Source organism: Anolis sagrei, chromosome X (assembly GCF_037176765.1).
Source record: "Anolis sagrei isolate rAnoSag1 chromosome X, rAnoSag1.mat, whole genome shotgun sequence".
Lineage (NCBI taxonomy): Eukaryota > Metazoa > Chordata > Lepidosauria > Squamata > Dactyloidae > Anolis > Anolis sagrei.
The window spans coordinates 79,842,077-80,130,434 of record NC_090034.1 but is presented as its reverse complement, the minus strand read 5'-3'; the positions used below and the strand labels follow the sequence as shown (position 1 = coordinate 80,130,434).

General features: G+C 42.9%; 9 protein-coding genes across 19 annotated transcripts; 8 read left to right on the top strand and 1 right to left on the bottom strand.

Moving 5' to 3' along the window:
- Nucleotides 1–11,480: 11,480 nt before the first annotated feature.
- Nucleotides 11,481–38,935, top strand: IFNLR1 (interferon lambda receptor 1). The gene is made up of 7 exons (XM_060784224.2): nt 11,481–11,616; nt 18,716–18,836; nt 22,505–22,695; nt 24,890–25,044; nt 25,412–25,583; nt 28,711–28,826; nt 33,379–38,935. Exons 1-7 carry the CDS (start codon nt 11,556–11,558, stop codon nt 34,825–34,827), a joined length of 2,265 nt encoding a protein of 754 aa, XP_060640207.2. The 5' UTR covers nt 11,481–11,555; the 3' UTR covers nt 34,828–38,935.
- Nucleotides 38,936–43,608: 4,673 nt separating this feature from the next.
- Nucleotides 43,609–76,989, top strand: IL22RA1 (interleukin 22 receptor subunit alpha 1). Its single transcript, XM_060784267.2, has 7 exons — nt 43,609–43,918; nt 53,848–53,980; nt 58,993–59,171; nt 60,775–60,962; nt 67,377–67,521; nt 73,057–73,181; nt 75,916–76,989. The coding sequence occupies exons 1-7, from the start codon at nt 43,876–43,878 to the stop codon at nt 76,861–76,863; spliced, it is 1,761 nt and encodes a 586-aa protein (XP_060640250.2). The 5' UTR covers nt 43,609–43,875; the 3' UTR covers nt 76,864–76,989.
- A 10,647-nt stretch (nt 76,990–87,636) lies between these two features.
- Nucleotides 87,637–164,008, top strand: MYOM3 (myomesin 3). Of its 2 annotated transcripts, XM_060784266.2 has the most exons (37): nt 87,637–87,787; nt 94,471–94,605; nt 97,563–97,637; nt 101,822–101,981; nt 104,646–104,803; nt 108,206–108,301; nt 109,542–109,630; nt 111,713–111,757; nt 112,504–112,644; nt 115,249–115,410; nt 118,333–118,474; nt 119,592–119,791; nt 121,061–121,117; nt 123,759–123,886; nt 128,045–128,228; nt 132,209–132,386; nt 133,238–133,359; nt 133,587–133,774; nt 135,896–136,022; nt 137,012–137,190; nt 139,204–139,318; nt 141,573–141,729; nt 142,140–142,249; nt 144,356–144,400; nt 146,467–146,603; nt 148,689–148,833; nt 151,093–151,152; nt 151,328–151,395; nt 153,393–153,503; nt 153,766–153,853; nt 154,011–154,049; nt 154,364–154,469; nt 156,263–156,426; nt 156,871–156,907; nt 158,730–158,752; nt 159,711–159,766; nt 161,642–164,008. In XM_060784266.2, the coding sequence occupies exons 2-37, from the start codon at nt 94,499–94,501 to the stop codon at nt 161,927–161,929; spliced, it is 4,287 nt and encodes a 1,428-aa protein (XP_060640249.2). In that variant the 5' UTR covers nt 87,637–87,787; nt 94,471–94,498; the 3' UTR covers nt 161,930–164,008. The 2 variants fall into 2 exon arrangements, with proteins under 2 accessions (XP_060640249.2, XP_067316679.1); XM_067460578.1 differs by lacking the exons at nt 87,637–87,787; nt 94,471–94,605 and adding an exon at nt 96,158–96,431.
- Nucleotides 164,009–170,259: 6,251 nt separating this feature from the next.
- Nucleotides 170,260–179,131, top strand: LOC132780515 (fatty acid-binding protein, liver). Its single transcript, XM_060784230.2, has 4 exons — nt 170,260–170,418; nt 172,146–172,318; nt 174,814–174,903; nt 178,810–179,131. The coding sequence occupies exons 1-4, from the start codon at nt 170,352–170,354 to the stop codon at nt 178,858–178,860; spliced, it is 381 nt and encodes a 126-aa protein (XP_060640213.1). The 5' UTR covers nt 170,260–170,351; the 3' UTR covers nt 178,861–179,131.
- A 3,918-nt stretch (nt 179,132–183,049) lies between these two features.
- On the top strand, nt 183,050–193,387 carry SRSF10 (serine and arginine rich splicing factor 10). Of its 8 annotated transcripts, none has more exons than XM_067460575.1 (6): nt 183,050–183,314; nt 187,916–188,022; nt 189,548–189,649; nt 191,042–191,204; nt 191,449–191,499; nt 191,634–193,137. In XM_067460575.1, exons 1-6 carry the CDS (start codon nt 183,250–183,252, stop codon nt 191,902–191,904), a joined length of 759 nt encoding a protein of 252 aa, XP_067316676.1. In that variant the 5' UTR covers nt 183,050–183,249; the 3' UTR covers nt 191,905–193,137. The 8 variants fall into 8 exon arrangements, with proteins under 8 accessions (XP_067316676.1, XP_067316670.1, XP_067316669.1 ...); XM_067460569.1 differs by having other exon boundaries at nt 183,050–183,320; XM_067460568.1 differs by having other exon boundaries at nt 183,052–183,320; nt 191,446–191,499.
- Nucleotides 193,388–196,184: 2,797 nt separating this feature from the next.
- PNRC2 (proline rich nuclear receptor coactivator 2) lies at nt 196,185–206,779 on the bottom strand. Of its 2 annotated transcripts, none has more exons than XM_067460576.1 (3): nt 206,669–206,779; nt 200,842–201,043; nt 196,185–198,892 (listed from the first exon to the last, which is right to left on the bottom strand). In XM_067460576.1, exon 3 carries the CDS (start codon nt 198,872–198,874, stop codon nt 198,458–198,460), a length of 417 nt encoding a protein of 138 aa, XP_067316677.1. In that variant the 5' UTR covers nt 198,875–198,892; nt 200,842–201,043; nt 206,669–206,779; the 3' UTR covers nt 196,185–198,457. The 2 variants fall into 2 exon arrangements, with proteins under 2 accessions (XP_067316677.1, XP_067316678.1); XM_067460577.1 differs by lacking the exon at nt 206,669–206,779 and adding an exon at nt 202,560–204,478.
- A 30,514-nt stretch (nt 206,780–237,293) lies between these two features.
- CNR2 (cannabinoid receptor 2) lies at nt 237,294–245,278 on the top strand. Its single transcript, XM_060783638.2, has 2 exons — nt 237,294–237,687; nt 244,113–245,278. The coding sequence occupies exon 2, from the start codon at nt 244,175–244,177 to the stop codon at nt 245,276–245,278; it is 1,104 nt and encodes a 367-aa protein (XP_060639621.2). The 5' UTR covers nt 237,294–237,687; nt 244,113–244,174.
- Nucleotides 245,279–252,360: 7,082 nt separating this feature from the next.
- On the top strand, nt 252,361–265,867 carry FUCA1 (alpha-L-fucosidase 1). The gene is made up of 8 exons (XM_060784232.2): nt 252,361–252,747; nt 256,301–256,435; nt 256,523–256,660; nt 257,975–258,080; nt 259,741–259,941; nt 260,849–261,039; nt 263,366–263,465; nt 264,222–265,867. Exons 1-8 carry the CDS (start codon nt 252,365–252,367, stop codon nt 264,360–264,362), a joined length of 1,395 nt encoding a protein of 464 aa, XP_060640215.2. The 5' UTR covers nt 252,361–252,364; the 3' UTR covers nt 264,363–265,867.
- Nucleotides 265,868–268,586: 2,719 nt separating this feature from the next.
- On the top strand, nt 268,587–287,441 carry HMGCL (3-hydroxy-3-methylglutaryl-CoA lyase). Of its 2 annotated transcripts, none has more exons than XM_060784235.2 (9): nt 268,587–268,695; nt 276,681–276,764; nt 278,930–279,037; nt 280,969–281,064; nt 282,700–282,848; nt 284,025–284,088; nt 284,296–284,484; nt 284,750–284,875; nt 286,828–287,441. In XM_060784235.2, exons 1-9 carry the CDS (start codon nt 268,660–268,662, stop codon nt 286,927–286,929), a joined length of 954 nt encoding a protein of 317 aa, XP_060640218.2. In that variant the 5' UTR covers nt 268,587–268,659; the 3' UTR covers nt 286,930–287,441. The 2 variants fall into 2 exon arrangements, with proteins under 2 accessions (XP_060640218.2, XP_060640217.2); XM_060784234.2 differs by lacking the exon at nt 268,587–268,695 and adding an exon at nt 273,710–273,835.
- The last annotated feature ends 917 nt before the right edge of the window (nt 287,442–288,358 follow it).

Below are 288,358 nucleotides of genomic sequence, written 5' to 3'. Positions count from 1 at the left end.
AATGGACCTTTTGTTTGATTTAAAAAAAATGTCTATTATCTATTGGGCATTTTAGCTTTCCCATATATCAGCATTTCTCAACCTGGGGGTTGGGATCCCTGGAGGGGTTGTGAGGGAGGTGTCTGGGTGGTCGCCAAAGATCATCAGAAATCACAGTATTTTCTGTTGGTCATGGGGGTTCTGGTGGGAAGTTTTGCCCAATTCTATCATTGGTGGGATTCAGAATACTTTTTGATTGTAGGTGAACTATAAATCCCACCAACTAAAACTCCCAAATGTCAAGATCTGTTTTCCCCAAACTCCACCAGTTTGGGCATATTGAAGTTTGGTCCAGATTCACCATTGTTTGAGTCCACAGTGTTCTCTGGATGTAGGTCAACTACAACTCCAAAACTCAAGGTCAATGCCCACCAAATCCTTCCAGTATTTTCTCTTGGTCATGGGAGTTCTGTGTGCCAAGTTTGGTCCAATTCCATTGTTGGTGGAGTTCAGAATGCTCTTTGATTGTAGGTGAACTATAAATCTCAGCAACTATAACTCCCAAATGACAAAATCAATCCCTCCCAACCCCATCAGAATTCAAATTTGGGCGCATCGGGCATTTTTGCCACATTTGGTCCAGTAAACGAAAATACATCCTGCATATCAGATATTTACATAAGAATTCATAACAGTAGCAGAATTACAGTTATGAAGTAGCAACGAAAATAATGGTATGGTTGGGGGTCACCACAACATGAGGAACTGTATTAAGGGGTCACGCTATTAGGAAGGTTGAGAACCACTGCCATATAGAGTCACGCTGCAGGACCTGGAAATGATAAAGAGGTATCCATTCTAGGCATTTTATAGGTTCCTAAGTGTGATTCTTCTAGAAGTCATGCATTTCATTTGTTTTCTATTATCCATGGTGTTGCATTTCCATAATAAGTCCAAGAATGTATCCCCCTAGAAATATGGTGATCGTATAAATGTGCAGGAGAGAAAGCGTTTCATTATACTGCTCTTAAATATCAAAAATGGCAAACACAGAGGAGAAAATGAGTCTAAATCTATTCCTAAGACCTCCTGGAAGAGATCTAATGCTTATTAGGAATACAAATATTTGGACTTCTCCTTCCTAACAGTGTTTTGTGATCAATAATCAATTTACTTGTCTCTGGACAATTTGGAAAAGCGATTTTTTAAAATTTCGTTAAGGAAAAACTAGTTTATCCATAAAAAATCACTTTGCATGTGAAAACCTGAAATCCTATGTTGGTTCCCCAAAACTATGTCAATTCCTATGTATTTAAATTAGTAAAAGTAAAAGTTTCCCCTTGACATTAAGTCTAGTCTTTTCCGCCTCTGGGGGCGGGGAGGTGCTCATCTCCATTTCTCCGTAGACACCTCCAAAGCAATGTGGCCAGCATGACTGTATGGAGTGCCATTACCTGTGCGCTGAGGCGGTACCTATTGATCTACCCACATTTGCATGTTTTTGAACTGCTAGGTTGGCAGAAGCTGGGGCTAACAGTGGGAGCTCACCCTGCTCCCTGGATTCGCACCACCAACCTATTGGTCAGTGAGTTCAGCAGCTCAGCGGTTTAACCTGCTACACCACAAATGCAAATTTAGTATAGATTATCATAAACTGATTATCACAGCCTCAAAAATGTCAAAATCCAGCTAAAAACGTGCCATTATCCCCACAGAGTGAGTACTCAGACGTTGCACAGGCTTCCCTTTTGTCTGCACATATGAATGGGAAATATTAATGTCGGACAACCGGCCTGGCAGATAACTAAATCATGGGTTTGACAGGCGAAGATGGGTGAAACATAACTCAGTCCATACTCAACATATAGGAGCTTTACAAACTTTGTACTCTGGTAACCTGCATGAACCTCTTGTTGAGGACTCCCATTCTATACATAAGCCTGGCTGTCAAAACAAAAAATGCATTTCTTTCTCTCCTTGATTCACCTTTTAAAATTTCTCCTGGGGTTACTAGAGGGGGAAATATCCCCTTTGGCACTCAGGCCTTCCTTTGTATTGTTTTTATGGTTGTGAGCCACTTTGGGTCTCAATCGAGAGAGAAAAGCTTGGTACAAATACATAATAATAATAATAATAATAATAATAATAATAATAATAATAATATCTGTCACCTGGTATGGCGACATCAAAGTCTGAATTATTGATGTCGCCGTACCTGGTGACAGAGGCATTGAGGAAAAACAACAGGAAAAACTCAACCGCTATCAAGACCTCAAAATCGAACTGCAAAGGCTCTGGCATAAACCAGTATAGGTGGTCCCAGTGGTCACTGGCACACCAGGTGTCGTGCCAAAAGATCTCAGCCGGCATTTGGAAACAATAAACATCGACAAAATCATGATCTGTCAACTGCAAAAGGCCACCTACTTGTATCTGCGCGCATCATTCGAAAATACATCACACAGTCCTAGACGCTTGGGAAGTGTTCAACTTGTGATTCTGTGATACGAAATCCAGCATATAGATCTCGTTTGCTGTGACATACTGTGCTTTTGTGTCATAATAATAATAATAATAATAATAATAAATAATCAATATGAAGATTTAAAGATCAAACTGCAAAGACTCTGGCAGAAGCCAGTCAAGGTAGTCCCAGTGGTGATTGGCACACTGGGTGCAGTGCCTAAAGACCTTGGCCTGCACTTAAACACAATCAGTGCTGACAAAATTACCATCTGCAGAAGGCCGCCTTACTGGGATCTGCACGCATTATACGTTGATACATCACACAGTCCTAGACACTTGGGAAGTGTCTGAGGTGTGATCCAATACAACAGCCAGCAGAATGATCTTGTCTGCTGTGGACTCATCTTGTTGTGTTTCTAATAATAATAATAATAATAATAGATCCCCTCTGACTTATGGTGACCCTCTCATGGGGCTTTCTTGACAACTTGCTTATTCAGGCTATCCCTCATAGCCTGAAGATGATGACCCTCCAGGTGTAGTGTCTTGGTGGCGGGTCCGTAGCTGGCTGTGGAGCCCTGTCCTTGATCCATATGTTCTCTTTGCAGTGAGGGCATCGGTTTCCAGGTTAAAGGCGGTCCCAGTCAGGGTTGGCTTGACGCGCCTTCCTCTTGGCACGCTTCTCCCTTTCGCTTTCCATTTGTGCCTCCTGAAATTCTGCAGCACAGCTGGTCACAGCTGACCTCCAGTTAGAGTGCTCAAGGGCCAGGGCTTCCCAGTTCTCGGTGTCTATGCCACAGTTTTTAAGGTTAGCTTTAAGATCATGTTTAACTCTCTTTTCCTGTCCACCAACATTACGTTTCTATTCTTGAGTGGGGAGTATAGTACTGTAACTGCTTTGGGAGACGGTGACCGGGCATTCGGACAATGTGGCCAGTCCAGCGGAGTTGGTGTCGTAGCAGCATCACTTCGGTACTGGTAGTCTTTGCATCTTCCAGCATGCTCAAATTTGTCCGCCCATCTTCCCAAGAGATTTGCAGGATTTTTCGGAGGCAACACTGATGGAATCATTCCAGGAGTTGAGTGTGATGCCTGCACACAGTCCACGTTTTGCAGGCATATAACAGAGTTGGGAGGAGAAAAACTTTATTAACAGGTGTCCCGATCTGCAAACAATCTCTGCTTCATTTGGAAAAACGCTGCAAGTAGTGGTTGTCACTACCTTACTCTGAGGCTGAGAGTGTGCAACTTGCTTAAAGTGACCCAATACGTTTTCCTGGTTGAGTAAGGATTTGAACTCAGCTCTCCTGAGTCCAAGGGTGCATCTATACTGTAGAGTTAGTGCAATTTAACACCGGCTCAGCTTACTTATTCAGTCTATTCTGGGGTTTGTAGTTAGTGAAATAGCAGCGCTCTTTGGCAGAGAACACTACAGAACATGCAAAACTACAGCTCCCATGAGCCCATGACATTGACATAGTGTCAAAGAGCATTCATTCAACAGTGTAGTTATCTCATGAAAACTGAGTTAGAATGACAAGCCCAAATGGGGCTAATCCATGCTCATCGCCTGGTGTGGAAACACCTTGGGTGGGAATAGGCTTTAAAAAATACATGATATTTGCAGAATGTGTACAAAGGATTCTTTGCCCTGATGAACTCAGTTCTGCCATTTCTCTTTGTGACAAAAACATACCAGCAAAGTCTGTGTTGCATTGATGGATAGCTTCTCGGGAGGGACATCTCTCCTTCTAAGTGTTTCTTTCTTTTTTAATGGCTATCAACGATAAAAAAAATGACATTGTGGGAACTACGAACTCATGATCTAAAGATATCGGGCATACTAAGACCCAAAACAAGGTGTGTATCTATGCTGTAGAATGAATGTGGGTTTGACCTGGCTTAAACTGCCATGGCTCAGTGCTATGGCATCCTGGGAGTTGTAGTTTGGTGAGCCCCCAGCCTCTGTGTCAGAAAAGGCTCAAGTCCTTGTAAAGCTACAACTTTCAGGATCCCATCTCATGGAGCCATGGCGGTTCAAGTGGGGTCAAACCGCATTGATTCGACAGAGTAAATGCACCTTGTCTTTAGATCAAGTGTTTACAGAAAGTCAAAATAGTCACAAAAAGGAAGCAGGAAGAAGGGTGTTGGTGTGGAATGGGCCCCATCCACCACTAGTCTTTCCCAGTTGAAACAAGACTATGCTTGGTCCTTCCAGAGCTGCTCTATCACACCCAACATAGCAGTTTTGAATCAGAGAGATCTGGTTCACAGCTGGCCTCCTTTAGCAGATAAAATCAGAGTTTTTTTAAAAAAACTACAAGGCCTGGAACCAAAATAATGTAAGTGCATTTCTAACAAAACACCCACTGAATTCAGTCTCTGCTTTCCCTTCTTCCTTGTTTCTTCTCCAATGCCAGAAATACAGCTTTAATGGTGTAACGTTAGAAAATGTTGACCATTTCCGCTACCTTGGCAGCCACCTCTCCACAAAAGTCAACATTGATACTGAAATACACCACCACTTGAGCACTGCGAGTGCAGCATTTTTCCAAATGAAGCAGAGAGTGTTTGAAGACCAGGACATCCATAGGGATACCAAGGTGCTTGTTTATAAAACCATTGTCCTCCCAACCCTGCTATACGCCTGCGAGATGTGGATTGTCCACAGATGTCACATGCAACTCCTGGAACGATTCCATCAGCGCTGCCTCCGGAAAATCCTGCAAATCTCTTGGGAAGACTGGCGGACAAAGCAAAGACCACCAACATTGAAGCGATGCCCCTCCACCATCAACTCCATTGGACCGGCCACGTTATCCGAATGCCCGACCACCGTCTCCCAACTTCGAACTCAAGATCGGAAAACAGAAAGTTGGTGGACAGGAAAAGAGATTTAAAGATGGGCTCAAAGCCAACCTTTAAAACTCTGGCATAGACACTGAGAACTGGGAAGCCCTGGCCCTTGAGCGCTCCAGCTGGAGGTCAGCTGTGACTGGCAGTGCTGTAGAATTTGAAGAGGCACGAATGGAGGGCGAAAGAGAGAAACGTGCCAAGAGGAAGGCGCATCAAACCAACCCCGACCAGGACCGCCTTCCACCAGGAAACTGATGCCCTCACTGTGGGAGAACATGCAGGTCAAGAATAGGGCTCCACAGTCACCTACGTACCCACCGCCAGTACACCGATCTTGGAAGACAATCTTACTCAGACAACGAGGGATGTTATGGTTAGGGGTCACCACAACATGAGGAATTGTATTGAGGGGTTGCGGCATTAGGAAGGTTGAGAAACACTGCATCACATTAATGCTTGTGAATATCACTTGTTCAAAGACTTGACTTCTAACAAGGTCATGCTTTTCTTGACTAGTTGTTTTCAAAAGCTAGTCTCCACATGTTCATGGAGATTCACATTTGCCAAACAGATGTGATATCATTTTTACCTTTTCAATAAGGTTATGGTACACTTATTTCCAATAAGTTATGAAATTTCCCATATTTTCAAGGTCCTTCAACGCAACCCTATGATATTCCTGGACTGGAAGACCTTTGTTTTGTGTCCAAGAATGGATCCCCCCTGGGTGTGGAGGTCACACTATGGGACCAGCCTACCTGCGTGACCGCATCTCCATCTACGAACCCACGCGTTCACTTCGGTCATCTGGAGAGGCCCTGCTCGTGATCCCGCCTGCGTCGCAAGCGCGCTTGGTGGGGACACGAGACAGGGCCTTTTCCGTGGTGGCCCTCCGACTCTGGAACACCCTCCCCAAAGATCTTAGACAGGCCCCTACATTGGCAGTCTTCAGAAAGAACCTGAAGACCTGGCTGTTCCGATGTGCCTTCCCAGATTAGGAAATCTCCAATACCAAGTCCCAGAAGCACTTTACTAGAACTAAGATTGCTGCACACCGCACACCGCACTTGCCCTATAATGCCTTAGATACCACCTGTCACATCAGCACTTTTAATCCTGTACCCATTACTCTGGCCCGGCCCAGTTTTATTTTATTGTGTTTTAGTGTATTGTTTATTGCCTGTTGTTTATTATGCTTTAATTGTTTTAATTTGCTTAGGTTTTGTATGGTTATATTGTGTGTTTGAGGCCTTGGCCTTTGTAAGCTGCATCGAGTCCTTCGGGAGATGCTAGCGGGGTACAAATAAAGTTTAATAAATAATAATAATAATAATAATAATAATAAAAACTTAAGAAGAAGGTCCCAATAATTCAGGTTGAGTTCATTTTGGCACTTTTCAAAACACCTTTCATTGTTTCAAAGGAATCAACCAGCCTTCAAATGAAAATATTCCTGTTGTTTATGTTGTTTATGTTTCATACATTAAAAATAAGATTTTTTTAAAAAAATAGAATATTTCAATGTATTGTCGAAGGCTTTCATGGCCAGAATCACTGGGTTGTTGTGTGTTTTCCGGGCTGTATGGCCATGTTCCAGAAGCATTCTCTCCTGATGTTTCGCCTGCATATACGGCAGGGATCCTAGGATGCCTGCCATAGATGCAGGCAAAACGTCAGGAGAGAATGCTTCTGGAACATGGCCATACAGCCCAGAAAACACACAACAACCCATAGAATATTTCCCTTAATGTTATTCCACCTTCCCCTGCCAGGGCTGTTTCTGAAAAGAGATCAAGGCCTTTGGGCTCTCTCTCCATCTCTGAATGCTTGACCTGGCTTTAGTTTCCAGGCAATTAACAGTTAAGAGAGAGGGAGAGAGAACAGTTGGAAGGAATGTTAGCTTTGGATGTTCAAAACCCGGCCTTAATCCCTGGACACTTTCCATAAAGGAAAAAGGCCTCCATTATGTCTAAAACGTTGGTTTCGCAGGGACTTTGCTGTCAACTCAGGACTGCCTTGTAAACACAGAGCTGAAGGAACGGGGTGGGAAAAGGTTTAGCCTACACATGCCTAAGGATCCTGGTGTATGTATGTATGTATATATATATATATTCCAGTTAACACATAGATGTTGACATTCTGCATTGCTGAAGTCCTGGGATGCATGTATACTGTAGAATGAATGCAGTTGGCACCACTTCAATGCTATGAAATCCTGGAACTTGTAACTTTATAAGGTATGTAGCCATCGCTGTCCAAGAGAGTTGGTGCCTCGCCAGACTATAAATCCCATGCTTACACAGTATTGGCCCATGGCAGTCAAACTGGATTAATTCTACTGTGTAGATGCACATGAAGTGGAAGGAAATCTCCCCTTTCTCCAAGAGTGAGCATGGCTACATCTACACTGCCATATAATCCAGTTTCTGAACCATACAATCTGTATTATGTGAGTCTACACTGTCTATAATCTAGTTCAAAGTAGATAATTTGGATTCAGAAAATGGATTATATGGCGTTGTAGATAGGGCCTTAGTTTATTTATTTATTTAAAAGTTTTGTATACCGGCCTTCTCACCTCTCTTGAGGGACTCAGACCGGTTTCCAACCATAATATCACATACAATCAATAAAACATCATAATACATATTACAGTAAAACATTAAAACAGCAATTACAATCAATAACTATAATGGTCAGTCGTCACACTAAAATCGTTGCTCATCATCCTCCATCCATATCTCAGGGTGTTGGCTCACTCGTCGAATGCCTGTCTCCATAACCAAGTCTTCACCTGTTTCCTAAATGTCAGGATAGACAGGGCGGTTTTGATCTCCAGTGGGAGAGAGTTCCAGAGTCAAGGGGCCACCACCGAGAAGGCCCTGTCCCTCGTCCCCACCAGACGCGCTTGCGAGGCCGCTGGGACCGAGAGCAGGGTCTCTCCAGACGATCTTAATAATCTTGATGGTTCATAGGGGAGAATATGTTCGGAGAGGTAAACAGGGCCAGAGTCGTTTAGGGCTTTATAGGTTAACACCAGTACTTTGAATTGTGCTCGGAAGCTAATTGGCAGCCAGCGGAGCTGGTGTAACAGCGGAGTGGTGTGCTCCCTGTACCCAGCACCTGTTAGTTGAACATTTGCCCAAAAAAGAAGGAAAGAGAAAGGGAGAACAAGAAAATAATAAGAAAAAAAACAGCAGACCTAACAGATTTCTAAAAGATGCCCATCAGTCCACCCTGGAGAGGAATGAAGTAGGCAGAGAAAAATAGAAATTAAGTACAAGTCAAATTTAATGAGATTTTGATTGGCAAACATTGCCATCTAGTGGCCAAAGTCTTTCATTGCATTCCCCACTTTTGCAGCATTCATGCATACATTCATGAATAATTCAACCCCATTGAATTAAATGGAATTGTATTCTGAATAGGCAAAAGTGTGCTGTTAATTGCATTAATGTATGCATTAAATCTGAAGTCAAAAGAGAAAGCAAAAAGAAAGTCTCAGTAGTCCTTTCAAATGTTGTTATAGATCTGTTGCAAGTTGCTTATGCTGCAACTTCATGTTATGGGCTTTGCATTTGCTAACAGTTTACTTTCAGGGACAGTTGTATGTTACTAGAATTATGTTATTATTTGGCCTGTTTGTGGCCAAAGTGAAGGAAAGCAAAAAGCAGCTCATCCCCGCCCTCTTTAATACAGCCATGCTGTATTAGAGCGACTAAAATGATAAAGAGTCTGGAGAACAAGCCCTATGAGGAGCGGCTTAAGGAGCTGGGCATGTTTAGCCTGAAGAAGAGAAGGCTGAGAGGGGATATGATAGCCATGTATAAATATGTGAGAGGAAGCCACAGGGAGGAGGGAGCAAGCTTGTTTTCTGCTTCCTTGGAGACTAGGACGTGGAACAATGGCTTCAAACTACAAGAAAGGAGATTCCATCTGAACATGAGGAAGAACTTCCTGACTGTGAGAGCCGTTCAGCAGTGGAACTCTCTGTCCCCGAGTGTGGTGGAGGCTCCTTCTTTGGAAGCTTTTAAACAGAGGCTGGATGGCCATCTGTCAGGTGTGATTTGAATGCAATATTCCTGCTTCTTGGCAGGGGGTTGGACTGGATGGCCCATGAGGTCTCTTCCAACTCTTTGATTCTATGATTCTATGATTCTATGCTAAGGAGGTTGACATCAACCCCTTGTCTGTATTATTATTATTTATTATACTTCTTTATACCTCAGTTTATCTCCCCAAAGAGGACTCAAAGCAGCTTGACCTAAAAGCTTTAGTATACAATTTAAAATATACAAACATTAAAACAGAATCAAACACAAACGGCACAAAAAATCAGTTAAAATCCGTCTTTGCGAGGTCTGGAGAAAGAAAGGAAGAAGCCCACTCTTTCCTGGCTGTCTGTAGGAACCCTTCCCACCAGCACTGAAGCGATGGTCCTCTGCCATCAACTCCGCTGGGCCGGCCACGTTGTCCGGATGCCTGACCACCGTCTCCCAAAGCAGTTGTTCTACTCTGAACTTAAGAACGGAAAACGGAACGTTGGTGGACAGGAAAAGAGATTTAAAGATGGTCTCAAAGCCAACCTTAAAATCTCTGGCATAGACACTGAGAACTGGGAAGCCCTGGCCCTTGAGCACTCCAGCTGGAGGTCAGCTGTGACCAGCAGTGCTGCAGAATTCGAGGAGGCATGAGTGGAGGGTGAAAGAGAGAAACGTGCCAGGAGGAAGGCGCATCAAGCCAACCCCGACCGGGACCGCCTTCCACCTGGAAACCAATGCCCTCACTGCGGAAGAAGATGCAGAGCAAGAATAGGGCTCCACAGCCACCTACGGACCCACAGGGAAACCCATGATGGAAGACCATCTTACTCGTCCATCGAGGGATCGCCTAAGTAAGTAAGCATGGCAGGGGGTCCGTAGGTGGTTGTGGAGCCCTATTCTTGATCTGCATGTTCTCCCACAGTGAGGACATAGGTTTCCAGATGGAAGGGGGTCCCGGTCAGGGTTGGCTTGATGCGCCTTCCTCTTGGCACATTTCTCCCTTTCGCTCTCCATTCATGCTTCTTCGATTTCTGCAGCACTGCTGGTTACAGCTGACCTCCAGTTAGAGTACTCAAGGGCCAGGGCTTCCCAGTTCTTAGTGTCTATGCCACAGTTTTTGAGATTGGCTTTAAACCCATTTTTAAATTTAATTCCTGTCCACCAACATTGCATTTCCCGGAGTAGAGTACCTGCTTTGGGAGACAGTGATCGGTCATTTGGGCAATGTGTCCAGTCCATCAGAGTTGATGGCAGAGGAGCATCGCTCAATACTGGTGGCTTTTGCTTCGTCCAGTACACTGACATTTGTCCGACTGTCTTCCCAAGAGATTTGCAGGATTTTTCAGAGGCAGTGCTGATGCAATCATTCCAGGAGTTGCATATGACGTCTGTAGACAGACCACGTTTCACAGGCATACAATGGCTTTATAAACAAGCACCTTGGTATCCTTATGGATGTCCCGGTCCTCAAATACTCTCTGCTTCATTTGGAAAAATGCTGCACTCGCAGAGCTCAGGCGGTATTGTATTTTGGTGTCAATGTTGACTTTTGTGGAGAGGTGGCTGCCAAGGTAATGGAAATGGTCAGCATTTTCAAATGTTACATCATTAAGCTGTATTTCTGGCATTGCAGAGGGATTGGCTGGTGACTGCTGGAAGAGCACTTTGGTTTTCTTGATGTTCAATGAGAAGCCGAGCTTCTCGTATGCTTCTGTGAAGGTTTTAGAGTGGCTTGTAGGTCTTCTTCTGAATGCGCATATATGACATTGTCATCAGCATATTGGAGTTCTATAACAGATGTTGCTTTGACCTTGGTTTTGGCTTTCAGTCTGCTCAGTAGATGCCCCCGAAGACCAGTGCCCTTGAAATCCAGTGCTCCTTGTAAAACTACAACTCCCAAGACTCCATAGCATTGGATCATGGATGTTAGCATGTGGTCTGACTGCATCCTGAGTTCAGGGCTCCAACCAATTAACCAAACTGCCTCTTTGTTTCTGGCACTTTTGGGCAAAGGAGGCAGAAGGCCTGTCAAACTACAACTCCCAGGGTTCCCTGGTGTTCAGGTGCCTTTTCCCCAGGTGAGTCAGTTCCTCCTCATGCCCTCCAGAGGGCCCCTTGCCATGCACTGCAGTGAAAGTGTTTATTCCAGGAAGGAAACTGAAAGAAGCCAAATCCGGCACATTGAACCCCAGCCGCCTGCATCTTCTGAGTATGCTTCCCTTTGGGGTCTTCCTTGAAGCCGTCCTTCTCCTTTCCTTCCAGCAAGTTATAGGTATGAAACCTCATTGTTTTTTTCTGCCCAACTCCTCTTGCAAAACAACATTTGGATTTCCTTTACTAGAGTTTCCGCCGCATGGTAACAAAAGCAGGTAGTTTTCTCCCTTCTTCTGAGTCAACGGCCTCAAGAGTCGAAGAATGACCTTGGGGGCACTTCAGGAGCCTCAGGATGGAAGGGGATGTCCAACCTGACACCTATTTCCTGATTGAGGCCATCCCAGAGGCTTTGCCGCCTGAGGCCGAGGGGCAAACACCTCTCTTCCTTAAGGCCATCGAGTTACTTCGGTCTGTCCCACTTCCCATGAATATTGCATCGTGATGAGTGAGGATTTTAGGGCCCTCTTTACATTGTGGAATGGATGTGGTTTGGCACCACTTGAACTGCCGTAGTTCAGTGCTGTGGAATCATGTGGACTGTAGTTTGCAAAGCCTTGAGCCTCTTCCGCCAAAGGATGTTGGTGCCTCATCAAACTACGGATCCCAGCATCCCATAGCATGGAGCCATGGCAATTAAAAATGGGGTCGAACCACATACATTCCACAATGGAGATGCACCCCAGATGTCTTTTCAGGTTACCCCATTCAAGGATATGGTGATACACCGCCTAACATTGAAATCCCATCTGTTCGTTCGATCGCTCATTCGTTCTTTTTAAGAAAATATACCAAGAGCTACAGAAATGTAAAGAAATAATTATTATTACTACTAGCTGTACCCGCCACGCGTTGCTGTGGCCAACCTTCCTTCCCACTTTGTATCCTTCTTTCTTTCTCTCCTTCCATCCTCCCTTCTTTCCTTCCTTCCTTCCCTTTTTTCTTTCCTTCTCTCCTTCATTCCTTCCCCTTCCCTTTTCTTTCTCTCCTTTCTTCCTTCTCTACCTATTCTTGGACTGCAACTCCCAGCAGTCCTCCTGATTGAGCTATCTATCTCTATCTAATCTATATATATTATCTATCTGGAGGATTGCTGGGAGTTGCAGTCCAGGAATAGGAAATAGGAAATATGTACAGATTGGGATGCTCTCAAAGAAATCCAAGGAGAAGCAAGCTTGCAGCTTGGAAGCAATACATTTGGAGCATCCTCCTCCCCTAAAGGGCCTGGTCTAGTTTATCCAGTGGTTCTTGAGTTATGTTAATCCCACCAACGAACATTACATTTTTATTTATATAGATTATTACTAGTATATTGTTTTTCTCCCAAGACTGGAACCCAAAGTTACTAAGGGCGCTTCTAGACAGCACTTAATCATAGATTTTGTTGTTGTTCATTCGTTCAGTCGTCTCCGACTCCTCGTGACCTCATGGACCAGCCCACGCAAGAGCTCCCTGTCGGCCGTTACCACCCCCAGCTCCCTCAAGGTCAGTCCAGTCACTTCAAGGATGCCATCCATCCATCTTGCCCTAGGTCGGCCCCTCTTCCTTTTGCCTTCCACTTTCCCCAGCATAATTGTCTTCTCTAGGCTTTGCTGTCTCCTCATGATGTGGCCAAAGTACTTCAACTTTGTCTCTAGTATCTTTCCCTCCAGTGAGCAGTCGGGCTTTATTTCCTGGAGGATGGACTGGTTGGATCTTCTCGCAGTCCAAGGCACTCTCAGCACTTTCCTCCAACACCACAGCTCAAAAGCATCGATCTTCCTTCGCTCAGCCTTCCCTAAGGTCCAGCTCTCACATAGATTTTAGTGAGGGGCAAAAAATCCCAGGACTTCGGGAGAGGTCCACATACAGACCTGTTGATCCTGGGATTTCTGCCTCTGTTGTCCAGACTTCATGCTTTGTTATGAGATTTAGAGGCTCCCAAGATGGCCCCCATGGGACTCCCACCAGAAAAACCCGCGAGATGCGGATGTGCGGAGATTCGGATATGCGGATCACCGCAAAAGTTCCATTGTTTGTCCTGCACTCCAGACGTTTCATGAAGTATCTGCCACACAAACAAGCTTTGCAGGATAGGTCCACTTCTGCCCAAATCAGCACTGCACAATCAAACAGGAACATACACTTTCAAACCAGGAACAGAACGTTGTTGCACAACTCTACTAATCTTTTCCACCTAACTCCAAGGAAGCCCCTCAGGTGCTGGACGAGTGCCTGACTGCTGTGGCTGTCTGGATGAGGACGAACAAGATGAAGATTAATCCCAACAAGACAGAGGTCCTCCTGGTAGATCGTAAACCGGATGGGGGAATAGGTTGGCAACCTGTGTTGGACGGGGTTGCACTCCCCCTGAAGTCACAGGTCCGCAGTTTGGGTGTCCTCCTGGATTCATCACTTACGCTTGAGGCTCAGGCATCGGCGGTGGCCGGGACGGCCTTTGCACAATTAAGACTCGTGTGCCAACTGCGACCATACCTCGTGAAGGCGGATCTGGCCAGGGTGGTCCATGCCTTAATCACCTCTAGACTGGGTTACTGCAATGCACTCTACGTGGGGCTGCCCTTGAAAATGGCTCGGAAATTCCAGAAGGTCCAACGGGCGGCAGCCAGGTTGTTAACCGGGGTTCCTTACAGGGAGCAGTCAACCCTCCTGTTCAAGGAGCTCCACTGGCTGCCATTCATTTTCCGAACCCAATTCAAAGTGCAGGTTCTTACCTACAAAGCCCTGAACGGTTTGGGACCCACCTACCTTTGTGACTGCATCTCTGTATACGAATCCACATGATCTCTTCGATCATCTGGAGACGCCCTGCTCACGCTCCCATCTGCATCGCAAGTGCGATTGGTGGGGACGAGAGAGAGGGCCTTTTCGGTGGTGGCCCTTCGACTCTGGAACTCACTTCCTAAGGACATCAGGCATGCCCCAACTTTGGCAGTCTTTAAGAGGAGCTTGAAGACGTGGTTGTTCCAATGTGCCTTCCCAGAATAATGATCCCATAGCACTTTGTCCTCCAAAGCAGTTTATATATTTAGGTCTGCTCGTATGTTCCCACAAACTGCCCTATCACTTTTTCGTCCATGTCCAGCATTATTTTTTAATCTTTTAATTTTAATTACATTTGGCCTACCCATAGATTTTAAAGTGTGTTGTCCTATTGATAATGCATGTGTTATTGTTTTATTGTTTTGTTATTTTAAATTGCTTGTATTGTTATTGTTTGTATTGTTGTATTTTGGGCTCGGCCTCATGTAAGCTGCACCGAGTCCCTTGGGGAGATGGTAGCGGGGTATAAATAAAGTGTTGTTGTTGTTATTATTATTATTATTATTATTGACACTTTTTAGAGCCTGGCTGCCTGGCTATCTATGCAGATAGATTTGGTTGTGTACTTGTGGAATCAAACAATAGGGTGCTGTTCCTGGGTTATATGTGGCTGTTCCTGATTGCTCTTCTTGTGAAAAGATGTACAACATTGGCTAGAGTGCCACATTCTTGTCCTAGCCAGAGAAAATGTGCCCTCCGCATGTTTCATGAAGTTTCTGGCACACAAACAAAATGTTTGCCTTCTACTCAAGTGTCACCTTCGTTTTAGGAACTCACTAATCAGGAAACAAGCATCTAAAACTCAGGAACAAACCCAGAAAAAAAATCCCATGATTTTCGATTGCAGGGACATATAGACATGTGAAGATCTGCATATTTGGCTCAAAACCGTGATATTCCCACACTTGGAAATTTTGTGTTTTGGACCTTTTGAAGTGATTACCTCTGGGTTTACAGGGAATGGCCCTGGTTTTACAGGGAACAGTGTCTGGCCACTCTCCTGTTTACTGCAGAAGCTCCAGGGATGAAGGTACTGTCTCTGGATGAGCCCTTAGAAGACAGAAAGCTAAAACGAAAAACTAAAAATGAAAATGGCAAGTTATAAGAACAAGAAAAAAGTGACTTTCAATCTTCCTTTTGATGGTTATTTCTGAGTAAGGATGTCATTCATTGCATTTTATATATCCGTATATTTTGTGCATTTGGGGTGCCTCTGCCCTGTTGACTGAATGCCGTTTGACCCCACTTGAACTGCCATGGCTCGGTGATACAGTATCATGGGGATTGTATAGTTGTACAAGGTCTTGAGCCTTCTCTGCCAAAGAGTGATGAGGCCCCACCCAACTGCAACTCCCAGGATCCCATAGCATTGAGTCATGGCAATACAAGTGGGGTCAAACTGCATTCATTCTGCAGTGTAGATGCAGATCCCTGATTGCAATTGGAATCAACAGGAAGGTGGACTTCCATTCGGATGTTCTGCCTCTGCCACATAAATGTCTTAGTCCAACCTTGAGAAAATGGAATTGTCATGAATACTTTTAAAACAAAGGTTCTTTTCATTGAAATTTTCAATGTGAGAGGGTATATCAAAACTTTTACAGAATTTTTACACAAAGAACATTAGATATACAGACATACAGATTCTATGTAACTATATTGGATTCACAAACAACTTACTGTTATGAGGTCAGCCATGAAAGCCTTTGACAATACACCTTACAGTTACATTTGGTTGTTGTAGGTTTTTCAGGCTGTGTAGCCATGTTCTAAAAAAATAACCTACAACAACCCAGTGATTCCAGCCATGAAAGTCTTCGACAATACAGCTACATTGGCTAAAAAACAAAACAAAGGGGAATTATATTTTTACTCAGCATTCACGCCACACATATACATGCATCCATCACCATGCATATAAATATTGCCATATCCTTTTCTCCCTTCTTTGGAAAAATGCACCTGTTAGGCCAGATCCCGCTTCCCTGCAGGCAAAATAATAGTAATAATAACAACACTTTATTTGTACCCCGCTACCATCTCTCGAGGAACTCGGTGCAGCTTACATGAGGCCGAGCCCGCAACACAACAATAAACAATAACAGCAATAATACAAAAACAATACATAAACTCATAAGAAAAATAAGCAAAAAAAACAATAATAACACGACGCATTTAAAAACCTATGGCTGGGCCAAATGTAATAATTAAAAATAATGCTGGGCATAAACAGGTAACATGTAATTGGGATAGAGGTTTTGGAGAGGGAAGAAATGTGCAGACAATCTAAAGTCATTATTTATTATTATTTATTTATTTATTTATTTACAGTTCTTATATTATATTCCGCCCTTCTCACCCTGCAGGGGACTCAGGGCGGATTACAGTAAACACATATATGGCAAACATTCAATGCCAGTTTGACAAACAACTTGTAACAGACAAATACACCGAGGCTATTTAACTTTTTTTCTGGCCGCCAGGGGAGCTGCTGCTTTTCATCGTCCATCAACAACACCGATGAAGTTCTTCTGCATTCCACATTCCCCGGAGTCTTTTTTCTTTATGGCCTCATAAATTTAGCCTCCCACACAAGGTGGTACCTTATTTTCCTACTTGACAGATGCAACTGTCTTTCGGGTTGCAAAGGTCGACAACGGGCTACACAATGGCTGGACACCCACTCCAGCCCGGGCTGGCTTCGAACTCATGACCTTTTGGTCAGAGTGATCTTAATGCAGCTGACACTCAGTCAGCTGCGCCACAATCCCGGTTATTAAAGTGCGTTTAAGGATATCTTGCAGGGAGTTTCCTTATTCTGGGAAGGCACACTGAAACAGCCACATTTTCAGGCTCCTCCTAAAGACTGCCAGAGTTGGGGCTTTCCTAATGTCCCTGGAAAGTGAGTTCCAGAGTCGAGGGGCCACCACCAAGAAGGCCCTCTCCCTCGTCCCCACCAATCACGCTTGCGATGGTGGTGGGAGCGTGAGCAGGCCCTCTCCAGATGATCGAAGAGATTGTGTGGGTTCGTACACAGAAATGTGGTCACGCAGGTAGGCTGGCCCCAAACCGTTAGGGCTTTGTAGGTAAGCAACGTTGTCAGCCAATGGAGATCCTTAAACAGGAGGGTTGACCGCTCCCTGTAAGGAGCTCCAGTTAGCAACCTGTTAGCAAAAGTTCCAAACCTTCCATAATGTCAAAATTCCAAGGACCAGATCCCTGTTTTCCATACAGCAGAACCTGACTCCCTGTAAATGTATCATGACTCCAAAACGCACTCCTTTCTTTTCCCTTGAGAAAAAGAGACATACACCATGGACCAGAGCATGGCAGCTAAGCCAGACCCCTCTGATCTGTCACAATTTTGGAAATATAATAAGGTTACTTATATAGCAATATTTTGCCGATGTTGTCCCATCCTGGCTCCATCTCAGTTTCCTGGCCAGATGTTGAGTCTTCTTGATTGGTGTTGGCCTTATGTTGACTTCCTTCTTAACATAAATAATGTTGTAAACACCTGCTCACGATCCCACCTGCGTCGCAAGCACGTTTGGTGGGGACGAGGGACAGGGCATTCTCTGTGGTAGCCCCCCAACTCTGGAACTCTCTCCCCAAGGACATCAGACAAGCCCCAACGTTGGCAGTCTTTAGGAAGAGCTTGAAGACCTGGCTGTTCCAATGTGCCTTTCCAGAATAGGAAACTCCCAGCATCATGCCCCAAACGCACTTTATTAGAGATTTAAGATTGCCTGCACATTGCACCTACCCTAAAATCCTTATATTTCACCTGTCACGTCCAGCACTTTTAATTTTTATTCATTACATTTGGCCCGGCCCTTAGTTTTTTAAATGTGTCATGATGTTATTGTTTTAATGTTTTACTGTTATTGCTTTAATGTTTATTGGTTTGCTTTATGAGTTTCCTTGTTGTATTTGTTATGCTGTTGTTTTATTGAGGGCCTTGGCCTTTGTAAGCCGCACCGAGTCCTTCGGGAGATGTTAGCGGGGTACAAATAAAGTTAATAGTAATAATAATAATAATAATGAACATTTCCTTAACTTAAAGAGCCATTGTCTGATAAACAGATGCAAACATTTCTCTTATTACTGTCACAGTTCTTATCATAGTTTAGTTTTGGCAGGTCAACCACTTCAGTTCTCATTAGCAACTTTTAATTGCAGTCCATCAAGCATGTAGTTAATGGTTTAATCATTGCAGGCCTTAATAGTCAGGATAGTGTCTCCAAAATTATTAACTCTCATCCATTCATCTTTCATTCAGTTCATTCATACCCACACATATCAAATCCATATTTATCAAATCTGCACATTATATATCTTGTGACAGAATTATGATTGAATACCCAGGTATTTAATGAAGCCATTCTTTCCTGCAGTTGAGGGATTCCTGCCTCCGCCGCGCAACGTCAGCCTTGTGTCGAAGGACTTCAGTCTGTTCCTGACATGGCTTCCAGATGAACGCTACCCGCCTGGAGTGTCCTATAGAGTTCAATGGAAGTGAGCATTGCAAGAGAAAAACTAGAATACCCATTACATTTTTGGGATTTGGAGGGAAAGGATATTACTAATACAGTAATAGGAGGAAGGGACTGGGGTGCAAGTACACTATAAATGCACCCTGGGTTAACTGCCACAGTTCAATGGCCTGGAACTTTGGGAGATGTAGTTTGACAAGACTCTTAGCCTTCTCAAACGAAAACTCCCAGGATTCCATAGCCTTGAACCATGGCAGTTAAGTGGTGTCAAACTGCATTAATTCTAAAGTTGAGATTTATTTATTTATTTATTTACAACATTTCCACCCTGCCTTTCTCAACCCTGGAGGGGGCTCAAGGTAGCTTTACACTTACGTTGTTTAGGCATTGAATCTTGATTCTGTAAACCACCTTGAGTCGTCCACGGGCTTAGAAAGGCAGTTTACAAATATAGTAAATACATACATACACTTAGACAGCTATTCAATATCATTAAAGACATTATACAATTAAAATGAACATTATACAATAGAGTTATAAAATACAGCAAACCATTTAAAAACATTTAAACTAACATCACCACAGTTAAACCATGGAATCCATAATCGTAATCCAGACCATTCCAATAGTCCTTGCACATAATTCTATATCTGGCTATTGCACAAGTTCTCCAAAGGCTTGATCAAAGAGCCACATTTTCACTCTCTTACGGAAAGACAGGAGGGAGAGAGCTGATCTAATATCCCTGGGGAGGGAATTCCAGATTCATCCCTGCTGTGTCCATTGGCTAATCAATAATAGTAGTTACAGCAACAACAACAACAACAACAATCCTCTGCTCTTCAAAAGCTGGTTTTTAAAATAATACGAGGACCATGGATTACATGATGGATCTGTTCAGGGGCCCTTGTTATCACCACCACTATCCTCTGCTCTTTGAAAGTTAGTTTTTAAAAGCACAGGAGGAACATTGTGCAGGTACAACTGCACCAGGAGCTCCAATTTTGTTTGCTTTGCATTTAATATTTGTTGTAGTCCTAAGTTTCAGGGACTCTGCAGATAGGTGGCTTCTTTTGGCTGCAATCATAGGGCAAGCCACCTGTCAATTATAGTTAAGTTCCCTGGTCCCACCCCCTTCTGGGGTTTGGAGGGAATAGGAGCCAGTTTGGGTTCAGTCCACACAGAGAAGCTTTTCATGCAGGACATAATACCAAGAGCTCCTGTAGAAAGCTTCGTCTTCTACAGCTTGGCCGAGGATCATACAGCCTTACAGCTTCTTTGCGGAGGGACTTCAGTCAGCCATCACTGAAACCTGAACTCCTACTTTTCCCCTGGAAGTCTACAAAACTCTGCTTGGTAAGGGTCTCTCGTGGAAGCCAGAAGCAGTTGGTACCGGGTGTAGGGGCTCCATGCCAACAGAGGCAAAGAAAGACTGCCCAGATTAGAAGTTAAGCATTTCTCCATTAGTTAGTATACAGTTATGAAGATAGTGCCTGTTCCCTGTGGACAAGATTGAGAGAGCCAATGGACCAGGGGTCCCCAAACTCAGGCCCGCGGGCCGGATGCGGCCCGCCAAGAGCATTTATCCGGCCCGCACAGCCTGGCCTGGGCTGGCGCAAAGCCACTTTCAAAACGACAGAAAATATAATTTTTCCCTCATTTTCATTGGAACTATTTTATTCTCAGAAATGCTAAAGCTATCTTCTTCTATGTATTCCTATATTGCTTTCAGCAGCCCATGGTTGGGTGTGTGTAGAGTTCTCTTTTTATTTATGGCGGCCCCATGAATTTAATAGGGTTTTCTTTGAGAGGAAATACTCAAAAATAGTTTTGTCAGTTTCTTTCTCTGAAATAGAGCGCCTGCTATTCATTTGTGGCTTCCCATCCAAATACTAACCAGAACTGGCCCTGCTTAGCATTCAAGATCAGAGACATTTAATCTTTCATTGACTTTGCCAGGTATTATTCTTCTGTACAGTAGTCTCTGTGACCCAACCTGGACAGGCAGTCCCCAAGTTACAAACAAATTATGTAGTTTTGTCCTCACTGAGGGCTGAACAGTAAACATATTCATGGATTCCCTGCTGTTATATTAAGACTGTTACACATGCTGTGACATGCTTGAAATCAAAATTTCATTTATTTGTAATTAAAAATAAATATTTCACAGTGTATATTACATATTGTTTTTGTGATTAATCACTATGCTTTATGTTCAGATTGTAACAATAAAAATACATCCTACATATCAGATATTTACATTACGATTCATAACAGTAGCAAAATAAGACATGTGCAGTGTGCATAGGAATTTGGTCATTGTTTTTTTTAAAAAACTATAGTCCGGCCCTCCAATGGTCAGAGGGACAGTAATCTGGCCCCCTGTTTAAAAAGTTTGGGGACCCCTGCAATAGACTGTTAAGAAAGCTTTAAAGTACCTGTTTGTTTTCATCAATAAAGAACTTTGTTGAACCTTTAAGCATTCTAGAGACTGTGTTTTAAGGAAATCCAAGGGCCTTTAATCTGAGGCAGCCCCGGCGTCCCATTGGGCGCACGGAATTTATGTCCTGTCTACAGTCTGATGCACAGGCCCAGCATGCGACAGCACAAACATAGATTGAAATATAGGGGCGATGGCTCACTGGCTCAAGAGGGCGATGTAATGGAAGATACACCACAAATTGAATCCCAACTGCAGAAGCTGTTCGTTACAGGCCAAAGCAATAGAGACAGAATGCATGGAGCATAAAATGGTCTGCCCCACCCACAAATGGGGCTGCAAGGCTTTTATCACTGACAGAGAATTAAAGACACATTCTCGTTGATATAGGAGCCCCCAGTGGTGCAGTGGGTTAAACCACTGAGCTGCTGAACTTGTTGACTGAAAAGTTGCAGGTTCAAATCTGGGGAGCGACGTGAGCTCCCGCTGTAAGCCCCAGCTTTTGCCAAGCTAGCAGTTCAAAAACATGCAAATGTGAGTAGATCAATACTCCAGTGGGAAGGTAACGGTGCTCCATGTAGTCATGCCGGCCACGTGGCCTTGGAGGTGTCTATGGACAACGCTGGCTCTTTGGCTTAGAAATGGAGATGAGCACCAGCCCCCAGAGTCGGTCACGACTAGACTTAATGTCAGGGGAAAATCTTTACCTTTACCTACTCTCATTGGTATGCAGGAATCAATTATCTCATTGATTTGTGCTGGGTGTACAGATTTTTCATTGGCTCTCTATAATTCTAACAAGCAGGAAGGCACACATGGGATCTTAACAATGGCACAACTATAGTCTATTGTTCTCTGGCCATGAACATTCAGTTGGAAAGTATCTATAGGTCGGTACTTCAGGTGGCTGGGAAATTAAGAGAGTATTATCTGTCCAACTCTGGGGAATTCATCTTTGGCAGCTCTTTCTCTACACATCAGCATTTTTGCAAACAAAGGCCCTCTGCAAAAGCAGACACATAGGATTTTCAATCATTGGAAACATCAATGAAAATCCCTTTTTAAAACTACGTCTCCCTCAACAATGCGTGATGGATCTGTTCTGGGCCTCTTGGTATAATCTGGAGCTCTATTTTTTTCTTGGCCTTATCTACAGAAGCTCCTTTGCTCAACAAGAATGGCTAAAATGACCTTTGGTGGGCCTGAATTCTTCCAACTCACCCATCACTGTTTCTCATTCTTTTTCCCAGAAACCCTTTTGCCATGCCCTGGAGAGACATCCCTCATTGCCGAGACATCTCCGAATCCATTTGCAACATCACGTGTGTCTCTCCAGAGCTGAATAACAGATACTGGGTCCAGGTCAGAGCTCAGATGATGGATGGTACCAGAAACCTCTCATCAAACGAAAAGAGGATAGTCGTGGATTACGAAGTTGATGGTATGTTTACTATCCTTTGGCTCTACATCAGAAGGGCAAACTGTCCCTAGTGAAACCAACACAAAGACTTTCCTGTGTTGGAATGGAAAGGCTTCCAGAAACCTGGTCAAGGAGAAGTCATGGGGACTCTTTGTACATGCTCAGATAACCTTGGCTGTCTAGACATCTTGGCAGAGAGGGAAGCAAGGGAGGGCCCTCCTAAAATCTGAACTCATTGTGAATCATTCAAGATGGAATAAATCCCCCACTCTGGTCCCTTTTGCTACTCCTATCATCCCCTTCCAGTGTAGCCATTGGCCAGGCTGTGGATGATAAGAAGGGGAGCACAACACATTCCAGAAGTCTCTTCTGTGGGCACAGCTTCTTTACTGGGTGATGGTGTTGTTGTTGTTGATGATGATGTTGATGATGATGATGATACATTGTCTATGTATTTTCATAAGAGTTTCCTTAGGCAAGAAATGCTCAGAGGTGATTTTGCCAGCTCTTTCCTCTGAAATAGATCCTATCATGGTTGATATGCCTTGGCAGACCCTCTGAGCTTGGGGAAGGGTCTTCTTTTGGGGCTGTCACTCTCACAATCCTCCAGCTAGAGATTCTGGCAGTGCCAGTCCAAAAAGGCATCCACCCCCATCATCAGGCCTGAAGTATTTGGTGTAAAAGGACCAAAGTTAGTTCTTGCACAGTAGAGTCTCGCTTATCCGACCTTCGCTTATCCGACATACAGTCTTATCAGACACTCCTATCCGGCGCCCCCCTTTCCCTCCAGCATTTCCCCTTCAATTAAAGGAGTGCTCCTCAACTTTTCCCCCATTCTCAATAAGTGAAAAAGGCAAGACAATGAGGAGGAGGAGGAGGAGGAGGAGGAGGAGGAGGGGAGGGAGGGAGGGAGGGAGGGAGGGAGGGAGGGAAGGAAGGAAGGAAGGAAGGAAGGAAGGAAGGAAGGAAGGAAGGAAGGAAGGAAATGGGGAAAAGAGGTAGGACCGGAAATGGAAGCATCCTCCCTGCTTCCCTCTGTGATTTCCATGCTCCTCTTCTACATCCAGGTACTTCCTGCTGGGCCCCTCTAGCCCTGAGGCATTACCTTGCCTTAATTTTTTGAGTCTCTGTCGTTAGTATCCTAGGTGTCTAGCACTATGTTGGACGGGTCACAGTAGGAGACTCCGTATTATCCGACATTTTTTTTTTATCCAGTGTCCTGCCGGCCTGTTTACGTCGGATAAGCGAAACTCTACGGAATATGTCTGTGCCTTCAAATCAATTGTTCCTCTGAAATGTAGAGCTTTACAGTAAACCGTACATCAGTGGTTCTCAACCTTGCTAATACCGTGACCCCTTAATGCAGTTCCATATGTTGTGGTGACCTCCAACCATAATATTGTTTTCGTTGCTGTCATTTTACTACTGTTATAAATCGTAATGTAAATATCCGATATTCAGAATAGATTTTCATTCACTGGACTAAATTGAGCACAAATACCCAATATGCCCAAATGTGAATGCTAGTGGGGTTGGGGGGGGGGAGGATTGATTTTGTAATTTAGGAGTTGTAGGTGCTGGGATTTATAGTTCACTTATAATCAAAGAGCATTCTGAATTCCACCAGCGATGGATTTAAACCGAACTTGGAACACAGAACTCCCATGACCAGCAGAAAACATTGGAAGCGTTTGGTGGGCATTGACCTTGAGTTTGGGAGATATAGTTCACCTATATCCAGAGGAGTGCTGTGGATTCATGCAATGATGGATCTGGACCAAACTTGGTACAAATACTCAGTATGCCCAAATGTGAACACTGGTGGAGTCTGGGGAAAGTAGACATTGACATTTGGGAGTTGTAGTTGTTGGGATTTATAGTTCACCTACAATCAAAGAGCATTCTGAACTCAACCAACAATAGAATTGGATCAAACTTCTCACACAGAATCCCAATGACCAACAGAAAATACCATGTTTTCTGATGGTCTTTGGCGACCCCTTTGACAACCCCTCACGACCCCCTCAGGGGTCCCGACCCCCAGGTTGAGAAACACTGCCGTACATGGATATTTTTGCAATGCTGGGAGGATGTTGCATCGAGATCATTGTATTGACAGCTTTGATTTATAAACTGCTTTGGGTCCCATATTGGTGTAAAAGAGGGATATACATTCAACGAACGCATACATACTGAAGTGCTGAATCTTTTCCAGTGGACATTGTTCCTCCAATCCTCCAATTAAGACGGACTAAGGACATCCTTGGGGTGAATGTGACTTTCACCTATCCTTCTTGCGCGGAGAAAATATTTCAGCAAGACCTGAGCTATGACTTGAAGTTTTGGGCCAAACATGGGACGGAAAAACCAGTGAGTAAAAGCTGAATAAGAGCAGGAGGGAGTTGGCAATGATGGAGAAACCTACTAGTAACTATTATAGTATATTGCATAGTTGGGTTTGACTCTGAAGCTACAAATATGTCCACAAAGACATGAGAAGTCAGTGTGTAGCCAAGATTGTGGCACAATGCTATGGATTTATGGGATCTGTAGTTTTGTGAGATATTTAGTTTTCTCTGTCAGAGAACTCTGGTGCCACAACATATTACAAATTCAATAGGATGGAGCCATAGCTGTTAAAGTGGTATCTAGCTGCATTAATTCTGCAGCGTAGATGCAAATTTTGTCAAGTCTCTACTTTGGGAAATTTCAAATTGTTGCTTCTTTTATCTTCCAGAGAGAATTCAAAGGCCTAACGAAGAATGCGATGGACATTGACATTATGGACTGGACCAGTGGCAATTACTGTGTCCATGCAAAGGCTTTCTTCAGTAAAACCGAGAAATGGAGTAACTTCTCTGAGCCTATTTGCACATTGTTACCCGAGAAGAGTACTACCCTGCAAGGAGGTAAGTGCAAATGCAGGTATTCCAAATTCCCAAACCCAAAGCCCTTTTGCTCCCAGGTATTTCGGATAAGGGAGATTCAACTTGTATTGCAATCAAGGATCAGCATTAATGTGTCAAAGTATATGCACAACGCAGGAGGAAATGGATTCAGAGGTTTCGGGGTTTTTGTCCCCAGCAACTACCAAAACGTGAGACCATCCTATGAAACCTGGCTCGTGGGAGAATTGGGATAGAGAAAAGGAAGTCCTACTCCACACAAAGGAAGTGTGAATTCCCTCTTTTTACAAGGACTTCTTCTTTCAAAGGGAATGCAGGACTTGGTTACATGGTGGAACTGACCGCTACAAGGTGCGGTCGTGGCCACTGACTTTGGAGTCCTAAAGGGAAGTTTAGGAAACTGAGCTGAAGCTCTCTGTGGTTGCAAGTCACAAAGGTTGCATCCATCGGAGTGTAGTGTCAATGGAAGTCATAGTCCTACTTTTCCCCTTTGGTCAGACCTAGAATCATAGAATCATTGAGTTAGAAAAGCCCTCATAGGCCATCAAGTTTAACCCCCTGCCAGGAAGCAGGAAAATCGCATTCAAAGCACCCCACCTAGAATGATATTGTGTCCAGGTCTGGACACCAAAATCCAAGAAGGATGGACAAGAATTTTGTGTGTGTGTGTGTCAGGAGCGACTTGAGAAACTGCAAGTCACTTCTGGAGTGAGAGAATTGGCCATCTACAAGGATGTTGCCCATGGGACGCCCGAATGTTTTGATGTTTTGCCATCCTTGTGGGAGGCTTCTCTCACGTCCCCGTATTTATATATGTATTTATTTATTTACAGTATTTATTTACCGCCTTTCTCACCCCTGGGGGGGACTCAAAGCACTTTAGGGAGCTGGAGCTGACAGAGGGAGCTCATCCACACTCTTCTTTAGTCCTGCCGGCACAAGGGTTTAACCCATTGCGCCACCAGGGGCTCCTGATGGAAAGATGGGAAGTCTCTAGAGAATGGAGACAAAAATGGTCAAAGGTCTGGCTGCCAAGCCCGGATAGGAGCAGTTTAGGGAGGTGGATATGGCTTCCCTCGATCTATACTCCTCTTGATGCAGCCTAAAATTGCATGGGCCTTTTTAGCTGCAGCATCACACTGTGGACTCATGTTCAGTTTGTGGTCTACTAAGGCTCCTAAGGCCTCCGGTGGCGCAGTGGGTTAAAGCGCTGAGCTTGTTGACTGAAAGGTCGCAGGTTCGAATCCGGGGGAGCGGCATGAGCTCCCACTGTCAGCCCCAGCTTCTGCCAACCTAGCAGTTCAAAAACATGCAAATATGAGTAGATCAATAGGTACCGCTCAGGTGGGAAGATAACGGCGCTCCATGCCGGCCACATGACCTTGGAAGTGTCTACAGACAACGGCGGCTTTTCGGCTTAGAAATGGAGATGAGCACCACACCCCAGAATCAGACACAACTGGACTTCATGTCAGGGGAAAACATTTACCTTTAACTAAGGCTCATAGATCCCTTTCGCATGAACTGTTTTCAAGCGAGGTGACACCTATCCTAGATCTATGCATTTCATTTTTGTGGCCAAAATAGAATGCCATACTTTTCTCCCTGTTGAAATCCATTTACTTAGTTTTGGCCCATCTTTTTAATCTGTTATGGTCACTTTGGAGCCTGTACCTATCTTCTCAGGTATTCATCCTATCTGCAAATCTGAGAAGCATCATCCAAGTCATCAATAAAGATATTGCATAGCCTTGAAAGGCCCAGGAAGGATCGTCTTTATGGCGCTCCAGTAGTCCCTTCTCTCCAGGAGGAAGAAAAGTAGTTGGAGAACATCCTTTGGGTTCGGCTCGTTCCCAATCTATCTTACAGTAACATAGGCCACATTTTACAAGCTTCTTGGCAAGAATATCATGGGGGAACTTGTCAGAAGCTTCGCTGAAGTCAAGATATGCTACATCCACAGTATATTTATTTATTTTAAGCATTTATATCCCATCCTCTCATCTCCAAAGAGGGACTCAGGGCAGCTTACAACAGCCAATCATTGGATGCCAAACAATATATTAAAACAAACAGTTACAATTAAAACAGCAATTAAAACAATTATAAACATTCAATTTAAAATGGTCTGCTGGATCAAAATCATAGTCGAGGTCAATCCACTGTGGTCACTTAAAACATTCTCTTCCCAATTGCTACATCTATTGCTCAAATGCTTGATCCCACAGCCATATTTTGAGTTTTTTACAAAAGGCCAGGAGGGAGGGATCAGACCTAATTTCATTGGGGAGGGAGTTCCACAGCCGAGGACCCACCATGGAGAAGGCCCTGTCTCTCATCCTCACCAGTCGTGCCTGCGAAGGTAGTGGGACCGAGAGCAGGGCGTTTCCGGATGATCTTAACGTCCTTGGTGGTTCATAGAGGGAGATACGTTCGGACAGGTAAACTGGGCCGGAACCGTTTAGGGCTTTATAGGCTAAAGCCAGCACTTTGAATTGTGCTTGGTAGCATATAGACAGCTAATGGAGCTGGTGTAGCAGAGGGGTTGTATGCTCCCTGTACCCTGCTCTGGTGAGCAACCTGGCTGCCATTCATTGGACTAACTGGAGCTTCCGAGCAGTCTTCAAAGGCAATCCCACATAAAGTGCATTGCAGTAACCTATTTGGGATGTAACAAGAGCATGGGCCACCGTGGCCAATTCAGACTTCCCAAGATAGGAAGGCAACTGTTGCACAAGTTTTAATTGTGCAAAAGCTCCCCTGGCCACCACCGAGACCTGGGGTTCCAGGCTCAGCGATGAGTCCTGAGCATATCAAACTTGTGCCAGTGAAACTCAGTGAAAGAAAATCCCAAATCCCTCACTAAATTATGAGCTGCATTATTTGATAGAATGGTGCCATAATAATGTGAGAGCAAACTGCTTCACATGTGTGCTGTGGATGTTCTCTTGGAAGCCCCTAGTTTTCTGCCCCTACCTCCCACCACCCAGAAATCACAAGATGTTGATCCCAGTTCTCACTTAAATATATATGTCAATTTTAATTAATACTTCCTTCCAAACCCACACGTGTTCACGTTGCAAGGAATGTTTTCCCATCCTCACTGCTTTGTTTTCGTTTTCTTTTGCAGCCCAAAACTGGGGGTTTGTTGCCTTCCCGATCCTCATCCTATTTTCTGCTGGTCCTATTTCTCTCTTCCTGTGGTACAAAAACATCATGAAGAAAATCAAGACACCCCAGGCTTTGGTAAGGAAGGTTCAGAGCAGTGTTTCCCAACCTTCCTAATGCCGTGACCCCTTAATAACGTTCCTCATGTTGTGGTGACCCCCAACCATAAAATTATTTTTGTTGCTACTTCATAACTGTAATTTTGCTACTGATATGAATTGCAATGTAAATATCTGACATGCAGGATGTATTTTTATTCATTGGACCAAATTTGGCACAAATACCTGATTTGTTCAAATACTGGTGGGGTTGGGGGGATTGAATTTGTCATTTGGGAGTTGTAGTTGCTGGAATTTATAGTTCACCTACAATCAAAGAGCATTCTGAACTCCACTAACGATGGAATTGAGCCAAACTTGGTACACAGAACTCCCACGACCAACAGAAAATACTGTGTTTTCTGATGGTCTTTGGTGACCCCTCTGACACCCCCTCACGACCCCTCCAGGGATCCCAACCCCCATGTTGAGAAATGCTGGTTTAGAGGGTTTTGGAAATGGAGACGGCAGAAGTGAGATGTGTTTGTTGATATCTGTCCTGCAAGGTTTTTCAATTCCTGTCCTTGGCAAGGGTTCATTCTTGGTGATCAACCAAGGAAGACCATCCTTGCTTCAGAGACAGGCTCGCCTGGCATGTCTGAGTAATCCATAGAGCATATTTGGCGTCTCTTCTTCATTGACCACTCTACCCTGAAAAGTTCTGCCATTAAGGGTCTCCACCTCTATAGGTTTCCAAATGCTTGCTGTTCATTTTACTCAGGCATGGACAATTGGTGGTCTTCCAGATACAGCCAGAGGGCATTCACATCACCCTTGGCCAAATAGTGAGGTTTCTAAAGGTTTGGAGGCTACATTACTTCAGCTTTAAAGAATAACTTGTTTACTCCAGTACATTACTAATATGTGATCCTAGGAAACATAGCATTCCTCCAAACCCTACCAGGGTTCCTCAAGGAGAAGAGGAGCAGGACCTGCAGAGTTCCTTGCTATTAGGAATCTACCATTATAGGTGCTTATAGAGTATATCCTAGAACACCTTTTGTCCACATTTTCTATGTAGTTGGATTATCTGTTGAACTGCTTCTTATTAGTATTTCAATGGGAAGTGCGGGTCTGCTTTTGGCTGATGGGATAGGATTGTTGCTGTTGTGTGCTTTCAAGTAGTTTCAGACTTAGGTTGACCCTGAGTGAGGGTCGGGTAAATTACCTTGGAGGGCCGCATACGGCCTTCGGGCCTTAGTTTGAGGACCCCTGGTCTTAGGAACCCCTTTGGCAGAGAAGGCTGAAGATCTCTCCGCCTCTCCTTATCTTCCTTTTTGGAAACAGATGGTGAATCCTCCCACAAAAAGCCCTCCTCTTGCTATGATTGTAGGTGAACTATAAATCCCAGCAACTATAAGTCCCGGATGTCAGGGTCTGTTTTCCCCCAAACTCCACTAGTTCTCACATTTGGGAATATTAAGTATTTGTGCCAAGTTTGGTCCAGATCCAGCATTGTTTGAGTCCACAGTGCTCTCTGTGTGTAGGTGAACTACAACTCCAAAACTCAAGGTCAATGCCCACCAAACCCTTTTGGTATTTTCTGTTCGTCATTGGAATTCTGTGTGCCAAGTTTGGTTCAATTCCATCATTGGTGGAGTTCAGAATGCTCTTTGATTGTAGGTTAACTATAAATCCCAGCAGCTACAACTCCCAAATGACAAAATCATCCTCCCCCCTCCCCAAACCTGCCAGTATTCTAATTTGGGCGTATCAGGTATTTCTGTCAAATCTGGTCCAATGAATGAAAATACATCCTGCATATCAGATATTTACATTATGATTTGTAACAGTAGCAAAATTACAGTTATGAAGTAGCAACGAAAATAATTTTAAGATTGGAGTCACCACAATATGAGGAACTGTATTAATGGTTCGCAGCATTAGGAAGGTTGAGAAAGACTGTCCTAGGCATATACGCAAGGGTTCCTTAGCTAGGAAATTATGATGGAAAGCAGTCCTTCAGGATAGACATTTTGGAAACAACCAACTGGTGTCTTCCATGTCTGAAGGGCAATGAATCCACTCCAGGTTTTCATCTGAGTTAGAAATGTTGAACCCCGCCCTGCAAATACATTCATTGCCTTGGATAGCTCCTATAATGCGTTCAAAAGTCTGGACTGAATTCAGTGCCTACTGACATGGAAGCCACCAGCTATCCCTTCAGATCACTGGACTATTGCAAGCTTAGGCAAAAGCACTAATGCTTTTCAGTGGACGTGGCTGCTATTCAGTTCAATGCAAGGCATTTTTACTGCATTACAGAAGCAGCTGGAAATTGGCATAAATAGAAATACAAGGGAGCTGGAACGTGACTAAGAACTGTATAAGTTTCCCCTGGTTGAGACAGTGAACGTTTCATTGAGTATCTTTGAGAAAATTCACATGTGAAACCAACCCACATCGACCTCAGTTGAGTCTGTCTTGCAGAACTGAGAAAAGGTTCAACTTCCTCCAACTCGAGATGGAACACATTTGCCCTGAAATCTCCTTTATGCAAATCTGGTTATTGAAGTTGAACATTCACCAGCAGTTCTCAAATACTCAAATATTTGATATGGATTTCTGGGATAGTTATTACTGTTTGACACCTGGCACAAAATTATATTATATACATACAATATCATTTTATGAGGAACTAGATGTTGTTCTGTGTAATCCAGTAGGACTACCAGGAGTTATTGTTCCAGATGGTAAAAATATGTCAGAAATCTCTCCGCTTCCAAAGATTTTATGGCAAAGTGAGCAAAACGCAGGCCTTTCAGATGGAGGTGAATCACTTGAACTTCCATCATTGGCTAGAATATCTAGAATTGTTGGCAATTGCAATATGATTCCATCTGGTAGACCATATGTTGCATCAGTTACTGTGTTTTCCACTATATATTTTGCAGAAATGTGCAAAATCAATACAGATTTCCTCTTTAATCCAGCTCTTATCGCCCAAAATGTGCCCTCTCCCAATGGATTAATCCTGCATTTCTAATCTGAGGGTTGGGACCCCTAGGAGAGCCTCTAGTGGTGCAAAGGGGTCACCCAATAACATTGGAAAACGGAGAATTTTCTGTTGGTCATGGGGGTTCTTTGTGGGAAGTTTGGCCCAATTCTAACATAGGTTGGGTTCAGAATGCTCTTTGCTTGTAGGTGAGTTATAAATCCCTACAACTACAACTCCCAAATGTCAAGGTCTATTTTCCCCCAAACTCCACCAGGGTTCACATTTGGACATATTGAGTATTCGTGCCAAGTTTGGTCCAGATCCATCATTGTCCACAGTGCTCTCCGGATGTAGGTGAACTACAACTCCAAACTCATGGTCAATGCTTACCATAGAATCATAGGATCATAGAATCATAGAATCAAAGAGTTAGAAGAGACCTCATGGGCCATCCAGTCCAACCCCCTGCCAAGAAGAAGGAATATTGCATTCAAATCACCCCTGACAGATGGCCATCCAGCCTCTGTTTAAAAGCTTCCAAAGAAGGAGCCTCCACCACACTCCGGGGCAGAGAGTTCCACTGCTGAACGGCTCTCACAGTCAGGAAGTTCTTCCTCATGTTCAAATGGAATCTCCTTTCTTGTAGTTTGAAGCCATTGTTCCGAGTCCTAGTCTCCTAGTCTCCAGGGCAGCAGAAAACAAGCTTGCTCCCTCTTCCCTGTGGCTTCCTTTCACATATTTATACATGGCTATCATGTCTCCTCTCAGCCTTCTCTTCTTCAGGCTAAACATGCACAGCTCTTTAAGCCGCTCCTCATAGGGCTTGTTCTCCAAACCCTTGATCATTTTAGTCGCCCTCCTCTGGACACATTCCAGCTTGTCAATATCTCTCTTGAATTGTGGTGCCCAGAATTGGACTCAATATTCCAGGTGTGGTCTAACAGAATAGAGGGGTAGCATGACTTCCCTAGATCTAGACACTATGCTCCTATTGATGCAGGCCAAAATCCCATTGGCTTTTTTTGCCGCCACATCACATTGTTGGCTCATGTTTGACTTGTTGTCCACGAGGACTCCAAGATCTTTTTCACACGTACTGCTCTCGAGCCAGGCATTGTCCCCCGTTCTGTATCTTTGCATTTCATTTTTCCTGCCAAAGTGGAGTATCTTGCACCAAACACTTCCAGAATTTTCTCTTGGTCATTGGAGTTCTGTTTGCCAAGTTTGGTTCAATTCCACCATTGGTGGAGTTCAAAATGCTCTTTGATTGTATGTGAACTATAAATCCCAGCAACCACAACTCCCAAATGACAAAATCAACCCCCAACACCACCAGTATTCAAATGTGGGCATATCGAGTCTTTGTGTCAAATTTGGTCCAGTGAATGAAAATACATCCTTCATATCAGATATTTACATTGCAATTCATAACAGTAGCAAAATTACAGTTATGAAGAAACTAGGAAAAAAATGTTATGGTTGGGGGTCACCACAACATGAGGATCTGTATTAAGGGGTTGCAGCATTAGGAAGGTTGAGAACCACTGGATTAATCATTTATGGATCAACCAACTTTTATTTTTTCTCCTGTCAGGATTTTTCCAGGTTTGGAAGTACAAAGAAGTTGCTGGAATTAAGTGGAGAAGAATTAATTCCAGTGCACAGCGTCATATGCGCAGAGGTGCCCTTGATCTCTGGGTGGCGTATCAGGCCTAATCTCCTGGTGGCTCCATCCCTGGATTCAATGTTGGAAGAAGACAATGAGGAAGAGGACGAAGAGGATGATGAGAGCCCCATTCTGTACACCAAAAGGCTCAAGAGTCAAAAGAAAGAAGGGAATGGTCAAAATGTTGCCATGGTCCAGAAAGCGCTTGGTTCCTCATCTGGAAAGTCCGAGCTCAGTGGAGACAGCCACTTATCCGATGGAACAGACGATGACAGCCCCATTCTGTACACCAAAAGGCTCAAGTGCCAAAAGAAAGAAGGGAATGGTCAAGATGTTGCCATAGTCCAGAAAGCGCTTGGTTCCTCATCTGGAAAGTCCGAGCTCAGTGGAGACAGCCACTTATCCGATGGAACAGACGATGACAGCCCCATTCTGTACACAAAAAGGCTCAAGTGCCAAAAGAAAGAAGGGAATGGTCAAGATGTTGCCATAGTCCAGAAAGCGCTTGGTTCCTCATCTGGAAAGTCCGAGCTCAGTGGAGACAGCCACTTATCCGATGGAACAGACGATGACAGCCCCATTCTGTACACAAAAAGGCTCAAGTGCCAAAAGAAAGAAGGGAATGGTCAAGATGTTGCCATAGTCCAGAAAGCGCTTGGTTCCTCATCTGGAAAGTCCGAGCTCAGTGGAGACAGCCACTTATCCGATGGAACAGACGATGACAGCCCCATTCTGTACACAAAAAGGCTCAAGTGCCAAAAGAAAGAAGGGAATGGTCAAGATGTTGCCATAGTCCAGAAAGCGCTTGGTTCCTCATCTGGAAAGTCCGAGCTCAGTAGAGAGAGCCACTTATCCAATGGAACAGTCTCAGGAAATCCTCAGGTGACTAGTGGAGACAATAATACCTCTGGTTTCTCTGAGAGTAAAAGCAATTCCCTTTCTGAAAATTCATCGACGGATAGTTCCCTTGGTTTTCCGGTTGCTCATCTTGCCTCCACAAAAGAAGGACAAGAAAGTGGAGATATAGACCTTTCGTTTCAGTGGACTTTACCAATGAAAGAAGCCGGTTTTCAGTTTCTTTCTGGGTTGCAATTTGGAGGCATAAAAGACCATCTAGATGGAAGAGCAGATGATGCCTGGGTCAATCTGGATGAGATCCAAGACAATCTGGACTCTTTCAAGATAGGTTTTATCAAGGATTCCAGCAGTTGTGATGGACTCTTGGTAGAAACACCTCTGTTGGAAGCCCCTTGTTGTGAGAATGACTTAGAAAATGGGTTACAAGGAGGAAATGGAGACGTAGCTGTTACACTGTTGTCCAACCCTAAGTTCCATAGTTATCGGCCCAAGCTCATTTCTTATATTTCAAGAACCTGACTTGCAGTGTTTTTGGTCTCTTCCTAAAAAGCGAGAGTAAGATGTTCCATAGACAACTTACTCTCTCTGGGACCACATTTTTAGCACAAAAAGACCGAAAATGTATACTAAAACAGTGTTTCTCAACCTGGGGGTTGGGACCCCTGGGGGGGGGGTCATGAGGTGGTGTCAAAGGGGTCACCAAAAACCATCAGAAAGCACAGTATTTTCTGTTTGTCATGATGGTTCTGTGTGGGAAGTTTGGCCCAATTCTATCATTGGTGAGGTTCAGAATGCACTTTGATTGTAGGTGAACTATAAATCCCACCAACTACAACTCCCAAATGTCAAGGTCTATTTTCCCCAAATTTTACCAATGTTCATATTTGGACATATTGAGTATTTGTGCCAAGTTTGGTCAAGATCCATCAGTGTTTGAGTCCAAAGTGTTCAGATGGCACTAGGGGTTTCTACAATACCATTGGGAGGGGAACATTTATCTTGAGACACTGAGTTTTCTCTCCTTTTGAGGGATGTGAGCTTTATATAAGAATGTGGTGTGTCTGTATCATTTTGCAGATGAGCTTAAATTCAAAGGATTCGGGAGTCAGTACTGTAGTACTAGGAAAAGGTACTACTTGATGTATGGCTGGCTTGCCTAGTGAAAGTCTAAATTGTACAAAATACCAAGTAGGTGAACTACAACTCCAAAACTCAAGATCAATGCCCACCAAACCCTTCCAGGTTTTCTATTGGTCATGGGAGTTCTGTGTGACAAGTTGGGTTCAATTCCACCATTGTTGGAAGTTCAAAATGCTCTTTGATTGTAGTTGAACTATAAATCCCAGCAACTACAACTCCCAAATGTCAAAGTCTATTTCCCCCAAAATCCACCAGTGTTCATATTTGGGCATAGTGAGTATTTGTGCCGAGTTTGGTCAAGATCCATCATTGTTGGAGTCCACAGTGCTCTCTGGATGTAGGTGAACTCCAACTCCAAAACTCAAGGTCAATGCCCACTAAGCTCTTCCAGTATTTCCTCTTGGTCATGGGAGTTCTGTGTGTCAAGTTTGGTTCAATTCCATTGTTGTTGGAGTTCAGAATGCTCTTTGATTGTAGGTGAACTATAAATCCCAGCAACTACAAATCCCTAATAACAAAATCAATCTCCCCCCAACCCCACCAGTGTTCAAATTTGGGCGTATTGGGTATTTGTGCCAAATTTGGTCCAGTGAATGAAAATACATCCTGCAAATCAGATATTTACATTACGATTCATAACAGTAGCAAAATTACAGTTATGAAGTAGCAACTAAAATAATTTTATGGTTGGGTGTCACCACAAATGAGGAGCTGCATTAGGAAGGTTGAGAAACACTGTACTAAAAGAACAACATTTTTACATAAGCCAAAAAGGGGTGGAGTATCAACTTCTGCACCCTTCAAACAGTATTAATAGTTAGGAACTTTTGTAGTTGTTTCTATGTATGCTTTTATTCATAGCTGTTGGATATAAGATTGTCTCTCCTGAACTGGCTGATACATGGCTGCAGTTGGGGCCACTGTATCTGAAGGGAATCCTTGTGTGGAAAAGAAATGTGGAGAAGAAGAAGCAAAATTCATCATCATGAATCTTAGCGCTAAGTCTGATGTATGCCATTTTCACACCTTCCAGATCTTGGCAGGTTGCCCCTTTCCCCTTTTTTTCCAAACCGGAAATAACTACAAAATATACAGGCTGCACAGGAAAGTAACAGTGCTCCATGCAGTTATGACCTTGGAGGTGTCTACGGACAATGCCAGCTCTTTGGCTTGGAAATGGAGATGAGCACCACCACGCAGAGTCAAACACGACTAGACTTAATGCCAAGGGGAAAACTTTACCTTTATAGGAGCTGCACATTTCTTGCCCTTGCATTACTTATGGAATCAAACTTTGCCATGAAAAAACTGGGAAGCTCTTCCTGAACAAGCAGATCCCATTCAAGACCACCAATCCTTGCTGCGTGTTCAATATGCCAGTTGCAGAGCTACTAAAACAAAGCTAAGTTATCCATATTTGCAGCTTTCTCTAATCTGCTGCCTTCCAAATCAATTGATATTATTCCCAACCAATTCCCATCATCCCCAGTCTTTCCCTCTTTCCTAGTAGTCCTGCTCCCCCAAAGCCAGCAAATGCAGAGGGTTGTCTATATATCTAAACATTGAGTTGAGCATAAGAACAAAAGATAGTGAAAAACAATCAAGGGAGAAGATGGGTTTGCTGTGAGTTTTCTGGGCTGTATGACTATGTTCTAGAAGCATTCTCTCCTGACGTTTCGCCCACATAACGAAGAAGATATTCATAGAAGAAAATGAGCCCTATAGGATCCACTTCAGAACAGACTGCTGCTATTTTCTTTAATTGTAAACATGCACTTCTTTTGCCATCATCCTTGTTCACAGGGATTTTTTGTCAGGAGCGACTTGAGAAACTGCAAGTGGCTTCTGGTGTGAGAGAACTGGCCACCTGCAGGTCGTTGCCCAGGGGACACTTGGATGTTTGATGTTTTACCATCCTTGTGGGAGGCTTCTCTCATGTCCCTACATGGGGAGCTGGAGCTGACAGAGGGAGCTCAACCTGCTCTCCCCTGATTTGAACCGCTGACCTGTCAGTCACTGGCACAACTGTTTAACCCATTGCACCACTGGAGGCTCCATGTTCACAGTGATGGGGACTGGGAAGAATATACGAGAGTTGAATGAAAAGTAATGCCTCCACCTTCGTTTGGATGGGAATATTTTAATAAATCAAATGCAGAAATAATCCTTAGAATATGCTCTTTAGCTACCACTATTCACTTTTCCACAAATCACCAGAAAATTGGATATATTTCTGCCAACAATGAACAAGTTTTCTGAAGCCATCATGGAAGAAGTCGACACTCTGTTCCGCAACCAGTGTCTCACAGTCCTCTCAACGTCTTCATCAGAAGCATAATGATGTCCCCACAGATCTTCTTTCATTATCAGGAACAGAAGGAAGTCAGATGGTGCTAAATCTGGACTGTATGGAGGATGTCGTACGGTGGTGAGATCCAGTCCCTGAAGTTTCAAGTCCGTTCGCTTTCATTTCAGGCAACAGCATTCTGGGTACCCATCATGCACAGATCTTCTGATAGCCAAGCAAAGCAATAATGTGACCCACACGTTCTTGTGAAATGCTGATTGTGCTTGAAATTTCTCTCTGAGTGATACAACAATCATCCTGAATCAATCTGTCAACCTTTTGCTTGTGAAACTCAGTGGTTGCTGTCACAGGACGTCCAACTCTTTGTTTGTCACACAAGTCAGATGTTCTCACCTCAACATCTTTAAGCTTTCTCACCCAACGACACACAGTACTCACATCAACACAATCACCATAAACAGCTTTCATTCTCTGATGAATCTCCTTTGGGGTAACACCTTCTGCTGTCAAGCATTCAATGACTGCACGTTGCTTAAGTCGCATTGACTGACCGTCTGTGCAGGGTTCCATACTTCGCACTTTAACAACACAACTTCCCGACAAAATGGAATTGCAAAGGAGATTCTACTGAACAAGCCAGTACCTGCTACATACCAGTACTGCCATCTGTTGAGTTACGAAGGTGGAGGCCTTACTTTTCATTCAACCCTTGTTTTACCTTTTTCTTCCAATATTTAATGCAATAACAACCGTTTCTACATTGTGTACAAGGTCAACTTGAGGGTGCTAAAGAAAGCCTGAAGGACAAACCCAAGAAGTTAATTTCAACGGTTAATTGGGAAATAAAATGTTACAGGATTGGGCTTCATAGCCCGGGTTGCCATAGTCAAAACTGGGGAGGTCTGTATTTTAATGGTTGTGTCGAAAAGGGAGTTCAGCAGGTGTTGCTTACCATAAAACCAGTCACGGGCCAAAATTCTACATAACCATTTCCAGTTTTTCACTCTGGCAACTCTTATTTGTAATTTAATTTAATTTAATGAATGCATCAGTAGAAGTGCAATGGTTTGAAGCAGAATGATACTAATGACCGGGCCTTCTGAACCCAGATGTTATTGTGATCCATGTTTCTATCTTCAACTATGTATATAAATATGATTGTTTGTTATGTATATCTCATACCAAATTCATGGTGCGTGCTCTTCATTTACTGGTGACGAAAGGGTTGCATAGATGGACCACTTTGTGTTGTGGATCTTGTGGATCCTAGCTGGAATATCACTTGGAGAAGAGAAGCCATCTGCTAGACATGGCAAGCCAGGATGGTGGCTTTGGCCACAGCTTTACCTATAAGCAAGGGGTTCTCAACCTGGGGTCCCCAGATGTTTTTGGACTTCAACTCCCAGAAATCCTAACAGCTGGTAAACTGGCTGGGATTCCTGGGAGTTGTAGGCCAAAACACCTGAGGACCCACAGGTTGAGAACCACTGCATAAGCCTTTTACTCTTACCTTTTTTAGGCTAGGTGGTATTTGTCCCTGCCCCAACAAGGTATTTATAACCCTTGGACTTCATCACATTGAAGCAGGGAAGTGTTTAGTACAGTAGAGCTCAGTCATACTCAGTTTTGAAATGAAACAGATGATTTTCTAACCTTCATCACACTGTTAAATGTATCCGTGTTGCTCAGTTGTACTCAGCATTCTTTCAGCTGATTTTTGTCCTCACACTGCAGTCTCTAGGTACTGCCCACCATCCCTTTCCCGTATTCTTTGTGGGGTAAAAACCCTCTTCTCTTTGAAATGTCAGTTAATACGTGTCTTCAATTCAGGAACCAAGGAAGCAGGGAGGGAGGGAAAGTTGTGATGCTCTCTCTCTCTCTCTCTCTCTCTCTCTCTCTCTCTCTCTCTCTTGGCTGCCCCACAGAGAAAGGTGTGGACCTTGGAAAACTATAATTCCCAGGACTGCATAGCATGGAGCTATGGTATTTAAAGTAAGGTCCAGCTGCATTAATTTCACAGTGTACATGCACCCAGAGAAGGGTAAGGACCTTGAGAAACTCCCAGGAGGACTCCATCGCATGGAGGCATGGCATTTAGAGTGGGGTGCAAGGGTATTTATTCCATACTGTAAATGCACCAAGACAAGGGTATGGACCTTGGAAAACTATGACTCCCAGAATATCTGGAATACTGTGTCCAATTCTGGGCACCACAATTGAAGGGAGATGTTAAGCTGGAATTTGTCCAGAGGAAGGCAAAATGATCAAGGGTCTGGAGAGCAAGACCTATGAGGAGCAGCTTAAAAAGCTGGGCATGTTTAGCCTGAAGAAGACAAGGCTGAGAGGAGACGTGATAGCCATGTATAAGTATGTGAGAGGAAGTCATAGGGAGGAGGGAGCGAGCTTGTTTTCTGCTTCCCTGGAGACTAGGACACAGAGCAATGGCTTCAAACTACAAGAAAGGAGATTCCATATAAACATTAGGAAGAACTTTCTGACTGAGAGCTGTTCGGCAGTGGAACTCTCTGTCCCGGAGTGTGGTGGAGGCTCCTTCTCTGGAGGCTTTTAAACAGGCTGGATGGCCATCTGTCGGGGGTGCTTTGAATGCAATTTTCCTGCTTCTTGACATGGGGTTGGACTGGATGGCCCACGAGGTCTCTTCCAACTCTATGATTCTATGCACAGCATGGAGACATGGTAATAATAATAATAATAATAATAATAATAATAATAGGATTGAAAATGGGTCCCTACTGCAGTTATTATTTATTTATTTATTTATTTATTTACTTTATTTGTACCCCGCTAGCATCTCCCGAAGGATTCAATGCGGCTTAAAAAGGCCAAGGCCTCAATAAAACAACAATATAACAGATACACATAAACCATAAAACAAATCAAAACATGAAAGCAATAACAATAAACAGTAAAAACAGTACACATAGCACAATACAGCTAAGGCCGGGCCAAGTGTTACGGGTACAGATTATAAAGTGCTGAGTGTGCTAATGAAATATAAGGATGTTTAGGTAAGTGCAGTGAGCGGACAATCTTAAAATCTCTAATAAAGTGCTTCTGGGACGTGTTGCTGGAGTTTCCTATTCTGGAAAGGCACATCGGAATAGCCATGTCTTCAAGCTCTTCCTAAAGACTGCCAGCGTCCTTGGGAAGGCAGTTCCAGAGTCGGAGGGCTACCACAGAGAAGGCCCTGTCCCTCGTCCCCACCAAACGCGCTTGCGACGCAGGTGGGATCGTGAGCAGGGTCTCCGGATGAGCGAAGGGAGCGTGCGGGTTAATAGATGGAGATGCGGTCACACAGGTACGCAGGTCCCAAACCGTTTAGGGCTTTGTAGGTGAGCACCTGCACCTTGAATTGGTACCGGAAAATGAACGGCAGCCAATGGAGCTCCTTAAACAGGAGGGTTGAGCTCTCTCTGTAAGGAGCACCAGTTAACATCCTGGCCGCCGTCCGTTGGACTAGCTGAAATTTCCGAGCCGTTTTCAAGGGTAGCCCCATGTAGAGCACATTAAAGTAGTCCAATCTGGAGGTGACTAAGGCATGGACCACCCCAGCCAGATCAGCCTTCACGAGGTAAGGTCGCAGTTGGCGCATGAGTCTCAGTTATGCAAAAGCCCTCCCGGCCACCGCCGACGCCTGAGCCTCAAGCGTAAGTGATGAATCCAAGAGGACTCTCAAACTGCGGACCTGTGACTTCAGGGGGAGTGTAACCCCATCCAGCACAGGTTGCCACCCTATACCCCGATCTGGTTTTCAATCAACCAGGAGGACCTCTGTCTTGTCGGGATTGATCTTCAGCTTGTTCTTCCTCATCCAGAGAGCCACAGCGGCCAAGCACTCGTCCAGCACTCGAGGGGCTTCCTTGGAGTTAAGTGGAAATGAGTAGTAGAGTTGTGTGTCATCTGCATAGAGATGGCACCTAACTCCAAAACTCCGGATGACCTCTCCCAGTGGTTTCATGTAGATGTTAAAAAGCATGGGCGATAAAATAGAGCCTTCCGGAACCCCACAGGTCAAAGGCCAGGGGTCCGAGCAGGCATCTCCCAGCTTCACCATCTGGGATCGGCCCTCCAGGAAGGATCGGAGCCAGGACAAAACCATGCCCCCGAGACCCATCCCAGAGAGCCGTCCCAGAAGGATACCATGATCAATGATATCAAAAGCCGCTGAGATGTCCAAGAGGACCAACAGAGTCACACTCTCCCTGTCAAGCTCTCTACGGAGGTCATCCACCAAGGCGAAAAAGCCGTCTTGGTGCCATGGCCAAGCCTGAAACCAGACTGTGACTGGTCCAGGTAATTGATGTCATCTAGAAAACCCTGGAGCTCGGAGGCGAACACCCGCTCCAGCACCTTGCCCAGAAAAGGGAGGTTGGAGATTGGTCTGTAATTGTTCAGCACCGTGGAGTCAAGGGAGACTTTTCTGAGGAGTGGGCGAACCACAGCCTGTCTTAGTCAAGATGGAAAAAAACCCTGCTCCAATGATGCATTAATGATCAACACAAACCAATCAACCAACCCCTCCCTGGCCGATTTAATTAGCCAAGATGGGCAAGGGTCTAAAGACAACGTGGTCGCCCTCACAGTACCAAGGACCTCCTCCACGGTCTCAGGAAGAACAAGCCTAAAAGAATCCCACAAAATTGGACAAGCAGATGCCTCAATCACGTCTCCTGGCACTGAGATGAAATTGGAGTCCAGCTCAAGGAGTATCTGAGCAACTTTGCCTGTAAAATGGTGTGCAAACTCGTGACACCGAGCTGTTGGGTCATCGAAGGTCCCCTCCACCGCAGGTGGATGAAGGAGTTCCCTGACAACCCGAAACAGCTCCGATGATCTATTTGCTGCAGACGCTATACGGGTAAAGGGGAAAAGGAAGGGGCCTGTGGCTGTTAGGAATGGTGGGAGTTGAAGTCCAAAACACTTGGAGGCTCCAAATTTGCCCATGCCTGCTCTAGACCGTGCTTGGTCGGATTCGTCCTGAGTCCTCCACCAGCGGCACTCTAGAAGTGCTTTGCCCTGCTTAGCTTCCAAGACTAGACAAGATTTAGTTCCTTTAGGCAATTGCAAATGGATCATCTTCAGGAGGCCATGGAAATGTTAGAAAGTCTCAAGCACACAATATAATTTGCCTCATTAAACAGGCAAAAGGCAATACAGACATACTTTGTAATCCTAGCAAGGCCATTGGTTTCAATAGTATATTTGTTAAAGGAGGGCTTTGTTTCTTCTGGTAGAGGAGAACTAAAGCAATTAGGTGTTTATATTAGCTTCTGTGTAAGTATTGGAACTATGGCTTCTGTAAGGGCTTAGAAATGCTGCATTTGGGAACCACAAATCCCAGGGTACCACAGTCAGCATGGCCAAGGGTCAACCAAAAAATAGCCCCAAAATACCTATTCCTAATTCTGTGTAGTATTGCTGTATGGTTCAACTTCTGGAACGATTCCATCAGTGTTGCCTCCGAAAAATCCTGCAAAACGCTTGGGAAGACAGGAAAACAAATGTCAGTATGCTGGAAGAAGCAAAGACCACCAGCATTGAAGTGAGCTCCTATGTTGTCAACTTTGCTGGTGGTCACAAATACATGACTTTTTGGATAAAACAAATATGGAATGATTATGAAGGCTGTTAGAAAAGCCTGGCGATGCTCGAGGTTTTCAGAATGATTTCTCTTTCCAACACCTGAAAGAGGAGCAATTGAATTGCAGAAGTCTCGGCAACCACAGCTTAAGTTGTGGAGTTCTCCTTCTGCCAGTTGAAGGTGTGGGGGAAGCGAGAGAAAAAGAAAAAGCCACCGGACCAGAAAAACTGGCCTCCTCTCTGAAGAATGCAAGCAGGAAGCACCTTATCAGGAAATGCACTTGGCTTTGGGCACACACTTCAGGAAGACTCCGTGAGCTGGTATTCGCACCCACCGGTGTGCCTTTCCTGCCCCATGCGCTGCTGTGTGACCCAAAGCCTCATGTTAGCTCTTTGGCCTGAGCCAAGGGAATAGCTCACGTTCACCAGCACTCGAATTTGGAGCCTTCCCAAAATTGAGACATCCAGGACTAGACAGGATTGGTGTCACTCCGCAGACTGATCCCACCGGACTCTCAATGAAGGAACTTCTCATCTTTGGGGTGTTATGCTCTCTAGCGGGTAAGTGACTCACCTTCAGTTCCTCTTCGTTTTCCGTAATGGGAAAAGGTCTCTTTTTCAGTTTAGTTTTGTGACTTCGAGGACACACCTGGACTGAAGAATGAAAACAGTTTGACACCACTTAAACTGCCACGGCTCCATTCTATGGGAGCCAGGGATTTGTAGTTTGGCGAGGCACCGGCACTTTTTGGAAGAGAAGGCAAAAGACCTCGCAAAAGTACAACTCCTAGGCTTTCATAACAATGTGGCACAGAAGTTAAAGGGGTGTCAAACTGCATTAATTCTACCATGTAGTCACAGTGTTGGGTTGTCAAGCAGTTGGATGCAATCAGTTTGCTACGCATGACATTCCACGCTGGGATTCCTTTAGCTTCAACTAGTGAGAATACTGTTAATACTGTTATGTTTAATTCTTTTTTTAATGTTTGTATATTTGTATATTATGAATTATGTGGTCATACTTTTAATGTCAGCCGCTTTGAGTCTCCTTCGGGACATAAATAAATGAGGTATGAATAAACAAACGTAATAATAATAATAATGATAATAATAATAAGCTGGTAAATAAAGGTGGTTCCAGTGGCGATCATCACACTGGGCGCACACTGGGTGCAATGCCTAAAGACCTTGACCTGCACTTAAAAACAATCGGCGCTGACAAAATTACAATCTGTCAGCTGCAAAAGGCCACCCTACTCGCATCTGCGTGCATTATTCGCCAATACATCACACAGTTCTAGATACTATTGTTCACTATGGTGCAACGAAAACCAAGGAAGGAAGGAACGCAGGAAAGAAGGAACGAAGGAACGAAGGAAGGCTTAGATTATTATTATTATTATTATTATTATTATTATTATTATTATTGCTAAAGATGAGAAATAAGAGGATGGAAGCCCAGTTGTTCATGGTGCATTGAAACTTCCTTCATTCCTTCGTTCCTTCATTCCTTCTTTCCCTCTGTACTGTTTTTGGTTATATAGAGATGCAAAAATGAACGAAGGAACGAAGGAAGGCTTAGATTATTATTATTATTATTATTATTATTATTATTATTATTATTATTATTGCTAAAGATGAGAAATAAGAAGATGGAAGCCCAGTTGTTCATGGTGCATTGAAACTTCCTTCGTTCCTTCGTTCCTTCATTCCTTCTTTCCCTCTGTACTGTTTTTGGTCATATAGAGATGGAAAAATATAATAATAATAATAACAACAACAACAACAACAACAACAACAACAACTCTGGCACAAGCCTGTAAAAGTGGTCCCAGTGGTGATCAGCACACAGGGTGCAGTGCCTAAAGACCTTGGCCTGCACTTAAAAATCAGTGTTGACAAAATTACCATCTGTCCGCTACAAAAGGCCACCCTACTCAGATCTGCACGCATTATTAGCTGATTTATCACACAATCTTAGATACTTGGGAAGTGTCGGACGTGTGATCGAATGCAAAAGCCAGCATAGTGGTCTTGTTTGCTGTGTACTAATCTTGTTATGGATATAATAATAATAATAATAATAATAATAATAATAATAATATCTCAGGATTCTCCACGCAATACATTGCAGTGTGGTATTATTTGCTGTGTGCTTTAAAGACATTTCCAGCGTATGATGATCTCAAGTCCTACGGGGGTTCTCTTGGTATTATGTATTCAGAGAATGCACTACGGGATTTACCATCCTTTGAGGGTTAGAGAGTGTAGCTTCAAGTCCTTTCTGGTTGATGGTGACCCTAAAGGACATCTATCACCTTTCCCTAAATGGCCCCATGAACGGCAGAAATAGTTACACTTTTGTTCTCCGATGGTTCAACGTACGCAGACTTTGTTCCGTGCACAAAGTGATTATCAAAAGTTGTATGCGAAATGGCCTTCAAGCTATATGTAAAAGGTGTTTATGAAATGTAAACGGGTTTCATGTTCAGACTTGGGCCCCATCTCCAAGTTCGGTCAGGATATACGTATATGTAAATCGACAGGTATTACAAAATCCGGGAAAAAAATTCCGAAATCCAAAGCACTCCTGGTCCCAAGCATTTTGGATGAGGGAGACTCAACCAGTCCTAGGATCTGGGTTGTTGTAGGGTTTTTCGGGCTATATGGCCATGGTCTAGAGGCATTCTCTCCTGACGTTTCGCCTTCATCTATGGCAAGCATCCTCAGAGGTAGTGAGGTCTGTAGGAACTAAGAAAAAGGGCTTATATATCTATTTTCCTAGTTCCAACAGACCTCACTACCTCTGAGGATGCTTGCCATAGATGCAGGCGAAATGTCAGGAGAGAATGCCTCTAGACCATGGCCATATAGCCCGAAAAACCCTACAACAACCCAGTGATTCCGGCCATGAAAGCCTTCGACAATACACAGTCCTAGGATCCTCTGTGCCAGTCATAATCCTATCCCATCTAGCGTCTCATTTCTTTGGATAGAACCATGACAGTTGAAGTGGTATGAAACTGATATAACTGTCTCATGCAGATGGTAACTGCCATGGCTCAAGGCTATAAAATTCTGGGATTTCTAGTCCAGTGAGGCACCAGCTTCTAACAGCAGAAAAGGTTAAAAACCTTCTCAAACTACAACTTCCAGGATTCCAGTGCATGGAACGATGGCAGTTCAAGTGGGGTCCAACTGCATTAATTCAACAGTGTCCAGAAAGGTCCCCTGATGGCACAGCAGATTAATCCGCTGCGCTGCTGAACTTACTGACTGAAAGGTTGACAGTTCGAATCCAGGGAGTGGGATGAGCTCCCGCTGTTAGGCCCAGCTTCTGCCAACCTAGCAGTTTGAAAACATGCAAATGTGAGTAGATCAATAGGCAGAAAGATAACAGCGCTCCATGCAGTCATGCTGGCCACATGATCTTAGAGGTGTCTACAGAAAACGCTGGCTCATCAGCTTAGAGTTGAGCACCAACCCCCAGAGTTGGACACAACTAGATTTAATGTCAGGGGAAATCTTTACCTTTACCAGAAAGGGACATGATGGAAGTTGGTACCAATTTGGACTCTAGACTACAGAGAGTTCGTACTGATATATAACAGTATGGTATAATAGTTTGACCAACAGAGTAGGATCCCAAAAGGCCAGGGTTCAAATCCCTCTCAACCCTCGACACAGTGGGTAACTTTGGAAGAAGCAGTCAACCCTGGTTGTCTCAAAGGTCCCACTCTCTCAGCCTTAGCAGATGGCAATGGACAGACAGCCTTAAATCTGGCTGAGAAAACCACAGAGTAAGTTCAGCTCAGGGCCACCATAAGTCAGGTAAACAACTGCAATTGTGCTGCTGAAATGAGACGTCATAGGCGTACTCTTCCCATCCCAAAGTTGAGGTCATTTGCCATGCTCAAATTGCAGTTCTGCTGGGATCGTCTTTGTGATCGTATATTTGCAATAAACACCAGTGGTCAACAATAACATACCTTAGAACAGTGTTTCTCAACCTTCCCAATGCCGCAACCCCTTAATACAGTTCCTCATGTTGCGGTGACCCCCAACCATAGCATTATTTTCATTGCTACTTCATAACTGTAACTTTGCAGGTGCTATGAGTAGGATGAACTTAACGAAATGCCGAGACTGGAGAGATCCTTTGGCTAAAGCAGTGGTTCACAACCTTCCTAATGACGCGACCCCTTAATACAGTTCCTTATGTTGTAGTAACCCCAAACCATAAAATTATCTTTGTTGCTACTTCACAACTGTAATTTTGCTATTGTTATGAATCATCATTAGGAGCCCCCGGTGGCGCAGTGGGTTAAAGCACTGAGCTACTGAGCTTGTTGATCGAAAGGTCGCAGGTTTGATTCCGGGGAGCGGCGTGAGCTTCCGATGTCAGCCCTAGCTTCTTCCAACCTAGCAGTTCAAAAACATGCAAATGTGAGTAGATCAATAGGTACCGCTCCGGCGGGAAGGTAACGGCGCTCCATGCAGTCATGCCAGCCACATGACCTTGGAGGTGTCTACGGACAACGGTGGCTCTTCGGCTTAGAAATGGAGATGAGCACCACACCCCAGAGTCAGACATGACTGGACTTAATGTCAGGGGACTACCTTCACCTTTACCTATGAATCATAATATAAATATCTGATATGCAGGGTGTATTTTCATTCACTGGACTAAATTTGGCACAAATACCCAATACGCCCAAATTTGAATACTGGTGGGGTGGGGTTGATTTTGTCATTTGGGAATTGTAGTTGCTTGGATTTATACTTCACCTACAATCAAAGAGCATTCTGAACTCCACCAATTATAGAACTGAACCAATGAACGAAATCACTCCAAATTTGGCAACAAACACAAGGAGTGACCATCACTCAAAAATTATGATTTTGTCATTTGGGAGTTGTAGTTTCTGGGATTTATAGTTCACCTGTAATCAGAGAGCATTCTGAACTCCACCAATGATGGAACTGAACCAAACTTGGTACACAGAACTCCCATGACCAACAGAAAATATTGAAAGGGTTTGGTGGGCATTGGCCTTGAGTTTGGGAGTTGTAGTTCACCTACATCCAGAGAGCGCTGTGGACTCAAACAATGATGGATCTGAACCAAACTTGGCATGTATATTCAATATGCCCAAATGTGAACACTGGTGGAGTTTGGGCAAAATAGGCCTTGACATTTGGGAGTTGTAGTCGCTCTGAGATTTATAGTTCACCCACAATCGAAGAGCATTCTGAACTCCACCAACGATAGAATTGGGTCAAACTTCCCACACAGAACCTCCATGACCATCAGAAAATACTGTGTTTTCTGATGGTCTTTGGCGACCTCTCTGACACCCCCCCCCCTCACAACCCCACTCCCAGGGGTCCTGACCCCCAGGTTGAGAAATGCTGATATGACTGAGGATGGCTTCTCTTCTGATATGTAAAGGGTCAATTGGTTGAAATTAGATGTTATGTTAAAGGTTAAGAATCTGGAACGGTTACTTTTCGAGACTGTAATTCACAATACAGTAGAGTCTCACTTATCATACCTTTTCTTATGCAACGTTCTGCATTATCCATCACAGTCTGCTTCCCACCCGGATCCACATCTGTTTCAATTCATTGAGATGTTTTGGTGCTAAATTCGTAAATACAGTAATTGCTACATAACTTTACTGTGTATTGAACTGCTTTTTCTGTCCATTTGTTATAAAAGATGATGTTTTGGTGCTTAGTTTGTAAAATCATAATGTAATTTGACACTTAATAGGCTTTTTTTCTTAATCCTTTCTTATTATCCAATATTTTTGCTTAGCCAAGGTTCTGGCGGCCCGTTGGATAAGTGAGACTCTACTGTAATTGACTAAATTGACCAATAGCATCACAAGGGTTGATGTCAACCAGTGCAGTGTCACCTTCATGGACCCTTTTCTGTGCTTTTTTGGAGAAGATATTGAAATTGATATAATAAGTGCCTCCTTTCTGTTTGGCAATCCAGAATGCATCTCAGCATCTTTGGTTGTCACACGTCTGAGCAACTTAAGGAAGGAGTAGGCACCTTAAGCTCCAAGTTCCGCCTTGTTGCATTCCAATGTAGCACTGGGAAAACCCCAGAGAAGTGTGTTCCTTTCTGCAAACTGTGAGTTTCTGTAAACCTTTTATCCTCTTTTACAAGCAAGCTGTATGGAGCAACAACGGAGAGCCGTGAGCATTCAATGGGTCAAAGGCCCTTTCTCCTAAAACTAGAGAGTCTTGTTGTTTGTCTCAGAAGAATCTATGCACCTCTCCAAGTGGTCACCATGGCACTGGGCATTGTTTGTTTACTCCCTGACACTTGCAATGACAAGGTTCATGCTGATATATAGCCCTTTTGTACATCCCAAGTGAAATACAGAGTTTGAGCCCTGAAACTGAGCAGGAAGGCAGATAATAAACAATAACTTTATAGAATCATAGAATCATAGAATCAAAGAGTTGGAAGAGACCTCATGGGCCATCCAGTCCAACCCCCTGCCAAGAAGCAGGAATATTGCATTCAAATCACCCCCGACAGATGGCCATCCAGCCCCTGTTTAAAAGCTTCCAAAGAAGGAGCCTCCACCACACTCCGGGGCAGAGAGTTCCACTGCTGAACGGCTCTCACAGTCAGGAAGTTCTTCCTAATGTTCAGATGGAATCTCCTCTCTTGTAGTTTGAAGCCATTGTTCCGCGTCCTAGTCTCCAAGGAAGCAGAAAACAAGCTTGCTCCCTCCTCCCTGTGGCTTCCTCTCACATATTTATACATGGCTATCATATCTCCTCTCAGCCTTCTCTTCTTCAGGCTAAACATGCCCAGTTCCCTAAGCCACTCCTCATAGGGCTTGTTCTCCAGACCCTTGATCATTTTAGTCGCCCTCCTCTGGACACATTCCAGCTTGTCAATATCTCTCTTGAATTGTGGTGCCCAGAATTGGACACAATATTCCAGATGTGGTCTAACCAAAGCAGAATAGAGGGGTAGCATTACTTCCTTAGATCTAGACACTATGCTCCTATTGATGCACGCCAAAATCCCATTGGCTTTTTTTGCTGCCACATCACATTGTTGGCTCATGTTTAACTTGTTGTCCACGAGGACTCCAAGATCTTTTTCACACGTACTGCTCTCGAGCCAGGCGTCCCCCATTCTGTATCTTTGCATTTCATTTTTTCTGCCAAAGTGGAGTATCTTGCATTTGTCACTGTTGAACTTCATTTTGTTAGTTTTGGCCCATCTCTCTAATCTGTTAAGATCGTTTTGAATTCTGCTCCTGTCCTCTGGACTATTGGCTATCCCTCCCAATTTGGTGTCGTCTGCAAACTTGATGATCATGCCTTCTAGCCCTTCATCTAAGTCATTAATAAAGATGTTGAACAGGACCGGGCCCAGGACGGAACCCTGCGGCACTCCACTTGTCACTTCTTTCCAAGATGAAGAGGAAGTATTAGTGAGCACTCTCTGTGTTCGTCCACTTAACCAATTACAGATCCACCTCACCGTAGTTTTGCCTAGCCCACATTGGACTAGTTTCCTTGCCAGAAGGTCATGGGGGACCTTGTCGAAGGCCTTACTGAAATCCAGGTACGCTACATCCACGGCATTCCCCGCATCTACCCAGCTTGTAACTCTATCGAAGAAAGAGATCAGATTAGTCTGGCATGACTTGTTTTTGATAAATCCATGTTGACTATTAGCGATGACTGCATTTGTTTCTAAGTGTTTGCAGACCGCTTCCTTAACAATCTTTTCCAGAATCTTGCCCGGTATCGACGTGAGGCTGACCGGACGGTAGTTGTTTGGGTCATCCTTTTTTCCCTTCTTGAAGATTGGGACCACATTGGCCCTCCTCCATCTGCTGGAACTTCTCCCGTTCTCCAAGAACTCTCAAAGATGGTTGCCAATGGTTCCGAAATGACTTCCGCTAGTTCCTTCAATACTCTGGGGTGTAGTTGATCTGGCCCTGGGGACTTGAACTCATTAAGAGCGGCCAGGTATTCCTGGACGACTTCTTTCCCAATTTGGGGTTGGATGTCCTCCAATCCCTCATCCACTCCATCTTGCTGAGGTTGAAGACTCTCTTTTTGTGAGAAAAGGATATCCCCAAAGGATATCCCCAGTCTCAATATTGTTTCAGTTCTGCCTACTTATAGCACTGATTGAGATAAAGTTTATTCCAAGTATCAATATTATATAGAACTCTGGAGTTATGTGGCCAATGACAAAGTTAGATATTAGAACAATATCTAATCCAGTGTTTCTCAACCTGGGGTTCAGGAACCCCTGGGGGGGTCGCAAGGGGGGTTTCAGAGGGGGCGCAGAACACCATCAGAAAACACACGTTTCTGATGTTCTTAGGAACCCCTTTGTCAGAGAAAGTTGAAGATCTCTCCCCCTGTCCTTCTCTTCCTTTTTGGTGTTGGTGAACTACAACTCTCAGAATTCAAAAACAGCCCCCCCCCCCAACCCCACCAGTATTCGATGTTGACCATGTAGGTAGTGTGCTAAGTTTATTTATTTATTATTTATTTCGGGTACTTTTACCCCGCCCTTCTCAACCCCCGAGGGGGGACTCAGGGCGGCTTACAAAAAGGTACAATTCGATGCCTATACAAATTACACATAATGTACAAAACCATAGTTAAAACCGTTATCACAGTTAAAACCATCGAAACAATCAGTATATAACACATCATATAAAAACTATTCACATGCTCAGTGTTCGTCTTTCAGAGTTCCATAATTCCATTCCATTAGTCATTTCCTGCCCATTGTCAAGTCCTTTCTTTATCTGCCCGATTGTCCGAATGCCTGGTCCCAAATCCATGTTTTCATTTTTTTCCTAAAGGAAAGGAGTGATGTTGCTGATCTAATTTCCCTGGGGAGTGAATTCCACAGCCGGGGGGCCACCACCGAGAAGGCCCTGCTCCTCGTCCCCACCAACCTCACTTGTGACAGAGGCGGGGTCGAGAGCAGGGCCTCCCCAGAAAATCTTAGACTCCGGGGTGGGACGTAGAGGGAGATCCGTTCAGACAGATACACTGGGCCGGAGCCGTATAGGGTTTGTAGGTCAAAACCAGCACTTTGAATTGTGCTCAGAACTGGATCAGCAGCCAGTGGAGCTGACACAACAGGGGGGTGGTATGCTCCCTGTATGACGCTCCAGTGAGCAGTCTGGCTGCCTCCCGCTGGACTAGTTGGAGTTTCCGAACAGTCTTCAAAGGCAACCCCACGAAGAGTGCGTTGCAGTAATCTAATCGGGATGTAACAAGAGCGTGGACCACCGTGGCCAGATCTGACTTCCCGAGGTACGGGCACAGCTGGCGCACAAGTTTTAATTGTGCAAAAGCTCTCCCGGCCACCGCTGAGACCTGGGATTCCAGACTCAGAAATGAGTTTGGTGCAGATCCATTGTGGGCTGGGTTCAGAATGCTCTTTGATTGTAGGTGAACTATAAATCCCAGCAACTACAACTCCCAAATGTCAAGGTCTATTTTCCTCAAACTCCACTAGTGTTCACATTTGGGCATATTGAGTATTCCTGCCAGGTTTGGTCCAGATCCATCACTGTTTGAGTCCACAGTGCTCTCTGGATGTAGGTGAACTATAACTCCAAAACTCAAGGTCAGTGCCCACCAAGCCCTTACAGTATTTTCTGTTGGTCAAGGGAGTTCTGTGTGGGAAGATAGGTTCAATTCCATCATTGGTGGAGTTCAGAATGCTCTTTGATTGTAGGTGAAGTATAAATCTCAGCAACTACAACTCCCAAATGACAAAATCAATAAAAAAATCCATCATTGGTGGAATTCAGAATGCTCTTTGATTGTAGGTGAACTATAAATCTCAGCAACTACAACTCCCAAATGACAAAATCAATTCCCCCCCCCCCCCAACCCCACCAGTATTGAAATTTGGGCGTATCGGGTATTTGTGCCAAATTTGGTCCAGTGAATGAAAATACTACATATCAGATATTTACATTATGATTCATAACAATAGCAAAATTACAGTTGTGAAGTAGCAACAAACATAATGTTATGGTTTGGGGTTACCACAACATAAGGAACTGTATTAAGAGGTTGCGTCATTAGGAAGGTTGAGAACCACTGCTTTTGCCAAAGGATCTCTCCAGTCCCAGCATTGCTTTAAGGTCAGCATACTCATAGCACTGGTTGAGATAAAGTTTATTCCAAGCAGCAATATAATATAGAACTCCAGAGTTATGTGGCCAATGACAAAGTGCACACGAGCAATATCTAACCAGTTGTCCTTATTTGAGGGCTCCGTGAATGGATCCTGGGCCTGTTTGTTGTTGATAAGGATCTTCTGAGGGTCTGGCACTATATGATCCATAATTTCCTTGTCCTTGGAGCTAAGACAAGATCCACTTCCATGAGGTTTGAGTAAGCAAGCGAAATGGATCGTGATGTAATTCACTTTTGATCAAAAAGCTCATTTGTTCCTGCAGGGACTTCACAGACGGAGAGGTCACCGCTCATTATGGAGACAAGGTTTCAGTCCACAAACTTTGAAACCATCTTTGTGTGGAAAAGTGGTGAGGAGACACCTTCAGGGACGCTATATGATGTACAGTATAAAAAGTAAGGGCCTTTGCTTTCTCACTGTGTTTGGCGTTGTTTGCAAGAAAATCCATGTCACCTGGTACCTGAATCTGCGCCAAGGTTTAATCTAAATTTTAAGGCAGCTTTCCTAGGTACTGAACCTATTTGGAGCATAGCTTCTTTCAAGTTCAGACTAAAATTCTGCCACTATCAGCTCCAACATTTGTTCCAGGAACACTATTGCGGCATGTTAAGAGCAAAGAGAGATTAGATTCTCATTTCAGGCTGTTGTGTGCCTTCAAGGTCCTTTCCAATGCACACCATCTGTTTTAATACTTCAAGTAAATAGGCTGCAAACAATTTGACAATTTGGAATGAGGCTGCCCCAAGCAGATCTGGCCCTCCACAGACTGTTCAATGCAAAGAGGGAAGAAAAGAGGGAAGAAGAGACGGAGGAAGAAAAGGAAGAAAGGAGGAAGGAAGTAGAGAGGAACAGAGGGAGGGAAGGAGTGAGGGAGGAAGGGAAGGGAAGGAAAGAAAATAGGAAAAAGGGGGGAAGGGAGGGAGGAAAGGAGGAAGGAAGGAAGAATGAAATTAGAGAGGAACAGAGAAAGGGAATGGAAGGGAAGGGGGTAGGAAAAAGGGGGGAAGGAAGGGAAGAAAAGGAGGAAAGGAGGGAGGAAGGAAGAATGAAAGTAGAGATGAACAGAGGGAGGGAAGGGAAGGGCAGGGAAGGGAAAGAGGTAGGAAAAAGGAAGGAAGGGAGGGAGAAAAGGAGGAAGGAAGGAAGAATGAAAGTAGAGAGGAGCAGAGGGAGGGAAGGGCAGGTAAGGGAAGGGCAGGAAAGGGAAGGAAATAGGAAAAAGGGGGGAAGGGGGAGGAAAGGAGGAAGAAAGAAAGAATGAAAGTAGAGAGGAGCAAGGGAGGGAAGGGAAGGGAAGGGAAGGGAAGGGAAGGGAAGGGAAGGGAAGGGAAGGGAAGGAAGGGAAGGGAAGGGAAGGGAAGGGAAGGGAAGGGAAGGGAAGGGAAGGAGGTAGGAAAAAGGGAGGAAGGGAAGGGAGAAAAGGAGGAAGGAAGGAAGAATGAAAGTAGAGAGGAGCAGAGGGAGGGAAGGGAAAGGAAGGGAAGGGGGTAGGAAAAAGGGAGGAAGGGAGGGAGAAAAGGAGGAAGGAAGAAAGAATGAAAGTAGAGAGAAGCAGAGGGAAGGAAGGGAAAGGAAGGGAAGGGGGTAGGGAAAAGAGGAAAGGGAGAAAAGGAGGAAAGGAGGAAGGAAGTATGAAAGTAGGGAGGAACAGAGGGAGGGGAGGGAAGGGCAAGGCAGGGCAGGGAAGGAGGTAGGAAAAAGGATGGGAGGTAGGTAGAAAAGGAGTAAAGGAGAAAGAAAGAAAGAAAGAAAGAAAGAAAGAAAGACAGACAGAAAGAAAGAAAGAAAGAAAGTAGAGAGGAACAGAGGGGGCGAGGGTGGAGGAAAGAAGGAAGAAAGAAAATAGAGAGGAACAGAGGGAGGGAGAAAAGGAATGGTAGGAAAAAGGGAGGAAGAAAAGGAGGAAGGAAGGAAGGAAGGAAGGAAAAGGGAACAGAGGGGGAGGGAGGAAAGGAAGGAAAGGAAAGGAGAGAGGGCAGGAGAAAGGGAAGAAAGGGGGAAGAAGGAAAATAGAGAGAAACAGGGAAGACGGGAGAAAGAAAAGAAGGTAACGGAAAAGGGAGAGAGAGAGGGAGAAAAGGAAGGCAGACAGGAACTAAGGAAGGAAGTGAAGTAGTGAGAAAAGATAAATAGATCAGGAGCAGATAGAGGCAGAGAAAAGAGAGGAAAAGAGGGAGAGAGGAGGGAAGAAAGAAAGAAAAAGAAAAGAAAGAAAGAATTCAGAAAACGTGGTATATTGGTTTTAACCTCAAACTATAGCTCTGAACACACTGGGTGACTTTAAGCATGTGCCACTCTCGCAGCCTCAGACAAAGACAAAGTAAAACCCTTTTGAATTACTTTTTGACAAGAAAACTCTGTGACAGATTTATTCTCAATCTGAAATGACTTGAAGTCACCCAACAACAACAATCCTAATTACTTGAGCTGGAAATTAAGGTGCTAAAATCCTATTTGTGGTCCCACGAGTCTTAGCCTATCTAATTTGACCCCTGCTCTCTAAAACTAATCCTCAAACCATGCTGGCTCTCAAAGAGGTATTGATCATAAATTAATAATATAGGTATGAGAGCCAGCATTGTATAGTGGTTTGCCATGTTGATTGGACTATGAATCTGGGACCAGGGTTTGAATCTTCTCTCAGCCATGAAAACCCACTGGGTGAATTTGGCCAGGTCACACACTCTCAGCCCCATAAATGGGTTGGTTTTCTGTTGATTCCATCAAAGTCACTTGTCTAGCTGATGTGTCCCTTGCGGCACAGGTTCATGGTTTCCATTTTGGATCTGTCCTCAGCACACCTGAGTAAGTGTGTAATACAAACTTGGCATCCATAGAGCTTTCTCATAAGCCGACGGAGAGTTTTCTCAGCTGAAAAGGACAAAATGGAACCTCGATTTCTCAACCGTTTCACACTTTGATGCAATCCAAAGGAGAGACGTGTCAAAGGACAGGTAAATGACACAAGTGTGCGGTTGCACAAGGCAAAGGGAAGGCAAGATGAAAGATGTCTCGGAATTTTTTAACAACTTGTTTCAATGTGTAAGAAAGCACCAGGCAGCCTCAGGGCTCCACTCTCAGGTTGTCCCCGTCCTAAAATAGTCGAGGCAATAAAATAGTAAAGGCCCAATAAGTACTGAATGGTGTACTAACACCATTTGCACCTCTGATGTAGTACCTCCCTCAAATAGGGAAATTGTTCTGGTTTGCCATTGCAACACAAATAAATTACATAGAGGACTTTATCACACCAAGAAACTATCCCATTATAGTTGAATTATCATACAGAATTGATAAATTTTGCATTGAACAGGTTGATATCACACCTCCCTGCAAGAGTGCAAGTGCTCTGCTTTTATTGCACTCCAGCACAGGAAAAGCTCTCTGACTATAAACACTACGCTGTTGATTGGAAAACATAATTTAAAAGCAAGTTAAAAAAGCACTTTAAAGAAATAGGTAAATCCAATTAGGTAAGAAGATAAGCAGGAGCAAGAATAGTCCAGGATAAAGTTCAGCAAAGTCCATAAAAACAAAGTCCACACTTCTCTAATATAATTCAGGAAAACAGGAAATACTGATCCAAGGCATGAGTAAGGATTCATACATTCCAAGAATCCAAACTATGAACAAGAAATACTTAGGCAGGAATCTTCCAAGCAAAGCTTCCATGAAACAAGGACGAGAACTACACTTGATTCCAACAATGCTTCATCTGACTATATTTCCCATAATTGGAACTTTTATCTCCTTGTTAAGCTGTTCCACGCACTCAGGAATTGGTTTCGCTTTACTTGAGATCCCCTTCTCTTCTTCTGTTGGAGCCTGGCTGAACGCTGAAGGCACTGTTCGGCCTGTCTGTTTTGACTAATTTCCTCTCGTCTATCTATTTGCTCATTAAGTCTCTCAGCTGGGCCAGGTGCCCAGTTGTTTTCAAGCCCCAAATCCTGGGAACTCTCTATCAGAGAGTACACTATCATCCCCACACCCTTCAGGGACATTCTCATGGGAAACTGTTCTGTTGCCGCTGGACCTGAAATGAAGTGCCTTTAAGAGAGGATGTATGGCTTGGATCCAGCGGGAAGCCAGGGCCCCCGAAAAGAAGCCTTTAGAGAAATCTCCCTTATTAAACAGTCTTTATAAGGCTTGAGCTTAAATATAACAGTCTTTTATTGATGAACAAACAAAAATTGTAAAACTTTCTTAACAATCTCTTGGCTCTTGCAATCTTGTTCACAGGGAACAGGCACTAATCTTCAAAAATCTTGTTTAAAGGAAAAATCCCCTTTCTAGCTCCTCCCAGGCTGCTGTGAACCTAAACCTGACTGATTTGAATCCACTACCGGCTGAACTGCATCTCAGAACCGAGCAGACGTACCAGCAGGCCTGTAGTCACTTAGCTGGAGATCTTGATGATTAGAGCTGTTATTCCCTCTGGAATTCCTCAGGGCTGTAAGGCTGTTTCCCCGGAACCTTTGGGAATCTTTAGAGGCTCTTAAGACTGTCCTCCCCCGGGAAGTCTTAAGGGACGAAGCCTTTGTACAGGAGGACGTCTGTATACATCCTCTGCATAGTCTTTCTTTGCTGAGACTAACTGAAAAATGGCCCCTTCCCTCCAAAAAACCAGAGAGGGGCGGGACCAGGGATCCTAACTATTATTGACAGGTGGCTTCCCCTATGAATGCAGCCAAAGGAGCCACCTATCTGCAAAGTCCCTGCAACTTAGGACTATGAACAAACACTCAGTGCAAAACACAACATTGAAGCCCCTGGAACAGCCGTTCCAGAACAGAAACTACATTTTGCACAGGGGTCTGCTGGTCCTTCTATGCATCAGCATCATTGACAAAACCATTGCCATCTTGAAATTCATTGGCATCACTTCCCACATCCAAAGCACCCTGATCCTGAAACACAATCACAGGCTGAACTCCAACAGCTTTGCCTTTGCAATGCAAATGAAGTGCATAGAGGACTTTATCACACCAAGCTGCTATTTCTGTTATATTCTCATTAACATAGAGAATGGATACATTTTGTGTTGAGCACCTTTCATATTTCATCCTTGGTTAGCACCTCTCTCAAATAGCACAATTTCTCTGGTTCACCATGAATTACCATACATTGAGGACTTCATCACATCAAGCCACTATTCTGCGATAGTCACATTAGATAATTCACGTTGAGCGCTGACAATATCACACCCTTCTCCAATGGCACAATCACACTGGTTTTCCATTCCATTCTTCCATGATCACACCCTCTTGAAACCCAACTGCAATGCCAGTTTACCTGCCTTGTGTGCTAAGGTCCTTAGAATGCAGTCTTTCCAGGCATCTACTCCTGATCCGCTCTCATACAATACAAGAGGCATTTTATAAAGAGCAAGTATTGTCTCTCATTTTAGATATGGGGACCCATGGCAGGAGAAAAGTGAGTGCCAGAACATCACCCGGCTTTTCTGCGACCTCACCCACGAAATGAAGAACTTCACGGAGCATTTCCACGCCCAAGTGCGGGCCCACATACCCAACTGTTGCACCTCTGAATGGGCATTATCCCCAAGATTTCAGCCCAAAAGGGACAGTAAGTGGCTCCAGGGGGTGAAGGCATGGACCAAGGGTGGTCTGCAAGAGTTATTTGGTGGGACTTGAGGGTATAAAACTGCTCCCAAATATCCTCTAAGGTAATAGTTCCTAACCTTTAGTCCTCTAGATTTTTTAAAACAGTTATAGTCAAGGTTCAGGAATTTTCTAGGAGTTGAAATGCAAAACATCTGGAGGACCAAAGCTTGGGGACCACCACTCTATAGCAATGTTTTCCAATCTTGGTCTTTTTTTTCCCAAACTTTGATCTTATAGATGTTTTGGACTTTAGCTCCCAGAATTTGTGACAATTCTCCAAACTGGCTGGAGCCTCTGGGAGGTGAAGTCCAAAATAGATGGAAGACGTCTCTAGGACAATTTCACCATATTTTTACACCTTATAAGCCAGTGGTTCTCAACCTTCCTAATACCACAACCCCTTAATGCAGTCCCTCATGTTGTGGTGACTCCCAAACATAAAATTATTTTCATTGCTACATCATAACTGTAATTTTGCTACTGTTATGAATCTTAATGTAAATATCTGATATGCAGGATGTATTTTCATTCACTGGGCCAAATTTGGCACAAATACCTGATACACGCAAATTTGAATACTGATGGAGGATTGATGTTGTCATTTGGGAGTTGTAGTTGCTGGGGTTTATAGTTCACCTACAATCAAAGACCATTCTGAATTCCACCAATGATGGGATTGAACCAAATGTGGCACACAGAACTCCCATGACCAACAGAAAATATTGGGTTTAGTGGTCATTGACCTTGAGTTTTGGAGTTGTAGTTCACCTACATCCAGAGAGCACTGTGGACTCAAACAATGATGGATATGGACCAAACTTGGCATGAATACTCAATATGCCCAAATGTGAACATTGGTGGAGTTTGGGGAAAATACACTTTGATATTTCGGAGTTGTAGTTGCTGGGATTTATAGTTCACCTACAATCAAAGAGCACTCTGAAACAATAGAATTGGGTCACACAGAATCCCCATGACCCAGGCCTGTAGCCAAGATTCGTTTCGGGGGGGGGGGTGAACTTTTTTCAGGGGGGGGGGGGTTGGGGGGGCTGAGTTTTGGGGGGGCTGAGTTTTGGGGGGGGCTGAGTCTGAGTGAAAGAGGGTCTACTCTAGCAAACCTTTTGTATTGTTACCCCAATACCCCCATGCATATGGGATATATTGAATATGGTGATCAGATCATGATATGAATAAGCATAACAGTTTAAATAATGCACCAGTAAGGCCTTTTCGCAAACCACCATGAGAATTTTGGGGGGGGGGGGGGAGCTGAAGCCCCTCAAGCCCCCCCCCCCCCCCCCCCCGCTACATGCCTGCCATGACCAATAGAAAATACTGTCTTTTCTGATAGTCTTTGGTGACCCCTCTGAAACCCCCTTATGACCCCCCAGGAGTCCCAACCCCCAGGTTGAGAAACACTATTATAAGCCATTTAAGTTCTAACAAATGACTTAAAAAAACAAGAATCAAAACCTCAACACAACTCTCTAAGCTCTCCGGTATCGATCTTCAGCCCTTGAAAGAAAAATACCTCATTTCTTTCTTCTTCATCTTCCTCTTGTCAGCGAATATTGGGAGGCCGGAGGTGAAGTGCATCCCTAGCGTCCAGTCCATCCAGTTCTTCATCCAGCCGCCAGTGAGCCCTCTGAGGGATGGAGCCAACCAAACCTTGACTGTGGTAGACATCTTCAAACAGACTGACACCAAGTTTTGGTACCAAATAACAATCTCCTCCCCAAAGACACAGCAGAAGGTAAGGGGGAAAGGGAGTCAAGGAAATGGCGGTTTGGGCTCTTCTATCTCTCCAATTGTGATGCATTCAAGAGTGCTTCCATTACTACAGTGTGACAACCCCCCCCCCCCCCCCGTTGCCACTGTTTTACCTACCTGCAATGTCCCTTCTAATATTTTAAGGGAGCCCCCAGTGGTGTAGCGCATTAAACCACTGAGCTGCAGAATTTTCTAACTGAAAGGTCAGCTGTTTGAATCTGGGGAGTGGGGTGAGCTCCTGCTGTTAGCTCCAGCTTCTACCAACCTAGCAGTTCGAAAACATGCAAATGTGAGTAAATCAATAGGTACCGCTTCTGCGGGAAGGTAATGGCATTCCATGCAGTCATGCTGGCCACATGACCTTGGAGGTGTCTACAGACAATGTCAGCTCTTCGGCTTAGAAATGGAGATGAGCACCACCCCCCAGAGTCGGACACAACTTGACTTAATATCAAGGGAAACCTTTACCTTTACCTACGAATTGTCTATGAATGATTCTATGGCACACTTCCACTGGCGGTTACAGTAGAGTCATCCTGGAGGTCCTAGCAAATTCCTAGGAATTAACTCTAAACAACTCCATAGTAACATCCAACAGAGACCATTCTTTTGCTATTATCTACAGTTTCTTCTTAGCACTATATGTTCAGGAATGTACGTGGGGTTGCACTGTATATATTTATTACATTCTCTGTTACGTGCCTTCAAGTCAGATCCAACTTACAGTAACTCTCTCCTAGATTTTCCTAGGCAAGGTTTAATCAGAAGAAGTTTGCATTGCGTTCTTCTGAGACTGAGTGAGACTTGCCCAAAGTCAACCAGTAGGTTGACTGAGCAGGGATTTAGACCCACAGTTCAATACCACACCATCATATACAATACTAGCGGTCCCCTGCCACGCATTGCTGTGGCCCAGTCTGGTGATCTAATGAGAAAGTGTTGGTTTCTAATATATGTGATGCCTTTCTGCTTGTGGGTAAATGGTATTTCTTGCTGTTTCTTTGCCAGTGTTGATGTGGAGATTGTCTGGTTTGTCTACTCTGGAACATGCAACATATCATTGTTCTTCTTTCAAATCTTTGATACTGCATCTGTCATATACATATGTGTGTGTGTGTAAACGGCTCATGGTCCTTTGTCAGGAGGGCTTTATGTTTTCTTGTCCTGGTGAAGGGAGTTGGACTAGATGGCCTTAAGGCAGCCTTTCTCAACCTGGAAAGTCAAGACCCTGGGGGGGTGGGGGTGTCACCAGGAGCAGGCATGTAGCCGGGGGGGGGGGGCTTGAGGGGCTTCAGCCCCCCCCCCCCCAAATTCTCATGGTGGTTCGCGAAAAGGCCTTACTGGTGCATTATTTAAACTGTTATGTTTATTCATATCATGATCTGATCACCATACTCAATATATCCCAGATGCATGGGGGTATTGGGGTAATGATACAAAAGGTTTGCTAGGGTAGACCCTCTTTCACTTAGACTCAGCCCCCCCCCCAAAACTCACCCCCCCCCGAATCCCCCCCTGAAAAAAAATCACACACACACACACACCCCGAATCGAAATCCTGGCTACGGGCCTGACCATGAGGGTGTCAGAAGGGTCACCAAAGCCCACCAGAAAACAAACACTGTTGGTCATGGGGGTTCTGTGTGGGATGTTTGCCCCAATCCTGTCATTGGTGGGATTCAGAATGCTCCTTGATTGTAGGTGAACTATAAATCCCAGTAACTACAACTTCCAAATGTCAAGGTCTATTTTCCCCAAAATACACCAGTGTTCACATTTGGGCATATTGAGTATTCATGCCATGTTTGGTCCAGATCCATCATTGTTTGAGTCCACTGTGCTGTCTGGATGTAGGTGAACTACAACTCCAAAACTCAAGGTCAATGACCACTAAACCCAGTATTTTCTGTTGGTCATGGGAGTTCTGTGTGCCACATTTGGTTCAATTATTATTATTTATTATTGTTAACTTTATTTGTACCCCGCTAGCATCTCCCAAAGGACTCGATGCGGCTTACACAGGCCAAGGCCTCAATAAAAACATAGCATAACAAAATACACAAATTAAAGCAAATCAAAGCAATTAAAGCAATATCAAACAACAAGACAATAAAACAATTCACCAAAAATGCAAGAAAACAGGGCCGGGCCAATGTAATGGGTTAAAAGTGCTGATGTGACAGGTGGTATATCAGATTTTAGGGTAAGTGCAGTGTGCGGGCAATCTTAAACTCTAATAAAGTGCTTCAATCCCATCATTGGTGGAATTCAGAATGGTCTTTGATTGTAGGTGAACTATAAATCCCAGTAACTACAACTACATCTTCCCCCCAAACTCCATCTGTGTTTATATTTGGGCATATTGAGTATTCGTGCCAAGTTCGGTCCAGATTCATCATTGTTTGAATCGACAGTGCTCTCTAGATGTAGGTGAACTACAGCTCCAAAACTCAAGGTCAGTGCCCACCGAACCCTTCTAGTGTTTTCTGTTGGTCAGGGGAGTCCTGTGTGCCAAGTTTGGTTCAATTCCATTGTTGCCGGAGTTCAGAATGCTCTTTGATTATAAGTGAACTATAAATCCCAGCAACTACAACTCTCAAATGACAAAAGCATAAATTTTTGAGTGATGGTCACTCCTTGTGTTGTGAGATGTTTTGTTGCCAAATTTGGTGTTATTTCGTTCATTGGTTCTTTTGTTTTTAAGGTACTCATTATGCACGGAGCATTTATATATATATATATAGATATATAGGAACCCTTTGTGACTTTTGGCCCACCTTTTATTAACAATTCTATGTTTAATTCAATTACAGTATTTATAATAATACACTTTATTTATATCCTGCCCTTCTCCTCTAGGGGATTCAGAGTGGATTACAGCATTTACATACATAGGCAAACATTCAATGGCTTTTACAATCATATACAATGAGACACAAACGCAAACAAAGGCAGAGGCTTCTCCTTTCATTTCCGGCTTCATCTACAATCAAAGAGGATTCAGAACTCTGCCAACAATAGAATCATAGAATCATAGAATCAAAGAGTTGGAAGAGACCTCATGGGCCATCCAGAGTCCAACCCCCTGCCAAGAAGCAGGAATATTGCATTCAAATCACCCCTGACAGATGGCCATCCAGCCTCTGTTTAAAAGCTTCCAAAGAAGGAGCCTCCACCACACTCCGGGGCAGAGAGTTCCACTGCTGAACGGCTCTCACAGTCAGGAAGTGCTTCCTCATGTTCAGATGGAATCTCCTCTCTTGTAGTTTGAAGCCATTGTTCCGCGTCCTAGTCTCCAGGGAAGCAGAAAACAAGCTTGCTCCCTCCTCCCTGTGGCTTCCTCTCACATATTTATACATGGCTATCATATCCCCTCTCAGCCTTCTCTTCTTCAGGCTAAACATGCCCAGTTCCCTAAGCCGCTCCTCATAGGGCTTGTTCTCCAGACCCTTGATCATTTTAGTCGCCCTCCTCTGGACACATTCCAGCTTGTCAATATCTCTCTTGAATTGTGATGCCCAGAATTGGACACAATATTCCAGATGTGGTCTAACCAAAACAGAATAGAGGGGTAGCATTACTTCCCTAGATCTAGACACTATGCTCCTATTGGGTCAAACATCCCACACAGAACCCCCATGACCAACAGAAAATACTGTGCTTTCTGATGGTCTTTGGCAACCCCTCTGACACCCCCCTCGTGACCCCTCCCCCAGGGGTCCTGACCCCCAGGTTGAGAAACACTGGTGTAAATGTTTAAGTGACATTCAGAAATGTTTTTCTGCTGCCAATTTTTTTCCTGTCCCCAACATTGAGAGAATGGGTCGAGATCCACAGTTTAAGAAGCAGTGGTTTGAACAATAGTTATAAAATGTAGGGCATATTTTTTAAAGTTTTTTAATTGCATAATACATAGAAACATAACAACTTTGATATTAGCATTCAAAATACCAGTATTTTCCCCAATCCCACCACCACCACAAATCCCCCACCCCCACCCCGGCCCGGGAACAGTTAAGTACTAGGCTTGCGCTGTTTAGTTTGTTAATTTCGTAATTCGTTATTAATTCGTATTTAAATTAGCTTACGATCCAATATTGAGCCATGCAGGACTACTGTGATGAGTAATTAAAAATCGAAACAATTTTTCCAATTTATTTCGTATTGTTTTGTAGTTGTTTCGAAATTGTTTCGAAATTGTTTCGAAATTGTTTCGAAATTGTTTCGAAATTGTTTCGAAATTGTTTCGAAATTATTTCGTAATTATTTCCGTATGTCTGGTGCAAGTTTTATAGTTGTTGTTTGTTTTATCAGTGATAAAAAATAAATTATCACACCAACAGTCAACAACAAAGGGAGAGGGAAGCTTCAGAAGTTCCCCCTGTCCCATTTGGAGGGGTTTTTTTTGCATATTGCGCAATCGCGTCCGCCATTAACGAATCGATTTGTAATTTTACAAAATTTCGTATATTTCGAACTTTTTTAAAGGAAAATTTTGGAATTCTTTAAAAAAACTAAACGCAAGGGCCCCCTAAAAATGAAACGAGTTTAGAACCAATTTTTTCCGTGGTTACCCAAGCCTATTAAGTACATTTGCTGTGTTTATTATAATTGTTCAATCATGAGAATAGTCTTATTTAACACTGTATGTTTATCTTTCCCCTTTATTCTGTGTATGAGACCCTTCCATTTTGTTTCCCATGTCCTTCTGCTTTGACCCGTCATATAGTAACTTTTCATTTTGCTAATATAATCTTGGAGAAGGTAATCGGCTAGATATTTATACCAAGTTTTTATATTCCATTTCTTGTGGTCCTTCCAGCCCAGGGCCACTGAGGCTTTGATTACCTCTATGATGTGATTTATTATTTCCTCATTTATATTCCCCTTTACTTTCCAATTTCTGGGTGAAAAATCGGGTCTTGTTCCATTCTGTATTTATTCCTAATAGCTCCTCCATTTCCTTCCTGATTATTTCTTGGAACTTTTGGATTTTTTCGCATTCCCACCACATGTGGGTGTATGTTCCTATTTTTCCACAATTGTGCCAGCATAATTTTGGACACGTTTTCATGATATGCACCAGCTGCACAGGAGTTCTGTACCATTTTGTCAGTATTTTCCGTTGCATTTATTTATTTATTTATTTATTTACGACATTTATATGCCGCCCTTCTCACCCTGAAGGGGACTCAGAGCAGCTTACAAGGTATATATACATACAATATATTATTAACATAGTACAATATCAGTTTTAAATATTGCCATATTGCACTATATCAATTATACTGTAATATTATTAGTAATAGTACATGTAATATAAATATATAATTATAATATCATATTATTCGTAGTAGTATTATATTGCATTACATTACAATATTATAAATATATGTATATACAATATATTATATATTATATTATAACATATTATTAGAATTTCTTTAATCTTTAGGTATTTTATTTTATTGATTGACTTCATCCAATTATCTATTTCTCTCTCAGTGCAACTTAATTCCTCCTTCCAGACTCCTATTAGGGTAGATTTTGTGTTATATTGTATTTCTGTGATAATTTTATATATAAATCCCATGATTCCTTTCTCCTTCCCAACTTTCCATTTTATTATTTCGTCGAAATTTGTTTCTGAGGTTTCCTTAGTCTTCAATTCTGTTAGCTTTTTAGACAGCCCTCCCTATTGTAACCAATTTCCAAGCCCACATTTATCTTTTATTCCCTCCCATTGAATTACAGTCCCATCTGATTTTAGTAAATCCTCAATCTTTGTTATTCCGTTCTGTTCCAGTTTCTTTAGCATATTGCGATATGGCTGGGGTTTTCTGTTGTCTATGGAGCCTATTGGGAGCTTGTCTATTTTATTTAGTTGGAGTTTGTTTTGCCATTTTCCCCAACAGGTCATTGTTGATGTAGGGCATATAATTTATTTATTTATTTATTTATTGATTTATTTATTTACTTTATTTGTATACCGCTGTTCTCAGCCTTTAGGCAACTCACAGCGGTTAACAACAAGAACAGCAAAAATTCAATGCTACCATAACACGGTATAAAAAACAGTTAACATCATAACATATTATAGAAAAGTATACAATTAACAACAATATACAATTAACACTAATAGCCATTCGCTAGCGTCTCATCACTAAAAACATGATCCAGATCCGTCATCCATTGTTCCATTCCTATGTTCATTACATTCATTGCACTGACTATTCGAACGCCTGCTCAAACAACCAGGTTTTCACTTTTTTGCGGAATGCCATTAATGATGGAGCTAGTCTAATGTCCGTGGGAAGGGCGTTCCACAGCCGCAACGTATAAAGCAACAAATCAGAGTTATCTGTCTTAAGACAAACTCTCCTTTCTCTTTTTACAGTGGGTTAAGACTATGAGCAGCAACAAATTTGAACTCACCGACTTGGAAGCAGACACCGAATACAATGGAGAAATCCACATCGTCAGAGAATCCACGTCAGAGAAAATCAGCAAGCCCTATCACTTTCGAGTGAGGACTTTACCAGGTGAAGGGCTGACTGTCTTTCTGATTTGATTATATGTATTGTAAGTTTTCTTTGGATTCATCTGTGGGTGAGGAAACTGTATTAACAGCTAAAAGGTGTTTGTGCAGAGGTATTTTCCCAGATGGTTTTTTGCTGATGCTTTGCAAAAACCTGCAGATGGGGTGTGCTTGTGCGGTTTACCCATATTTATTTAGAGACTAGTTTGGGTACCCGACAATGCCCGGGTTATTTGAAAAAGGCATTATTTGTTTTGGGGCAGGCATGTAGCCGGGGGGGGGGGGGGGGGGGGCTTGAGGGGCTTCAGCCCCCCCCCCCCCCCCCAAATTCTCATGGTGGACCTTACTGGTACATTATTTAAACTGTTATGTTTATTCATATCATGATCTAATCACCATGCTCAATATATCCCATATGCATAGGGTTGTTTTGGGGTTTTTTTTGGTTTGTTTTTTTGTTTTTTGTCATGTCAGAAGCAACTTGAGAAACTGCAAGTCGCTTCTGGTGTGAGAGAATTGGCCATCTGCAAAGATGTTGCCCAAGGGACACCCGGATGATTTGATGTTTTTATCATTCTTGTGGGAGACTTCTCTCATGTCCCCGTATGAGGAGCTTTAGCTGATAGAGGGAGCTCATCTGCCTCTCCCCAGATTCGAACCTGCGACCTGTTGGTCTTCAGTCCTGCCGGCACAGGGGTTAAACCCACTGCACCACCGGGGGCTCCGGGGTATTGGGGTAATGATACAAAAGGTTTGCTAGGGTAGACTCCCTTTCACTCAGACTCAGCCCCCCCCCCCCCCCAGAATTAAACTCAGCCCCTCCTGAATCAAAATCCTGACTACGGTCCTGTTTTGGTGTGTTAAGTAATATCATTTAGTTAATTAGTAACACTATTTATTAGGGAAAAGCCGAAATGAGATTTAATTTTTTATGAATGCTCCCATTAGAAAATACATAATGATGTGAGTGAAGTACAATTCCCAGAATTGCGTGTCAATCCTTCCCAAACCAGGTCTGTATGCATAGTTGGCCATGTTGGGTCTGTGTGCCAAGTTTGGTCCAGATGTATCATTGACTGGCTTCAGTGCTCTCTGGATAAGGGTGAACTACAACTCCCAGATTCCCAGGGCAATGACCCCCAAACTCAGATAGTATTTACAGTTGGCCATGTTGGGTCTGTGTGCCAAGTGTGGTCCAGATTCTTTGTCAGCTGGGTTGAGTGTTCTCGGGATGCAAGTGAACTAGACTTCCCAAAATCAATGTCATTTCCCCAAACCCCTGCAGTATGTTCAGTTGGTCATGGGGCATCTCTATGCCAAGTTTGGTCCTGGTCCATTGTTGGACCTCTCCAGTCCGTTCAATTCCTCTGTGTTTCCTGTGTGCCATAGGAAAGGGTAGGAAGGAGTCCCCCACATACACATTTTTCACATTTATTTTGTGTATAGAAGATAGAAGTTGTAATGCAGAAATGTAATGCCATCTCACAATTTGGAGGTGAAATCTGAAGCCACAAATGCAAAGGCAGTAACCATTGATGACCTCAACAGGTGATAATGTTCTTCAAGGACTTACCTGCCTCCCAAACAGTATAAGTTGGATGGAAAACAAAGCAAAACCTTCTACCAGCGAATCGAAACTTGGCACAAGGTTGAAAGGAGCAATGTGCAAACAGAAGGCAGCAGCCAAAAGAATGATCTTCCATAACTTGCTAGTAAATGATAAACTTGCCAGGCTGTTAAAGAGTTTAGATAACATCCTAAGAGGAGTCCCATTTTTGTTTCTCTTGTTCACTGAGGGCCCTTCCACACAGCCCTATATCCCAGAATATCAAGACAGAAAATCCCACATTCTCTGAGTGTGGACTCAGATAACCCAGGTTAAAACAGATATTGTGGGATTTTCTGCCTTGATATTCTATGGAATTCCCTCCCAAGTGAAATCAGATCTGCTCCATCCCTCCTGACGTTCCGGAAAAAAGTGAAATTCTGGCTCTGGGATCAGGCCTTTGCGGGTTAAACTGACTTGATGGCAAAGCTATGGTTTTAATGGACTCTGATGGATTGCGTACAGGACGACGACTTAAATTAGCAATTGTTTTAATGTTTTTATAATGTTTTCATAATGTTTTATACTGTTTTTACTTGATACTAGCCGTCCCCTGCCACATGTTGCTTGGCCCAGTCTGTGTATATGTGTTTTGTGTGTGTGTGTATATATATATTTGTATGTGTGTATATATGTGTGCTTGCATATATATGTGTGTGTGTGTGTGTGTGTGTGGTTTTACACATGCGTTGTAATGTGTGTATATATCTGTGTATATGTGTATATATGTGTGTTTGTGTATGTGTGTATACATGTGTATATATCTGTGTATTTCTGTATTTATATGTGTATATGTATATTGTGTATATATGTGTATATGTATATATGTGTAGGTGTATATGTAAGTGTGTATATGTGTATATTTGTGTGTGCTTGCATATATGTGCATGTGTATATGTATATTTCAGTATGTATGAGTGCATGTGTATATGTATATTTCTGTGTTTATATATGTATATGTATATTGTGCATATGTGTGTGCTTGTGTCTATGCATATATGTGTGTTTATATGTGTGTACGTATGTGTATATGTATATGAGAGTAGGTGTATATGTAGGTGTGTATATGTGTATATTTGTGTGTGCTTGCGTATATATGTATGTGTTCTTGTGTATATGTGTATAAACATATTTGTATATGTATATATGGTTTATTTGGGGGGGGGTGGGGTTTAAAGTCCTTTCTGCTGTTTTTTGTGTTTGTTTTAGGGGTGATGGTCACTCGTTGGCCTGATAGGTGTATTGTGTAAAAATTTGGTGTCAATTCGCCCAGTGGTTTTTGAGTTATGTTAATCCCACAAACAAACATTACATTTTTATTTATATAGATGTATACCTATGTTTTTTCTTTGTTGTTAGCTGTCCTGATTCCCACAGCGGAGGTTGAGATAGGATATAAATGTCCTAAATAAATAATAATAAATAATTCTCGGATACAGAACTGTCCCATTCGACTATTTCCCATCTATAGTTCAATTGGACCACTTTTCATTCTATCTGCCTGTCTATCTGACCAATATGTCATTCATATTAAGATGTATTAGCACCTGGGGCACATCTACACTGTTTACTTAATATAGTTTGATGATACGTTCACTGCCTTGGCTCAATGCTCTGGGGTCCTGGGAGTCGTAGTTCTACAAAGGCTTCCACCTTTTCTGTCAAAGAGTGATGGTGCTTTACCAAACTACAACACCCAGGATTCCATAGCATTGAGCAATGCAGTTCAAGCGGAATCCATCCGCATTAATTCTACAATGTGGATGCACCCTTGTTGTGTTATCTGATGGTACCAACATGAAAACTAGAGTAAAGTTTGGACTCAATTGATCAATGATTTCATATGATTTTCCTTTCTCCTTCCTTCCTTCCTTCCTTCCTTCCTTCCTTCCTTCCTTCCTTCCTTCTTCTGTCCTCACCCTTTAGGAACCAATTTAAACCAAGTTGGGTTGTTGTAGGTTTTTTGGGCTATATAGCCATGTTCTAGAAGCATTCTCTCCTGACGTTGCGCCTGCATCTATGGCAAGCATCCTCAGAGCTTGTGAGGTCAGCTTGTGAGGATGCTTGCCATAGATGCAGGCGAAACGTCAGGAGAGAATGCTTCTAGAACATGGCTATATAGCCCAAAAAACCTACAACAACCCAGTGATTCCAGCCATGAAAGCCTTCGACAATACAATTTAAACCAATATTGATAAAATATCCGTCATTGCAAACGTTTTCTCCAAATGGGCCAAATTTGGCATTGGACAGATTTGTTCCATTTTGCACTGCACGCAGTGAGAAGGAGAGCAGCGCTTACCAATCCAACGTTTGTTTCTTTCGCATCAGATATAGCTGAGATACGGCTAAAGTAGTCTGTCTGCTTTTCCATCTGTCGGTATTGCATGCTTTCTAAATTCTTTGGCTGCTCCCATTTCAATCGGGGAAGGAATGATAGGATGCGCCCACGCTTTGGCACGTTCATAACAAGTTGGAATTATTTGGAGTTCTGACTTGTTGCAATGTCCAAACACACCCATTGTGTGCATGCAGCCAAATTAGTTCCATAATTCCAACCCAGGCTTCCATATAATTAACGGGTGTTATCAAATTGCATTAATTCTACAGTATAGATCAGGCATGGGCAAACTTTGGCCCTCCAGGTGTTTTGGACTTCAACTCCCACAATTCCTAACAGCCTATTGTTCTTGCCATACATCAAGGGAACCACTGACCGCATAGGGAAGCTGATGAGGAAACACAACATACAAACGATCTACAGACCCACCAAGAAAATCCAACAAATGCTACGTTCAGCAAAGGACAAGAGGGATCCTCTCACTTTTGCAGGAGTCTATCATATACCATGCAGCTGTGGACAAGTCTACATAGGAACCACCAAATGCAGCATTGCCCAGACACGAATCAAGGAACATGAAAGGCACTGCAGACTACTCCAACCAGAGAAATCAGCCATAGCAGAGCACCTGATGAACCAGCCTAGACACACCATATTATTTGAGAACACAGAAATCAGCTTGGTTGTCATCATGTCGTATTTTTTATTTTTCACTGCAACCCAGCTTTTGGACTTTCTTCTTTCACCTTGGTTAGAAGGCTCTTCAGCTCCTCCTTGCTTTTAGCCATCAAAATGGTGTCATCTGCATATCTAAGGTTGTTAATGTTTCTTCCAGCAATTTTAACTCCAGCCTTGGATTGGTCAAACCCTGCACGTCACACAATGTGTTCTGCATACAAGATAAATAGGTCGGGTGAGAGTATACAGCCCTGCCGTACTCCTTTCCCAATCTTGAACCAATCGGTTGTTCTATGGTCTGTTCCGACTCTTCCTAGTTCATGCCCAGTTCAAGACCCAAGATTCATGCTCAAGTTTTGCTCCTTCATTTATGGATTATTTATTTATTTATTTATTTATTTATTTATTTATTTGGGTCATTTATATTCCGTCCTATCTCACCTCCACAGAGGGACTCAGGGTGGCTAGCAACCAGCACAGCACAAATTCATGCCCATGTTTTGCTCCTTGTTTCCTGGATTCATATTAATGTTTTAACCATTGTGTTCTGGATTTACCTATTACCTTTGAGACTTGCTTCCTTTAGTAACTCTTGGGTTTTTACCCTTCTGTTTGCTTAAGGTGCCTTTGACCCTTTTTATATGTGTTTTTTTTCCCCCCAATAAACTGTTTATTACCACATTTGGTTTCTTGGAGAGTGCTGTGAGCAAGGCGAACTCCTGCTGAGACGCAACAGATATGTCAGAGGTTAAGGGCAAGGCTGGTTTGCATGGAAAGATTCTCAGAAGAAATGACGTGGGTCTGGGTCATTCTGCCATTGCTCCCCTCCCCACCCCACCCCACCGAAGCAGTTTCTCCATCAGTTTGATACTAATCCCAAATATGACCACTAATGGTCTCTTTCCTCTCTGCAGACCGCACCTGGATGCCGTATTTGTTTGTGGTGATCCTTTTTATGATCGCATTGAGCTTTGGAACAGTATACTATTTGGTTTACAAGTACATTAAACAGTACACTTTGGAGCAGCCGACAGCTTTAGTAAGTACTTATATTGAGTGTCTTCAGTGTGCCAGGAATTGTAGCTACAAGGCATAGTTCATAACTTTTTTTTAAAGGCAGTAACAAAGAAGCAAAGAAAATCCTTGCAATTGTTTATGTGGCTATTATTTTCCTAGGGATGTTTGATGTACAGTATTGAATAGGGGAAGGATGAATCTTCCCTATTATAGGAAAGAGAGTTATTTTGCTCTCTGTGCCCCTGTTCAGAAGATTCCACTTCACTTTCTGTCCCTGTGATTATTGCATTTTGAAAAACATGGCTTGTTGTGGAAACAAGGATTGGTGATAAAGCTTCAGTGGAGACACCTTTTCCTCACAAGAAGTAAACATAACTCTTATGTAATAACTCTTCTAGAAGTGGATTTCCCTTCCAAAGGGTAGATTTCTCTCACTTCATGTTGTTTCATCCCCATTCTTAACTAGGAGTTGTATGTAAGTTGTATGTTTGCAACTCAGGAATTGCCTGTAAACATTGAAATAAATATAGCACTGAGCAACACACATTTTGGTGCTTCAAATGCTAGCCCTATTTTGGGGTATATTTAACCTGCAGATTACAAAAATGGTGCCAATTTTCCCCTACTGACTCGTTTTTGAGATACAGAACATATAGCATCTACCAGTTGTCATCTGCTTGCCAATTGATAACCATAATAATATCTAAGGACCTCATTACACTAGAGAAGTGGTTCTCGACCTTCCTAATGCCGTGACTCCTTAATACAGTCCCTCATGTTGTGGTGACCCCCAACCATAACATTGTTTTTGTTGCTACTTCATAACAGTCATTTTCCTACTGTTATAAATCATAATGTAAATATCAGATATGCAAGATGTATTTTCATTCACTGGACCAAACCGGGTACAAATACCCAATGCACCCACATGTAAATGCTAGTAGGGTTGGGGGAGGATTGATTTTGTAATTTGGGAGTTGTAGTTGCTAGGATTTATAGTTCACCTATAATCAAAGAGCATTCTGAACTCCACCAACGATGATTTTGAACCTAATTTGCTGCACAGGACTGCCATAACCAACGGAAAACACTGGAAGGGTTTGGTGGGCATTGACCTTGAGTTTGGGAGTTGTAGTTCACCTATATTCAGCGAGCACTACAATCAAAGAACATTCTGAACTCCACCAATGATAGAATTGGCTCAAACTTCCCACATGGAATCCCCATGACCATCAGAAAATACTGTGTTTTCTGATAGTCTTTGGCGACCCCTCCGACACCCCTTCGCGACCCCCTCAGCGGGGTCCCGACCCCCAGGTTGAGAAACACTGCACTACAGCATGGTTCCACTTTAAATCCAGTTTCTGTCTCCTGCAGAATTCTGTGGCTTGTAGTTTAGGGAGGAGCCTTTAAACTGCTCAGCCAGATAAGTCTGGGCCTTGCTAAAATACAACTCTCAGAATTCTGCAGGAGGCAGAAACCAGATTTAAAGTGGATCTATGCTCTAGTGCAGCATTTCTCAACCTGGGGGTCAGGGCCCCTGGGGGAGGTTGCAAGAAGGGTGTTGGAGTCACCACAGACCATCAGAAAACATAGTATTTTCTGTTAGTCATGGGAATTCTGTGTGGAAAGTTTGGCCCAATTCTATCGTTGGTGGGGTTCAGAATGCGCTTTGATTGTAGGTGAATTATAAATCCCTGCAACTGCAACACCCAAATGTCAAGGTCTATTTGCCCCAAACTCCACCAGTGTTCACATTTGGGCATATTGAGTATCCATGCCAAGTTTAGTCCAGATCCATCATTGTTTGAGTCCACAGTGCTCACTGGATATAGGCGAACTACAACTCCAAAACTCAAATATTTTCGGTTGGTCATAGTAGTTTTGTGTGCCAAGTTTGGTTCAATTCCATTGTTGTTGGAGTTCAGAATGCTCTTTGATTGTAGGTGAACTATAAATCCCAGCAACTACAAATCCCTAATGACAAAATCAATCCCTCCCAACCCCACCAGTATTAAGATTTAGGAGTATTGGGTATTTGTGCCAAATTTGGTCAAGTGAATGAAAATACATCCTGCATATCAGATATTTACATTACGATTCATAACAGTAGCAAAATTACAGTTATGAAGTAGCAATGAAAATAATTTTATGGTTGGGGGTCACCACAACATGAGGAACTGTATTGAGAGTCGCTGCATTAGACCCGTCGCAAACTCTGTTCCTGCGAGAGAAAACCTTGCTAGCATGTCTCTGACGTCACGAGACTCCGCCTCTCTCCCCGCCCCTTTCTCTGCCCCTTTCTCCATGCGAGCGTGGTTTTTCCTTTGCTAGGGCAGCATTGCCCGCATTTTCTCTCAGTTGGCAGAATTCAACTGAGAGAAAATGCGGGCAATGCTGCCCTAGCAAAGGAAAAACCACGCTCGCAAAGAGAAAGGGGCGGAGAAAGGGGCGGGGAGAGAGGCGCAGGCTCATGACGTCAGGGACTTGCTAGCAAGGTTTTCTCCAGCAGGAACCTAGTTTGCGACGGGCCTTAGGAAGTTTGAGAACCACTGATCTAATGCAATCTTTGGACTCAGTGCTGCAAATAATCCCGGGAACAGGCCTAAAAACCAAGAAAAAATTTGGGCTGTATAGTAAATGGTAACAAGACTGGATTTGGTTTTAATTTGATGTGAAGCGCCTTGGTTCCTATGTCAAGAGTGAGGCAGGATATAGTCATTTATGTATTAATGAATTCATGTTGATCCCAACAGGATTTCAAGGGCACGTCTCACTTCCGACCCCTGGTGCCAAAAGCGGAGGTATTCCTGATTCCTCAGAACCTTTCCAAATCTGGACAAAGTCTTCCAAAGATGCACCTGGCGAGGGAGGTGAGCCCCAATCTTTTAGAAGAGCTGGAGAAGCACCAAAAAGTATTCGCTTACCAGGAACAGACCAAACTGCCCTTCTTCGAGGATGTAACTCAGTCTGTGGCTCCAGCGGATCACCTTCCTGTGTCTTATGCGCCACAAACCGTAAAGAGCCACCCAACATGTGTGATTGATGGCAACCCTTCGACTTCAACCTACGGATTGTGCGTCCAAGGGACCGGTTGTGCCAACAAGCTGAGCTCACAGAGAGCCACAGAGCCTGTTTCTTGTGTCGGAGACACCACAAATAATGGGATCTATAAAGCACAGAATCCAGAACAGCTCCAGCGCAGACAGTGGATGAACCAGGCCAACGAAGACCCAACGTTGATGCAAGAAAATGTGGAGCCACAACGAGACGACCAAGATGTGGTGCCATCACAATGCTTATCTCTTGTGGAAAGAAGTGTTCCTGTTTCTACAGGGAGCTATAGAAAGCAACCCATGGACCTGTTGCAGGCCACCCCGAAAAATGTCCCAAATGCTCCCATAGGAGTTGATTCTATCTCGTATTCTCAACCATTATTTTTAAAAGGTGCTCAACATTCACACAATCACAGCGTAAGGCAATGGGAGGACTGGGAATCGTTCACCGAAAACACTAGCCGATGGTCCTCTTTCGGCCTTCAAACAACAGACTGCGCAAATAAGGGATCAGAAACTGAGCCCGAATCCTTTAGTGTTGCGGATGCCTTGGACACAGCTCCAAACAGTGGGCTCTTTGCAGGCCTCTTCAAAGACTTGGATCTAAAAATCCAGTGGGACCATGGACCAGAGGAAGATGTTTATTAGTAAATGCAGCACTGCATTGAGTAAGGAAATATGTTCCTTCAAACAGAACTGAAGGGAAGTACCCTCAACATCCCCAATTCCTTTGTTTGATCCCTTTTCTATGCATTAAAAAGGAGAATAAGAAAACCACCCTCTCAATCCGCCATCATTGTCATCAGTGTTCATTTCTTACCTGCCTCTCCTCATGGCAGTTAAACACATCAACATAAAATACATACCATAAAATACATGCATTAAAATGTACCAATGCAAAATACATATACTAAAATGCATAGGGCAAGGCTTAAAAGACAGTACAAATCCATATATTAAGATACACATACAATGTCGTTGATTCAAACCTTTCAGCCACGGAGCAGATACTTCTAGCCAGTGGAGTGTCCAGTGGAGTGTCCTTTGGAGCCCCACCTACACTGCCATATAGCCAGTTTCAGACTTCAGATTAACTGCATTCAACTGGATTACATGACAGTGTAGATTCTGGGAGCAGTCTTTCAAAAAATAGCACAGTGCAATAATTTTAATCTGGAGTATGTGCACTTGATGACGGAACGTTTTTTAGACTTCGATTCCTGGATGGCATGTTTTTAACATTGGAATGTATATTAATTATGTTTAATATGTATCATTTTAATCCAATTTTAAAGTTAACATTTATGTCGTAAGGCACTGTGTAGCTGCCATATGTAAACCGTCTTGAGTACTCCTTGGGGTAGAGAAAGGGGCAGGGGTATACAGTAGATAAATAAATAAATAACAAATAATAAATATAATCCAGTTCAAATGCGGTTCAATCTATATTATATGAGTCTACACCAGTGTTTCTCAACCTGGGGGTCAGTACCCCTGGGGCGGACTCACAAGAGGGTGTTAGATGGGTCGCAAAAGACCATCATAAAACATGGTATTTTATGTTGGACATGGGATTCTGTGTGGGAAGTTTGACCCAATTCTATCATTGGTGAGGGTCAGAATGCTCTTTGATTTGAGGTGAACTATAAATCCCAGCAACTACAACTCCCAAATCTCAAGGTCTATTTTCCCCAAACCCCACCACATTTGGGCATATTGAGTATTGGTGCCAAGTTTGGTCCAGATCCATCATTGTTTGAGTCCATATGCTCTCTGGATGTAGATGAACTACAACTCCCAAACTCAAGGCCAGTGCCCATCGAACCCTTCCAGTATTTTTCTGTTGGTCATCGGAGTTCTTTGTGCCAAGTTTGATTCAATTCCATCATTGGTGGAGCTCAGATTGTTCTTTAATTGTAGGTGAACTATGAATCCCAGCAACTGCAACTCCCAAATGACAAAATCAATCCTCCCCTAACCCCACCATTCTGTATATATTTCAGATTTCAATATTAATGTCAAAAATACATAGTATGATTTTACATAGGATTTGTGCTTTTCAAATCCAAATTTTGGCATATTGGGCATTTGGGCCAAATGTGCTACAGTGAATGAAATACATCCTGCATATCAGATATTTACATGATGATTCATAACAGTAGCACAATTACAGTTATGAAGTAGCAACAAAAATAATGTTATGGTTGGGGGTCACCACAACATGAGCAACTGTATTAAGGTGTCGCAGCATTAGGAAGGTCTACACTGACCTTATAATGCATTTCAAACTGGATTATATGACAGTGTAGATGGGGCTTTAGACTCAGTCTACACTGCCATACGATGCAGTTTGAAATTGCATTACATAGTCTACACTCATATAAAGAATGCATTGAACTGCATGGAATTGCATTATATGAGTCTACACCAGGCATGGGCAAACTTGAGCCCTCCAGGTGTTTTGGACTTCAACTCCCACAGTTCCTAACAGCCTCAGGCCCCTTCCTTTTCCCCCTTAAGCAGCTAAGATGGAAAAGGAAAGGGCCTGGGGCTGTTAGAAAAAGACCATGTAAGAGTACGACTCTCATAATCCCATAGCATTAAGTCAAAGTGGTATCAAACTATGTTAATTATACAATGTAGAGGAAGCCTCTGTTCCAATTGAAGTAAACTATCTATTCAATGAGAACATGATAAGTCCTCATTTATTAAAGTTATGTGGCGGAATGAAAATCATGTATACCTCATGTTTTTACCTGACCACACACTGTCTTGCCAGAGAAAGAAAATATGCCACCATTTAACAGATAACCATATGATCTATATTTCAGACTTTGAACTGAAAGTATTGTCAACATGCTTTCTGCCCCAAACTGGTGGAAATAATTTATCACTCCTTTGTTATTTCAGGTATGCAACCCCCATCTTTGCTTATATTTGGTGTTAATCATGTGGTGTAATGAAAATCACATGCAGTTCACATTGTACCAGCCCCCACACTGTCTTGCCAGAGAAAGAAAATATTCCACGCAGATGATCAGCAAAGAACGAGGAGTTTACTCTTTGTAATGCAGAGCAACATATATACAGACATGAAAACAGTTGCATTGACTCACACAATGTCCTTTGAGAGAGATTTAAAATGGTCTTTGAGTGTCCATGTGGAAGATCTCCGTCCTGCAGCTCATGAAGCACGAACTCAAAGTATTGTCGAAGGCTTTCATGGAATCACTGGGTTGTTTTAGGTTTTTAGGTATTGTCGAAGGCCGGAACCACTGGGTTGTTTTAGGTTTTTCCGGGCTATATGGCCATGTTCTAGAGGCATTTTCTCCTGACGTTTCGCCTGCATCTATGGCAAGCATCCTCAGAGGTAGTGAGGTGAGGATGCTTACCATAGATGCAGGCGAAACGTCAGGAGAAAATGCCTCTAGAACATGGCCATATAGCTCGGAAAAACCTACAACAACCCAAGAACTCAAAACTGTCTCTTCTAGCTCTTGCACAGCTAAAGCCTAAAAATGTAACTGTTGCCAAAACTCCCAGGCTCCGCTAGTCTCTTGGGTGTAGCCCAACCAATCAGCTTCAGGCTTTGCATTTTCAGTTAACACAGTCACCAACTGATTTTTTACATGCCCTAGCAAGTTCTACTGATCCAATGGGGAGTCAATGTGGGGCAGTGGTTTGAACGTTGCACTAAGGCTCTGGAGACTGGGGTTCGAATCCTTGCTTGGCCGTAGAAACCCATTAGTTGAGTTACACACTCTCAGCCTCAGAAGATCCTATTTATAGGACTGGCTCAGGAATGACTTGGAGGAACACAGCAGCAAAACCCATTTGATGAATATATTCTAATTGAATTAAGAGTAGGATTTCAACCTTGGGATACGACCCCCATAATCTCACCTGAAATTAATTTTTCCAAACTGACTTTCTATCAGGGAACAAAGGCGTTTTCATTCCAACCGGACTTTATCTTCAATTTCGTGTGAGTGCCGCACTTTAATTTCTTTAACAAACAGCTGCCACAGGTGGTTTTATGGAAGGCTTGCCACGTTATTATTATTCTTATTAATTTTATTACTCTTAGCGCCCTTGAGCACCATATGGTGGAAATTATAGGTTACATATTATGGGCTAAATACATATTTAACCAGCAGATAACAAATGAAGCTTGTTGCCAGTTTTCCTCAGATCTCAGATAGGTGAGGCAGATGGCTCCTGACTTCTCTTTTTCAATGAAAGCACTGTTTAACATAATCAAAAAGGAAGTTAATGGGGAGGAAAGCATTTCAGGACATCTTCACATCTTGCCGGAGCATGTTTTACGGTTCTGGGATTATCAGAAATCTGCTGCAAACGTCATGAAATATTCCCCGCGAAGCATTAGTGCAGGAATCTGGCTCGGCCTTTTGCAAACTCAAAAGGAAACCTTGCACAAGGCTTGGAGCAAAGCCATTTCTATAGAACTCCCATCTGGTCCCAATCCCAAGAGGAAAGGATTCCTATCACAAAATCCTCCTTAGCATTAAGCCAGCCGCTCAATTCTGCCATTCATACTATAGTCCAGTATTTCGCAACCTGGGTACTGGGACCCCTGTGGGGGTCGTGAGGGGGTGTCAGAGGGGTCACCAAAGATCATCAGAAAACACAGTATTTTCTGTTCGTCATGGGGGATCTGTGTGGGAAATTTGTCCCAATTCTATCGTTGGTGGGGTTCAGAATGCTCTTTGATTGTAGGTGAACTATAAATCCCGGCAACAACAACTCTAAAATGTCAAGATCTATTTTCTCCAAACTTCACATTTGGAACTTCACATGAGTATTCATGCCAGATTTGGTCCAGATCCATCATTGTTTGTGTCCACAGTGCTCTCTGGATGTAGGTCAACTACAACTCCAAAACTCAAGGTCAATACACAACAAACCCTTCCACTATTTTCTGTTGGTCATGGAAGTTCTGTGTACCAAGTTTGGTTCAGTTCCATCATTGGTGGAGTTCGGAATGCTCTTTGATTTAGGTGAACTATACATCCCAGAAACTATAACTCCCAAATGACAAAATCAACTCCCCCCCAACCCCACCTGTATTCAAATTTGGGCATATCAGGTATTTGTGACAAATTTGGTCCAGTGAATGAAAATGCATCCTGCATATCAGATAATTACATTACAGTTCATAACAGTAGCAAGTTTACAGTAGTAGTAGTAGTAGTAGTAGTAGTAATAATAATAATAAGACTTTATTTGTATTCTTCCCTATCTCCCTGAGGGGACTCAGGGTGGACTCCAGCGTAACAATGGCAAACATTCAATGCCTACATAAAACACATGATACCAACATAAAATCCCAGAAAACCCACACATATAAAAGTAACATTAAAGTCTAACATGAAATTAAGACCTAAGATCAGTAAATTAAACCTGACATCAATAAATTAAACTACACGTAATCAGACAAAATTCTATAATAACATAAATCTAAACAAGTTATGAAGTAGCAACGAAAATAATGTTATGGTTGGGGAACTGTCTTATGGGGTCGTGGCATTAGGAAGGTTGAGAAACACTGACCTAGAGGTTCCTGGACATAAGACTTCTCAAAGGATTTGTAAATCCTCCAGAGTAATTCCAAGAACAGTATCCAGTGAAAGTTGACAACTGGAGTTGCTCTGAGGATTTAAAGCAGTGATTCCCAAGCTTTTTTTTTTTTAACCAGGGATTACTCTCCAACATTTGTACCAAAAATGCTTGCCAATCAGTTTTTGGTCAACTTTAGATTCCATTTGGTTATTTGGGGTGTTGATTCAGAAAATTGCATTGGATAGACCACATCAACTCTAGTTTCTGATACAGAACATATACCACTCAGTATTCGCCATTTGCCTACCCACAGAAAACCATATTTAATAATCTAGAGCTGACGTGGTAGTAGTAATCTTTCGTGGGTAGTCAGCCTCTCCCCTCCCAACATCTCTGTTGCCTTGGCACTATAAGAAGGTTTCATGAGACCAGTTGCTCTCATTGCCAGTGAAGTAATGGTGAGGCTGCGGACCATATTTTCTTTCTTGTGGACCACTGGTGGTCTGTGGACCATAGGTTGGAAACCAGTGATCTAAAGAGTACACTTCCCTATACATTCTCCAGAAGGACACTATAGTCAATTTCCATCATCTATTGACCATAAAGTCATGCTGGAGGACCTAGAAATTCCTAACAAGGACACATCTGTAAGCATTTGTAGGTCCTCCAGCAAGATGCTATAGTCAACTGCCATAGAGATTCCTAGAGGAGACACTTATCTAGGCATTTGTAGGTCCTCCAGCGTTGTGCTAAGATCAATGTCTAGCCAGGTGTTGAGAAGAGGAATTATTTTCTTATTCATTATACACCATCTTTTGGAAAGCAAACAACAATAACAGTGGGTTGTTGTAGGTTTTCCGGGCTATATGGCCATGTTCTAGAAGTATTCTCTCCTGACGTTTCATCTGCATCTATGGCAAGCATCCTGAGAGGTTGTGAGGTCACAAGCTCTGAGGATGCTTGCCATAGATGCAGGTGAAATGTCAGGAGAGAATGCTTCTAGAACATGGCCATATAGCCCGAAAAACCTACAGCAACCCAGTGATTCCACCCATGAAAGCCTTCAACAATACATTGAACAATAACAGTGCTTCTTTGTTGAAAGGGATTTTACAAAGAGCTTGAAAATAACCAACTTCTGGTTCCAAAGTCTCTTCCCGATCCGAAAAAGACGGCACTTCTTCCACCTCATTGCACCAATCCCCCCAATTGCCAATTTCCTCTTATTATTGTAAATCCCCAGTCTCTGCAATAAAAGAGGAGAAACAGGAACAGACTGATTAAAGGGCAATTCATCATTGCCCCGAATGGGAACCCAATAGAAGCAGAAGTTGTGAGGGGGAAGCTCCTGTTTATGGAGAAGAGTTTATCTGAAAAGCTTGAATGACACTTTGGAAATGAATTTGGTTTTCTACTCTTCTAGGGAAGGGCAAATCAGGTTTTTAAAAAAACATGGGGAAAAGGCAGAGGAGCCATTCAAAAATCAAAAGGTACGATAATATTACAAAGTGAGTGGAAAAAATTAGTAGCTTTATTTGACAGGTTTCTTGTTAGTATGAAAGCAATATCGTGTCAGCTTTTCCAGTTGTTTCTCTTCAATCCTTTTGTCACCTGGGAATGCAACATCGACAATCCATACTTTGTTTTTTAACATGATCGTGAGGTCAGGAGTATTGTGCTACAAAACTCTGTCAGTCTGAATTTGGAAGTCCCAGAGTTTGTGCGTGTTTATTTTGACGTGTTTATTTTTTGTAACTTTTTCAGGCTTGTGATCCCACCAGTTCTTGGTTTCAGGCAGATGGTATTTGTGGCACAAGTTTCAATGGATCATCTGAGCAATGGGATTATGCCTCTGCTTGTAGTCTGTCTGTGTGATCTTCTTGCAGCAGCTGAAGATTTGATCTACCGTTTCATCTGCTTCCTTGCAGTCTACACTTGGGATTTGTCATCAACTTTTCAATTCTGGCTTTGATGGCAGTTCTTCTAATGGCTTGTTCTTGGGCTGCCAGAATCAGGCCCACCGTCTCCTTTGGGAGCCACAGCCATGTATTTTCTTTGTCAACTTGGCTCTGAGTTTTTCCCAGAAACTGTCCATGGCAAACCTTCTTTTGCCAGTTTTCCCTTCTGTTCTGCATTGTATTTTTACTGTATTCACTCTTTATCTTTTGCACTTGAAGCAGTTTACTACTATTGACTTCCCTCAATGTTGGTTCTGGACCACCTTTCACATAATCTGCCAGTGTAGCCAGGCCTGTAGCCAGGGGGGGGGGGAGCTCCAACAGAAGCTCTGAGTTGCAATTTCAGGTAGATGTGATATACATTGGGGAAGAAGTTGAACATTTTGCTTGCATTTTGCTGTAGCGAGGGGGGGGGGGGGTTAGGGGTTCAAACCCCACCCCCGAAATTTCTCAGGTTAAAAAAAACCTGGTTTACTCATGAATTTTAACTGGTTAATCAAATCCCCATGCAAAGTCTATGAGACGCAAAAAATTAAGGGTCCCTCCAGAACTGCACACACTATCTCAAGCAAATATCGACAGTTTATTCACACTGTCATTACTTGCAGCAATAGCCGATGTAGCGAAGCAACCAAGTTGGGGGGGGGGGGTGTTGAATGCTCTCATTAAGGAGGCCAGACTTGGTGGAGGTGGTTGACAGGGGTGGAGCTGCAGGCTATTGAAGGCTGCTCTGCCCCCTGCTGTGCTCTTTGCTTCAGCGTGACCCTAATCCCCTCTCCAAATTTTCAAAACCCCCCCTGAAATTTTCAAATGCCCCCCTGAAATTTCCAACCCTCCCCAAAATTTTTTACTGGCTACGGCCCTGAGTGTAGCATCATTATCAGCATCATCAAAGCATTCCCAGCAGATGACCATCCAGCCTCTGCTTAAAAACCTCAAAGCAGCTCTTACTATCAGGATTTTTTTCCTGTTGAATAATTAGGTGGGACCTCTTTTCCTGCCATTTGAACCCATTGCTCTGTATCCGAGTCTTTAGAGCAGTAGGGGTTTAGTATTGGCTGAGGGTTTCCTATTCTGGGTCTTCCAGCTTGGGATAGTTTGACAGTTACGATTCCCTGCCTCCATGCCCCATACATACACACATACACATACACACAAAGCAATTGTTCCAGGCTGGCCATCTGTTTCGTTTACTCTTTCTTCAAAGTGACAGGGAGTGCTGGGGAGGGTGCATTCCCAAAGGGTGCCAAGGGTGCCTCCCAAGCCCTTGATGGGACATGTTTTCAGGAGCCGTCGCCCAGGGATCCCATGCCAGCTGATGCCATTCCAACAGTCCTAAAAGGCCACCGCTTCATTCCTTCCAATTGGCATTGTGCAAAAAGATCATCTGTGGGATGCCAGCAAAGACAAGAAGGAGTCAGTTCTGAGATACAGATGAAGGACGCTTCTCTCTCTGACTAAGAATTCTGTCTGCTAAAGAAAACCTCTACATTTCTAGCTTTGCACAAAATGGGACATGTGGAGAATAGTTCGGATCTTGAACTCTAGATTTGCTATTTCCCAATTTCCTTGTCTCTTTTCTTTAGATGCCTAAATTCTATTTCTAAAGGCTCAACTGAGTCTGGGGCTGCTGTGAAGCGTTTTCAGTATTTTAATACATTTTTGATATTTTTAACTTGGTTTCCAATCCTATTAGAGTGCTTTTTAATTGTATATTCTATTGGATTGCTGTGAGTTTTCCGGGCTGCGTGACCATGTCCCAGAAGCATTCTCTCCTGACATTTCACCCACATCTATGGCAGGCATCCTCGGTGGTTGAGGGGCAGGCCCGTAGCCAGGATTTGTGGAAGGTCCAGAGTGGGAGAAAAACTCTTATCTACTTGAGGCAAGTGTGAATGTTGCAATTGGCCACCTAGATTAACATAGAATGCAGCTTCAAAGCCTGGCTGGTTGCTGCCTGAGGAAATCCTTTGTTGGGAGGTGTTTGCTGACCCTGATTGATTCTTGTCTGGAATTCCCCTGCTTTTTGAGAAATAAATAATTCCTAAAAGCCTCAGGCCTTTTTCTGTTTGAGGCATGTGTGAATTCTCGTCTGTTTGAGGCATGTGTGAATGTGGCAATTTGCCACCTTGATTAGCATTTAATGGCCTTGCAGTTTTAAAGCCTGGCTGGTTGCTGCCTGAGGGAATCCTTTGTTGGGAGGTATTAGCTGACCTTGATTGATTCTTGTCTGGAATTCCCCTGATTTTTGAGAAATAATTCCTAACAGCCTTTTCTGTTTGAGGTTTTTTAAAATACTGGTGGCCAGATTTTGTTCATTTTCATGGTTTCCATCTTTCTTTTGTCCACATCCTCATGGATTTCAATGGCTTCTCTGTGTAGAAAATGAACAAAATCTGGCTAGTAGTTTTACAAAGTCTTTGGCCTGTAGCCCAAGCATGGACGAACTTTGGCCTTCCAGGTGTTTTGGACGCAAACTCCCACAATTCCTAACAGTCTCCAGCCGTTTCCTTTTCTTATAGGAAAGGAGATTCCACCTGAACATTATTTATTTATTATTTATTTCAGGTACTTCTACCCCGCCCTTCTCAACCCCCAAGGGGGGACTCAGGGCAGCTTACAACCGGCACAATCCGATGCCAACAATTCAACAGATAAAATACATAACAGCAATAGCCACAATAGTTAAAAACAATCAATTAATACAATAACAACTAAAAAGCCAATCTAGTGGCCAAACGTTCACCGAGTTCTAAAATCCGTAAGTCCATTCAGCATTACCATAGTCCTTTCCAAATTCTGGTCATCATTACCTTGTCAGTCTGCCAGATTACCCAAAGTGAATTCCACAGGCAAGGGGCCACCACTGAGAAGGCCCTGTCCCTCGTCCCTACCAGCCTCACTTGTGATGGAGGCGGGGCCGAGAGCAGAGCCTCCCCAGAAGATCTTAAAATCGAGGTGAGACATAGAAGGAGATACATTCGGACAGGTACGCTGGGCCGGAGCCGTAAAGGGTTTTATAGGTCAAAACCAGCACTTTGAATTGTGCTCGGAACATTAGGAACAACTTCCTGACTGTGAGAGCTGTTCGGCAGTGGAACTCTCTGCCGCTCAGTTAGGTGGAGGCTCCTTCTTTGGAGGCTTTTAAGCAGAAGCTGGATGGCCATCTGTCAGGTGTGCTTTGAATGCAATTTTCCTGCTTCTTGGCAGAATGGGGTTGGATTGGATGGCCCACAAGGTCTCTTCCAACTCTATAATTCTATGATTTTATGAAATGCCACCTTTCAGATGTTGTGGGATTGCAACTCCCAGCATTCCTTCTTATCAACACTGATAGTGAGAGTTAATGGAAATGAACATCCAAGTTTTCCTAAGGGTTGTATCAATCACTGGCTTTTGGAGCGCATCTACATTGGAAAATTAATGCAGTTTGACTCCATTTTAATTGTCAGGAATACTGGGATTTGTAGTTTGGGGAGGCAAATGACACACTTGGGCAGAGAAGGCTACAGAGCTTGTGAAAAGCACAACTCCCTTGATTCCATAGCATTGAGCCAGGGCAGTTAAAGTGGTATCAAACTGCATTCATTCTACAGTGTAGATGCACTCTTGAGTTCAACTTAAAAACCTGAGTAAATGAAAGTAGAAACGTTCACTTCACTGAAAGGTTTCAAGAAGGCGCAATGTTCATTCCTCTTTCTTATTCTGGTCCGACAAAGGACATAAATACTCTCAGGCCTCGGAAAACGATCTTGCTTGTCTGGGCAGAGAGCTGTTTGTGGACCGTAATTCCAGGATGGTCCTCTCCATTGTCGTTGAAGTGACATGAGATAATGTGATATTTCAGGCCGCGAAGGGTGGGCAGTTGATCCTTGGGCACATTCTTGCGGGGACACTGTCATCCTTGATGCCACGGAAAGGGGAAGGCCATCCCTCTTTTGTCCGTGGATCATTCCTCAGGACTGGCACCGCAGCCTTTCCCTGCCTTTGGGGTTGCCATTCGCAGATGGAGGATTGTCCCTTTTGAAACCAAGGTAAGCCATGCTTCCCTTTCCAAACTCCTGCCTTGCTTTGAACATTAAAGGGAGTGCATCTACAATGCAGAATGCGTGCAGTTTGGCAACCCATTAGCTCCCATGGCTCAATATTATGGAATCCTGAGAGTTGTAGTATCACAAGGTCTTTGATCTGTAGCCCAGGCAGAGAAGGCTCAAGACCTTATAAACTCCCGTGATGCCATAGCATTGAGCCTTGGAAGTTCAAGTAGTGCCAAACTGCATTAAAACTATAGTTTTTTTGTTTAATGTATTGTCGAAGGCTTTCATGGCCGGAATCACTCAGTTCTTGTGGTTTTTTTTCGGGCTATATGGCCATGTTCCAGAGGCATTTCTCCTGACGTTTCGCCTTGCCATAGATGCAGGCGAAACGTCAGGAGAAATGCCTCTGGAACATGGCCATATAGCCCGAAAAAAACCACAAGAACTGAGTTTTTTTGTTTGTTTGCTTTTTTGTCATGTCAGGAGTGACTTGAGAAACTGCAAGTCACTTCTGGTGTGAGAGAATTGGCCGTCTGCAAGGATGTTGCCCAGGGAACGCCCGGATGATTTGATGTTTTTATCATCCTTGTGGGAGGCTTCTCTCATGTCCCCGTATGAGGAGCTGGAGCTGATAGAGGGAGCTCATCCGCCTCTCCCCGAATTCAAACCTGCAACCTGTCGGTCTTCAGTCCTTGCCGGCACAAGGGTTTAACCCACTGCGCCACCAGGGGCTCCAATACTATAGTGTAGATCTGACATAGGCAAACTTTGGCCTTCCAGGTGTTTTGGACTCCAACTCCCACAATTCCTAACAGCCTCAGGCCCCCTTCCTTTTCCCCCCTCAGCCGCTTAAGCCTTAAGGGGTCTGAGGCTGCTAGTAATAGTGGGAGTTGAAGTCCAAAACACCTGGAAGGCCAAAGTTTGCCCATGCCTGATCTATACTGTAGAGTTAATGCAGTTTGATGCCACTCTAACTACCTATGGAATAATGGGAGTTGTAGTTTGACACGGTCTTTCGCCTTTCCTGCCAAAGAGTGCTAACTACAATTCCCAGTACTCCAAAGCATTGAGCCATGACAGTGAGAGTGGTATCAAACTGTCTTAACTCTACAGCACTGGTTCTCAACGTTCCTAATGCCGGGACCCTTTAATACTTCATATTGTGGGACCCTCAACCATAAAATTATTTTCGTTGCTACTTCCTAACTGTTATTTTGCTATTATTATGAATCGTAATGTAAATATCTGTTATACTGGATGTGTCTTCATTCATTGGACCAAATTTGGCACAAATACCCGATAGGCCCACATTTGAATACTGGTAGGATTGAGGGTGTGTGGTTTTGTCTTTTGGGAGTTGTAGTTGCTGGGATTTATAGTTCACCTACAATCAAAGAGCATTCTGAACTCCGCCAACGATGGAACGGAACCAAACTTGGCACAGAACTCCCATGACCAACACAAAATGCTGGAAGGGTTTGCTGAGCATTGACCTTGAGTTTTGAAGTTGTAGTTCACCTACATCCAGAGAGCACTGTGGATTCAAACAATGATGGATCTGGACCAAACTTGGCACAAATACTCAATATGTCCAAATGTGAACACTGGTGGGATTGGGGGGAAATAGACCTTGACATTTGGGAGTTGTAGTTGCTGGGATTTCTAGTTCACCTTTGTACTCAAAGAGCATTCTGAACCCAGCCCACAATGGATTGGCACAAAACTTGGCACATTACCTACATAGACAACATTGATTACTGGTGGAGTTGAGGGCTGTTTTTGAATTTTGGAAGTTGTAGTTCACCAACACCAAAAAGGAAGAGAAGGACAGGCAGATAAAACTACAGCCTTTTCTGTCAAAGGGGTTCCTAAGACTATCAGAAATATGTTTTTTTCTGATGATCTTTGGCGACCCCTCTGAAACCCCCCTTCCGACACCCCCCCCCCCCAGGTTGAGAAACACTGCTCTGTAGTGTAGATGCACCCCCAGGGATACTATATGGATCCAGTTTGCAAATGTTAAACCCACCAAATTTTGGGAAATTGGTCTTTACCTTCCTCCAGTCCAGTTTCCTACCCTTTGAAACATCTTTTATTTTCTTTTAAGTATTTTGCACAGCTGTTTAAAATGGTTGCATTTCAGGAAAATAATTGTTTCCTCTGTTGGTCTCGCCTTGCTTTTGAGACAAAAGCCTTACTGTCTATCTGAGCTTTTCCTAGTTCAAGAGTGATAGGAACACATGTGTTGTTAAGCCCGAGCATTTTGTGTCTGTGCTCTTACCCTTGGGCTATTTTAAAAGCCCTTGCTTGCTTTCAAGCATCAAAATAATAGGCGCTAGTTAAAATAGAAAGCCTATCTTCTGAATGAACAATGAGAAAGGAAGAGGAAAAAATCCCCATTGATGGGGAATTTGTAGGGAATCATGGCACCAAGGGGAACCCCAAAGGTCATCTAGTCAAGCCCCCAATAAAATATTCCGGAAAGATGTCTACCCTACATCGCTTTAAAGACTTCCTAAGGAGGAATGTCTATTCATACACAAGGCGATGCAATCCACCAGTGAACAATTCTTACAGTCAGGAAGTTCTTCCAAATATTTAGGAGGAATCTCTATTCTTGGGATCGGAATCCATTTTTTTAATTTTGTGTTACAGACTTTGGAACTGGATCTCTTTCTGACAATTTTCTAAGACCTCCATCATGACTTAATGTTACCTTTTAGTGCAGTGTTTCTCAACCTGGGGGTCGGGGACCCCTGGGGGGGTCGTGAGGGGGTGTCAGGGAGGTCGCCAAAGACCATCTGAAAACACAGTATTTTAGCTGGTCATTGGGGTTCTGTGTGGGAAGTTTGGCCCAATTCTATCGTTGGTGGGGTTTAAGGGGCTCTTTGATTGTAGGTGAACTATAAATCCCAGCAACTACAACTCCCAAATGTCAAGGTCTATTTTCCCCAAACTTCACCAGCATTCACATTTGGCCATATTGAGTATTCATGCCAAGTTTGGTCCAGATTCATCATTCTTTGAGTTCACAGTGCTCTCTGGATGTAGATGAACTACAACTCCAAACTCAAGGTCTATGCCCACCAGACCCTTCCAGTATTTTCTGTTGGACATAGAATTTCTGTGTGCCAAGTTTGGCTCAATTCAATCACTGCTGGAGTTCAGAATGCTCTTTGATTGTGGGTGAACTATAAATCCCAGCAACTACGAGGATTGAATAAAAAGAAAATGCATAAGGATGTTGCTGAACTACAACTCCCAAAATCGTGGGTCAATCCTCCCCAAACTCCGCCAGTATTCAAAGTTGGCCACATTGGGTCTGCGTGCCAAGTTTGGTCCAGATCTATCATTGTTTGAGTCAACAGTGCTCTCTGGATGTAGATGAACTACAACTCCAGAACTCAAGGTCAACGCCCACCAAACCTTTCCAGTATTTTCTGTTGGTCATGGGAGTTCTGTGTGCCAAGTTTGGTTCAATTTCATTGTTGCTGGAGTTCAGAATGCTCTTTGATTGTAGATGAACTATGAATCCCAGCAACTACAACTCGCAAATGACAACTCTCCCCCAAGCCCACCAATATTGTGAGTGTATTGTTGTATTGTGTATTGAGGCCTTGGCCTTTGTAAGCTGCATCGAGTCCTTCGGGAGATGCTAGCGGGGTACAAATAAAGTTTAATAATAATAATAATAATAATAATAATAATAACAATAATAATATTCAAATTGGGGTGTATTGGGCATTTGTACCAAATTTGGTCCAGTGAATGAAAATACATCCTGCATATCAGATATTTACATTACAATTCATAGCAATAGCAAAATTACAGTTATGAAGTAGCAACAAAAATAATTCTATGTTTGGGGGTCACCACAACATGAGGAACTGTATTAAGGGGTCACAGCATTAGGAAGGTTGAGAAACACTGTTTTAGTGGATGCTGTTCATTTCAATAGGGTTTGCTATTATTCACAATTTCTTGTTTCTGCAATGAATTCAGGAATGTATCCCCTGAATTTATTCCCTGAGGACACAATGGTCATACTATATATAAATAAATAACAACACTCAGAATACGGGGGAATTCCAGACAGGAAACAATCAGGGCCAGCTAACACCCCCCCTAACCAAGGATTCCACCAGTCAGGAAGCAATCAGCCATTTATTGCTAATCAAGATGGTCAGTGGCAACATTCACAGCTGCCTCTAACAGACAAGAGGCTGTCGAGGTCCTGAACCGGTGCTTGGCCGCTGTGACGGTCTGGATGGGGGCGAACAAATTGAAATTGAATCCAGACAAGACAGAGGTACTCCTGGTCAGTCGCAAGGCCGAACAGGGCATAGGGTTACAGCCTGTGTTGGATGGGGTCGCACTCCCCCTGAAGACACAGGTTCGCAGTTTGGGTGTGATCCTGGACTCATCGTTGAGCCTGGAACCCCAGGTTTCAGCGGTGACCAGGGGAGCATTCGCACAGTTAAAACTCGTGCGCCAACTGCGCCCGTACCTTGGGAAGTCTGACTTGGCCACGGTAGTCCACGCTCTGGTTACATCCCGTTTAGACTACTGCAACGCTCTCTACGTGGGGTTGCCTTTGAAGACGGCCCGGAAGCTCCAATTAGTCCAACGCTCGGCAGCCATGATACTAACTGGAGCGGAGCGCAGGGAGCATACAACTCCTCTGCTGCACCAGCTCCACTGGCTGCCGATCTGCTACCGGGCTCAATTCAAAGTGCTGGCGCTGGCCTTTAAAGCCCTAAACGGTTCTGGCCCAACTTACCTATACGAACGTATCTCAGCCTATCAGCCCACCAGAACCCTAAGATCTTCTGGGGGGGCCCTGCTCTCTATCCCGCCTGCTTCACAGGTGCGGCTGGCGGGGACGAGAGACAGGGCCTTTTCTGTGGTGGCCCCGCGGCTATGGAACGCCCTCCCCATGGAGGTAAGATCAGACCCCTCATTGATGGTTTTCCGGAAAAGACTAAAAACCTGGATGTTCGAGCAGGCGTTCGGTTAACTCAGTGCAATAAGTGTAATGATTGAAGGACTGGCAATTTGGACGACGAAACTGGATCGCGATTTTAGTCAAGAGATGAATTGGATGGTTTATTGATATATGTATTGTGGATCGTGTTTTTATGCTTTTAAACTATATACTGTTGTTTGTTATAAGTTGTTGTAAACCGCGTTGAGTCGCCGGCTAGGCTGAGAAACGGCGGTATACAAGTATAGCAAATAAATAAATAAATAAATAAATAAATTCTCCGACCCTGGACACTATTCCACAGGTATATGAACCTCTCTTGCCTCATTTCCAACAGACAGGCAGCAACCAGCCAAGGCTTTGATACTTCAAGGCCATTAAATGCTAATCAATATGGCAAATTGCAACATTCACACATGCCTCAAACAGACAAGAGTTAACATATGCCTCAAATAGAAAAGGGCCCAAGACTGTTAGGAATTGTTTATTTCTCAAAAGGCAGGGGAAATCCAGACAAGAATCAGCAAACACCTCCCAATAAAGGGTTTCCTCAGGCAACAACCAGCCAGGCTTTGAAGCTGCAAGGCCATTCTATGTTAATCAAGCTGGCCAATTGCAACATTCACACTTGCCTCAAGCAGACAAAGAGTTCTTTCTCCCACTCTGGACCTTCCACAGATAAATAAACCTTGCTTAGTTTTCAACAGACCCCTCAACCACTGAGGATGCCTGCCATAGATGTGGGCGAAATGTCAGGAGAAAATGCTTCTGGAACATGGCCATACAGCCCGGAAAACTCACAATAAGCCAGAAAGGAAATCCATATTTCTGGGACAGGGAATGGAGATGGCTCTTAGCAGAGGTAGGCCATGTAGTGCCATCCAGATCTTTCAGATGGCAAATCCCATCATTGCTTACCTACAAAGCCCTAAACGGTTTGGGACCATTCTACCTGCGTGACCGCATCTCCATTTATGAACCCACGCGCTCACTTCGTTCATCCGGAGAGGCCCTGCTCGTGATCCCGCCTGCGTCGCAGGCACGCTTGGTGGGGACGCGAGACAGGGCCTTTTCTGTGGTGGCCCCCCGACTATGGAACACCCTCCCAAAAGATCTTAGACAGGCCCCTACATTGGCAGTCTTTAGAAAGAACTTGAAGACCTGGCTGTTCTGATGTGCCTTCCCAGAATAGGAATCTCCAATAACAAGTCCCAGAAGCACTTTATTAGAACTAAGATTGCTGCACTCTGCACACTGCACTTACCCTATAATCCTTACATATCACCTGTCACATCAGCACTTTTAATCTTGTACCCATTACCCTGGCCCGGCCCAGTTTTGATAGTGTCTTGATGTATTGTTTATTGTTTGTTGTTTAGTATTGCTTTAACTGTTTTTAATTTGCTTTGGTGTTGTATTGTTGTGTTGTGTTTTGAGGCCTTGGCCTTTGTAAGCCGCATCGAGTCCTTCAGGAGATGCTAGCGGGGTACAAATAAAGATAATAATAATAATAATAATAATTATTATTATTATTATTATTATTATTATTATTGTGGGCCACTGGTTTGGGGCCCATTGGAGTTGTAGCCCAAACTATCTGAAGGATGTCAGATTGCCTACCCTTTCTTCTTCTTGTTGTTTCCCTACTTTTTAAAGGCTGTATTTAGTTATTATGTTGATGTTGTCGTTCCGGCAGGGAAAATTCTTCCGAAACACCCGCCGGCATGGAAACCCGAACCTTTTTCCAGCGAAGGGAAGAGGAGCAAAAGGAAGAGAGGCACCGAGATCTGCAAATGACCTCGAGAACAAGAAAAGCCAAGTTCAAGACAAGGTGATGCTGACAAGTTAAAGAAAGCATGCAACACAGGATCCATCTGCTCTACGAAATCAACGCAGTTTAGTACCACTTTAACTGCCATGGTTCAATGCTATGGAATCCTGCACTTTGTAGTTTGGGGAGGCACCATTTAACAGATCGGGGAAAGAAGAAGGGGGGGAAATATATCACATCCCACGTGCAGACACCAGTATAAAGGATTTCTCACACGGAAGTATTATGTGTATATGATGTAATGGGTGTGCTCTGGTAGAAATGAACACCGCTTCAATCTTCTCCTGGTATATTTGCTGCCACCACTTAACACCTTAGGACTGTATTTCTCAACCTCCCTAATGCCATGACCCCTTAATACAGATCCTCATGTTGTGGTGACCCCCAACCATAATATTATTTTCGTTGTTGCTTCATAACTGTAAATTTGCTACTATTACGGATTGTAATGTAAATATCCAATATGCAGGATGTATTTTCATTCACTGGACCAAATTTGGCACAAATACCCAATACACCCAAATCTGAATACTAGTGGGGTTGGGCGAGGGGTTGATTTGTCAATTGGGAGTTGTAGTTGCTGGGATTTATAGTTCACCTAAAATCAAAGAGCATTCTGAACTTCACCAACAATGGAATTTAACCAAACTTGGCACACAGAAGTCCCATGACCAATAGAAAATACTGGAAGGGTTTGGTGGGCACTGACCTTGAGTTTGGGAGTTGTAGTTCACCTAGATCCAGAGAGCACTGTGGACTCAAACAATGATGGATCTGGACCTAACTTGGCACAAATACTCAATATGCCCAAATCTGGCATTTGGGGAAAATAGATCTTGACATTTGGGAGTTGTAGTTGCTGGGATTTATAGTTCACCTACCATGAAAGAGCATTCTGAACCCCATCAATGATAGAATTGGCCCAAACTTCCCACTCAGAACCCCCACGACCAACACAACATACTGTGTTTTCTGATGGTGTTTGGCGACCCCTCTAACACCCCCTCGCGACCCCCTCGGGGGTCCCGACCCCCAGGTTGAGAACCACTGCCTTAGGATATTGATTCTCTGAGGTAAACTATTCCCTGCCAACCCAATACAGCTCTCTCTTAGCTCCCAAAAATGACTGATGTTAAGATCTTAAATTCATTCCCCACAGGAATGAATTACAATTGAGGCTTCTTTAAAAGTTGAAATAGAGAAGAGATTTATTGATAAGATCAAACAAACAACTGACTTCTTTGATGAGGCACAAAAGCTTAAATGGTTACTAAAGTACAATAATCTTGATGGTTTCTTTAAACAGGTTACTTGACTTAACTATTACCAAAACTCCTCACTCTACAGTAACACAGTAGCAGTGAGTTCCCCAGACTAACCTACTCAGGCTGTCTTCAGAGCAATTAGCCCACTCTAATCAGAGTTCTCTATAGCTAATCTACTCTACCCAGAGAGCAAACCACTTGTGTAAACACCCACAAGCAATCAGGCGACTACTTGACCGGACAGGCCAATAATGCAGCCTTGCCTGCCACAAACGCTCTCTGTCAGAAAACCCTAAGCTCAAAAATACCTCTCCTCTCTTCTGTTCCCAAAACTCATCTCCCTTCTTCAATTCCCAAATTTAATCTCCCTGCTCTCTTAGAAGCTGACACTCTTCCCTCCCAGGACTTGGCTCCTCCCATCTGTCCTAACCAATCCTAGGAGATCTCCAGCTCCTCCCCTCTTCTCCCTTTACCCTCACAAGATGTCTGCTTCCCTGGCTTACACTCCCAAAATGGAGGCCTGCCTCACTGATATCCCAGGCTTCTCCTTCGACCTACTAGGTAAGAATCATTACACACCAGCATTCATTGGCAGAGAAGGCTAATGCTCTTGTAAAACCTTGTAAAACAGGATTGCATAGTGTTGAACTATGGCAGCCTACATGGTGTCAAACTGCATTAACTCCACAGTGTAGATCAGTGTTTCTCAACCTTCCTACTGTCGCGACTCCTTAATACAGTTCCTCATGTTGTGGTTACCCCCAAACCGTAAAGTTATTTTTGTTGATACTTCATAACTAATTTTGCTATTGTTATGAATCGTAGGATGCAGGATGTATTTTCATTCACTGGAACAAATTTGGCACAAATACCCGATATGCATAAATTGGAATACTGGTGGATTTGGGAGTTGTACTTGCTGAGATTTATAGTTAACCTACAATCAAAGAGCATTCTAAACTCCACCAATGATGGAATTGAATTAAACTTAGCACACAGAACTCCCATGGCCAACAGAAAATATTGGAAGGGTTTGGTGGGCATTGGCCTTGAGGTTTAGAGTTGTAGTTCACCTATATCCAGAGAGTACTGTGGACTCAAACAATGATGGATCTGGACCAAACTTGGCACAAATACTCAATGTGCCCAAATGTGAACACTGGTGGAGTTTAAGGAAAATAGACCTTGACATTTGGGAGTTGTAGTTGCTGGGATTTATAGTTCACCTACAATCAAAGAGCATTCTGAACTCCACCGATGATGGAATTGAACCAATCTTGGCAAACAGAACTCCCTTGACCAACAGAAGATACTGGAAGGGTTTGCTGGGCATTGACCATGAGTTTTGGAGTGTTAGTTCACTTACATCCAGAGAGCAGGAGGAGGACTATTGATGGGAAGATTTGCTGTCTGTTTCCAAAAAGGAAGAGAAGAAGAGGCGGAGAGATCCTCAGCCTTCTCTGCCAAAGGGGTTCCTAAAACCACCAGAAATATGTGTTTTCTGATGGTCTTTGGTGACCCCTCTGAAACCTCCTTTGCGACCCCCACAGAGATCCTGACCCCCAGATTGAGAAATTACTGCTGTAGATGTACCTACGGACAATTCAGACGTAGTGGCAAAGGGAAAAAGCTCTGAAATCATCAGAATTTCTTTTATTTTTATCTATTCTCGCCCTTTTGATCTCTCAATAGTGAGGAAGAGGAAGGCTTCACAGCTTCAGAGTTATCCATCGCATCTGCTCTTGCGTTGACATCGGAAGTATCATGGTACGTACAAAAAAACCTATTTTCTATTTTCCTAAAGGACAGAGAGTTTCATGTAAATATGTACAAAATCTGTAGATCAATAATAATAATAATTATAATAATAATAATAATAATTATTATTATTATTATTATAATAAACACGCCAAATTCCTCTGGGACTTCCAGATTCAGACAGACAGAGTTTTGGAGCATAATACTCCTGACCTCACAATTGTGTTAAAAAACAAAGTATGGATTGTCAATGTCGCAATCCCAGGTAACAGCAGGATTGCAGAGAAACATTTATTTATTTATTTATTTATTTATTTATTTAAAAGTTTTGCATACCGGCCTTCTCACCTCTCTTGAGGGACTCTGGAAAAGCTGACACGATATGAGGATTTAAAAATCGAACTGCAAAGACTCTGGCACAAACCAGTAAAGGTGGTCCCAGTGGTGATCAACACACTGGGTGCAGTGCCTAAAGACCTTGGCCTGCACTTAAAAACAATCGGCACTGACAAAATTGCCATCTGCCAGCTGCAGAAGGCCACCTTACTGGGATCTGCACGCATTATTCGCCGATACATCACACAGTCCTAGACACTTGGGAAGGGTCCGACATATGATCCAATTCAACAGCCAGCATAGTGTCTGATTTGGACTCATCTTGTTGTGTTTCAAATAATAATAATAATAATAATAATAATAATAATAATAATAAATCTGGCACAAGTGAGTAAAGGTGGATCCCAGTGGTGATTGGCACACAGTGCCTAAAGACCTTAGCCTGCACTTAAATACAATCTGTCAGCTGCAAAAGGCCACCCTACTCGGATTGGCACACATTATTCGCTGATACATCACACAGTCCTTGACACTTGGGAAGTGTCCGACGTGTGATTCAAATCAACAGCCAGCACAGTGATCTTGTTTGCTGTGTACTAATCTTGTTGTGTTTCAAATAATGATGATAATAATGACTACAACAACAACAATAATAATAATACAATTTATTTCTTACCCCCTCTCTTAATGGGTCAAGGCGAGGCACATGAAATCAGGACTCAGCAACTTGTGCTTGTCTAAATATTGTTGGGTTGCAACTCCCATTTGTTTGTATCCTCATTGAGGAATGCTGGATCATATAGTCTATAGGAAAAGGAAAAGGTTTTCTCCTGACATGAAGTCCAGTCGTGTCCGACTCTGGGGTGTGGTGCTCATCTCCATTTCTAAGCCGAAGAGCTGGCATTGTCCGTAGACATCTCCAAGGTCACGTGGCTGGCATAACTGCATGGAGCGCCGTTATCTTCCCGCCAGAGCAGTACTTATTGATCTTCTCACATTTGCATGTTTTCGAACTGCTAGGTTGGCAGAAGCTGGGGATGACAATGGAAGCTCACACCACTACCCGGATTTGAACCTGTGACCTTTCAGTCAACAAGCTCAGCGGTTTAACCCATTGTGCCACTGGGGGCTCCTCATATAGTCCATACCCTCCAGCATGTCAAAAAAGACAACTCAGGGTGCATCTACACTGTATTATAAATGCAGTTTGATTTCCACTTGAACCTCCATGGCTCAAGGCTATGGAATTGTGGGAGTTGTAGTTTGGTGAGGCCCCAGTAATACTTAGAATCATAGAATCATTGAGTTGGAAACAACCTTGTGGGCCATCCAGGCCAACCCCCTGCCAAGAAGCAGGAGATCACATTCAAAGCACCCCCAACAGATGGCCATCCAGCCTCTGCTTAAAAGCCTCCAAAGAAGGAACCTCCACCACACTCCGGGGCAGAGAGTTCCACTGCTGAACAGCTCTCACAGTTACAAAGTTCTTCCTCATGTTCAGGTGGAATCTCCTTTCCTGTAGTTTGAAGCCATTGTTCAGTATCCTACTCCCCAGGGCAGCAGAAAACAAGCTTCCTCCCTTGTCCCTATGACTTCCCCTTACATCTTGATACATGGCCCTCATCATGTCCCCTCTCAGTTTTCTCTTCTGAAGGCAAAACGTGCTCAGCTCTTTAAGCCGCTCCTCATAGGGTTTGTTTTCCAAATCCTTGATCATTTTAGTTGCCCTCCTCTGGATACATTCCAACTTGTCAACATCTCCTTTCAATTGTAGTGTTCAGAATTGGACACAGTATTCCAGGTGTGGTCTGACCAAGGCAGAATAGAAGGGTAGCATGACTTCCCTTGGCAGAGGAGGCTTTGTGAAACTATAACTCCCAGGATTCCATAGCCTGGAGCATGGCAGTTCAAGTGGGAGTCAAACTGCATTCATTCTACAGTGTAGATGCACCCGAAGACGTAGATGGATTCCTTGTTTAGACTTTGGTTCTGTCTGCAAGATGTACTATAAGAACAATCAGATTTCCCTGAAAGATAGGGAGCTGCCTGATAACAAGTTGGCTCATCCAGCTCAAGTCCTGTCTTGCCCGATCATGCTGGATTCCTGCCAGTATTTAGGGTATTTAGAAAACAAAATATGCCAGAAGAAAAAGAGCTGAAGGCAAAACTGCCATGAAGGAGGGCACTGGAGAAAATGACAACTCTGAGTCAGCAGATGTTACTTTTTCTCCCTTTGCCAATTGTGTTGTCTATATGTGCAGGCACCTTCAAAGCAATGCAGGGCAACCCTACTATCTTGGAAGCTAAGCAGGGCTGGATCCATATCATCTGCTTTGAGTCAATTATATGAGTCTACCTTGCCATATAATCCACTTCAATGCAGATAATCTGGATTCAGCCTAAGGCCCCATCTACATTGCCATTATAATGCAGTTTGAAGTGGATTGAATGTCAGACTAAGGCCCCATCTACACTACTATTATAATGCATTTTGAACTGCATTATATGGCAGCATAGATACAGTTTGGTGCAGTCCAATCTGCATTATATGAGTCTACACTGACCATATAATCCAGTTCAAACTACATTATATGGCAGTATAGATTGCACCTCCAGTTTCAGAATCCAGATTATCTGCTTTGAACTGGATTACATGGCAGTGTAGATACATATAATCCAATTTGGTGCAGTTCAATCTGCATTATGTGAGTCTACACCAGTGATTCCCAACCTGTGCGCCGCAGCCCACTGGTGGGCTGTGAGACCTAAAATAAGGGCCGTGGCTCTAGGTTATTAGATATGGTTTTCTGTGGGTGAGCAAATGGCAACTACTGGATGGCGTATGTTCTGTGTCAGAAACTAGAGCTGATGTGGTCTATCCAATGCAATTTTCTGAATTGACACCCCAAATAACCAAACTGAATCTAAAGTTGACCAAAAACTGATTTGTAACACTTTTGATACTAATGTTGGAGAGTGGTCGCTGGTCAAAGTGGTCCCTGGTCAAAAAAAAGGTTGGGAACCACTGGTCTACACTGACCATATAATCCTGTTCAAACTGCATTGTATGGGTAGTGTAGATTGCACCTCCAATTTCTGAATACAGATTGTCTTCTTTGAACTGGATTATATGGCAGTGTAGACTCATTTTAAAGAGTGACTCCAGCCATATATATACTCTGTGTGTGTGCGCGCAGGCCTGTAGCCGGGGGGGGGGGGGGGGGGTTAGGGGTTCAACCCCCCACTGAAATTTTTCAGGTTAAAAAAACTAATTTTTGGCTATTTTTGGCCTTGGATACCTTGTATCTTATACCTTTTACGGAGCAATAAGAGTCTTTGGATTGTATTAAAAATATTGTTGTGTTATCGAACTACTCTTCATGATTTGCTAAAAAAAAGTTTCAACCTCCCCCCCCCGAATTTTTTTTTCTGACTACGGCCCTGTGTGTGTGTATACTAGCCATCTCCTGCCACATGTTGTTGTTGCCCAGTCTGTGTATATGTGTTTTGTGTGTGTGTATATGTGTATGTGTGTGTATATAGTTGTGTATATATGTATATATGTAGCTTTGCGCATGCGTTGTAATGTATTTTTAATTTTTTGGCTTTTTAAGTCTCTTCCACTGTGTTTTTGGGGTTTTTTAATGAGTGATGGTCACTTGTTGGCCTGATAGGTGTATTGTGTCCAAATTTGGTGTCAATTCACCCAGTGGTTTTTGAGTTATGTTAATCCCTCCTGTTTTCTCTCACTTCCTGTTGTCACAGCCCCGTTCTTAACTAGGACTCGTTTGTAAGTCGGATGCCTGTAACTCAGGGACAGCCTGTACTGTATGATCCCTGATGTTCTTCATTCACAGGGAAACCCGGATGAGACGGGAGGCTGCCATCCTGAAGCTGGAGGAGAGGGGACAGAAGCAGGTTCGTTTTGGGAATGACATGGAAAAGTTGGAGAAAGAGGTCATTCGCAATTGCCGGCTCTTGCGTGTGAAGGCAGACCGGAAGACCCTGCGGAGAAAGGTGAGCGGAAGAGTGTGTGTCTTGGTGAGCACTTGATAAAGCAGACTCTGCCCAAGAGCTGGACATGTTTGCTTTGGGTTCACATGATGCCCGCAGCAAGGAAAGCAGAGTAAAGTGCAGCAGAGAGGTCATTAAACGCAGATAAGGCATTCCATCCAAACATCATAACCTTCAACCCAGATCCACCTTTGAGCCTGAGGCTGATTGAGAAACTTTCAAAGAGCTCCATCTGGAGTATGGTCACATATCCACACTTTCCCAAAAGAACAACATTCCATGCATGTGTTGTCGAAGGTTTTCATGGCCGGAATCACTGGGTTGCTGTGAGTTTTCTGTATGGCCATGTTCCATACAGCCCAGAAAACTCACAGCAACCCAGTTCCATAAATGGCTTCGACACACATCTGTTTGGGATTTGTTGCTGTAGTGCAGGGGTCCTCAAACTTTTAAAACAGAGGGCCAGGTCACAGTCTCTCAAACTGTTGGAGGGCCGGATTATAATTTGAAAAAAAAACATGAAAGAATTCCTATGCACACTGCACATATTTGTAGCGCAAAAAAAAAACCCCCACTTTAAAACAATGCAATAATTAAAATAAAGAACAATTTTAACAAATATAAACTTATTAGTATTTCAATGGGAAGTGTGGGCCTGCTTTTGACTAATAAGATAGGGTTATTGTTGTTGTTGTTGTTGTTGTTGTTGTGTGCTTTCAAGCCATTTCAGACTTAGGTTGACCCTGAGCGAGGGCCAGGTAAATGACCTTGGAGGGCCATATCCGCCCCCCGGGCCTTAGTTTGAGGACCCCTGCTGTAGTACATCCACATTGTAGAATTAATTCAGTTTGAGACCACCGACACTGCCAGGTTTTTGTGCTAGGCATCCATGATCCAGGCAATAATCTTGGGCTTATTTTGCTATGGATACTTTTGTTTTAGAGTGTGAAAGGGGACCAGATTTGCATTTGTTTTGTATTTTTAGTAGCAACTCCTCCTGTAAATAGTATCAGCAAACAAAGAAGTGTGGGTTTTTTCCATTCAGGGTAACAACAAGCTCTGAGTGTATCTGTGCTGTTTAGTCTAACAGCACTTGAACTGCCATGACTCAGTGAAAGGGAATGTTGAGATTTGTAGTCTTTATAAGCCACTTTGAGTCTTCTTTGTGGAGAGAAAAAATGGAGTATCAATTATAACAACAACAACAATTAAACACAATTTTTGTTCCTGGGTTATACATGTCATTTCCTAATTGGTTTCTATCATCAAAACATGGGAAAATTTATTAGACTGCGGTCAGCACAACAGGGACTTCATCACATTGAAGCAGGGAAGTGTTTGGTAGAGTAGAGCTCAGTCTTACTCAGTTTTGAAACGAAACAGATTATTTCCTTCATCACACTGTTAACGGTATCTGTGTTACTCAGTCGTACTCAGCGTTCTTTCAGTAGATTTGCCATCATACTGTAATCGCTACACACGGCCTATGTTCTTTGTGGGGGGGAAACTCCTTTCTTTGAAATGTCAGCTGTTACATGTCTTCAGTTTCAGAAGCAGAGCCCCCGGTGGCACAGTGGGTTAAACCGGACTGAATACCGACAGGTCACAGGTTCAAATCCGGGGAGAGGCGGATGAGCTCCCTCTATCAGCTCCAGCTCCTCATACGGGGACATGAGAGAAGCCTCCCACAAGGATGATAAAAACATCAAATCATCCGGGCGTCACCTGGGCAACGTCCTTGCAGACGGCCAATTCTCTCACACCAGAAGCGACTTGCAGTTTCTCAAGTCACTCCTGACACGACAAAAAAAATGTTTCAGAAGCAAGGAAGCAGAGAGGGAGAGAAAGTGGTGATGCACTCTCCCCCCTCTCCCCCTAACCCCCCCCCCCCCCCCCCCCGCGCTTGGCAGCCCCACATAGAGGAGTGTGGACATTGGAAAACTATAAATCCCAGAACTACTTAGTATGCAGCTATTAAACAGTAAACAGTAAATTAAACAGTAACACTTTCAAACCAGGAAGATTTTTTAAAAAATTTGTTAGATAATGTAATATAAGGCATTTCTCACATGTCCACTTTCTCAAGTGTCCATTGCATATGTTAAAATGTCCCAACCTATTCATCATACTTTCAACATACATTCCTGTATGCGATTTTATCCACTCAAGACAATCCTTCTGGAATCATATACCATGGAAACAGCATTGTATAAACATGTTCAATAAGTGGCTTGCTGTGAGTTTTCCGGGCTGTATGGCCATGTTCCAGAAGCATTCTCTCCTGATGTTTCACCCACTTCTATGGCAGGTATCCTCAGAGGTTGAGGGATCTGTTGGAAACTAGGCTAGCGAGGTTTATATGTCTGTGGAATAATGTCCAGGGAGAAAGAACTCTTGTCTGCTTGACAACACATTTTCCTTAATGTCATAACATATCTCACTACACATCTTTCCCAATTATTTAATCTGTAAGCTATATGCAAAATTCAGGGCCCATTTTGTGTATTTGGGAAGGGTTCAGTGAGACCAAAAACCCATTGAATGCCAGAGATGTTGGGTTCGCTGATAGGCTCCGGAAACAGAAGAGGGTTAAGCGTTGTTGGCACCATACCTCCAGTTATATTTATAGAAAGGAGATAAAAGGCTTGAATTCTCTCCTTCTTGCAGGCGGAAGCCAAGGCTCAGATGGAAAAAGAGGTTATGGAGCTGCTGTCCTGCCGGGCGCCTATGTTTTGGATCCCGCTCCGGGCTCATGTCGTTTGGGAAAGAATGAGCGTAAAACTGGAATGTACTGTGTTGGCTTCCCCTTTGCCCACTGTGACTTGGTAAGTTGGCAGCCAGGCTCTTCATCTCTAGCATGTCTTTGGAGACTGACCTTCTAGGAATGCGCTGAAGGACTGGGACATCAGTAAGGACAACACTACGTAACATGATTTTGATTCCTGGGTTATAAATGTAATTTCCTAATTGGTTCTATCATAAAAACATGGGAAAAGTTTATTAAACTACAAAAACTGTGTTTTTGCGGGAGGAACATTATCCTGCTGCACATTTTGCTATCGATTTTCAATGAATATCTCATAGAGCAATGGTTCCCAACTCTCCTAATACCGCAAACCCCTTAATACAGTTCCTCTTGTTGTACCCCCAACCATAAAATTATTTTCGTTGCTACTTCATAAGTATAATTTTGCTACTGTTATGAATCATAATGTAAATATCTGATATGCAGGATGTATTTTCCTTCACTGGACCAAATTTGGCACACATACCCCATATGCCCAAATTTGAATGTTGGTGAGGTCGGGGGGGGGGGGGGGGTTGATTTTGCCATTTTGTAGTTGCTGGGATTTATAGTTCACCTACAATCAAAGGGCACTTTTCCCCGACTTGAGGGGACGCAAACCTCCCTCCAGCCTTGTGTGCTCTCCCTCGCCTGCACATGCGCACCATACTGTCATGCGCTGAGCACGCCTGCTCTCCCCTCCCCGCTTGGAGACTCAGAAACAGTCCTCCCCTTGGCCGAGAGGCCAGCCAATCACAGCAGAATTATTTATTTATTTATTTATTTACTTTGCTTGTATACCGCAGTTTCTCAGCCCGTAGGCGACTCAAAGCGGTTCACAACAAGAGCAAAAGTCAATCATAACAACATACAATTTAAAAACCATTGACAGCATAGTATACAAGTAATGACACATCAATAACAACACATTAACGTCTCATAACTAGAGTCGTGATCCAATTCGTCAGCCATAATTCCGTTCCTATATTCATCGTATTCATTGCGCTGTTTATCCGAATGCCTGTTCAAACAGCCAGGTTTTCAGTTTTCTTCGAAACACCATTAGTGAAGGAGCTGATCTAATGTCCATGGGAAGGGACATCAAAAACATTATTTTGATTGCTAATGTCCAAAAGAAGAGGGCTTTTGGTGGGGGGGGATTCGCTGTCTGTTTCCAAAAAGGAAGAGAAGGGTACGTGGAAAGATCTTCAGCCTTCTCTGTCAATGGGGTTCCTAAGACCATCAGAAATATGTGTTTTCTGATGGTCTATGGCTTCTCCTCTGACACCCCCTCATGACCCCCCCCCCCCCCCAGAAGTCCCAACTCCCAAGTTGAGAAAGAGTCTCAACCAATTCAACATAGTTTGTGGCAGCCACAAAAACGAAGTTTCTGTAGTCTAATAACTGCGTTCAAAGTAAGTACCGCATAATTAAACAGGAAATAACACTTTCAAACTAGGAACAGAAAGTGTTTCAAATGTTGTTACATTGTACAATCATAGAATCAAACAGTTGGAAGAGACCTCATGGGCCATCCAGTCCAACCCCCTGCCAAGAAGCAGGAATATTGCATTCAAATCACCCCTGACAGATGGCCATCCAGCCTCTGTTTAAAAGCTTCCAAAGAAGGAGCCTCCACCACACTCCGGGGCAGAGAGTTCCACTGTTGAATGGCTCTCATAGTCAGGAAGTTCTTCCTCATGTTGTGCCTCTACACCAGGCATGGGCAAAATTGGGCCCTCCGGGTGTTTTGGACTTCAGCTCCCACAGTTCCTAACAACCTCAAGCCCTTTCCTTTTCCCCCTCAGCTGCTTATGCTGGGTCAAAATATAAGCGGCTGAGAGGGAAAAGGAAATTTATTTGTTTGTTTGTTTATTTAGAACTGTTATATACCGGTCTTCTCAACCTCCGGAGAGGGACTCAGGCCGGTTTACAACAAGATTAATAAACAATAGTTTAAAACATCACACCCCATAATACACTAATACATAAAATACATTAAAAAGCAATCATATAATTACATAAGGCCAAGTCGCCCAAATGAAATCACAATTCATCACCATCCGTCCATGTGGTCAAGAGTTATTGACTCACTCATCAAATGCAAGATTCCAGAGCCAAGTTTTCACCAGCTTTCTAAAAGTCAGGAAAGAAGGGGCAGTTCTAATCTCCAGTAGGAGAGAATTCCAGAGCCAAGGGGCCACCACCGAGAAGGCCCTGTCCTTCGTCCCCACCAGACGCAGTTGCGAGGGTGGTAGGACCGAGAGCAGGGCCCCTCCAGAAGATCTTAACAACCTTGATGGTTGGTTGGAAAGGGCCTGGGGCTGTTAGTAATTGAGGAAGTTGAAGTCCAAAATACCAGGAGGACCCAAGTTTGCCTATGCCTGTTCTACACTGTAGCACTGATGCAGTTTAACAGTTGCCATGGCTCAACGCTATGAAATATTGGGAGTGATAATTTTACGAGGACTCTGCAAACTAGGAATCCCAAAATTTGATAGCATTAGATTCCAGCTGGTGACTGTGGAGCAGCGGAGGAGGGAACCTGCTCTGGGTTTTAGTCCGAACTTGAAATCAGCTGAACAATGTTTCCCAAAATATCATGATGATAGATGGGTATGTAGCCTTTATAGCAACAGTTTTCAACCTTTCTAATGCCGCGATCCCTTAATACAGTTGCTCATGTTGTGGTGACCCCCAACCATAACATTATTTTGATTGATACTTCATAACTGTAATTTTGCTACTATTATGAATCGTAATGTAAATATCTCATATGCGGGATGTATGTTCATTCACTGGACCAAATTTGACACAAATATACAATATGCCCAAATCTGAATACTAGTGGGGTTGCGGGGGAGGGGGGGTTGATTTTGTCATTTAGAAGTTGTAGTTGTTGGGATTTGTAGTTAATCTACAATCAAAGAGCATCCTGAACTCCACCAACAATGGAACTGAACCAAAAATGGCACACAAATCTCCCATGACCAACAGAAAATACTGGAAGGGTTTTTAAGTTGTAGTTTATCTACATCCAGAGAGCACTGTGGACTCAAACAATGATGGATCTGGGCCAAACTTGACACGAATACTCAATATGCCCAAATGTGAATACTGGTGGAATTTTGGGGAAATAGACCTTGACATTTGGGAGCTGCTGGGAGTTGCTGGGATTTATAGTTCACCTACAATCAAAGAGCATTCTGAACCCAACCAATGATAGAATTGAGCTGAACTTCCCACATAGAACTCCCATGACCAACAGAAAATTCTGTGTTTTCTATGCCATCGCAAGGGAGGTGACCCCTCTGACACCTCCCTTGCGCCCCCCCCAAGGGTCCTGACCCCCAGGTTGAGAAACGCTGCTTTATAGGAATATGACCCATTCATTCAAGCATCAATAAAACTCTGTCCTGCCTATTTCTTTGCACCTGACCAGGTATAAAAATGGAGTTCGGATTGACCCCCGTTTCAGTCCAGCTGGGAAATACAAGATGAAAAATGAGTTTGGGATGCTGACCTTGGACATTCGCAGGTAACATAACTAGCTTCAAAATCCCGGGGAATGTGTGGTTATTTTTTGATCCAGTGCCAAAACTGGGACATGTGAATTTCGAGGTCTCCACTCTATTGAATCTATTGAATATTAGAATTTGGAGTTCAATGGTACTTAGAATTGTCTAGACCGCAAAAGCTGTAGGGAAGTGTACTAAAACAATCTAAATAGCTTCCCAAAATACACATCCCAAGATAGAGCCATTTTATGATCTTAATAAAGGCATTGCAGAAGCTAGAGTTTTCTGGTTGTTGTTGATGTAAATTATTTAGACATCATTAGATTATTATTATTATTATTATTATTACTCCTTCTATTAGTGTTTTTATGATTATTTTTATGATGATGATGATGGTGATGATGATGATGATGATGATGATGATGATGATGATGGGCCGGGCTATAGCACAGCTGGTAAATAGCCACCAGCAGCAATAAGATCTGCCGACCGAAAGGTTGCCAGTTTGAAGCCCGAGTTGGAGTGAGCACCTGACTGTCAGCCCAGCTCACTGTTTACCTAAGCAGCTAGAAAACAGCTTAAGAGCTGTAAGTAGAGAAATTAGGTACTACTAAAAAGCGGCCGGGGGGGGGGGGGAGGTATTTTACGACACTATAAAAGAAAATGCAGGGACCAAAAAGAAGAAGAAAGTCCTAATGGCTCTTCATCATAGAGGATGGAGCAACAGCACCTCCTGTGGCTGGATTGAGCACAATCTCCACGGCACCGAAAAGTATGTTGACACAACATACCTCCGTTCTGTCTGTTCTGTCCTTGTCTGTCCAAATGGCATTGAATGGTTGCCATGTATGTGTACTGTGATCTGCCCTGATAGGGAGATAGGGCAGAATATAAATAAAGTGTTGTTGTTGTTGTTGTTTAACCCTCATCTCCAAAAGGCTTGAGGCAAGATACTACATAGGAATACATAGATAAAAACACAGAGACCTAAGATTAAAACACATTAAAATCATTCATACCAATGAAATGTATGTTTAAGCACTTTGGCACACTCTAGTAGCTTTGGACTTCAGCTCTCAAAAGCCCGTTAGTATGGCCAAAAGTAAGGGATGATGGGAATTATGGTCTGAAATAGAAAGGGCAAAGTTTTCCTGACCTTTCTTTAAAGGTTGAGACTTGAGTCCTTCTCAAGGCTCTAGTGTTTTGCAAATGATATAAAATAATGTATAAACAATATATTTTAAATATATTATTTTTCAGGTGCTCCTTGGACGATTCTGCAGAATACAGTGTTGAGGTGAAAAACCCATATGGCGAGGCTTACTCCTTTGCTACGGTCCTTGTCCGAAGTAAGTCTGGGGATAGGTTTCCCTCTTCTTCTTAGATCCATTACTACATCTCTGGCTCCAGCTCTGTCTTCATTATAGCTTCCTCACTTGAAAATATTTATGAAAGAAAGGGGTGTCGCTCTAAGAAGGTACAGAGTATAAACGGGCTTTTGAAGACACAGGTTCGCAGCTTGGGAGTCCTCCTGGACTCATCGCTGAGCCCGGAACCTCAAGTTTCAGAGGGGACCAGGGGAACATTCGCACAATTAAACTTGTGCACCAGTTGTGCTCATACCTTGGGAAGTCAGACTTGACCACAGTGGTCCATGCTCTCATTACATCTTGAATAGACTATTATTTATATTTATTTTATTTATTTATCGTGTCATCAGCAACCAGACCTTTTTAACAAAAACAAAACAAACCAACGGACAGAACACAGAATTTGCAAGCTTGGTAGTTGATTAAATGTCCTTTGACCAATATCTGGCCATTTGGAGTGCCTCTGGTGTTGCCGCAAGGAGATCCTCCATTGTGCATGTAGCAGGGCTCAGGTTGCATTGCAGCAGGTGGTCAGTGGTTTGCTCTTCTCCACACTCGCATGTCGTGGATTCCACTTTGTAGCCCCATTTCTTAAGATTGGCTCTGCATCTCGTGGTGCCAGAGCACAGTCTGTTCAGCACCTTCCAAGTCACCCAGTTTTCTGTGTGCCCAGGAGGGAGTCTCTCATTTGGTATCGGCCATTGGTTGAGGTTCTGGGTTTGAGCCTGCCACTTTTGGACTCTCGCTTGCTGGGGTGTTCCAGCGAATGTCTCTGTAGATCTTAGAAAACTATTTCTTGATTTAAGTCATTGACGTGCTGGCTGATACCCAAACAGGGGATGAGCTCAAGATGTCACTGCCTTGGTCCTTTCACTATTAGCTGCTACTTCCTGGCGGATGTCAGGCAGTGCAATACCGGCTAGACAGTGTAATTTCTCCAGTGGTGTAGGGCGCAGACACCCCATGATAATGCAGCATGTCTCATTAAGAGCCACATCCACTTTTTTAGCGTGGTGAGATGTGTTCCTCACCGGGCATGCATACTCAGCAGCAGAGTAGCATAGCGCAAGGGCTGATGTCTTCACTGTGTCTGGTTGTGATCCCCAGGTTGTGCCAGTCAGCTTTCGTATGATATTGTTTCTAGCACCCACTTTTTGCTTGATGTTCAGGCAGTGCTTCTTGTAGGTCAGAGCACAGTCCAGAGTGATTCCCAGGTATTTGGGTGTGCTGCAATGCTCCAGTGGGATTCCTTCCCAGGTGATCCTCAGAGCTTGGGAAGCTTGTCTGTTCTTAAGGTGAAAGGCACATAACTGTGTTTTAGATGCAATGCACTCTATGTGGGGTTGCCTTTGAAGACTGTTCTGAAGCTTCAAATAGTCTAAAGGGCAGCAGCCAGGCTCCTTACTGGAGCGGCATACTGGGAGCATATAACCCCCTGTTGCATCAGCTCCACTGGCTGCCAGTCTACTACGGAGCACAAATCAAATCCCTATATGGTTCTGGTCCAGACTACCTATCCAAACATATCTCTGTTTATGAGCCAATTAGAGCATTAAGATCAGCTTAGAGCATTAAGATCAGTCCCGCCACTCTTGCAGGTGCGAGAGACAGAGCCTTCTCAGTGGTGGCCCTTCGGCTGTGGAACTCCCTCCCCAGAAAGATTAGATCGGCCCCCTTCCTCTGGTGTTTAGGAAACAACTAAAACTTTGTTATGTAAACAAGCATTCAGTGAGTGACAACAAAAGCGTAGCAGATGGATGACAACCTCAGGATCAGTGTAATGTCAAAATGTTTCATGTTCATGTTTGATGTTTATTTACTTTATAGATATTGTTTTAGATGTACTGTTTTTATTATATGTGAGGCATTGCATTTTTGCCATTTATTTTATGTGTAACAGCTTTGAGTCCCCCCAGGGGTGAGAAAATTGCAACCATATAGGGATGCAATAAATAAATAAATAAATAAATAAATAAATAAAATGTTCCTGTTTCCCTCCCCTTTTCGCCCTTTTCCCCATGTCTTGCTCTCCTGTATCAACTCTCCTCTGCTGTTTTGCAGAATATTATGGGAAGAAGTCTGGATTTGACTCAGAGATATACAAAAGTAAGTCTATGGCATGAGGTCATTGCTGTTGTTCTTCTTTTTTAGGTTCAGATGAGGATTCATCGCACAGCTTTGATCTGTTTCTATGCCGGGAAATGGAGGGAAGGATTGCCAGAAAAAGGATCTTTGGTGGTCTTTAAACAGAGGCTGGATGGCCATCTGTCAAGAGGGCTTAGATTGTGTCTTCCTGTCTGGCAGAAAGGGATAGACTTTGGGGTCCCCTCCAACTGTAAGATTCCATTATTTCCCCACTATAGGACCCAAGACAGTTGCTTTGGGCCTTAATGTAATTCCCAGATTTGGTGACCTGAAGATAATGCTATGATGGAGTTTTCTCAGAAAGATTTATTCCGAAGAGGGTTGCCGTTGCCAATACCTTCCTATGAGGCTTTTCTCTTTTTTTCGTGTCAGGAGTAACTTGAGAAACTGCAAGTCACTTCTGGTGTGAGAGAATTGGCCGTCTGCAAGGACGTTGCCCAGGGGATGTTTTTGATATTTTATCATCCTTGTGGGAGGCTTCTCTCATGTCCTTGCATGAGGAGCTGGAGCTGATAGAGGGAGCTCATCCACACTCTCCCCGAACCTGTGACCTGTCGGTCTTCAGTCCTGCCAGCACAGGGGTTTAACCCACTGCACCACCGGGGGCTCCCCTATGAGGTTGGAAGAGTGTAAATTGCTAAATATTATCCAGTGTTACAAGAAGAGATTCCTTGCCGTGCCTAACCTGGTGTTATCTTCTTTTTCAGAGTCACTAAGAGGCTTGGAGGCAGACTTTGCTACCACTTTGAAACACGTCTTTTCCCGCGAGAAGGAGCCATTCACTCTTTTCTGTTCCTTTACAATGGATTTGCTGGAGCACCAACGGGATGTCTGCTGGTTCAGAGACGGTTTGTATTTCTGATTAATTAGCAATGCATCTACACTATGGAATTAATGCACTTTGGCATCACCATACGTCAATGCTGTCATGTCATGGGGTTTGTAGTTTTACAAAATCTTTAGCGTTTCTGTCTCAGCATATTACAGCTCTTATAGCATCAAGCCATGGCAATTAAAGAGGTATCAAACTGCATTCATTCAGCAGTGTAGAGGCACACTATGTAAGGGAGCCCCCGGTGGCGCACTGGGTTAAACCCCTGTGCCGGCAGGACTGAAGACCGACAGGTCGCAGGTTCAAATCCAGGGAGAGGCGGATGAGCTCCCTCTATCAGCTCCAGCTCCTCATACGGGGACATGAGAGAAACCTCCCACAAAGATGATAAAAACATCAAATCATCCGGGCGTCCCCTGGGCAACGTCCTTGCAGACGGCCAATTCTCTCATACCAGAAGCGACTTGCAGTTTCTCAAGTCGCTCCTGACATGATTTAAAAAAAAAAACCTATGTAAGCATGGTGGTGAATCCATTCCAGGCATTGGATAACTTTTGAAGACCTCTCCAAAGTACTGAACCTATTTTGAGGCTGGAATTCAGCGCCTTGGAGAGCTCCTTTAACTATAAATCATCATTTGAATCCACTGCTCTACTGACATGGGAACCTGAAAAATACCAGGTTTATCACCATTTAATATACACTGTATGGTCTGTATTTGGGACTTTGAATTAAAAGTATTGTCAACATGTATTGTCGAAGGCTTTCATGGCCGGAATCACTGGGTTGTTGTAGGTTTTTCCAGGCTATATGGCCATGGTCTAGAGGCATTCTCCTGACGTTTCGCCTGCATCTATGGCAAGCATCCTCAGAGGTAGTGAGGTCTGTTGGAAGTAGGAAAATGGGTTTATATATCTGTGGAATGACCAGGGTGGGGCAAAGGACTCTAGTCTGCTGGAGCTAGGTGTGAATGTTTCAACTGACCACCTTAATTAGCATTTGATGGCTTGGCAGTGCCTGGGGAAATACATGAAAGGCACTGCAGACTACTTCAACCAGAGAAGTCAGCCATAGCAGAGCACCTAATGAACCAACCTGGACACAGCATATTATTTGAGAACACAGAAATGCTGGACCACTCTCACAACCACCATGTCAGACTTCACAGAGAAGCCATTGAAATCCACAAGCATGTGGACAATTTCAACAGAAAGGAGGAAACCATGAAAATGAACAAAATCAGGCTACCAGCATTAAAAAAAACTCTAAAATTACAATAGCAAAACAACAGAAAGTAAACAATCAGGCACATCTAATCACCTCTCAACAAAAGATTGCCCTGGGCACTTCCAAGCCATCAAATGCTAATCAAGGTGGTCAGTTGAAACATTCACACCTAGCTCCAGCAGACAAGAGTCCTTTGCCCCACCTGGTCATTCCACAGATATATAAACCCATTTTCCAACAGACCTCACTACCTCTGAGGATGCTTGCCATAGATGCAGGCGAAACGTCAGGAGAAATGCCTCTAGAACAGGGGTCCTCAAACTTTTTAAACAGAGGGCCAGGTCACAGTCCCTCAAACTGTTGGAGGGCCGGATTATAATTTGAAAAAAAACATGAATGAATTCCTATGCACACTGCAAATATCTTATTTGTAGTGCAAAAACACTTAAAAACAATACAATAATTAAAATGAAGAACAATTTAACAAATATAAACTTTAGTATTTCAATGGGAAGTGTGGGCCTGCTTTTGGCTGATGAGATAGGATTGTCGTTGTTGTTGTTGTATGCTTTCGAGTCATTTCAGACTTAGGTTGACCCTGAGCGAGGGCCGGGTAAATGACCTTGGAGGGCCGCATCCGGCCCCCGGGCCTTAGTTTGAGGACCCCTGCTCTAGAACATGGCCATATAGCCCGGAAAAACCTACAACAACCCATTGTCAACATGCTTTCCACCCCAAACTGGAGGAAATAATTTACCATTCCTTTGCTATTTCAGATATGCAACACACATCTTTGCTTATATTTGACTTTAATCATGTGGTGTAATGAAAATCAAGGTAGCTCATGTTTTACCAGCCCCCACACTGTCTTGCCAGAGAAAGAAAATATGTCATGCAGATGATCATCAAAGAACAAGGAGTTTAATCTTTGTAATGCAGAGCAACACATATACAGTCATACAAACAGTTGTACTGACTCACACAATGTCTTTTGAGAGAGATTTAAATGGTCTTTCGGTGAAGCAAGAACTGTGTGCCTCTCTCTCTACAAGTATCTGCACAGCTCAAGCCTAAAAATGTAACTGTTGCCCAGGCTCAGCTAGTTCGCCGGGCATGTCCCAGCCAATCAGCTTCATGCTTTTGCATTTTCAGTTAACACACTCAGTAAATGATTTTTACATGCTCCAGCAAACCAGTGCAAGAGATGTTTAACCCTCCTTTCTTGCTGACCCTAACCCTAACCCTAAACCTAACCCATTTCTCCAGCATCCTCAAAAGCATGCCCAGTGCTGATAAATAGAAATGTGGAGTTTTTCTTCTGATAACCTTCCCCACATAATTTTTGAAGCTTTATTTTGCAACAGCATAAAATGCATCTCTGTTTGGGCTCCAGGGGAGCTGCTGAAAGATTCGGACCGGCGGAAAATCCGCTGTGAAGACCGCGAGGCTTCCCTGGCCGTACCTTGTGCTTACAAAGAGGATGAAGGGTTTTACAGCATCCGGATCCCGATGCAAGACGGATACAAAGAGCAAAGAGCTTATGTCTTTGTTAGAGGTGGGTATTGGGAAATATTTACCTTGATTATTTTAATTATTTGAAGAGAGAAGTGTTGAGGCCAATGGCAATATTAGCTGGAGGTCAAATAGTCAGGCAATCCTGAGTTACAAACATATGACTACAAGCAACTCACAGTTAATAATTGGACTGAGACAATAGGAAGTGAGAGAAACCTACCCTAGGAAGGGAAATTCATTCCTGGAAGAGTTATTATCATGAGGAAAAAGTGTCTCCACTGAAGCTAGGATTTCTAGGAGTTGAAAAAGCCATCACTGGACCCCACTCAATTCGTCAACTATCGCCCAGTTTCCAATCTTCCCTATTTGGGCAAAGTCCTGGAACGTGTGGTGGCCTTGCAACTCCAAGAGTTCCTGGTAGACACGGATTATCTGGATCCGGCGCAGTCTGGCTTTAGGCCTGGACATGGTACTGAGACAGCCTTGGTCGCCTTAGTGGATGATCTTCGCCAGGAACTGGAGAGGGGGAGTGTGTCCCTGTTGGTTCTGGTGGACCTCTCATCGGCCTTCAATATTGTCAACCACGGTATCCTTCTGGGACGCCTCACGGGAGTGGGCCTCGGGGGTACTGCTTTGCAGTGGCTCCAGACCTTCCTCAAGGGCTGTTCCCAGAAGGTGTTGCTAAGGGACTCCTGCTCGACCCCACGACCATTGTACTGTGGATCCCGCAGGGTTCAGTACTGTCCCCTATGTTGTTTAACATATACATGAAGCCGTTGGGAGAGATCATCCGGAGTTTCGGGGTTCGGTGCCATCTGTACGCAAATGATGTCCATCTCTGTCACTCCTTTCCACCTGCTCCTAAGGAGGTTGTTCAAGTCCTGAACTGGTGCTTGGCCGCTGTAACGGACTGGATGAGGGACAACAGATTGAAACTAAATCCAGACAAGACAGAGGTACTCCTGGTCAGTCGAAAGGCCGAACAGGGCATAGGGTTACAGCCTGTGCTCGACGGAGTTACACTCCCCCTGAAGGCGCAGGTTCTCAGCTTGGGAGTGATCCTGGACTCATCGCTGAGCCTGGAACCCCAGGTCTCAGTGGTGGTCAGAGGAGCTTTTGCACAATTAAAACTTGTGTGCCGGCTGCGCCCGTACCTTGGGAAGCCTGACTTGGCCACGGTGGTCCACGCTCTGGTTACATCCCGTATAGACTACTGCAACGCTCTCTACGTGGGGTTGCCTCTGAAGACTGCCCGGAAGCTGCAATTAGTGCAACGAGCGGCAGCCAGATTACTAACAGGAGCTGGGTACAGGGAGCATACTACTCCTTTGTTGTGCCAGCTCCACTGGCTGCCAATTAGCTTCCGAGCACAATTCAAAGTGCTGGTGTTGACCTATAAATCCCTAAATGACTCCGGCCCAGTTTACCTGTCCGAATGGATTCTCCCCTATGAACCATCAAGGTTGTTAAGATCTTCTGGAGGGGCCCTGCTCTCGGTCCCACCATCTTCACAATCGCGTCTGGTGGGGATGAGGAACAGGGCCTTCTCGGTGGTGGCCCCCTCGGCTCTGGAACTCTCTCCCATTGGAGATTAGAACTGCCCCTTCCCTCCTGATCTTTAGAAAGTTGGTGAAAACCTGGCTTTGGAATCTGGCATTTGATGAGTGAAGCAATGGCTTTTGACCACACGGACGGATGGGGATGAATAGTGATTTTTATGCTAACGGCTTGACTTTATATAATTAAATGATAGTACTTTAATGTGTTTATATTAGTGTATTATTGATGCGATGTTTTTAAACTATTGTGTATGAACCCCCTTGTAAACCGGCCTGAGTCCCTCGTTGGAGGTGAGAAGAGCAGTATATAAAATATATAAATAAATAAATAAAATAATAAATAAGTCCAAAATGCCTGGAGGCCCAAAGGTTGTGAACCACTGATATACATACATACATACCCACACACACACACACACACACACACACACACATATATATATATATATATATATATATATATATATATAAGGCCCCTGGCCACACAGTACCTTAAACCGCTGATCTGCTGAACTTTCTGACTGAAAGATCAGCTGTTCAAATCTGGGGAATAGGATGAGCTCCTGCCGTTAGCCCCAGCTTCTGCCAGCTTATCAGTTTGAAAACATGCAAATGTGAGCAGATCAATAGGTACTGTTTCTGCGGGCAGGTAACAGTGCTCCATGCAGTCATGCTGGCCACATGACCTTTGAGTTGTCTATGGACAACACCAGCTCTTCGGCTTAAAAATGGAGGTGAGCACCATCCCCCTGAGTTGGACATGACTAGACCTAATGTCAAGGGGAAGACTTTACCTTTACCATATATATATATGGGGAGTTACACTTAAAATGTACCTGTTCTGGTTTACACACAAATTCAACTTAAGAACAAACCTACAGAACCAATCTTTTCGTAACTGTCTATACATGCCCAGATCCCACACTGAGTAAAAGCCATTGTATGGAAATCCTTTCCTACCTCTTAGATGGACCCAGACTTTGGGCACTTCTGCACTGTAGAATTAATGCAATTTAACACCACTTGAACTGCCATGGCTCCTTGCGACTGAATCCTGTATTTTGTAGTTTGGTGAGTCCCCAGCCCTCTTTGGCAAAAAAAGGATAAAAAAGTTGTCAGAGGAGGAATCCCAGGATTCCATAGCATTGAGCCATGGCAGTTCAAGTGGTGTCAAACTGCCTTCATCCCACAGTGTAAATTCAGCTTTAGAGACTCAGGGAAGGTTAATAGCAACCAAGGGGGTTTATCATCACAATTGGCTTAAATACCATTGATTTCTAAGGGTCTACATAAATCCGTACCCATCCCTTTCTCTCAAACAAGGATGGAAACCAATCCAAGTGGTTTCTTTCCCTGGTGTGAGGCAAGATAATCTCAATTGTTGCTACATATTTATTTTCTAGATGCTGAAGCTGAAACGGTTGGAGCTCCTGGGTCACCTCTTTGTGTGAAATGCCTTGATGTGAATAAGAACAGCCTGGTGCTGTCTTGGATCCCGCCCAGCGATAATGGAGGAAGCCCTGTCCTTGGCTATTTTATCGAAAGGTAAAAGCAACCAACAATTTGATTTGATTTTCCTCAGATTATCCGTATGACAACCCTCCCTATAATAACTCTTATAGTAATGGAGCTCTGGTTGTTTAAAAATAACCATGGAGTCATCCATCCTTTCATAAGGATGGATGATTTTGCCCTAAAGTGTCGTGTAAGCTCTTTCTTTGAAGGCTTTTAGACAAGCCCTATGAGGAGCGGCTTAAAGAGCTGGACATATTTATCCTGAAGAAGAGAAGGCTGAGAGGAGACATGATAGCCATGTATAAATATGTGGGAAGAAGTCATAGGGAGGAGGGAGCAAGCTTGTTTTCTGCTGCCCTGGAGACTCGGACGCGGAACAATGACTTCAAACTATTATTTATTTATTTATTTATTTATTTACAGCTTTTATATTCCACCCTTCTCACTCTGCAGGGGACTCAGGGCGGATTACAGTGTACACATATGAGGCAACCATTCAATGCCATTTTTTGACATACAAACATATACAGACATACACAGAGGCTATTTAACTTTTTCTGGCCGCCAGGGGAGCTGTCGCTTTCATCGTCCATCTGCGACGCTGATGAAGCACTTCCGCATTCCCCGCATGCTTCCCCGCTGGAATGCTATGCTGGAGTCTTCTTTATGGCCTCATAAATCAGTTAATTTAGCCTCCCCACACTTTAAGGTGGTACCTTCTTTTCCTACTTGACAGATGCAACTGTCTTTCGGGTTGCAAAGGTCGACAACAGGCTACACACAATTGGTTGGAAACCCACTCCAACCCGGGCTGGCTTCGAACTCATGACCTTTTTGGTGAGAGTGATATTACTACAAGAAAGGAGATTCCATCTGAACATTGGGAAGAACTTCCTGACTGTGAGAGCTGTTCAGCAATGGAGTGTGGAAGAGGCTCCTTCTTTGGAAGCTTTTAAGCAGAGGCTGGATGGCCATCTGTCGGGGGTGCTTTGAATGCGATTTTCCTGCTTCTTGGCAGGGGGTTGGACTGAATGGCCCACAAGGTCTCTTCCAACTCTATGATTCATAAGGAATATTTGTTTCCATAACTGTACTGGACCACAGCTTCCATCTCCACCAAGACAATGATGGTGTTTCTTTTCTTCAGGTGTGAACTGTACACAGACGAGTGGGTGCCGTGCAATGAGGCACTCGTGAAAACCTGCCGGTCTCCCATTATAGGACTCATTGAAGGAAAGACATACCAATTCCGAGTGAAGGCAGTCAACTGCGCGGGGATCAGCCACCCATCCAAGTCCAGCGATCCAGTGACGATGACCGACCCCAATGAGGCCAAAAGATTGATGAGTACAGACTTTCTATAAGATATTCTAGATCTCAAAATCAACCTCCAAGTCAATGAAACCCACCAGTGAAAGAAGTACACTTTGTAAAAGTCTATATCAAGGATAGTTATTCCCTGTCTTTCACTCTCTTATACGAGAGTTGAATGAAAAGTAATGCCTCCACCTTCATTACTTGGGTTTGGATGGGAATATTTTAATAAATCAAATGCAGAAATCATCCTTAGAATGTGCTCTTTAGCTACCACTATTCACTTTCCCACATAATCACCAGACAATTGGATACATTTCTGACAACGATGAACAAGTTTTCTGAAGCCGTCACCGAAGAAGTCGACATTCTGTTTCCGCAACCAGCATCTCACAGTTCTCTCAACGACTTCATCAGAAGCATAATGATGTCCCCACAGATCTTCTTTCATTATCAGGAACAGATGGAAGTCAGATGTGCTAAATCTGGACTGTATGGAGATGTTGTACAGTGGTGAGATCCAGTCTCTGAAGTCTCAAGTCTGTGAGCTTTCATTTCAGGTGTCAACATCCTGGGTACCCATCGTACACAGATCTTCCGATAGCCAAGCAAAGCAATAATGTGACCCACACGTTCTTGTGAAATGCTGATTATTCTTGAAATTTCTCTCTGAGTGATATGACGATCCTCCTGAATCAATCTGTCAACCTTTTGCTTGTGAAACTTGGTGGTTACTGTCACAGGACATCCAACCTTTGTTTGTCACGCAAGTCAGGTGTTTCCACCTCAACATCTTTAAACTTACTCGCCCAACGACGCACAGTACTCACATCAACACAATCATCATAAACAGCTTGCATTCGCTGATGACACCTTCTGCTATCAAGAATTAAATGACTGCACGTTGCTTAAGTCGCATTGACCGACCGTATGTGCAGGGTTCCATACTTCTCACTTTAACAACACAACCGTTCAATGCTAAGGCTTCCTGCCAAAATGGAACTGTAGAGGAGAGTCTACTGAACAAGGCAGTACCTGCCGCATACCAGTACTGCCATCTGTTGAGGAATTACAAAGGTGGAGGCATTACTTTTCATTCAACCCTTGTATATCAGCAATAGAGGCAGCATGCTATTGTGGTTTAAACCTGGACTCCAGGATTCAAATCCTTGCAGATTCATGGAGAGTGGATGCTGGAATCCTCTTAAATCGAGAGGAAATTCCCTCATTTCCTGGGCTTCTGTTTTTGTTTTCATATGTCTTCATTGTTAACCTCTCTGTCTTTCTCTTCCATCTCTTTAGACATCCGTTATGACGATGGGATGCGGACCATCACCGTTTCCAAAGATGAACTGGAGCGTAAGTTCAAATTTAATCTTGGTATCAAATGCACTTCTACCCTTGATTTTGGCCATGTTGCCATTTGGGAAAGAGTTGGGAATTATGCATCCCTGGGGCAGTTTTTCATCCCCCAAGCCATCCCAGTGCTCCTTCGCCCATTCCCATCTTCTTTAATCTAGATGTTTTTCACCCCTTCAAGAGCAATGGATTACATTTTACCTCTACCAATTCCACATTTCTGACTTTAGGACTCGGAGATTGAGGCTAAATGTGGCTTCCAGTTATAGTTTTTATCCAATTTATGGCATTGCAGATGGGTTGGTTCACGACTGCTGGAAGATCACTTTGGTTTTCTCAATGTTCAATGACAGGCCGAGCTGCCTGTCAATATTTTATTATCATTATTATCATTAATCATCATCAACATAATCATCATCGTGTTGTTGAAGGCTTTCATGGCAGGAATCACTGGGTTGTTGTGAGTTTTCTGGGCTATATGGCCATGTTCCAGAAGCATTCTCTCCTGACCTCTTGCCCACATCTATGGCAGACATCCTTAGAGGTTGTGAGGTTTGTTGGGGTTTATATATCTGTGTAATGTCCACGACGGGAGAAAGAACTCTTGTCTGTTTGAGACAAGAGTGAATGTTGCAATTAGCCACCTTGATTAGTATTTAACGGCCTTTTATCTTCAAAGCCTGGTTGGTTGCTGCCTGGGAGGATCCTTTGTTGGGAGGTATTAGCTGGCCCTGATTGATTCTTGTCTGGAATTCCCCAGTTTTTTTAGTGTTCTTCTTAATTTACTGTTCTGATTTTAGATTTTTTTAAAATACTATTAGCCAGATTTTGTTCATTTTCATTGTTTCCTCTTTTCTGTTGAAATTGTCCACATGTGTGAGGATTTCAGTGTCTTCTCTGTGTCATCTGACATAGTGATTGTTAGAGTGTCCAGCACCCTGAACATTCCACAGGTATATAAACCTTACTTGCCTAGTTTCCAACAAACCACAAAACCTCTGAGGATGCCTGCCATAGATGTGGGTAAAATGTCAGGAGAGAATGCTTCTGGGACATGGCTATACAGCCCAGAAAACTCACAGCAACCCAATCATCATCATCATCATCTATCTGCGGCTGCCCATTCCTGGGTTTGGAGTTGAAAGGAATGGCGATCCTTCAATAAATCCCCATACACTTCCAACAGAAGCTCTGAGTTGCAATTTCAGGTAGATGTGATATACATTGGGGAAGAAGTTGAACATTTTGCTTGCATTTTGCTGTAGCGAGGGGGGGGGGTTAGGGGTTCACCCCCCCCCCCGAAATTTTTCAGATTTTTTTTTTAAAAAACTGGTTTACTCATGAATTTTAACTGGTTAACCAAATCCCCATGCTAAGTCTATGAGATGCAAAAAATTAAGAGTCCCTCCAGAACTGCAAGCACTATCTCAAGCAAATATTGACAATTTATTCACACTGTCATTACTTGCAGCAATAGCCGATGTAGTTGTTCTGGTACAGTTGTACCAGGAGCTCCAACTTTATTTGCTTTGTATTAAATGTTTGCTTGCAGTCCTAGGTTTCAGGGACTCTGCAGATAGGTGGCTTCTTTGGTTGCAGTCATAGGGCAAGTCACCTGTCCATCATCGTTAAGTTTTGGTCCCGCCCCTTGCTCAGGGAAGAGAAGGGAGCCATTTTTAGTTAGTCTCAGCAAGGTAAGCTTATGTATAGGATGTGTGCAGGCTTCCCCTGTACAAAAGCTTCAACAAGAGTCTTAAGAGTCTCCAAAGAATTTCCAGGAAAACAGCCCTAAAGACCAAAGAACTCCAGCTGGAGAACATCTACTGCCTTGCTGGTAGGTCCACTCGACGTTCGAGACGCAGTTCGACCCGGTAGCAGAGCACACATCAGTAAGGGTTAGATTACAGTCAGCCTGGGAGAAATTAAAAAGGGGATTTTCCTTTAAATAAGAAGTTATTGAAGACAGTTGCCTGTCCTTCGTGGGCAAGATTAGGAATTCACCATTTGCCTAAAAGCTTGGAATCATTTGCTCAACTTTACTGAAGACAAGAGAAGTTTCTGTTTGATTGTTCATTAATAAAATACTTTGTTGTACTTCTCAAGCCATCTAAAGACTGTTTGTGGTGGAAACCTCTGAGAACTTCTCTTTAGGCCCCCTGGCTTCCCGCTGGGCAAAGGTTGCACATCTTGTTCTAAAGACAATTATTTACAGGCCCAGCGCACAACAGAACAGTAGTGAAGCAACCAAGTTGGGGGGGGGGGAGACGTTGAATGCTTTCATTAAGGAGGCCAGACTTGGTGGAGGTGGTTGACAAGGGCGGAGCTGCAAGCTATAGAAGGCTGCTCTGCCCCCTGCTGTGCTCTTTGCTTCAGCGTGAGCTAGGAGGCAAGTTTCAACCCCCCCTGCAAACTTTTCAACCCCCCCTCCCGAAAATTTCAACCCCTCCCGAAATTTTTTTCTGGCTGCGGCCCTGCTTGCATTGACTCATCTGTGATGGCTATCATTTGGTCCTTGAATCACTGACTGACAGACGTCCTTCTGGACAAGTTTCCATGGGATTCATTGCTCCCTCTGTCCCTTGTTATGAGAAACTTCATCTTGGGGTCCAAACATGTGTTCACATTTTCCTTCCTCCCGCAGCAAAGATCAAGATCCCTCTGCCGCCCACCAATGTCCATGCCAGTGAAGTCCGGGAAGATTATGTGGTCCTTTCTTGGGACGAGCCAGATCCCAGGGGCCAAGAGCCACTGAGTTATTTTGTAGAGAAGGTAAGCCAATGACAGGTCACTCTCTTTTCTCTGAGGCAGTGTTTCTCAACCTTCCTAATGCCACGACCCCTTAATACATTTCCTCATGTTGTGGTGACCCCCAACCATCACATTATTTTTGCTACTACTTCATAACTGTCATGTTGTTACTGTTATGAATCATAATGTAAATATTTGATGTGCAGGATGTATTCACTGGACCAAATTTGGCACAAATACTTGATACAGCCAAATTCGAATACTGGTGGGATTGGGAGAGGAAGTTAACCTACAATCAAAGAGCATTCTGAACTTCACCAATGATGGAATTGAACCAAACATCCCACACAGTACCCCATGAACAACAGAAAATACTATGTTTTCTGATGGTCTTTGGTGACCCCTCTGACGCCCCCTCACGACCCCCCCAGGGGTCCCGACCCCCAGGTTGAGAAACACTGCTCTGGGGTGTTATTTCCACATGTATCTCCCTCTTTCACAAACATTTGCAATCCCAGACAGAAAGGAAAACAGAATGGTTATCTAGCCATCCTTCCTCATTTACAGATTCAGCATTTGTGGATCTAATTATGCAGGAATTCCTGTATTTGTGACCTCCTCTGTTGCTGCCCTACATGCAACCTTTATTTATTTGTTGTTGATTTATTTGTACATAACAACACAGCACACATGCATATTAGGTCCAAGTGTCTGGATTTGTCTCTGAATATTCGTCTCTGAATATTGGGCTCTTCCCAAGGGCCTAGGATATTAGAGGTATTTTCACAGAATGTGCGCAGTTCCGAAAAGTGCTGCCTTCTGCCGCATGTGGATTGATGTTCTGTCCAAACTAAGGCTTTGCAAGTGCTTTTCAGGGTTTCTTTGCCATTTCATCACACTAGAGAATGAATCCACTTTAAATCTGATTTCTGCCTCCTGCAGAATTCTGGGGTTTGAAGTTTAGGGAGGAACCTTTAACAGCCTCCCTAAACTACAAACTCCAGAATTCTACAGGAGGCAGAAACCAGATTTAAAGTGGATTCATTCTCTAGTGTGATGAGGTCTAATGTCTATAATAAAAACAGATTTCTTTTCCACAAGTGTTATAGTTGGTGTGTTGTCATCATCATCATCATCATCATTATTGTTATTGTTTTTATATACTGCTTTTTTCTTTTAATGAGACTTAAAGCAGTGAACAGCGATAAAAACAAAATATAATCTATATATATATATAAATGCTCTGTTCATAATGATTGCCTTCAAAACAAAAGAACCAATGAATGAAATCACACCAAATTTTGCAACAAAATGTCTCACAACATAAGGAGTGACCATCACTCAAAAGATTATGATTTTGTCATTTGGGTGTTGTAGTTGCTAGGATTTATAGTTCACCTACAATCAAAGAGCATTCTGAACTCCATCAACGATGGAATTGAACCAAACTTGGGACACAGTTCTCCCATGAGCAACAGAAAATACTGGAAGTGTTTGGTGGGCAGTGTCCTTTGGTTTTGGAGTTGTAGTTCACCTACATCCAGAGATCACTGTGGACTCAAACAATGATGGATCTGGACCAAACTCTACACGAATACTCAATATGCCCAAATGTGAATACTGGTGGAGTTTGGGGAAAATAGAATCTTGACATTTGGGAGTTTTAGTTGCTGGGATTTATAGTTCACCTACAATCAAAGAGCATTCTGAACTCCACCAATGAGAGAGTTGGGCCAAACTTCCCACACAGAAGTCCCACGAGCAACAGGAAACACTGGAAGGGTTTGGGCATTGACCTTGAGTTTGGGAGTTGTAGTTCACCTACATCCAGAGAGCACTGTGGGCTCAATTATGGATCTGGACCAAACTTGGCACAAGCACTCAATAGGCCCAAATATGAACACAGATGGAATTTGGGGGAAATAAACCTTGACATTTGGGAGTTGTAGTCACTGGGATTCACAGTTCACCTACAATGAAAGAGCATTCTGAACCCCACGAACGACAGAATCGGGGCAAACTTTCCACACAGAACCCCCATGACCAACAGAAAATACTTATGGCCATCCAGTCCAACTCCCTTCATCAAGGCAGGAAAATGTAATCAAAGTCCTCCTGACAAAGAGCCATCCAGCCATAGATTAGATAGATTAGATAGATAGATAGATAGATAGATAGATAGATAGATATGATTCACACACACACACACACACAGATATAGTATCATAGATTTGAAAGGGACCCTTAAAGAAGGACAATGACATGTTGCCTGTTCTACAGTGGGCAAACCAGACAATCTCCACATCAACACTGACAAAGAAACAGCAAGAAATACTGTTTACCCACAAGCATAAAGAAATTACATATATTAGAAACCAACACTTTCTCATTACTTTATTTCCAGATCAACAGACTAGGCCACAGCAACGCGTGGCAGGGGATGGCTAGTATAATAATAATAATAATAATAATAATAATAATAATAATAATGCTGCAAAGGCTCTGGCATAAACCAATGCAGGTGGTCCCAGTGGTAATTGGCACATTGGGTACCATTCCAAAAGATCTCAGCTGGCATTTGGAAACAATAAACATTGATAAAATCACAATCTGTCAACTGGAAAAAGCCACCTTTCTTGGATCTGTGCGCATCATTCAAAAATACATCACACAGTCGACTTGTGTTCGACTTGTGATTTTGTGATACAAAATCCAGCATATAGATCTCGTTTGCTGTGTCATACTGTGTTTTTGTGTCAGAATAATAATAATATTAATATTAATAATAATAATAATAATAATAATAATAATAATTTGTATCCTGTCCCATCTCCCTTCTGGGAACTCAGGACAGCTCACAACAAAAAATGGCAGCCACTCGATGCCAAAAGTACATAATAAATAAACCAAATAATTAATATGTCACAGGTAAATAAGGCAAACAATAACAAATCAATAAAACATAATCAAATAAACATTTCATACAAATATTAAAAGCCATGTCGATAAATTAAACACATCCGTATTTAAAAGCCTTATCCATTAAACATTCATTTCGCAAGAAGTATGAGTATACTTTTCTTCATAGGCCTCATAAACTGTTTAAACATATACAATTTAAAACCTAAAACTAATATGTTTTCTCTAGGTATCTGTAGATCCTCCAGCATTATTCTATGGTCAACTTCCAGCAGAAAGTGACCATCTAATTGTGCTGGAGGACCTAAAAACCTGGATGTTCGAACAGGCATTTGGTTAATCGGTGCAACGAATGTGACGATTACAGGAATGGTAATATGGACGACGAAACTGGATCATGACTTTAGTCATGAGATGCATTGGATTGTTATTGTTGTGTTAATATTGTGTATTATGTTTCTATGGTTTTAAATTGTATATCGTGGATTGTTTTACACTTGTTGTAAACCGCGTTGAGTCGCCGTTAGGCTGAGAAACTGCGGTATACAAGTAAAGTAAAGTAAATAAATAAATAAATAAAAATGCCCAGAAAAGTGATCTCTCAAGCCAAAAAGAGAGCTGCTAGGCCTATATTTGTCATTTTTTCCCCTTTTGCAGGGGTCCTGCACCCCTAAGCCCTGCAAATGTACAGGGTCAACTGCATAACTCTCTGTAGGCTACCAAAAATGCCTTTTGGATTACGTTTTGCAGTGAATCCACTCCAGACTTTAGTTCGACCTTCATTGGAACTATCAAAGGCACTGATCCTATTTGGCTAGGATTCAGCTAACGGATAGATTTTTTTTCAACTTCAAACTCATCATGCACTGACATGGAGTAGCCAATTCACAAGACAGTGCAGACACCATGGATTCCACCATGCGACACAATTTTTGTTCCTGGGTTTTAAATGTCATTTCCTAATTGGATCTATCATAAAAACATGGAAACACTTTATTAAATTCCAAAAACTTTGTTTTTGCAGGAAGGACATCCTGCAGCACATTTTGCTTTAGTTTTTCAGTGAATATCTCATTGAGTCTCAATTCAACATAGTTTATGGCAGCCACAAAAATGGGAAAACTGCACAAATCAAGAGGAATAACATTTCAAATCAGGAACTGAAAGACTTTTCAAATTTTGTTACATAGTGTTATGGAAGTAGAACATCCAGTTTCATGGCAATTACTCATTTGTGGGTCTTCCTTTTACCTTCCTTAGTCCATTGAGGGCAGCGACTGTTGGCAGAGGGTCAATCTTGATACTCCGGTCAATTCCACAACCTTGGCTGTCTTTGACCTGGCCAAAGGGAAGTCCTACCGTTTCCGTGTGCGATCAGTGAACAAGTATGGAGTCAGCGAGCCTTCGTTGCCCAGTGAACCCATCTCATCTGGCGAAAAAATAGGTAGTCTTTCTTTCATTTTAAGTACAGTAGAGTCTTGCTTATCCAACATAAACGGGCCGGCAAAACGTTGGATAAGCGAAAATGTTGGATAACAAAGAGAAATTAAGGAAAAGCCTATTAAACATCGAATTATGTTATGATTTTACAAATTAAGCACCAAAACATCATGTTTTACAACAAATCAACAGAAAAAGCAGTGCAATACACAGTAATGTTATGTAGTAATTAGTGTATTTACAAAATTAGCACCAAAACATCGCAATGTATTGAAACAACTGTGGATCCGGGTGGGAGGCCGACTTCGTTGGATAATACAGAGTGTCGGATGAACAAAGGTTGGACAAGCGAGACTCTACTGTAAAATATTTACTTTATGTCTTATAACATGGGTTTGTTAGCAGGGTCTGGTTCTTTGCTCTGAATTATTTTGGATGGTCCGTAAGTGATGCCATTTGCTCACTCTGTTGACACCATCCAGAACTCTGCCTCCCCAAAGACCGATCAGACCTAAACCATGAACTCTGCTGAGGCTGTTTACTGGCTAAAGGAGGTGATGATTTTGGCCACTAAGAACTTACACCCATCTCACCAAGAGACAGAAGAACAAAACTATTCTCCTGGAAAGAGCGCAATTTATTTATTTATTTATTTATTTACTTACAGTATTTATATAATTTCGCCTTTCTCACCCCACAGGGGACTCAGGGCGGATTACAATGTACATATACATGGCAAACATTCAATGCCATAGACACGCAACATATATAGACAGGCACACAGAGGCTATTTAATATTCCAGCTTTTTCATGAGGGTATTATGGCCACCAGGGGAGCTGTTGCTTTACCGTCCATCTGTGACACTGATGAAGTACTTCCTCGTTCTTTGCATGCTTGCTGGAGATTTTTATGGCGTTGTAAATTAGCCTCCCCGCATAAGCAATACCTAAATTTCCTACTTGACAGATGCAACTGTCTTTCGAGCTGCAAAGGTCGACAGCAAGCTACTCAAATTGGTCGCAAGCTACTCAAATTGGTCGGCTTCGAATTCATGACCTTTTGGTCAGTAGTGATCTTCATGCAGCTGACTCCCAGCCAGCTGTGCCACAGTCCTGGTGCGATCTTATTTCTCTTCTCCTCAAAACCAAGTTACGCAAACAGAGTGTTTTATTCTACATGTAGGATGCAAGACCAAGGTCATATAAATGGCTAAAATGAAGGAGTCACAATTTAACCTGACATGTTGCAGGCACCTGTTCTCTACCAGGACAACAAGGAGGGGGGAAACTGGGGGAATCTGTTGCCGTAATGTAAATCATGTGTAGTTTACACACTGTCTTGCCAGAGAAAGAAAATATGCCATGCAGATGATCAATAAAGAAGTAGTCCACTCTTCGTAACATGGAACAACATATTAACAATTATGAGATCAGTTGCATTGACTCACACAATGCCCTTTTTGAGAGATATAAATGGTCTTTTGGTGTCCGTGTGGAAAATCTCCTTCCAGCAGCTCATGAAGCAAGAAGTGTCTCTCTCTCTGCAAGCACTTGCACAGCAAAAGCCTAAATATGAAAGTGTTGCCAAAATTCCCAGGCTCAGCCTCTCCCCAGATGTGGCCCAACCAATCAGCTTCATGCCTTGCATTTTACAGTTAACACATTCAATAACTGATTTCTTACATGCCCTAACATTATCTGTAATGGATCCCATGTCAGTGATGCAGTGGGTCCATTCCAGTTTGGGCCAGCTTTACAAGGAGTTCTCCAAAGTGCTGAATATACTTGATATACTTAGACTAAAATCTGGATTCACTGTTGCTGACAAGGAAGGAAGGAAGGAAGGAAGGAAGGAAGGAAGGAAGGGAAGGGAAGGGAAGGGAAGGGAAGGGAAGGGAAGGGAAGGGAAGGGAAGGGAAGGGAAGGGAAGGGAAGGGAAGGGAAGGGAAGGGAAGGGAAGGGAAGGGAAGGGAAGGGAAGGGAAGGGAAGGGAAGGGAAGGGAAGGGAGGGAAGGGAAGGGAAGGGAAGGGAAGGGAGGGAAGGGAAGGGAAGGAAGGGAAGGAAGGAAGGAAGGAAGGAAGGAAGGAAGGAAGGAAGGGGCCACGGTGGTCCACACTCTGGTTACATCCCAAATAGACTACTGCAACGCTCTCTACGTGGGGCTGCCTTTGAAGACTTCTCAGAAGCTTCAACTACTCCAACGGTTGGCAATCAGGCTGCTCACCGGAGCGGCGTACAGGTAGCGTACTACTCCTTTGTTGTGCCATCTCCACTGGCTGCCAATCAACTTCCGAGCACAATTCAAAATGCTGGTTTTAACCTTTAAAGCCCTAAACAGTTCTGGCCCAGATTACCTGTCCTGTCGTATCTCCTGTTACGAACCATCACGAAGCTTAAGATTGTCAGAGGAGGCCCTGCTCTCGATCCCACCACTCTCACAAACGCGGTTGGTGGGGACAAGGGACAGGGCCTTCTTGGCAGTGGCCCCCCGTCTGTGGAATTCTCTCCCTAAGGACATCAGGACGGCCACCTCCCTCCTGTCCTTTAGAAGACAATTGAAGACTTGGCTTTGGGACCAGGCGTTCATCTAGTGCAGTTGTTCTCAACCTGGGGTCCCCAGATGTTTTTGGCCTACAACTCCCAGAAATCCCAGCCAGTTTACCAGCTGTTAGGACTTCTGGGAGTTGAAGGCAAAAAACATCTGGGGAGCCCAGGTTGAGAACCACTGATGTAGTGGATAGCGACAATTGGAAGGAAGGTTAGGACATATGCAATACTGGATTTACCCAACTTGGTCTTGGTTTTAACTGGCATCTTAATTTATTGTTTAATGAACTTGGTAATGTATCTGTATAATGTGTTTTAATGATTTTACTGTTTTAATTGTAACCCTTGTTGACAGCATATGTTGACAGCATCACATGATGCTTATGTGAGGCCTCCCTGAGTCCCCCTTTGGAGGGGAGAAGGGCGGGGTAGAAATGCATGTAATAAATAATAATAAATTGTGCTGTCACACCCTGGGCCTGTGCATAAGACTGTAGACAGGACATAAATTCTGTGTGCCCAACGGGACTCCGGGGCTGCCTCAGACCAAAGGCACCTGGACCTCCCCAAAACAAAGTTTTGTAAAGGCTTAAAGTAAGCCCAACAAAGTTCTTTATTGATGAAAACAAACAGGTACTTTAAAGCTTTCTTAACAGTCTATTGGCTCTTGCAATCTTGTTCACTGGGAACAGGCACTATCTTCATAACTGTATACTAACTAATGGGGAAATCCTTAACTTCTAATCTGGGCAGTCTGTACTTGCCTCTGTTGGCATGGAGCCCCTGCACCCGGTACCAACTGCGTCTGGCTTCCGCGAGAGACCCTCACCAAGCAGAGCTTTGTAGACTTCCAGGGGAAAAGGAGTTCAGGTTTCTGTGATGGCTGGCTGAAGTCCCTCAGCAAAGGAGCTGTAAGGCTGCAAAATCCTCAGCCAAGCTGTAGGGATGTATAACCCTGGCCAAGCTGTAGAAGACGAAGCTTTCTACAGGAGCTCTTCATTTTATGTCCTGTGCGAAAGGCTTCTCTGTGAGAACTGAACCCAAACTGGCTCCTATTCCCTCCAAAAACCCAAAGGGGGCGGGACCAGGGAACCTAACTATAATTGACAGGTGACTTGCCCTATGATTGCAGCCAAAAGAAGCCACCTATCTGCAGAGTCCCTGAAACTTAGGACTGCAACAAACATTAAATGCAAAGCAAACAAAATTGGAGTTCCTGGTGCAGTTGTACCAGCACATAAATAAAGGGGGCATGACTTCAAATCAGGGGTGGGCAAAATGTATCTTAGGATACAGTCAGTTTGTAATGGCTCAAATGGGAAAGCAAGCAAACAGAACCGGAATCTGAGATGGGTTAGCACAGAATCCGAAATCGCCTGATCTTCTTAGCTGAATCCCATTTCTCTTCCTCTCCCATTCTTTTCTTTCTCCTTTAGCTCCCCTGCCTCCGCCATCTCAGGTTCTGGCCTTCAGAGACACTGACACATCTGTTCTTGTCCAGTGGAGCAAGCCCAAGGAGGGTGAGGAAGAGCCCCTTGGCTATTACGTATACAGCCAGGAGGTTGGGACAGACGAATGGCAGACGGTCAACAACAAGCCCCTTAAGTGTCACGAGTGAGTTTACAAAGCAATCCTCACCTTCCAAGGCCAGTATTGGAACCCAATGGGGACACCATCTTGTTTTTATCTCTTTTAGGCACAAAGCTACCCAGAGCCCCCTTCTACATTGTCAAATAAAATCCAGATTATCTGCTTTGAACTGGATTATATGACACAATCATATGACATAATTATATGACATTATATGATTATATGACATAATTATATGACATAATCATATCACATAATCCAGTTCAAAGCAGATAATGTGGATTATCTGCTTTACTAATCTGGATTATATGGCAGTGCATGTGGCATAATGTAAAATAAATCACATGTACTTCACGTTTGATCAGTCAGGGAAAGAAATTATGCCATGCAGATGAGCAAAAAAGAACAAATCATTTACTCTTCTTAGTTCAGAATAACGTATGTACAATGTGATCAGTTGTATCAGCTCACATAATGTCCTTTTTATGAGAGGTTTAAAATTGTCTTTCTTTCTCCATTAGGGTAAACACCTTCAGCAGCTCATGAAGCAAGAGTACACACCAAACTGTCTTTCTCAAATGTTCACTTCTTCTCTCTGTGTACCTGCATAGCTCAAGTCTAAACAAAAATGTAACAGTATCCAAAAGACCCAGGCTCAGCTTGCTCCCCAGGCATTGCCCGACCAATCAATTTCATGCCTTTTATTTTACAGTTGACACACACACACTTCGATTCCTTGCATGCTCCAACAGTGAAGAAGGGGCCTGAAGTTCCCTTGAGTGGATAGTTTGGACCTCACACATATCTAAGACTGGGAGGGACAGTCAAAGGAAGGGATTTATGTTTACTATTTTGGATTTCCATTTATTGGTTAGGTTCGTTGTTCCGGGGCTCAAAACCGGCAAAGAGTATATCTTCTGCGTGAAATGTGTCAATGAAGCAGGAGTCGGCGACAGCTCCCCTGAGTCTGACCCCATCCTTGTCAGACAGGCCATCTGTAAGTATGTTTTATGAAAGGACGGGTGCCATCCCAGAAAACAGTAACAGTAACTTTTGGGGGACCGCAACAGGGGGCCATGCTGGTTGAGAAAGTCTGGCTGTAACTTTTCTTGTTTTCGAATTTCTCCAACTTGCAAATAAAGACCCAGCCAACTTTAGGGAGAAGAAATGCATGTTAGACTGGATCCCAAACTTGGATTACGGTTTTCTTTCTTTCCCACTCAGCTTGTCCATCACCTCCTCGGGACTTTGCTTTGCTGAACTGCGGGAAGAACAGCATGACCATTGGCTGGAAACCCCCAAAACGCAAAGGAGGCACAACTATTCTGGGCTATTTCCTGGATCAGCATGATGTGGCCGAGATTGATTGGCATGAGGTCAACGTGAAGCCAATCCCAGAACGAGTTTACACGGTATGGAGGCTTGCATTTTGTTTCCTGGGAAGGATGTAGAGAGAAAAACTAGCAATTTCTCTGTCTTGGTTATTTGTGATAGCTGTATCAAATGTGTGCAGATTCATTGCAGGGCCAGCAGCTTGGGTTATAGTTTTGCAAAAGTTTAGCTTTAATGTACTGTCAAAAGCTTTCATGGCTGGAATCAATGGTTTGTTGTGAGTTTTCCATGTTTCAGAAGCATTCCCTCCTGACGTTTTGCCTGCATCTATGGCAGGCATCCTCAGAGGTTGTGAGGTCTGTTGGAAACTCGGCAAGTGAGATTTATATATCTGTGAAATGTCCAGGGTGGGAGAAAGAACTTTTGTCAGTTTGAGGTAGGTTTTTTTTGTTTTTGTTTTTTTGTTTTTGTCGTGTCAGGAGCATCCTGTTGTGAGAGAGTTGGCCGTCTGCAAGGACATTGCCCAGGGGACGCCCGGATGATTTTTGATGTTTTATCATCCTTGTGGGAGGCTTCTCTCATGTCCCCGCATGAGGAGCTGGAGCTGATAGAGGGAGCTCAACCGCCTCTCCCCGGATTTGAACCTGCGACCTGTCGGTCTTCAGTCCTGCCAGCACAGGGGTTTAACCCACTGCGTCACCGGGGGCTCCCTTGAGTTAGGTGCAAATGTTTCAATTAGCCACCTTGATTAGCATTTAATGGCCTAGCAGTTTCAAGGTCTGGCTTCTTACTTCCTGGGGATAATAATTTCTTGGGAGGTGATTAGCTGGCCCTGATAGGCAAGCCCCCACATTGGCAGTCTTTAGGATGAGCCTGAAAACGTGGCTGTTCCAGTGTGCCTTCCCTGAATAAAGGAAACAATTCCCTGCAAAATGTCCTCAGAAGCACTTTAACTACCCGTTGGGTTGCTCTCCCTACATTTCTTTGAAAACCCTCCTGCTTAGATACATCTTACCTCTGTTCATGCCCAGTGTTTATTTTTGAAATTTTAAACTATTACATCTGGCCCGGCCATAGGTTTTTAATTTTTGTGTGTTATTGTCTATATCTGAGTTAGGTTAATTGTGTTGTTTTATTTGCTTATTGCTTCGTTGTTTTACTGATGTGTTGTTGGGCTTGGCCTCATGTAAGCCGCCCTGAGTCCCCTTGGGGAGATGGTGGCGGGGTATAAATAAAGGTTTTTTTATATAATTTTTATTAATTTTCATTATAAAAAACATTTAACAACACATACAAAACAAAATAAAAACACATACAAAAACATTTAACAACACATACAAAAAACACAAATCACAACATTACAACCACCTCTACTAATTGCCCTACGGCTTAAAATATCTACTACAGTAGTTGATTGGGTACTTTCCTTCGCATCTCTTAGATTCTCACATATTTCTCCCTTCCCAATTTCATTGTCTGTAAATACATTATGTTCTTACCTATCTTTTTACCTACCCTCTTCCTTGCCTCTCCCCCCCCATGACACATTGCCTTAAATATACATATAAATACATTAAATACATTTACATTCCTCTTGACTTCCAGGGTCTTCAAGTGAACATATATTTATTTTCTCATCCAACTAGTCTTATCTTAGTGGTTAGTCACTAACCTAGTTTGTGCTCACGTTCGGGATTCTTCTTTCCACAGATATATAAACCTCTTTAGTTACTGTCCTGATTTTAGAGGTTTTTTTAATAAGCAAGGGAATTCCAGATAAGATTCAATCAGGGCCAGCTAACACCTCTCAACAAAGGATTCCCTCAGGCAGCAACCAGCCAGGCTTTGAAGCTGCAAGGCTGTGCAATTCTAATCAAGGTGGCCATTTGAAACATTCACACTTGCCTCAAGCAGACAATTGTTCTTTCTCCCACCCTGGATATCATTCTACATGTATATAAACCTCACTTGCCTAGTTTCCAACAGACCTCACAACCTGCCATAGATGCAGGCAAAACGTCAGGAGAGAATGCTTCTGGAACATGGCCATACATCCCGGAAAACTCACAACAACACAGTTGTTTAGCTTTATTTCATTTTGCATTTGCATTTGGTTAAGCTTTTGTATGAGCACGGAGGGGGATACAATGGCTTTTAGACAAAGCTTTGGGAAATGTTCTAAGGATCTTGCAATTCTGCAGGCTGACAACCTGACCAACGGGCGCTTCTACGAGTTCCGTGGTTACGCCATGAATGTGGTTGGGGTTGGAAACGTATCCGAACCTAGTGACGTTTTCAAATGTGAAGAATGGACAATGCCAGAGCCAGGTAAAGCCCAAAAGGCAGTTCAGATGATTGATTGTGTCATATTGGACTTGTAGTTTTTTGAGATTTATAGTTAACCTACAGTCAAAGAGCATTCTGAACTCCACCAACAGTGGAATTGAACCAAACTTGGCACACAGAACTCCCATGACCAATAGAAAATACTGGAAGGGTTTGGTGGCCATTAACCTTGAGTTCTGGAGTTGTAGTTCATCTACATCCAGAGAGCACTGTTGACTCAAACAATGATAGATCTGGACCAAACTTGTCACGCAGACCCAATATGGCCAACTTTGAATACTGGTGGAGTTTGGGGAGGATTGACCCACGATTTTGGGAGTTGTAGTTCAGCCACATCCTTATGCATTTTCTAATGGGAGCACTAATTAAAAAACAAAAGGAAAGACTGACTTTTTTCTAATAAATAGCATTACAAATTACTGAAGCTGCTTCTGTTGCTGCGTCTCCTCCTGATGCTGCTGGGCCACTCTCAGTTCCACATCACACGGCACTTTCTCCCTTCCTTGAAAAGACTTGTGAGCCTCCTTTCAGCCTCATGCCCTCTCCCTCGCCAATGCATGTATACAGTGCTGCCATGTGCTAAGCACGCCTGTTCTCCCCTTCCCACATGGAGTCTCATAAACAGTTTTCCCACTAGCTGAGAGGCTTGCTGAGAGGCTGGCCAATCACAGCGGAGGAGGGCTTTTGGTGGGAGGATTGTTTTCCATAAAGGAAGAGAAGGACAGGCGGATAGATTTTCAGCCTTGTCTGCTAGAAGGGTTCCTAAGACCATCAGAAATATGTGTTTTCTGATGATCTTTGGTGACCCCTCTTAACCCCCCCCCTCACACACCCCCTCCCAGGGGTCCCAACCCCCAGGATGAGAAATGCTGTTCTATAGCATAGAAGCACACTTTGTCTCTCTGTTTTTCCTTTCTCTCCCCCCCCCCCCCCCTGATGTGCACTGAAATCTTATCCTTCCATACAAACAGGCCCTCCCTATGATGTAAGGTGTTCTGAAGTGCGAGACACATCTCTCATGGTCCATTGGGAGCCACCTTTGTACACCGGAGCAGGCCCCGTCATTGGATATTTCGTGGAGGCCTGTGAGGAGGGATCAGATACCTGGGAACAACTCAACAAGGAGCCAATAAACAGCACCCACATGAAGGTCTGCTGCGGCATTCTTTATTTACATTACAGCTGTTCCTCTCTTGATAGGAGCTACTGAAATTGAGGGTGGAGACAGTCAAACATCTGACAGGGCGCAAGGTTTTCTGGTTTTTTGTCTTCGTTTGGTGGGTCATCAAACTGTATGGTAATTCTTAATTGCCATAGCACATCTCAATGGGTATATAGTTCTTGCGACAAGGATAAGGTAGGGAACATCAGTTCTGCAGTCCACTGGGGATCCCCGTACAGCCTTCAAATGCCTTCTGCTTCAATCAGGGATTGGAGATAAGAGATACATGAGTGGAGATAAGAGATCAGTGGTTGGAGATAAGAGATCAGTGAATGAAAATAAAAGACCAGTGAGAGGAGATAAGAGGTCAACAAATGTAGATAAGAGGTCAGTAGTTGGAGATTAGAAACCAGTGAGTGGAGATAAAAGGTCAGTGGTTTGAGATTAGAGACCAGTCAATGAAGGAAAGAGGTCAGTGAGTGGAGATACGAGATCAGTGAGTGGAGATAAGAGATGTGAGTGGAGATAAGAGGACAGTAGTTAGAAATTAGAAGCCAGTGAATGGGCATAATAAGTCAATGAATAAAGATAAGAGGTCAGTGAATGGAGGTAAGACATCCATGAGAGAAGATAAGAGGTCAATGAATGAAGAGAAGACGTCAGTGAGTGGAGATAAAAGGTCAATGAATGAAAATAAGAGGTAAGTGAATTGAGATAAGAGATCTGTGAGAGAAGAGGTCAATGAATGAAGAGAAGAAGTCAGTGAGTGGAGATAAGAGGTCAATGAATGAAGATAAGAGGTCAGTGAGTGGAGATAAGAGATCCGTGAGAGAAGATAAGAGGTCAGTGAATGAAGATAAGAGGTCAGTGAATGGAAATAAGAGATCTGTGAGAGAAGAGGTCAATGAATGAAGAGAAGAGATCAGTGAGTGGAGATAAGAGGTCAATGAATGAAAATAAGAGGTCAGTGAATTGAGATAAGAGATCTGTGAGAGAAGATAAGAGGTCAAAGAATGAAGATAAGAGGTCAGTGAATGGAAATAAGAGATCTGTGAGAGAAGAGGTCAATGAATGAAGAGAAGAGGTCAGTGAATGGAGATAAGAGATCTGTGAGACAAGAAGTCAATGAATGAAGAGAAGAGGTCAGTGAATGGAGATAAGAGATCTGAGAGGAGATAAGAGTTCAGTGAATGAAGATAAGAGGTCAGTGAGTGGAGATAAGAGATCTGTGAGAGGAGATAAGAGTTCAGTGAATGAAGATAAGAGGTCAGTGAGTGGAGATAAGAGATCAAGGAGTTCAGATAAGGGATCAATGATTGGAGATAAGAAACAAGTGACTGGAAATAAGGGGCCAATGCTTGAAGATAAGAGGGCATTTAAAATCCAGGAAGTGATTGTCTGGAGCTTTGTTTTGCATCTTGATGAAGTTGTTCTCCAGATATTTTTTTCTGAGTAGACATGCCTATTACTGTGTAATGTTCTTGTATGTGAAAGAATCAAGAAAGTGGCCTAATGGCATAGATTTCCATTCAACCTTGTCCACTTTGCTTTGCCAACTGCCATAAAGTCAGAATGCAGCTTCTTGAAGTTGAAAAAAATGTTTCAGCTGTTAGGAATTATCTCAAAATATGATTCCGCAGCACCGTTTCAAAACTACTCTCATCACTGCCTTGTGAGTGGGAAGCAACTCATAATAATTAGTTTGAGATTGTGAGTCCAAATAAGACTAGAATTTAACTGGCACCATATAATCCAGGATCCTGTTTCCAACAGAAGTTAATCAAATGTTGCAGTGGAAAGTCTAGAAGTCTTTTAGAAATCTCTTTTTTAGGAGGAGCGTTTTTCTTGAGCATACAGTTTCCAGTCCATTTACCGACATAACTTCCAGAGTCACACTTTCCACCCAAGAAATTGAGTCTGCCTGTCTGCATCAGCTTTACTTATGACATCTATCCTCTGCTGTCTGTGATCTGCTCCTTTTGTAATGTTTTCCCTCTGCAGCTTTCTGATCTGGAGACAGGAAAGAGCTACATTTTCCGAGTGCGGGCCATGAACAAGGCAGGGATTGGTCCACCATCTTTGCCATCAGATCCTGTCATAGTAAAAACTAAACCAGGTATAAAGCAACAAAATGTTAAATCAAGATGAATGTAAGTCAACGGTGTGATGTGGCAGCTAAAAAGGCCAATGCAATTATCGGTTGCATCAACAGGAGTATAGTATCTAGATCAGCGGTTCCCTAGAGATTCCTAGAAATAACGTATTTCTAAGCATCTGTAGGTCCTCCAGAGGGATGCAATGGTTAATGCCCATCAGAGGTTGATGACAGAGTAGAGGTGGAGGAGCTAAAGAGCATGCTATATGACCTCCAGCATGATGGTCAACTTCAATCACGTGTTGGCCATAGACTTGTGCTGGAAGACCTAGAGGTTCCTAGACATAAGACTTCTCAAAGCATTTGTAGGTCCTCCAGAGTAATTTTAAGGTCAGTATCCAGCGAAAGTTGACAACTGTAATTGCTCTGGAGGATCTAAAGCAGTGGTTCCCAACCTTTTTTTGACCAGGGACCACTTAACCAGGGACCACTTTGATCAGGGATCACTTGACCAGGGACCACTTGACCAGGGACCACTTTGACCAGGGATCACATTGACCAAGGAACACTGACCAGGGACCACTTGACCAGGGACCACTTTGACCAGGGACCACTCTCCATTAGTACCAAAAAAGTTACAAATCAGTTTTTGATCAACTGTAGATTTGGTTTGGTTCTTTCGGGTGCTGATTTACAAAATTGCATTGAAAATAATAATAATAATAATAATAATAATAATAATAATAATAAACCTTTATTTATACCCCACTACCATCTCCCGCAGGACTCGGTGCAGCTCACAAGAGGCCGAGCCCAAACACATCATAAAACATAACAACAACAAAACAACAATAAATAACTCATAAAAGCAGAAACAATAATAACACAACGCATTTTAAAAACCTGTGGCAGGGCCAAATGTAAGAATTAAAAATTTAAAAATGCTGGGCATGTCAAAGGGAAATAGAAGGAATATATTTTGGAATAGGTGGGCGTGCAGACAATTCTAAGTCTCTCGTAAAGTGCATTTAGGACATATTGATTAGGATTCCTTATTCTGGGAAGGCACACTGGAACATCCACGTTTTCCAGCTCCTTCTAAAGACTGCCAACGTTGGGCCCTGCCTGATGTCCTTGGGGAGGGAGTTCCAGAGTCGTGGGGCCACCACCGAGAAGGCCCTGTCCCTTGTTCCCACCAATCGCGCTTGCGAAGCAGGTGGGATTGTGAACAGGGCCTCTCCAGATGAACGAAGAGATTGTGTGGGTTCGTATACAGAAATGCGGTCACGCAGGTAGATGGGTCCCAAACAGTTAAGGGCTTTGTAGGTAAGCACCTGTACCTTGAATTGGCCCCGGAAAATGAACGGCAGCCAATGGAGCTCCTTGAACAGGAGGGTTGACCTCTCCCTGTAAGGAGCACCAGTTAACAGTCTGGCCGCTGCCCGTTGAACCAGCTGGAATTTCCGGAAGGTTTTCAAGGCAGCCCCACGTACAGTGCATTACAGTAGTCCAATCTGGAGGTGACTAAGGCATGGACCATCCCGGCCAGATCTGCCTTCACGAGGTACGGTCGCAGTTGGCGCACGAGTCTCAATTGTGCAAAAGCCCTCCCGGCCACCGCCAACGCCTCAGCTTCAAATGTAAGTGATGAGTCCAGGAGGACACCCAAACTGCGGACCTGTGACTTCAGGGGGAGTGCAACCACGTCCAGCACTGGTTGCCACCCTATATCTCGATCTGGTTTACGATCGACCAGGAGGACCTCTGTCTTGTCAGGATTAATCTTTAGCTTGTCAGACCACATCAGCTCAAGTTTCTGATACAGAACATATGCCACCCAGTATTTGCCATCTGCTTGCCCACAGAAAATCATATTTAATAATCTGGAGCTGATGTGGTAGTAGTAATCTTTTGTAGGTAGTCAGCTTCTCCCCTCCTGACATCCCCATTCGCTGGGCACTATAAGAGACCAGTAGCTCTCATTGCCACATAGTTTCAAAGCAATGGTGTAGTAATGGTGAGACCTCAGACCATATTTTTGTTATTGCGGACCACTGGTGATCCACTGACCACAGGTTGGGAACCACTGATCTAGATCAGGGGAAGTTAATAGTCCCACTCTGTTCTGCTTAACCCTGTCTGTGTTCAGTAAAATTCCAGTTTCTTTCTCCACCTCAAGCCCCATCAGCCTTAAATTGGTTAAGTTGGTCCATTGATATTTCTTCTCTACATATTAGAAAATAACTTAAAAAAAAAAAAAACCCCTCTTTTGCAGGTACTAAAGAAATTGAACTTGGGGTAGACGAAGAAGGGTTTATCTACATGGCCTTTGAGGCCCCCGAAGTAGTGGACACCTCTGAATTTATGTGGTCCAAGGATTATGAAGGGCCTCCGAAACCAGACCGAGTCCAAGCTGTCGATAAAGATGACAAGTGAGTTTGGGGTCTCAAGGTCCGGGTTCCAGACTCAGAGCCTCTGGGAGATGCAATATCCACCTTGATGTAAAGTTTCTAAAACTTCTGATGAAGCAGGAAGCAGCTTCCAAAATATATTACCGAATCTTTCTTTGTCAGTCAGCTGCTTCTTGAACAATAGAGGAACAGACTCCTGTCAAACACAGCAACTGCTTCCCATTAAGCAGAAACTTGGGGATTTTCACGGTCCTGAAATACTTTGTCAAATGAAAGTTCACATTTTCAGCAAGCAGAATTATGTACTCCCTACTCCATTCTATGCCTTGTTGTTGCATTGCCAAATTGCAACAAATGTCCAACTTCGAAATGTATCCCATTTCTCAATAGACCTCATTTTTCTTGCTTCGATTTTTCTTCTTTCATTTCAGATCTAAGCTCATCCTGAAATATGCCACCGAAAGGGACCTGGGAACCTATTCAGTGGAAGTAACTGACACCGATGAAGACATCTCCGCCAGTCACGTTTTGACCGAGGAAGGTAAATTATAAATGTTTTTACAGGTAGCCCCCAAGTTATAATCAAGATGAGTTCTGTAGGTTTGTTCTTCAGCTAAATTTGTATGTAAGTCGAAACACATTCATTTTAAGTGTAACTCCAGCCATATCTATATAAATAAAAATGTAATGTTTGTTTGTGGGATTAACAGAACTCAAAAACCACTGGGGGAATTGACACCAAATTTGGACACAAGACACCTAATAACCCAATGTATGTCCTTCACTCATAAAAATACTGAAAAACACAGCAGAAGGGACTTTAAAAGCCTCCAAAAGCTAAATGACAATACAGAAAAAAGGGAAGAAAGAGGGAGGGAAGGGGAGAAAGAAAGAAAGAAAGAAAGAAAGAAAGAAAGAAAGAAAGAGGGAAAGAAGGACGGACGGAAGGAAAGAAGGAAGGAAGGAAGGAAGGAAGGAAGGAAGGAAGGAAGGAAGGAAGGAAGGAAGGGGAGAAGGAAGCATGGAAGCAAAGAGAGAAGGAAGGAAAGAGGTAGAGAAGGAAGAAAGGAGAGAAAGAGGGAGGGAAAGAAAAAGAGGGAAGGAAGGAAAGTTAGAGAAGGAAAGAAAAAAGGGAAAGAAGGAAGGAAAGAGGGAGCGAAGGAAGGGGGAAGATGTAGAGAAAGAGGGAGGGAACGAAAGAAGGAAGAAAAGAGAGACAGCAGAAGAGAAAGAAAAGGGGGGAAGGAAGGAAAGAGATAGAGAAGGAAGGAAGAAGGGAAGGGAAGATGGGAAGGAAGGAAGGAAGGAAAGAAAGAGGGAGTGAAGGAAGGAGGGAAAGAAAGAGAGAAAGAGGAAAGGTTGGTCATAGTAACGCATGGCCGGTACAACTAGTATGTGTGTGTGTGTGTGTGTGTATAATTTTAGCTTTGGATAGAATAGGGAAGGGTGAACACCTCTGTGGTATTTCTGTCTGTGCCCCTTTTCAGAACATCTCACCTCACTTTCTGTCCCTGTGATTTTCAAATATGTAGCTTGTTGTGGAAGCAAGGATTGGTGAGAAAACTTCAATGGAGAAACCTTTTCCCAGTGATAATACTCTTCCATTTTATTTTATTTTATTGGATTTCCTTTCCAAGGAGTGGATTTCTCTCACTTCTTGCTGTCTCACCCCATTTGTAACTATGATTCGTTTGTAAGTCGGATGTTTGTAACTTCCTGTATCGTATATGTTTTAAATCCTTGCTCAGTCTTGTTGATAGCCTCCAATATTTCAGAGATTGAAACTGAGGCATATAATGCCAAGCAACATCAAAGTGAGAATATGCAAAGTGAGAATAAGGGTAAGACTGTAGCACAGCTGGTTAATTGCCAGCAGCAATAGATCACTGCTGTACAGAAGGTGGCAAGTTCCAAGCCCGAGTCAGATTGAGTACCCAACTGCTAAGCCTAGCTTACTGTTCACCTAAGCCAGTGGTTGTCAACCTGGGGTCCCCAGGTGTTTTTGGCCTTCAACTCCCAGAAATCCTAACAGCTGGTAAACTGGCTGGGATTTCTGGGAGTTGTAGGCCAAAACACCTGGGGACCCACAGGCTGAGAACCACTGACCTAAGCAGTTAGAAAACAGCTGAGCTGTGAATAGAGAAATTAGGTACCGCTTAAAGCGGAGAGGTATTTTACGACACCATAAAAATGTTGGAGGTCAAAAGAACAAGGAGGAAATACGACTATCAAAAGGGCTAAGCATCATAGTGGATGAAGTGCCAGCACTGCCCTGTGGCCGGAATTGAGCATAACCTCCGGGCGCCGAAGTTGGAAAATGCCTAAATACCTCTATCTGTCTGTCTTGTATGTTTAAAAACGGCATTGAATATTTGTCATGTATGTGTGCATTGTGATCTGCCCTGAGTCCCCTTCGGGGTGAGAAAGGCGGAATATAAATACTGCAAATAGATAAATAAATACAGAAATATATAGGATTGTACTCTAAACTAGTGGCTTTATCAAGGTACCTTTTTCTTCAGCAGAGTATCTACCTCTCTGCCAAACCAAAGGGTATTCATTATCAGGAAAATAACATATAATTTACCTTTCCTTCTGACTTCCAACCTCTAAGACACCTTCTTTGTGTATGTGTTTTCTTTTCTAGAACTGGACAAGCTCCGGAAGATCAGCCATGAGATCCGAAACCCCTGTAAGTGTTGCTAAACCAGATCCATTCTAAGCAGGGCCAGTCCTGGTTGGTACTTGGATAGGACACTGCTAGTGAATACCAGGTTCTATAGGCTATAACAGGCATGGACAAACTTGGGCCCTCCCTCCAGGTATTTTGGACTTCAACTCCCACCATTCCTAACAGCCTCAGGCCCTTTCCTTTTCCCCCTCAGCCGCTTAAGCGGCTGAGGGGGAAAAGGAAGGGGCCTGAGGCTGTTAGGAATGGTGGGAGTTGAAGTCCAAAACACCTGGAGGGAGTGCCCATTTGCCCATGCCTGGGCTATACGGTAGCATTTGTGTAAGCCACCTTCAATCCCATGTTGCTGATAGAAAGGTGGGGCATTGAATGAAGTTACTATTGTCGAGCCTTTGCTGAGGACTTGATCACACTAGTTATCTCATCGCAACAGTGTTATTTTAGCAAATGGAAACATACCATAATTGGAATGATCTCTTCCACATCTCAATGCAGTTCCTGGCACTTTGTTGATGCAAATTCCTGTGGTCTTTTACACATTCACTTTGTGAGTTTTCCCCCTTATTTCTTCTATTTTGCCACAAGTGCACAGTTTCTGCATTCTCATGAGACCTTCCTCCACTTTGCAATGTCAGAACTGTAGCAGAAGGAGAATCTCACATAGAGAAGACCAATAGAACAAGAAGGATATTTGATTCATTGACGGGTTTTCCCCATCAATGAAAAGAGACAAGCCAATCACAAATCAAGTGCAATAGATACAACTTTTGGGACAGTCACAATGTCATACATTAAGCCACACCATAATTGTGCATAAGCAGCCTCGTGTGTTAATGTGCTCAGTCTCATTCAAGAATAAATCTAATTAATAGTGCCAATTACACATTATATCAATTGGAACTGGGGAAATCAGCTCTTATGTAATATTATAATTATATATTTTATATTACATGTAATATTACTAATAATATTACAGTATAATGGTATAGTACAATATAGTAATATATAATACTGATATTGTACTATGCTAATAATATAATATATTGTATGTGTGTATGTGTGTATATATATATATATATCTTGTAAGCCACTCTGGATACCCTTCGGGGTGAGAAGGGCGGCATATAAATGTCGTAAACAAACAAAAAAATAATGTCAACTCACTTAATTTAGTGGTGTTGCACTCCAGGTCTGGAAGCATCTATGACCACCACATCACACAAGAATCCAGGAATATAAGCCAACGGTTTATTGTTATATATATATATATATATATCATATAAAAATCAGGAATAAGAAAGGAAGATATATAATCCAAAAAGGTTTAGCAACAGGTGAAAACCAGACAATAATCCAAATGTCTCATAAAGTTCCAGAGGTCCAGGAACAGCCAGAAATCACAGATACAGCATAAGTTCACAATCCAGAAGGCATAACTAGCAAAACATGAACAGGAGTACATGAACAGGAACACAGAAACTTCCAGGATATTGAAATCCAAAATCAAAGCTTGATTTACCAGGAACAAGAGAACTCAAGCTTAGCTTCTCACTCTAATGCAGCATTGCCTGAACTGATCATAAATTAAACAACTTGTTTAATAGACACCCATGAAATCATTCAGTTTCCCGTGAATTTCCTTCACAACTTTCCTACGCAATCTCTCTGACCGATACAATCTATTTTCGACTCTGATTTGTAATCAAAGCCATTTATTGATCTCAGTAGCTCCAGGTGGGTTCTCCTGGGAACTCTCCTTATCACTCAACTCTTCACTTGATTCCTTATCTGCTATTGCTACTTCTGAATCCCCTGAATGTCCTTGAGACCCTGCACTTTCTGAGCCAGTTTTCACACAGAGAGAGCCATCATTTCCCAGAGTTGAATTTCCCAGACTTGATAGCCCATCACTTTGTGCCACAAGAAAACTCACATTCCTCTCTAAATCATCAGTTAAAGCATCAGCCTCTGCTTGATCTACAACAAGTGGGCCCATGCTAGTTGGGGCTAACAATTAGATTTAGGCATCGGTCTTGTATTTGAGCATCTTTTATATGATCTTCTCTTAGTGATCGAGTTGATATCTGGATGGAACATCGATGTGCTGGAGAAAGGGGAGGTCCGGCTCTGGCTGGAGGTTGAAAAGCTCTCTCCGGAGGCAGAGCTTCACTTGATCTTCAATGGGAAGGAGCTTTCAAGCACCCCAGTGAGTTCTCTTTTATTCTCCTTCTGCCATTGTATCTCTACCCCTATCTGCTGGTATTTGTCTATTAATTATTCTACCCCTCTAAGAATGTTTAGAGCAGAGGTTCCCAAATTTATTTGGCCTATCTCCCCCTTTTGAGAAATAATATTACTCAACACCCCCCTATAAATGAACTTTCTTTAAGCAAACAAAGAGAAAGATGGATGACAAATTTCCATTCTTTTCTGTATCTATGTTTCCACCTACATCCTACAACACGGTACAAAAAGATGTTGCAAATAATATTAAAAACTATAGTAAATCAGATGAATGAACCCGGTGCACTGCTATCAATTTATTAATGTTCAGCTCTACTTTTGTCAGTGGCCTGAATTAAAAATGTTATATACTTATTGCAAGTGCGCTACAGACAGTCCCCAAGTTACGAACAACATAGGTTGTGTGTATTTGTTCTATTTATTTATTTATTTATTTATTTATTTATTTATTTAGAGTTTTTATACCCCTGTCTTCTCACCTCCGGGGAGGGACTCAGGCCAGCTAACAACGTAAAATTCAATACAATAAGAAAAACATTATAGGTCATCAATATAAAATACATTAAAATACACTTCATACAATTCATACAAATTACAGCAAAAATCATTTCGTCCAAAAGAATCACAAACCCATCGCCATCTGCCAGAAAGGTCAGTAGTTATTGACTCAGTCATCATTCTGCGAATGCGGTATCCCAAAGCCATGTTTTTACCTGCGTTCTAAACGTCAGGAGGGAAGAGGCAGATCTAATCTCCATCGGGAGGGAGTTCCAAAGCCGAGGGGCCACCACCGAAAAGGCCCTGTCCCTCGTCCCCACCAAACGCAATTGCGAAGGCAGTGGGACTGAGCAGGGCCCCTCCAGAAGATCTTAACAACCTTGATGGTTCATAGGGGAGAATCCGTTCGGACAGGTAAATAGGGCCAGAGCCGTTTAGGAATTTATAGGTCAACACCAGCACTTTGAATTGTGCTCGGAAGCTGACTGGCAGCCTGTGGAGCTGGCGCAACAGAGGAGTAGTATGCTCCCTGTACCCCGCTCCCGTTAGTAATCTGGCTGCCGCTCGTTGTACTAGTTGTAGCTTCCGGGCAGTCTTCAGAGGCAACCCCACATAGAGAGCATTGCAGTAGTCTTAAGTTGAATTTGTACATAAGTCAGAACAGATACATTTTAAAGTGTTACTCCAGCATGTGTGTGTGTGTGTATGTATGTATGTATGTATGTGTGTGTGTATATATACTTTGTATAGCATAGGAAACTCCTGTGGGATTTCCTTTCCTGTCTGTGTCCCTGTTCAGCAGATTTCACTTCACTTTCTGTCCCTGTTTTTTGCTTGTTTGTTTTTTTCGTGTCTGGTGTGAGAGAATTGGCCGTCTGCAAGGACGTTGCCTGGGGACGCCCGGATGTTTTGATGTTTTACCATCCTTGTGGGAGGCTTCTCTCACGTCCCTGCATGGGGAGCTGGAGCTGACGGAGGGAGCTCTCCCCAGATTCAAACCTCCGACCTTCACTTCTGCCAGCACAAGGGTTTAACCCATTGCGCCACCGAGGGTTCCCTGTGATAACTGGATTTTGAAAAAAAAAATGGCTTGCTGTGGAAACAAAGATTGGAGAGAGAGCTTCAGTGGAGACTCCTTTTCCCCATGATAATAACTCTTACAGGAGTGAATTTCCCTTCCGAGGGATAGATTTATCTCACTTCCTGTGGTCTCTGCCCCATTCTTAACTGTGAGTTGTTTGTAAGTCAGATGTTTGTAACTCAAGGACTGTGTGTATTATTAACCTATAAGTGCCTACAGGAGTGTTTTAGAGTCTCTACATCTTCCACACAACACCATACAGTCACAAAAGAGACGTAGAACCTCCTGGAGAGACCATATTAATCAAATCCACATAAGTAAAACCCGCAATGGTGCCTGTCAATCAAAGTGGATGAATGAATTTTTCTTATTCCTATGGCTTTTTTGTGTTCTGATGGTGTGTGTGTGAGAGAGAGAGTGGGTGGCGTTTGTCTTCCTCATGAGCTGTTTCGCTTGGTCTGACCTTAGAGCCATAAGATCGATTTCGACCGAGCCAAAGGCCTGGTAGAACTGACCATCCAAGACTTCTCTGAAGATGACAAAGGGACTTACTCTGCCCAGCTGAAGGACGGCAAGGCAGAAAACCAGTTCACTTTGGCTCTGGTTGGAGATGGTATGTATACAGAAGTCTAGGAAAGCTCAATAGAAAGCTGAAAGTGTCCAATTTGGGGTGTAATGAAAAGAAAACTAATCGCAGATTAAGCCTCCCTTACCCAAATATCAAAATCACTCCAAAATTCCAAATTGTTTGCATGGGTAGTTGAGAGAGGGATACCTTTTTATTTGGATGGACAGAAACTTGGTTACACACTCAAAATTATTACAAATATGGTATGAAATTACCTTCAGCCGATGTGCCTAAGTTATATATGGAACATAAATGGATTTTCATGTTTGGACTTGTGGCCTCGTCTCCAAGATAATTCATCATGTATGCATATGTGTTGTTTACTGTTGTGTTGTTTACTTATATTGGTTTTGCATATTTATTTATTGTGTATTTGTGTTTATATTGTGTTTTATTGTATTGATGGGCGTGGCCTGGTGTAAGCCGCCCCGAGTCCCCTTGGGGGAGATGGAGGCGGGGTATAAATAAAGTATTATTATTATTATTATTATTATTATTATTATTATTATTATATGCAAACACAGGTATTCCAAAATATTTCTAGATTTCATATAAGGATACTCAACCTGTATTAGCTCTTTATGATTTGTGAGAGGAAGCCACAGGGAGGAGGGAGCAAGATTGTTTTCTGCTTCCCTGGAGACTAGGACGTGGAACAATAGCTTCAAACTACAAGAAAGGAGATTCCATCTGAACATGAGGAAGCACTTCCTGACTGTGAGAGCCGTTCAGCAGTGGAACTCTCTGCCCCGGAGTGTGGTGGAGGCTCCTTCTTTGGAATCTTTTAAACAGAGGCTGGATGGCCATCTGTCAGGGGTGATTTGAATGCAATATTCCTGCTTCTTGGCAGGGGGTTGGACTAGATGGCCCATGAGGTCTCTTCCAACTCTTTGATTCTATGATTACACTTCTACTGTTGACATTTGTGTATGGCCATTTTTGCAAACGTGGACATTTGTTCGTTTACCGCAGTCAGCAAAATGGTTCAGGTGTGCACGGTTGTTTGTCATATAAAGGAGCATACAAAACTAAAACCTTGAAAGTGGTACGGATCAGCGAGGGCCCAATCCTACAATCCTCTTGATCGCATGCCTAGGATCTGAGTTTTGAAACGAAGGACCAGATCGTATGATAACAAACACAGTTGTTTCCTCTCTCAACAAAAGCTATACTACATTTGAAGGTGTTTTACATGAACAGTGTAGATGCATATAATGCAGTTCGACTGCATTAAGTTACATTATATGAATTGCAAACTGTATTACATGGCAGTGTAAATGGGGCCAAAAGCTGTATCAACACTGCCATATAATCCAGTTTCTGAATCCAGATTATCCGCTTTGAACTTGCAGATAATTTGGATTCAGAAACTGGATTATGTGACAGATGAGGCCAAAGTCATCCATATATTTCTCCTGGGTTTCCCTGACCAGCATGGCCAATTCAAAGCTATGCTCCGAAAAAAGTAACTTTTCCAAGTTTTCTTTGGATCTGAACAGTCCATAGGTCTTGTGTTAGGGGGAAAGTTTATCTGATTGCAAGATTAAAAGCCTTCAGTCCCCTCGGGGAAATAAGGCAGGATATAAATGTATTATTATTATTATTTGAAATACAAGATGAGTCCACTGCGGACACTCTTCTGGCTGTTGTATTGGATCACATGTCGGACACTTCCCAAGAGTCTAGGACTGTGCGATGTATCGGCGAATAATGCATGCAGATCCCAGTAAGGTGGCCTTCTGCAACTGGCAGCTAGTAATCTTGTCAGCGCCAATTGTGTTTAAGTGCAGGCCAAGGTCTTTAGAGACGCATTAAGAGATGCATTGGTCTGTATTGGTGGCCCAATACTGTGTATTGTATATGTGTTTTATATTTTTAATCGGAATACTGTTGTTTTTAAATGTTGTAAACCGCAATGAGTCGCCGATTTAGGCTGAGATATTAGCAGTATAGAAGTGTACTAATAAATAAATAAATAAATAAAATAAAATAAATAAATAAATATTTAGGCACTGCACCCAGTATGCCGATCACCACTGGGACCACATTTGCTGGCTTGTGCCACAGTCTTTGCAGTTCGATCTTTAAATCCTCATATCGTGTCAGCTTTTCCAGTTGTTTCTCTTCGATCCTGCTGTCACCTGGGATTATTATTATTACTATTATTAAATATGATTCTCGTTGTATGAAATCCTACTTCCTTGCTATTTTGTGCTGACCCAATGCTTCTTTACCTACCTCTAGATTTTGATAAACTGAAAGCGGAAGCCGATGCCAAAAAGAAAGATTGGAAGAGAAAACACGGTAAGAGGCCTTGGCAATATGAAAAGCTCCTGGACTATTCACTGCTTCATTGGGGACCACCTTGTGCTGGTCTGTTCCCAAAGGTGCCCATCTATGATTTACCGCCAGGTGGAGCTCAAAAGAAACGGCGAAATTGTAGAAAATTGACTAATATGACTTCTCATTTTTCCCGCAGGACCTCATTTCATTGAGCAACTGCAGTGGAAGGTTACTGAGGACTGCGAGGTCTTGCTGACGTGTAAGGTAAATCGAATCAGGCCAGAAACTGACCAAAAAGGAGATCTTCCTTCAAGATAAATAATACCCACTGCCAGTATAATATATTTTTAATATATAAGGCTTATATATTAATATAATACATTATAATATTAATATATTACTGATGTTTTGTGCTAATAATATAATATATTGTATACACATATAATATTGATAATGATATTATAATGTAAAACAATATAATACTAATAATAATGCAATATATTAATTAAATATTTTATATTACATGTAATATTACTAATAATATTACAGTATAATGGTATAGTACAATATAGTGATACATAATACTAATATTGTGCTGTGCTAATAACATATTGTATCCACATATAATATTGATAATAATGTTATAATGTAATACAATAGAATATTAATAATAATACAATATAATAATTACATATTTTATATTACATGTAATATTGTATTGTTGAAGGCTTTCATGGCTGGAATCACTCAGTTCTTGTGGGTTTTTTCGGGCTATATGGCCATGTTCTAGAGGCATTTCTCCTGACGTTTCGCCTGCATCTATGGCAAGCATACACAGAGAAGCCATTGAAATCCACAAACATGTGGACAATTTCAACAGAAAGGAAGAAACCATGAAAATGAACAAAATCTGGCTACCAGTATTAAAAAAAAATTCTAAAATTGCAACAGCAAAAACAGCAGAGAGAAAAACAGGCAGGGACATCTAATCACCTTTCAAGAAGAGTTTGCTCCAGGCACAGTCAGCCCATTGTATGCTAATCAAGGTGGTCAGTTGAAAGATTCACACCTAGCCCTACTTACAAAAGCCCTTTGTCTCACCCTTGTCATTCCACAGATATATAAACCCCTTTTTTCCCAGTTCCAGCTGACCTCACTACCTATGAGGATGCTTGCCATAGATGCAGGCGAAACGTCAGGAGAAATGCCTCTAGAACATGGCCATATAGCCCGAAAAAACCCACAAGAACTGACATGTAATATTACTAATAATATTACAATATAGTGGTATAGTACAATATGGCAATGTATGCTAGTAATATTGTGCTATGCTAATAATATAATGTATGTATTGTATTTACATATAACTTATAAACAACTCTGAGTCCCCTTCAGGGTGAGAAGGGCGGAATAGAAATGTCGTAAATAAATAAATAAATAAATAAATAAAATAATAGTAAATAGCTAACATTGTTGCAGAGCGATGCTCAGCCATTTTTACATATTGTACCATGTGCTGAATGAAAATCATGGGTAGTTCACGTTTGACCCGTCCACACATTGTCTTGCCACGCAGATTATCAATAAAGAACAAGAAATTTACTCTTCGTAATTCAGAGCAACACATATACAATTATGTGAACAGTTACACTGACTCACAAAAAGTCCTTTTAGAGATATTCAAAATGGTCCTTTCTGTGTCCATGTGAGATATCTTCTTTCAGCAGCCAAGAAGCAAATCAGCCTGTCTCTCTCTGCAAAGCTCTTGCACAGCTAGCAACCTGAATAAGAATGTAACAGTATCCAAAAGCCCCAGGTTCAGCCATCTCCCCTGGCAATGCCCAACCAATCACCTTCATGCATCTCATTTTACAGTTGACACACACACTGATTCTTTGCATGCTCCAACATACCAGGCTCGGCATGCATCTACACTGTAGAATGAATGCAGTTGGACAGCTCTTTAACTGCGATGGCTCAGTGCTATGGATCCGTGAGAGGTTTTTAGCATTCTCTACCCAAGAGGGCTGGTGTCTCACCAAACTACAACTCCCAATATTCCCTAGCATTGAGCCATCGCAGTTAAAGTGGGATCAAACTGCATTAACTATACAGTGTAGATGCACCCTTTTCCCAGTGCTGACTTAAACATGCCTCCTGTTCTCCGTTTTGGTTGGAAGAGGTGTAAGTGGTCAGGTGAGCAGATGCCCATTGCCCCAAACTCTAGAATCGTCCTAATTTTCACTTTTTCCTCTTAACAGGCAGCAAACATGAAGAAAGACAGCGTCTTTCAGTGGTTTTTCGATAACAAAAACCGCTCAGATGGCCAATACGATCCAAAGACAGGTGACGGACTCCTACGGATTAAGAAGGTAAACCGTGGGGAGGACAGATGTCATCCTATCTGTCTGTCTGTCTGTCTATCTGTCTGTCTGTCTGTCTGTCTGTCTGTCTGTCTGTCTGTCTGTCGGTCTGTCTATCTACCTACCTACCTATCTACCTATCTATCTATCTATCTATCTATCTATCTATCTATCTATCTATCTATCTGTCTTTCCCTACTAACAGATATCCTATGTATGGCTTGTAGACGTCTCATTCCTTAATGTATATTTTTCTGTGTGTATTTCCTAGATATCCAAAGCAGACAAAGGAGTATACAAAGCAGTCGTTTCTGACGACAGAGGACAAGATACGACTCAACTGGATCTTTCCAAGGAAGGTATGATCCTCTGGGCTCGTTGGGAAACACCTTCCTTTGCCCTCATAGACCGGATGTCTTTTCACACAATATGATTATAGCACAATGATTCCACTTTAGCTGCACTTCCTTGGTTCTGTCATTTTTGTCCCTGATTTTTTAAAATTGCTTTTGACAGCCTTTGATGACATCCTCAAAGAACTTGCCAGGATCAGCAGTAAGTTATTTTCTCCTAAGCCTGCATACTGTTAGTACAAGTAGTATTAATAGAATGCAGTTAATATTAATATTAGTAATAATGCTATTAGTATAATGTAATTATAGTAATGAACGTGCTGTAGCATGCACTGGACTGTATCAAGAACTTCTTGATAAAGCATGCAAATAATAATAAGTACTAGGTGGACTGGTACTAACCTTAGTGATGCCACTTCATAGTAGACATGATCTTCATTTTGGAAGAAAATGAAGTTTCTTTGAATAGAAAAACAAAGGGCAGAGGCTCAGCCATGCTCTGATTTCTCCCTTTAGTTCTTTCTGCCTCACCTTTGAAAGTCCAGCCAACCCCAGAAGGCATCAAGATCGACAGCGAGGTGAAATGCTACACAGATGCCATGAAAACCACATGGGATCACAAGTATGTCGTTCCAGCATATTGTTCTGAGTATGAAAAGTGTGTGCATTTATGGACTGAGGCAACTATTTTGTGGGCCCTCACTCAAATGAATGTGGAGGACAGGCTGTGTTTGCAAGTTTCACCATGGTGGCGAGTAGTCTCTACATCACTGGGACAATGGGACAGAGTTGTTCTAATCTGAACCATTTAAGGACCATGCATAGTTACTTTAAAGTTCAGACCAAACTCCAGAGCGGACTCAGTATCCCATGGTCATGGAACCTACCAGCCATTGATGGTTGTATCTCAGCTAAAGAAGCCAACATATGCCCAAGACCTTTCCCTGCATGCTATGTCCTTATATAGACCTTCCTTCTTTCCTTCCTTCCGTCCTTCCTTCATTCTTGTCTTTCACCGTACCCTACCCTTCCTTCTTTCTTTCATTCCTTCTTCCCTTCCTTCCTTCCCTCCCTCCATTCTTATCTTTAACCCTTCTCTTCCTTTCCTTCTTTTCTTCTTTCCTTCCTTCCCTCCCTCCTTCCTACCTCCCTCCCTCCTTCATTCTTGTCTTTCACTCTTCCTTTCCTGCTTCCCTTCTTTCCTTTCTTCCCTCCCTCCCTCCTTCCTTCCTTTTCTCTCCCTTCCCCTCCCCACTCCTTCATTCATTTCTTTCACCCTTCCTTTCCTATTTTCCTTCTTCCCTTGCTTCCCTCCCTCCCTCCTTCATTCCTTCCTTTTCTTTCTTCCTTCCTGTTCCTTCCTTTCCTCCCTTCCTTCTTTCCTTTTCTTTCTTCCTTCCTCTCCCTCCCTCCCTCCCTTCCTTCCCTCCTTCCCTCCTTTGTTTATTTCACCTTTTTGTTCCTTCTTTCCTTGCTTCCCTCCTTCCTTCCTTCCTTCCTTCCTTCCTTCCTTCCTTCCTTCCTTCCTTCCTTCCGTTCTTCCTTCCTTCCTTCCTTCCTTCCTTTTTCCTCCTTTCCCATTCCTTCCTTCCTTCCTTCCTTCCCTCCCTCCCTCCTTCCTTCCTTCTTTCCTTTTCTTTCTCCCTTCCCCTCCCTTCCTTCCTCCCTCCCTACCTTCCCTCCCTCCCTCCTTTTCTTCCTTCCTTCTTTCCTTTCTGATCATGAGAGCCGTTCAGCAGTGGAACTCTCTTCCCTGGAGTGTAGTGGAGGCTCCTTCTTTGGAGGCTTTTAAACAGAGGCTGGATGGCCATCTGTTGGGGGTGCTTTGAATGCAATTTTCCTGCTTCTTGGCAGGGGTTGGACTGGATGGCCCACGAGGTCTCTTCCAACTGTATCATTCTATGATTCCTTCCTTCCTTTTCTTTCTCCCTTCCCCTTCCTTCCTTCCTTCCTTTTCTTTCTCCCTTCCCCTTCCCTCCTTCCCTCCCTCCTTCCTTCTTTTTCTTTCTCCCTTCCCCTTCTTTTCATCCTTCCTTCCCTCCCTCTTCCTTCCTTCCTTCCTTCATTCATTCATTCATTCATATTTTCTTTCTTTCCTTCCTTCCTTCCTTCCTCCCTTCTTTTTCTATCTTCCTCCCCTGCAGTCCGACATTCAAACCACTGCACGATAGTGGTCCTTTTACATGATATAAACATAGTGTTGAGATTCCACCTCAACTGCCATGACTGCATCCTAAGAAATCTTGGGGTTTCTAGTTTGGAAAGGCACTAAAGCTCTCCGGCGAGATTTTTACACACTCCTCCGTAAGCTGGATCCTACAGCAAGTTGCCATGGCAGTTTAGATGAAATAACTGTGCTATATTTCAGTAGTGCGAAAAGGCACCAGGTTATAGAATGCCCTTTTCTGTTTTCAGTGACAAACGTGTGGAAGGAGGGGACAGGCTGAAAACAGGGACCACCATGGACCAAGTCTGGATCCACATCCTGGACCCCAAGGAATCCGACAAAGGCAAATACGATTTGGAGTTAACGAATGGGACTGAGTCACGCAAATTGTCGACTGACCTGTCTGGGAAAGGTGAGCAGCCAACGGATGGCTCTGCGCATTTCTATATGAAAGATGTGCATTGGAACATACATGTAACTTGCATTGTCCAGTACCTTGGAGGAGTCCATATAAGGTCTGGATCTGAGAGTTATAGTTTGGTCAAGTACAAGCCTTCTTTGTTAGACATCGCAAAACTGCATCACCCACGATTCCATAGCATTGAGCCATGGCTGTTAAAGGGGTATGAAACTGCATTGATTCTTCAGTGTAGATGTAGCAAAACATCTACACTGTAGCTTAAGAGGCTGAGGGGGAAAAGGAAAGGGCCTGAGGCTGTTAGGAATTGTGGGAGTTGAAGTCCAAAACACCTGGAGGGCCTAAGCTTACCCACGCCTGGCATCAACTTACCTCTTTTTTCTCTTTCTTTCTTTCTTTCTTTCTTTCTTTCTTTCTTTCTTTCTTTCTTTCTTTCAGCTTTTGATGATGCACTGGTTGAACATCAAAAATTCAAGTGAGTTTTTGGTCCCTGAATTTCCCCATTTGTTCTAATGTCATTGGCACTCCGTTCTCCATGCAGAAAACCCTGTAGTAGTGACATTGTGGGCACCTGAAAAAGAAATCCCATGTTGAAATCCTTAACTGGCTGCAAAGGCATGGAACCATCATGGCGCAATGGGTTAAACCCTTGTGTCAGCTGGACTGCTGACCCGAAGTTCGGCGGTTCAAATCGGGGGGGGGGGGTGAGCTCCTTTCTGTCAGCTTCAGCTTCCCATGCAGGTACATGAGAGAAGCCTCAATGATGGTAAAATATCCGGGCGTCCCCTGAGCAACATCCTTGCAAGTGGCCAATTCTCTCACACCAGAGGTGACTTGCAACTTCTCAAGTCACTCCTGACACGGGAAAAAAGCTACAAAGGCTTTGTCTGTCTATCTCTGTCATGCAGCTTGATCTGCCTCACAGGGTTGTTGTGTGCATGGAATGGGGAAATATCACAGAAGATGGGGGAAAGGCAGCCTGCAAACCAATTAGCGCAACATGCACCCCCTGCCAAATTTGAAAGCCAAAAATGCATGAAGTGAAAACCAGAAGTGAGTTCCCATAGGGAACATCAATTGCAGCATGAATCAAGGAACACGAAAGGCACTGCAGCCTACTTCAGCCTGAAAAGTCAGCCATAGCAGAGCACCAACCTGGACACAGCATCTTATTTGAGAACACAGAAATGTTGGACCACTCTCACAACCACCATGTCAGACTACACAGAGAAGCCATTGAAATACACAAGCATGTGGACAATTTCAACAGAAAGGAGGAAATCTTGAAAATGACCAAATCTGGCTACCAGTATTTAAAAAAACTCTAAAATCCGGACAGTAAATAAAGAGGAGCACTCAGAAAAACAGGGAAATTCCAGGCAGGAAACAATCAGGACCAGCTAATTACCTCCCAACAAAGGATTCCCCCTGGCAGTAAGCAGCCAGAACTTGAAGCTGAAAGGCTATTCAGTGCTAATCAAGATGGCCAATTGCAACATTCACACCTACCTTGAACAGACATGAATTCTTTCTCCTACCCTGGATATTCCACAGATATATAAACCCAGTTTTCCTAGTTTCAAACAGACCTCTCAACCTCTCAGGATGCCTGCCATAGATGCAGGTGAGACTTCAGGAGAGAATGCTTCTGAAACATGGCCATACAGCCCGAAACACTCACAACAACCCAGTGAATTCCCATCACTCCTGATTCACGTTTTCATGCCAGGATACCAGAATAATGTGAAGTGCATAATGGAGCAAAAATGTGAACTCACCACCAATGCAATTGCTCAGACCCAGTAACAGAGATTTATGATAACAGTATGTGCAAAAGGTCTACTTATTATGCCAGATATTTGAATGTGGCTTCTGTTATGCTATGAATACAACAGAAAAATGCCAGTGGTCAACTTTGCCATCTGTTCAGCTGGAAGTTTTGTCAGAAGTTGACCAGTGTTGTGTTGGAGGCCTGGAGAGAATACTTCTCTGGGCACTTTATGGATCTTCTATATCAGTGGTGCTCAACCTGTGGGTCCCCAGGTTTTTTGGCCTACAACTCCCAGAAATCCCAGCCAGTTTACCAGCTGTTAGGATTTCTGGGAGTTGAAGGCCAAAACATCTGGGGACCCACAGGTTGAGAACCACTGCTGTAGAGTAATTCTATGGTGTGCTTCAGTTGGATGCCCAAATCACAGAGTCCTGGAACCTTGCATAATATGCTGCCCTATTATATTAGATATACATTGCAGATATGAGAATCCTTATTTAATTCTTATGTCCCTTTTTCATTGCAGACAAGCTGCTGTTGTGGAAGAACGTGAGTACATAAAAAAGCATGGAAAGCTCTTTCTTGGAGATCTCTATCTATCTATCTATCTATCTATCTATCTATCTATCTATCTATATTGTTTTACTTAGGCAATCCCTCATTGCCCAAGAAGGATTGTCTTCCAAGATCAGTGTACTGGTGGTGGGTCCGTAGGTGACTGTGGAGCCCTATTCTTGATCTGCATCTTCTCCTGCAGTGAGGGCAATGGTTTCCAGGTGGAAGGTGGTCCTGGTCGGGGTTGGCTTGATACACTTGATGCACCTTCCTTTTGGCACGTTTCTCTCTTTTGCCCTCCATTCATGCTTCTTCAAATTCTACAGCACTGCTGGTCACAGCTAACCTCCAGCTGGAGTGCTCAAGGGCCAGGGCTTCCCAGTTTTCAGTGTCTATGCCAGAGTTTTTAGGGTTGGATCTGAGCCCATCTTTAAATCTCTTTTCCTGCCGACCAACATTATGTTTTCCGTTCTTGATTTTGTAGTAGAGCAACTGCTTTGGGAGGCGATGGTCAGGCCGGTCCAGCAGAGTTGATGGCAGAGGACCATTGTTTCAATGCTGGTGGTCTTCGCTACTTCCAGCATGCTGACGTTTGTCCGCTTGTCTTCTCTGTACTGTTTCACTGTACTGTTTCACAGTCAATGTTTTCCTAAACAATGGGAAATCTTATTCGTAGTGTTCCTAGGTTCATTTTCCTTCATTTCCTCTTTAATTTCCTTTGCTTTCAGCTGATGAGTCCATTTCCTTATAGCAAGACTGCTCCACGGTTTCTGCAAAATGGAGCTAGAAACTCTTAGTTCTTTAAAGTTTGACAACAAAAAGCTGGGGGAAACTGTCTTCCCCTCCTAGGATGTGGGGGACTATATGATATGACCTAAGAAAACTGAATAGCTTCATACGTTAAAAGGGAGGGGTGTCATAATGGCCACAATAACTTCTGTTTTTCCTCCAGACCGAGCCAAAGTTGTCCGTGGCCTTCCAGATGTTGCCACCATCATGGAGAATAAGGTATGGCTGTGATTATGAGAAGCATGGTGCAGTGGTTTCCTTTCTTAATCAGGGAAACAGAATTCCCTTCTTAATCAGGGAAACTCAAGGGTGACCTTGGGCGAGTCACACTTTCTCAGCCTCTAAGCAAGCCAAAGCTAAAGTCACTCTGAGCATATTTTGCCAAGAAAACACCATGATAGGGTTGCCTTAAGATAGCCATATAAATTATTCGAAAGCACATAACAACAAAGATTATGGACACACTAATTCTACCATGATGATGATGATGATGATGATGATGATATTATTATTATTATTATTTTACTGACACAAAAACACAGTTGACAGATTGTGATATTGTCGATGTTTATTGTTTCCAAATGCCGGCTGAGGTCTTTTGGCACGGCACCCAGTGTGCCGATGATCACTGGGACCACCTGTACTGGTTCATGCCAGAGCCTTTGCAGTTCAATTTTGTGGTCTTGATAACGACTGAGTTTTTCCTGTTGTTTTTCCTCATTTCGGCTGTTACCAAGTATGGCGACATCAATAATCCAAACTTTTTTCTTTTCCATAATCGTGATGTCTTCTTCTTCTTCTTCTTCTTCTTCTTCTTCTTCTTATTATTATTATTATTATTATTATTATTTGTATCCCGCTTTATCTCTCTCAGAAAGAGACCTAAAGCAGCTAATAGTAGAAGCAATACACTATGTAATTCAAACCTTAGAAAACATGCAAACATTGAAATAGAATTAAATTGAATCTATTAAAAAGAAAGTGTTACCAGGATTAATAAGATCTTACTTTGATCAGCACAAGAGAGCTTTTGCCATTTATAGAGCCAGAGAGGCAACCATTTATCTGTTCTGCCCTGTTCCATCAGAGACGATATAATGGGGTCCCCTTAGGTCAGTGTTCCCAACCTTTCCAATGCTGCGACCCCTAAATACAGTTCCTCATGTTGTGCTGACCCCCAACCATAAAATTATTTTCATTGCTACTTCAGAACTGTAACATTGCTATTGTAATGTAAATATCTGATATGCGGGATGTATTTTCATTCACTGGACCAAATTTGGCACAAATACCCAATATGCTCAAATTTGAATACTGGTGGGGTTGGGGAAGATTGATTTTGTCATTTGGGAGTTGTAGTGGCTGGGATTTATAGTTCACCTACCATCAAAGAGCATTCTGAATTCCACCAACAATGGAATTGAACCAAACTTGGCACACAGAACTCCCATAACTAACTGAAAATACTGGAAAGGTTTTGTGGACATGGCCTTGAGTTTTGGAGTTTTAGTTCACCTACATCCAGAGAGCACTGTGGACTCAAACAATTATAGATCTGGGCCAAACTTGGCATGCATCCTTAATACGCATAAATGTGAACACTGGTGGAGTTTGGGGAGAATAGACCTTGACATTTGGGAGTTGTAGTTGCTGGGATTTAAAGAGCATTCTGAACCCCACCAATGATAGAATTGGGCCAAACTTCCCACAGAGAACCCCATGACAAACAGAAAATACCCCCCTGGCAACCCCACCCCCAGGGGTCCTGACCCCCAGGTTGAGAAATGCTACCATAGGTGGAAGTTGCCCATAGATTTGTGCTGGTAAATCTGGAGATTCCTAGAATGAAGTTGACCAAAGAGTTGCTGGAGGACCTAAAAATGAATAGCGGGATATTCACTCAGATTTTTAAAAACGATTTTTTAATTCCCTTCCCCCCCCCCCCCCCGACTTTCATGGAGGTACTATGCTAACATCAGTGTTACATCAATTGTATTCCTTTCCTAACCTATGAAATACCTTTTTTATATTTTCAGTTGCTTAATGAGAATTCCCACAATAACACTGTTGTCGTTGTTATCATTTCTCACCCAGACCCTGTGCTTGACGTGCATTATCTCTGGCGACCCATACCCAGAAATCACTTGGTACAAGAACGAGAAGGCCATCACCTTCCAGGACCGATATCGGATGGATGTGAAAGGGACGGTCATCACCATCACCATCGAGAATGTCAGCAGCGAAGACACGGGGAAGTTCAGCATCCACGTCAAGAACAAGTGGGGCTCCGAAACAGGGAAGGTGACTGTCAGCGTTTACAAGAGAGGCGAGGAGCCCAAGGAGATCCGGGAAGAGATGGCGGCCAAGGGAGCCAAGGCATAGCTCCGAAACCCAGAGCTCCCTTTCTGAACCGCATGAAAGCTGATTTTTTTTCCTTGTGTGCAGAGTGTTTCCTACCTTCACTTCCAAGAAGCTACTATCAGATGGGATGGGAATCATGTTGTACTCCTGACATGGTTGGATTGCAGTTCCCTGCAGAGATGAGGAATGCTGGGGATTGTAGTCCAATAACTTCAGGAGGGTAATATAATTCCCACCCCTGCTGTATTCACGTCTAATTCCAGATACTTTCTTCCACTGCCCCGTTATCTCCTGGATGATTGTGAGAGTACTTGATACTCAAGATCAACACATGTATTTGGCACTGGATTGGAAACTACCACAATCCTCTCTCTTTGGGCTCCTTCATACTGATTCCTGGTTTTGCAATTTAGGAGGATAAACAGTAGACCCTCTAATTTGTGATTTAGGGAAGAATACAGTAGAACAGGCATGGGCAAACTTTCTAACTCGGGGCCGCATGGTGAGCCAGAGTGGGGTGGGTGGGCCGAGAGGAAGGGGGTTCTCCCCAAGTCCCCTCCTTACCCATTCCTCCACTTCCTCTTCTCTTTTGGAGGCAGAAACTGAAGGAAAGACAGGAAAAGTTTGGATCCCAAAAGGGTCGACCTTGGTCAGGATGAGATGGTGGATGGGAGAGAAAAAGTGTATCCATTAGACCCCATATTGACTACTCCTGGTATAGAATCCGAGAGCTAGAAGAGACCCCCAAGGGCCATCCAGTCCAACACCCTGCCATGCAAGGAGACACAATCAAAGCACTCCCGATAGACAGCCTCTGAGGAAAAGCCTCCAGAGAAGGAGACTCCACCACACTCCCAGGCAGCCTGTGCCACTCTCCAACAGCTCTTACTCTCAGGAAGTTCTTAATTTTCTCAGCTGAATCTCTTTCCCTGTCATTTGAACCCATTGCTCCCTTGTGCCTTGGTCTCTAGAGCAGCAGAAAGTCAGTTTTCCCTCTCCTCTTCCTCCTCAATGGGACACCCTCTAAATCTTGAAACATGGTTCTCATTTTCCCTCTCTACTTCCTCTTCTCCCAGCTAGACATCCCCCAGGAGGAAAGGAGGAAGGAAAAAGAGAAGGGAGGGAGAGAAGAAGAATAGAAGGGAGGAAAGGGAGAAGGAAGGAAGGAAGGAAGGAAGGAGGGAGAGAGAAAGAGAGAGGGAAGGGAGGGAGGGAGGAGGAAAGAAAGAGAGAAGGAAGGAAGGATAGGATGGTGTGAGAGAGGAGGGCCTGAGAAAAGAGCCCAAGGGACTGCATTCGGCCCCCGGGCCTGGGTTTACCCCTACCTGCAGTAGACCCTTCAGTTTTCAGGGTTTAGAGCAGGCATGCAAACTTAGACCCTCCAGAGGTTTTGGATTTCAACTCCCACAATTCCTAACAGCCTCAGGCCCCTTCCTTTCCCTTTTCACTTTTCTTTTCCGCTTAAGCAGCTGAAGGGGAAACGGAAAGGGCCTGAGGCTGTTAGGAATTGTGGGAGTTAAAGTACAAAACACCTGGAGGGCCGATGTTTGCCCATGTCTGGTTCAGAACATAAGACCATTGTGAAATTGGAAAAATGCACATCCAAGGAAACAACTCTCTAGGAACCTCTCGGTCCTTCAGCATAACTCAATGATCAGTCATTGAGTTATGCTGGGAAGGTACAGCATTCCATGCAGTCATGCCGGCCACATGACCTTGGAGGCATCTACGGACGCCAGTTCTTCAGCTTAGAAATGGAGATGACCACCACCCTCCAGAGTTGGACACAACTGGACTTAATGTCAAGGGGAAACTTTTACCTTTGCCTAAGTCGAAGTCAACTTGAAGGCATTTTAACAACAACATGATGCCATCTTTCGGTTTGGTGCTCTCTGTACACATCACCCAAAGGCAAATGCAGTGAGCAAAAGTCAGGATGTAAATCAGTGCATCAGCTAAAGTCAAACTGCATGAAAATCCTACCGATTCATGTCTTTTCTCATTTAACCTACCCGGGGATCTATACTTTCCTGCTGTGTGGTTCGTTCTATATCTTTTCAAATGTATGTTCAATAAATCAATTTGGAGCTTACACCCAAACAATGACACTAATGTTTTGCATTGATAAACTCAGGAGGCCACTCACACTGCAGAACTATAGCACTGCTATGGCTCCATCCCATGGAATCCTGGGATTAGTAGTACAATTCTATGGTTGACTTCCACTTAAGGTTCTCTCTCTAGGAATCTCTTGGTCCTACAGCTTGACTGGAGAAAGTTGATGTGGAAGATCCAGAGATATAATCAAATCTATGCATAAGCATATCCATTAACCATAGAATCATAGAGTTGAAGAGATCTCGTGGGCTATCCAGTCCAACCCCCTGCCAAGAAGCAGGAAAATCACATTCAAAGCACCCCCACAGATGGCCATCCAGCCTCCAAAGAAAGAGCCTCCACCACACTCTGGGGCAAAGAGTTCCACTGCTGAACAGCTCTCACGATCAGGAAGTTCTTCCTAATTTTCAGGTGGAATCTCCTTTCTTATAGTTTGAAGCCATGAAAAGTCAGACGCGCAAATGCAGAAGGCCTGATGAATGAGTATTTCAAAGTCTGGAAAAAATCCAAAGCAATGATAAAGCCCAACATGATAGGACTCAGTTTCCCAACATCCCCAGCCCTATTAGCCATGAGGTTGAAAACCACATGTTTCTCAGGTCACCTCAGAGGAACTCTAGTACAGGACACATTCATGGCACATCAGCTTAAACTTTAGCTCCCCAAGGTTATCGCAAAGGAAGAGAGGAAAGAGTTGGCAGAGTTCACTGCAATTGCTCAAAAATACCAATGACCTCTTCTAGTGTCAAATGCAGTCAAATGGATCTATTCCATGAAAGCAACCTGGTCGCATTTAAACTGCTCCTCAAAATGCAACAAAGCGTATTTCTGTGCATACATCCCAGGTCATTACAAGTTACTCACTTCTTTGTTTCATATTGGATCTATTTTTCCAAAAGCCAATTGCAACAGGAATTGAAATCAAATACATACAAAACAATCAACATGTCATAACATTAAAGATCAATCTAAGGGTAATTAAATAAGCTCTCATATGAAACAAGAAAGAGAGGAAGGTTCAATACAGAGGTAACAATGGAAAGACCTTTTTGCTGCCAACTGCACTGAATTCAGAAAATAATTGCTTTGTTGGACTACATCTTCCATCATCCTCCATAAGTACCATTACAGTGTTCTGTGATTATACGTTGCGTATAAACACATAGGTACATACGGACGAAGACTATCATGTAAAATATTCATTAAAAGGCAGAAATCTGACTTGGACCATAAGGAGAGAAGTAAAAAAAAGGCATAGCAAGAGTTTGGTTTATTAAGATTGAACTGGAGCTTTCAAACTGAGTCCTGATTTAGTCATACTAGAGTAGACTCATTGAAATCAATGTATTTGAATTTGTCATGACTGAATTATTAGTCTTGTCTTCAACAGATCTTGCAAAAAAAAAAATTCATGTTCTGTAACTGAATGGATCACAATGAGAAGGAAAAATACCTTCTTTAATCATCCAAGACACACAATGTTAAAAATGGATTTGCTAAACGCCAATGTATAAGCCCAAAAAGCTCAACAATAAAACCCCGAGAGATGTTATTTTTAGGGTTGATGTAGATTGGAAACAACTTGAAGGCACTCAATAACAAAACCAGCAATATATTCCTTACCCTAAAGCAGTGTTTCTCAACCTGGGGGTCAGGTCATAAGGGAGTTTCAGAGGGGTTGCCAAAGACCAGAAGAAAACACATATTTCCGGTGGTCTTAGGAACCCCTTTGGCATAGTTGTTTGGTTTCATGGTGCTCTCCGGATGTAGGTGAACTACATCTCCCCTAAATCACTGTCAATTCGTCCCAAATCCCTCCAGTATTTTCTGTTGGTCATGGGGGTTCTGTGTGGGAAGTTTGGCCCAATTCTATTGTTTGTGAAGTTCAGAATGTTCTTTGATTGTAGGTGAACTATAAATCCCAGCAACTACAACTCCCAAATGTCAAGATATATTTCCCCCAAACTCCACCAGTGTTCAAATTTGGGCATATGTAGTATTCATGCCAAGTTTGCTCCAGATCCATCATTGTTTGAGTCCACAGCACTCTCTGGAAGTAGGTGAACTACAACTCCAAAACTCAAGGTTAATGCCCACCAAACCCTTCCAGTATTTTCTGTTGGTCATGTGAGTTCTGTGCGCCAAGATTGGTTCAATTCCATCATTGGTGGAGTTCAGAATACTCTTTGATTGCAGGTGAACTATAAATCCCAGCAACTACAACTCCCAAATGACAAAATCAATCCTCAACCACACCAGTATCCAGATTTAGCATATTGGATATTTGTGCCAAATTTGTTCGAGTGAATGAAAATACATCCTGTATATCAGATATTTACATTACGATTCATAACAGTAGCAAAATTACAATTATGAAGTAGCAAGGAAAATAATTGTATGGTTGGAGCTCACCACAACATGAGGAACTGTATTGAGGAGTTGCAGCATTAGGAAGGCTGAGAACCACTGCCCTAAAGAATATGCAAGGGCTGTGAATATGAATGAGTTATGGATGCCTAACTCCAGGTTACACATTTGTAACTCTGGTTGTGAATCCCCATCGGAGACTCACTTGGCTACCAATGTTGACTAAGGTAGGTCAGAACCGCCAGGGCACAGACTATGTGCAAATGAAGCAACTGCACAGCAAACAAGGCTCAACAGCACGAAGACCATGCCAAAGATAACAATCCGTAGTTGGGCTTCAAGTGATGATTCATCTCACAATTTCGAGGCCATGTTGGAGATGCCTTTGTGAAACGGGAGGCCACCAGAGTCTGGTAGTATTCCACTATTTGACCAATCTCATTCCCATCAAATATAAAGGCAGTAGCAATTGCAGACCTGATACTAGTTCTACATGGCATAGGGTGATCTACTTTTTCTAGGTTGGAGAGTTGTATTCTGTTGATGAAAAACATTGCTGGGATGGACAAGGAACAACAGATGGCACCTAAAACATCATGCTGTTTGAGCTCAATTGTCCTCTTGCCTTTAGTGAGGTATTAAAAACGTGGAGGGTGTATTGCAAATCCCAGGAAAGACAAAATAAAGAGGAAGGGCACCAAAAATCCCAAAGGACTGGAATGGACCCCGGAGACCTGATGGCCCTTGGAAGTGTGTAGCTGCCTTCAAGTCACCTGCCGACTTATGGAGATCCCAAAAATTTTATAAGGTTTTCTTGGAGTACATCTACTATTAATACAATTGGACACTACTTGGACTGCCATCGTTCAATGCCATGAAATCCTGGGAATTTTAGATGTCTCAGGTCCTTAGTCAGAATGATAACTCCCGGGATTTCATAGCCATGAGACATGGCAGTTCAAGAGGTGTCAGATTGCACTAATTCTTCACTGCAGATAAACTCTTAGTCCAGGTATCCTTAGTGGTGTTTTTGCCAGTTACTTCTTATGAAATGTAGCCTTATCAATGCTTGTGTTTGTTCATGGTCTCCCACTGATGCACTAACCAAAGCTGACTCTGCTTAGCTTCCAAGGCTAGGATCCTAGTGCCTTTAGGAAACTTGGAACTTCCTTTGCTCTATTTGCAGGCCTGCCCAACACAAGTGTCATTTGACTTAAGAAGAAGAACAGGAGCTTGGACGCTGTCCATCTCAGACTCCAGAAGAGTGGGTTGAGCAGACACATGGGCCATGAGGTCAAAGTCCTCCCCACTAGACCGAGATGCAGTGTGTTGCCATTTAAACCTAAGGAAGAATTTCCAAATGTGCCTCTACACCAAGCTGAGTTAATTATGTTTGAGTTTCAACTATAAATCCTAACTAAACTCAGATTGGATTGATATTAGATTATCTGTGCAACTGACGTATTACTATAGTCTTCAGCCAAAGCAATTAATAATAAATCCATCCATTCAACCAATCAGAAAGTAAGTGGAAATTAGAGCTTTACACAGAATTCGTTTCTCCTGTTTCCTTCGTTTCATTCTTTCGGTACTTCAGGAGCACGAAAGGGGAAGGTCCCTCCCGCTATGAAAATCAGCTTGACACGAAAGCAAGGGGGAGCCGATCCCAGCTCCAATCCTGCTTTTTGGCATCACCATTTAATGTTTTTTATTAATTCCACAGCAAACAAAAAGTAAACCCTTATTCCTTGAAAACTATTCTCCTCTTCCAGGAGGTCATCGCTCTTAAAATGCCTTGAAAGCAGTGTGTGGCTGGCCAGCATGGTGTAGCCCAGGAGAGAACGCGTGTGCACGTGCAGCCAAGCACCTCCCAGAACTTGCCTCCTTGTCTTGGAAAGAGAGTGCATGTCTAGCATGCAGGTCCAGAAAGTGCGCACTTGCCAGTGCCTGTAGCCGAGCACTAAGTTGCAGGTACTGGCAGGTGCACACCACAAATACACTCTCTTTCCAAGGCAAGGACCTCCTTACCTTGGAAAGAGAGAGCTTGTGTAGCATGCAGGCCCAGAAAGTGTGCACACCTGCCGGTGCCTACAGCTGAGTGCCTCCTGTAGTGTAAGAAACAGAACTTCCCTCCTTGCCTTGGAAAGAGTGTGTGTATGATGTGCAGGCACAGGAATCGTGCATGCCTGCCAGTACCTGCAGCCTAGCACCTCCTCTAGAGTAAGAAACAGAACTTGCCTCCTTGCCTTGGAAAGAGAGTGGTTGTATTGTGTGCAGGCCCAGGAATCATGCATGCCTGCCAGTACCTGCAGCCTAGCACCTCCTCTAGAGTAAGAAACAGATCTTGCCTCCTTGCCTTGGAAAGAGAGTGTGTGTATTGCAGGCAGGCCCAGGAATCGTGCATGCCTGCCAGTACCTGCAACCTAGCACCTCCTCTAGAGTAAGAAACAAAACTTGCCTTGAAAAGAGAGTGCGTGTATGGCGTACAGGCCCGGGAATCATGCATGCCTGCCAGTACCTACAGCCTAGCACCTCCTCTAGAGTAAGAAACAGAACTTGCCTCCTTGCCTTGGAAAGAAAGTGCGTGTACGGTGTGCAGGCCCAGAAATCGTGCATGCCTGCCAGTACCTACAGCCTAGCACCTCCTCTAGAGTAAGAAACAGAACTTGCCTCCTTGCCTTGGAAAGAAAGTGTGTGTATGGTGTGCAGGCCCAGAAATCGTGCATGCCTGCCAGTACCTGCAACCTAGCACCTCCTCTAGAGTAAGAAACAGAACTTGCCTTGGAAAGAGAGTGTGTGTATGGCGTACAGGCCCAGAAATCGTGCATGCCTGCCAGTACCTACAGCCTAGCACCTCCTCTAGAGTAAGAAGCAGAACTTGCCTCCTTGCCTTGGAAAGAGAGTGTGTGTATGGCGTACAGGCCCAGAAATCGTGCATGCCTGCCAGTACCTACAGCCTAGCACCTCCTCTAGAGTAAGAAACAGAACTTGCCTCCTTGCCTTGGAAAGGCAGCCGAGAGCCTCCTAGAGAGTAAAAACAGCAGGTAAGAAGAAACCTCCTTAAAATGCGCAGGAAGGGGAGCCTGGGAACTCCCCCTCTCCTCGCATAATGAGCCAACAGAAAATGGATCTTTTGGCACCCCAGAGCAAAAACAGATATCTGTCCTCCCGATTTCAGGAGGCTCCTAAAAAATTGGTCGAGGCCCCCACCGAAAGCCAGGGCACAAAATGGGTCAAGGTTTACCCCAAATGCACAACCCTAGTGGAAATGCAACCAAAGGATACTACATATCCTCCGGTATTTTGCAGTTAAAAACCAGGACATGTTCAGCCAAGCAACTGAAAGATGGGGCAAAGATGGTGACGTTATTCATAAGGAAAAACAGTTAAAACAGGAGAGGCTGCTGCAGTTTGCTTTTCCCTGTGTCCCCTGGGAAGGATATGATTTTACACCACATCTCCCCATGCTGCCAAGTTAATTGATGCAAACTACTTACGTGCCTTGAACTCATTTTGCAGCAACTGAAGGACAAAAGGGAAAGCGGGAAGCAAAAAGAGAAACTGGGACATCTTAAATGAAGCTGATTAAATCAGTGCCATCGGAGAGGACTGCACTGAAGGATGCATGCTGATTGTAACAAGGTGTTTTGATGTTTATTTGTAAAATTCAGAAATAAATATGTTGAGGTTTATTGCCGTGGCTATTCATCCCCCAAACCTTGACTATATGATTTGGCAATAACTCTTCCTGAATCCATCAAGGATTTCTCCAGCACAATGAACAGGAGGTTATTCCTACAAAGTACAGATTAATGATTGATATCTTTAGGTTTCATAATTCACAGCTTCACTTTGGACATCTTTCCTCCTTTATAAATAGCATTTGGCCCCTTAGTCATTGCCCCTATCCTTTTCCTACCAGCTTCTTGACTGTCCTAACATTCAGGGTTACGGCAAAATGGCATTCAACGGCACATGGCAGGTCTATTCCCAGGAGAACTATGAAGATTTCCTGAAAGCTATTGGTAAGCAACTTGGGAGCTATGTTATCAAAGGGGTTACATTCCTCCATAGAGCACCATTCCCTAAACTGGTGCCATCCAGATAGGGAACGTCCCATCATCCTAGCTATCTTTGAGGGATAGGAACTGTTTTCTAGAAGACACTGAGTCGTGGCAAGAGAATGATATGCCATAATTACATTTTAGCTTTCTGTTTTTAGCTGGAGCACTATTTTTTGCAAGCCAGAAAATAACAGAGAGGGTCTACATATCCATCTGCATCAAAATAATAAATACTGCCTGAGTTTGGAAAGGATATTTTGGGGATGTCAATACCCAAAATCCTGCTATGTCTCATGCTGCCTGAGGGGATGCTTGGAGCTATGATCCCAAAAGGGACAAAACACCAAGCTCTAAGCATTGGAATATAGGCATTTCTTGGGCAACCTACAAAGAAACCTATTACAATGTTCTGATGTTCTTTGTTGGGTCAAACAGCATCTACTTTGGTATTCAAAATTTTGCTGCATATTGAATTCTATTACAAAACAGCTATTTCACAATCCTACTGTAGAATTCTATTTCAGAAGAACATCTGGTATTCTGTATTGTTGAAGGCTTTCATGGCTGGAATCACTGCGTTGTAGGTTTTTCGGGCTGTATGGCCATGTTCTCCGGGATTGTGGCGCAGCAGGCTGAGTGTCAGCTACATTAAAATCACTCTGACCAAAAGGTCATGAGTTCGAAGCCAGCCCAGGTTGGAGTGGGTTTCCAACCAATTGTGTGTAGTCTGTTGTCGACCTTTGCAACCCGAAAGACAGTTGCATCTGTCAAGTAGGAAAATAAGGTACCACCTTAAAGTGTGGGGAGGCTAAATTAACTGATTTATGAGGCCATAAAGAAGACTCCAGCAAAGCATTCCAGCGGGGAAGCATGCGGGGAATGCGGAAGTGCTTCATCAGCGTCGCAGATAGACAATGAAAGCGACAGCTCCCCTGGCAGCCAGAAAAAGTTAAATAGCCTCTGTCTATGTCTGTATATGTTTGTATGTCAAAATTGGCATTGAATTTTTGCCATATATGTGTACACTGTAATCCGCCCTGAGTCCCCTGCGGGGTGAGAAGGGCGGAATATAAAAGCTGTAAATAAATAAATAAATAAATAAATAAATGTTCTAGAAGCATTCTCTCCTGACATTTTGCCTGCATCTGTGGCAAGCATCCTCAGAGGTGGTACCTCACAACCTCTGGGGATGCTTGCCACAGATGCAGGCGAAATGTCAGGAGAGAATGCTTCTAGAACATAGCCATGCAGCCTGAAAAACCTACAACAACCCATCTGGTATAGTATTGCAGAATTGTATTTCCACTGTCAGCTACAACTATTAGCAACATCCTTCACCTATTCATAAATTTAAATCCTCTCTATTTATATTTTTGTTGGACCTCAACTCTGGAGACCAGTGTTGAAACATCAGCTCTGCCATGGAGTTTGGTGTGGAATCCTCACTCTTTGGTAAAGAAAGCTAAAGACCTTGTAACACAACTCCAATGACCCCATAGCATGGAACCATGGCAGTTAAAGTGGTGCAAAATGGCGTTAATTATAGAATGACCAAGAAGTGAAATGAATTATTGGTCCAACACAACAGAAGACCATTGATGTAAACATCCCATTGATGTCCATACTCTTTACATCTCTAGTGCCTAGCCAAATGCATGATTACTTATTTTTGGGGTTCTGTTTTCCAGCTTTGCCCGACGATATCATCAAAGTCGCCAAAGATGTCAAGCCAGTCACTGAAATCCGCCAGACAGGGAACACCTTTGTCGTCACCTCCAAGACCCCCAATAAGTCCGTCACAAACTCATTCACGCTGGGGAAAGAGGCAGACATGACCACCATGGATGGCAAGAAAGTCAAGGTAACTCATATTTACATTGACCATATGATCATTTTGGAGGACTTATGAATGCTAGAGAAATGGTTTATGGGAATCTCTATGTTCTCCATGATGACATTAGAGGTTGACCATACAATCATGCTGGAAAACCTACAGAAGTCTATCAAAATGTTCTCTCTACGAATCTCTAGGTCGGAGGTCCCCAAACTAGGGTCTGCAATCCGGATGTGGCCTTCCAAGGTCATTTCCCCAGCCCCCGCCCTAAACGTTAGCTTTAAGGTTGCTCTTAGATTGAAACAACTTGAAGGCACAGAATAAGTCTAACTGACTTGACTTTCTCATCAACCAAAAGCAGGTCCACACGTTCCACTGAAATACTGGTATGCTTATGTTGGTGAAAATTGTTCTTCATTTTAAATATTGTATTGTTCTTTCATGTTTGTTTTTTTTGCACTACAAATAATATATGTTCAGTGTACTTTAAAAATATTTTAAAATATAGTCCAGCCGCCCAACAATCTGGGGGACTGTGAACCGGCCTTTGGCTTTAAAAGTTTGAGAACCCCTGCTCTATGTCTTCCAGGACAGCTCTGGATGCTGGCCATAGGGTCATGCTGGAAGACCTGGAGACCCAGAACATATTTCAGGCAGCTCCCAAGTTACAAATAAGATAGGTTCTGTAGGTTTGTTCTTAAGTTGAATTCGTGTGTAAGTTGGAACACTGACATTTTTAAAGTGTGACTCCAGCCAAATATTTGTACTGTATATCCCTTGAGATCGCATAGGGAAGGGTTAACACCCCTGTAGCGTTTGTTTTGCTCTCTGTGCCCCTGTTCAGCAGATTTCCCCTCACTTTCTGTCTCTGGATTTTGAAAAATGTGGCTTGTTGTGGAAACAAGGATTGGGGATAAAGCTTCGGTGTAGACCCCTTTTTCCCATGTCAAAAACTCTTCCAGGAGTTGATTTCCCTTCCGAGGGTTAGATTGTCTTTCTCTTCCTAGGAGTCATTTGTAAGTTGGATATTTGTAACTTGGGGGCTACCTGTAATCAGATCAGTGAATTATCAAACCCACATTTGGAGTGACTTGAGAAACTGCAAGTTGCTTCTAGTGTGAGAGAATTGGCCATCTGCAAGGATGTTGCCCAGGGGACATCCGGATGTTATGATGTTTTACCATCCTTGTGGGAGACTTCTCTCATGTTCTCACATGGGGAGCTGCAGCTGACAGAGGGAGCTCATCCGCACCCTTCCAAGGTTCGAACTTCTGACCTGTCAGTCTTCGGTTCTACCGGCACAAGGGTTTAGCACCAGCAGGGACTCCACCCACAAAACGTGGAAGACCAACTATATAGGATTCTAGCACGTCTTCAAAAACAGGTCCAGCCCAAGAAATTCTGATACGTAATAATACAAAAACTAGTGCCTCCATCTGCCAATGAATGCAAACTAGACTAGTGAAAGGGTAGGAATCATATATGTTGGATTTATTTATTTATTTACCATATTTATATACCGCCCCTCTCAACCCAGAGGCGACTCGAGGCGGTTTACAGTTGGCAGTCAATGCCCCCAAACAACATAAATACAGTTAAAAACATTACATATAATATAAGCCATATAAAAGCAATAAAACAATAAAAACCATAAAACTCAAGTCCTCAGCGTCTCATCACTAAAATCATTTTTCCGTCGCATCGTCCAGTCGTTCTGTGGACCTCAATTAATCTGTTACATTGCCAGGTTTTGACTTTCTTTCGAAATGCTAGGAGGGAGGGGGCTGATCTAATATCCCTAGGAAGGGCATTCCATAGCTGAGGGGCCACTGCTGAGAAGGCCCGGTCTCTCGTTCCCGCCAATTTCATCTGCGAAGGGGACGGGATCTAGAGCAGGGCCTCACCAGACAATCTTAAGCGTCTAAATGGTTCATAGGGAGAGATGCGTTCAGACAGGTAAACTGGGCCGGAACTGTTTAGGGTTTTAAAATTGTACCTGGTAGGAATTGGCAACCAGTGGAGTTGGCGCAACAGAGGAGTTGTGTGCTCCCTGAGCGCCGCTCCTGTTAACAACCTGGCTGCTGCCTGTTGGACCATTTGAAGCTTCCGAACAGTCTTCAAAGGCAGCCCCACGTAGAGTGCGTTGCAGTAGTCTATACGGGATGTAACCAGAGTGTGGACTACCGTGGGCAAGTCAGACTTCCCAAGGTATGGGCGCAGCTGGCGCACTAGTTTGAACTGTGCAAATGTTCCCCTGGTTACTCCCCTGGATTGCAACCCCCAGCATTCCTTCCCATTGGCTATGACTGGCTCAGTTGGCTGTGAAGTTCCCATTCCCTTTCTAATCCTTTTCTTTTGTGTTGATTTAATATGTGCGCCATCCTGGGATCTTTCTATACTGGAAAAGAATCTATTAAAAAGGAAAATAAATATCTCTCCAGCTTTTGCTGTCCCATTATCTCCTTTACTTCCACTGCTCAAGCTATTGCTCAACAACATCTTTTCTTTCTTTATTCAAACAGTGCACAGTGAACCTGGTTGACGGAAAGCTGGTGGCCAAATCGGATAAATTCATCCACGAACAGGAAATAGTAGGCAACGAAATGGTCGAGGTACGTAAATCTTGTGAACTTGAAGAAGAAATAGAAAGTAGTTGATTTCTTTCAATCCAGATGTTCTACAACAGGCATGGGCAAACTTCGTCCCTCCAGGTGTTTTGGACTTCAACTCCCACAATTCCCAACAGCCAATAGGCTGTTGGGAATTGTGGGAGTTGAAGTCCAAAACACCTGGAGGGACGAAGTTTGCCCATGCCTGTTCCACAAGCCCTGCAGCTCCCATCACCATCCACCATCTAGTTACATTGTCGAGGGCTGATGGGATCTGAACCCCAAAAATGTCTGGAGAACACGCAGAACCCCCATAACCAGGTTTTGTGGGGGGGGGGGGGGAATTGACCTTGATTTATAGGAGTTGTAGTTAATCTAAATCAGTGTTTCTCAACCTTCCTAATGCCGCAACCCCTTAATACAGTTTTTCATGTTGTGGTGACCCCCAACCATAAAATTATTTTCGTTGCTACTTCATAAGTGTAATTTTGCTATTGTTATGAATCGTCATGTAAATATCTGATATGCAGGATGTATTTTCATTCACTGGACTAAATTTGACACAAATACCTGATACACCCACATTTGAATACTGGAGGGTTGGCGGGGTAGGGATAATTTTGTCATTTGGGAGTTATAGTTGCTGGGATTTATAGTTCACCCACCATCAAAGAGCATTCTGAATTCCACCAGCGATGGAATTGAACCAAACTTGGCACATAGAACTCCCACGACCAACAGAAAATACTGAAAGGGTTTGGTGGGTATTGACCTTGAGTTTTGGAGTTGTAGTTCATCTACATCCAGAGAGCACTGTGGGCTCACACAATGGTGGATCTGGAGCAAATGTGGCACGAAACCTCAATATGCCCAAATGTGAACATTGCTGGAGTTCTGGGAAAACAGACCTTGACATTTGGGAGTTGTAATTGCTGGGATTTATAGTTCACCTACAATCGAAGATAGAATTGGGCTAAACTTCCCACACCAAACCCCCATGACCAACCGAAAATACTGTATTTTCTGATGGTCTTTGGTGACCCCTCTGACACCCCCTCGCGACCCACCCCAGGGGTTCCGGCTCTCTGGTTGAGAAACTACTGTGTCTGTTGCAAGGCATTCTTAACATATATCTGTTCATCACTGTGTATTATTAAATGAAAAACTAATGTGTACCATTTAAAAAAGGACGACAATGATGATAATAATATCAAAAGCTATTCTATCTGCCCTGGTAGCCCTATTGTCTTGTCCTCGATTCGTGGCAAAATGGAAACGCATGTTTTTAAATTAATTTAATATCATTTAATTTAATTTAATTTTCAGTTAAAATTAAAATATATGATTTTAAGTTTTCAAATAAAAAAGCATCAAACAATTATTTTTAAATTAAATAATTTCTTTCACATGTTTTGGCCTATATGTCCTGCCACTTATGTCCACCATCACCATGGAAGCCCCCCGCTCACGCAGTGGGTTAAACCCCTGTGCCAGCAGGACTGAAGACCGACAGGTCGCAGGTTCTAATCTGGGGAGAGGCGGATGAGCTCCCTCTATCAACTCCAGCTCCTCATGCGGGGACATGAGAGAAGCCTCCCACAAGGATGATAAAAACATCAAATCATCCGGGCATCCCCTGGGCAACGTCCTTGCAGACGGCCAATTCTCTCACACCAGAAGCTACTTGCAGTTTCTCAGGTTGCTCCTGACATGACCAAAATGAAACAACTGGTGAGGGAAAGCAGTTTTTAAAAAGCTCAGAGGCACATGAATCTATGGAGTACTTAACTATGTGTGTGTGTGTCCTGGCTTTATAAAAACAGGATTTAGGACTAACCCTTGTTGAAGCCAGTCTAAAAATGAGCTGCAGAAAGAGGAAGAAAAAGCTTTTTGTGGATTTCTTCAGCCATCTTTGGGTACATTTTCACCAGACATGGGCAAACTTCGGCCCTCCATTAAGCGGCTGAGGGGGGGAAGGAAGGAGCCTGAGGCTGTTATGAATTGTGGGAGTTGAAATCCAAAACACCTGGAGGGCCCAAATTTGCCCATGTCTGATCTACACTATAGTATTAATGCAGTTTGGCATCACTTGAACCTCCAAGGCTCAATGCTATGGCATCACGGGAGTTGTAGTTTTATAAGGTCTTGAGCCTTCTCTGCCAATGGTTCTGGTGGTTTACCAAACTACAACGCCCAGCATTCTGTAGCATTGAGCCCTGATAGTTCAAGTGATGTCAAAATTACATTACTTCCACAGTGTAGATGCACCCTAAATCTGTTCCCATTTGTGACTACTTTACTTTCCCAATCTGGTAACTTCCAAATGTTTGGGACAACAAAACCCACCATCCCCAACCATTGGGTCTACCTTGTTTATAAATGCAGTCTGTTCCATCCAGATGGGATAGGGAAAAGGTGCTATGAATGATCTTCTGCAGTCTTCCCAGTTCTAAACAGAACAGACAATATAATAATAATAACAATAATAATAATAATAATAATAATAATAATAATAAACAATAACTTTATTTATATCCCGCCACCATCTCCCTAAGGATACTCGGGGCGGCTAACATGAGGCCAAGCCCAACATTTACAACAAAGTAAAAGAATACATACAACAAATAATAACATCAAATAAAATGTAAACAAAACAAAATAATACAAGGTAAACATAGGATATGAAGTAAAATAATAAAAAGTTGAGCACAGTGGGCTGGGTCAATTGCAAGGGATAAAATTATAAATTACTAATGGTCCCCTGCCACGCGTTGCTGTGGCCCAGTCTGGTGATCTGGAAAATAAAATAATGAGAAAGTGTTGGTTTCTAATATATGTAATTTCTCTATCCTCGTGGGTAAACAGTATTGTTGTTTCTTTGTCAGTGCTGATGTAAAGATTGTCTGGTTTGCCTACTCTGGAACATGCAACATATAATTGTCCTTCTTTAGGGGTCCCTTTCAAATCTATGGTACTATATCTGTCATAAACGTGTGTGTGTGTGTGTAAATCATATATATTTAATAATATTATTTATCTATATCTATGGCTAGATGGCTTCTTGTCAGGAGGGCTTTATGGTTTCTTGCCCTGGTGAAGGGAGTTGGACTGGATGGCCTTAAGACAGCATTTCTCAACCTGGGATTTGGGACCCCTGGGGGAGGGGTTGCGAGGGAGTGTCAGAAGGGTCGCCAAAGACCGCCAGAAAACACAGTATTTTCTGTTGATCATGAGGGTTCCGTGTTGGAAGTTTGCCCCAATTCCGTCGTTGGTGGGGTTCAGAATGCTCCTTGATTGTAGGTGAACTATACATCCTAGTAACTACAACTCCCAAATGTCAAGGTCTATTTCCCCCAAACGCCATTTGTTTATATTTGAGTATTTGTGCCAAGTTTGGTTCAGATCCAACATTGTTTGAGTCCACAGTGCTCTCTAGATATAGCTGAACTACGACTCCAAAACTCAAGGTCAATTGCCCCCCACCCCCCACCCCCCCACCCCAGTCCTTCCAGTGTTTTCTGTTGGTCATGGGAGTCCTGTGTGCCAAGTTTGGTTCAATTCCATCATTGGTGGAGTTCAGAATGCTCTTTGATTATAGGTGAACTATAAATCCCAGAAACTACAATTCCCAAATGACAAAATCATAATTTTTGAGTGATGGTCACTCCTTGTGTTGTGAGACGTTTTGTTGCCAAATTTGGTGTGATTTCGTTCATTGGTTCTTTTGTTTTTAAGGTACTCATTATGCACAGAGCATTTATATAGATAGATAGATAGATAGATAGATAGATAGATAGATAGATAGATGTTATATGTAAAATCATGTTTCATAAATAAATTATTAGTAATAATAATAATAATAATAATAATTACACAGCTACTTTGAAAAGCCTTTCTTCTTTTCCACAGACTATAACATCTGGTTCAGCAACATTTACCAGGAGAAGCAAGAAGGTTTAAAGAAGAGAGGATGGATGCCTCCGTTAGTAGTACAGCTGGCCCTCCATATCCACAGATCCTGCACCTACCAATTCCACCATCCACGGCTTTAAAATATTTTTAAAAATAGCCCCAAAAGCAAACCTTAATTTGGCCATATTCTACAAGCAATACCACATTACTCCACCATTGTATATAATGGGACTTGAGAATCCATGGATTTGGGTGTGTATACTGAGGTCCCGCTGTTGATGTTTTTATATTTGGATAATAAAGAACGCTGTATATTATGGATCGTGTCTGGTTTTGTTTCCTTTACTGAAATGCTAAGTATTTTTTTGCGGAATCTACACTGTAGAATTAATGCAGTTTGATTCCACTTGGCTCAATGCTCTGGAATCCCGGGAACTGTCGTTTTACAAGATTTGCAACCTTCTCTGCCAAACTACATCTCCCAGGATTCCATAGCATTGGATCATGGCAGTTAAAGTGGTGTCAATTTGCATTAACTCTACAGCAGTGTTTCTCAACATGGGGGTCGGGACCCCTGAGGGGGTCGTGAGGGGGTGTCAAAGGGGTCACCAAAGACCACCAGAAAACATAGTATTTTCTAGGTTCTTGTGGGTTTTTTCAGACTATATGGCCATGTTCTAGAGGCATTTTCTCCTGAAGTTTCGCCTGCATCTATGGCAAGCATCCTCACCTCACTACCTCTGAGGATGCTTGCCATAGATGCAGGCGAAACGTCAGGAGAAAATGCCTCTAGAACATGGCCATATAGCCCGAAAAAACCCACAAGAGCCTAGTGATTCCAGCCATGAAAGCCTTCGACAATACATAGTATTTTCTGTTGGTCATTGGGATTCTGTGTGGGAAGTTTGACCCAATTCTATTGTTGGTCGAGTTCAGAATGCTCTTTGATTGTAGGTGAACTATAAATCCCAATAACTACAACTCCCAAATGTCAGGGTCTATTTTCCCCAGACTCCACCAGTGTTCGCATTTGGGCATATTGAGTATTCATGCCAAGTTTGGTCCAGATCCATCATTGCATGAATCCACGCACTCCTCTGGATATAGGTGAACTACAACTCCCAATCTCAAGGTCAATGTCCACAAAACCCTTCCAGTGTTTTCTAATCGTCATGGGAGTTCTGTGTGCCAAGTTCGGTTCAATTCCATCATTGGTGGAGTTCAGAATGCTCTTTGATTATAGGTGAACTATAAATCCCAGCAACCACAACTCCCAAATTACAAGATCAATCCTCCCCCAACCCCACTAGCATTCAGATTTGGGCATATTTGGTTTTTCTGCTCAATTTAGTCCAGTGAATGAAAATACATCCTGCATACCGGCTATTTACATTACGATTTATAAAGTAGTAAAATGACAGGTATCAAGTAGCAACAAAAACAATATCATGGTTGGGGGTCACCACAACATATGGAACTGCATTAAGGGGTCACGGCATTAGCAAGGTTGAGAACCACTGCTCTACAGTGTAGATCAGGCATGAGCAAACTTTGGCCCTCCGGGTGTTTTGGACTTCAGTTCCCACAATTCCCAACAGCCTACATACCAGCTCTTAGGAATGGTAAAAGTTGAAGTCCAAAACACCTGAAGGGCCGAAGTTTGCCCATGCCTGGTGTAGACGCACCCATTACAGTGCTATTATTCCACTTTAACTGCCATGACAACAGCCCACAGAACCCTGGGATTTGTAGTTCAAAGAAGGGCAAAGTCCCTGTCAGCGAACACTTGCGCCTGACTAAAATACAACACCCAGAATTCCACATCAAGGTAGTTAAAGTGGAATAATAGTGCTACAACAACATGGTGCAATGTGTAAAAAAGGTGGACAGCTTCAGGATTGGAGCAAAGCAACCATGAAAACTCCCCAAACACGTGTCTTCTAAGGGCTTAGAGATGCCTCTACTTTAGTGTCCTTCCACACAGACCCTATATCCCATGGTCTGATCCCAGGTTTTCACCTTTAAACTGGATTATATGAGTCTGCACTGCCAGATAATCTGGGATAAACAGAAACCTTGGGATCAGATCCTGCAATAAAGGTCCTGTCTGGGGTCTCTTCCACACAGCTGAATAAAATCCCAAATTATCTGGTTTGAACTGGAATATATGGCAGTGTGGACTCAGATGTGTATGCGTTTATTCGTTCAGTCACTTCCAACTCTTTGTGACCTCATGGACCAGCCCATGCCAGAGCTTCCTGTTGGCTGTCACCACCCCCAGCTCCTTCAAGGTCGAGTCAGTCTCTTCAAGGATACTATCCATCCATCTTGCCCTTGATCTGCCCCTCTTCCTTTTCCTCCCATAGTCCCCAGCATCATTGTCTTCTCTAGGCTTTCCTGTCTGCTCATTATGTGGCCAAAATACTTCATCTTTGCCTCTAATATCCTTCCTCCAATGAGTAGTCGGGTTTTATTTCCTGGAGGATGGACTGGTTGGATCTTCTCGCAGTCCAAGGCACTCTCAGCACTTTCCTCCAACACCACAGCTCAAAAGCATCGATCTTCCTTCGCTCAGCCTTCCCTAAGGTCCAGCTCTCACATCCGTAGGTTACTACAGGGAGTACCATGGCTTTGACTAGGCGGATCTTTGTTGCCAGTCTGATGTCTCTACTCTTTACTATTTTATCGAGATTGGACATTGCTCTCCTCCCAAGAAGTAAGCGTCTTCTGATTTCCTGGCCACAGTCTGCATCTGCAGTAATCTTTGCACCTAGAAATACAAAGTCTGTCACGGCCTCCACGATTTCTCCCTCTATTTTCCAGTTGTCAATCATTCTTGTTGCCATAATCTTGGTTTTTTTGATGTTTAGCTGCAACCCAGCTTTTGCGCTTTCTTCTTTCACCTTGATTAGAAGGCTCCTCAGCTCCTCCTCGCTTTCGGCCATCAGAGTGGTGTCATCTGCATATCTGAGGTTGTTAATGTTTCTTCCAGCAATTTTCACCCCAGCCTTGCATTCATCAAGCCCCGCACATCCTCGCATGATGTGTTCTGCATACAAGTTAAAAAGGTTGAGTGAGAAGATGCAGCCTTGCCGTACGCATTTCCCAATCTTGAACCAGTCTGTTGTTCCGTGGTCAGTTCTGACTGTTGCTACTTGGTCCTTGTACAGATTCCTCAGGAGAGAGACAAGGTGGCTTGGGATGCCCATCCCTCCAAGAACTTGCCACAATTTATTATGATCCACACAGTCAAAGGCTTTAGAATAGTCAATGAAGCAGAAGTAGATGTTTTTCTGAAACTCCCTGCCTTTCTCCATTATCCAGCGGATATTGGCAATCTGGTCTCTCGTTCCTCTGCCTTTTCTAAACCCAGCTTGAACATCTGGCAACTCTCGCTCCATGTATTGCTGGAGTCTTCCTTGCAGGATCTTGAGCATTACCTTACTGGCATGAGAAATAAGGGCCACTGTATGGAAGTTTGAGCAGTCTTTCGCATTTCCCTTTTTTGGTATGGGGATATAAGTTGATTTTTTCCAATCTGATGGCCATTCTTGTGTTTTCCATATTTGCTGGCATATGGCATGCATCACCTTGACAGCATCATCTTTTAAGATTTTGAACAGTTCAGCTGGGATCCCGTCGTCTCCTGCTGCCTTGTTAGCAATGCTTCCATTCCACCTCACTCCTCAGGATGTCTGGTTCTAATTCATTCACACCGTCAAAACCATCCTCGATATTATTATCCTTCCTATATAGATCTTCTGTATAGTCTTCGCCACCTTCTGTTGATCTCTTCAGCTTCTGTTAGGTCCCTGCCATCTTTGTTTCTTATCATATCAATTTTTGCCTGAAATTTCTAATGTTTCTAATTTTCTGGAAGAAGTCTACAGTGTGATAATTGATCTGGAAATCTCAAGTACTCTGTGCATGACCCACTCTGATATTCTGATGGTCTTTGGCGACCCCTTTGACACCCCCCTCAGGGGTCCCGACCCCCTGGTTGAGAAACACAGAGGGAAGTTCATCCGCCTCTCCCTGGATTCGAACCTGCGACCTGTCGGTCTTCAGTCCTGCGGCACAGGGGTTTAACCCACTGCGCCACCGGGGGCAATCACAGCAACCTGTCCTAATTGGCCGAGTAGTACCCGCGCTGGGAAAGCGGGAAAAAAGCGCCCACGTGCGCGTGCGTCAAGAAGTGGCAGTCCCGCGCCTGCGCGAGGATACCTCTCAAGCTGGTTCGAGCATGCACTTTGATCAAGACTTCCCGCCGTCTGTTGTGAGCGAGAGCGACGTCACTGAGGGGCTCTAGGGGAGAGGGGGGAAATCTCGCGAGAGTACGCGAGCGCGCCAGAAGGCGGTTGGTACCGCTTCGGCTTGCTTGCCTCCATCCCTCAGGCCTCGTCAGCGGGTTTCCTTTTCCTTTCCCGCAGGACCGCCATGTCTCGCTACCTGCGGCCTCCCAACACCTCGCTGTTCGTTCGCAACGTGGCCGACGACACCAGGTGCGTGTAAGTTGAGGGAGAACCGGGCGCGGGAGGCGGCGGCGAGACTCAGGAAAGGCAGGCTTCGGCGGAAGCGCTAGGCCCAACCCCGAGGGAGGGGGGAGCGGGCCTTGGAGGCCTCGCTGTTCCTACCACGAGGCCCTTCAGCCCGCCCTCTTTGCTTGGCTGCCTCCTCTGCTCCCTGGGTTGCTTTTAAATGAGGCATGGGCCAACTTCGCCCTTCCAACTCCCTTTGGACTCTAATTCCCAGCAGCCTCAAGTCCCTTCCTTTTCCCCCTCAGCCCTTTGCGCCACCGGGGGCTCCATATCATTGTTAATTAGTAATCATTATTATTAATATAATATCATTATTAATATTGTTTCTTACTCTCCTCTCATCTTGGTTCAAGGCGGGAAACAACTCCCAAACTACAAATTGCATAGAAAGAAACCACGAAAATTGAAAGTGCTTTAATAATAATATAAACAAATTAAACACAATTTTAAATAGAGAAGCAATGTTTATTATTATTTATAATATTATTTTTTGTCGTGTCAGGAGCATCCTGTTGTGAGAGACTTGGCCGTCTGCAAGGACGTTGCCCTTTTTTTGATGTTTTATCATTCTTGTGGGAGGCTTCTCTCATGTCCCCGCATGAGGAGCTGGAGCTGATACAGGGAGTTCATCCGCCTCTCCCCGGATTCGAACCTGCGATCTGTCGGTCTTCAGTCCTGCCGGCACAGGGCTTTAACCCACTGTGCCACTGGGGGCACAATAATATTAATTAATATAATTGAAACACCTCAATCACATGCTTCTTGTTAGGAATCTGTAATTATTATTATTATTATTGATAATGGCTAATCAGTATTCATATTGTTATTGCTTCCTGACCACCTTTTACTTTGGACTCAAGTGGAAAATAAATGCCAAATGATATGGTCCAAGATTTCATAGGATGGAACCATGCAAATGTAGACTAAAAGTGCTAAAAGTGGAGGCTAGACGGCTGGCCCCCTATCTGTCCAGGGATGACCTAGCTATAGTGATCCAAGCCGTGGTCATCTCAAGACTGGACTACTGTAACGCCCTCTACATTGGCCTTCTTCTGTTGGTGATCCGGAAGCTCAAGTTGGTACAAAATGCAGCTGCTCGGCTTCTTGCGAGAGCTCTGATGGGATGCCACATAACACTAATCTTACTGCAGCTGCATTGGTTGCCAATTGAGCACCGGATCACTTTCAAAGTGATGGTACTTACCTTTAAGGCCTTATATGGTCTGGGGCCGATGTACCTGAGGGACCGCCTCACCCCCTACCGACCCCAGAGATCCCTTCATTCTGAGGACCAAGATTTATTGGAAGTTCCCAGTTTTAAGACCTTGCATCTAACAGCAACCAGACGCAGAGCCTTTACAGCAGTGGCACCATCACTCTGGAACACTTGAAGTCTGTGCCTTGCAGGACTTACCAGCGTTCCGCAGGGCATGTAAGACATACTTGATTTGACAGGCTTTTGATCTTTGATATTGCTGGGTTTTTTTAATTGTTTTAGATTTTAGTCTGTTCTTGTAAGCCGCTCCGAGCCCTAGGGGAGTGGTGGCATATAAGTTTGAATAATAAATAAATTAATAAAATAATAACAATAAATTAAACGACAGCAATAAATTGAGAATGCCTGTGCAAACACTTGTCATGGTCTACCAAAATCATCATTTATTGTCCACCTTTATGTAAAGATCCAGGTGGGAAACAATTAATTAAAATAGTAATAATAATTTATTAACAGTTTCTCCTAGCATCCTGAAGCAGGGCACAACAAATACGATAAAATACATCGCGCAAGCTAGAGCCACTCCATACCTGGCCAAATTTAAATGTAATGTGGGCATGGAACCTTACCTCTCTTTTATACTTCCACTCTATCTTAGAAAAGTTTTTACCCGGGCTAGATTTGAGCAGCTCGACATTAAGTCCAAGTTGGGACGACATCAGAATATCCCCTACACGAGGAGAACCTGTGGGTGCCGTGAGGTAGATGCAGAAGTGGAGGACTCAGAACATTTTTTCTTAAAATGTCCCTACTACAACAGGACCCGGTCTTACTACCTAGAGCCTCTGCTGGAGAACCATACTTATTCAGAGAATAAGGAGAAATTGCACATCCTTCTTCAGGGTTCAGATAAAAACTCTATTTTAAAATTGACCCTTTTTATCCAAAAAGCGCTGGCCATCCGTGAGAAGATGGAAGCAGAGAGAGGCGACCTTGCTGCCATCAGCAAAACTCAAACTTAAAAACTTAATATGGACACGCCACTAGTTTTACCTACCCATGCCCCCCACTCTAACCCTATTTTAAGGAATTAAACAATTTTAATCTTTTAACCTTTTTATCTCATAGTTGCTCAATTATTTAGGAGTGGGTTGACAGGCCAGTAGGCCATGATGCCTCATATTCATATATGGTTTTACTGTATGTGTATGTTTTGTATGTTTTGATATGGTCAAAATTGACTAATCAATAAAGAATTGTTGTTGTTAAAATACATCAATACACAAGTCCCATGCATGTGTTTTTTTGTTACAAATTAATAGTTTTTATTACTAATTGTCACTAATTAGTAATGATTGTTAAGATTATTGTTTTTATCCACCTCTCACTTTGAATTAAGGGAGGGAACAATTCTAAACTACAAATTCCAACGTTGGATGGGACTATGGAAATGTGGAATAATGCTTCTATGATAATACCAAAAATTAAAGTGCAGCACTAGAGACGCACCATACACATATCTCATCATAGATTAACAATAATAAAACTAATTGTTGTCCCCCACCCCCTCCTCTGGAACTCCCTCCCTAAAGAAATAAAAGTGCCCCTTCTCTTCTTCAAAAAACAGCTGAAAACTTATCTTTGCTCACAAGCATTTAGAGAGGAAGATTAGATGAAGAGAGACTATTACTAGACTGCTGATTGGAAAGTATAAATGCATTTGGGCCTTGTTAGATCACATTAGCCCATTTCACATCATTGACCGTACAATCAGTGCACACATCTGTGAACCTTCGTGGTGCTTTTGTAAATTAATTTGGATGTTTTATTTTCACATTTTATGTTAGTTATCATTTTGGATAGATTACGTTTTATTTAAGTTATGTTTGGGATGTCTTTTATGTGGGGTTATTCTGGATTATTATATTTGTACTTATTGTCATTGAGGCATTGAATGTTTCCCTTTTGGTTTGTTGGAATCCTCCATGAGTCCTCCAGGGGAGATAGGGCGGAATATAAATAAACTTTTATTATTATTATATTATATTTATTATTTTGTATATTATTATTTCGTTCCCACTTTTCCCTGTGATCAAGGTGGGGACAAAGATTCTAATACAATAACATATTAATACACATGTCTCTCCTCATGGAATAAGATTAAAATACAGGAAGAAATAAACAATCCTAATGCATATGTTTCTCATCAACAATTTTTTATTGTTTGTTTGATTAATTGATTGATTGATTCTTTCCTCTTTTTATGAATCGAAGCAGGGGAATACCTGATTAAAATACAGCAAGAAATTGTAATTCATTTGTAGTAATAATAGAATAATTATTATATTCTGCCTATCTCAATTGATTTAGATAGGGAATGGCAGATTAAAATACAGTAATAACAGGACATACAACACAGTTAAAAACATGAACACCAATTAAAAATACATAATCCGTTAAAAGAGCCTAACATAATTTTAAAATATAAATATACTTATTAAATTAATAATTTCAAACTTGAAATTTGAAGCAAGCTACACTATGTTCAGTGGAATCTGCTAGTGGGGAAACGTTTTAAGTGTGCTGCTTTGTCATGTTACATTTTCAGAGCGAAATATGCTGTTATTTGATAAAGCCTTTTAAAAAGAAAATCTGCTATCCATGTGTTTAGCACCAAGGGTAGCCAATTTCATCCAAAAACTTGGGAGGGTACTTTCTTATGCCATTGCAATAATCTTATGAAAGCACTTTCTGTTCTTGATTATTTGTAGACTTTGTCTCGTTGGAGATTTTCCTTCACTTTGAAAAAAAAACCATTGTTTTTGCTGCATCACATACTTAAAAAAAAACACTTAAGTTGCATATTTTCAAGAATGTTTCCATTTTGAAGGATTTCTTAGTAATAATAATAATCTTTATTTCTGTCTCACCCCATCTCCCTAAAAGGACTCAGGGTGGCTCACCACACAAATAAGTACATTACACAATGAACAAAATAAAAGTCATTTAATAAAAAGTAGATGAAATAAATAGAATAGACAGATTAAACAATAAACAGTAAAAATATTCGTTAAAACACATTTAAACATACTAGTTTCCATGAGAGAGTGGCCAGAAGCTTGATACAAAGGCAGAAAGAATCATGTTTTGCCTGTGACCATCTAGAAAACAGATAGAATAGGCTTCCTGAATCAAAACTAAGTTTACAGCCATTTTGCATGACTTAACTGGAATGTAGTGTCCCTTTATTTTCTTAATGTTTATGTACTTATTATACATGATACGGCATGTCCTGTGTAATAAGAAAACTTCTTTTTTAAAAAAACTAATGTGAAGTGTTCTATTTCAGGTCTGAAGACTTGCGTCGTGAATTTGGTCGTTATGGTCCAATAGTTGATGTGTACGTACCTTTGGATTTCTACACTCGCCGTCCAAGAGGATTTGCTTATGTTCAATATCCTTTCCTCAGATGGCTGATTAGTGAGGGGTGTTGACGTTTGAAATTCACGTTTTTGTATGAGGTAACAAACCTAAATGGAAAAAAAACTAATTTATTCTGTGTTGTATGTAAAGTTACATTATGTGTGTACTGTTTTCCCCGCAGATTAATATATGATACATTTTCATATTTTAGAATTTAAGCCATATTCAGTAAAATGTGCTTTGTTGTTGCAAGCTTCATATTCAAATTTGTACTTTTAATATTGAAATGGTATTTGCTGCTGCCCCCAAAGTGTTTCGTTGCATTTTTAATATAACTGGCATTTGTGGTAAACTTGTTCTTGTGCTTAGCAAAATGTGGCTGATATTTTGTGTTAATTTAATAGAAACAGTAATTTGATCAAAAGCAGATTTGTATAAAATGAGGTGAAGAATCTTGCTCTGATTATTGTCCCCTAATTTGCTGTCCTCTGTTGTTGCCTCAGAGTGTAAAGCTGTACAGTAATGGCGACCCCAAAGAGAAAGCATGAAAGAACCTTTAGAGTAGAGTCCAAGAATTAAGGCAAGTAGACAAGCCAAAGACCTCTTAAGGATCAGGCTTGAAGAGAAGGGAAAGTTTGGGAAAAGAAAAGATAAAGAAAAGCTGGAAGAAGGACAAGCCATAATGAGAGACAAAGCTTCGCTTTATCTGCAGATGGGGGAAAAAGGTTGTTTTTCAAAGTATAAAGATAAAGCCATCTGTCATTTTTGACCAAGCATCTCATGACAAGTCCTTCTAACAAGCACTTAAAGAGTTAAAGGTCAAGATGAAGTTGACTGGTGGCCAAGATAAAAGGAGCCATACCTCATGTATCCTACAGAATAAGAAATGTCCTCTTGCTGTCTTTGTAAGTGGTTAACCAATCCATTTTTATGGTTTAGTTTAGCTGTGGACCCTGTAATAATTTGCTTAACATTAGCGATATATTTGAAATTGTGGTTCTCATTTAAATAAAGCCATTCCTGATTTAAGATGAGCATATCTGAATTTTTGCTGATATCAGGGCATGTAAGAACAGTGAATTTGTATAGGTCACATAGAGATGTGCAGAGTAATTGGCTAGTGTGAAATAAAACATCTGATTTCAGAATAATTTGTCAGCATAATGTGTTTCTCATAAAGTATGATACTGACTTAATTTTAACCAATCATAGAAAAATGTAGGTGACTTCCAGTTTAGTACTAGATGCATCAGCAAACTGCAACGTTTAATCGTTAGTTAAGGGAAATAAAGTAATTTTTGTAGGATGAGAACCATTTGTATCAATAAGAGAAATCTGGCATTCATTAAGTATAAATATTTTTCCTGAAATTTGCCTTTTTGTGACAAAGTATCAGATAGGCGCTGTTAATGTCAGCTAATTTTTGTTATGCCATAGAACATGCCAAAAATAACAACAAGTTGGTAAACAAGGGCATGATGACATATTGGAAAAGCCAATCTTACTAACTGTAGATGTAAATACCTCAGATTCCCAAGTACCTTAACATCTAGCACATTTGAGGATGTCCGTGATGCTGAGGATGCCTTTCATAATTTGGACCGGAAATGGATTTGTGGCCGTCAAATAGAAATCCAGTTTGCTCAAGGAGACCGGAAAAGTATGTGTACTGTCTTTCTGTAATAGTCTTCACTAGTGGAAATTGAGTCTTAAAATATAATATTTTGAGCTGTATGAACTGTGTCAACAGATTTGTTCACATAACCACAGAATCTGGGACATGAATTCAATATTATGGGGATTTTTTTTTCAAAAGTGTTATTTCTGTGCCTGTAGAAAGAGTACCTTGGAAATGCACACAGTAGATCATGTGCTACAGTTCAGTGGAATGGAAATATTAAGTCTGACAAATACTGGGAACAGCTTGTTTCTTTTATACATGAATGTGTATGGAAAAGTTTGATTAGTATGCTAATTGCCAAAGCCAGCAAGCTGTTCCTCATAGGAGTCATGGGGTGGGGGTGGAAACGGAGAATTAAGTTGATAAATTTGAGTAGAGAAACGGGGGAGAAAATAGAATTGGGTTTATGTGACCACATAGAGCTTTCTTAAGATTCAGCTGAGATTCTGTGTCTTTTAGCTTGGGAGAAAAAGATAACCGGTATTATCTATTTTAAAATGCTAAAGCTCACTTAACGTATAAGGTTGAGTGGCTAGCTGTCCAGGATGGACTGAATTACTTCTCACTGTATATATTTGAACTACAAAATTTGCTAACATACTATGTCAGGCATGAGCAGACTTTCTAACTTAGGAGGCCGCATGCTTGCATTCCCTGCTAGGAGGACTGGCTGCCCCGTGATGGAAGTAAGGAAGGGAAGGGTGGAAGGAGAAAGAGGGAGAGAAGGAAGGAAGGAAGGGAAGAAGAGAGAAGGATAAAGGAAAGAGAGAATAAAAGTAAGACAAAACAGAAGGGAGGATGAAAGGGTGGAAGGGAAGGAAAAAGAAGGGAGGGAAGAAGAGAAGGAAGAAGGGAAGGATAAAGGAAAGAGAGAAGGAAAGAAAGACAAAAGGGAAGGATGAAAGGGTGGAAGTGAAGGAAGGGAGGGAAGGAGGAAGAGAGAAGGAAGAGAGGAAGGATATGATGGTGAGAGAGAGGAGGGCTTGAGAAACCCTGGGCCTGGGTTTGCCCATACCTGTACTATGTAGTCACCCATATAGATGATATGGAGACTCAACCGTTTTGTGAAATATATGGTTCTCGGTGACCTGTCTGATAGTGATATACCTCCATTTGCTAAGGGCCTAGGTGACTATACACACAGACATCCTCTCATGGAACCATCTGATTGTCCGCTGTAGGGAAAGAATACTAGACTAGATAGTCTACTCTTACGGGCAATCTTTGGCAAGCCACATTTTTTGGCAGTGGCCAATCTCTGAATAAATCTGTCTCAAGAAAACTTTAGAATAGGGTTGACCTAAACCACTCTCAACTTGAAGTCACATAACAACAATATTAAAGAATTGCTGTTACATATTTTTTCTGCAGCACCAAACCAAATGAAAGCAAAAGAAGGAAGAAACGTATACAGCTCTTCCCGTTACGATGACTATGACAGATACAGGCGTTCTAGAAGCCGCAGTTACGAAAGGAGGAGGTCAAGAAGCCGTTCTTTTGACTACAGCTATCGCAGATCTTATAGCCCTAGAAAGTAAGTGTTGTACTTAGCTTGACCATGTAGTGGAGAAGAGAGAACCTGATACCTAGATATTGTCACCCTAGTAATAACATGCATGGGAGTTGTCATACCTTGCATGAACCATCAAAAATAGTTGTTGTATCATTGAAGAAACATGAAAGACCAATGCAATTCTCAAAAAGCTTTACTTGGGGTTTGTGAAAAATTGTAAAGGTTTAAGCCACTGTTTACTTTTTCTGATGTACCTTTTTAGCAGTAGACCTGCTGGAAGACGCCGCCGTAGCAGAAGTCGTTCAGATAATGATAGGTAAAGACTCTTTTCTATAACAAATTCAAAATCCAAAAAGTGTGTGCCTGCAACAGTACAACATTTAAATGTAAAATACCCGACTGTTAGCAGCTTGTCCATATTCAAGTTTATTATCTTCCTCTTTCTGATAGGTTCAGACACCGTAACAGGTCTTTTTCAAGGTCAAAGTCCAATTCAAGATCACGCTCTAAGTCACCACCCAAAAACGAAATGAAGGCTAAGTCACGTTCTAGATCTGCATCTCGCACTAAATCTAGAGGCACCTCTAAAACGGATTCTAAGACACAATATAAGTCCAGCTCAAGATATGAAAAAGAACCAAGGAAAAAAGAACCAGCTAGATCCAAATCTCAGTCGAGATCGCATTCTAGATCTAGATCAAAATCCAGATCCCGGTCATAGGCTAGTCCCAAATGCAGTGGCCACTAAACATGTACATTGTTTTTTAGGCATGTATTATTATTGAGGTACTCACTTAAGTTACGATGTTGCAACATTGCTTTAAAATATTTTTGTCATCCCTGTAGGAGACAATTACTACTATTAAAACACAGTATTAAAAATCTTATACAAGAGAGTCCATCTTGTTAAATGTAATGGGCAGCTACGAGGTCCTTGTGGTGTTTGTATATTTTTGTAAAATACTTGCATTTTTATGCTTCAGGCATCTACGGTACCTTGGCTTTCATCCTCATTGACCCCATTGTCCTAACAACATCATCATTAAAGGATAACTAGTCCCCGTGTAATGTGTCCAGTAATCCCCTGCCGTGCAGCTGAAAAACTGAGCAGCTATTATACAGCCGTGACTGCTGTGAAGTATAGATGAGCTACTTGAATTAAGGAGGGAACAGTTTGCCTTCCCAACTTGGGCCAAGATGGCCTGCTCACAGGATATTGTAACATGGAATTGGGTACTCATTGATATTGCTGAAGTTACAGTTCTGGTAGTGTTAGAATGGAGCAAAAAAAAAAAAAGGCCATCTGAAGAGCTTATTGTGAATTTTGTCAGGAATACAGGTGCTTTCTTTTGACGAATCTCTTAACCCTTTTAAGGAAAAAAATATTCATTTAAATAATTAGGTAAATATGAATACATTGTATGCTGTGCAACATAGGTTTTAGCAATCAGTTGAACACAGATCGCTTAAGTTTCCTTACTATATAATGTGCAGATGAAACATGATAGATTAGTGTCTGTAGTAAATAGAACTAAACTTTGATTAGGTTACTTGTATATTCATGAATAGCCCTGTCTCCAAGCATAATGAACAATTTGAGGTCATTCATCAGGGCCTACCATAGGTTGAACAAGACTGTTCAGGAAGATTACAAAAAGAATGCTCCGGTTGCAGTATCATGTGTCTTCTGAGTTCACACTGAATGTGAAGAGCTGCTACTTTTCCTTTTGGCTTTATAAATGTGAAAAATTGCCATGGCATAGCTGAAAGTGTTCTTGAGAGAGTACTCTGTTGTTTTAGGTTTTCTCTTGAAACATGTATGCCAATATCAAAACATTTTACAGCCCTCTGCTTCTGTTCACTAGAATGGAGTATCCTGAATTATTATGTTTCTGTAGAAAATTTAAGTTTAATTCACTCCAGCCAACCATATAAGAATAAAGGTTGCTTTTTCGATTCTGGTTGTGGGAAATGCCTAAAGAAGGTTGATTATTGAATCATTGTATATTTGATAGTATTTCTAACCTTTGTTTCATGTTAAAAGTTCGTGTTCCTGCTATGCAATCACTTACATATTGTGTTCTTTACTTTTTTGTAGACGTCTTCCTGCTGTATAGTTGAAAACAAACTGTACAATTGTAGCATTTCTGTGCAGCTCTGGTCAGAAGAAAGTTGTGGAAATAAACTTTGTATTTCCTTTCTTACAGAGGCTTCTAAAGGGGTATTTTTATATGTTCTTTTTAAAATACTGTGTACTGCTTTAAAACATCTATGTTTGAATCAAGAACTAGCTTATTTTGCTTGCTGTAAATATGGCAAACATGCTACAATAAACATAAGGAATAGAAACTCAGTAAATCTTGTAATAGTAAAATTTTAACTGACAATTTATTTATTATTATTTTTTAAAATTATTTAGCAATTTTGTATACCGGTCTTCTCCCCTCTATCAGGGAACTCAGGCCGGTTTCCAACAATAAAATCACAAAACAATCATTAAAAACATATAACATATTCAATTAAAACGTTATAACAGCAAAATGCAATCACATAATAACAATGGTCAGTCATCATAGTGAATTCGTAGTCCATCATTCATCGTCATCTATCTGATCACAGAAATATTGATTCACTCGTCTAAAGCCAAACCCCATAGCCAGGTTTTCACCCGTTTTCTGAAAGACAGAATGGAGGGGGCAGTTCTGATCTCCAGTGGGAGAGAGTTCCAGAGTCGAGGGGCCACCACTGATAAGGCCCTGTCCCTCGTCCCCACCAGACGCGCCTGAGAGGCCGGTGGGACCGAGAGCAGGGCCCCTCCAGACGATCTTAACAACCTAGATGGTTCATAGGGGAGAATATGTTCGGACAGGTAAACTGCGCCGGAGTCGTTTGGGGCTTTATAGGTTAACACCAGCACTTTGAATTATGCTCGGAAGAATTCAGAACAGGTATATCTTTTTGGGTGAAAGAGATACATTTTCAACATTTGTCTTCTAAGACTGGAATAGGTTATATTTGTCAGTGTAGCAACAATTTTCAATCAGAAGCTTGGTTGTCTTAACATTTTTTCTTCAGAGATATAGTTGCTTTCATCTAACCATTTTTAAAAGCAAGCTTGATGGGTTATGTCTGTAATTATGCAAATTACAGAAATAACGTAAACATATTATCTTAACTGTAGAACAAATGCCTTACAAGAGCTGTGTGCCACCAGAGCTGAAATATGAGGGCAAGATAAACAAATGTACATGCTTTACATAATTCTGCTGATAATACCCAATTAGTGTAGAATTTAGTATTTCAAGAGCATAACCAAACCAGTATGGTGCAGTGTGTGGCCTTCCATTATCTCAATATTTGAATATTTGCAACCACCTTCCCCACAACAATTTACAAGATGATCGTGCTGATATGTATATTTACAGCTCTAAGCTGCTTATGAGTCCGGTTTGGAATTTTTCCTCATTAAAATAAAGGCATCACGAAAAGGATTGGCAGCTGTACCAAACAAGGCCTTTCATCTGAAGGATAAATATTGGTTCTCTCATCCATGATGGAAAGAAACGTCCTATACTGTTCAGCTTGACTGCTTTAGGAGATCCCTCAGTTAACAAGACTGTGTACTGTGTTAAATCAGATCCACTTTGTGAACACTAAACCCTGAAAGGATAATCACCAGTATACCTGGAGGCATGTATTTGGAGGAAATTTGGGTTTTGGCTTCCAAGTGAGATTTTTAGGTTTTATTTCCTTTCACACCCATTTATTTGTTGTTCAGCAGTTCGTGATCTGTAGATGCCACGTTTGAAATAATTTCCCCTGACTTTTTCTAGTTTCTTAACAGCCACAACTTTAGTTTTGAACATTATTTCTTAAATTTTATTAGTAGTCATTGCATTTTCTTGTAGTTTCTCTACTATTAATATCTTCTTCTGAATGTAATCCCAGTTTCTATACAATACTCTTCGTGGAAATTAAGTGTGCACGATGCCACCTTTTCCTTCACACTGGCAAACTGAAGTGATCTCCCAGGAGGGACAAATGGTGGCCAGTTTCTCCAGGTCCAATTCGACGAGGTTTCAGAGCATTTTTTTGACCACCTGGTCTTAAAATGGTGAAAAAGCTGTCATACATACAGGCAGTACCCAAGTTACAAACAAAATAGGATCTGTAGGTTTCTTAAATTGAATTTGTATGCAAGTCGGAACAGGTACATTTTTAAGTGACTGTATATGCCTTTGGATAAAATAGGGCAGGGCTTTAACACCAATGGTGTTTGTTTTGCTGTCTGGGCCTGTTCAGAAGATCTTACCTTAATTTTTGTCCCTGCGGTCATTGGATTTTGAAAAATATGGCTTGTGGAAACAAGGATTAGTGAGAAAGCTTCAGTTGAGACCTTTCCCCATGATAACAGCTCTTCCAGGGATAAATTTCCCTTCCAAGGGGTAGATTTCTCTCACTTCCTGTCGTCTCACCCCTGTTGAGTAATGTGGAAGTTGGATGTTTGTAACTCAGGGACTCCCTGACTTTGGGTCCTATCAATGTGAGAGTCTTGAATTCAAAGATCTGCATGCATTGGGAAAGGGGCAATGTTTAAGAAGCTAACATTTTGTAAGTAGTTCAACTAAAAACTGTAGAAATGCTCCACTGACGAGCATGAACACCACAATAAAAAGAGCCTAACTGGAGTGAAAAGTGCATGTTCCATTGTATTTCATACTGAAGTTACTTGGTAGCATCTTGTTTACACTGGCCTAAGCCTCAGGCATAATGAAAATATATGTATATGGGCCCATAAGAACTGTTTCCCCCCTCTATGCCAGCGAAAACAGATCAATGCTGCCATAATCCTCCAAATTCTCCAATACATTTGATTATATCACATAACAAAATATAATCCCAATTTAAACTGATTCGGGTTAATTCCACTGTTAAATTCTCTGCTAGAATACATGTACGCACAGAAGATGTACACCATATATTAAATAAGACATCAACACATTATAGGGGGAGAAAAGGTTAGGGATTTTTATTTAAATTTTGTTTCTAATTCATATTTGAGCAGTACATTAAACATACAAAATTTAGAACATCGAAATTATATCTGGGATATAGCAATTTTAAAATATCAGGAAAAACTCTGGGATATAGGACAAAATAATTTTGAGCAAAATATCCAATTTATTTGGTTTCTTGGTTAATGCTTTTTAAAATTTGGTCTGCAAAAAACAAATATATATGTAGCTAAGATATGATGCCTGAGATGGACTACCCTTGGAAATTACCTTTAGTACTGCCATTTGCTAATTCACTGTGAAGAGTTTTAGGGTCTTCAGGCCACTGATATACTTAGGCACTGTAAACATTTCAGATGTCACCATGTTTTAAAGTTGGGTGTCACTAAAGTTTAGAAGACAACCAAACTGAGAAACAGTTTCTACAAGGCAATCAAGTGACCTCATTTGAAACTGCCAAGAAAAGTGCAAAGATAAAATTCATACTTCAAACCTAAATAATAAAATCCAACAGGAGTCTCGGGCCTTCACAAAAACAAGATGGAATCTTAGCATCCAGGGCACTGAAGTTTCTTAATACTCATTTGCCTTTATTCACGTTACAATAAAATAAGAGCAATCGATGTACTGGCTACAGTCTAAACATTAGTTTTACTTTAATCCAAAAAAACCCTGTGTTCAAATAAAGGGTACTGACTGAAACCTAAGGATACTGTTCAGCTCCAGAGTTCTGCTCCTGTTAAGTAAGCAGAGTAATGCACCTTTAAAATTTCAAAAAATTATTTTTGTTTTACCTTTTTAAAACAACATCTTTTCCAGTACCCAGTTGACTTTAAACCCCATCTTATCAGCTGTTATAAATGGGCATATACTTTTGCTGGTACTTGAAGTGCAATGGCACAAACATGTGCTTTCAGTTTTTGCTTTTTTTTTTTTTTTTTTTACAAAATTATTTTTTTTAAAACCATCATGCCATGCACTTAAGCATGGTCTTTTTACATTCAGCAATTTTGTACTAAAAATACTTTATTTTGGCAGGAAAGCCCAGCATATATTTACATATGCTACAAGTTTTACATGTATTTACATGGCTCTTTCTTCCATATCTAAAAGATGATTTCACCTTTGCTACACAGGCTTATATTACATGTTCTTCAATTTGACTGGCCTCAACACTTCAGCAGATGATACAGAACACAAAATGTGTTTCAAACACACTTCTGTGAAATTCTCTGTGAAGTAAAACACTCAAGATGCTTTTGGCAGTCACCTGGCAATAGAAAAGTTATTCAAATTGGCACACATAAAAGTTGCTTGTGTTCAATATAATACATATCTAGGCATGTGCTTTAAAAAAACCAACTTAGAGATCAACTGCATGCCCAGGTTTCTATTCTTATTCAAGAAATGTTATACAGACTGAAATTTCCTAATGTAAGTATTCTACATTTTGGTCACAGGGTTTTGGGTAGATAGATGCCTGCCCAAACAGCCATTCCAAGTGAGGAGATCATGGGTTACAATGTGCCTGCCTTATCTGCAAGGGTTCCGTTCCAGGACCTGTCCCAGAAATCAAAAATGCGGATGATCATACCCAATATTATTAAATGGCAGCAATGCGCCATCACTTACTAATATGGAGCATGATGATCTGCTGGAAATCATGGATCTGGAGGACCCACTGTTTAGTAAACTAAGACACGCACATTACAATCTAGACAGCATACTCTAACAATTTTAGATGTCATACTTTCAAAAAACCTAAATGTTCTAAGAAAAAAAGATACTAATTTGACATTAAATGCCTACACTATTTCACAGTATGTGGGCAAATTAAACCAATTTTGCAACTGTATTGCACTGCAATGGCTGGAAATTTGGTTGGCTGGCACTGATTTCAAGTCTGAAAAAGGCATGCACAATGAAGCAATCTGAAAACAAAAAGCAATTGAAATTAAATGGTTAAAAAGACCGAAGATCATGGCCTGACACGTTCTGACTAGCTACTCATTTGCGACAGTGCAGCAGTAGCAAAGAAAACTGGAAAGTATGCTGAATGAGCACACACACACACACATACACTGACCAAAGAGTCAATGGGAAGTGCTCTTCCCATCCATAATTCAACCACCTACTAACAGTTAACCTATTTCTATTAGATGTGTCTCTGTATTGATTTTGGAAACTACCACTGGATACATTCTGTGCAATACAAAACTAAGTGTGCCATTTTTCCCAATGTACAGTTAATGTGGTACCTCAAGCTTGAACTTTAAGCAAGGTCTTAAGTTGAAAAGTCATGATTTCTTTGTCAGCGGGATTAAGTGAAACAGATACCCAGTGGCTTGGCGGCTTGGGGAGAACACTTGGAGACGGTGGCTCACTGAATTTCGCTCCAGCGTAGTTCTGATTGCTTTGAGGTATGAAGAATGAGTGGGATAAAGCTGGATTCCAAGTCTGGTTGGTTGGGAAATGTATTGTGTTCTTTCCCCCATTTTGCATGGCCTGCCATGCCGCAGAGGATGGAGTGCACCCATGTCCCCTCTCCTTTTTGTGGATCTTCTTCATCTGGGAATTTTGATCTTTGCTTTTTTTCCTGTTGTTCAGTTGTTGATGGCTCTTGGTAGCATTTCTGGGCTGGCTAGATGGAATGTTGAACCTTTCTCCACCGCCCATCTCCAACTTAAGTGTCACCTACCGAGGGGAGAAAGGAAGAGCACAGAGGTCAATGCCAAGGAAAATGAAAGAATTACCTGAAGCTCTGAGTATAATAAGCAGAATTTTTTCTAGAAGAGATTAAATTATAACGCATACATACTAGAGATGTGCATTTTTTTCATTAGTCAAATCACATTTGTTAAATTTGTACTTATGTCATGATATCCGATGCGCAGGAATGGCCTGCGCCAAAAATTTAAGAACCAAAACTTACTCAATGCTTTTTTGTTTGCATTTTATAAATCTTGGAAGCCTCCCAATGTTTTACACAAGGAAGCAAAGCAAAGCGAGAAAGGCTGCCATTCCTCTTTAAGAGGCTGCCTCTCACCATGAGGAAATGAAAGCAGCAGGGCGGGACAAGTTGAGTCAGCTGGGAAAGAGACAGAGCACAGAATTCTGGGAAATGTCATTTGGCAGGGGAGGATCATTATGCCAGAGAATTCAAAAGGCCCTGTTCTAAACTACATTTCCCAGAATTCTGCTCAGCATCAGAAAGCCCAAATCAGAATAGGAGATAGATTTGTCCCTCCATAGCGGCAGGTAGCCAGTTCCAATAAATTGTTGAATCTGCAAAGATGATTGACTGATACTTCCAATAACTAAATTGCTGGGCTGGGAAGAAATCCCTAAATGTAAGTTCTATGGGTTAGTATGAAAGACATTCAATGAGATGGCTGTTATGGCTTTTAAAGGTTTTTTTTCAAAACTTTAAAAAAATCCCCTAAAATCAGTAGACATATGAATATTTCTGAAAGTTGGAGGGGGAAAATGATCCTCTGTTAGCTTTTTTTGTAACAGAAAAATTCAAGGAGATAAGTCTTGTCATTTTATTTTTTTTTAAAGTTATTTGTTAAAACTTTGGAAATTTCTCCAAAATCCATGGATAAGTGAAATGTTCTGAAACTTGGTGGGCCAACTTGGTGGGTGAATGTGTTCTACCATTGGAGCAAGTTTCACATCAATATCTGTGAAAATGAGGGAGAAAGGGGCCCCTGATATTTCCCCACTTGCACAATTATTCTAACAAAAAAAAAATAACATTTCTTTACTCTTGTTATAATTACAAATTTTTCATTAACAATACTTTTAGAAACAAAATGCTGATGCTCCCTAATTTTGTAATGAGTTTTGAAACATTTTTTTCATTGATCGCACACCCCTATTACATACCATCTGAAAACAAAACAAAATGGTCCTTGTGATCTTAAGGTTTAGTAAAAAGGAGCTTGATAAACTGCAGCTGGTAACCAATTGCTATACAGATCTAATTCAAAGCATATCAGAATGGAATGGCTTGCAAACTAAACACTTCTGACAACAAAATTGCCACAGCTCATATTTTAATCAAAAGAAGATTCCTGGAGTTATCAGGCCATGTCTAGACTTTCTGTCAGAATAAACCACCAAAACCTTTTCTTTTATACACTATCTGTCAATCTTGGGTTGTTTCAAGTACATCATTTTTCCAGTTTACATAAAAATCTAGCATTCCCCTTATATAATAAATATATTCTATTACAAAAATTTACAACAATTAAAGTACTCTTAATAAAGGATTTTAATAATAATAATTTTATTTTTGTATCCCACCTCCATCTCCCCCCCCCCCCAAAGGGACTTGGGCCAGCTTACATGGGGCCAAGCCCGATCAACAGTTAAAAATGTGACACATTAAAATGCATAACATCAGTATAAAACAAAATAAAACATTATAACTATATATAAAACATTACTTACAGTTATAGCAATAATTTTATATATAACAATATATAAACCATTACTTCCAACAAGAACACAATATACTGTACAGTGGACCTCCAGTCCCTCACTACAATAAAATTTGAAGGATTCCGAAAGCTTGAGGAAACAGGATGCAGTACTTTAAGAGTGCTTATCATATTCCAGCACAATTTTGATCCTTTTACCTTTCAGTTCTCTTTTCAAACTCAACAGACTCCACCTCCTGCGCTCTTTCCTGCTGCCAGACCTGAAAGAACAAATGCTGATTTCTGTTGGACCCCTTCCTTTGGCTAGAAATGGTAGTTCTCATGGGATGATTTGCTGTTTTCTGCCAGGAAACCGAGCCCAACATCGGATTCTTGGCACACGGGCTTCAAGAGCAGAAGTCTGAAAACAAAAGTCAAGAGATAGTTTCTAGTAAGAAACATAGTTTGGGAGAGATGGAAATGTATCTCCTTTTAAAAACTGCAAACATAACTTTTTTTTAAAAAAAATCTAGGATTATAACTTTTGAAAAATAGGGATACCAGACTTAATCTGAACTCTTTTGTTTGCAAATATTACTCCTAGCCAAGATTGCATAGCAAGAGAAATTTCCCACAGTTCAGATAAATATTTTCCTAGTGCTCAACTACATACTCCCACAGAAAGAGAAGACCCGTATCAATCTATTTTTCAGATAAAGGTAAGACTCTTCAACTCCTTTTACTCACTTTCCAAGGCTAGATGCCCCCCTCATATATTCACAAAATCTGTATTTGCATCACAACTCCATAAACAAACCATAGCATCAATGGAACAGTTCTCCTACATGCCTTTAAAAAATATTTTCTCCTGTGATAATGGATCCTGGGTTCCAAAGACAACAGTGTCATCTTCAGTCATCTATTACTTATCAACACTGCATTCCTTCCCTGCCCCATTGTTTTGTCACCCTCTTGAAACACAATCACAAAGGGGAATTTCCTGGACTGAATCAGAGAGAGAAAAGAAACTTCTTTCCACACAATGCAAGCAGCCACTTTCCATACTTCATTCATCTCTGCCTGCTTCTAAACCTGATCCTTTTTCTATCATGCCCCAAATTAACACAAACAAGAACCCTCAATCCATGATGCCTTAGTTGAAACGTGGCTTACAGAGAATGTGTATTTCTGGTTGCCTGAATGTTAGTGTTAAAAATCGGCCTAACTAATACTATACCTCATATTCTACCATACCATAAACTCTGTCAGTCTACTGTACCTCCAAGTTGCCTGCTGGTTTACTGTAACCTTATAAATTTCATAGGGTTTTTCTTAGTCATAGGTGGATCTGGTGCCTTTAAAATTTACCCCAGGAAAAATGACATTCTGTCTTTAAATCTTTGCTCTACACTAGAGGGAATGCAAAGTGACTCCAAATGCACCCTAAATGGCATTTTGGAAATTAAGTCTCCCCATTGTCTACTGCCTTCAGGGCAATTCAGGCTCCTTTTCTGCAAATCTAAACAAATGAGGCATAAAGCCTTGGTTGCAGCCTTCTCTCTCTGACACACTCCCTTTCTTTGAGGCTCCTGATAGAGACCTTCTTTACACTAATACTTTCCATATTGACACATACAATTAGTTGTAACATTCAGGGTGTCCCAAAAGGCTGCATACACAGAAAAATTAAGAAATCCATATTATATATATAATATTTTCAGGAATAAAACATGTAGGTAATATTTTGGCATGGTTATTTTGTACATAAAGGTACATTTAGCTACATTTTCCCTATGTATGGCAGCTTTGGCGGCACCTGATAGTTGCTATCGTTTTATTACAGATAATAACAACTGTAATGCGCTCTACATGGGACTGCCTTTGAAAAGTATTCGGAAACTCCTATTTGTCCCGAGAACAACAGCCAGGTTACTTACCAGAGCTGATTCCAGGGAGCACATCACTCCTGTTGAAACAACTCCACTGGCTCCTGATTTGTTTCTGGGCCCAATTCATAGAATCATAGAGTTGGAAGAGACCTCATGGGCCAGCCCAACCCCCTGCAGCGAAGCAGGAAAATTGCATACAAAGCACCCCTGACAGATGGCCATCCAGTCTCTGTTTGAAAGCTTCCAAAGAAGGAGCCTCCACCACACTCCAGGGCAGAGAGTTTCACTGCTGAACAGCTCTCACAGTCGGGAAGTTCTTCCTAATGTTCAGGTGGAATCTCCTTTCTTGTAGTTTGAAGCCATTGTTCCGCGTCCTAGTCTCCAGGGCAGCAGTAAACGAGCTTGCTCCCTCCTCCTTATGAGTTCCTCTCACATATTTATACATGGCTATCATGTCTCCTTCTCAGCCTTCTCTTCTTCAGGCCAAACATGCCCAGCTCTTTAAGCCGCTCCTCATAGGGCTTGTTCTCCAGACCCCAGATCATTTTAGTCGCCCTCCTCTGGACGCATTCCAGCTTGTCAATATCTCTCTTCTATTGTGGAGCCCAGAATTGGACACAATATTCCAGGTGTGGTCTAACCAATTCAAGGTGCTGGTTTTAACCTATAAAGCCCTGCACGACTTTGGTCCAGTGTACTTGAGATACTGTGTCCCCGTCGTCCCCCTCAAACAGCCCGGAGAGACCTCTAAGGTATAGTAAGGAGACCCTAATTTTGACACAGACTCTGGCCAACACACACTTAAAAGCTACTAGAGAAGGTACATTCTCCTAAGTTATACAACTCGCTTCTGGAGTTCGGCTCCCACCCTCATGACATTCAGGAAAGGTATGAAGATTTTCCTCTGCAAAGCAGAATGGGCAATTTTACGTTGATTTTAACTTTTAATGTTCAATAATACATTAAGTTTTTAATGATTATCGAACCTCTTAATGCTTGTTCAGCTATGGTTCAGCATTACTAATAATGTTGCAGTATAGTGATTTAGCACAATATAATAATATATAATGCTAATATTGTGCTATGCTAATAATGTATAGTAAAGGTAAAAGTTTTCCCTGACATTAAGTCTATTCATGTCAGACTCGGGGGTGATGCTCATCTCCATTTCTAAGCTGAAGAGCTGGCATTGTCTGTAGACATCTCCAAGGTCATGTGGCCAGCATGGCTGCATGGAACACCATTACCTACCCGCATGTTTTCGAACTGCTATGTTAGCAAAAGCTGGGGCTAGCTGCAGGAGCTCATTCCACTCTCCAGATTCGAACCACCAACCTTTTGGTCAGCAGGTTCAGCAACTCAGGGGTTTAAATGGCTGCACCAAAGGCCACCAATATACTATATTAGAACTCTCTCCCCAGGGAAATTAGATTAGCTCCCACCCTGCCCCCCTTTCGGAAAGACTTGGATATTCCAATGTGCCTTTGAATAATGGTTTAGCTACTGATTAAGTCTGCCTAGATCTAATCTTTTGGTTGGATCTCCAGCACTTTATTCCGAGCCCCAGCTCTGCAGTTTTCAATTGCACAAGCCCTTGCCCTGCCCTATTAGTTTCATATCTGCACATGCCCACTTTTCTCGGCTACTGGTTGTTTGATGTTTGGTTTATAATGTTTTACATTTTATTGGTCTGTTTTAATATATTTTACTGTTATGTGTTTTTAATTGTGTTATTTGTAAGCTTTGTTATTTTTAATCGTGTTATTTGTAAGCCCCTTGTCCCTTTGGGGAGATGGAGGCAGGATATAAGAATGAAGTTATTGTATTGCTGAAGGCTTTCATGGCCAGAATCACTGGGTTGTTGTGAGTTTTCCGGGCTATGTGGCAATGTTCCAGAAGCATTCTCTCCTGACATTTCGCCTGCATGTGTGGCAGGCACCTCTGAGGGTTCTGGAACATGGCCATACAGCACAGAAAAAAATCACAGCAATAACCCAATAAAGTTATTATCATTATTATTTACATATATTAACAATAATACAATGTAATACAATGTAATACAATATAATACTAATAATACAATATAATATTGTAATATTTTAATACTAATATATTAAATATAATAGTACGGATAACATATAATAATACATCATGATATAGTTTTATTGTTGTACTAGCTGTCCCCTGCCACGCGTTGCAGTGGCCCAGTCAGTGTATATGTGTTTTGTGTGTATATATATGTGCATATGTGTGTGTATATATGTGGTTTTGCGCATGCGTTGTAATGTAATTTTTATTTTTTGGTTCTCTAAGTCCCTTGTGTTGTGTTTTTCAGTGTTTTTATGAGTGATGGTCACTCGTTGGCCTGATAGGCGTCTTCTGTCCAAATTTGGTGTCAATTTGCCCAGTGGTTTTTTGAGTTATGTTAATCCCACAAACTAACATTACATTTTTATTTATATAGATAGATATTTGTATAAGTTGTAATGTTGGGTTGTCATAGGTTTTTTTGGGCTATATGGCCATGTTCTAGAGGCATTTTCTCCTGACGTTTCGTCTGTATCTATGGCAAGCACCCTCAGTTTGTGAGGATGCTTGCCACAGATGCAGGCGAAATGTCAGGAGATAGTGCCTCTAGAACAGGGGTCCTCAAACTAAGGCCCGGGGGCCGGATGCAGCCCTCCAAGGTCATTTACCCGGCCCTCGCTCAGGGTCAACCTAAGTCTGAAATGACTTGAAAGCACACAACAACAACAACAACAACCCTATCTCATGAGCCAAAAGCAGGCCCACACTTCCCATTGAGATACTAATAAGTTTATATTTGTTAAAATTGTTCTTCATTTTAATTACTGTATTGTTTTTCAGTGATTTTTTGCACTACAAATAAGATATGTGGTATGCATAGGAATTCATTCATGTTTTTTCCAAATTATAATCCGGCCCTGCAATAGTTTGAGAAACTGTGACCTGGCCCTCTTTTTAAAAGGTTTGTGGACCCCTGCTCTAGAACATGGCCATATAGCTTGGAAAAAAACCTACAATAGACCTCACAACCTCTGAGGACGCTTGCCATAGATGCAGGCGAAACATCAGGAGAGAATGCCTCTAGAACATGGCCATATAGCCCGAATAAACCTACAATAGACCTCACAACATCTGAGGATGCTTGCCATAGATGCAGGCGAAACGTAAGGAGAGAATGCCTCTAGAACAGTGGTTCTCAACCTGGGGTCCCCAGATATTTTTGGCCAACAACTCCCAGAAATCCTAGCCAGTTTACCAGTTGTTAGGATTTCTGGGAATTGAAGGCCAAAAACATCTTGGGACCCCAGGTTGAGAACCACTGCTCTAGAACATGGCCATATAGCCCAAATAAACCTACAATAGACCTCACAACCTCTGAGGATGCTTGCCATAGATGCAGGCGAAACGTCAGGAGAGAATGCCTCTAGAACATGGTCATATAGGCTGAAAAAACCATGAAAGCCTTCGATAAAACAGTTGTAATGTTTTTGATTGTGAGCCACTTTGGGTCTCCATATGGAGAGATAACAGCGGGATATAAATAAATAAATAATAATATATATATTACCATTCTTATAGGAATATACAACAACGTCTTAAGATGTGTATTAAACTGCCTTGGCGACCTCTCCTTTTTCAAAAAAAGAAAGGAATAGAACTTATTATTACTCATTCAACGTCAGGAAAAACGTGGGATTTCTCTCATAATCGCTCAAAGCTTCCACAGATACAGAGACTTCTTTCTCCTCCTGCTGTACCATATTACCATACGTGTGGGTTTATTCTAGGCATGGGCCAACTTGGGCCCTCCAGGTGTTTTGAACTTCAACTCCCACAATTCCTAACAGCCTCAGGCCCCTTCCTTTCCCCCCTCAGCCGCTTAAGCGGCTGAGGGGGGAAAGGAAAGGGCCTGAGGCTGTTAGGAATTGTGGGAGTTGAAGTTCAAAACACCTGGAGGGCCCAAGTTGGCCCATGACTGCCTTAAAGTAAGGCCTACTTCTCACAGGGCAGCCAAACATGGCGGCGCAGCTAAGCCAACCTTTCCCTGGCACCTCCCTTCAGCAGCCCCCTTTCCCCTCAGCACCCCAAAGAACAGCCTGCCCCATTCTTTTCCTTATGAGACACCTCACCCGCCTCGCTTCTCTCCGCTTTCTTCTTCCTCCTCCGCTCCCTTCCTTCGCCTTCCACCAAACACACAAAATGGCGTCCAGTCTCCCGAGCGAGAAAGAAACAAGGAAGCTGGATTGGAAAAAAAAACCCACAATCCACAAAACCCCGCCCCCTTCGGAGCGGACTGGCCAATCAAAACGAAAGTACATAAGGAAGGAGAGCCAATAGGAAAAAAAAGCCCGCCTGTTGCTAGGATGAGGAGGGAGAACGGAGTGGTTGAAAGGAAGAGAAGGGACGCTTCGGAGTGGGCGGGGCTTTAAAAGCCGTTGTTGTTGTCGGATTTAAATTTTTCGCTAGAGAGGGGCATGCCGGGAAAATGAGGGGCTTTAATAGGGCGGGCAAGGCGGAAGTGGGCCAGACGCTGAGGTGTGCTTATGGTTGTATAGAGTACAGTCGTTCAAAAGTTGTGCTGAAATGATTAGTCTTTAAGGCTCCATTATTTACTGTGTCAGAAGTGAATTGAGAACAATATAATTATATATAATTATAAAAAAATCACAAAGTTACAAATTTACTAGTTACTAGTCCAATGTGGACTAGGCAAAACTATGGTGAGGTGGATCTGTAATTGGTTATTGGTCATTTCTGTATTGGTAATTGGTCATTTCGGAACCATTGGCAACCATCTTTGAGAGTTCTTGGAGAACGGGAGAAGTTCCAGCAGATTGGAGGAGGGCCAATGTGGTCCCAAACTTCAAGAAGGGAAAAAAGGATGACCCAAACAATTGCCGTCTGGTCAGCGTCACGTCGATACCAGGCAAGATTCTGGAAAAGATTATTAAGGAAGTGGTCTGCAAACACTTATTTATTTATTTATTTATTTGCTGCATTTGTTGACCGCCGTTCTCAGCCCTAGGGCAACTCACGGCAGTGTACAACATGTAAAAACAGTTTACAATAAAGCAATAACACACGAAATATCAACATAACTATCAATAATACAACAATAATACCATTACACTAAATCATCCGCGCCGTCTCATCGTAGAATCATAAACCAATCTCGTAATCCATATTCCGTTCCAGTCGTCATTGCCAATTGTTGTAGCACTTAGTTAAACGCCTTCTCAAATAACCATGTCTTTAGGCTCTTGCGGAATGACATAAGGGAGGGCGCCTGTCTGATGTCTACAGGGAGGGTGTTCCACAGCCGGGGGGCCACCACCGAGAAGGCCCTCTCTCTCGTCCCCGCCAGACGCGCCTGTGAGGCAGGCGGGATCGAGAGAAGGGCCTCCCCAGACGATCTCAAGGCCCTCGTGGGCTCATAGGCCGAGATGCGGTCAGAAAGGTATTTTGGGCCGGAACCGTTTAGGGCTTTGTAGGCCAACACCAGCACCTTAAATTGGGCCCGGTAGCAGATCGGCAGCCAGTGGAGCTGGAACAACAAGGGCGTTGTGTGCTCCCTGCGTCCCGCTCCTGTTAGTAACATGGCTGCCGCGCGCTGGACTAGCTGAAGCTTCCGGGCCGTCTTCAAGGGCAGCCCCACGTAGAGAGCGTTGCAGTAGTCAAGGCGGGATGTGACCAGAGCGTGTACCACCGTGGCCAAGTCAGACTTCCCGAAACAAATGCGGTCATCTCTAATAGTCAACATGGATTTATCAAAAAAAAGTCATGCCAGACTAATCTGATCTCTTTTTTCGATAGAGTTACAAGCTGGGTAGATGCGGGGAATGCCGTGGATGTGGCGTACCTGGATTTCAGTAAGGCCTTCGACAAGGTCCCCCATGACCTTCTGACAAACTAGTCCAATGTGGGCTAGGCAAAACTATGGCGAGGTGGATCTGTAATTGGTTAAATGGACAAACCCAGAGGGTGATTCTCACCAATGCTTCCTCTTCATCCTGGAAAGAAGTGATGAGCGGAGTGCCGCAGGGTTCCGTCCTGGGCCCGGTCCTGTTCAACATCTTTAACGACTTAGATGAAGGGCTAGAAAGCAGGATCATCAAGTTTGCAGACGACACCAAATTGGGAGGGATAGCCAATACTCCAGAGGACAGGAGCAGGATTCAAAATGATCTTGACAGATTAGAGAGATGGGACAAAACTAACAAAATGAAGGTCAACGGTGACAAATGCAAGATACTCCACTTTGGCAGGAAAAAAAGAAATGCAAAGATACAGAATGGGGGACAATGCCTGGCTCGAGAGCAGTACGTGTGAAAAAGATCTTGGAGTCCTCGTGGACAACAAGTTAAACATGAGCCAACAATGTGATGTGGCGGCAAAAAAAGCCAATGGGATTCTGGCCTGCATCAATAGGAGCATAGTGTCTAGATCTAGGGAAGTCAGGCTACCCCTCTATTCTGTTTTGGTTAGACCACATCTGGAATATTGTGTCCAATTCTGGGCACCACAATTCAAGAGAGATATTGACAAGCTGGAATGTGTCCAAAGGAGAGCGACTAAAATGATAAAAGGTCTGGAGAACAAGCCCTATGAGGAGCGGCTTAAGGAGCTAGGCATGTTTAGCCTGAAGAAGAGAAGGCTGAGAGGGGATATGATAGCCATGTATAAATATGTGAGAGGAAGCCACAGGGAGGAGGGAGCAAGCTTGTTTTCTGCTTCCCTGGAGACTAGGATGCGGAACAATGGCTTCAAACTACAAGAGAGGAGATTCTGAACATTAGGAAGAACTTCCTGACTGTGAGAGCTGTTCAGCAGTGGAACTCTCTGCCCCGGAGTGTGGTGGAGACTCCTTCTTGGGAAGCTTTTAAACAGAGGCTGGATGGCCATCTGTCAGGGGTGATTTGAATGCAATATTCCTGCTTCTTGGCAGGGGGTTGGACTGGATGGCCCATGAGGTCTCTTCCAACTCTTTGATTCTATGAAATTTGGCCGTATGCTCCATTTCCTTTGAGAAAATGAAAAGAACACCTCTGCATTTTAGATGGATTTTCCCTGGAATAGGCAGTAAGGTCACCTAAAGCTTTGGAGCGCTCCTGTTCAACCATTTCAAAGAACCTCCCTTCTTGAGCAGTGATGGCACGATCGTCAGCATAGATGAAACTCTCAGTCTCTTCTGGCAGCGGCTGATCATTTGTGTAGGCCCTGCTACAGCCCTAATATGGCTTCAAACAATGATGTCAACAAGTATTTATGGAAATATAATGTAAGGGGGGGGGGGCAGGTGGCAGTTCCATGTTGTCTCCTGCATATGTTATCAGTTGGGGACCCCCTCCCCGCAGCACCAACTGATGCTCTGGGCCAGAGTGAAGAGAGAGGGGTCTAGGGGACAGTTCCATCTTGTCTCCTGCATCTGTCATAAGTTTGGGACCCCTCCACCCAGCACCAACTGCCACTCTAGGCCAGAGTGAAGAGGGGCAAGGGACAGTTCCATCTTATCTCCTGCATATGTCATCAGTTGGGGACTCCTCCCCCCAGAACCAATTGCTGATCTGGGCGAAAGTGAAGGGGGTGGGGCAGGGGAGAGTTCCATCTTGTCTCCTGCATATGTCATCAGTTGGGGACTCCTCCCCCCAGCACTAACTGCTCCTCTGGGCCAGAGTGAAGGGGGCAGGGGACAGTTCCATATTATCTCCTGCATCTGTCATCAGTTGGGGACCTTTTCCCCCCAGCACCAACTGCCACTCTGTTTCAGAGTGAAGAACGGCAGGGGACAGTTCCATCTTGCCTCCTGCATCTGTCATCAGTTGGGGACTCCTCCCCCCAGAACCAATTGCTGATCTGGGCGAAAGTGAAGGGGGTGGGGCAGGGGAGAGTTCCATCTTGTCTCCTGCATATGCCATCAGTTGGGCACCCCTACCCCCAGCATCAACTGTCGCTCTAAGCCAGAGTGAAGAGAGAGGGGGCCAGGGGCCAGTTCCATCTTGTCTCCTGCATATGTCATCAGTTGGGGACACTTCCCCCCAACACCAACTGCCGCTCTGGGCCAGAGTGAAGACAGTGGGGTCAAGGGGACAGTTCCATCTTGTCTCCTGCATCTGTCATCTGTTGGGAACCCTTCCCCCCAGCACCAAATGCCACTCTGGGCCAGAGTGAAGAGATAGGTGTCCAGGGCACAGTTCCACCTTGTCCCCTGCATATGCCATCAGTTGGGGTCCCCTCCCCCCAGCATCAACTGCCACTCTGAGTCAGAGTGTAGGGGGGGGCAGGGGGCAGTTCCATCTTGTCTCCTGCATATGTTATCAGTTGGGGATCCCTCCCCCAGCATCAACTGCTGCTCTGGGCCAGAGTGAAGAGAGGAGGGTCCAGGGGACAGTTCAATCTTGTCTCCTGCATATGTCATCAGTTGGGGACCCCTCCACCCAGCACCAACTGCCGCTCTGTGCCAGAGTGAAGGGGGGCAGGGAACAGTTCCATCTTGTCTCCTGCATATGTTATCAGTTGGGGACCCCTCCTCCCAGTACTAACTGCTGCTCTGCGCCAGAGCGAAGAGAGGAGGGTCCAGGGGATAGTTCCATCTTGTCTCCTGCATATGTCATCAGTTGGGGACCCCTCCACCCAGCACCAACTGCCGCTCTGTGCCAGAGTGAAGGGGGGGGGGCAGGGGACAGTTCCATCTTGTCTCCTGCATATGTCATCAGTTGGGGACCCCCTCCACCCAGCACCAACTGCTGCTCTGGGCCAGAGTGAAGAGAGGGGGGCCAGGGGATAGTTCCATCTTGTCTCCTGTGCCATGCTAATAATATAATGTAATGTAAGATAATATATTTTATATACATATAATATTTAGAATATTATAATATACAATATAAGACTACTAATAATATATGATTATTATATATTATATATTACATGTAATATTACTAATAATATTACAATATAAGGGTATAGTACAATATAGTAATATATAATACTGATATTGTACTATGCTAATAATTTAATATGTTGTATGTATATATATCTTGTAAGCCGTTCTGAGTCCCCTTCGGGGTGAGAAGAGCGGCATATAAATGTTGTAAATAAATAAATAAACATTATAGAAGACAAAAGCCTTCGCCACAATGTGGCATCTGCATTATTATAATATTCCTAGCGTATATACCTGGCATTGCCTAGGAAATATGTTTTCTTTAAGGCTTTCTTTCCTTACTCTTTTCCCCTCATAACAGCTCTTTTTCTTCTTTCATTACTTTCCTTCATACGCCACCCCATCTTTTTTTTCTTCTTTCCTTCCATTCTCCTCCCATTTATGTCTTCCATCGTCCCTTTTTTCCTTTCCTTTTCTCCCTTTCCTTTTCTTTCTTTCCCTTCCTTCTCCCTTCTTTTTCTTTATGCCTCTTTCATTCCTTCTTCCATCTCCCTCATACACCTCTTTTCTTTATTTCCATCTTCCTTTCCCTCGTACACTTTCCCCTTCTTTCTTTACTTCCTTTCCCTTTGTTCCTCATATTTTCCTTTCTTGCCTGCCTTCTTCCTTCCTTTCACTTCTTTCTCTTTCCTCCCCATACCTTTCCCACTATATTTTCTCTCCATCCCCTTTTGCCTTTCTCTCCCTCCCTTTTTTCTTTCCTTTCTTTTCCCCCTTCTTTCCTTTCCATCATACACAGGTCCCCTTGTTTCTTTCTGCTGTAGGCCCAAAAGAATGGGGGGTTGTTGTGGGGTTTTTGTTGTTGTTGATAAAACATTTCAATTATATTACTTCAGATAATATTAGATCTGTGTGCCAAGTTTGGTCCAAATCCATCAAGCCACGGAGGTGCCTTTCTGGGACAAACCAACAGACATACAAACTTTTGACTCTTATAGAAAGAGTGATTGCAAAAGAGCTGGAGTGGTGTTGGGTCACACTCTCTCAGCCTCAGAGGGAGGCGAAGGCCATCCGACGCCGAACAAACCTTGCAAAAAAAAAAAAACCCAATGATGGATTTGCCTCAGATTCTCATGAAGTATTTATTTATTTATCGTGTCAGGAGCAACCAGAGAGTTGTATTACATTTTTAACAAAACAAACAAACAGACAAAACACAAAGTTTACAAGCTTGGTAGTTGATTAAATGTCCTTTGACCAGTATCTGGCCACTTGGAGTGCCTCTGGTGTTGCCGCAAGAAGGTCCTCCATTGTGCATGTGGCTGGGCTCAGGTTGCATTGCAGCAGGTGGTCAGTGGTTTGCTCTTCTCCACACTCGCATGTCGAGGGTTCCACTTTGTAGCCCCATTTCTAAAGGTCGGCTCTGCATCTCATGGTGCCAGAGCGCAGTCTGTTCAGTGCCTTCCAAGTTGCCCAGTTTTCTGTGTGCCCAGGGGGGAGTCTTTCATTTGGCATCAGCCATTGATTGAGGTTGTGGGTTTGAGCCTGCCACTTTTGGACTCTCGCTTGCTGGGGTGTTCCAGCGAGTGTCTCTGTAGATCTTAGAAAACTATTTCTTGATTTAAGTCGTTGACATGCTGGCTGATACCCAAACAGGGGATGAGCTGGAGATGTCACTGCTTGGTCCTTTCACTATTGGCTGCTACTTCCCAGCAGATGTCAGGTGGTGCAATACTGGCTAAACAGTGTAATTTCTCCAGTGGTGTAGGGCGCAGACACCCCGTGATAATGCGGCATGTCTCATTAAGAGCCACATCCACTGTTTTAGCATGGTGAGATGTGTTCCACACGGGGCATGCATACTCAACAGCAAAGTAGCATAGCGCAAGGGCAGATTTCACTGTGTCTTCACTGTGTCTGGCTGTGATCCCCAGGTTGTGCCAGTCAGCTTTCGTATGATATTGTTTCTAGCACCCACTTTTTGCTTGATATTCAGGCAGTGCTTCTTGTAGGTCAGAGCACGGTCCAGAGTGACTCCCAGGTATTTGGGTGTGCTGAAATGCTCCAGGTAATCCTCAGAGCTCGGGATGTTTGTCTGCTCTTAAGATGAAAAGCACATGTCTGTGTTTTAGATGGATTAGGGATCAGCTGGTTTTCCCTGTAGTAGGCGGTAAGGGCACCTAGAGCTTTGGAGAGCTTCTGTTCTACCATCTCAAAGCTCCCTGCTTGAGCAGTAATGGCACGATCATATGCATAGATTAAGCTCTCTGTCCGTTCTGGCAATGGCTGGTCATTTGTGTAAATGTTGAACATTGATGGAACGAGCACACTCCCCTGAGGCAGGCCGTTCTTCTGTTTCCGCCATCTGCTTCTCTGGCCCTGGAACTCAACAAAAAAGCTCCTGTTTTGTAGCAGGTTTCCTATGAGGCAGGTGAGATGGTAGTCCTTTGTGATATTATACATTTTTTTCAGGAGGAGGCGGTGGTTTACAGTATCATAAGCTGCTGACAGGTCTATGAAGACAGCTCCTGTGATCTGCTGCCTTTCAAAGCCATCTTTTATGTGCTGAGTCAGGTTCAGCGTTTGCGATGTGCAGCTTTTGCCTTTCCTGAAGCCAGCTTGCTGTGGAATCAGACATGGGTCTATTTTTTCTGTAATTCTATGCAAAATAAGTCTCTCCAGAACTTTGTAGAGGTGGCACAACAGGGAGATTGGTCTATAGCTTTTTGGATCATTACGGTCTTTGCCTGGCTTCAAGATGGCGATGACTCTTGCTTTCCTCCAGATTTTGGGGATCTGACAGGATGCAGTGCAGTTGTTCATCAGCTCCAGCAGCCAGCGCCTTGCTTTTGGACCAAAGTTCTTGATTTGTTCCATCCATAGATCATCCAGGCCAGCTGCTTTGCCATTTTTACATTTATTGAGAGCTGTAAAGGGTTCATGAAGGTTGTTGTTCTCAATTCTCATGAAGTGAATTGAAGGCACACAACAACAGTAAGGTATTGGTTTTATTGTTATGTGGAGGGGTCAGTTTGAGGCAAAATAATAATGATTGAATCCAACTCCATAAGGGATAGTTTAGCATTAGACACATGGAAATTGCTCCTAGCTTGTAGAGCATGGGAAAGAGATTGGAGTTGAGCTCTTAAAATCCTAAACAAAACAAAAAGTAAAACCATCTTGATCTTAATCCAACAAAACGTTAGCCAAGGCACCTCCATGATGTCTCTAAAGTCGTGTTTCTGTTTGTTTAGGACACATTAAGCCCATAATTCTAAAGTAATTTGTGGATTCTTTGCTCCTAAATGTTTTCACTGTGTTTTAAAAGGCTGGTTCAAAGAGGAAATTACATGCCCAAAGGATCAGGTTTCATTACGTTATGGACATACCTCAAAAGAAACACACACACCTTTTTTTATTTCACATAGCCAAAGGCTTGTTTCATACCAAAAATACCAGTTTTGGCTTGTTCAGATTAACGTCACCATTCCGTTTTACTGGCAAAAATGTAACATTCAGTTTCCTCTTCCCTACAAGAAACTGGGATCTTGTACTTGCTTGCTTAGTAACAGTAGTAAGTGAACCTATCTTTTAAAATTGAAATTGGGACCCTATCTACACTGCTATATAATGCAGTGAGTGTATGAGTGTAGACTCATATAATGCAGTTTAACTGCATCGACCTGCATTATATGAATCTTATATGCATTATATGGCATTGTAGATGAGGCCTGGGTCAGCATTCAAACACAAACATCCCAAAGTCAAACAATAGGAACAGATTTAAACAAATATATTATAAATTAAACATCTTTTCAGCTTTTGAAGCTTTAGTCTGGAGGTTATATATTTCTGGGAAAACCTGAAACTGACTTGAAAGCAATTCACAGGAAAATAAATGAGATTTTCTCTTATTCTCACTTCTCCTTCTACATCTCTATAAATAAAAATGTAATGTTCGTTTGTGGGATTAACATAACTCAAAAACCACTGGACGAATTGACTCCAAATTTGGACACAATACACCTATCAGGCAAACAAGTGACCATCACACATAAAAACACAACAGAAGAGACTTTAAAAGCCAAAAAAACCAACAACATTACAACGCATGCGCAAAACCACGTGTGTGTGTATACACACACACACATATACATATACACAAATATATACACTCACAAAGCACATATACAAAGACTGAGCTACAGCAACGCATGGCAGGGGACAGCTAGTTATCTATATTGTTCAAGATAACACTTTCACTCTGGGATTCTTCCTCCTTATCTATTGGAATGATAGAGAAAACAGGCATGGAGATCTAGCAAAAATTTATTATCAAGATAAGATCATACCATGTCAGTGATAAAATGTCATTTTAATTGTTTTCTAAACCCACAATCAAAAACACAATGTATGTCTTTCTAAATAGGACTTACAATGCAGATATTGGATTGCAAGCCCAAGCAGCTCCAACCAACAGAGACAATGGTGAAGAATGCTGGAAGTTATAGTCCAAAAAGTGTCAGGAATCCTCCCAGAACTGTAATAGCCAAATTCCTTTCATTTCTAGATTCGCTGAAGGAGGAAGAAAGGAAACAGTAGGTCATGGGATAGAGATAATTATTGGCAATGGGGTCAATGTATTATGCTTCATTACGGGGAATTTCCAGGTTGCCTTGACTTTCACTTCTGTGACTTTCTGCTGAGCACAAATATATTTTGCTGTCACTCAATATAGTGTATAAAGTTACAAAGTTACGCCTTGGCTGCCGCCTTGTTGGAAAAATTCTCCAAGCAACCTTTTGGCTATTTTGGATTTAGTTTAATAAAACTACCTTTTGACTATGTGTATAAATGAATGTCATGTTGCGACCATAGCTCATGAAGTCTGACTTGACAACGGTGGCCCACGTCTTAATTACCTCTAGACTGGACTATTGCAATGCACTTTACGTGGGGCTTCCCTTGAAGATGGCCCAGAAACTCCAATTGGTCCAACGTGCGGCAGCCAGACTACTAACGGGGGTGAATTAGAGGGAGCGGTCAACCCCCTGTGTAAGGAGCTCCATTGGCTGCCGTTCATTTTCCGGTCCCAATTCAAGGTGCAGGTTATCACATATAAAGCCCTAAACTGTTTGGGACCCGCCTATCTTTGTGACCACATCTCCTACCACAAACCTGCACGATCTCTTTCATCCTTGGGGGAGGCCCTCCTTTTGCCCCTTCCTCCATCGACTTGTGGGAATGAGGGAGGGAGCCTTCTCCGCTGTGGCCCCCCGGCTGTGGAACTCTCTACCTGGTGAGATTAGGCAAGTCCCCACTCTAGCAGCCTTTAAGAAGGATCTAAAAACTTGGCTCTTCCAATGTGCCTTTGGAGAGTAACCATATGTTTATTTCCTGTTGTTTCTCCCACAATGTTGTCCTCATATTGCACTTCCCCCACCTTACTGAAGGCCTGACTCCACTGTTCCGTCCCCTACAAGCTCCTCCCTTACAAATATACTTTTTTTGTTGTTATCTCATCCAGAGTTTTATCATTTTACATCGTACATTTGACCCACCCACTGTGTTTGATTTTTCACTTTGTTGTTTTGCACTGTTTTATTTTACTTGTATGTTTTACTTATTTTATGTGATGTTATTTTTTGCCGTTTTGTATTTATTTTGCTGTAATGTGTTACCAGGCTTGGCCTCATGTAAGCCACTCTGAGTCCCCTCTGGGGAGATGGTGGCAGGGTATAAATAAAGATTATTATTATTATTATTATTATTATTATTATTATTATTATTATCCAAAGAAGTATTCCACAATAAGGCTAAATCAAGGGTCCACCCACACTGTCAAATTAATGCAGTTCAACACCACTTTAACAGCTATGGCTCAATGATTTGCAACACTGGAGTTGTAGATTGGTGAGGCACCAACATTCTTTGACAGAGAAGTCTAAAGACCTTGGAAAATTACAACTCCCAGGATCAGGGTGATATCGAGCTGCTTTTAGTGGGGTCTCCTTGAGAGAGAGAAGCCCGAGGACCGCGCCTAAAGGGCTCTGGGTCCCTTGGTGAGGCCAGCGAGAGCCAATCCAAAGAGTAAAAATATTACAAATAATAATGCCTCATCCAAGTGGAAGAAGTTTTTCAGCAACCGAGGTTTATTGTGATTCAGCTGAGATCAGATGCATTGCAGGAATCATTCCGCTGCAAGCATGCTGGAGTACAGTGATGCAGGCATATTTATACAATTTTTGAAAACCCAGAGTTCAACCCTTCCGCCCCGGCTCCTCTGATGTTCCCTGCTGTGATTGGGTGATGGGCGGACACCTGGGAAGCAGCCCTCCCGCCCCTGGCGCCTCTGTACCAATCAGGAAGCTCCAGTGGTCTGTAGGATCCAATGGGGAGACCTCTGTCACATGGTTGCGACAGCCAATCAGGAGAAATGGGGGCGGGATGAGGGAGCACAAAGGAATCTGGGAAAGGAATCTGCAGACAAAGGAATGCCATGTGCTCAGCGAAACAAAGGAAAAATGTCTCCAACTGATGCAGCTCTGGGGGGGGGGGGGGGGATATGAATGCAAATACAATCTTTTTTTATTCTGAGCGTCCATAAGTCCCCTTATCCCATCAGACATGCTCAGAGAATGGGCAGGGTCCATTATGGCTATGGTTCCATGCAGGGTGAATTAATCAAGGGTGAGTCTTGGGAGATGTAGAGACTCTCCCTCAGGCAGTTCCTGGTCACAGTATTTTGTGGGGCAAGGGTCGAGAGGGCAAGGGTACAAGGGGAATCCATAAGGGTTACATATATGGCATTTTCTTATACATAGTTCATAAGGGGAACCCCATCCCACCCCATAGAGTTTATTACAATATTTGATCTTTATTATGGCACAAACTGGAGGCTTCATAAACTTTGAAAAGGATCCGCGGAAACGGAGGCTGTCAGTATCTCAAGTCAGGCACCAATAGAGAGTTCGTGGTCATGGATATGATAAATAGTCCAGTGCATAAGTCAGAGAGTCACAAAAAAAGGAAACAGGAACCCAGTTGTGAGCACTGGGTCAGGCAGCAACAGAATCCATTGTCCGGCCCTTGGTGAACTAGATCTCTCACAAAAGGGCAGAAGCCCCAAGATCCAGCCATTTCCCAAAAAAGCCTCATGGGGTCCTTGTTGTTGTCAGTGCCTTGGCAATGTGGCCAAGACTTAACCCTTGTTGTGTAGTCTGGTGCCCTTGCCCTTTGCAGAACTATAAATCCCTATCCCTTAATTATGAGGGGAGGGTTGGTGCCTGACATCAAGGGGCGGCTCAACCCATTACGCAAAGTAAGCATTTGCAGTATAGTTGATTTTGCCCAGGGGCGCTCTTGAGGCGCTCTTGGTGGAAAATAGACCTTGACATATGTGAGTTGTAGTTACTGGGATGTATAGTTCACTTACAACCAAAGAGCATTCTGAACTCCACCAATAATGGAATTGAACCAAATATGGCACACACAACTCCCACCACAAACAGAAAATATATATCAGTGATTGGTTGGGGGGGGGGGGCAAAATACTGTTTGCTTACCGTCGAAAATTACCTAGGGCCGCCTCTGCCCAGGATACTATAGCATTCTGTTGGGCCGAACTGCATTAATTCTCTAGCCTAGATGCACCCTTGGAAATGGGCACCATTTCCAACTGATGATGTTCTTACATCCAAATATGCATATTCCAAAATACAATCCCCTGGAAATCTTCACTGCACGACAGCTCCAACAAAAATGCAGAGAACAAAATCAATCTCTGTACATGGCATTCATTGACCTTGCAAAGGCATTCGACACAGTGAATCGCAGCGCTCTCTGGACCATCCTCCAAAAAATCGGGTGCCCAAACAAATTTGTGAACATTCTGCGGCTCCTCCACGATGACATGATGGCAACAGTCTTGGACAGCAATGGCTCCCAAAGTGACCCATTTAAGATGGAATCGGGTGTCAAACAGGGATGTGTTATTGCCCCAACTCTATTCTCCATCTTCATTGCCATGATACTTCACCTTGTTGACGGGAAGCTTCCCACCGGAGTGGAAGTCAGTTATCGGACAGATGGCAAGCTATTTAACCTCAGCAGACTGAAAGCCAAAACCAAGGTTACAACAACATCTGTTATAGAACTCCAGTATGCTGATGACAATGTCGTCTGTGCGCATTCAGAAGAAGAACTACAAGCCACTCTAAACACCTTTGCCGAAGCATACACGAAGCTTGGCCTGTCACTGAACATCGAGAAAACCAAAGTGTTGTTCCAGCAGTCACCAGCCATCCCCTCCCCAATGCCAATGATACAACTTAATGGTATAACATTGGAAAATGTTGACCATTTCCGCTACCTTGGGAGCCACCTCTCCACCAAAGTCAACATTGACACCGAAATACAACACCGCCTAAGCTTTGCGAGTGTAGCATTTTCCCGAATGAAGCAGAGAGTGTTTGAGGACCGATACATCCGTAGGGATACCAAGGTGCTTGTCTACAAAGCTATTGTCCTCCCAACCTGCTATATGCCTGTGAGACGTGGACTGTCTACAGACGTCACATGCAACTCCTGGAACGATTCCATCAGCGCTGCCTCCGGAAAATCCTGCAAATCTTCTGGGAAGACAAGCGGACAAATGTCAGCGTGCTGGAAGAAGCAAAGACCATCAGCATTGAAGCGATGGTCCTCTGCCATCAACTCCGCTGGGCCGGCCACGTTGTCCGGATTCCTGACTACCGCCTCCCAAAGCAGTTGCTCTACTCTGAACTTAAGAACGGAAAACGGAATGTTGGTGGACAGGAAAAGAGATTTAAAGATGGCCTCAAAGCCAACCTTAAAAACTCTGGCATAGACACTGAGAACTGGGAAGCCCTGGCCCTTGAGCGCTCCAGCTGGAGGTCAGCTGTGACCAGTAGTGCTACAGAATTCGAGGAGGCACGAGTGGAGGGTGAAAGAGAGAAACGTGCCAGGAGGAAGGCGCGTCAAGCCAACCCCGAACAGGACCGCCTTCCACCTGGAAACCAATGCCCTCACTGTGGGAGAAGATGCGGGTCAAGAATAGGGCTCCACAGCCACCAACGAACCCACAAGGAAATGCATAATGGAAGACCATCTTACTCGTCCAACGAGGGATCGCCCCTGGAAATCCAAAACACTTCTAGTCTTAAACATTTCAGCGAAGGGATACTCAACTTGTATAGACATTTATCTGTTCAGCATCTATATCTTTTAAGCTTTATATCTTTTATGTTAAGAGAGGGAAAAACATATAAATAAAGGTAACAATAATAATACCTTTTGTATCTAGAAACACATTATTCTTCATAAAACTCATATGTGAATGTATTCTCAGTCAAAAGTATCCCTGTCTGAAAATAATTTTTTTTTGCAGTGGCATCTCTTTACACCCAGCTCTCTATTTTCTGACGCAATTTGGTAAAAACAATCTTATTTCCTTAATGTATTTCCTTGTGTAATTTGAAATATTCTCAGTATTGTTTACTCTCTGATTGTGTAAACCATTTTGGACTGGACTGCACTGAACAGAACAGGTTTTGACAAATGCTGCAGGCAACTAAAAACTGTAGTAGTTCCATGAACCTCTTTTGGTCTTAAGGAACTATTTATGGTGCTGCTTATAAACAAAGCAGTTTTGCTGGTCTAGAAATGAAACAGGAGGAAGGAGTGGGGAGGAGAAAGATTTTACAGAGAAGGAGAACAAAGCTAATTGAAAAGCAGAAACGGAAATGATGAACACAAGACTTAAGTGAAATGTTTCCAGGAACTTGCTTTTGGTACAAGTTGAGTTTCCCTTATCTGAAATGTTTTGGATTTCTAGGGGATTTTATTTCATTTTGGAATCCATATATTGGCATATAACAGCATAACGAGATTGCTTGGAGATGAGACCCAAGTTTAAAAACACAAATATATTATATTTCATAGACACCTTAAAGGCACACAATGATTACAAATAATAGGTTGCATCTATGTAGAAGAATGAATACAGTTTGAATTCAAAGTGCTGGCTTTAGCATAGATCAATGCTGAAAAATACTGGGATTTGGTGGAGGCAGCTAAATAATAATAAATAATAAAACTTTATTTATACCCCGCCACCATCTCCCCAAGGGGACTCGGGGCGGCTGACATGAGGTCAAGCCCAACAAAAATACATCAGTAAAAACAACAAAGCAAACAAGCAAGTAAAACACAATGCAAATATTATAAATAACATATAAGCAGTAACACACAAGAAATTTAAAACACTGTGGGCAGGACCAGATGTAGTCGATTAAAAATTTTAAAACACTGGGCGTGAACAGAAATAGGGTATGTCTAAACAGGGGTTTTTTCGAGGGTAATGTAGGGAGATCAATCCAACAGGTAGATACAGTGATACAGGACATATTACAGAAAATTAGTCAGATCAGGGCATTGTTTCCTTTATTCAGGGAAGGCACACTGGAACAGCCACATTTTCAAGCTCCTCCTAAAGACTGCCAATGCGAGGGCTTGTCTGATATCCTTGGGGAGTGAGTTCCAGAGACAGGGAGGCACCATAGAGAAGTCCCTCTCCCTCGTCCCCACCAGTCGCATCTGTGAAGGGGGCAGGAGCGAGAGCAGGGCCTCTCCAGATGATCGAAGAGATTGCGTGGGTTCGTAAACAGAAATGCGGTCATGCAGGTAGGCGGGTCCCAAACCGTTCAGGGCTTTGTAGGTGAGAACATGCACCTTGAATTTGGGCCAGAAAATGAACGGCACCCAAAGGAGCTCCTTAAACAGGGGGGTAGACCGCTCCCTGTAAGTCACTCCAGTTAGTAATCTGGCTGCTTCCTGTTGGACCAATTGAAATTTCTGAGCCATCTTCAAAGGCAGCCCCACATAGAGTGCATTGCAGTAATCCAATCTGGAGGTGACTAAGGCGTGGACCACCATGGCCAGATCCACCTTCACGAGGTACGGTCGCAGCTGGCGCACGAGCTTCAGTTGTGCCAAGGCCCTCCCAGCCACCACCGACGCCTGCGCTTAAAGCGTTAGCGATGAGTCTAGGAGGACACCCAAGCTGCGGACCTGTGACTTCAGGGGGAGTGCAACCCCATCAAGCACAGGCTGTGACCCCATACCCTGATCCGTCTTACGATCAACCTGGAGGACCTCTGTCTTGTCGGGGTTGATCCTCAGCTTATTCATCCTCATCCAGACAGTCACAGCAGCCAGGCACTCATCCAGTACCCAAGGGGCTTCCTTGGAATTAGGTGGAAAGGAGTAATAGAGTTGGGCGTCATCTGCGTAGAGATGGTACCCAACTCCAAAACTCCAGATGACCTCTCCCAGCGGTTTAATGTAGATGTTGGAAAGCATGGGGGACAGAATGGAACCTTGTGGGACCCCACAAGTCAAAGGCCAAGGGTCCGAGCAGGTGTCCCCCAGCTTCACCATCTGGGAACAATCCTACAGGAAGGACTGGAGCCACAACAGAGCCGTGCCCCCAAGACCCATCCCGGAGAGCCGTCCCAGAAGAATACCATGGTCGATGGTATCAAAAGCCGCTGAGATGTCCAAGAGAACTAACAGGGTCATACTCCCCCTGTCCAGCTCCCTGCGGAGGTCATCCACCAAGGTGACCAAAGCCGTCTCAGTACCATGACCAGGCCTAAACCCAGACTGTGACTTGTCCAGATAATCGGTGTCCTCTAGGGAAACTACAACTCCCAGGATTCCCTACCATTGAGCCATAACAGTTAACATGGTAGTCAAATTGCATTCATTCTGTAGTGTAGGTGCATCCTTAGATACAGAGCCAAATGTGGCATTTTAGGTGTGGCAGAAATGTCATGATGATACCACATCCAAGTTTCAGAGTATTTCAGATTTCAGAATTATAGATAAGGATGCTTTATGATGACAAAAATGATAGAGCAGTGGTAGAACAGTTCACTATAATCCCCAACATTCAGGTTATTAAAAAAATCCCAGGTTCAAACTTCAATTAATCATTCTGACCTAAAATAGTACCTTGACGAGAGACTGAATGACACAGCATGAGTCCAAAACATTTGGAACGTAACAGATTGGGGAAAGCAGATATACAGGAAATTAAGTAATTTATGGAATAGAATCACCAAAGTAGACTCATGATGCATCTATACCAGACATAGGCAAACTAAGGCCTGGGGGGCTGGATGTGGCCTCCTGGGTGCTTACTTCAGGTTCTGCTCATTTTCCCTGCCCATTTGGCATAAGGGAACAGTGGCCCGCTGGGTCCTTATGCCAAAAAGATGGAGAGGAAGACATGTAGCAGCTGGGAACCCTCTGGTGTGCTCTCAACCATGTGTCTCACCCTCCTCTCGGCACCCCATCCTTACGCCGGGAGGACAGCTCAAGAAATGCACGTGGTGGCTGAGAGCCCTCTGGAGCACACTCTGCCACTGTCTGTCTCACCCTCCTCTCAGCATAATGCCAAGAGGATTGGGGAAAGAGGATTGGGCAATCGCCGTGTGTCCCGCCTTCCTCCCAACATAAGGATAGGACAAGCTGCCCATGCTTATGCTGGAAGGACAACCTGAGGATAATCCAGGCCCTGCCCTGCCCACTCCTGGCCCCATCTTTTCCCAGGCCCTCCCCACCCAGAGTGTTCCCGGGCCCCCTTTCTTCCTGACCCAGCCCTCCCAACTGGACCCACAATGCAGCCCCGAGGCAAAAATGTTTGCCCATGCCTGATCTACACTGTAGAATGGATGCAGTTTGACACCACTTAATGTGGCGTCTAAAAAAACCAATGGGATTTTGGCCTGTATAAACAGGAGTCTAGTGGTTCTCAACCTGGGGGTCGGGACCCCTGGAGGGGTCGCGAGGGGGTGTCAGAGGGGTCGCCAAAGACCATCAGAAACACAGTATTTTCTGTTGGTCATGGGGGTTCTGTGTGGAAAGTTTGGGCCAATTCTATCGGTGGGGTTCAGAATGCTCTTTGATTGTAGGTAAACTATAAATCCCAGCAACTACAACTCCTAAATGTCAAGGTCTATTTCCCCCAATCTCCACCAGTGTTCACATCTGGACATATTGAGTATTCATGCCAAGTTTGGTCCTGATCCATCATTGTTTGAGTCTACAATGCTCTCTGGATGTAGGTGAACTACAACTCCAAAACTCAAGGTCAATGCCCACAAACCCTTCCAGTATTTTCTGCTGGTCATGGGAGTTCTGTGTGCCACGTTGGGTTCAACTCCATCATTGGCGGAGTTCAGAATGCTCTTTGATTGTAGGTGAACCTTAATATATCCCAGCAACTACAACTCCCAAATGAGAAAATCAATCTCCCTCAACCCCACCAGTATTCAAATTTGGCTTAATGCTATGGAATCCTAGAAGTTGCAGTGTGGCACTCTTTGGCAGAAAAGGCAAAAGACCTGGTAAAGCTACAACTCCCAGGATCCGATAGCATTTAACCATGACAGTGAAAGCAGTGTCAAACTGTGTTTGTTCTAGATGCACCCTGAGTCAAATCTTCAAGAAAAGTCAAAACTCCTCTGGGAAACTTTGGAAACATTTTGAAGCCAAGAGATGCAGGAAATGTAGTTAATAATTCCCTAAGATCGGTGACTCAAAATCTGCTGGTGACACCTGGCCACTGCCTTGATCTAGTTTCGAAGGAAGGATATGGTTCAAAGGTAGCAAATGAATCACAGCATGACGTAGAAAAGGAGAGCTAGAAAGAGACCAGGCTGTTATTAGGTTGCATGAGGCAATCTACATGTAAGTCAGAGATATAAGACAAGAAGCCAATGCCCAGTTGTTGCATTCATCATTAAATGAGACCTGCGACAAAATGTTGCAGTGTATATCCACACCTAGTTAAACTAGGTGTGGCCACGGTAGTCCATGCTCTGGTTACATCTACGTGGGGTTGCCTTTGAAGACTGTCTGGAAGCTTCAAATAGACCAACGGACAACAACCAGGTTACTAACAGGAGCAAAGCTCAGGGAGCATACAACGTCTCTGCTGCGCCAGCTCCACTGGTTGCCGGTGTGCTACCGGGCACAATTCAAAGTGCTGGCTTTAGCCTATAAAGCCCTAAATGGTTCTAGCCCAACTTACCTGTCTGAACGCATCTCCCCTTATGAACCAGCTAGGACTTTAAGATTGTCTGGGGAGGCTTTGCTCTCGCTCCCGCCAGCATCACAAACACGTCTGGCGGGGACGAGAGACAGGGCCTTCTCAGTGGTGGCATCTCAGCTATGGAACACCCTTCCTAGGGACATTAACCACCACCCCCCTTTTAGCATTCCGAAGGAAAGGGAAGACATGGCTGTTTGAGCAAGCGTTTAACAATGCAGTGTAACAGATATAGGAATTTGAAATGATTGGTTGATGATTTTGAACGTTTTTAGTTAAGAGACACTTATGATTTATGTTTTTAATTGTTTTTGCTAAGATATTATATATTAATGTTTTAAATGTTTTATGTTGTTGTTGGCATTAATTTGTTGCCTTGTTAACTGCCCTGAGTCGCCTGCGGGCTAAGAGGGATGGTATAGGGTTACAGCCTGTGTTGGATGGGGCCGCACTCCCCCTGAAGACGCAGGTTCGCAGCTTGGGTGTGACCCTGGACTCATCGCTGAGCCTGGAACCCCAGGTTTCGGCAGTGACCATGGGAGCATTTGCACAGCTAAAGCTTGTGCGCCAGCTGCGCCCATACCTTGGGAAGTCTGGCTTGGCCACGGTAGTCTCACTCTGGTTACATCCCGTTTAGACTACTGCAACGCTCTCTACGTGGGGTTGCCTTTGAAGACGGCTCGGAAGCTCCAACTAGTCCAACGTTCGGCGGCCATGATTTTAACAGGAGTGGAGCGCAGGGAGCATACAACCCCCCTGTTGCGCCAACTCCACTGGCTACCAATTTGCTACCGGGCTCAATTCAAAGTGCTGGCGTTGGCCTTTAAACCCCTAAACGGTTCCGGCCCAAGCTACCTATCTGACCGCATCTCTGCCTATGAACCCACCAGGACTTTGAGATCTTCCGGCGAGGCCCTGCTCTCGATCCCACCTGCTTCTCAAGCACGGCTGGCGGGGATGAGAGATAGGGCCTTCTCGGTGGTGGCTCCTCGGCTGTGGAACGCCCTTCCCACGGACATTAGACTAGCACCATCTCTAATGGTATTCCGCAAAAAGGTGAAGACCTGGCTGTTTGAGCAGGCGTTCGAGTAATTGGTGCAATGACTGGTTAATGGACATAGGAATGGAACAATGGACGACGAATCTGGATCATGTTTCTGATGATGAGACGACAGTGAATGGTTATTGTAGTAGTTGTTTATTAATTGTGTAATATGTAGGTGTTAACTGTTTTTATACTGTTGCATTGAATTTTGCTGCTCTTAATTGTTGTGAACCGCTGTGAGTCGCCTTCGGGCTGAGAACAGTGGTATATAAGTAAAAGTAAATAATAAATATAGAAATATAGCAAATAAATAAATAAATAAATAAATAAATAAATAAATAATAAACTAACCTTTAGCTCTAGGCAGCCAAAATGTAGAATGAGAGGATTGCATTTGGAATTTAGATCTCACCCTTTTGAATTTATTGGGTCCGGATTTAAAGACATGATATATTTTACATAGGCCAGGACCATTCTCACCATTTGGCCCAATTCCATTATTGAACCCATTTTCCTTCAGCCTCTTTTGCAAGATGGTGCCGAGGCTGGTTTGTTCTTATTTAGACCTGTTTTGTTGGGCTTTAGATAGTTTGACTGCTCCACGAAACTAAGGGATACCAGAGAGAAGATTAAAGAGTTGCTGTAAAAGTAGAATAAGCTTTTTTAAAAGAATTGAAATTGTTGGGTTTCATCCCCGCCCACACAAGTTTCCTGCCCTCAATGAGTAGTTAGCCTAGATAGAAACAGAGTGAAGGATTTCTTCCTCAAATTCCTATGCATGCCTATCTCAGAAGGTGCTTTGTCTCACTCTTCCTCCTGGCCACTATCTCCTCCCCCTTTGAATATTTAGCAATGTGATATCTGTGACAGATGACATAACTTCCTCTTCAAAGGTATTTTGATTGCCCTGGCTTAATTGCCCTGTTTTGGCTATGTGGTCATTCTCCATTTTGGCCTCTCTCTTCCCTTGTTTCCTTTGAGTAAGGACGCATCTTGCCTTGCTCCAGGAAAGATGTTGCTGTATGGATATTTTCTTATTTTTATCCCCTTTTACCTTTCTTAGAAAATAACTCCAAGACACTTTTCTATCCATAATGGATTTCTTTTGACTTTAATAAACATATATTTTTGAACCTATGAAGTTGTGGCTCCTGCAATCCTGTCCCATGCTGTTGAATGGAGACTAATCCTTGCTCACTTCACGTAAGATTCTGCTGGTCATGAACTGTGCTTCTGGCACTCTGCTATATTTTTGTGGAATCACCCCAAGTGAGGGTTATATTTGAGTCTAACAGCTCTGATTCCCATCAGAAATAACAAATTGTTGTTGGTAACAGCCATCAAGTCAACTGCAAGTACCACTGAAGACTTAGAAATGCACTACTTGGCCACAGTAGTCCACACTCTGATTACATCCTGTATAGACTACTGCACCGCGCTGTACGTGGGGTTGCCTTTGAAGACTGTCCGGAAGCTTCAAATAGTCCAACAAACGACAGCCAGATTGCTAACAGGAGCGACGCTCAGGGAACATACAACTCCTCGGTTGCGCCAGCTCCACTGGCTGCCAGTTTGCTACCGGGCACAATTCAAAGTGCTGGCTTTAGCCTATAAAGCCCTAAACCAGTGGTTCTCAACCTGGGGGTCGGGACCCCTGGAGGGCTCGTGAGAGGGTGTCAGAGGGGTCGCCAAAGACCATCAGAAAACACAGTATTTTCTGTTGGTCATGGGGATTCTATGTGGGAAGTTTGGCCCAATTGTATCATTGGTGGGGTTCAGAACACTCCTTGATTGTAGGGAACTATAAATCCCAGCAAGTACAACTCCCAAATGTCAAAGTCTATTTTCCCCAAACCCCATCAGTGTTCACATTTGGGCATATTGAGTATCCGTGCCAGGTTTGGTCCAGATCCATAATTGTTTGAGCCCACAGTGCTCTCTGGATGTAGGCAAACTATAACTCCCAAACTCAAGGTCGATGCCCACCAAACCCTTCCAGTATTTTCTGTTGATCATGGGAGTTCTCTGTGCCAACTTTGGTTCAATTCCATTGTTGGTGGGGTTCAGAATGCTCTTTGTTTACATGTTAACTATAAATCCCAGCAACTACAACTCCCAAATGACAAAATCAATCCCCAACCCCACCAGTATACAAATTTGGGCATACCAGGTATTTGTGCCAAATTTGCTCCAGTGAATGAAAATTCATCCTGCAGATAATTATTTACATGGCGATTCATAATGTTAGGGTTATAATTGGGGGTCACCACAACATGAGGAACTATATTAGGGGGGGTCATAGCATTAGGAAGGTTGAGAACCACTGCCCTAAACGGTTCTGGCCAAACTTACATGTCCGAACGCATCTCCCTTTATGAACCATCTAGGACAGTGGTTCTCAACCTGTGGGTCCCCAGATGTTTTGACCTCCAACACCTAGAAATCCTAACAGCTGGTAAATTGGCTGGGATTTCTGGGAGTTGTAGGCCAAAACACCTGGGGACCTCAGGTTGAGAACCACTGATCTAGGACCTTAAGATCATCTGGGGAAGCTTTGCTCTCGTTACTGCCTTGGTCACAAGTACATTTGGCAGAGATGAGAGACAGGGCCTTCTCGGTGGTGGCCCCTCGGCTGTGGTAGGTCTGTAGATAGTTTGTATGTTGTGTTTCCTCATCAGCTTCCCTATGCGGTCAGTGGTTCCCTTGATGTATGGCAGGAACACTTTTCCTCTGGGTGGATCTTCATCTTTATTCTCATGGCTTGTTCTCGGTCTTGCAGCTCTTCTGATGTCTGAGGTGGAGTCTCCATTGGCCTGGAGAGCCCAGTTGAGGTGGTTCAGTTCATCTACAGACCCACCAAGAAAATCCAACAAATGCAACGTTCAGTAAAGGACAAGAGGGATCCTCTCACTTCTGCAGAAGTCTACCGTGTACCATGCAGCTGTGGACAAGTCTACATAGGGACCACCAAATGCAGCATTGCCCAAACACGAATCAGGGAACATGAAAGGCACCGCAGACTACTTCAACCAGAGAAGTCAGCCATAGCAGAGCACCTGATGAACCAGCCTGGACACAGCATATTATTTGAGAACACAGAAATGCTGGACCACACCAACAACCACCATGTCAGACTACACAGAGAAGCCATTGAAATCCACAAGCATGTGGACAATTTCAACAGAAAGGAGGAAACCATGAAAATGAACAAAATCTGGCTACCAGTATTAAAAAAAACTCTAATATTACAACAGCACAACAACAGAGAGGAAACAAACAAGGACATCTAATCACCTCTCAACAAAAGTTTGCTCCAGACACTGTCAGGCCATTATATGCCAATCAAGGTGGTCAGTTGAAGCATTCACACCTAGCTCCAGCAGACAAGAGCCCATTGTCCCACCCTGGTCATTCCACAGATATATAAACCCTTTTTCCTAGTTCTAACAGACCTCACTACCTCTGAGGATGCTTGCCATAGATGCAGGTGAAACGTCAGGAGAGAATGCCTCTAGACCATGGCCATATAGCCCGAAAAAACCTACAACAACCCAGTGATTCTGGCCATGAAAGCCTTCGACAATAATATTGTAAGCTCTCCCAATATTTCCTTTAAAAACCCTCCTGCTTAGTACGTCCTACCTATGTTCACGTCCAGTGTTTATTTTAAATTTTTAAACTATTACATCTGGCCCGGCCATAGGTTTTTTAAATTTTGGGATGTTATTGTCTATATGTGAGTTATATTAATTGTATTGTTTTATTTGCTTATTGCTTTGTTGTTTTACTGATGTGTTGTTGGGCTTGGCCTCATGTAAGCCGCCCTGAGTCCCCTTGGGGAGATGGTGGCGGGGTATAAATAAAGTTTTATTATTATTATTATTATTATTATTATTATTATTATTATTATTATTGAATTTTACCTTGTTAACCTCCTTGAGTCACCTACAGGCTGAGAAAGGCAGTATACAAATACAGTAAGTAAGTAAATAAATAAATTTCCTGTATCAAAACCATGAATTACACTTGACAGTGGATGTTTTTGTCCTCTCCAGCAGGTGGCAGTAGACCACACACAAATACAAAACAAATGGGCTAATTTTCAGGCAAGAATACTGTAATATTGTTATTCATTTTCAATATAAAAAAGGAAAATCAACTGGAGAGATCTGGGAGCACGTTTATATAGGACTTGTTCTTTTCAGCAGGAGCTTCTGTGCATTTCAATCCACTCCGGGAAGATAAAATCTTGATGGAAAAATAGGGTGACACCCACAAAATGCCTTTCTAAAATTATTCCGAACTTGAAGACATACAGCAACAATGGCATACATCATGGGGGGTGGGGGCACATTGGATTTTTTATCATTATTTTTAAGACAAGGATAGTCCGCTTGATCACAAATTTCCAGCTTTTGATTGGTCAGTCCAAATTTTGCACACTATGATTTTTTTTATCCTGTCAGAAGCGAGTTGAGGGTACAGGTTAAATGTATTTGAAAACACAAAGTTTAAAAACTTGGTATTATGCTAAATGTCCTTTGACCAGAAACTGGCCACTTGGAGTGCCTCTGGTGTCACTGTAAGAAGGTCCTCCTTTGTGCATGTGGCAGGGCTCAGGCTGCAATATAATAGGTAGTCTGTGGTTTGCTCTTCTCCACACTCGCATGTCGTGGATTCCACTTTGTGGCCCCATTTCTTAAGGTTGGTTCTGCATCTTGTGGTTCCAGAGCACAGTCTGTTTAGTGCCTTCCAGGTCGTCCACTCTTCTGTGTGCCCAGGAGGGAGTTTTTCATCCGGTCTCAGCCACTGATTGATGTGCTGGGTTTTAGCCTGCCACTTTTGGACTCTCGCTTGCTGATGTGCTGGGTTTTAGCCTGCGAGTATCTCTGTAGATCTTAAGAAGCTGTTTCTTGATTTAAGGCAATGGCATGCTGGCTGATATCAGAACAGACGATGGTCCGAAGTTGTCAATGCCTTCATCCTTTCATTGCTGGCTGCTACTTCCCAGAGGATGTCAGGTGGTTTGATACCAGCTAAATAGTATAATTCCAACAGCTCCCTCACCTGTCCCATCCTGTGATAATGCGGTATGTATCATTAAGAGCCACGTCCACTGTTTTAACACAGTTAGAAGTTTTCCACACTGGGCATGCGTACTCAGCAGCACAGTAGCAAAGCACAAGGGCAGATATCTTCACTGTTTCTGGCTGTGATCCCCAGGTTGTGCCAGTCAGCAACCAAAGTGCTCTTTCAGCAGTCACGAGCCAATCCCTCTCCAACGCCAGAAATACAGTTTAATGGTGTAATATTAGAAAATGTTGATCATTTCCGCTACCTTGGCAGCCACCTCTCCAAAAAAGTCAACATTGACACTGAAATACAACACCGCCTGAGCTCTGCGAGTGCAGCTTTTTTCCGAATGAAGCAGAGAGTGTTTGAGGACCAGGACAGCCATAGGGATACCAAGGAGCTTGTTTATAAAGCTACTATCTGTCCCCTGCCACACGTTGCTGTGGCCCAGTCTATGTATATGTGTTTTGTGTGTGTATATATGTATGTATGTATATATATGTGTGTGTGTGTGGTTTTGAGCATGCATTGTATTTTTTTTTAATTTTTTGAGCTCTTTAAGTCTCTTCTGCTGTGTTTTTCGGTGTTTTTATGAGTGATGGTCTGATAGGTGTATTATGTCTAAATTTGGTGTCAATTCCTTTAGTGGTTTTTGAGTTATGTTAATCCCACAAACGAACATTACATTTTTATTTATATACATTGTCCTCCCAACCCTGCTATATGCCTGCGAGACATGGACTGTCTACAGATCTCACATGCAACTCCTGGAATGATTCCATCAGCACTGCCTCTGGAAAATCCTGCAAATCTCTTGGGAAGACAAATGTCAGCGTGCTGGAAGAAGCAAAGACCACCAGCATTGAAGCAATGGTCCTCCGCCATCAACTGTACTGGACCAGCCACGTTGTCCAGATGTTGTCCAACCACCATCTCCCAAAGCAGTTGCTCTACTCCGAACTCAAGAATGGAAAATGGAATGTTGGTGGGCAGGAAAAGAGATTTAAAGATGGGCTCAGAGCCAACCTTAAAAACTCTGGCATAGACACAGAGAACTGGGAAGCCCTGGCCCTTGAGCACTCCAGCTGGAGGTCAGCTGTGACCAGCAGTGCTGTAGAATTTGAAGAGGCAAGAAAGGAGGGTGAAAGAGATAAACGTCCCAAGAGGAAGGTGTGTCAAGCCAACCCCGACCGGGACCCCCTTCCACCTGGAAACCAATGCCCTCACTGCAGGAGAAGATGCAGATCAAGAATAGGGCTCCACAGTCACCTATGGACCCACCGCCAGCACACTGATCTTGGAAGACAATCCTACTCGGACAATGAGGAATCGCTTAAGCAAGCAAAAGCCAGTCAGCTTTCATACAATATTATTTCTAGCACTCACTTATATGCTTGACATATAAGCACTGTGGGATGCTGTTAAGGAAGGATAGCGTAGAAGTATTCTCAAAGGATTTCACTGGGTTGTTGTAAGTTTTTCGGGCTGTATGGCCATATTCCAGAAGCAGGAGAGAATGCTTCTGGAACATGGGCATACAGTCCGAAAAACTTACAACAACCTGACATAGAAGTATTTTTCCTAAATAAATCAAGCCAAACATTTTTACTTTGTTCCAAATGACTTGCAGTGGGAAACAATGGGTTGATTTACCCTTTAATTCTTCTGACATTTTTCTCAGATTTATTATTCATTCAGTAATGGCACCACATTGTTTTTCTGTGCATTTGACATTTCTAAAATGGTTTGTTTGCTGTCCAATCCTTCTTCTGTCCTCTAAATAGGTCAGACTAGTCCTGCCATCATCCATGGAAGGGAAAGTGTGGATTACAACCAAAAACCTCCAGAAAGGAGCATCAGGTTGGAGGAAGCAAAGTAGGAGGGACATAATATGACATTTGTGAAGTTAAGGGCACTGCAGCCTTGGAAAGTCCCATTACAAAGGAAAGGAACCAAGAAAGGTGATATTGCAGCTAAATGCCAGCCTAACAAAAAAAAACCCCAAGAAAACAGACACTTATTTCCAAAGCAACACCCGTGAGGCAGAAGTTAGGAAATCACCTTGGCTTGCAACATGAAATTCTCCTTTTTGTAGCTACTATCCAAGTATTGCTCTTCTCAAATGCTTGGGGTGAGAAGTCGTTTGGATCCTGGAATCCCTGTATGTGGATATTCATTCATAAGGAGATATCTTGGAGATGGGACCCAAATCTAAGCATACAATTAGGTAGCCTGTTCATATTTTTATCTGCATGCCTTTCAAGTACAGGTTGAGCATCCTGTTGAGTCCAGAAGTTTTCCGTATTTTGGATGTTTTCAGATTTTGGAAGGTTTGTCTATACATAATGAGATATTTTGTTGTTGAGACCCAAGTCTAAAAACTGATTTTGATAATGAGCTACAATTTGTTGGCTCCTGCCCAGGAGGGAGGAGCCCTTAGACCCACCAAAGAGAGTCCGAAACCCTTGGCAAGTGAAAGAGGTGAAAGACTCAGAATTTTCCCTGATTTTTCCCAAATAAATCTCACCAAGGTTGAAGAAATGGCCATTCAGCAATTCAGCTGAAAAGGATGCAGAGCCGCAATCATTCGCCAGCAGAGCATAAGGAAATACATCAATACAGCCATATTTATAGGAAATACAGAGTTGCAAAGTTCAAAATTCCCACTCCCGCCTCCCCACCAATCTCTGTTGTGATTGGCTGATGGACTAACAGTTGGGAGGCGGCCCTCCAGCCTCTCGCCCCTCAGGACCAATAGGAAGCTTCAGCGGCGCGTTGGAACCTATCAGGGAGCTTCTGCCATCTGGCGGTGGCGATGAATCAGGAGAGAGAAAGGTGGGACAATGGAACACAATAGGATTTATGAATGGGTTGTGAAAAAAAAAATGGGTTTGCCAAGAGGACCCCGCGATACTCAAAGTCTCAAGCAGGGGCAACCTATTGTTTCATGATTGGAGCGAATCAACACAAACAAAGAAAGGTCCGGGTCTTTTGTCAACAGTAAACATGAGGACAATGAGGGCAAAACTGGGTGAATGTTCCTTAGTGGGAAGTTAGTTAAATCAACCAGTGTGAAGGTGGGGGCTTTTCGAAGGTCCCCTGACCTCCAGGTAGAAAAATGATTAAAGTTTTGCCAGGGGGCGGCAACTTTGTTGGGCCCCCCAACAAAGTTGGGGGACATGAACAATATCCTGGCGGCTGCCCCTAAGAACAAAGGGCAGCCGCCAGGATATTGTTCATGCAAAGGAAATTCTGGATTAAAGTTCTTTAGTGAATGCCTGGGCTCTGCAGTTTCCTGGGGGGATTTCTTCATGAGGAGAAGGGGGAAAAGGTCAAACGGGGGGGGGGGGGGAGCCTCTGCTATGAGGAAACCATGAAATACATAATATGTGTCCATAGTTCATAAGGGTAGAAATTCATAAGGGTTTGTCCTTGTAGAGGAAGGGAAATGTTTGTGGGGAATGATAAAAGTATAAAATTCATAAGAGAAAGTCTCAGAGGTTCCACTGAGCCAGCTAAGGGAGACCCACCACATTGAGATCAACTCTGGTCCTTTGTCCTTGGAAAACTGTAACTCTTTCCAAGGGCTGGAGCCCAGGGACCAATCTGCTCCCTGAAAGCCTCCTGGGGTCCTTGTTGTGAGTGTCTTGGCAAATTGACCAAGGCTTAACCCCTATTGTGCAGTCTGGTGCCCTTGCCCTTTGCAGAACTATAAGTTACCACCTCTTATTTGGGGGGGGGGGGGGGAGCATGCTCGGCTTCAATTTCAGTAATGTGTCATTTTATTTTTATTTTATGAAGCAACGGTTGTATGCAGTGAACCATCCAAAAGCAAAGGTGTCATCTCTTTCATGTGATGGTAACTGTTCAATGAACTGACTCATTTCAAAATTATTGTTTTGCATTGTGTAATACAGACATCTCTTCGCATTCATGGGGGTTAGGGTCACAGAACCCTATGAAAGTGGAAAAATTGAAATTTTAAAAAATGTTGTTGTTTTTTTTGCTCGAGAAAACATCTCTCTAGGAATTTCTAGATCTTCCAGCCTAGCTCCCTGGTTAACTTCCATTGGAAACTAATCATAGAATTGTACTTAAAGACTCAGGAATTCCTAGAGATGTTCTCTCTAGAAATATCTAGTCAGGTCGCACTAGTGGGATAGAGATCCCCCAAAATAACATATTTAATCAAATCTGAATGACCAGGTTTGAAAAGCCAAAACTGTAAATAAGGATGGGTGACTATAAATGTTGTTTCACTTGCTGTTCTTCTGGGAGAAAGGCAACCTGTGCTGGTACGGCTGTACCAGGAGCTCCAACTTTATTTTCTTTATGTTATCTGTTTGCAGTTATAGGGCAGGCCTCCTGTCCATCACAATTAAGCTTTGGTTCCGCCCCTTGTTCAGGGCTCTGGGAGGGAAAGGAGCCATTTTTTAGTCAGTCTCACATAAGGAAGCTAAACTATAGGATGTAGACCAGCTCGTCCTGTATAAAAGCTTATTTTCTAAAGAACATCCAGGGAAACAGAAACAGAAATTCCAGGGAAAAGGTCCCAAGGCTCTGGCTGAAAGCTCACAACCTCTCAGCCTCACAGCAATCAGAAGGAAAACAGCCCTGAAGTTTTCAAAGATTTCTCTGAGGGAGGACAACACTACAGATCCACGCAACTCCAGCTGAAATATCTACAAGCCTCGGCTGGTAGATCTACTCGATACCCAGACGCATTTGGAATCGATAGTAGGACCCACACCAATGAGGCATAGATAGTAAACAGCCTGGGAGAGGTTAAAAAGGGTTTTTCCTACAGAGAAAGTACAGTTAATTAAAGTCAGGTACCAGTCCATTGAGGACTAGACTAAGAAAGCCTTGAAGTGCTGTTTGAACCATTGAAGATTTGTTGTTTGTTCCATAATAAAGACTTCGTTGTATTGATTGTGATGTATATTGATTGTTTTAACTGTCGAAACTGTTTTAATTGCTGTCTATATTTTTATCTGTATTACTGTGCAGGCATCGAATTGTGCCTTTTTGTAAGCCGCCCTGAGTCCCCCCTCGGGGGTTGAGAAGGGCGGGGTAGAAGTATCCTAAATAAATAAATAAATAAATAAATCATTAAGGACTCTAAAGACCATCACTTCAGAAAAATCCCTGAGAACCTCTCTTTGAGGCACCCCTGGCTTCCCGCTGGGCTTAAAGTATACGTCCTATAGAAAAGTACAGCTGTTACAGGCCCAGCGCGCGACAGAACACAACCTATAAATGAAATAACATCAATTATGGCAAGAGAGGGGACCAAAGAAGAAGGTTGACCGCCTGGAATCCCGAAGGGCATGGAAAGGGAGATGATGATGATGTTGATCATCATCCTCATCCTCATCTCCCTTTCAAAACAGAAGATTGCCTGGCTGGTATCAGAACAAGCACGGAAAAGGACATGGTGATCATCATTATCCTTTTCCATCATCATCATCATCATCATCATCATCATCATCATCATCATCATCATCATCTTCCCCTCCAAACAGAAGTTGCCTGGCTGGCATCACAAAGTACATGTAAAGGGAGATGGTGGTGATTATCATCCTCCTTTCCATCTTCATTACCACCATGGTCATCACCGTCACCCTTTCCAAGCAGATGATGATAATTATCATCATCTCATCGTCCCCTTCTTCTTCCTTTCCATGCCCTTTGTGATGCCAGCTGAACAGCCTTCTGCTTCTTTGGTTCCTTGCCTTGTCACAAGAGCGGCTTGCGCCTTCCTCCCTCGCTCAGAGGAAGCCAGACATCATCACGAACCAGACGCAACTCTTGGGAAACCTCCAGCATTGAAGGCAGCCAGGACAGGCAGACGCCACCGTGCCTCCTGCGGTCCTCCTTCCCACCATGGTGTATGCTTTGTGGTTTCTCTTCTCCAGACAGTACATTTCTACAGGTCCTTGCTTTTTGTCCTGCAACTGGACAGCTTTCCTGCAACTTGGGACAGGTGAGGGAGCTGCGTGAAGTCACACAGGTAAGTCCTTTGGGGCATGTGGCATAGTTTTCAAGGGAGCTACTGAAAGCTTGGGGTTGCCATAAACTGGAAAGGACTTGAAGTCATGCAATGTCAAAGAAGTTACATAATCTTACATTAGCAAAGCATCACCGAATGCACGGAATAAAAGGACAACTCCATAGGTTTTGCAAATAGATTTGAAGACCACGGGTACACTTGCACTGTAGAATGCATGGTGTTTGATACCACTTAAACAGCCTTGACTCGGTGTTATGGAGGCCTGGGAGTTGTAGTGAAGCCCCAGCACTGTTAGCTAAAGAACTTGTAAAATTACAGCTCCCATGATTCCACACCATTGAGCCACGGCAGTACAAGTGGTTTCAAACTGCATTGATTCTGCAATGATAATAATACCATACTTTGTACCCAACATTCATGAAGATGTAGGTGACTCCCCAATAGACTCCCCTTTATCGAGCGACAACTTTCAAAAGGGAAAATGGACCACAAGGATTCACTGTCCCAGGTTATTCCAGTTGGAGGGTCTGTGATTTACAAATTAAAATAATGACAATATAGTTAAAATGTAGAGAAAGTCAAAATGGAATGAAACAACCAGAGGAAATAAATTTAAAATATAATCTAAAAGCAGTTTTTAAAATATACTTTAAAAAAAAAAACATACAGTACTCTTTTTAAAGTCTTGCCCAATGGGTCTGTGGCTGAGTGGGAATTGGTCTTACAGAATCTTAATCCAACCATTGGGTCTTACCAGGCCCGTAGCCAGGATTTTGATTCGGGGGGAAGCTGAGTTTGATTCGGGGGGGGGGGGGGCTGAGTCTGAGTGAAAGAGGGTCTACCCTAGCAAACCTTTTGTATTGTTACCCCAATACCCCCATGCATATGGGATATATTTCTCAAGCTCGGCTGGCGGGGACGAGAGATAGGGCCTTGTCGGTGGTGACTCCTCGGCTGTGGAACGTCCTTCCTACGGACATTAGACTAGCACCATCTCTAATGGTATTCCACAAAAAAGTGAAGACCTGGCTGTCTGAGCAGGCGTTCGAATAATTAGTGCAATGATTGGTTAATGAACACTGGAATGGAACAATGGATGACAAATCTGGAACATGTTTCTGATGACGAGACGACAGTGAATGGGTATTGTAGTAACTGTTTATTAATTGTGTAATGTGTTAGGTTGTTAACTGTTTCTATACTGTAGCACTGAATTTTTGCTGTTCGTATTTGTTGTGAACCGCTGTGAGTCGCCTTCGGGCTGAGAACAGCGGTATATAAGTAAGATATATATATATATATATATATATATATATATATTGAGCATGGTGATCAGATCATGATATGAATAAACATAACAGTTGAAATAATGTACCAGTAAGGCCTTCTCGCGGACCACCATGAGAATTTCAGGGGGGGGGGGTGAAGTCCCTCAAGCTCCCCCCCCCCCCCCCCCCCGGCTACATGCCTGGTTCTTACTATTTGGGCGCATGTGCTTTCAAGTCATATGCCAGCTTATAGTGACCCCATGCATTTCGCAGGATCTTCTTAGGAAAGGGATAATCAGAAGTGGTTTTGCCAGTTCCTTCCTCTGAAATGCATGTGTGCCTTCAAGTTCCTTCCTATTTTATGACAACCCCATGGATTTCATAAGGTTTTTAAGCAAAGAATATTCAGAGGTAGTTTTATCAGTTCCTTCCTCCCAAATACAGCCTCCAGCACTTGGTCTTCTCTGGTGGCTTCTCATCCAAGTTCTAACCAGGGCTGACCCTGCTTAGCTTCCAAGATCAGAAGTGATTTTAGCTCTTTTAGAACCTGTATAAGGATGCATCTACACTGTCGAATGAATGCAGTTTGACACCACTTTAACTGCCATGGCTCCATTTTGTGGAGCCATGGGATTTGTAGTTTGGGGAGGCACCAGCATATTGGGCAAAAAAAGGCTTCCAGGATACTATACCATTGAGCCATGGCAGAGCAAGTGGTGCCAAACTGCATTCATTCTACAGTGTATCACTGTTTTGTGTATTTTAATATGTAATTTATAGAGATATGTTTTGGTATGTAGCTTTTATAGAGGCAGGGGCGGCTCAACCCATTACGCAAAGTAAGCATTCGCAGTATAGTTGATTTTGCCCAGGGGCGCTCTTGGGGGAAAATAGACCTCGACATATGTGAGTTGTAATTACTGGGATGTATAGTTCACCTAAAATCAAAGAGCATTCTGAACTCCACCAATGATGGAATTGAACTAAATATGGCACACAGAACTCCCATGACGAACAGAAAATATATATCAATGATTGGTTGGGGGGGGGGGCGCCAAAATACTGTTTGCTTACTGTTGAAAATTACCTAGGGCCGCCTCTGTTAGAGGTATGTTTTAATATGTGTATTTTGCAGTGTTTTTGAGTTTTAATTGTTCTGTAACCCACCTCGAGCCATGAGGAGAGGCGGGGAATAATAATAATAATAATAATAATAATAATAATAATAATAATAATAATAATAATATGTGCCCAATATAATCCGATTTTCCATGCAGGCACCAAGGTCTATTTCCTTGAGACAATTTCAGGGGGATCTGTAGATCCTCAGGCAGTTTGGGCAGCATTGAAGCATGGCTTCACCTTAAGTGAACCGAGGAGAAAGTGGCAGAAGCCTTTCCTGCAGTAATGATGTTTATAGAGTTTGCATGACAACCTCATTGGCATCTGGGTCTGCCACAGCATCTGGTTCCTGTCTTTGTTTCTCTGTTGCAAGTTATTTGGACACTCGTGAGTAATTCATTTAAGGTTGAGCTGTAGTTTGCAAACAAGCATTGCTTGACCGGCAAAAGGGAAGTCACATTCTTAATAATAATAATAATAATAATAATAATAATAATAATAATAAAGGTTTATTTTTATATCCCGCTTTTTCTCTCCATACGGAGACTCAAAGCAGAATTTAATCAAAGAGGTGGAAGAGACCCCCCAAAGGCCATCCACTCCAACCCTCTGCCATGCAAGAATATGCAATCCAAGTAATACTAGTATTGTGCTATGCTAATAATTATAGTGTGTTGTATGTACATATAATATTAATCATACTATTGTAGTATAATATAATACCAATAATACAACTACTTGAGAGCCACGCATTACTTAGGGATTATTATTATTATTATTATTATTGTATTGTTGAAGGCTTTCATGGCTGGAATCACTAGGTTCTTGTGGGTTTTTTCGGGCTATATGGCCATGTTCTAGAGGCATTTTCTCCTGACGTTTCACCTGCGTCTATGGCAAGCATCCTCTGAGGATGCTTGCCATAGATGCAGGCGAAACGTCAGGAGAAAATGCCTCTAGAACATGGCCATATAGCCCGAAAAAACCCACAAGAACCTACTTATTATTATTATTATTATTATTATTATTATTATTACACTTCATTTGTACCCCGCTACCATCTCCCCAAGGGACTCGGTGCGGCTTACATGAGGCCGAGCCCAAATACAACAATACAGGCCATAAACAACAATACAACGCAATTAAAAATAAAAAATAAAACATAGGCAATAAAATATACAACATTATCACTAAGACAATACACAATTAAAAACAATGGGAAGGCCAAATGTAAAGTTAAAATTGGAAATAATGTTAGGACATGGATGAAAAGAGATAAGGTGTTTGTAAGGGCATACTAGCACTTAAGACCTGGCTTTTCACTAGAGCATTTGATCTATGTTAATTATTAATTTTTGTATGTATGTATTTTTATCTTTTACAATTTAGCTTGTAAATTGCCTAGAGCAACTCGGATGGAGGGCGATTAATAAGTAATTAAATATGATGATGATGATATAACAATTAAATATTATATATTACATGTAATATTACTAATAATATTGCAGTACAATGGTATAGTACAATACAGTAATGTATAATACTAATATTGTGCTGTACTAATAATATAATATATTGTGTGTTCATATAACTTGTAAGCTGCTCTGAGTTCCCTTTGGGGTGAGAAGGGAGGAATATAAATGTCAGAAATAAATAAATAAATAAATAAATAACTTTATTTTTATACACCACCAACCATCTCCCCTAGGGAACGCAGGGCGGCTTACAAGCCCAAAATTACAATTAAAACACACAAGTAAAACATTTTAACCAATTAAAACATCAGATAAAACAAATACAACACAATTGAAAGCAATATAAAAACAATATGGCTGGAAGAAACATAGTTGAGGTACAGATTCAATGAGTTCACAGGGAAGTGCAACAATCCAGTAAACTGGGCAGGAAATACTTTCATAACACATGTTGAGGTAGATCATATGCCCGTGTAAAGTGCGGAACTTCAAGTAGGGACAGGAAAGTTACTGGTGAGCTGCTAAATAATAAATAAATGCTCTGGATAGAAGCACTCCTAAGACATCAGTTATATCTTTAATCAATTTTAGCTGGGAATTGTAGTGCTATCGGATGGTATTATGTTGTTCCCACATTACTTTATTGCCTATTATTATTATACCACATTTTTATATCTGGAAAATGGAACCCAAAGTGGCTCACAACCTTAAAAAGAAATTTCAATTAAAAACATACAAAAATAATTTTATGCCAAGGAGGTGTAATGGTTTGAGTATCAGGAACTATTTGAAGGTATACAACACATGCACAAATACATATGCAAGTAAACAAACAAGAAGGGTAACTACGATATAATAGCCCTCCAAGAAACCCACACCACACAGAGACATGCTGCCCATCTAATAAACAAAAAATTAGGGAAAGAATTTTATTCACTATCAAATGAGAAAAAACGGGGGGTGATAATATATGCAAAGGAGAAATTAGCACCACAACTAGCATTCAAAGACACAGAAGGAAGAACAATAGGCATAATAATCAAACAAGGAAACCAAGAAATCCTCGTTTGTAACATATATGCGCCAAATGGCCCAAAAACTAAATTCATTAACTATTTAAATGAAAAAATTAATGAAACACAACAAGACAATATCATTTTAATGGGCGATTTCAATGGAGTAATCAATAGTAACTACGATAAAAGCAAGGCAAAAAAGAAAACCAAAGGAGACAAATTAAGCACCCTTCCAATGAAATTCTTAAAACTAAAAGAAGACTGGGACTTGGAAGACACCTGGCAAACCCGAAACGGTGAAAGTAGGGACTACACCTACTTCTCAGGGAGACATAACAGATGGTCGAGAATCGACATGATTTGGTCCTCCAAAACCATCAATTCACAACAAACAAGAAGGAATTAATGAAGTAACTAATATTTAGTGTACACTTACTTCCACACTTGCATCCTGTGTTCAAAGCCCAATTTGCTAACATGCAAATTATAAGAGTGGAGTCCATCCAACTCAGTGGGTGTGGAAGTTTTGTGAAGTAAAATAAAACTTTGCAGCAGGTATTAGAAAGCTGGAACAGCAAAAGCAATGGAGACAAGAGACTGGAGGAAGTCATAGATTTCCGAACCCTAAATCAATGGTGCATCTGAACTATGGAATGAATACAGTTCGACACCACTTGAACCATGGCAATTTCCATCGCATTGTTCCACAACTGTTGAAGCAGTGTCAACCCACATTCATTTTACAGTATACACCTGAGGTTTAGAATGTGGGTTCCTATTAATCTGCTTGTAGGCTCCCTAAAAGGGTGATGAGTTTTCTTAACCTAGGTTCCCCAAATACCTTTTACAAATGTTTGAAAAATGTGTGAAAACAGGAAGCCAAATAGCAACCACTTCCCCATTAGAATACCTTTTGTTTCTATGGAGTCACTGTATTGTTGGTCTGGTTGCCCCTGAAACAATAAATAAATACTGTATTGTTTCCCCACCACTAATAGTTCCCTACAGTCAGCGTATATAGTAGTATGACACAATACCACCTGTTACTATTGGTAACTCTGTTGGCTATTATACTCCTAAAGAGATCAAAGCTCAGATCAAAGATAGTGATTTCCCCTTCTATGTCCATAAGGTCATCGTAACACACAGTCTCCACCCCCAAACACCAAAAATAAACTAAAATTGGCCTAAAAGGGAAAAAAGAAAAGAAAATCATGATATAGATCACTTGCAAGCCTGTCAGCAAGGATGGAAAGAGAAAAAGTGGCAGCCATTCTTCCTTCCCTGAAGAGTGAATTGGCTACATTTAGATTTGAACTGACATGAACCAAGAACTAAGGGGGGAAATGTGAGGAGGAAAAAAAACAAACATTTTCAAAGCAACTGAGAAATTGGAATGACAGAGGATTAGTCAGGACAGTCCATGCCAAATGACAATAGTTGAAGGGTATGATGGATTGGGTTGGAAGGGAGTACAGCATATGATTGTATTGATACTCAGTACTGCACATTGTCCTCATTAATATATATTTAAATTCCTCCAGTTCCCATCACTCTGTAGCCAAGACTGCCAACCTCTTTCCAAAGACGGCCTAAGTCCACCACGATGGAGCAATGCAAGGTGAACACATCGGCGGGGGACATCTTGAGATGCCACTCCAACATAGTGCCTATGGAGTGCTACCTGGTGCTCAACAACACATCACAGGCCCTCATCGCCACATTGTGTTGCACTGCCGGAACCCTCTGCGTATTGGAAAATACCTTGGTACTCTACCTCATCTTTTCTTCCCCAAAGATCCACAGGAAGCCTTCTTACCTTTTCCTTGGCAGCCTCGCCTTGGCTGACACCTTGGCCAGCTTCATCTTCGTCTGGAGCTTCCTCCAGTTTCACATTTTCAGAGGGGCCGACTCCATGGTGGTCTTTTTACTCAAGCTAGGAGGCGTCAACACCACCTTCACAGCTTCCCTCGGCAGCCTTTTGCTGATGGCTTTTGATCGATACATCTGTATCCTCAAACCCTCGACATACAAGGTCCTGGTGACTAGTAAAAGAGCCCTGGTGGCTTTGGTAGTCCTGTGGCTCTCCATTGCGTTCCTTGCCTCCTTACCTCTCTTTGGATGGAACTGCTGCAGACTCAACTCTCCTTGCTCCGAGCTCTTTCCTTTTGTGGACAACAATTACCTTCTGAGCTGGGCAAGCTTTGTGGCGGTCCTTCTGGTATCCATCATCTATGCCTACGGACATGTCTTATGGAAAGCCCGGCAACATGTTGCATACATGGAGAAGCATCACAGACCCAACGGCCAAACCAAAAGCAAGATGAGGCTAGACATTAAGTTGGCCAAGACCTTAGCCATTGTCCTGCTTGTCCTTGTCACCTGCTGGACCCCTGCCATGGCTCTCATGACGTACAGCATCTTTGCCAAAATGGATACCTCCCTGAAGAGAGTGTTTGCCTTCTGCAGCACCCTCTGCCTGGTCAACTCCATGGTGAACCCGGCCATCTATGCCCTACGAAGCAGGGAGTTGAGCTCTGCTCTGAGGAAAGTTTGCACCAATTTCAGAAGAAAAACTGACATCTCAGATAGCAATCCTGATGCAGAAAGCACTCAGAAGACCTTGCCGTTCGAAAACATAGGGGACAGATTTGTCGGCAGTTCCACAAAGACCCAAGCTTCAGAAGGTGACAAAATGGAAGCATTGTAGAAATGGATGTTTTCTCTTCCCATTTGAAAAGACTTCCAAGCATATTTACTACCGATCTGGTGGAACTGGAGATGAAGTTGCTCCGGACACTCTGCATGGATTGTAGAAATGCCAGAATACGGAGGAGGAAATACTTTGAAAGTGGCCAGAAGTCAATTTCTGGTTTGGATAAAATGGTACTACAGTATTTGATGTTGAACCTTCAGAAGCACCCTGCAAACTTTTTAAAATGGCAAACTGGTGCTGCTGGGAGATTCCAGGAAAAACAATGGCTGGGTGGCATCTTGGTAGAAAAACGTCCATGTAGTCACAATATAGACATGGAATGAATTTTAAACATATGCTGCTAACAGGAATGGAAGCAGGGTAGTACATAAGGCAATGCCGTTCAGTGTCATTGCGCATTGCAGATTGCCATTTCACAGTGCACAAAAGCACTTAGTAATTGATTGATGTTGTGCAATATTGCTATTTTGCATAAGGGTTGCATAGTACTGGTGTACCTTATCTTCACATATGTATATTCATGCTCTGCTGAGGGGATATTGAGTTGTAGTTTCGGATTTCTTCCTTTGCCTCCTTCCCCGTCATCTTTTTTTAAAAAATATGGCTCAATACTTTCCCAGTGTTTTGGACTTCAACTTCCACAATTCCTAACAGCCTCAGGTCCCTTCCGGGTCTGAGGCTGTTAGGAATTGTGGGAGTTGAAGTCCAAAACACCATGAAGGCCAAAGTTTGAACATGCCTGCTCTAGAATCATGGGAGTTGTAGCTTTACTGGGTCTTTAACTTTCTCTGAAGGAATGCTGGAGCCTCACCAAACTCCAGCTTCCATAATTCCATAGCCACAGAAGATAAAATGGGGCAAGACTGCATCAATTCTGCAGTGAAGAACTAGCCTTAGTCAATGAATGCTAACGCTATAAACATTTTTCTCTCAGTGTCATAGGCTTGATCTAGACTGCCCAATAATGCAGTTTAAGGTGCATTATATGGCAGTATAAACCTAAAGTACTGCAAAATCCCTTTCCACACCGATATTCAGATTAACATGGCTATGTCTTTGATTTTTTTTTTAAACTGTTATACATTCCTGGATGGTGGGGACTGGACTAAATAGCTTTTGTATTTCCTTCCCTCTGTCTTTTCTAAGTAATGCAATCACCTCCTGATACTTTGGATTTATCTGGGCAAAGGCGTCTCTTCCTGCATATGATATCACAATAAATTATGAAGAACAGATGGGAATATTTATTTATTTACCTTATTTATATCCCACCTTTCTCTACCCCAAGGGGGACTCAAGGCGGCTTACAAATGGCACCTCAAAACATACAATATTCACAAAATAATTTAGATTAAAATTACTAACACAATAACATGATTAAAATAGATTCAAGGTTGAAACACACCATCAAGGGATCAAAGTCTAAGGCCGTTCTATGATCAATTGCACATATTCCACATTAAAATTACTGCACTACTCTATTTTGTGAAAGCCTGCTCCCAGAACCAGGTTTTTACTCTTCTTCTGAAGGCTGGGAGGGAGGGGCTGATCTGATGTTATTAGGGAGAGAGTTCCACTATCAAGGGGCCACCACTGAGAAGGCCCTGTCTCTTGTTCCCACCAGCCACACTTGCAAAGAAGGTGGAACCAAGAGCAGGCCATCCCAGATGATCTTAGTCTCCGAGCCGGTTTGTAGGGGGAGATACATTCGGACAGGTAGACTGGGCCAGAACTGTTTAGGGCTTTATAGGATAAAGCCAGCACTCTGAATTACGCTCGGTAGCAGACTGGCAGCCAGTGGAGCTGACATAACAGAGGAATTGTGTGCTTCCTGAACACCACTCAGGTGAGCAACCTGGCTGCCACTCATTGGACCAGTTGAAGCTTTTGAACAGTCTTCAAAGGCAACTCCACGTAGAGCGTATTGCAGTAATCTATACAGGATATAACCAGAACTTGGACCACTGTGGCCAAGTCAGATTTCCCAAGGTACGGGCACAGCTGGCGCACAAGTTTTAATTGTGAAAAAGCCCCCCTGGCCACCGCCGAAATCTGGGTTTCCAAGCTCAACAATGAATCCAGAAGGACTCCCAAGCTGCGATCCTGTGACTTCAGGGGTAGTGTAACCCCATCCAGCACAGGCTGTAACCCTACACCCTCTTCGGCCTTTCGACTGACCAAGAGGACCTCTGTCTTGGTTTTTTTTTTCCCCTTTCCTTTTCCATTTATAATATTTACTCCTTATTAATTTGCTTTCATTTACAACTGTGTTTATACTATGGGGTTCTAAGTTCCCCATCATGACCCCCTTGAATACAGGGGTTGCTCTGCAAGCTATTGAAACTCCCTCTTGACAGTTTTGATTTTATTGGGTTGAGGGTTTGTTTAAATAGTCATCATACCTATTCCTCTCCTTTCCCCATTTTAATTGAGTTTTCCAAAGGTTACAACTAAAAAAAACCATTGTAATTAATTTAAAATAAATAAAATCAAAATATATAATATAACAAATAATAATAATAATAATAATAATAACTATTTCTATCCCCCCTATCTCCCCAGTGGGGACTCAGGGCAGTTAACAACCTGTTTACATTTAGTACTGTAAAATGTAAACAACAAACAGATAAATTACCATAAAACAAATACATAATAGAACATTAAACATCGACATTGAGCAATGATAAATCATTGCAACAAATTAGACATCACACAACTAAAAAATTACATTTTAACTAATAAACTATTTAAAAGCCAGCCTTAAAATTGACATGAATAAAAGTTTTATAAAGCATTCAAATTGAAAAGCTAGAGCAGGGGTCCTCAAACTTTTTAAACAGAGGGCAAGGTCACAGTCCCTCAAACTGTTGGAGGGCCGGATTATAATTTGAAAAAAAATGAATGAATTCCTATGCACACATCTTATTTGTAGTTCAAAAACCACTTAAAAACAATACAATAATTAAAATGAAGAACAAGTTTAACAAATTAGTATTTCAATGGGAAGTGTGGGCCTGCTTTTGGCTTTTTTTGTGTGTCTCAGGAGCAACTTTGAGAAACTGCAAGTCACTTCTGGTGTGAGAGAATTGGCTGTCTGCAAGGACGTTGCCCAGGGGACGCCCAGATGATTTGATGTTTTTATCATCCTTGTGGGAGGCTTCTCTCATGTCCCCGCATGAGGAGCTGGAGCTGATAGAGGGAGCTCATCCGCCTCTCCCCGGATTCGAACCTGCGACCTGTCGGTTTTCAGTCCTGCCAGCACAGGGGTTTAACCCACTGCACCACCGGGGGCTCCGGTGCTCGTCAGCTTTTGGCTGATGAGATAGGATTGTTGTTATTGTTGTCGTGTGCTTTCAAGTCGTTTCAGACTCAGGCTGACCCTGAGCGAGGGCCAGGTAAATGACCTTGGAGGGCCATATCCGGCCCCCGGGCCATAGTTTGTGGACCCCTGAGCTAGAGTAACAGCTATTTCCATATTCCATTCCATTTTGTTTTTGTCAAATATCTTATATATCGTCCTCTCTATATGCTTGCGATCATAAGAAGGTCCTTGCTCTCTTTCAAAAAACAATAAGAGACCTTCTGTTACTCCGGGAGGGAGTTCCAGAGGTGGGGACATGTAACACAATACAATAAATATGATATGTATGTGTGTGTGTGTGTGTGTATACACACACACACACACACACACACACACACACATATACAATAGACATTCTAGTGTTGCTGTAAGAAGGTACCCCAGAAGCAGCTTTCACTGGGTTGCTGTGAGTTTTCTGGGCTGTATGGCCATGTTCCAGTAGCATTCTCTCCTAACGTTTCACCCACATCTATGGCAGGCATCCTGAGAGGTTGTGAGGTCTATTGGAAACTACGCAAGTGGGATTTATATATCTGTGGACTAATGTCCAGAGTAGGAGAAAGAACTCACACTTGCCTCAAGCAGACAAGAGTTCTTTTTCCCACCCTGGACATAATTCCACAGATATATAAACCTCACTTATTTTATTTATTTATTTATCAATTTTATATACCGCCACTCCCCGAAGGCTCGGAGCGGTTTGCCTACTTACCTCACAACCTCTGAGGATGCCTGCCATAGATGTGGGCGAAATGTCAGGAGAGAATGTTTCTGGAACAAGGTCATACAGCTTGGGTGGTGCTGTGATTATATTACTTAGTGGAAAGACACGTTTTAATATTTGTATATTTTATACAGCTTTTATCAGCCTGTTGTGTTATTTATGAGGTTGATCAACTACATGTTTTAGCCTAGGTTGTTTTATTGGCTTATTTTTAATTGTTTACTTTTAGCTCTTTCCTTGTTTCTGTTTTATTTTGATTTTATCATTGCACACGGCATTGAATGCTTGCCATTTTGGTCTTTGGAAGGCGTCCTCAGTCCCTTCATGGGAGAGAGAGCGGGTTAAAGAATTAAGTATTATTATTATTACTATAAAAACTCACAGCAGCCCAGACTTGCAGTATGTTTCCTAATAAGGTTGTCAGACTGAAAACTGGAGGCAGTTCCCATATCCTTAATAGTTATTTATTAAAAGAGGGATTTCAGGCGTTACTTCACTAGAAGCACCTAAATATTAAAAGTCTAGTTTTTACTCTATAATAATAATAATAATAATAATAATAATAATAATAATAATAAAACGTATATATCGCTCTATCTCCCCGAGGGGACTCAGAGCGGTTCCTAGGTAACATCACAAAACATACAAAGTAAAACAACATAACCATAAGATTAACCAAACAATATATGCATAAAAATTGTCACCATAACACACATATATTGAAAGTAATCCTGCCTGTTCAAGGCAATTAAAAAATTTACAAGGCCAAGCCGAGATTTGTGTAAGCCCAAAAATTCTAGGGGCCCCGGAAATTAAGTGCAATGCTATAGCAGGCAACAATAATATTAGGTACGGGTCTGTGGCTGTTCATTCCGGGGCTGATTAGAGGAAGTGATCTGGGTAATTGGCCGTATTCGACAATGTGTAAGACTGAGTTAGAGCTTGTCATTTACAAAGGCTTGTTGAAACCACCAGGTTTTCAAGTTCTTACAAAAGGAGGGGAGGGATGGGGCCTGTCTTATTTCCCTTGGAAGGGCATTCCAGAGGCGAGGGGCCACCACCGAGAAGGCCCTCTCTCTCGTCCCCACCAACCGTGCTTGTGACGGAGGTAGACCGAGAGGAGGGCCTCCCTGGAAGATCTTAGAGTTTGTGCCGGTTCATAGAAGGAGATGCAATCACGGAGATAGGTGGGGCCTGAACTGTTTTTTAGGGCTTTATAATTCATGACCAGCACCTTGAATTTGGCTCGGCAACTTATCGGCAGCCAATGAAGCTGTTTTATTAGGAGTGTTGTATGCTCCCTATAGTTTGCTCCAGTAAGGAGCCTAGCTGCCGCCCGTTACACCAGTTGAAATTTCCGGGCTGTTTTCAAAGGCAGCCCCACGTAGAGCGCATTGCAATAGTCCAGTTTAGTCTAGCAACTTTATTTCCCAATTAAATCACAAAAGTCACTGAGAGCCTGCTTGAATTTTGTTCGCCTCACCTCTCTGGGAAAGCCTTCCTTTCATCTACCTCAAGCAAACAAGAGTTCTTTCTCCCACCCAGATATATAAGCCTCATTTTCTAGTTTCCAACGGAGCTCTCACTACCTCTGAGGATGCTTGCCATAAATGCAGGCGAAACGTCAGGAGAGAATGCCTCTAAACCAGGGGTCCTCAAACTTTTTAAACAGAGGACCAGGTCACAGTCCCTCAAACTGTTGGAGGGCCGGATTATAATTTGAAAAATATATATGAATTCCTATGCACACTGCACATATCTTATTTCTAGTGCAAAACACTTAAAATACAATAATTAAAATGAAGAACAATTTTAACAAATATAAACATATTAGTATTTCAATGAGAAGTGTGGGCCTGCTTTTGGCTGATGAGATAGGATTGTTGTTGTTGTGTGCTTTCAAGTCATTTCAGACTTAGATTGAACCTGAGCGAGGGGCGGGTAAATGACCTTGGAGGGCCGTATCCAGCCCTCGGGCCAAAGTTTGAGGACCCCTGCTCTAGACCATGGCCATATAGCCCGAAAACCAGTGATCCCAGCCATGAAAGCCTTCGACAATACACAGACCTCACAACCTCTGAGGATGCCTGCCAGAGATGCAGGTGAAACATCAGGAGAGAATGCTTCTGGAACACGGCCATACAGCCCGGAAAACTCACAACAACCCAGTTATTCCGGCCATGAAACTACAAGAGAGGAGATTCCATCTGAACATGAGGAAGAACTTCCTGACTGTGAGAGCCGTTCACCAGTGGAACTCTCTGCCCCGGAGTGTGGTGGAGGCTCCTTCTTTGGAGGTTTTTCAACAGAGGCTGGATGGCCATCTTTCGGGGGTGCTTTGAATGCAATATTCCTGCTTCTTGGCAGGGGGTTGGACTGGATGGCCCATGAGGTCTCTTCCAACTCTTTGATTCTATAGATTCCATCTGAACATGAGGAAGCTCTTCTTGACTGTGAGAGCCGTTCAGCAGTGGAACTCTCTGCCCTGGAGTGTGGTGGAGGCTCCTTCTTTGGAGGTTTTTAAATAGAGGCTAGATGGCCATCTGTCATGGGTGCTTTGAATGCAATATTCCTGCTTCTTTGCAGGGGGTTGGACTGGATGGCCCATGAGGTCTCTTCCAACTCTTTGATTCTATAGATTCCATCTGAACATGAGGAAGAACTTCCTGACTGTGAGAGCCCTTCAGCAGTGGAACTCTCTGCCCTGGAGTGTGGTGGAGGCTCCTTCTTTGGAGGTTTTTAAACAGAGGCTGGATGGCCATCTGTCAGGGGTTATTTGAATGCAATATTCCTGCTTCTTGGCACGGGGTTGGACTGGATGGCCCATGAGGTCTCTCCAACTCTTTGATTCTATGAGTTTTGCAGCTGGCTGCCATGCCCCCTCACGTGACTCCGCCGAGTGGGGCTACTATTGGTCGGCACGTGACTCTGCTGAGGTGGCTGGCCATTGGTCGAGACGTCTCCTGAAGGCTGCCTCACGTGATTCGGCGGGCCAATGCGCATGGCGGAAGCGAGTTCCTCTCTGAGGGAATCCAAGATGGCGGCCTGGGCGGTGTTTGTTGCTCTTCTCTCCGTCGCGGCGGCATCTCCTCAGCGTTACACGCCGGACTGGGCCAGCCTGGACTCGAGGCCGCTGCCCGGCTGGTTCGACGCGGCGAAGGTGGGCGTCTTCGTGCACTGGGGCGTCTTCTCGGTGCCGGCCTGGGGCTCGGAGTGGTTCTGGTGGCACTGGCGGGGCGAGGGGCGGCCCGAGTACGAGCGCTTCGTCAAGGCCCGCTTCCCGCCGGGCACCAGCTACGCCGACTTCGCGCCCCTCTTCACCGCCCAGGACTTCCTGCCCGAGGCCTGGGCCCAGCTCTTCCAGCAGGCCGGCGCCAGGTCGGAAACATTGTAATGTGGACATAATTTCGGTTATAGCAGAAACCTTGCTGCGTATAAAAAGGTTCTCAAAAAGGGAAACTATATTGGGTTGTTGTAGGTTTTTTCGGGCTATATGGCCATGGTCTAGAGGCATTCTCTCCTGACGTTTCGCCTGCATCTATGGCAAGCATCCTCAGAGGTTGTGAGGTCTGTTGAAACTAGGGGAAAAATATTATTTATGTATTTATTTATTTATTTAAAAGTTTTATATACCGGCCTTCTCACCTCTCTTGAGGGACTCAGACCGGTTTCCAACCATAATATCACATACAGTTAATAAAAACATAATAATTCATTTTACACTAAAACATTAAAACAGCAATTACATTCAATAACTACAGTGGTCAGTCGTCACACTAACTCATTCATCATCCTCCATCCATATCTGGCTCACTCGTCGAATGCCTGTCTCCATAACCAAGTCTTCACCTGTTTCCTAAATGTCAGGATAGACAGGGCGGTTCTGATCTCCAGTGGAAGAGAGTTCCAGAGTCGAGGGGCCACCACCGAGAAGGCCCTGTCCCTCGTCCCCACCAGACGCGCTTGCGAGGCCGGTGGGACTGAGAGCAGGGCCTCTCCAGACGATCTTAATAATCTTGAGGGTTTAGATATCTGTGGAATGACCAGGGTGGGACAAAGGACTCTTGTCTACTGGAGCTAGGTGTGAATGTTTCAACTGACCACCTTCATTAGCATTTGATGGCCTGGCAGTGCCTGGGGCAATCACTTCTGCAGGAGTCTACCGTATACCATGCAGCTGTGGACAAGTCTACATAGGGACCTCCAAACACAGCTTTGCCCAAACACGAATCAGGGAACATGAAAGGCACTGCAGACTACTTCAGCCAGAGAAATCAGCAGTAGCAGAGCACCTGATGAACCAACCTGGACACAGCATTTTATTTGAGAACACAGAAATGCTGGACCACTCTCACAACCACCATGTCAGACTACACGGAGAAGCCATTGAAATCCACAAGCATGTGGACAATTTCAACAGAAAGGAGGAAACCATGAAAATGAACAAAATCTGGCTATCAGTATTAAAAAAACTCTAAAATTAAAACAGCACAACAACAGAGAGGAAGCAAACAAGGACATCTAATCACCTCTCAACAAAAGTTTGCTCCAGGCACTGCCAGGCCATTATATGCTAATCAAGGTGGTCAGTTGAAACATTCACACCTAGCTCCAGCAGACAAGAGTCCTTTGGTCCCACCCTGGTCATTCCACAGTTATATAAACCCTTTTTCCTAGTTCCAACAGACCTCACTACCTCTGAGGATGCTTGCTATAGATGCAGGCGAAACGTCAGGAGAGAATGCCTCTAGACCATGGCCATATAGCCTGAAAAAACCTACAACAACCCAGTGATTCTGCCATGAAAGCCTTCAACAATACAGGAAACTATATTATTATTATTAAACTTTATTTATACCCCGCCACCATCTCCCCAAGGGGACTTGGGGTGGCTTACACGAGGCCAAGTCCAGCAATACAGCAATGCAAATAAACAACCTACAACAACAGTAAAATATAAAAATAAAAAATAAAATACAAGAAACTAAATAAACATCAAGCAATGTAAAATCACAATAATTAAACACAGAAAATAAATCACAGTGGGCAAGGCCGATAGCAAGGATTAAAAAGTTTAAAAACACTGGATGAGAAGGCAATGTATTGTATCTGGACAGGGGATCGGAGGGACGAAAGTAGGGTTTAAATGCACTAGTAGGTAGAAAACAAAGTGCTTCCGAGGACATTATTTTGCAAGGTTTGGTCAGGTCAGGGGTTATAGTTCAGTTCATCATTCCTTGAAGGCACACTGGAACAGCCAAGTTTTCAAGCTCTTCCTAAAGACTGCCAGGATGGGGGCTTGCCTAATTTCTCTGGGGAGTGAATTCCAGAGCCGAGGAAGCCCTCTCCCTCGTCCCCACAAGTCGCACTTGCGATGGAGGTGGGAGCGCGAGAAGGGCCTCTCTGGAAGATCGAAGGGGTCGTGTAGGTTCATAAAAGGAAATGCAGTCACAAAGTTAGGCAGGTCCCAAACCTTTCAGGGCTTTGTAGGTAAGTACCTGCACCTTGAATTGGGACCGGAAAATAAACAAGGGGGTATACCGCTACCTGTAATTCACACCAGTTAGTAGTCTGGCTGCTGCTCGTTGGACCAGTTGGAATTTCCGGGCCGTCTTCAAGGGCAGCCCCACGTATAGACTATAGACCGGTGCTTCTCAACCTGGGGGTCTTGAGGGGGATTTCAGAGGGGTAACCAAAGACCATTAGAAAACACATATTTCTGATGGCCTTAGGAAGCCCTTTGACAGAGAAGGCTGAAGATCTCTCTGCTTATTATTTGTTAAACCCTTTAAGTATTACTTTTAATACATGTATTGCTGATACCCATCCTCCAACATTGCAGCAAACAAGACTGCATAATATGCCATATTTACTCGAATATAATGCACATCTTTTAAGGCAGTGGTTCTCAACCTGTGGGTCCCCAGATGTTTTGGCCTTCAACTCCCAGAAATCCTAATAGCTGGTAAACTAGCTGGGATTTCTGGGAGTTGTAGGCCAAAACAGGTTGAGAACCACTGTTTTGAAGTATAATTGCTTAGCCAAAATGGACATGCACTTTACATTTGATGGCACATTCGAATCATGTGCCCAAATATGCCTATGCTTTTCCATCAGGCTGAGGCTACTGAACTCGGCAGCCTCCGCCTGATGGCTTCCCAACTTCCTCCATTCAGACCCTGAATAAAGCCAGCTAGGAAGCCACACCTCCTCTTCCAATCCTAGTTCGCCAGCCAGTTTGATGGGGGTGCCGCTTCTCCCACCTCACCCCTTTCCAAGTCCTGTTGTCCTTAGCCTCCAATCTGGGAAGCTAAGGAGAAGGGAATCCCCCTCCCTTCTTCCCAAGCCACCTTCCGCCTATTTCAGCTGGGAGGCTAAGGATAAGTGCTGCCCCTCTCCACCAAGTCAAGACTGGCAAATTATCCAGCCTCTACTTGGCAGAAGGGTGCCACTTCTCCTTGCTTCTCTGGCAAATCCATTTTTGGTCATGTGCACCTCAAAATTGGGGTGTGCATTACAATTAATGGTGAAATAGAGTCATGTAAATACATATACATAGACGAGTATACGGCCAGACATCTGTATCCCAGGATTCTGCACCCGCAGTTTCAATGAGCTGCAACTTGAAAAATTTCCAAAAAGCCCACCTTGATCTTGCCATTTTATATAAGAGACAGCAATTTAGTAAACAATTTGTATATGATCACATGAACATCCACGGATCTTGGATCCTGTAACCAAACCCCAGAGGTGGGGTGCACTTCGGATGTATTAAGACAGAGTAAGGAGTATCTTCCTGAATTTGATCTGCCGATGGTACAGTTTTAAAAGGCAGATGAAGCTTTGTCTTTTTCTTTGCTATCTCTTAAATGTGGGTATATTTACTCTGAGTTCTCTTCCTTCCTGACTTGTTATCTTCCTTTGCCTAAAGATATGTGGTGCTGACCACAAAGCATCACGAAGGCTTCACCAACTGGGGTTCCCCCGTGTCTTGGAACTGGAACTCGGTAGATACAGGGCCCCATAGAGACTTGGTGGGAGAACTGGGAGATGCCCTCCGAAAAAGGTATGGATGTGGGTTCAAAGGTTGGGGTGGAGAGGTTGGGCTTAGGAGCTTTCTGATCACTTGCGGATCTTTTGTTCTAATCTTTAGGAACATACATTATGGGCTGTACCACTCCCTCTATGAATGGTTTCATCCACTCTATTTGATGGACAAAAATAATGAATTCAAGACACAGTATTTTGTCTCTGAGAAGACTATGCCAGAGCTTTTTGACCTTGTTTTAAGGTAAGAGCAAGACATCATCAGAAAAACCTAGATTAGCCTATACTATCTAGACGTGGTTCCCTCTAAGTGTGTTAGACTGTAACTTCCAGAAGCCCTTCTATGAAATTTTGTTACTTGTAGTTTGGTGAAAGGCTAGAGCTCTCTTGCTGAAAATTCTAAAGACCTCATGAAACGGCAAATTCCAGGATTCCATAGGAATTGAAGTGGAGCCAAGTGCTTTAATTGCTTATGTAGTGTGAAAGAGACTCCTAGATGTATTTCATCAGAAGTGAACCCTGTTGCGTGCAACAAGGCCAAGTACATCTGCTTAGAATCTGCGAGACCAGGGACAATCCTGTGCTTCTGTCTATAGCTCTGTTCTGTAGGTGCTCTAATACTGGCCTATACCTGCTAAGTGCCTCGGCTGCCAAGATGCACAGACCCAACACCCCACTGCATAGATGGAGGCAAAGACAGGCTTGTTTTACTAGCAAATTTGTAACAAAGGTGACCAACATGCAGGCTGTGTGTGGTTATGTCACTGTATTGTGGTCTAGGAGTAACAACACATTTTTATTTGTTCTCTGAAACCAAGTGCATGAGAAAGATGTACCTGGCTTTGAAGAATAATCGAATTCTCTGAAGCACTGCTTATTAAACTCAGGATCCTGGCCCCAAATGAGGTCCTCTGAGCTCAGAGTTGGGATCACAAAAATTTGGCAGTAGTAAAAGGTTTCTGAATGCTACCTAGATATTTACACAAATCTGTTAGTTACAGTGGGACTTTGCAGAAAATGCTTCAACTATATTCCATAAAAAGGAAAATCGGCCTATATAGCAAGCCTTGCAAATGCTGATTTATTACACTAGCCAACACACATTTTGGTGTCTCAAATGTCAGTCCTGTTTCTGGGTCTATTTCTGGGTATATGCCAGTTTCTCCATATCAGCTCTAGTTTTTGAGATAGAAAACATATTTACCTATATACCCAGGTCATGTAAAAATATCTTGGGCAAAAGGGATCACGAATGAAAAATGTTTAAGAAGCCCTTCTCTAAAGCATAACACTCTATTCAGAAAACAGCATAAACTCTTCATGTGCTTGGTTTTAAGAGGAAAGGTTTATTATCTTTAATGTTATGCCACCAGATTTAGCTAGCAAGATATGTCTAGTCCTTAGAATGTGAAGTTTCCCCGCCCTGCTGAAATTGTCCACTTTGTTTTACAACAGTATAATCAGACCAGTCACTATTAGCACATCTCAACAGAATGAGCAGGAACTAGGACACAATTGTATTGGTAAATTTTCTGGTTTTGTTAATCTGCATCTAAAGGTACAAGCCGGATCTCATCTGGTCTGATGGAGAATGGGAAGCTCCAGATACATACTGGAACTCAACTAATTTCCTTGCCTGGCTTTACAACGATAGTCCAGTCAAGGTATCTGAATTTGCTTTGAACTGGGGCAGTTAATGAATGTTGAAAACCCAGCCAAGTTTTTCCTACTTGCTTGCATTTGAGATTAAGACTTTAGAGTGGCTCTTTAGATATTTTGGCCCATGAAAGCCTTTGTGGTTCTTCAGAGTGTCCAAAATGTATCTGTCACCTCTTTAGTGAGACCTGTTAGGTTTTTCTTGATGGAGGCTCAGTTCATGTAGCTAACGGTGAGAGCACTATACAAACTCCACTTTAAGTATTGTAACAAAGTGCAGGAAATAGAAATATGTATTACTTGTGATTGCCATCTCCAAGTCTGAGAACAGAAATAGCAAGAGTATATAACTCCATAATTCCTGTTTTCTACACATTTCTAAACCTTTGAGCAAGAGTGGGAATTGCATGTCCAGATGGTGCTGAATGTTACTCGCATCATTTCTCTCCCCATTGGATGTGCCGGGTAGGATTGCTAGTATTTTTGGGTCAGCAACACTTGAGGGGGGAGGGGGGAGGGGGGGGGTCTGCTGTTCCCACAAAACCTCAGACTATGCATGTGCTTAAACATGAAGGTCATGTTGGAAAAATGGCATAAATAGCAGGCCTTCAGAGGATGTGACTAGTGCTATGAACCCCTTCGCTACTGAGACATTGGGAATTTTAGGGATGATAATAAACTGCTGAGCTGCTGAACTTGCTGACTGCAAGATCGGTGGTTTGAATCCAGGGAGCAGGGTGAGCTCCCACTGTTAGCCCCAGCTTCTTCCAACCTAGCAGTTCGAAAACATTCAAATGTGAGTAGATCAATAGGTACCGCTTCAGCTGGAAGGTAACGATGCTCCATGCAGTCATGCCAGCCACATGGCCTTGGAGATGTCTATGGACAACACTGGTTCTTTGGCTTAGAAATGGAGATGAGCATCACCCCTCCAGGGTCAGACTTAATGTCAAGGGGAAATCTTTACCTTTAATAATAATTTTATTTCTTACCCGCCTCTCATGGCTCAAGGCGGGGCACAACATAGCTAGAAACACATCATCGTAAAACATTATATAAAATACACGTATTAAATATATTTCTATGAAAAACATATTTTAAAGTACACAGAACAAAGATTAAACACAAGACATGACTTTTAAATTCATAGTTAAACTAATTGGGTAGGCCTGCCGGATAGTCATAAAGAGCTTTGATACTTTTCATTGAGCTTAAGGTGGAGTAAAGTGATAAACGGAACTGGGCGTGTGTAATACTTTCTAGGATCCTATATTACTGTCTTTCCATGTTTTCTTACCCAGAGGATGATAATGATTTCTTTGTTATCTGCCTTTCCTCAAAAGCCCGAGGCAGGGCACAACACAGTTAAAATAATCACTGAATACATACAATAAATTACGTATATTAAAACACATTTCTATAAAAGACACATAATAAAATAGATGAAACAAAGAGTAAAATATAACAATAACAGAATGGCAATTTAAAATACATGGTTTAAAATTGACTGGGTAGGCCTGCTGAATAGTGAAAAATAAATAGGGTACTGTGTCTACAGAAGCATTAAGCTCTGGTTTGTTTTGAGCACCAATGAAGGCAGCCCCACATTCCTTCCCTCCTTATGCCACAAATGTCGCTTCAACTCTTCTCTTGGATCTGTCTTGGTAGGACACCGTGGTGGTGAACGATCGATGGGGCTTCAATTGTTCCTGTCATCACGGAGGCTACTATAACTGTCAAGACAAATACAAGCCCGGGACTTTGCCCAGCCACAAGTGGGAGATGTGCAGCTCTATTGACAGGAGGTCTTGGGGGTATCGAAGTGGCATGCAAATCTCTGAGCTTATGGATGAGTCCAGCATCATTATGGTAAGCAGAGGGAGGGCCACAAGTTAGTTCTGAAGCAGATTAGAAAGTCTTGCAAGACATTGCTGAAGAGGTTCAGCAATGCAATGAAGTTTAAATTGGACCTTGGATTTAACAAGAGTAGGAAACCAATTGACGAAAAAAGCAGTCTAGATGGGTTGTTGAAGTTCTTTCTTTACTGTCCTGATTTTTAATACTGGTAGCCAGATTTTGTTTATTTTCATGGTTTTGTCCTTTCTGTTGAAATTGTCCACATACTTGTGGATTTCAATGGCTTCACTATGTAGTCTGACATAGTTTTTAAAACAACAACACTCAGAAAACAGAGAAATTCCAGACAAGAAACAATAAGGACCAGCTAACACCTCCCTACAAAGGATTCCCCTAGGCAGGAAGCAGCCAAACCTTGAAGCTGCAAGGGTATTCAATACTAATCAAGGTGATCAGTTGTAACATTCACACTTGCCTCAAACAGACAAGAGTTCTTTTTCCCACCCTGGACAGATATATAAACCCCACTTGCCTAGTTTCCATCAAACCTCACAACCTCTCAGGATGCCTGCAAAGATGTGGGTGAAACGTCAGGAGAGGATGCTTCTGGAACATGGCCATACAGCCTGGAAAACTCACAGCAACCCACTCTAGAGGGGTTTGACAAATTGAATACCAGAAGTAAGAGTATTTTCATCCTTCAGATTCTAAATGCTAGACAGAGAAGAGGCAGAAAGGTGACTGTTCAGCCAAACTGCTGGACAAGCAAGCTTCTATTTAGATTCTTACTTCAGTATAAGGACCAAGCTAGAGATCTCAGACATACAGGCCCTTACTGTTTTATGATTCTTTTTCAAAATTATTTTTCTCCTCCTGACTTGGAATTGCTCTCATGTTTCATTTTGTGCTTCCACTTCAGGAACTTGTGCAAACTGTGAGTTATGGAGGAAACTATCTCCTCAACATCGGACCCACAAAGGAAGGGGTGATAGTTCCAGTCTTTCAGGAACGGCTTCTGGCTCTTGGGAAGTGGCTGAGCATTAATGGAGAGGCCATTTACGAGTCAAAACCATGGAGAGTTCAAAAGGACAATGGCAGTGACAGCACTTGGTATGATCAAATTATTCCAAGCTTTTTACTTACTTGGTATGCAAAACTACATAAGCTTCTTTTCAAAGTTAACGTTGTTGTGCTATATTTAAAATATTTTACCTATTCAGAAAGCTTGGAAAAGGTAACAGCAGTTGAAGCGACAAAGTGCTTTCCTGTTTTCCTTTAATTTGCCTTTGGTGTCTTCCCAATGCATTAAATGACAAATCCTACACTTAATTGAGAATTCTTGGTATTGTGGTTCAATATAATAAGATCAAGTTGGAGAGTGCTGCTGTTTTCACTGTGAATAGGTCTTTAATCGGTTTTAAGAGTTTTAACTGTTTATTTTCAATACCATTAGTATTTAATTCTATTTTAATATTTGTATACATTTAGGTTTTAAATTGTATTGTATTGATTTTAATGTAAGTCACTTTGAGTCTCTTTTTTTAGAGAGAAAAGGCAGAGTATATATAATTATGACGATACATTTAGAGTATGTCAGATTGGCGGAGGCCAGGAGGATTCTCTAGGGGATGTCAGTGCGGTTGCCAAAGACCATCAGAAAACATAATATTTTCTGTTGGTGATGGGGGTTCTGTGTGGAAAGTCTGACCCAATTCTATCATCGTTGCTGTTCATAACGCTCTTTGATTGTAGGTGAACTATAAATCCCAAAAACTACAACTCCCAAATGTCAAGGTCTATTTTCCAGTGTTCACATTTGGGCATATTGAGTATTTGTGCCAAGATTGTTCCAGATCCATCATTGTTTGAGTCCACAGTGCTCTCTGGATGTAGGTGAACTACAACTCCACAACTCAAGGTCAATGCCCAACAAGCCCTTTTTGTATTTTCCTTTGGTCATGGGAGTTCTGTGTGCCAAGGTTGGCTCAATTCTATTGTTGGTGGAGTTCAGCAACTACAACTCCCAAATGACAAAGTCAACCCCCCCCCCCCAACCTCACCAGTATTCAAATTTGGGCATATCGGGTATTTGTGCCAAATTTGTTCCAGTGAATGAAAATGCATATCAGATATTTACATTACGATTCATAACAGTAGCAAAATGACAGTTGTGAAGTAGCAATGAAAATAATTTTATGGTTGGGGTTCACCACAACATGAGGAACTGTATTGAGGGGTTGCGGCATTAGGAAGGTTGAGAACCACTGCTTTTCCTTGGTTGACTTTTTGATGCATCTGGGGAGGACAAAAGAGAAGTGGAAGGATTGAGAACCTTTTTATGTTTTATTTCATTAATATATATATTTTCCTCCAATTCACACACTATCTATGTGTTGGTGATGAGTTAAAAACTAAGAAATTGGCTTTTTCTTTTTTTTTCTTTTTTTCTTTTTTTTTTCTTTTTTGGTCGTGTCAGGAGCGACTTGAGAAACTGCAAGTTGTTTCTGGTGTGAGAGAATTGGCCGTCTGCAAGGACGTTGCCCAGAGGACGCCCGGATGTTTTTGATGTTTTATCATCCTTGTGGGAGGCTTCTATCATGTCCCCCCATGAAGAGCTTGAGCTGATAGAGGGAGCTCATCCACGCGCTCCCCGGATTTGAACCTGCCGGCACAGGGGTTTAACCCACTGCGCCACCGGGGGCTCCTCAAGAAATTGGCTGAAATAATAGTAATTCTCCATCTCTTAATCTTGTTGAGGGCATTTGAAGGGAAAGTCCTTTGCAAAGAAGTGAATGGAAAGTTTCACCTAGACCCCTTCTGGACACAAGCAACACTATGTTATTGACGTCAGTAGTTGCTGGGAGAAAGGACAGATTGCAGTGCAATGTTTGCTTTTTCAGAGTAAATGCAAAGTTTGACTTTGAGCCTTTCATCAGTCCTCTTGGCTGGACAGATGAAGTGTGAGAGAAAACCTCAGAGGCCTGTTGTCTCACCTTCAACTCTGGTCAAACTTGGCAAGGCTTCATGTTGAGCCAGGGAGTGCTCTATTCCATTTGTGCGTGTGTGAGGAGTGACTTGAGAAGCTGCAAGTCGCATCTGGTGTGAGAGAATTGGCCGCCCACAAGGACGTTGCCAAAAGGATGCCCATATGTTGTACCATCCTGTGGGAGGCTTCTCTCATGTCTCCGCATGGGAAGCTTGAGCTGACAGGCGGGAGCTCTCCCCAGATCCAAACCGCCAACCTTTCAGTCAGCAGTCCAGCCAGCACAAGGGTTTAACCCATTTTGCCACCGAGGGCTCCCTATGTTCCATTGAAGGATGAAAACTTTCAATGGGATAGAGCACTCCTCATTCAACTTGAAGCCTTGCAGATGTTCAACTTTTTTATTTTCAAACTGTTCTCCGTATTTCACTGCTTCACTTCGTCTTCTCTCAGGTATACTTCAAAGGGAACAGTAGTCTATGCTATCTTCTTGACCTGGCCAGAAAACAGTGTGTTGCAGCTGTCATCCCCTGTCCCATCTGCAAGCACTCAAGTAAGGAGAATTTTGGAAATATTCTGGTTTAAGATCTGATGACATTGAGTTATATTTTGCACCAAGAAATTCAAAGCATCTTGCAGTTGTAAAATGTACTTAAAGCAGAACTAATTGTGTAATGAACCCCTTTAACAGAGACAGAAGCTCATAAACCCCCCAAAACTGACACTGAAGACATGAAAGAAAGACAGATTCAAACAGACACTTGAAATCCTCAAGTTTAAAATATGATCAATCTTTAACTTAATGTATATTGACTGTTGGTTGTTCAAAGGCATTGAATAGTTGCCATATATAAAGCTGCCTTGAGTCCTCTTCGGAGTAGAGAAAGGCAGAGTACAAATAGAGTAAATAAAATAAATGCCAACATCAGTCTTGCAGGAGTTGCTGATAAATTGGCTCTGGCATAATTGTTAAACAAGGTATTTGTGATTTTTGAGAACCCAACCCCTTTCTCCCAGAGAAGTTGGTGACTTTAATACTGGGTTGTTGTAGGTTTTTCAGGCTATATGGCCATGTTCTAGAAGCATTCTCTCCTGACGTTTCGCCTGCGTCTATGGCAAGCATCCTCAGAGGTTGTGAGGACTTTAATACTGTTTGTTTTCCTAGAAGATCTATACAGCAGAGGACATTTTTGAAGCTGTGCTTCATTTTGAAATTGCTTTTGCCCTAACAGGAAGTCATTTGATACATCAGTAAAGTGTTTTCTATAATGCAATAGATCAGCATCTCTTGTTTTTTTATCTCCTGCAGGTGACAATGTTGGGGGTCTCTGCCCCTTTGAAATGGCAGGCCTTGCCAGACAAGGGGCTGGGGGTCACTCTGCCCTTGACCATCCCTTCCCTGCTTCCTCTGCAATATGGCTGGACTCTCAAACTGGTTGGTGTCTCCTGATGGCGAAGCAGGACAAGAATCAAGGCACTCCCAGAGATGACACTTGGATGCCGCTGTGATTAGTGGCACAAACAGATTAAGACATAAACAAATCATTGTTGAATGAAGCAAAAGCTTTATATGTTAACCATCCTCAAGTGCTGCATTTTGATCAAAAAGGATTGAAGAAGCAACTGTCTTCCAACATGATTTAACTGCCATAATATATAAAGTATCGCTTGTATGGAATGAGAACCATCTCCAGAGATTTCAGGGCAATTTCAGGACTATTGTGACCAGACACTAGAAGAGCAGCTGCTGAAGGGGAGACCGCCATTGTGTTTATCGTCTTTTTCAAAATTCATCATTCAACCCTGGCTTCCAATCTGCTTTGATGGTGGTGGGAGCTTTCTTATTTCTACTTGAGATTGTGAAAGGTCCTACAGAGTTTTTGGCCAAGATAAAGAAGCCTGGAAACAGAGTCATTGACAGGTGAATTGCATAGGGAAGGGACCACAGTGTCCACTCAGATTGCTGTTGGCAAGCCACACAGTTTTGGAGCAAATACCAAGCAGTTTCAGTTGTTTTGGAATCTAGATGGGAACAAAAAACAACATAGTTCTTGGGAAACAGTGAAGTTATGACGTCCATTGTCAGGAGTCTGCCATTGGGCAAGATTGTTTAGTCAAATTGAGAGAGTGCCCAGATGATCAAGATGACTTGTTTGGTAAGGAATGACATTTGGACGAGGATTACATCCAATGAAATCTCAGTATATTCACAAATGAATGCAGAGTGTCCAGCTAAGTCGCCTACAGAGTAGGTAATCTTTTTGCTCAAAAGAAGAGTGCTGCCTTGAATGGTCGAACATTCATTTTTTTCACAAATGATACTACGCTATTTCTTTAACTTGCACCTTTTATCAAACCTCCAGAAGCATTTCTCCCACAACACATTTCCTTTATGAATGGCTCATGTTTCACCTGCTTTTTGTGAACGATTCCCTTATTTTATAATTTGAGCAGTCCTTTAGATAATCAAACACAAAATATGGAAGGAAATCTTTGCACTTGCACTCATGTTCCTTGGAGGATGTTCTTGCAGATGGATCGGCTATAATTTTTTGGTATAATTATTTTCAGTTTTGCTACAGCATCATCTAGTGTTGGATTAAAATGCAGGGGATTTGGCATTCAGTTTTGACACTGCAAAGGGAGTATGCACCGGTTATTTGCTTTTCATGTGGAATGCAGACTGGTAGGCCCTGGACTATGAAGAAAGGATTGATCAGTACAGTTCTTCCATCCCGGATTGCTGTAGTGAGGAAAAGTATGCACTTGCTTAAGAATATTTGTGTTCTTATTAAATAGCTGGTTATTCTATGGCAAGAAAACAGCTTGTTTGACCCAAACTGCGAGTGGTCCTTCTCATATAGGATGCTGCCAGATTTCAACTGCAGTGCCTTTTTGTACCTAAATTTCATATGTCACTTGTTTTTTTATAAATAAAAACTTGAATCTGAATAAGAGCATTGCATTGATTTGTATACAAGGCACTGAAACCAGGAGTCATGGAAACAAGGCAAGAGCTGGTATTGAGGGTGGATGATTGGACTGTCAGATGTAACAGGACTGTATGGAAAAGTATAATCGATCATTGAGGAGAATGCAGCCTTTTGTAAAGTCGCTTCAGAAGAAACACACTTTTCAAGAAAAACAGGACTTGCTTAGAACAGGGGTCCTCAAACTTTTTAAACAGAGGGCCAGGTCACAGTCCCTCAAACTGTTGGAGAGCCGGATTATAATTTGAAAAAAGCATGAATGAATTCCTATGCACACTGCACATATCTTATTTGTAGTGCAAAAACACTTAAAAATACAATAATTAAAATGAACAATTTTAACAAATATAAACTTATTGGTATTTCAATGGGAAGTGTGGGCCTGCTTTTGGCTGATGAGATAGGATTGTTGTGGTCTTTCAAGTCGTTTCAGACTTAGGTTGACCCTGAGCGAGGGCCGGGTAAATGACCTTGGAGGGCTGTATCCGGCCCTCTGGCCTTAGTTTGAGGACCCCTAGCTTAGAAACTTGTAAGTCCAATGAGTTTCACTTTTTAACTGGATGAAAAATATGCATGTTCCAGACATACTTAAATGCTTACCAGTATGTAAGAAGGGCCCTTAATTTAGATCAAGTATAGATCCCCTAAATTAGAGGGTCTAATTTAAATCAAGTATATTTTTGTTGTTTATTTGTTCAGTCACTCATCATGACCTCATGGACCAGCCCACACCAGAGCTTCTGCTCAGCCGTCCCACCCCCAGCTCTTTCAAGGTCAAGCCAGTCACTTCAAGAATACCATCCATCTTGCCCTTGGTCAGCCCCTCTTCCTTCCATTTCTCCCAGCATCATTATTTTCTCCAAGCTTTCGTGTCTTCTCATTATGTGGCTAAAGTTCTTCATGTTTGCCTCTAATTTCCTTCCTTCCAGTGAGCAGTTGGGCATTATTTCCTGGAGTATGGACTGGTTGGATCTTCTTGCCATCCAAGGCGCTCTCAACTATATTTAGATCAAGGGGCTGCAGTGGCACAGCGGTTTAAACCACTGATTGGAAGGTTGGCGGTTCAAATTTGCAGATGGGGTGGGCTCCCGTTGTTATCTCCAGCTTCTGCCAACCTAGCACTTTGAAAACATGCAAATGTGAGATCAATAGGAACCGCTTCGGCTGGAAGGTAACGGCGCTCCATGCAGCCATGCCGACCACATGATCTTGGGAGGTGTATATGGACAACTTCAGCTCTTCGGCTTGGAAATGGAGATGAGCACCACCCCCCAGAGTTGGACTCGACTAGACTTAATATCAAGGAGAAACCTTTACCTATAGATCCGATAAAATTCATGGGGTTGCCATTAATTGACAGGTCAATGAAAGATGGGCAGTTGAGATAGTGGCACCTTTGCTTTCTGATGGTCCAGTGTACTGATTATTATTTTAAATGTATACAACTGCCTTCAAGTTATATGTGTATAAGGGCCCCCTGGTGGTGCAGTGGGTTAAACTGCTGAGCTGCTGAACTTGCCGACTGAAAGGTTGGCGGTTCGAATCCAGGTAGTGAGGTGAGCTCCCGCTGTGAGGCCCAGTTTCTGCCAACCCAGCAGTTCGAGAACATACAAATGTGAGTAGATCAATAGGTACTGCTTCTGCAGGAAGGTAATAGCGCTCCATGCAGTCATGTTGGCCACATGACCTTGGACAACACCGGCTCTTTGGTTTAGAAATTAAGATGAGCACCACTCCCCAGAGTTAGACACGGCTAGACTTAATCTCAGGGGAAACCTTTACCTTTACTATATGTGTATAAGGTATCAAATGAATTATGTGTTTCAATTTTGGTCCCGTTTCCAAGATACTGAATTATGTATGTATATGCTAATACAAGTTTTCCAAAATCTGGGGGTAAAACTCCCAAACACTTCTGGTCCCAGGCTTTTCAGGTACGAAATACTCAATCTGTAGAAATAAGTATAATGACCACTGGTATTAATGTTATGTGCCAAACAGTCTCAACTATCTGAATGTGGATTATCTTTACAAACTTGCAATTTTTCACTTAGAATTAATATATTTAACTACAGCCAGGAGGGTGATAATTTTCGGTTTCAGGGCCCACCTCCATTCATTGCCCACTTTCATCTAGATTTTTTAAACCTGCTCCCACTTGCTGCTTTCCCACTCCAGCAGTTTTTAGAGACATCACTCTCTTTTTTTGAGTGAGAGCCAAAGGAACCCTCCTTCTCACACCTTTCATTACTTTGGATCCTTTCTAAACACGTGTGGCCTTGATGGTTGGTGCCATGTCCAGAGAAGGATGGAACATTGAGGCTCAATCATTAATTGCAATACTGTGCAATAATGTTCAGCGTATAGTGCGGGAGTCAGAGCGAAATCCCTGCCAGTGAGATCATGGGAAAACACGACTGATGTCACCGTCCTTACAACACTTTCTGAGCCTTTCATCATCGTTTTGAGCATCCATTTGGCAGGAATCCTTCCTTACATCACGTTAGAAGAAGAGCCATGATGCCGAAGTGGCACACCTCTTTTGTTTCATCATGGACTTTTCCAACGTAATCAACACCTGATGCCAAAAGAAAAGAGATTGGCGTTGAGGGCCAAAACTAATATTTCAGTTGCAGAACCTTGTGCTTCTGTTGATTCAGGGGCTGGTATAAATGTGCACATGGCGCAGCATGATGCTTCCTCTCAGCCGATCAAGCAGCACCAGCCCTAAACTCTCCAAGACTGCAACGCACCAAAATGGGGCCTTTACGAAGAGGAAGCCTGATCGGCCAGGTATGTGGCTTTGAAAAGGGGGGACACTTTTTTTTTTCAAGGATAGAGTGGATCAAGCCACAGTTCTCTGATGTCTGGTATCTTAACATCAATTCCAATTCTATGTACACTTCTATGGAAATAAAACTGCACTGAATTCAGTGGATTGCTCCAGATAAGTGTGCATAGAACCTAAGTGTCTCTCCATATGGACACCTGTATTATGTTTGAGGGATCCTCCTTTATGGGTCGCATCTACACTGTAGAATGAATACAGTTTGACCCTGCTTTAACTGCCATGGCTCAATGCAGTTGGGTCCTGGGAGTTGTAGTTTGGTGAAAATCAGAACTATGGCAGACTTTGTCAAATGACAACACTTGTGATCAAATAGCATGGACCCATGGCTGTTAAAGTGGTGTCAAACTGCATTAATACTACACTGGATCAGGCATGGGCAATCTTCAGGAGTTGAAGTTTTAGACTTCAACTCCCACAATTCCTAACAGCCAGTAGATAGATACCTGTGTAGATGCACCTTAGGTCTCATCAGTCAAGGAACACACATGGAAAAAATATAAGATAGGGCTTTTAACTTATTTTAACTGTCTTCAACTATTATGCATTTAGCCTTTATTTGTATGGTTTTGAGCTGTTCAAATTTATGGTATTGGATGCCATCCGGAGATACTTTGATGGGATTTTATTGCACTTGTGCCCCTGTGTGTGTGTGTGAATGAATGAATTTGCATTGTCAAAGGCTTTCATGGCTGGAATCACTGGGTTGTAGGTTTTTCCGGGCTATATGGCCATGTTCTGGAGGCAATTTTTCTCCTGACGTTTCGCCTGCATCTATGGCAAGCATCCTGGTCATTCCACAGATATATAAACCCATTTTTCCTACTTCCAACAGACCTCACTACCTCTGAGGGTGCTTGCCATAGATGCAGGCGAAACGTCAGGAGAAAAATTGCCTCCAGAACATGGCCATATAGCCCGGAAAAACCTACAACAACCCAATGAATGAATTGTTTATTGTACTAGCCATAGGCCATGACATAAAATATATAACCTTTAAAAGTACAATATGCACTTTCCAATACAAGTATTAAAATAATAATAATAATAATAATAATAATAATAATAACTTTATTTATACCCCGTGTGTGTGTGTGTGTGTGTGTGTGTGTGTGTGTGTGTGTGTGTATGCTCCCATATATGTGTATGTCAAATTATATAATAATAATAAATAATAATATTAATATATTGGTAATGGCTCTAGACAGGGTACACCAAAGTAAAAAACATATGGACATAAAATATATATTATATAGAAAAAAAACACAAAAATATCAAAGACAGATACAATATTGACAGATGGTAGCAATAGAATGTAAATCAAAACTCACTGAAAGGTGACTAGGTAGGCCTTCTGCCAGAAGAGACATAGAATCATAGAGTTGGAAGAGACCTTATGGGCCATCCGGTCCAACCCCATTCTGCAAGAAGCAGGAACATTGCATTCAAAGCACCCCCGACAGATGACCATCCAGCCTGTTTAAAAGCCTCCAAAAAAGGAGCCTCCACCACACTCTGGGCAGAGAGTTCCACTGCTGAACAGCTCTCACGTTCAGGAAGTTCTTCTTAACCTCATAGGGCTTTGTTCTCCAGACCCTTGATTATTTTAGTCGCCCTCCTCCGGACACATCACATCTTAGAGTCTACATCTCCCTTAAGTTGCAGTGCCCAGAATGGGCAGTGTGATTCCAGGTGTGGTCTGACCAAGGCAGAATAGAGCATGGGTAGCATGACTTCCCTGGAGCTAGACACTAGACTCCGATTGATGCAGGCCAAAATCCCATTGGCTTTTTTTGCCACTGCATGACATTGTTGGCTCATGTTTAACTTGTTGTCCATAAGGACTCCAAGATCTTTTTCACACTGACCGCTGTTGAGCAACACAACCCCCATTCTGTATCCTTGCATTTCATTTTTTCCTGCCAAAGTGGAGTATCTTGCATTTGTCACTGTTGAACTTCATTTTGTTAGTTTTGGCCCATCTCTCTAATCTGTTACGATCATTTTGAATTCTGCTCCTGTCTTCTGGAGTATTGGCTTTCCCTCCAAATATGGTGTCATCTGCAAACTTGATGATCATGCCTTCTAACCCTTCATCTAAGTCATTAATAAAGATGTTGAACAGAATCAGGTCCAGGACAGTACCCTGCTTATGGCACTCCACTTGTCACTTCTCTCCAGGATGAATAATAATAATAATAATAATAATAATAATAATAATAATAATAATAATCTCTCTCACACACACACACAAACACACACTCACAATTTAAACAGCATTTTATAAACAGCTCATTTGGAGAGATAAACATAAATGTGTGTATATCTCTATATACAGTACATATCTATATAAATAAAAATGTAATGTTCATTTGTGGGATTAACAGAACTCAAAAACCACTGGATGAATTGACACCAAATTTGGACACAATTATTTATTTATTTATTATTTATTTGCTTCACTTTTATACCGCATTTTTCAGCCCTTGACAGGCGACTCAATGCGACTCCAAACAACCCAATGTGTGTTCTTCACTAAAAAAAAAAATGATTTTCTCATTTGGGAGTTGTAGTTGCTGGGATTTATAGTTCGCCTACAATCAAAGAACATTCTGAACCCCACCAATGATGGAATTGAACCAAACTTGGCACACAGTTCTCCCATGACCAACAGAAAATACTGGAAGGGTTTGGTGGGCACTGACCTTGAGTTTTGGAGTTGTAGTTCACCTATATCCAGAGAGCACTGTGGACTCAAACAATGATGGATCTGGACCAAACTCTACAAGAATGCTCAATATGCCCAAAAGTGAACACTGATGGAGTTTGGGGAAAATAGAATCTTGACCTTTGGGAGTTGTAGTTCCTGGGATTTATAGTTCACCTACAATCACAAAGCATTCTGAACCCCACCAACGATAGAATTGGGCCAAACCTCCCACACAGAACCCCCATTTGGGCCACAGCAACGTGTGGCAGGGGATGGCTAGTAATCTATGTAAATAAAAATGTAATGTTCGTTTGTGGGATTAACATAACTCAAAAACCACTGGATCAATTGACACCAAATTTGGACACAAGACACCTATCAGGCCAACGAGTGACCATCACCCATAAAAACAGTGAAAAACACAGTGGAAGAGATTTAGAAAGCAAAAAAAAAAATACAATGCATGTGCAAAACCACATATATACATATATACACAAATATATGCACACACATATACACACACAAAACACATATACACAGACTGGGCCACAGTAATACGTGCCAGGGGATGGCTAGTATTTATTTGTCGTGTCAGGGCAACCAGTCAATTATATTACATTTCTAACAGAACAAAGCAAACAAACAGACATAATACAGAATTTGTGAGTTTGGTAGCCCTTGGAGTGCTTCTGGTGTTGCTGCAAGGTCCTCCATTGTGCATGTAGCAGGGTTCAGGTTGCACTGCAGCAGGTGGTCAGTGGTTTGCTCTTCTCCACACTCGCATGTCGTGGATTCCACTTTGTAGCCCCATTTCTGAAGGTTGGCTCTGCATCTCGTGGTGCCAGTCTGAACGCAGTCTGTTCAGCGCCTTCCAAGTCGCCCAGTCTTCTGTGTGCCCAGGGCGGAGTCTCTCATTTGCTATCAGCCATTGGTTGAGGTTCTGGGTTTGAGCCTGCCACTTTTGGACTCTCGCTTGCTGGGGTGTTCCAGTGAGTGTCTCTGTAGATCTTAGAAAACTATTTCTAGATTTAAGTTGTTTACGTGCTGGCTGATACCCAAACAGGGGATGAGCTGGAGATGTCTCTGCCTTGGTCCTTTCACTATTGGCTGCTACTTCCCGGCGGATGTCAGGTGGTGCAATACCGGCTAAGCAGTGTAATTTTCTCCAGTGGTGTAGGGTGCAGACACCCCGTGATAATGCGGCATGTCTCATTAAGAGCCACATCCACTGTTTTAGCGTGGTGAGATGTGTTCCACACTGGGCATGCGTACTCAGCAGCAGAGTAGCATAGCGCAAGGGCAGATGTCTTCACTGTGTCTGGTTGTGATCCCCAGGTTGTGCCAGTCAGCTTTCGTATAATATTGTTTCTGGCACCCACTTTTTGCTTGATGTTCAGGCAGTGCTTCTTGTAGGTAAGAGCACGGTCCAGAGTGACTCCTAGGTATTTGGGTGTGCTGCAATGCTCCAGTGGGGTTCCTTCCCAGGTGATCTTCAGAGCTCGGGATGCTTCTCTGTTCTTGAGATGAAAGGCACATGTCTGTGTTTTAGATGGGTTGGGGATCAGCTGGTTTTCCCTGTAGTAGGCAGTAAAAGCACCTAGAGCTTCAAAGAGCTTCTGTTCTACCATCTCAAAGCTCCCTGCTTGAGCGGTGATGGCACGATCATCAGCATAGATGAAACTCTCTGTCCCTTCTGGCTCCAGTGGGATTCCTTCCCAGGTAATCCTCAGAGCTCGGGATGCTTGTCTGTTCTTAAGGTGAAAGGCACATGTCTGTGTTTTAGATGGGTAGTAAATAATAATAATAATAATAATAATCTTTATACCCCAATGTAATAATAATTAGTAATAATCTAAATCAGGACTAATATAAATTAAATATACATATATTATTTAAAGTTTGTTTTATAAACAGCTACTTTGTGTGTCTGTATATGCTGTATATATAACAATAATAATAATAATAATAATATTTCTTACCTGCCTGACTTTGTGGCTCAAGGCAGGTTACAACATGGCTAAAAAACACATCTTCATCTTAAACATTCTATAAAATACACATCTTAAAACCTATTTCTACAAAGTAGATGCTAAAACACGCAGAAGGAAGATGAAACACAAGACACAAAGTGTTCACATTCAGATCCAACCAAACCTCCTCCTAGTTAAGAGACATCTCTGGGGACAAGAAGTTTTCTTGGCCTGGGTGTGTGTTCCCCTTTAAGAAAGGAGAGCGCGAGACCGGGGGCCCCGCCCGCCGGGTCAATGTCACGTGACAGGCCAAAATGGCTTCTCAGCTGGGCTGAGAAGGAGGAAGAAGTCGCCATGGTGGTGGCGAATCGGACGATTGCTAGGCTGGTGGCGTCCCTGAGGCCGGTGAGGGTTTAATGTTGTTACTTTAGTACCAGAAACGTATATACTCGGCATTTATTATATAATTGTTTGTGTGTGTATATATATATATATATATATATATATATAAAATATATTTATATATTATATGTTATATACCAGGCATAGGCCAATTTGGGCTCTCCAGATGTTTTGGACTTCAACTCCCACAATTCCTTACAGCCTCAGGCCCCTTCGTTAAGCGGCTGAGGGGGAAAAGGAAAGGGCCTGAGGTTGTTAGGAATTGTGGGAGTTGAAGTACAAAACATCTGGAGGGCCCAAGTTGGCCTATGCCTGTATATACGGTTCTTATATAAAGATAGATCTGTCCAGCTACAACAAAGATAACCACCTGAAGCCTAACCCTGCCAAGGTACAAGTTTCTCAACCTGGGAGTTGGGACCCCTGAGGGGGTCGCGAGGGGGTGTCAGAAGGGTCACCAAAGACTATCAGAAAACAGTATTTTCTGTTGGTCATGGGGTTCTGTGCGGGAAGTTTGGCTCAATTCTACCATTAGTGGGGTTCAGAATTGTAGGTGAACTATAAATCCCAGCAACTACAACTCCCAAATGAGAAATCTATTTTCCCCAAACTCCACCAGTGTTCACATTTGGGCATATTATTATTCGTGCCAAGTTTGGTCCAGATCCATCATTGTTTGAGGCCACAGTGCTCTCTGGATGCAGGTGAACTACAACTGCAAAACTCAAGGTCAATGCCCACCAAACCCTTCCAGTATTTTCTCTTAGAATCATAGAATCAAAGAGTTGGAAGAGACCTCATGGGCCATCCAGTCCAACCCCCTGCCAAGAAGCAGGAATATTGCATTCAAATTACCCCTGACAGATGGCCATCCAGCCTCTGTTTAAAAACTTCCAAAGAAGGAGCCTCTACCACACTCCGGGGCAGAGAGTTCCACTGCTGAAAGGCTCTCACAGTCAGGAAGTTCTTCCTCGTGTTCAGATGGAATCTCCTCTCTTGTAGTTTGAAGCCGCTCCTCGTAGGGCTTGTTCTTCAGACCCTTGATCATTTTAGTCGCCCTCCTCTGGACACATTCCAGCTTGTCAATATCTCTTGGTTGTGGGAGTTCTGTGTGCCCAGACTGGTTAAGTTCCATCAGTGGTGGAGTTCAGAATGCTCTTTGATTGTAGGTGAACTATAAATCCCAGCAACTACAACTCCCAAATGACAAAATCAATTCCCCCCCCCCATCCCAACCCCACCAGCATTCAAATTAGGGTGTATTGGATATTTGTGTCAAATTTGGTCGAGTGAACGAAAATACATCCTGCATATCAGATATTTACATTACTTTTCATAACAGTAGGAAAATTGCAGTTATGAAGTAGGAACGAAAATAATGTTAAGGTTGGGAGTCACCACAACATGAGGAAGTGTGTTAAGGGGTCACGGCATTCAGAAAGTTGAGAAACACTGCCTCAGATCAAACAGTAACAATTAGGAAACACTGTGCGAACACCAAGCACAAAGTAGGTACATTAAATAACATCCTGCAAAAACTTACTGGTAGCCCTACAAACATGCACAACCCCTTCGATCTTCTGGGGAGGCCCTCCTCTCGCTTCTTCCTCTGTCGCAAGTGCGACTTGTGGGGACGAGGGAGAAGGCCTTCTCTGTGGTGGCCCCTCGGCTTTGGGACTCGTTACCCGGAGAGATTAGGCAAGCGCCCACCCTAGCAGCCTTCAGGAAGAGCTTAAAAACCTGGCTGTTTTGGTGTGCCTTTGAGGAATGAATACAAATCCCCACAGCATTACCAGCTCAGTACAATATGCCCTTCGATGCACTTTATCTCAACTGTTAGTGAAATTCACCCCATTGCTTATCCCATCTGAAATCCCCCACCAGGCACACTACCCTACTCATCCATCTCACCCAGGATTTTTATATTTTCAATTCTATCCCTTGTAATTTGACCCAGCCCGCTCTGTACACTTGTATTATTTTATTGACTTCGTATTAACTTGTTTTGTTTATATTTCATTTTATGTTATTATTTGCTGCATGTCTTTTATTTTGATCTGTTGTAATTGTTTGGGCTTGGTCTCATGTTAGCCACCCCGAGTCCCCTTTGGGGAGATGGTAGCGGGGTATAAATAAAGTATTATTATTATTATTATTATTATTATTTGAAACACAACGAGTCCACAGCAAACAAGATCACTCTGCTGGTTGTTGTATTGGATCACACACCAGACACTTCCCAAGTGTCAAGGACTGTGTGATGTATTGGCGAATAATGCGGGCAGATCCCAGTAGGGTGGCCTTTTGCAGCTGGCAGATGGTAATCTTGTCAGCGCTGATTGTGTTTAAGTGCAGGCCAAGGTCTTTAGGCACTGCACCCAGTGTGCCAATCACCACTGGGACCACCTTTACTGATTTGTGCCAGAGTCTTTGCAGTTCGATCTTTAAATCCTCATATCATGTCAGCATTTCCATTTGTTTCTCTTCAATCCTGCTGTTGCCCTGGAATTGCAACATCGACGATCCACACTCTGTTTTTAACACGATTGTGAGGTCAGGAGTATTATTATTATTATTATTATTATTATTATTATTATTATTATTATCAGCCTTGTCCTTGTCCTACTCAACTCCTGAGTATGCCTGCCCCATCTGGCACAAGTCTGCCCACGCAAAGCAGGTGAATATAGCACTGAATGAGACATGTAGAATAATCACAGGATGCCTCAAACCTTTCTTCCTTTTGCTACGGTCAGGCATGCTTCCTGATGAAGAAGACATCAAAAAGGTCTTTATTTACTTGGTTCTGATCATTCTAAACTCATTTCTAAACTCTTATTCCCTCTAGCTCAGCACAGCAGCAGCTACTTCCCTCCCGAAACATGTGAAAATCGTTGAAGTCGGTCCGCGAGACGGGTTGCAGAATGAAAAGGTAATAATAATAATAATAATAATAATAATAATAATAATAATAATACTTTATTTGTATTCCACCCTATCTCCCCGAGATGACTCAGGGAGGATTCCAACATAACAATGGCAAACATTCAATGCCTACATAAAACACATGATACTGACATAAAATCCCAGAAAAATCCCACATATAAAAGTAGTATTAAAACCTTACATCAAATTAAAAACCTAGCTTCAGTAAATTAACCTTGACATCAATAAATAAAACTACACATAACACTGTTCTACAAATTTTCAGTTTTTCTCAGTTGCGTAAACGAAATGTGCTGTCTCTTAATAAATTTAACATGCTGAATTCAAATATAATAATTAAATGTGTTAATTGGCTCTGGTTTTTATGAAACAGCTATTTCAATTTTCTCCACAATAGGTAATTCGTTAATATTATGATAGTGCGCCTAACCTTACTGCATGTATATAAACCGTGAATTTTTACTAAATTTTAGTCAAATTATATTGCCAATAGTTTATACATGAGAAATATTTATTGAATTAGTCTATTGTTTATGTTTGTGCAGCAAGAAACTATATTAGTAGGCCTAATGCAGTTGAAAAGTCTGAAAGTTTAAATGTCGCTTTAATCGTGACTTTAGTTTATATCCTGTTTGCTTCTCTTGACTTTTCTTTTGTATTCAAGGAAAGGATTGTCTCTTACAATGCTCCAGCAGTAGTCTGACAGCATTGACGGAGTCCATTTACCTTGATATCTTTTTTACATAGTGCTTTATTTACACACGTGCGAGGCATAACTACAGTAAAAAGAACAATGTAAAACGATGTTTAACGATACTGTCTCAGTCTTCAACTGACTGACCCTCACCGTTCAAAAGTCTGGCCTTATATAGGGCTTTCTGACTTTTGCACACGGCACTAATACTGCGTCATCAAACATTCTAGAATATTCTAGAATCTTCCATAGTGTAAGTCGCAACATGCATTTTTTCAACCATACGTGATCACATGATTGCTTATATCATAAAAATTAGAGCCAATATACATTTTTAAATGTCATTTTCCTTTTCAGCACCCCAAAATCATAAAAGAAAAATTATTTTCAGGCCCGCAACTTTTTCTCCGTTGAACTGTGTAATCAAACAAAATTCTATAATAATATAAATCTGCCAAATGTCCTTTGTGTTAGAAATCTGGTGTATATTTTAATATTTTGTTGTGTCCAGTGCAAAGAAAAATGCAATAATGTAATGGTTTCGGTGTTAAACAATGACTCTGGAGGTGAGGTTTGAGTCTCCGTTTGGCTCTGGGAACCTACTGGGTGACATTGGACAGGTCATTCTCTCTCAGCCTCAGAGGAAGAAGGCAAAGGCAAACCCTTCTGAAGAAAACTCTGTGATGGGTTTGCCTTAGGATTGCTATAAGTCAGAAATGATTCGAAGGCATGCAAGCACATCTTCAGTTCAACACAGAGACTATTTTCATAGAAGTTCAATACGATGTGGACCAGTAAACACAGATTAACTTTTTCCTTCTATTTGTTGGCTAATCTTTTCAAAGTCCTAGGGCTTTAACCTTTTCCCTCTATTTATTTGGCTGAGCTTCCAGAACTCTTGGGCTTCTCGCTCAGATAAAACCCGACAGGTTCTGACGTTCTTGTTACCTTTGTCACCTAAGAAAGGACAGAGGGAAGGTCTGTTGTAAACAGGCATAATTGCAGCCAGCTTGCCTAAGGTGGACTTGGATGTTGACTCATTGCAAAGCCATGGGAAGTTGCAAAAGAGGCAACCTTTGCACCCGGCTGGCTTTCAAAACTCATGGTGATGCATAGTCATGAATGTTTATACTTTTATCATTTAGTATGATCAGTTTGCCTTGTCTTGAAGATAAACCAGTTAGAATATAAAAGTGAAAGAAATGGGATCTGAATTCTGTTAATTAATCTTTTTTTATGAGAAGAGCATCTATGACTACCCTCTTGCTCTCTTCTTTGTGCTAAGAGTCACTTTTTGACCATTAGTTCATGCTCCTCAGTCTTCCACGTACAGCTCCTGCCCTTAATCTTTGTCATTCTACCATTGAAAAGAATTTAATTGGAAAATTGAAATTCAAAAAATCTGTTATATAAGTATAGCAGTGACTTTATTTCCTTCCCACTCTCTCTTTGTGTAGAATATTGTCCCTACCCAGGTGAAAATTGACTTCATCAACCGGCTGTCAGAAACAGGCCTTTCCGTCATAGAAGCCACCAGTTTTGTCTCTCCCAAATGGGTCCCGCAGGTCAGTCCAGCTGTTCCTGGAGATGTTTCAACTGAGGTTGTATGGTCATCTGTTGGGAGGGGTTGGGTTTGGGCCTTCTTGCCTGGCATAATAGGGTTGGGCTGAATGGCCCTTTAGGGTTCTGTGATTCCTTGTTCAATGAAAGTGTTGAAAATTTGACCCTGGAGCTGTATGCTTGTTCTTTGTATACTAATATATATATTGGGTTGTTGTGGGTTTTTTCGGGCTGTATGGCCATGTTCTAGAGGCATTCTCTCCTGACGTTTCGCCTGCATCTATGGCAAGCATCCTCAGAGGTAGTGAGGTCTGACCTCGCTACCTTTGACCTCACTACTTTTTGAGGATGCTTGCCATAGATGCAGGCGAAACGTCAGGAGAGAATGCCTCTAGAACATGGCCATACAGCCCGAAAAAACCTACAACAACCCAGTTATTCTGGCCATTTTTTTTTAATCGTGTCAGGAGCGACTTGAGAAACTGCAAGTCGCTTCTGGTATAAGAGAATTGGCCGTCTGCAAGGACGTTGCCCAGGGGATGCCCAGATGATTTGATGTTTTTTTATTATCCTTGTGGGAGGCTTCTCTCATGTCCTTGCATGAGGAGCTGGAGCTGATAGAGGGAGCTCATTCGCCTCTCCCCGAATTCGAACCTGCGATCTGTCGGTCTTCAGTCCTGCCGGCACAGTTGTTTAACCCACTGCGCCACCGGGGGCTCCGACCATGAAAGCCTTTGACAATATATATATTTCCTAGAATTACATTTTAATATATGTATTTCTTTCATAATGTTTTATGATGATATGTTTTAACTATGTCATGCTCCACCTAGTGGAGAGAAATAAAATTATTATCATAATCATCATCATGTCAGTCCTAGTTGTTTATATGACCCTGATACCCTCCGGTGGCGCAATGGGTTAAACCCTTGTGCCAACAGGACTGTTGACTGACAGGTGAGCAGTTCGAATCCAGGGAGAGTGGGTTGAGCACCTGATGTCAGCTCCAGCTCCCCATGCGGGGACATGAGAGAAGCCTCCCACAAGGATGGTAAAACATCAAACATCCGGGTGTCCCCTGGGCAACGTTCTTGCAGACAGCCAATTCTCTCACACCAGAAGCAACTTGCAGTTCCTCAGGTCGCTCCTGACACAAATTTATTTATTTATTTATTTATTTACAGTTCTTATATTCCGCCCTTCTCACCCCGCAGGGGACTCATGGCGGATTACAGTAAACACATATATGGCAAACATTCAATGCCAGTTTGACAAACAACATTTAACAGACAAATACACCGAGGCTATTTAACTTCTTTTCTGGCCGCCAGGGGAGCTGCTGCTTTTCATCGTCCATCAACGACACCAATGAAGTTCTTCCGCATTCCACATTCCCCGGAGTCTTTTTTCTTTATGGCCTCATAAATTAGTTAAATTTAGCCTCCCACACAAGGTGGTACCTTATTTTCCTACTTGACAGATGCAACTGTCTTTCGGGTTGCAAAGGTCGACAACAGGCTACACAATGGCTGGACACCCACTCCAGCCCGGGCTGGCTTCGAACTCATGACCTTTTGGTCAGAGTGATCTTAATGCAGCTGACACTCAGCCAGCTGCGCCACAATCCCAGTGCACAAAGAAAACCCCAAACAAACAACTAAACATTCCCTGACCCAAAAAAGGAGTGAATTGTGTCTTGTATGCATTAGGGTTCAATTTACCTTGTAGATGGGTCACGGGGCCACTTGTTTTTCTTTTTACATTTTTTCTTCCTAATTTTTAATGCAACCAATCTAATTTAAACTCAAATTTCTCAATGTATTCAAATAAATAAATAAAGCTAAAAGTGAAAAAAGATTAAAACATTTGGGGAAGGGAGGCCTTCCTTGACTTTGAAGATTTAGAATCTTACCTTATTTGTTGTTCTGCTTTTTAGATGGCTGACCATGCCGAAGTCATGCAAGGCATCCAGAAGGTCCCTGGCATCAGCTATCCAGTTCTGACCCCAAACCTCAAGGGCTTCCAAGCAGCGGTAAGGGAAGACTTGGTGGACTTGGGGAGGATCGTTAGCTTATAATGTAAATTTAAGTGTATGAGTATTTTCATTGTATCCTATATCCACAAGACAAATATTTTAGTATTTCCCATGTTTTTAAATTACAAGGGATATCCTGAAAGTATTTTTTAAAAATACAAAGAATGAGTATATTATACTAAAACTTACATGGATTGTAGCATAGGTATTACGTTATTTTTCCACATAATCACCATTCAGTTCAATAAATTCTGTTATCTGTGGGATGAGTTTTTTAATGCCTGTGTCATAGAAGTCTTCCGCCGCCTTTTCCAGCCAATTCGTCACTTCGATGTTCAGCTTGTCGTCATCGGAAAAGTGTTTTCCACCCAGGTGTTCTTTCAATTTAGTGAACATAGAATCATAGAATCAAAGAGTTGGAAGAGACCTCATGGGCCATCCAGTTCAACCCCTTGCCAAGAAGTAGGAATATTGCATTCAAATCACCCAGGACAGATGGCCATCCAGCCTCTGTTTAAAAGCTTCCAAAGAAGGAGCCTCCACCACACTCCGGGGCAGAGAGTTCCACTGCTGAATGGCTCTCACAGTCAGGAAATTCTTCCTCATGTTCAGATGGAATCTCCTTTCTTGTAGTTTGAAGCCATTGTTCCGCGTCCTAGTCTCCAAGGAAGCAGAAAACTAGCTTGCTCCCTCCTTCCTGTGGCTTCCTCTCACATATTTATACATGGCTATCATATCTCCTCTCAGCCTTCTCTTCTTCAGGCTAAACATGCCCAGCTCCTTAAGCCGCTCCTCATAGGGCTTGTTCTCCAGACCCTTGATCGTTTTAGTCGCCCTCCTCTGGACACATTCCAGCTTGTCAATATCTCTCTTGAATTGTGGTGCCCAGAATTGGACACTATATTCCAGGTGTGGTCTAACTAAAGCAGAATAGAGGGGTAGCATGACTTCCCTAGATCTAGACACTATGCTCCTGTTGATGCAGGCCAAAATCCCATTGGCTTTTTTTGCCGCCACATCACATTGTTGGCTCATGTTTAACTTGTTGTCCACAAGGACTCCAAGATCTTTTTCACACGTACTGCTCTCGAGCCAGGCATCGTCCCCCATTCTGTATCTGCATTTCATTTTTCCTGCTAAAGTGGAGAAATAACACAGTTAATAAACAAAGATGAAACAAATAAGACTCTGTGTAGAATCCCTGAGTTTGTTGCCATTAAGGTTTTGAAGTGGGAAACATATAAGCTATGGTTACATTGTGTATTCCAGTATGTCACGGCTTTTATGTCATATTTCTGGGGTTTTCTCGTCCATAGGGCTACTGCTTGGTTGAGATGGGGGTGGGCTGCTTTGGAAAACATTGTTCCACCTCTACCAAATAAATAGGGTGTCCCCAAATAAATAGGGGTCATGGGATCATTTTCCTCCATGTTTTGGGACCTTTTTAGGCCCAAGGAAGGTTTTTTCGTGGGCATCTTACCATTTTCTGGGGTATTTTACCACTCATGCCACTTGGGGGTATTTTGTCACACTTTGGCCACCTCTGGTATAGAAGGATAACCTTCTCCTGCTCTCTACTGGTGTTTTCCTCCATAGTCCCTCTCAAAATAAATGCCTTTCCTTAATTGGCAGGTAGCGGCTGGAGCTAAGGAGGTATCCATCTTTGGCGCCGCATCAGAACTTTTCACAAAGAAGAACATCAACTGCTCCATAGACGAAAGTTTGGAGAGGTTTAGCGATGTCTTGCGGGCAGCAAAAGAAGCCAACATCCCCGTTCGAGGGTAAGCCTTAGAACTATGTTTCTCAACCTTACTAATACAGTTCTTCATGTTGTGGTGACCCCCAACCATAACATTATTTTTGTTGCTACTTCATAACTGTAATTTTGCTACTGTTATGCAGGAAGTATTTTCATTCACTGGACCAAATTTGACACAAATAACCAATACACTCAAAATTGAAGACTGGTGGGCTTGGGGGGATTGATTTTGTCATTTGGGAGTTGTAGTTGCTGGGATTTATAGTTAACCTATAATCAAAGAGCATTCTGAACTCCACCAATGATGGAATTGAACCAAACTTGGCACACAGAACTCTTGTGTCCAACAGAAAATACTGGTTGGATCTTCTTGCAGTTCAAGGCACTCTCAGAACTCTCTTGGGAGTTGTAGTTGCTGGGATTTATAGTTCACCTACAATCAAAGAGCATTCTGAACTCCACCACTGATGGAACTTAACCAGACTGGGTACACAGAACTCCCACAACCAAAAGAAAATACTGGAAGGGTTTGATGGGCATTGACCTTGAGTTTTGGAGTTGTAGTTTACCTACATCTAGAGAGCACTGTTGACTCAAACAATGATGGATCTGGACCAAACTTTGCACAAATACTCAATATGCCCAATGTGAACACTGGTGGAGTTTGGGGACAATAGACCTTGACATTTGGAAGTTGCAGTTGCTGGGATTTATAGTTCACCTACAATCAAAGAGCATTCTGAAACCCACCAATAATAGAATTGGGCCAAACTTCCCACACAGAACCCACATGACTAATAGAAAATACTGGAAGGGTTTGGTGAGCATTGACCTTGAGTTTTGGAGTGTTAGTTCACGTATATCCAGAGAACAGGATGTGGGCATTTGGTGGGGAGGATTCCCCGTCTGTTTCCAAAAAGGAAGGGAAGGACAGGCTGAGAAATCTCCAGCCTTCTCTGCCAAAGGGGTTCCTAAGACCATCAGAAATAGGTGCTTCCTGATGTTCTTTGGTGACCCCTCTGAAACCCCCCTTGCTACCCCCCTGCGGTCCCCACCCCCAGTTTGAGAAACACTGCCTAAGAAAGATGTCTTAATTTGGTGACAAGCAGGCAAATTAACACTGAACCTAGATAGGAGAAAGCCAGTAGGTTTGAAAGAAAAATGGATATGTAGTAAAACTTGTTCCTTTTACTTGCAGGTACGTCTCCTGCGTCCTTGGCTGTCCTTATGAAGGGAAGATTGCTCCCGCTAAAGTGGCCGAGGTGAGCTCCTGTTTATAATCGGGAAATTATTTTGCAATGTCTAATACGTGCTGAATGTCACTCTGAATCGCTGTGAGCCAAAAGCATTTTCAGGGTTTCCGAAAACATCAAATGGACACCAAAAATCACAGCCTTATATGAATTTTGGCATGTTTCGATTCTGAAGATGAATCATCTCTTTTATCTAACTTCTGTTCTCCACGGCAGGTGTCAAAGAAAATGTACGCAATGGGATGCTATGAGATTTCTCTTGGCGATACCATTGGCGTTGGGACTCCTGGCAACATGAGGGAGATGCTCTCTGCTGTCATAAAAGAGGTGCCCATCGGTGCCCTTGCTGTCCACTGCCATGATACATATGGGCAGGCGCTTGCCAACACGCTGGTAGCCCTTCAGGTATGTTTCTGGGACTTCAGAGTTGGCATGCTTTCTGTATGCTTATGTATCTTAATATGTGATAAATTAAAGCTTGCTTTTTGGATTTTTTCATGGGTGGTCATGTAACCAAACCACAGCAGAGCTCAATGATGCACCCTGCTAATTTTGATGCAGGGGTTCGCTGAGACCTGAAAATTATTTCTTAGATAAACAAGGTTGCAAAGGGCTGGACTGGGGAATAGCATGGTATGCGTTTCTGAGCTAGGTTTGCTTCCATCCCCAGATGGGTGTCACTGTGGTCGATTCCTCCGTTGCGGGCCTGGGGGGCTGCCCTTACGCCCAGGGCGCCTCGGGGAACGTGGCCACGGAAGACATGGTCTACATGCTACACGGCCTCGGCATTCACACAGTAAGTAGCGGGCTCCCTTAGGTTGCTGAGGCAGCAGATTCATGTATTATGTGAGTTCATTGAATGTGGTACTGTCAATTAGTAAAGAGCTATGAGGGATATTCTGGGGAAACCTTGCAAATGCTTAGAGAAGGGCTCTCTCTAGGTTGCTTTGAGTCTCCTTTGGGAGAGAAGAAGTGGGTTATAAATGCATATCAGAAGAAGGAGAAGTAACAGTAGCACTAGTAGTAATACCACTTAGCAGTAGCAGTAGTAGTAGCACTAGCAGCACCAGTAGTAGTAGCATCAGTAGTAATACCACTTAGTAGTAGCACTAGTGGCAGTACTAGTAGCACCAGGAGTGGGAGCACCGGTACTAGTAGCATCAGTAGTAAAACTACTAGTAGGAGCATCAGGAGTGGTAGCACCAGTAGTAGTAGCATCAGTAGTAACACCACTGAGTAGTAGCACTAGTGGCAGTAGTAGTAGCACCAGGAGCAGAAGCCCTGATACTAGTAGCATCAGTAATAAAACTACTAGTAGGAGCACAAGGAGTAGTTGCACCAGGAGTAGTTGCACCAGTAATAATACCACTTAGTAGTAATACCACTTAGTAGTAGCACTAGTAGCAGTAGTATCAGCACCAAAAGCAGGAGCACCAGTAGCAGTAGCATCAGTATTAATACTAGTAATAGTAGCACCAGTAGCAGTAGTAGTAGCACCAGGAGCAACAGCACTACTACTAGTAGCATCAGTAGTAATACCATTTAGTAGTAGCACTAGTGGCAGTATTAGTAGCACCATGAGCAGGAGCACCGGTACTAGTAGCATCAGTAGTAAAACTACTAGTAGGAGCACCAGGAGTAGTAGCATCAGTAGTAACACCACTGAGTAGTAGCACTAGTGGCAGTAGCAGTAGCACCAGGAGCAGGTGCCCCGGTACTAGTAGCATCAGTAGTAAAACTACTAGTAGGAGCACCAGGAGTAGTAGCACCAGGAGTAGTTGCACCAGTAATAATACCACTTAGTAGTAATACCACTTAGTAGTAGCACCAGTAGCAGTAGTATCAGCACCAAAAGCAGGAGCACCAGTAGCAGTAGCATCAGTATTAATACTAGTAATAGTAGCACCAGTAGCAGTAGTAGTAGCACCAGGAGCAAGAGCACTGCTAGTAGTAGCATCAGTAGTAATACCATTTAGTAATAGCACTAGTGGCAGTAGTAGTAGCCTCAGGAGTAGTCACATCAGTAGTAAAACTGATAATACTAGTAGTAGTAGCACCAGGAGCAGGACGCTCTGGACAATTCTACATAGCCCTGCTGCTCATAGACACAAACTCAGCTGTGACGTACAATGTCGCTAAGTTCTGCACAGCTGCAATTAAAATCCAGCCTTGTCTATTTATAGTGGATATTTATAGTGTTGGGCTTTAGTAACTACTTGTATGTGGTTTTTAGCTGAGATTTTAAAATTTATTGATGTTTGAAGCATATAACCCCTTGGGTTTGATGTGGATGTGCAGGACTGGGTCCTGCTGTTATGATCTGGTCATCGACTGTAATAAAGTTTACTATTACTACTTACTACTATTACTACTACAGGAAATATAATCCAAAGTATTGTCGAAGGCTTTCATGGCTGGAATCACTGGGTTGTTGTCGGTTTTTTCGGGCTATATGACCATGTTCTAGAGGCATTCTCTCCTGACGTTTCGCCTGCATCTATGGCAAGCATCCTCACTACCTTGCTTGCCATAGGTGCAGGCGAAACGTCAGGAGAGAATGCCCCTAGAACATGGCCATATAGCCCAAAAAAACCGACATCAACCCAATATAATCCAAAAATACAATTTCCAAGTTCAGACACAGGATAAGCAAAATGGGCTCAATGAACCTGAAGTTGGCATTAAAATTAAATTGCAAAACAAGCAGCCATGTCCTCACGTTGCCCTCTTCCTTTCTTCCTTGTGAAGGGCGTGGATCTCTCCAAGCTCCTTGAAGCCGGCGCCTTTATCTGCAAAGCCCTGAACCGGAGGACAAACTCCAAAGTGGCCCAAGCCTCTTGCAAACTCTGATGCGGCTCCGTGCCTTCATAGGACTTTGCGGAAGCAGAACCAAGGCACTCTGGAAGCGACCTGGTTTGTGCTCCGTTCCCACCTGACTTTATTTAAAACACTCATTTGGTGTCCGCACTTCGAGGTGAAAGGAAGACGGGGAAACCCACTCTCACTGTGAAAAGAGACACTGGACCTCTTGGAAGAGGACTCTTTCTCTCCTGGTGGTGGCAACTTTGCTCCTGAGCATAATGGGCTTTGTTTGGGGGAAGGAATAGTGCGAGAGCAGAACTAGATTCTCCCCTGTAACCCCAATTTGGACCATTGCGCACCTTCTCATCTGCCTCTTTTTGGGGTGAGATTCAAAGGGCTAATCTTGAGTCTAACCCAAGTCCATGGCCTCCTAAAGTGACCTGCTCTTAAGACAGCCTTTCCTCATTCTGCCTGGGATTCCACACGGGGAGAAAGGTGTGGGATACCCATATCTATATATCTGTCTTCTATAATAAAAGTGAAAAATATGTTTGTATGTATCTCTGTTTGTATGTGTTTTCCAAGAGGGCTCTCTCATCTGGAGAACCCTGTGAGTCGCACCGGCGATGTATCAGGACCACACTTGGCGTAAATATCCACCATGACCAACTTAAAAGACTGGTTAGATTGGAGGGGGAGTTGACCTTGGATAATGGGAGTTGTAGTTCATCCACATCCAGATGGCTCTGTGAATCCCACTATTTATTTATTTATTTACGACATTTTTATGCTGCCCTTCTCACCCCGAAGGGTACTCAGAGCAGCTTACAAGTAAAAAGTAAATACAATATATTATTATTATCATAGCTCAATATTAATATTATATATTACATTGTACTATAACATTGTACTGTAATATTATTAGTAATATTACATTTAATATAAATATATAATTATAATATCATTTTATTTGTAGTAGTATATTGTATAACGTTATAATATTATCAATATTATATGTATATACACTATATTATGTTATACTATATTTATATTATATTATATTATATCATAAGCACAGTGCAGGAGACAAGATGGAACTGTCTTCCTGGCCCCTCTCTTCACTCTGATCTCACAGCAGCGGTTGGTGCTGGAAGGAGGGGGGGGGGGCTCCCTACTGATGACACTGGAGGCAAGATGGAACTGCCTTCCTGGCCCCTCTCTTCACTCTGATCTCACAGCAGCGGTTGGTGCTGGAAGGAGGGGGGGGGGGCTCCCAACTGATGACACTGGAGGCAAGATGGAACTGCCTTCCTGGCCCCTCTCTTCACTCTGATCTCACAGCAGCGGTTGGTGCTGGAAGGAGGGGGGGGGGCTCCCAACTGATGACACTGGAGGCAAGATGGAACTGCCTTCCTGGCCCCTCTCTTCACTCTGATCTCACAGCAGCGGTTGGTGCTGGAAGGAGGGGGGGGGGGGC

Bases quoted from the DNA above. Each gene is read 5' to 3' on its own strand.
- IFNLR1 (XM_060784224.2), top strand. From the start codon at position 11,556: ATGCTTCCCTTTGGGGTCTTCCTTGAAGCCGTCCTTCTCCTTTCCTTC. The intron at 11,617-18,715 runs GTATGAAACCTC...TCTTTCCTGCAG, and splicing joins TTCCTTCCAGCAAGTTATAG to TTGAGGGATTCCTGCCTCCG. The intron at 25,584-28,710 runs GTAAGTGCAAAT...TTTCTTTTGCAG, and splicing joins GAGTACTACCCTGCAAGGAG to CCCAAAACTGGGGGTTTGTT.
- IL22RA1 (XM_060784267.2), top strand. From the start codon at position 43,876: ATGAAGGAACTTCTCATCTTTGGGGTGTTATGCTCTCTAGCGG. The intron at 43,919-53,847 runs GTAAGTGACTCA...TTGTTCCTGCAG, and splicing joins GGTGTTATGCTCTCTAGCGG to GGACTTCACAGACGGAGAGG. The intron at 73,182-75,915 runs GTAAGTACTTAT...TGATCCCAACAG, and splicing joins TGGAGCAGCCGACAGCTTTA to GATTTCAAGGGCACGTCTCA.
- MYOM3 (XM_060784266.2), top strand. From the start codon at position 94,499: ATGGAAACCCGAACCTTTTTCCAGCGAAGGGAAGAGGAGCAAAAGGAA. The intron at 133,775-135,895 runs GTATGGAGGCTT...GCAATTCTGCAG, and splicing joins TCCCAGAACGAGTTTACACG to GCTGACAACCTGACCAACGG. The intron at 142,250-144,355 runs GTAAATTATAAA...TTTCTTTTCTAG, and splicing joins TCACGTTTTGACCGAGGAAG to AACTGGACAAGCTCCGGAAG.
- LOC132780515 (XM_060784230.2), top strand. From the start codon at position 170,352: ATGGCATTCAACGGCACATGGCAGGTCTATTCCCAGGAGAACTATGAA. The intron at 172,319-174,813 runs GTAACTCATATT...TTATTCAAACAG, and splicing joins TGGATGGCAAGAAAGTCAAG to TGCACAGTGAACCTGGTTGA. The intron at 174,904-178,809 runs GTACGTAAATCT...TCTTTTCCACAG, and splicing joins TAGGCAACGAAATGGTCGAG to ACTATAACATCTGGTTCAGC.
- SRSF10 (XM_067460568.1), top strand. From the start codon at position 183,250: ATGTCTCGCTACCTGCGGCCTCCCAACACCTCGCTGTTCGTTCGCAAC. The intron at 191,205-191,445 runs GTAAGTGTTGTA...GTACCTTTTTAG, and splicing joins AGATCTTATAGCCCTAGAAA to CAGTAGACCTGCTGGAAGAC. The intron at 191,500-191,633 runs GTAAAGACTCTT...TCTTTCTGATAG, and splicing joins AGTCGTTCAGATAATGATAG to GTTCAGACACCGTAACAGGT.
- PNRC2 (XM_067460576.1), bottom strand. From the start codon at position 198,874: ATGGGCGGTGGAGAAAGGTTCAACATTCCATCTAGCCAGCCCAGAAAT.
- CNR2 (XM_060783638.2), top strand. From the start codon at position 244,175: ATGGAGCAATGCAAGGTGAACACATCGGCGGGGGACATCTTGAGATGC.
- FUCA1 (XM_060784232.2), top strand. From the start codon at position 252,365: ATGCGCATGGCGGAAGCGAGTTCCTCTCTGAGGGAATCCAAGATGGCG. The intron at 258,081-259,740 runs GTATCTGAATTT...CTGTCTTGGTAG, and splicing joins ACAACGATAGTCCAGTCAAG to GACACCGTGGTGGTGAACGA. The intron at 263,466-264,221 runs GTAAGGAGAATT...TATCTCCTGCAG, and splicing joins TCCCATCTGCAAGCACTCAA to GTGACAATGTTGGGGGTCTC.
- HMGCL (XM_060784234.2), top strand. From the start codon at position 273,725: ATGTCACGTGACAGGCCAAAATGGCTTCTCAGCTGGGCTGAGAAGGAG. The intron at 273,836-276,680 runs GTGAGGGTTTAA...TATTCCCTCTAG, and splicing joins TGGTGGCGTCCCTGAGGCCG to CTCAGCACAGCAGCAGCTAC. The intron at 284,485-284,749 runs GTATGTTTCTGG...TTCCATCCCCAG, and splicing joins ACACGCTGGTAGCCCTTCAG to ATGGGTGTCACTGTGGTCGA.